Source organism: Pseudophryne corroboree (assembly GCF_028390025.1).
Source record: "Pseudophryne corroboree isolate aPseCor3 chromosome 6 unlocalized genomic scaffold, aPseCor3.hap2 SUPER_6_unloc_1, whole genome shotgun sequence".
Lineage (NCBI taxonomy): Eukaryota > Metazoa > Chordata > Amphibia > Anura > Myobatrachidae > Pseudophryne > Pseudophryne corroboree.
Window position 1 is genome coordinate 885,243 of NW_026967602.1, and position 288,358 is coordinate 1,173,600.

Consider the following 288,358-nt stretch of genomic DNA (forward strand, 5'->3'; position numbering starts at 1 on the left):
GCAGCAATTGCCTCCACAAAGTACACAGGGAGCTGAGATGGTGGATTCCAGTGGGGACGAATTGATGATCTGTGAGGAGGGGGATGTACACGGTGATATATCGGAGGATGATGATGAGGTGGACATCTTGCCTCTGTAGAGCCAGTTTGTGCAAGGAGAGATTAATTGCTTCTTTTTTGGTGGGGGTCCAAACCAACCCGTCATATCAGTCACAGTCGTGTGGCAGACCCTGTCACTGAAATGATGGGTTGGTTAAAGTGTGCATGTCCTGTTTTGTTTATACAACATAAGGGTGGGTGGGAGGGCCCAAGGACAATTCCATCTTGCACCTCTTTTTTCTTTTATTTTTCTTTGCGTCATGTGCTGTTTGGGGAGGGTTTTTTGGAAGGGACATCCTGCGTGACACTGCAGTGCCACTCCTAAATGGGCCCGGTGTTTGTGTCGGCCACTAGGGTCGCTTATCTTACTCACACAGTCAGCTACCTCATTGCGCCTCTTTTTTTCTTTGCGTCATGTGCTGTTTGGGGAGGGTTTTTTGGAAGGGACATCCTGCGTGACACTGCAGTGCCACTCCTAGATGGGCCCAGTGTTTGTGTCGGCCACTAGGGTCGCTAATCTTACTCACACAGCTACCTCATTGCGCCTCTTTTTTTCTTTGCGTCATGTGCTGTTTGGGGAGGGTTTTTTGGAAGGGACATCCTACGTGACACTGCAGTGCCACTCCTAAATGGGCCCGGTGTTTGTGTCGGCCACTAGGGTCGCTAATCTTACTCACACAGCTACCTCATTGCGCCTCTTTTTTTCTTTGCGTCATGTGCTGTTTGGGGAGGGTTTTTTGGAAGGGCCATCCTGCGTGACACTGCAGTGCCACTCCTAGATGGGCCCGGTGTTTGTGTCGGCCACTAGGGTCGCTAATCTTACTCACACAGCTACCTCATTGCGCCTCTTTTTTTCTTTGCGTCATGTGCTGTTTGGGGAGGGTTTTTTGGAAGGGACATCCTGCGTGACACTGCAGTGCCACTCCTAAATGGGCCCGGTGTTTGTGTCGGCCACTAGGGTCGCTTATCTTACTCACACAGTCAGCTACCTCATTGCGCCTCTTTTTTTCTTTGCGTCAAGTGCTGTTTGGGGAGTGTTTTTTGGAAGGGCCATCCTGCGTGACACTGCAGTGCCACTCCTAGATGGGCCCGGTGTTTGTGTCGGCCACTAGGGTCGCTAATCATACTCACACAGCTACCTCATTGCGCCTCTTTTTTTCTTTGCGTCATGTGCTGTTTGGGGAGGGTTTTTTGGAAGGGCCATCCTGCGTGACACTGCAGTGCCACTCCTAGATGGACCCGGTGTTTGTGTCGGCCACTACGGTCGCTAATCTTACTCACACAGCTACCTCATTGCGCCTCTTTTTTTCTTTGCGTCATGTGCTGTTTGGGGAGGGTTTTTTGGAAGGGACATCCTACGTGACACTGCAGTGCCACTCCTAGATGGGCCCGGTGTTTGTGTCGGCCACTAGGGTCGCTAATCTTACTCACACAGCTACCTCATTGCGCCTCTTTTTTTCTTTGCGTCATGTGCTGTTTGGGGAGGGTTTTTTGGAAGGGCCATCCTGCGTGACACTGCAGTGCCACTCCTAGATGGGCCCGGTGTTTGTGTCGGCCACTAGGGTCGCTAATCTTACTCACACAGCTACCTCATTGCGCCTCTTTTTTTCTTTGCGTCATGTGCTGTTTGGGGAGGGTTTTTTGGAAGGGACATCCTGCGTGACACTGCAGTGCCACTCCTAAATGGGCCCGGTGTTTGTGTCGGCCACTAGGGTCGCTAATCTTACTCACACAGCTACCTCATTGCGCCTCTTTTTTTCTTTGCGTCATGTGCTGAGGTATTCAGAATAGACTGAAAATGAGTGGAAATTATGGTTTTTGAGGTTAATAATAATATGGGATCAAAATGACCCCCAAATTCTATGATTTAAGCTGTTTTTTAGGGTTTTTTGAAAAAAACACCCGAATCCAAAACACACCCGAATCCGACAAAAAAAATTCGGTGAGGTTTTGCCAAAACGCGGTCGAACCCAAAACACGGCCGCGGAACCGAACCCAAAACCAAAACACAAAACCCGAAAAATTTCAGGCGCTCATCACTAGTAGACAGAGTGTTTTTTGGAAGGGCCATCCTGCGTGACACTGCAGTGACACTCCTAGATGGGCCCGGTGTTTGTGTCGGCCACTAGGGTCGCTAATCTTACTCACACAGCTACCTCATTGCGCCTCTTTTTTTCTTTGCGTCATGTGCTGTTTGGGGAGGGTTTTTTGGAAGGGCCATCCTGCGTGACACTGCAGTGCCACTCCTAGATGGGCCCGGTGTTTGTGTCGGCCACTAGGGTCGCTAATCTTACTCACACAGCTACCTCATTGCGCCTCTTTTTTTCTTTGCGTCATGTGCTGTTTGGGGAGGGTTTTTTGGAAGGGACATCCTGCGTGACACTGCAGTGCCACTCCTAAATGGGCCCGGTGTTTGTGTCGGCCACTAGGGTCGCTAATCTTACTCACACAGCTACCTCATTGCGCCTCTTTTTTTCTTTGCGTCATGTGCTGTTTGGGGAGGGTTTTTTGGAAGGGACATCCTGCGTGACAGTGCAGTGCCACTCCTAGATGGGCCAGGTGTTTGTGTCGGCCACTAGGGTCGCTTAGCTTAGTCATCCAGCGACCTCGGTGCAAATTTTAGGACTAAAAATAATATTGTGAGGTGTGAGGTATTCAGAATAGACTGAAAATGAGTGGAAATTATGGTTTTTGAGGTTAATAATAATATGGGATCAAAATGACCCCCAAATTCTATGATTTAAGCTGTTTTTTAGGGTTTTTTGAAAAAAACACCCGAATCCAAAACACACCCGAATCCGACAAAAAAAATTCGGTGAGGTTTTGCCAAAACGCGGTCGAACCCAAAACACGGCCGCGGAACCGAACCCAAAACCAAAACACAAAACCCGAAAAATTTCAGGCGCTCATCACTAGTAGACAGAGTGTTTTTTGGAAGGGCCATCCTGCGTGACACTGCAGTTACACTCCTAGATGGGCCCGGTGTTTGTGTCGGCCACTAGGGTCGCTAATCTTACTCACACAGCTACATCATTGCGCCTCTTTTTTTCTTTGCGTCATGTGCTGTTTGGGGAGGGTTTTTTGGAAGGGCCATCCTGCGTGACACTGCAGTGCCACTCCTAGATGGGCCCGGTGTTTGTGTCGGCCACTAGGGTCACTAATCATACTCACACAGCTACCTCATTGCGCCTCTTTTTTTCTTTGCGTCATGTGCTGTTTGGGGAGGGTTTTTTGGAAGGGCCATCCTGCGTGACACTGCAGTGCCACTCCTAGATGGACCCGGTGTTTGTGTCGGCCACTACGGTCGCTAATCTTACTCACACAGCTACCTCATTGCGCCTCTTTTTTTCTTTGCGTCATGTGCTGTTTGGGGAGGGTTTTTTGGAAGGGACATCCTACGTGACACTGCAGTGCCACTCCTAGATGGGCCCGGTGTTTGTGTCGGCCACTAGGGTCGCTAATCTTACTCACACAGCTACCTCATTGCGCCTCTTTTTTTCTTTGCGTCATGTGCTGTTTGGGGAGGGTTTTTTGGAATTGCCATCCTGCGTGACACTGCAGTGCCACTCCTAGATGGGCCCGGTGTTTGTGTCGGCCACTAGGGTCGCTAATCTTACTCACACAGCTACCTCATTGCGCCTCTTTTTTTCTTTGCGTCATGTGCTGTTTGGGGAGGGTTTTTTGGAAGGGACATCCTGCGTGACACTGCAGTGCCACTCCTAAATGGGCCCGGTGTTTGTGTCGGCCACTAGGGTCGCTAATCTTACTCACACAGCTACCTCATTGCGCCTCTTTTTTTCTTTGCGTCATGTGCTGTTTGGGGAGGGTTTTTTGGAAGGGACATCCTGCGTGACACTGCAGTGCCACTCCTAGATGGGCCAGGTGTTTGTGTCGGCCACTAGGGTCGCTTAGCTTAGTCATCCAGCGACCTCGGTGCAAATTTTAGGACTAAAAATAATATTGTGAGGTGTGAGGTATTCAGAATAGACTGAAAATGAGTGGAAATTATGGTTTTTGAGGTTAATAATAATATGGGATCAAAATGACCCCCAAATTCTATGATTTAAGCTGTTTTTTAGGGTTTTTTGAAAAAAACACCAGAATCCAAAACACACCCGAATCCGACAAAAAAAATTCGGTGAGGTTTTGCCAAAACGCGGTCGAACCCAAAACACGGCCGCGGAACCGAACCCAAAACCAAAACACAAAACCCGAAAAATTTCAGGCGCTCATCACTAGTAGACAGGGGTGGAAAGATCACATTTCCTTTACAAGGTCCATGGGGTGCAACTGACAGGCAAAGGTATGGTAATGTTGACGTAGGACCTCGTTCCTGTCCTGTTCCTATTACAAGGTGAGGGGTCGCAGGTGCTGGTGGGCATCTGTTCAGTGCTCTTTGGTGGCCTCTAGTGGCGCAATGGTTGGTCGGCGTTTCCCCTGGGGAAATGGCTAGATTGTCGCTTCCTCAAGGGGGGTCAGTGCTATCACATTTTCTGCAGCCCCTCGCAGTAATTCCGGGCGCATGTGCTGGACAGGCGTTAAGCATGCGCCCACGGGACGATCGTAATAATTCCGGTTGGATGTGGGTCAGCGATCCAACCTGAATTAGACCCTGAGTCGTTATTTGTACTGAGTATGTGGTATAAGCTGAGGTGACTGAAGTCATAAAACCACTGGGCGCCTTACATAAAGACTGCGGCCTGTTTGCTGCATACGCACGTCTCTGAGTCATTGTGGTGTGGGCACGGCAGCGGACGCAGGCAGCGGAGACCTCCAGCAGTGGTCATGACGTCATTGCGCACCGCACAGCAAAGGTCCTCTCCACGAAGGGAAACTAGACACGTAGCGTCAAGTTCCCTTCACAGGGACACAGCCGGGTTACACAGCGGGCAGCGGGAGGCACAGCAGTGGCGGATCTTGTCATGGTGCAGCGCCCTCCGGATGATGCCAGCGCCCTCCGGAAGGCGGCGCCCAGGGCAAAAGTCCTGCTTGCCCGTGGCAAGATCCACTACTGATTGCATTACAGTGAGAAAAATGAAATAAAAAAAATTGAGCAATAGACACATATTTCCTGGCCTGACACACGGGTGTGATGTAATTCTAGGTGTACGGTAGGTGTATGTAGGAAAGATTACACAAATAAATGTAACGTCACACTTATCTGACACCGGCCTCCCAATACAATGACTTCCTGTTATATTCAGAGGCTGTTGCTGGAATCAGAGCGAGAACAGGCAGAGAGACAGAGTACACAAGAGACATACAGGTGACAGCTACAAGAAGAGGGAACGCAGAAAGCAAGAGAGACAAACCAGAGGTATTACAGTGCAGGGAGAAGTCTAATATGCAGTAACTCAGATCACGTCACTTGCCACGTTTTATATGTGGTATCTACATGTCATGGTGTAGCAGTGTCTGCATTGGGCTGTGTGTGTGTGTACAGTATATATGGCATGGTGTAGTAATGTCTGTACTGTACTGGGATGTGTGTGTATTTATGGCATGGTGTAGTAGTGTCTGCACTGGGCAGTGTGTGTGTGTGTGTGTGTGTGTGTGTGTGTGTGTGTGTGTGTGTGTGTGTGTGTACAGTATATATGGCAAGGTGTAGTAATGTCTGTACTGTACTGTACTGTACTGTACTGGGGTGTGTGTCTATATATGGCATGGTGTAGTAGTGTATGTACTGGGCTGTGTGTGTATATATGGCATGGTGTAGTAGTGTTTATACTTGGCTGTGTGTGTATATATGTGGCATGGTGTAGTAGTATCTGTACTGGGCTGTGTGTGTGTATATATGGCATGGTTTAGTAGTGTCTGTACTGGGCTGTGTGTGTGTATGTATATATATATATATGGCATGGTGTAGTAGTGTCTATACTTGGCTGTGTGTGTATATATGTGGCATGGTGTAGTAGTGTATGTACTGGGCTGTGTGTATATATGGCATGGTGTAGTAGTGTCTGTACTGGGCTGTGTGTATATATTGCATGGTGTAGTAGTGTCTGTACTTGGCTGTGTGTGTATATATGGCATAGTGTAGTAGTGTCTGTACTGGGCTGTGTGTGTGTGTATATATATATATATATATGGCATTGTGTAGTAGTGTCTATACTTGGCTGTGTGTGTATATTGCATGGTGTAGTAGTGTCTGTACTGGTCTGTGGGTGTATATATGGCATGGTGTAGTAGTGTCTGTACTGGGCTGTGTGTGTATATATGGCATGATGTAGTAGTGTATGTACTGGGCTGTGTGTGTATATATGGCATGGTGTAATAGTGTCTGTACTGGGCTGTGTATTTGTATATATTGCATGGTGTAGTAGTGTCTGTACTGGGCTGTGTGTGTGTGTGTGTGTGTGTGTGTGTGTGTGTGTGTGTGTGTGGCATAGTGTAGTAGTGTCTGCACTGGTCTGTGGGTGTATATATGGCATGGTGTAGTAGTGACTGTACTGGGCTGTGTGTGTATATATGGCATGGTGTAGTAGTATCTGTACTGGGCTGTGTGTGTGTATATATGGCATGATGTAGTAGTGTCTGTACTGGGCTCTGTGTGTATATATGGCATGGTGTAGTAGTGTCTGCACTGGGGTGTGTGTGTGTGTGTGTGTGTGTGTGTGTGTGTGTGTGTGTGTACAGTATATATGGCATGGTGTGGTAATGTCTGTACTGTACTGTACTGGGGTGTGTGTCTATATATGGCATGGTGTAGTAGTGTCTGTACTGGGCCGTGTGTGTGTGTGTGTGTGTGTGTGTGTGTGTGTACAGTATATATGGCATGGTGTAGTAATGTCTGTACTGTACTGTACTGTACTGGGGTGTGTGCCTATATATGGCATGGTGTAGTAGTGTCTGCACTGGGCTGTGTGTGTGTGTGTGTGTGTGTGTGTGTGTGTGTGTGTGTGTGTGTGTGTACAGTATATATGGCATGGTGTAGTAATGTCTGTACTGTACTGTACTGGGCAGTGTGTATATATGACATGGTGTAGTAGTGTCTGCACTGGGCTGTGTGTGTGTATAGTATATATGGCATGGTGTGGTAGTGTCTGTACTGGGCTGTGTGTATATATATGGCATGGTGTAGTAGTGTATGTACTGGGCTGTGTGTGTATATATGGCATGGTGTAGTAGTGCCTGTACTGGGCTGTGTGTGTGTGTGTGTGTGTGTGTGTGTGTGTGTGTGTATATGGCATGGTGTAGTAGTGTCTGTACTGGGCTGTGTATATATATGGCATGGTGTAGTAGTGTATGTACTGGGCTGTGTGTGTGTGTGTGTGTGTGTGTGTGTGTGTGTGTGTGTGTGTATAGTATATATGGCATGGTGTAGTAGTGTCTGTACTGGGCTGTGTGTGTATATATGGCATGGTGTAGTAGTGTTTATACTTGGCTGTGTGTGTATATATGTGGCATGGTGTAGTAGTGTCTGTACTGGGCTGTGTGTGTATATATGGCATGGTTTAGTAGTGTCTGTACTGGGCTGTGTGTGTGTGTGTATATATGGCATGGTGTAGTAGTGTCTATACTTGGCTGTGTGTGTATATATGTGGCATGGTGTAGTAGTGTATGTACTGGGCTGTGTGTGTGTATATATTGCATGGTGTAGTAGTGTCTGTACTGGGCTGTGTGTGTATATATGGCATAGTGTAGTAGTGTCTGTACTGGGCTGTGTGTGTATATATATATATATATGGCATTGTGTAGTAGTGTATGTACTGGGCTCTGTGTGTATATATGGCATGGTGCAGTAGTGTCTGCACTGGGCTGTGTGTGTGTGTGTGTGTGTGTGTGTGTGTGTGTGTGTGCGTGCGTGTGTGTGTGTGTGTGTGTGTGTGTGTGTGTGTGTGTGTACAGTATATATGGCATGGTGTAGTAATGTCTGTACTGTACGGTACTGGGGTGTGTGTCTATATATGGCATGGTGTAGTAGTGTCTGCACTGGGGTGTGTGTGTGTGTGTGTGTGTGTGTGTGTGTGTGTACAGTATATATGGCATGGTGTAGTAATGTCTGTACTGCACTGTACTGGGGTGTGTGTCTATATATGGCATGGTGTAGTAGTGTCTGCACTGGGCTGTGTGTGTGTGTGTAGTATATATGGCATGGTGTAGTAGTGTATGTACTGGGCTGTGTGTGTGTGTATATATTGCATGGTGTAGTAGTGTCTGTACTGGGCTGTGTGTGTATATATGGCATAGTGTAGTAGTGTCTGTACTGGGCGGTGTGTGTATATATATGGCATGGTGTAGTAGTGTCTGTACTGGGATGTGTGTGTGTGTGTGTGTATATATGGCATGGTGTAGTAGTGTCTGTACTGGGCTGTGTGTGTATATGTGGCATGGTGTAGTAGTGTACGTACTAGGCTGTGTGTGTATATATGGCATGGTGTAGCAGTGTATGTACTGGGATGTGTGTGTATGTATGGCATGGTGCGGTAGTAACTGTACTAGGCTGTGTGTGTATATGTGGCATGGTGTAGTAGTGTACATACTGGGCTGTGTGTGTATATATGGCATGGTGTAGTAGTGTCTGTACTGGGCTGTGTGTGTATATATGGCATTGTACAGTAGTGTATGTACTGGGCAGTGTGTATATATGGCATGGTGTAGCAGTGTATGTACTGGGATGTGTGTGTATAAATGTCATGGTTTAGTAGTGTCTGTACTGGGCTGTGTGTGTATATATGGCATGGTGCGGTAGTAACTGTACTAGGCTGTGAGTGTATATATGGCATGGTGTAGTAGTGTCTGTACTGGGCTGTGTGTGTGTATATGGCATGGTGCAGTAGTGTCTGTACTGGGCTGTGTGTGTATATATGGCATGGTGTAGTAGTGTCTGTACTGGGCTGTGTATGTATATATGGCATGGTGTAGTAGTGTATGTACTGGGCTGAGTGTGTATATGGCATGGTGTAGTAGTGTCTGTACTGGGCAGTGTGTATATATGGCAAAGTGTAGTAGTGTCTGTACTGGGCTGTGTGTGTATATATAGCATGGCGTAGTAGTGTCTGTACTGGGCTGTGTGTGTATATGTGGCATGGTATAGTAGTGTACGTACTGGGGTGTGTGTGTGTGTGTGTGTGTGTGTGTGTGTGTGGCATGGTGTAGTAGTGTCTGTACTGGGCTGTGTGTGTATAAATGTCATGGTGTAGTAGTATCTGTACTGGGATGTGTGTGTATATATGGCATGGTGTAGTAGTTTCTGTACTGGGCTGTGTGTGTATTTATAGCATGGCGTAGTAGTGTCTGTACTGGTCTGTGTGTGTATATGTGGCATGGTGTAGTAGTGTAAGTACTGGGCTGTGTGTGTATATATAGCATGGTGTAGTAGTGTCTGTACTGGGCTGTGTGTGTATATATGGCATGGTACAGTAGTATCTGTACTGGGCTGTGTGTGTGTATATGGCATGGTGTAGTAGTGTCTGTACTGGGCTGTGTGTGTATATATGGCATGGTGTAGTAGTGTATGTACTGGGCTGTGTGTGCGTATATGGAATAGTGTAGTAGTGTCTGTACTGGGCTGTGTGTACATATGGCATGGTGTAGTAGTGTCTGTACTGGTGTGTGTGTGTGTGTGTGTGTGTGTGTGTGTATATGGCATAGTGTAGTAGTGTCTGTACAGGGCTGTGTGTGTACATATGGCATGGTGTACTAGTGTCTGTACTGGGCTGTGTGTGTATATGGCATGGTGTAGTAGTGTCTGTACTGGGCCGTGTGTGTATATTTGGCATGGTATAGTAGTGTACGTACTGGGCTGTGTGTGTGTGTGTGTGTGTGTGTGTGTGTGTGTGGCATGGTGCAGTAGTATCTGTACTGGGCTGTGTGTGTATATATGGCATGGTGTAGTAGTGTATGTACTGGGCTGTGTGTGCGTATATGGAATAGTGTAGTAGTGTCTGTACTGGGCTGTGTGTACATATGGCATGGTGTAGTAGTGTCTGTACTGGGGTGTGTGTGTGTGTGTGTGTGTGTGTGTGTGTGTGTGTGTGTGTATATGGCATAGTGTAGTAGTGTCTGTACAGGGCTGTGTGCGTACATATGGCATGGTGTACTAGTGTCTGTACTGGGCTGTGTGTGTATATGGCATGGTGTAGTAGTGTCTGTACTGGGGTGTGTGTGTGTGTGTGTGTGTGTGTGTGTGTGTGTGTGTGTGTGTGTGTATATATGGCATAGTATAGTTGTGTCTGTACAGGGCTGTGTGTGTGTGTATATATGGCATGGTGTACTAGTGTCTGTACTGGGCTGTGTGTATATATGGCATGGTGTAGTAGTGTCTGTACTGGGCTGTGTGTGTGTGTGTGTGTGTGTGTGTGTGTGTGTGTGTGTGTGTGTGTATATATGGCATAGTATAGTAGTGTCTGTACAGGGCTGTGTGTGTGTATATATAGCATGGCGTAGTAGTGTCTGTACTGGTCTGTGTGTGTATATGTGGCATGGTGTAGTAGTGTAAGTACTGGGCTGTGTGTGTATATATAGCATGGTGTAGTAGTGTCTGTACTGGGCTGTGTGTGTATATATGGCATGGTACAGTAGTATCTGTACTGGGCTGTGTGTGTGTATATGGCATGGTGTAGTAGTGTCTGTACTGGGCTGTGTGTGTATATATGGCATGGTGTAGTAGTGTCTGTACTGGGCTGTGTGTGTATATATGGCATGGTGTAGTAGTGTACGTACTGAGGTGTGTGTGTGTGTGTGTGTGTGTGTGTGTGTGTGTGGCATGGTGCAGTAGTATCTGTACTGGGCTGTGTGTGTATATATGGCATGGTGTAGTAGTGTATGTACTGGGCTGTGTGTGCGTATATGGAATAGTGTAGTAGTGTCTGTACTGGGCTGTGTGTACATATGGCATGGTGTAGTAGTGTCTGTACTGGGGTGTGTGTGTGTGTGTGTGTGTGTGTGTGTGTGTGTGTGTGTGTGTGTGTGTGTATAGTATATATGGCATGGTGTTGTAGTGTCTGTACTGGGCTGTGTGTGTATATATGGCATGGTGTAGTAGTGTCTGTACTGGGCTGTGTGTGTATATATGGCATGGTGTAGTAGTGTCTGTACTGGGCAGTGTGTATATATGGCATGGTGTAGTAGTGTCTGTACTGGGCTGTGTGTATATATGGCATGGTGTAGTAGTGTCTGTACTGGGCAGTGTGTTTATATGGCATGGTGTAGTAGTGTCTGTACTGGGCTGTGTGTGTATATATGGCATGGTGTAGTAATGTCTGTACTGGGCTGTGGGTACATATGGCATGGTGTAGTAGTGTCTGTACTGGGCTGTGTGTATATATGGAATGGTGTACTAGTGTCTGTACTGGGCTGTGTGTATATATCGAATGGTGTAGTAGTATCTGTACTGAGCTGTGTGTACATATGGCATGGTGTACTAGTGTCTGTACTGGGCTGTGTGTATATATGGAATGGTGTACTAGTGTCTGTACTGGGCTGTGTGTATATATCGAATGGTGTAGTAGTATCTGTACTGGGCTGTGTGTGTGTATATATGGCATGGTGTACTAGTGTCTGTACTGGGCTGTGTGTGTATATATGGCATGGTGTAGAAAAGTATAAGGAGCTCTGATAAATAGTTGCTCAGTGAATATCTATGTTTTGCAGGTAACCATGGAAAGATTTCCTATTACACCCCCAGGTTTGGAGTCTCTGGTTCAGGTGAGACTGTCCCTACACATCTTTTTACTTGGTGTGCTACTCTGCAGAGAACACGCAGAATACAAAAATAGAGATTATGTTCTGTAGAAATGGACATGAAAGTGATAGTCTGCAGAAATTAGCCACAGGCGGTACAGATGGAACCTTCCTCATCATTGCAGTTCCTCCGTCTACATGGAGTATTAGTCGCGCTTTAGCTATAGCTCAGGTTTTTGAGTTGTTGCACGGACAGGTGCTTTGAGGCACGACAACATACACAGCATGCAATACAAATCTTCACCACTGGCTGGCTAATGCTCCACTAATCCAGTTCTGTAGAGCGAATAGCGGCAGATGGATATACTGTACAAGCTCGGGCAAATGGGCAGTGACAACTGTAATGTTATACGGTACACACAGACCGACGGCTAGACGGAGATAGTCAATAAAAAACAACAATAAATCAATAAATAAAAATAGTGTATACAGACACAAAGTAACGTGTTAAAGCAATGGTTCATCGGCATTAGGGTTATGTGAGCGTCCAAGTCCCGTAGCCAATACAGCATGAGCAGAACCAATGGGAAGGGATCACTGCTTACATTTACACATGAGCTTGTGTCTCTATCACCAGGCGTCGTGGCCTAGCGGTGAGGTGTGCTGCACCCGATGCTCATTCTCCCTGGTTCTATTCCCAAAGTACAAATGACACTTTATTAATTATTTTTTTATTTTTTTTGCATTCATACATTTAAGAACCTTATAATCAATCAATCCATCGGTGTGGGATTCCGCAAAGCCCTGGTTCACGCTCAGAAGCCATTTTGTTAACCCGCTCGGTGCTCGAGTCTGGCCTGCTACAGTGTACGTTGCCCAGAGCTCGCTTATCCCATAGAACCTATGTGTTTTAACTAGAGATGAGCGGATTCGGTTCTCAGAACCGAACTGTACCGAAGTTCACCAGTCGATTCCGGTTCCGAGCCAGGCTCGGCTTTTCCCGCCTGACTCGAAAACCAAAACGAGGCAAAACGTCAGATTCTCGCGGGGTTTGGTTTCCATATAAGGAGCCGCGCGTCCCCGCCATTTTCACTCCGGCGTTGGAGTGTGTACACAGAGAGGACATGTCTCCATTCTCTCAGTGTCCGTGGCTTGTGCTGAATCTGTCCAGTCACAGTGGTGGTGTCCTCTCCTGCCATATGTCCAGTGCTGTCCAGTGGTGCTGTGTTGTGCTGCATCAGTCACTGTGGTGGTGTCCTCTCCTGCCATATGTCCAGTGCTGTCCAGTGGTGCTGTGTTGTGCTGCATCAGTCACAGTGGTGGTGTCCTCTACTGCCATATGTCCAGTGCTGTCCAGTGGTGCTGTGTTGTGCTGCATCAGTCACAGTGGTGGTGTCCTCTGCTGCCATATGTCCAGTGCTGTCCAGTGGTGCTGTGTTGTGCTGCATCAGTCACTGTGGTGGTGTCCTCTCCTGCCATATGTCCAGTGCTGTCCAGTGGTGCTGTGTTGTGCTGCATCAGTCACAGTGGTGGTGTCCTCTACTGCCATATGTCCAGTGCTGTCCAGTGGTGCTGTGTTGTGCTGCATCAGTCACAGTGGTGGTGTCCTCTGCTGCCATATGTCCAGTGCTGTCCAGTGGTGCTGTGTTGTGCTGCATCAGTCACGGTGGTGGTGTCCTCTGCTGCTATATGTCCAGTGCTGACCAGTGGTGCTGTGTTGTGCTGCATCAGTCACAGTGGTGTCCTCTACTGCCATATGTCCAGTGCTGTCCAGTGGTGCTGTGTTGTGCTGCATCAGTCACAGTGGTGGTGTCCTCTGCTGCCATATGTCCAGTGCTGTCCAGTGGTGCTGTGTTGTGCTGCATCAGTCACAGTGGTGGTGTCCTTTATTGCCATATGTCCAGTGCTGTCCAGTGGTGCTGTGTTGTGCTGCATCAGTCACGGTGGTGGTGTCCTCTACTGCCATATGTCCAGTGCTGTCCAGTGGTGCTGTGTTGTGCTGCATCAGTCACAGTGGTGGTGTCCTCTACTGCCATATGTCCAGTGCTGTCCAGTGGTGGTGTGTTGTGCTGCATCAGTCACAGTGGTGGTGTCCTCTACTGCCATATGTCCAGTGCTGTCCAGTGGTGCTGTGTTGTGCTGCATCACACAGTGGTGGTGTCCTCTACTGCCATATGTCCAGTGCTGTCCAGTGATGCTGTGTTGTGCTGCATCAGTCACAGTGGTGGTGTCCTCTACTGCCATATGTCCAGTGCTGCTGTGTTGTGCTGCATCAGTCACAGTGGTGGTGTCCTCTGCTGCCATATGTCCAGTGCTGTCCAGTGGTGCTGTGTTGTGCTGCATCAGTCACGGTGGTGGTGTCCTCTACAGCCATATGTCCAGTGCTGTCCAGTGGTGCTGTGTTGTGCTGCATCAGTCACAGTAGTGGTGTCCTCTGCTGCCATATGTCCAGTGCTGTCCAGTGGTGCTGTGTTGTGCTGCATCAGTCACAGTGGTGGTGTCCTCTACTGCCATATGTCCAGTGCTGTCCAGTGGTGCTGTGTTGTGCTGCATCAGTCACAGTGGTGGTGTCCTCTGCTGCCATATGTCCAGTGCTGACCAGTGGTGCTGTGTTGTGGTGCAACAGTCACAGTGGTGTCCTCTACTGCCATATGTCCAGTGCTGTCCAGTGGTGCTGTGTTGTGCTGCATCAGTCACAGTGGTGGTGTCCTCTGCTGCCATATGTCCAGTGCTGACCAGTGGTGCTGTGTTGTGCTGCATCAGTCACAGTTTGGTGTCCTCTGCTGCCATATGTCCAGTGCTGTCCAGTGGTGCTGTGTTGTGCTGCATCAGTCACAGTGGTGGTGTCCTCTACTGCCATATGTCCAGTGCTGTCCAGTGGTGGTGTGTTGTGCTGCATCAGTCACAGTGGTGGTGTCCTCTACTGCCATATGTCCAGTGCTGTCCAGTGGTGCTGTGTTGTGCTGCATCACACAGTGGTGGTGTCCTCTACTGCCATATGTCCAGTGGTGCTGTGTTGTGCTGCATCAGTCACAGTGGTGGTGTCCTCTGCTGCCATATGTCCAGTGCTGACCAGTGGTGCTGTGTTGTGCTGCAACAGTCACAGTGGTGTCCTCTACTGCCATATGTCCAGTGCTGACCAGTGGTGCTGTGTTGTGCTGCATCAGTCACAGTGGTGGTTTCCTCTGCTGCCATATGTCCAGTGCTGTCCAGTGGTGCTGTATTGTGCTGCATCAGTCACAGTGGTGGTGTCCTCTACTGCCATATGTCCAGTGCTGTCCAGTGGTGCTGTGTTGTGCTGCATCAGTCACAGTGGTGGTGTCCTCTACTGCCATATGTCCAGTGCTGTCCAGTGGTGCTGTGTTGTGCTGCATAAGTCACAGTGGTGGTGTCCTCTACTGCCATATGTCCAGTGCTGTCTAGTGGTGCTGTGTTGTGCTGCATCAGTCACAGTGGTAGTGTCCTCTACTGCCATATGTCCAGTGCTGTCCAGTGGTGCTGTGATGTGCTGCATCAGTCACAGTGGTGGTGTCCTCTACTGCCATATGTCCAGTGCTGTCCAGTGGTGCTGTGTTGTGCTGCATCAGTCACAGTGGTGGTGTCCTCTACTGCCATATGTCCAGTGCTGTCCAGTGGTGCTGTGTTGTGCTGCATCAGTCACAGTGGTGGTGTCCTCTGCTGCCATATGTCCAGTGCTGTCCAGTGGTGCTGTGTTGTGCTGCATCAGTCACAGTGGTGGTGTCCTCTACTGCCATATGTCCAGTGCTGTCCAGTGGTGCTGTGTTGTGCTGCATCAGTCACAGTGGTGGTGTCCTCTACTGCCATATGTCCAGTGCTGTCCAGTGGTGCTGTGTTGTGCTGCATCAGTCACAGTGGTGGTGTCCTCTACTGCCATATGTCCAGTGCTCTCCAGTGGTGCTGTGTTGTGCTGCATCAGTCACAGTGGTGGTGTCCTCTACTGCCATATGTCCAGTGCTGTCCAGTGGTGCTGTGTTGTGCTGCATCAGTCACAGTGGTGGTGTCCTCTACTGCCATATGTCCAGTGCTGTCCAGTGGTGCTGTGTTGTGCTGCATCAGTCACAGTGGTGGTGTCCTCTGCTGCCATATGTCCAGTGCTGTCCAGTGGTGTTGTGTTGTGCTGCATCAGTCACGGTGGTGGTGTCCTCTGCTGCTATATGTCCAGTGCTGACCAGTGGTGCTGTGTTGTGCTGCATCAGTCACAGTGGTGTCCTCTACTGCCATATGTCCAGTGCTGTCCAGTGGTGCTGTGTTGTGCTGCATCAGTCACAATGGTGGTGTCCTCTGCTGCCATATGTCCAGTGCTGTCCAGTGGTGCTGTGTTGTGCTGCATCAGTCACAGTGGTGTCCTCTACTGCCATATGTCCAGTGCTGTCCAGTTGTGCTGTGTTGTGCTGCATCAGTCACAGTGGTGGTGTCCTCTGCTGCCATATGTCCAGTGCTGTCCAGTGGTGCTGTGTTGTGCTGCATCAGTCACAGTGGTGGTGTCCTTTATTGCCATATGTCCAGTGCTGTCCAGTGGTGCTGTGTTGTGCTGCATCAGTCACGGTGGTGGTGTCCTCTACTGCCATATGTCCAGTGCTGTCCAGTGGTGCTGTGTTGTGCTGCATCAGTCACGGTGGTGGTGTCCTCTACTGCCATATGTCCAGTGCTGTCCAGTGGTGCTGTGTTGTGCTGCATCAGTCACAGTAGTGGTGTCCTCTGCTGCCATATGTCCAGTGCTGTCCAGTGGTGTTGTGTTGTGCTGCATCAGTCACAGTGGTGGTGTCCTCTATTGCCATATGTCCAGTGCTGTCCTGTGGTGCTGTGTTGTGATGCATCAGTCACAGTGGTGGTATCCTCTCCTGCCATATGTCCAGTGCTGTCCAGTGTTGCTGTTTTGTGCTGCATCAGTCACAGTGGTGGTGTCCTCTACTGCCATATGTCCAGTGCTGTCCAGTGGTGCTGTGTTGTGCTGCATCAGTCACAGTGGTGGTGTCCTCTGCTGCCATATGTCCAGTGCTGACCAGTGGTGCTGTGTTGTGGTGCAACAGTCACAGTGGTGTCCTCTACTGCCATATGTCCAGTGCTGTCCAGTGGTGCTGTGTTGTGCTGCATCAGTCACAGTGGTGGTGTCCTCTGCTGCCATATGTCCAGTGCTGTCCAGTGGTGCTGTGTTGTGCTGCATCAGTCACAGTGGTGGTGTCCTCTACTGCCATATGTCCAGTGCTGTCCAGTGGTGGTGTGTTGTGCTGCATCAGTCACAGTGGTGGTGTCCTCTACTGCCATATGTCCAGTGCTGTCCAGTGGTGCTGTGTTGTGCTGCATCACACAGTGGTGGTGTCCTCTACTGCCATATGTCCAGTGGTGCTGTGTTGTGCTGCATCAGTCACAGTGGTGGTGTCCTCTGCTGCCATATGTCCAGTGCTGACCAGTGGTGCTGTGTTGTGCTGCAACAGTCACAGTGGTATCCTCTACTGCCATATGTCCAGTGCTGTCCAGTGGTGCTGTGTTGTGCTGCATCAGTCACAGTGGTAGTGTCCTCTACTGCCATATGTCCAGTGCTGTCCAGTGGTGCTGTGATGTGCTGCATCAGTCACAGTGGTGGTGTCCTCTACTGCCATATGTCCAGTGCTGTCCAGTGGTGCTGTGTTGTGCTGCATCAGTCACAGTGGTGGTGTCCTCTACTGCCATATGTCCAGTGCTGTCCAGTGGTGCTGTATTGTGCTGCATCAGTCACAGTGGTGGTGTCCTCTACTGCCATATGTCCAGTGCTGTCCAGTGGTGCTGTGTTGTGCTGCATCAGTCACAGTGGTGGTGTCCTCTACTGCCATATGTCCAGTGCTGTCCAGTGGTGCTGTGTTGTGCTGCATAAGTCACAGTGGTGGTGTCCTCTACTGCCATATGTCCAGTGCTGTCCAGTGGTGCTGTGTTGTGCTGCATCAGTTACAGTGGTGGTGTCCTCTACTGCCATATGTCCAGTGCTGTCCAGTGGTGCTGTGTTGTGCTGCATCAGTCACAGTGGTGGTGTCCTCTGCTGGCATATGTCCAGTGCTGTCCAGTGGTGTTGTGTTGTGCTGCATCAGTTACGGTGGTGGTGTCCTCTGCTGCTATATGTCCAGTGCTGACCAGTGGTGCTGTGTTGTGCTGCATCAGTCACAGTGGTGTCCTCTACTGCCATATGTCCAGTGCTGTCCAGTGGTGCTGTGTTGTGCTGCATCAGTCACAGTGGTGGTGTCCTCTGCTGCCATATGTCCAGTGCTGTCCAGTGGTGCTGTGTTGTGCTGCATCAGTCACAGTGGTGTCCTCTACTGCCATATGTCCAGTGCTGTCCAGTGGTGCTGTGTTGTGCTGCATCAGTCACAGTGGTGGTGTCCTCTGCTGCCATATGTCCAGTGCTGTCCAGTGGTGCTGTGTTGTGCTGCATCAGTCACATTGGTGGTGTCCTTTATTGCCATATGTCCAGTGCTGTCCAGTGGCGCTGTGTTGTGCTGCATCAGTCACGGTGGTGGTGTCCTCTACTGCCATATGTCCAGTGCTGTCCAGTGGTGCTGTGTTGTGCTGCATCAGTCACAGTGGTAGTGTCCTCTACTGCCATATGTCCAGTGCTGTCCAGTGGTGCTGTGATGTGCTGCATCAGTCACAGTGGTGGTGTCCTCTACTGCCATATGTCCAGTGCTGTCCAGTGGTGCTGTGTTGTGCTGCATCAGTCACAGTGGTGGTGTCCTCTACTGCCATATGTCCAGTGCTGTCCAGTGGTGCTGTGTTGTGCTGCATCAGTCACAGTGGTGGTGTCCTCTGCTGCCATATGTCCAGTGCTGTCCAGTGGTGCTGTGTTGTGCTGCATCAGTCACAGTGGTGGTGTCCTCTACTGCCATATGTCCAGTGCTGTCCAGTGGTGCTGTGTTGTGCTGCATCAGTCACAGTGGTGGTGTCCTCTACTGCCATATGTCCAGTGCTGTCCAGTGGTGCTGTGTTGTGCTGCATCAGTCACAGTGGTGGTGTCCTCTACTGCCATATGTCCAGTGCTCTCCAGTGGTGCTGTGTTGTGCTGCATCAGTCACAGTGGTGGTGTCCTCTACTGCCATATGTCCAGTGCTGTCCAGTGGTGCTGTGTTGTGCTGCATCAGTCACAGTGGTGGTGTCCTCTACTGCCATATGTCCAGTGCTGTCCAGTGGTGCTGTGTTGTGCTGCATCAGTCACAGTGGTGGTGGTGTCCTCTGCTGCCATATGTCCAGTGCTGTCCAGTGGTGTTGTGTTGTGCTGCATCAGTCACGGTGGTGGTGTCCTCTGCTGCTATATGTCCAGTGCTGACCAGTGGTGCTGTGTTGTGCTGCATCAGTCACAGTGGTGTCCTCTACTGCCATATGTCCAGTGCTGTCCAGTGGTGCTGTGTTGTGCTGCATCAGTCACAATGGTGGTGTCCTCTGCTGCCATATGTCCAGTGCTGTCCAGTGGTGCTGTGTTGTGCTGCATCAGTCACAGTGGTGTCCTCTACTGCCATATGTCCAGTGCTGTCCAGTTGTGCTGTGTTGTGCTGCATCAGTCACAGTGGTGGTGTCCTCTGCTGCCATATGTCCAGTGCTGTCCAGTGGTGCTGTGTTGTGCTGCATCAGTCACAGTGGTGGTGTCCTTTATTGCCATATGTCCAGTGCTGTCCAGTGGTGCTGTGTTGTGCTGCATCAGTCACGGTGGTGGTGTCCTCTACTGCCATATGTCCAGTGCTGTCCAGTGGTGCTGTGTTGTGCTGCATCAGTCACAGTGGTGGTGTCCTCTACTGCCATATGTCCAGTGCTGTCCAGTGGTGCTGTGTTGTGCTGCATCAGTCACAGTAGTGGTGTCCTCTGCTGCCATATGTCCAGTGCTGTCCAGTGTTGCTGTTTTGTGCTGCATCAGTCACAGTGGTGGTGTCCTCTACTGCCATATGTCCAGTGCTGTCCAGTGGTGCTGTGTTGTGCTGCATCAGTCACAGTGGTGGTGTCCTCTGCTGCCATATGTCCAGTGCTGACCAGTGGTGCTGTGTTGTGGTGCAACAGTCACAGTGGTGTCCTCTACTGCCATATGTCCAGTGCTGTCCAGTGGTGCTGTGTTGTGCTGCATCAGTCACAGTGGTGGTGTCCTCTGCTGCCATATGTCCAGTGCTGACCAGTGGTGCTGTGTTGTGCTGCATCAGTCACAGTGGTGGTGTCCTCTGCTGCCATATGTCCAGTGCTGTCCAGTGGTGCTGTGTTGTGCTGCATCAGTCACAGTGGTGGTGTCCTCTACTGCCATATGTCCAGTGCTGTCCAGTGGTGGTGTGTTGTGCTGCATCAGTCACAGTGGTGGTGTCCTCTACTGCCATATGTCCAGTGCTGTCCAGTGGTGCTGTGTTGTGCTGCATCACACAGTGGTGGTGTCCTCTACTGCCATATGTCCAGTGGTGCTGTGTTGTGCTGCATCAGTCACAGTGGTGGCGTCCTCTGCTGCCATATGTCCAGTGCTGACCAGTGGTGCTGTGTTGTGCTGCAACAGTCACAGTGGTGTCCTCTACTGCCATATGTCCAGTGCTGACCAGTGGTGCTGTGTTGTGCTGCATCAGTCACAGTGGTGGTGTCCTCTGCTGTCATATGTCCAGTGCTGTCCAGTGGTGCTGTATTGTGCTGCATCAGTCACAGTGGTGGTGTCCTCTACTGCCATATGTCCAGTGCTGTCCAGTGGTGCTGTGTTGTGCTGCATCAGTCACAGTGGTGGTGTCCTCTACTGCCATATGTCCAGTGCTGTCCAGTGGTGCTGTGTTGTGCTGCATAAGTCACAGTGGTGGTGTCCTCTACTGCCATATGTCCAGTGCTGTCCAGTGGTGCTGTGTTGTGCTGCATCAGTTACAGTGGTGGTGTCCTCTACTGCCATATGTCCAGTGCTGTCCAGTGGTGCTGTGTTGTGCTGCATCAGTCACAGTGGTGGTGTCCTCTGCTGGCATATGTCCAGTGCTGTCCAGTGGTGTTGTGTTGTGCTGCATCAGTTACGGTGGTGGTGTCCTCTGCTGCTATATGTCCAGTGCTGACAAGTGGTGCTGTGTTGTGCTGCATCAGTCACAGTGGTGTCCTCTACTGCCATATGTCCAGTGCTGTCCAGTGGTGCTGTGTTGTGCTGCATCAGTCACAGTGGTGGTGTCCTCTGCTGGCATATGTCCAGTGCTGTCCAGTGGTGTTGTGTTGTGCTGCATCAGTTACGGTGGTGGTGTCCTCTGCTGCTATATGTCCAGTGCTGACCAGTGGTGCTGTGTTGTGCTGCATCAGTCACAGTGGTGTCCTCTACTGCCATATGTCCAGTGCTGTCCAGTGGTGCTGTGTTGTGCTGCATCAGTCACAGTGGTGGTGTCCTCTGCTGCCATATGTCCAGTGCTGTCCAGTGGTGCTGTGTTGTGCTGCATCAGTCACAGTGGTGTCCTCTACTGCCATATGTCCAGTGCTGTCCAGTGGTGCTGTGTTGTGCTGCATCAGTCACAGTGGTGGTGTCCTCTACTGCCATATGTCCAGTGCTGTCCAGTGGTGCTGTGTTGTGCTGCATCAGTCACATTGGTGGTGTCCTTTATTGCCATATGTCCAGTGCTGTCCAGTGGCGCTGTGTTGTGCTGCATCAGTCACGGTGGTGGTGTCCTCTACTGCCATATGTCCAGTGCTGTCCAGTGGTGCTGTGTTGTGCTGCATCAGTCACAGTGGTAGTGTCCTCTACTGCCATATGTCCAGTGCTGTCCAGTGGTGCTGTGATGTGCTGCATCAGTCACAGTGGTGGTGTCCTCTACTGCCATATGTCCAGTACTGTCCAGTGGTGCTGTGTTGTGCTGCATCAGTCACAGTGGTGGTGTCCTCTACTGCCATATGTCCAGTGCTGTCCAGTGGTGCTGTGTTGTGCTGCATCAGTCACAGTGGTGGTGTCCTCTGCTGCCATATGTCCAGTGCTGTCCAGTGGTGCTGTGTTGTGCTGCATCAGTCACAGTGGTGGTGTCCTCTACTGCCATATGTCCAGTGCTGTCCAGTGGTGCTGTGTTGTGCTGCATCAGTCACAGTGGTGGTGTCCTCTACTGCCATATGTCCAGTGCTGTCCAGTGGTGCTGTGTTGTGCTGCATCAGTCACAGTGGTGGTGTCCTCTACTGCCATATGTCCAGTGCTCTCCAGTGGTGCTGTGTTGTGCTGCATCAGTCACAGTGGTGGTGTCCTCTACTGCCATATGTCCAGTGCTGTCCAGTGGTGCTGTGTTGTGCTGCATCAGTCACAGTGGTGGTGTCCTCTACTGCCATATGTCCAGTGCTGTCCAGTGGTGCTGTGTTGTGCTGCATCAGTCACAGTGGTGGTGGTGTCCTCTGCTGCCATATGTCCAGTGCTGTCCAGTGGTGTTGTGTTGTGCTGCATCAGTCACGGTGGTGGTGTCCTCTGCTGCTATATGTCCAGTGCTGACCAGTGGTGCTGTGTTGTGCTGCATCAGTCACAGTGGTGTCCTCTACTGCCATATGTCCAGTGCTGTCCAGTGGTGCTGTGTTGTGCTGCATCAGTCACAATGGTGGTGTCCTCTGCTGCCATATGTCCAGTGCTGTCCAGTGGTGCTGTGTTGTGCTGCATCAGTCACAGTGGTGTCCTCTACTGCCATATGTCCAGTGCTGTCCAGTTGTGCTGTGTTGTGCTGCATCAGTCACAGTGGTGGTGTCCTCTGCTGCCATATGTCCAGTGCTGTCCAGTGGTGCTGTGTTGTGCTGCATCAGTCACAGTGGTGGTGTCCTTTATTGCCATATGTCCAGTGCTGTCCAGTGGTGCTGTGTTGTGCTGCATCAGTCACGGTGGTGGTGTCCTCTACTGCCATATGTCCAGTGCTGTCCAGTGGTGCTGTGTTGTGCTGCATCAGTCACAGTGGTGGTGTCCTCTACTGCCATATGTCCAGTGCTGTCCAGTGGTGCTGTGTTGTGCTGCATCAGTCACAGTAGTGGTGTCCTCTGCTGCCATATGTCCAGTGCTGTCCAGTGGTGTTGTGTTGTGCTGCATCAGTCACAGTGGTGGTGTCCTCTATTGCCATGTGTCCAGTGCTGTCCAGTGGTGCTGTGTTGTGATGCATCAGTCACAGTGGTGGTATCCTCTCCTGCCATATGTCCAGTGCTGTCCAGTGTTGCTGTTTTGTGCTGCATCAGTCACAGTGGTGGTGTCCTCTACTGCCATATGTCCAGTGCTGTCCAGTGGTGCTGTGTTGTGCTGCATCAGTCACAGTGGTGGTGTCCTCTGCTGCCATATGTCCAGTGCTGACCAGTGGTGCTGTGTTGTGGTGCAACAGTCACAGTGGTGTCCTCTACTGCCATATGTCCAGTGCTGTCCAGTGGTGCTGTGTTGTGCTGCATCAGTCACAGTGGTGGTGTCCTCTGCTGCCATATGTCCAGTGCTGACCAGTGGTGCTGTGTTGTGCTGCATCAGTCACAGTGGTGGTGTCCTCTGCTGCCATATGTCCAGTGCTGTCCAGTGGTGCTGTGTTGTGCTGCATCAGTCACAGTGGTGGTGTCCTCTACTGCCATATGTCCAGTGCTGTCCAGTGGTGGTGTGTTGTGCTGCATCAGTCACAGTGGTGGTGTCCTCTACTGCCATATGTCCAGTGCTGTCCAGTGGTGCTGTGTTGTGCTGCATCACACAGTGGTGGTGTCCTCTACTGCCATATGTCCAGTGGTGCTGTGTTGTGCTGCATCAGTCACAGTGGTGGTGTCCTCTGCTGCCATATGTCCAGTGCTGACCAGTGGTGCTGTGTTGTGCTGCAACAGTCACAGTGGTGTCCTCTACTGCCATATGTCCAGTGCTGACCAGTGGTGCTGTGTTGTGCTGCATCAGTCACAGTGGTGGTGTCCTCTGCTGCCATATGTCCAGTCCTGTCCAGTGGTGCTGTATTGTGCTGCATCAGTCACAGTGGTGGTGTCCTCTACTGCCATATGTCCAGTGCTGTCCAGTGGTGCTGTGTTGTGCTGCATCAGTCATAGTGGTGGTGTCCTCTACTGCCATATGTCCAGTGCTGTCCAGTGGTGCTGTGTTGTGCTGCATAAGTCACAGTGGTGGTGTCCTCTACTGCCATATGTCCAGTGCTGTCCAGTGGTGCTGTGTTGTGCTGCATCAGTTACAGTGGTGGTGTCCTCTACTGCCATATGTCCAGTGCTGTCCAGTGGTGCTGTGTTGTGCTGCATCAGTCACAGTGGTGGTGTCCTCTGCTGGCATATGTCCAGTGCTGTCCAGTGGTGTTGTGTTGTGCTGCATCAGTTACGGTGGTGGTGTCCTCTGCTGCTATATGTCCAGTGCTGACAAGTGGTGCTGTGTTGTGCTGCATCAGTCACAGTGGTGTCCTCTACTGCCATATGTCCAGTGCTGTCCAGTGGTGCTGTGTTGTGCTGCATCAGTCACAGTGGTGGTGTCCTCTGCTGCCATATGTCCAGTGCTGTCCAGTGGTGCTGTGTTGTGCTGCATCAGTCACAGTGGTGTCCTCTACTGCCATATGTCCAGTGCTGTCCAGTGGTGCTGTGTTGTGCTGCATCAGTCACAGTGGTGGTGTCCTCTGCTGCCATATGTCCAGTGCTGTCCAGTGGTGGTGTGTTGTGCTGCATCAGTCACATTGGTGGTGTCCTTTATTGCCATATGTCCAGTGCTGTCCAGTGGCGCTGTGTTGTGCTGCATCAGTCACGGTGGTGGTGTCCTCTACTGCCATATGTCCAGTGCTGTCCAGTGGTGCTGTGTTGTGCTGCATCAGTCACAGTGGTAGTGTCCTCTACTGCCATATGTCCAGTGCTGTCCAGTGGTGCTGTGATGTGCTGCATCAGTCACAGTGGTGGTGTCCTCTACTGCCATATGTCCAGTGCTGTCCAGTGGTGCTGTGTTGTGCTGCATCAGTCACAGTGGTGGTGTCCTCTACTGTCATATGTCCAGTGCTGTCCAGTGGTGCTGTGTTGTGCTGCATCAGTCACAGTGGTGGTGTCCTCTGCTGCCATATGTCCAGTGCTGTCCAGTGGTGCTGTGTTGTGCTGCATCAGTCACAGTGGTGGTGTCCTCTACTGCCATATGTCCAGTGCTGTCCAGTGGTGCTGTGTTGTGCTGCATCAGTCACAGTGGTGGTGTCCTCTACTGCCATATGTCCAGTGCTGTCCAGTGGTGCTGTGTTGTGCTGCATCAGTCACAGTGGTGGTGTCCTCTACTGCCATATGTCCAGTGCTGTCCAGTGGTGCTGTGTTGTGCTGCATCAGTCACAGTGGTGGTGTCCTCTACTGCCATATGTCCAGTGCTGTCCAGTGGTGCTGTGTTGTGCTGCATCAGTCACATTGGTGGTGTCCTCTGCTGCCATATGTCCAGTGCTGTCCAGTGGTGTTGTGTTGTGCTGCATCAGTCACGGTGGTGGTGTCCTCTACTGCTATATGTCCAGTGCTGACCAGTGGTGCTGTGTTGTGCTGCATCAGTCACAGTGGTGTCCTCTACTGCCATATGTCCAGTGCTGTCCAGTGGTGCTGTGTTGTGCTGCATCAGTCACAATGGTGGTGTCCTCTGCTGCCATATGTCCAGTGCTGTCCAGTGGTGCTGTGTTGTGCTGCATCAGTCACAGTGGTGTCCTCTACTGCCATATGTCCAGTGCTGTCCAGTTGTGCTGTGTTGTGCTGCATCAGTCACAGTGGTGGTGTCCTCTGCTGCCATATGTCCAGTGCTGTCCTGTGGTGCTGTGTTGTGCTGCATCAGTCACGGTGGTGGTGTCCTCTACTGCCATATGTCCAGTGCTGTCCAGTGGTGCTGTGTTGTGCTGCATCAGTCACAGTGGTGGTGTCCTCTACTGCAATATGTCCAGTGCTGTCCAGTGGTGCTGTGTTGTGCTGCATCAGTCACAGTGGTGGTGTCCTCTACTGCCATATGTCCAGTGCTGTCCAGTGGTGCTGTGTTGTGCTGCATCAGTCACAGTGGTGGTGTCCTCTGCTGCCATATGTCCAGTGCTGTACAGTGGTGATGTGTTGTGCTGCATCAGTCACAGTGGTGGTGTCCTCTAATGCCATATGTCCAGTTCTGTCCAGTGGTGCTGTGTTGTGCTGCATAAGTCACAGTGGTGGTGTCCTCTACTGCCATATGTCCAGTGCTGTCCATTGGTGCTGTGTTGTGCTGCATCAGTCACAGTGGTGTCCTCTACTGCCATATGTCCAGTGCTGTCCAGTGGTGCTGTGTTGTGCTGCATCAGTCACAGTGGTGGTGTCCTCTGCTGCCATATGTCCAGTGCTGTCCAGTGGTGCTGTATTGTGCTGCATCAGTCACAGTGGTGGTGTCCTCTACTGCCATATGTCCAGTGCTGTCCAGTGGTGCTGTGTTGTGCTGCATCAGTCACAGTGGTGGTGTCCTCTACTGCCATATGTCCAGTGCTGTCCAGTGGTGCTGTGTTGTGCTGCATAAGTCACAGTGGTGGTGTCCTCTACTGCCATATGTCCAGTGCTGTCCAGTGGTGCTGTGTTGTGCTGCATCAGTTACAGTGGTGGTGTCCTCTACTGCCATATGTCCAGTGCTGTCCAGTGGTGCTGTGTTGTGCTGCATCAGTCACAGTGGTGGTGTCCTCTGCTGGCATATGTCCAGTGCTGTCCAGTGGTGTTGTGTTGTGCTGCATCAGAGACGGTGGTGGTGTCCTCTGCTGCTATATGTCCAGTGCTGACCAGTGGTGCTGTGTTGTGCTGCATCAGTCACAGTGGTGTCCTCTACTGCCATATGTCCAGTGCTGTCCAGTGGTGCTGTGTTGTGCTGCATCAGTCACAGTGGTGGTGTCCTCTGCTGCCATATGTCCAGTGCTGTCCAGTGGTGCTGTGTTGTGCTGCATCAGTCACAGTGGTGTCCTCTACTGCCATATGTCCAGTGCTGTCCAGTGGTGCTGTGTTGTGCTGCATCAGTCACAGTGGTGGTGTCCTCTGCTGCCATATGTCCAGTGCTGTCCAGTGGTGCTGTGTTGTGCTGCATCAGTCACATTGGGTGGTGTCCTTTATTGCCATATGTCCAGTACTGTCCAGTGGCGCTGTGTTGTGCTGCATCAGTCACGGTGGTGGTGTCCTCTACTGCCATATGTCCAGTGCTGTCCAGTGGTGCTGTGTTGTGCTGCATCAGTCACAGTGGTAGTGTCCTCTACTGCCATATGTCCAGTGCTGTCCAGTGGTGCTGTGATGTGCTGCATCAGTCACAGTGGTGGTGTCCTCTACTGCCATATGTCCAGTGGTGCTGTGTTGTGCTGCATCAGTCACAGTGGTGGTGTCCTCTACTGCCATATGTCCAGTGCTGTCCAGTGGTGCTGCATTGTGCTGCATCAGTCACAGTGGTGGTGTCCTCTGCTGCCATATGTCCAGTGCTGTCCAGTGGTGCTGTGTTGTGCTGCATCAGTCACAGTGGTGGTGTCCTCTACTGCCATATGTCCAGTGCTGTCCAGTGGTGCTGTGTTGTGCTGCATCAGTCACAGTGGTGGTGTCCTCTACTGCCATATGTCCAGTGCTGTCCAGTGGTGCTGTGTTGTGCTGCATCAGTCACAGTGGTGGTGTCCTCTACTGCCATATGTCCAGTGCTCTCCAGTGGTGCTGTGTTGTGCTGCATCAGTCACAGTGGTGGTGTCCTCTACTGCCATATGTCCAGTGCTGTCCAGTGGTGCTGTGTTGTGCTGCATCAGTCACAGTGGTGGTGTCCTCTACTGCCATATGTCCAGTGCTGTCCAGTGGTGCTGTGTTGTGCTGCATCAGTCACAGTGGTGGTGTCCTCTGCTGCCATATGTCCAGTGCTGTCCAGTGGTGTTGTGTTGTGCTGCATCAGTCACGGTGGTGGTGTCCTCTGCTGCTATATGTCCAGTGCTGACCAGTGGTGCTGTGTTGTGCTGCATCAGTCACAGTGGTGTCCTCTACTGCCATATGTCCAGTGCTGTCCAGTGGTGCTGTGTTGTGCTGCATCAGTCACAATGGTGGTGTCCTCTACTGCCATATGTCCAGTGCTGTCCAGTGGTGCTGTGTTGTGCTGCATCAGTCACAGTGGTGTCCTCTACTGCCATATGTCCAGTGCTGTCCAGTTGTGCTGTGTTGTGCTGCATCAGTCACAGTGGTAGTGTCCTCTGCTGCCATATGTCCAGTGCTGTCCAGTGGTGCTGTGTTGTGCTGCATCAGTCACAGTGGTGGTGTCCTTTATTGCCATATGTCCAGTGCTGTCCAGTGGTGCTGTGTTGTGCTGCATCAGTCACAGTGGTGTCCTCTACTGCCATATGTCCAGTGCTGTCCAGTGGTGCTGTGTTGTGCTGCATCAGTCACAGTGGTGGTGTCCTCTGCTGCCATATGTCCAGTGCTGTCCAGTGGTGCTGTGTTGTGCTGCATCAGTCACATTGGTGGTGTCCTTTATTGCCATATGTCCAGTGCTGTCCAGTGGCGCTGTGTTGTGCTGCATCAGTCACGGTGGTGGTGTCCTCTACTGCCATATGTCCAGTGCTGTCCAGTGGTGCTGTGTTGTGCTGCATCAGTCACAGTGGTAGTGTCCTCTACTGCCATATGTCCAGTGCTGTCCAGTGGTGCTGTGATGTGCTGCATCAGTCACAGTGGTGGTGTCCTCTACTGCCATATGTCCAGTGCTGTTCAGTGGTGCTGTGTTGTGCTGCATCAGTCACAGTGGTGGTGTCCTCTACTGCCATATGTCCAGTGCTGTCCAGTGGTGCTGTGTTGTGCTGCATCAGTCACAGTGGTGGTGTCCTCTGCTGCCATATGTCCAGTGCTGTCCAGTGGTGCTGTGTTGTGCTGCATCAGTCACAGTGGTGGTGTCCTCTACTGCCATATGTCCAGTGCTGTCCAGTGGTGCTGTGTTGTGCTGCATCAGTCACAGTGGTGGTGTCCTCTACTGCCATATGTCCAGTGCTGTCCAGTGGTGCTGTGTTGTGCTGCATCAGTCACAGTGGTGGTGTCCTCTGCTGCCATATGTCCAGTGCTGTACAGTGGTGATGTGTTGTGCTGCATCAGTCACAGTGGTAGTGTCCTCTAATGCCATATGTCCAGTTCTGTCCAGTGGTGCTGTGTTGTGCTGCATAAGTCACAGTGGTGGTGTCCTCTACTGCCATATGTCCAGTGCTGTCCAGTGGTGCTGTGTTGTGCTGCATCAGTCACAGTGGTGTCCTCTACTGCCATATGTCCAGTGCTGTCCAGTGGTGCTGTGTTGTGCTGCATCAGTCACAGTGGTGGTGTCCTCTGCTGCCATATGTCCAGTGCTGTCCAGTGGTGCTGTATTGTGCTGCATCAGTCACAGTGGTGGTGTCCTCTACTGCCATATGTCCAGTGCTGTCCAGTGGTGCTGTGTTGTGCTGCATCAGTCACAGTGGTGGTGTCCTCTACTGCCATATGTCCAGTGCTGTCCAGTGGTGCTGTGTTGTGCTGCATAAGTCACAGTGGTGGTGTCCTCTACTGCCATATGTCCAGTGCTGTCCAGTGGTGCTGTGTTGTGCTGCATCAGTTACAGTGGTGGTGTCCTCTACTGCCATATGTCCAGTGCTGTCCAGTGGTGTTGTGTTGTGCTGCATCAGTTACGGTGGTGGTGTCCTCTGCTGCTATATGTCCAGTGCTGACCAGTGGTGCTGTGTTGTGCTGCATCAGTCACAGTGGTGTCCTCTACTGCCATATGTCCAGTGCTGTCCAGTGGTGCTGTGTTGTGCTGCATCAGTCACAGTGGTGGTGTCCTCTGCTGCCATATGTCCAGTGCTGTCCAGTGGTGCTGTGTTGTGCTGCGTCAGTCACAGTGGTGTCCTCTACTGCCATATGTCCAGTGCTGTCCAGTGGTGCTGTGTTGTGCTGCATCAGTCACAGTGGTGGTGTCCTCTGCTGCCATATGTCCAGTGCTGTCCAGTGGTGCTGTGTTGTGCTGCATCAGTCACATTGGTGGTGTCCTTTATTGCCATATGTCCAGTGCTGTCCAGTGGCGCTGTGTTGTGCTGCATCAGTCACGGTGGTGGTGTCCTCTACTGCCATATGTCCAGTGCTGTCCAGTGGTGCTGTGTTGTGCTGCATCAGTCACAGTGGTAGTGTCCTCTACTGCCATATGTCCAGTGCTGTCCAGTGGTGCTGTGATGTGCTGCATCAGTCACAGTGGTGGTGTCCTCTACTGCCATATGTCCAGTGCTGTCCAGTGGTGCTGTGTTGTGCTGCATCAGTCACAGTGGTGGTGTCCTCTACTGCCATATGTCCAGTGCTGTCCAGTGGTGCTGTGTTGTGCTGCATCAGTCACAGTGGTGGTGTCCTCTGCTGCCATATGTCCAGTGCTGTCCAGTGGTGCTGTGTTGTGCTGCATCAGTCACAGTGGTGGTGTCCTCTACTGCCATATGTCCAGTGCTGTCCAGTGGTGCTGTGTTGTGCAGCATCAGTCACAGTGGTGGTGTCCTCTACTGCCATATGTCCAGTGCTGTCCAGTGGTGCTGTGTTGTGCTGCATCAGTCACAGTGGTGGTGTCCTCTACTGCCATATGTCCAGTGCTCTCCAGTGGTGCTGTGTTGTGCTGCATCAGTCACAGTGGTGGTGTCCTCTACTGCCATATGTCCAGTGCTGTCCAGTGGTGCTGTGTTGTGCTGCATCAGTCACAGTGGTGGTGTCCTCTACTGCCATATGTCCAGTGCTGTCCAGTGGTGCTGTGTTGTGCTGCATCAGTCACAGTGGTGGTGTCCTCTGCTGCCATATGTCCAGTGCTGTCCAGTGGTGTTGTGTTGTGCTGCATCAGTCACGGTGGTGGTGTCCTCTGCTGCTATATGTCCAGTGCTGACCAGTGGTGCTGTGTTGTGCTGCATCAGTCACAGTGGTGTCCTCTACTGCCATATGTCCAGTGCTGTCCAGTGGTGCTGTGTTGTGCTGCATCAGTCACAATGGTGGTGTCCTCTGCTGCCATATGTCCAGTGCTGTCCAGTGGTGCTGTGTTGTGCTGCATCAGTCACAGTGGTGTCCTCTACTGCCATATGTCCAGTGCTGTCCAGTTGTGCTGTGTTGTGCTGCATCAGTCACAGTGGTGGTGTCCTCTGCTGCCATATGTCCAGTGCTGTCCAGTGGTGCTGTGTTGTGCTGCATCAGTCACAGTGGTGGTGTCCTTTATTGTCATATGTCCAGTGCTGTCCAGTGGTGCTGTGTTGTGCTGCATCAGTCACGGTGGTGGTGTCCTCTACTGCCATATGTCCAGTGCTGTCCAGTGGTGCTGTGTTGTGCTGCATCAGTCACGGTGGTGGTGTCCTCTACTGCCGTATGTCCAGTGCTGTCCAGTGGTGCTGTGTTGTGCTGCATCAGTCACAGTAGTGGTGTCCTCTGCTGCCATATGTCCAGTGCTGTCCAGTGGTGTTGTGTTGTGCTGCATCAGTCACAGTGGTGGTGTCCTCTATTGCCATATGTCCAGTGCTGTCCAGTGGTGCTGTGTTGTGATGCATCAGTCACAGTGGTGGTATCCTCTCCTGCCATATGTCCAGTGCTGTCCAGTGTTGCTGTTTTGTGCTGCATCAGTCACAGTGGTGGTGTCCTCTACTGCCATATGTCCAGTGCTGTCCAGTGGTGCTGTGTTGTGCTGCATCAGTCACAGTGGTTGTGTCCTCTGCTGCCATATGTCCAGTGCTGTCCAGTGGTGCTGTGTTGTGCTGCATCACACAGTGGTGGTGTCCTCTACTGCCATATGTCCAGTGGTGCTGTGTTGTGCTGCATCAGTCACAGTGGTGGTGTCCTCTGCTGCCATATGTCCAGTGCTGACCAGTGGTGCTGTGTTGTGCTGCAACAGTCACAGTGGTGTCCTCTACTGCCATATGTCCAGTGCTGACCAGTGGTGCTGTGTTGTGCTGCATCAGTCACAGTGGTGGTGTCCTCTGCTGCCATATGTCCAGTGCTGTCCAGTGGTGCTGTATTGTGCTGCATCAGTCACAGTGGTGGTGTCCTCTACTGCCATATGTCCAGTGCTATCCAGTGGTGCTGTGTTGTGCTGCATCAGTCACAGTGGTGGTGTCCTCTACTGCCATATGTCCAGTGCTGTCCAGTGGTAGTGTGTTGTGCTGCATAAGTCACAGTGGTGGTGTCCTCTACTGCCATATGTCCAGTGCTGTCCAGTGGTGCTGTGTTGTGCTGCATCAGTTACAGTGGTGGTGTCCTCTACTGCCATATGTCCAGTGCTGTCCAGTAGTGCTGTGTTGTGCTGCATCAGTCACAGTGGTGGTGTCCTCTGCTGGCTTATGTCCAGTGCTGTCCAGTGGTGTTGTGTTGTGCTGCTTCAGTTACGGTGGTGGTGTCCTCTGCTGCTATATGTCCAGTGCTGACCAGTGGTGCTGTGTTGTGCTGCATCAGTCACAGTGGTGTCCTCTACTGCCATATGTCCAGTGCTGTCCAGTGGTGCTGTGTTGTGCTGCATCAGTCACAGTGGTGGTGTCCTCTGCTGCCATATGTCCAGTGCTGTCCAGTGGTGCTGTGTTGTGCTGCATCAGTCACAGTGGTGTCCTCTACTGCCATATGTCCAGTGCTGTCCAGTGGTGCTGTGTTGTGCTGCATCAGTCACAGTGGTGGTGTCCTCTGCTGCCATATGTCCAGTGCTGTCCAGTGGTGCTGTGTTGTGCTGCATCAGTCACATTGGTGGTGTCCTTTATTGCCATATGTCCAGTGCTGTCCAGTGGCGCTGTATTGTGCTGCATCAGTCACGGTGGTGGTGTCCTCTACTGCCATATGTCCAGTGCTGTCCAGTGGTGCTGTGTTGTGCTGCATCAGTCACAGTGGTAGTGTCCTCTACTGCCATATGTCCAGTGCTGTCCAGTGGTGCTGTGATGTGCTGCATCAGTCACAGTGGTGGTGTCCTCTACTGCCATATGTCCAGTGCTGTCCAGTGGTGCTGTGTTGTGCTGCATCAGTCACAGTGGTGGTGTCCTCTACTGCCATATGTCCAGTGCTGTCCAGTGGTGCTGTGTTGTGCTGCATCAGTCACAGTGGTGGTGTCCTCTGCTGCCATATGTCCAGTGCTGTCCAGTGGTGCTGTGTTGTGCTGCATCAGTCACAGTGGTGGTGTCCTCTACTGCCATATGTCCAGTGCTGTCCAGTGGTGCTGTGTTGTGCTGCATCAGTCACAGTGGTGGTGTCCTCTACTGCCATATGTCCAGTGCTGTCCAGTGGTGCTGTGTTGTGCTGCATCAGTCACAGTGGTGGTGTCCTCTACTGCCATATGTCCAGTGCTCTCCAGTGGTACTGTGTTGTGCTGCATCAGTCACAGTGGTGGTGTCCTCTACTGCCATATGTCCAGTGCTGTCCAGTGGTGCTGTGTTGTGCTGCATCAGTCACAGTGGTGGTGTCCTCTACTGCCATATGTCCAGTGCTGTCCAGTGGTGCTGTGTTGTGCTGCATCAGTCACAGTGGTGGTGTCCTCTGCTGCCATATGTCCAGTGCTGTCCAGTGGTGTTGTGTTGTGCTGCATCAGTCACGGTGGTGGTGTCCTCTGCTGCTATATGTCCAGTGCTGACCAGTGGTGCTGTGTTGTGCTGCATCAGTCACAGTGGTGTCCTCTACTGCCATATGTCCAGTGCTGTCCAGTGGTGCTGTGTTGTGCTGCATCAGTCACAATGGTGGTGTCCTCTGCTGCCATATGTCCAGTGCTGTCCAGTGGTGCTGTGTTGTGCTGCATCAGTCACAGTGGTGTCCTCTACTGCCATATGTCCAGTGCTGTCCAGTTGTGCTGTGTTGTGCTGCATCAGTCACAGTGGTGGTGTCCTCTGCTGCCATATGTCCAGTGCTGTCCAGTGGTGCTGTGTTGTGCTGCATCAGTCACAGTGGTGGTGTCCTTTATTGCCATATGTCCAGTGCTGTCCAGTGGTGCTGTGTTGTGCTGCATCAGTCACGGTGGTGGTGTCCTCTACTGCCATATGTCCAGTGCTGTCCAGTGGTGCTGTGTTGTGCTGCATCAGTCACAGTGGTGGTGTCCTCTACTGCCATATGTCCAGTGCTGTCCAGTGGTGCTGTGTTGTGCTGCATCAGTCACAGTGGTGGTGTCCTCTACTGCCATATGTCCAGTGCTGTCCAGTGGTGCTGTGTTGTGCTGCATCAGTCACAGTGGTGGTGTCCTCTGCTGCCATATGTCCAGTGCTGTACAGTGGTGATGTGTTGTGCTGCATCAGTCACAGTGGTGGTGTCCTCTAATGCCATATGTCCAGTTCTGTCCAGTGGTGCTGTGTTGTGCTGCATAAGTCACAGTGGTGGTGTCCTCTACTGCCATATGTCCAGTGCTGTCCAGTGGTGCTGTGTTGTGCTGCATCAGTCACAGTGGTGTCCTCTACTGCCATATGTCCAGTGCTGTCCAGTGGTGCTGTGTTGTGCTGCATCAGTCACAGTGGTGGTGTCCTCTGCTGCCATATGTCCAGTGCTGTCCAGTGGTGCTGTGTTGTGCTGCATCAGTCACAGTGGTGGTGTCCTTTATTGCCATATGTCCAGTGCTGTCCAGTGGTGCTGTGTTGTGCTGCATCAGTCACGGTGGTGGTGTCCTCTACTGCCATATGTCCAGTGCTGTCCAGTGGTGCTGTGTTGTGCTGCATCAGTCACAGTGGTAGTGTCCTCTACTGCCATATGTCCAGTGCTGTCCAGTGGTGCTGTGTTGTGCTGCATCAGTCACAGTGGTGGTGTCCTCTACTGCCATATGTCCAGTGCTGTCCAGTGGTGCTGTGTTGTGCTGCATCAGTCACAGTGGTGTCCTCTACTGCCATATGTCCAGTGCTGTCCAGTGGTGCTGTGTTGTGCTGCATCAGTCACAGTGGTGGTGTCCTCTACTGCCATATGTCCAGTGCTGTCCAGTGGTGCTGTGTTGTGCTGCATCAGTCACAGTGGTGTCCTCTACTGCCATATGTCCAGTGGTGCTGTGTTGTGCTGCATCAGTCACAGTGGTGGTGTCCTTTATTGCCATATGTCCAGTGCTGTCCAGTGGTGCTGTGTTGTGCTGCATCAGTCACGGTGGTGGTGTCCTCTACTGCCATATGTCCAGTGCTGTCCAGTGGTGCTGTGTTGTGCTGCATCAGTCACAGTGGTAGTGTCCTCTACTGCCATATGTCCAGTGCTGTCCAGTGATGCTGTGTTGTGCTGCATCAGTCATGGTGGTGGTGTCCTCTGCTGCTATATGTCCAGTGCTGACCAGTGGTGCTGTGTTGTGCTGCATCAGTCACAGTGACGTCCTCTACTGCCATATGTCCAGTGCTGTCCAGTGGTGCTGTGTTGTGCTGCATCAGTCACAGTGGTGGTGTCCTCTGCTGCCATATGTCCAGTGCTGTCCAGTGGTGCTGTGTTGTGCTGCATCAGTCACAGTGGTGGTGTCCTCTATTGCCATATGTCCAGTGCTGTCCAGTGGTGCTGTGTTGTGCTGCATCAGTCACAGTGGTGGTATCCTCTCCTGCCATATGTCCAGTGCTGTCCAGTGTTGCTGTTTTGTGCTGCATCAGTCACAGTGGTGGTGTCCTCTACTGCCATATGTCCAGTGCTGTCCAGTGGTGCTGTGTTGTGCTTCATCAGTCACAGTGGTGGTGTCCTCTGCTGCCATATGTCCAGTGCTGACCAGTGGTGCTGTGTTGTGCTGCAACAGTCACAGTGGTGTCCTCTACTGCCATATGTCCAGTGCTGACCAGTGGTGCTGTGTTGTGCTGCATCAGTCACAGTGGTGGTGTCCTCTGCTGCCATAAGTCCAGTGCTGTCCAGTGGTGCTGTGTTGTGCTGCATCAGTCACAGTGGTGGTATCCTCTACTGCCATATGTCCAGTGCTGTCCAGTGGTGCTGTGTTGTGCTGCATCAGTCACAGTGGTGGTGTCCTCTACTGCCATATGTCCAGTGCTGTCCAGTGGTGTTGTGTTGTGCTGCATCAGTCACGGTGGTGGTGTCCTCTGCTGCTATATGTCCAGTGCTGACCAGTGGTGCTGTGTTGTGCTGCATCAGTCACAGTGGTGTCCTCTACTGCCATATGTCCAGTGCTGTCCAGTGGTGCTGTGTTGTGCTGCATCAGTCACAATGGTGGTGTCCTCTGCTGCCATATGTCCAGTGCTGTCCAGTGGTGCTGTGTTGTGCTGCATCAGTCACAGTGGTGTCCTCTACTGCCATATGTCCAGTGCTGTCCAGTTGTGCTGTGTTGTGCTGCATCAGTCACAGTGGTGGTGTCCTCTGCTGCCATATGTCCAGTGCTGTCCAGTGGTGCTGTGTTGTGCTGCATCAGTCACAGTGGTGGTGTCCTTTATTGCCATATGTCCAGTGCTGTCCAGTGGTGCTGTGTTGTGCTGCATCAGTCACGGTGGTGGTGTCCTCTACTGCCATATGTCCAGTGCTGTCCAGTGGTGCTGTGTTGTGCTGCATCAGTCACAGTGGTGGTGTCCTCTACTGCCATATGTCCAGTGCTGTCCAGTGGTGCTGTGTTGTGCTGCATCAGTCACAGTGGTGGTGTCCTCTACTGCCATATGTCCAGTGCTGTCCAGTGGTGCTGTGTTGTGCTGCATCAGTCACAGTGGTGGTGTCCTCTGCTGCCATATGTCCAGTGCTGTACAGTGGTGATGTGTTGTGCTGCATCAGTCACAGTGGTGGTGTCCTCTAATGCCATATGTCCAGTTCTGTCCAGTGGTGCTGTGTTGTGCTGCATAAGTCACAGTGGTGGTGTCCTCTACTGCCATATGTCCAGTGCTGTCCAGTGGTGCTGTGTTGTGCTGCATCAGTCACAGTGGTGTCCTCTACTGCCATATGTCCAGTGCTGTCCAGTGGTGCTGTGTTGTGCTGCATCAGTCACAGTGGTGGTGTCCTCTGCTGCCATATGTCCAGTGCTGTCCAGTGGTGCTGTGTTGTGCTGCTTCAGTCACAGTGGTGGTGTCCTTTATTGCCATATGTCCAGTGCTGTCCAGTGGTGCTGTGTTGTGCTGCATCAGTCACGGTGGTGGTGTCCTCTACTGCCATATGTCCAGTGCTGTCCAGTGGTGCTGTGTTGTGCTGCATCAGTCACAGTGGTAGTGTCCTCTACTGCCATATGTCCAGTGCTGTCCAGTGGTGCTGTGTTGTGCTGCATCAGTCACAGTGGTGTCCTCTACTGCCATATGTCCAGTGCTGTCCAGTGGTGCTGTGTTGTGCTGCATCAGTCACAGTGGTGGTGTCCTCTACTGCCATATGTCCAGTGCTGTCCAGTGGTGCTGTGTTGTGCTGCATCAGTCACAGTGGTGGTGTCCTCAACTGCCATATGTCCAGTGCTGTCCAGTGGTGCTGTGTTGTGCTGCATCAGTCACAGTGGTGGTGTCCTCTGCTGCCATATGTCCAGTGCTGTCATGTGGTGTTGTGTTGTGCTGCATCAGTCACGGTGGTGGTGTCCTCTGCTGCTATATGTCCAGTGCTGACCAGTGGTGCTGTGTTGTGCTGCATCAGTCACAGTGGTGTCCTCTACTGCCATATGTCCAGTGCTGTCCAGTGGTGCTGTGTTGTGCTGCATCAGTCACAATGGTGGTGTCCTCTGCTGCCATATGTCCAGTGCTGTCCAGTGGTGCTGTGTTGTGCTGCATCAGTCACAGTGGTGTCCTCTACTGCCATATGTCCAGTGCTGTCCAGTTGTGCTGTGTTGTGCTGCATCAGTCACAGTGGTGGTGTCCTCTGCTGCCATATGTCCAGTGCTGTCCAGTGGTGCTGTGTTGTGCTGCATCAGTCACAGTGGTGGTGTCCTTTATTGTCATATGTCCAGTGCTGTCCAGTGGTGCTGTGTTGTGCTGCATCAGTCACGGTGGTGGTGTCCTCTACTGCCATATGTCCAGTGCTGTCCAGTGGTGCTGTGTTGTGCTGCATCAGTCACGGTGGTGGTGTCCTCTACTGCCGTATGTCCAGTGCTGTCCAGTGGTGCTGTGTTGTGCTGCATCAGTCACAGTAGTGGTGTCCTCTGCTGCCATATGTCCAGTGCTGTCCAGTGGTGTTGTGTTGTGCTGCATCAGTCACAGTGGTGGTGTCCTCTATTGCCATATGTCCAGTGCTGTCCAGTGGTGCTGTGTTGTGATGCATCAGTCACAGTGGTGGTATCCTCTCCTGCCATATGTCCAGTGCTGTCCAGTGTTGCTGTTTTGTGCTGCATCAGTCACAGTGGTGGTGTCCTCTACTGCCATATGTCCAGTGCTGTCCAGTGGTGCTGTGTTGTGCTGCATCAGTCACAGTGGTTGTGTCCTCTGCTGCCATATGTCCAGTGCTGTCCAGTGGTGCTGTGTTGTGCTGCATCACACAGTGGTGGTGTCCTCTACTGCCATATGTCCAGTGGTGCTGTGTTGTGCTGCATCAGTCACAGTGGTGGTGTCCTCTGCTGCCATATGTCCAGTGCTGACCAGTGGTGCTGTGTTGTGCTGCAACAGTCACAGTGGTGTCCTCTACTGCCATATGTCCAGTGCTGACCAGTGGTGCTGTGTTGTGCTGCATCAGTCACAGTGGTGGTGTCCTCTGCTGCCATATGTCCAGTGCTGTCCAGTGGTGCTGTATTGTGCTGCATCAGTCACAGTGGTGGTGTCCTCTACTGCCATATGTCCAGTGCTATCCAGTGGTGCTGTGTTGTGCTGCATCAGTCACAGTGGTGGTGTCCTCTACTGCCATATGTCCAGTGCTGTCCAGTGGTAGTGTGTTGTGCTGCATAAGTCACAGTGGTGGTGTCCTCTACTGCCATATGTCCAGTGCTGTCCAGTGGTGCTGTGTTGTGCTGCATCAGTTACAGTGGTGGTGTCCTCTACTGCCATATGTCCAGTGCTGTCCAGTAGTGCTGTGTTGTGCTGCATCAGTCACAGTGGTGGTGTCCTCTGCTGGCTTATGTCCAGTGCTGTCCAGTGGTGTTGTGTTGTGCTGCTTCAGTTACGGTGGTGGTGTCCTCTGCTGCTATATGTCCAGTGCTGACCAGTGGTGCTGTGTTGTGCTGCATCAGTCACAGTGGTGTCCTCTACTGCCATATGTCCAGTGCTGTCCAGTGGTGCTGTGTTGTGCTGCATCAGTCACAGTGGTGGTGTCCTCTGCTGCCATATGTCCAGTGCTGTCCAGTGGTGCTGTGTTGTGCTGCATCAGTCACAGTGGTGTCCTCTACTGCCATATGTCCAGTGCTGTCCAGTGGTGCTGTGTTGTGCTGCATCAGTCACAGTGGTGGTGTCCTCTGCTGCCATATGTCCAGTGCTGTCCAGTGGTGCTGTGTTGTGCTGCATCAGTCACATTGGTGGTGTCCTTTATTGCCATATGTCCAGTGCTGTCCAGTGGCGCTGTATTGTGCTGCATCAGTCACGGTGGTGGTGTCCTCTACTGCCATATGTCCAGTGCTGTCCAGTGGTGCTGTGTTGTGCTGCATCAGTCACAGTGGTAGTGTCCTCTACTGCCATATGTCCAGTGCTGTCCAGTGGTGCTGTGATGTGCTGCATCAGTCACAGTGGTGGTGTCCTCTACTGCCATATGTCCAGTGCTGTCCAGTGGTGCTGTGTTGTGCTGCATCAGTCACAGTGGTGGTGTCCTCTACTGCCATATGTCCAGTGCTGTCCAGTGGTGCTGTGTTGTGCTGCATCAGTCACAGTGGTGGTGTCCTCTGCTGCCATATGTCCAGTGCTGTCCAGTGGTGCTGTGTTGTGCTGCATCAGTCACATTGGTGGTGTCCTTTATTGCCATATGTCCAGTGCTGTCCAGTGGCGCTGTATTGTGCTGCATCAGTCACGGTGGTGGTGTCCTCTACTGCCATATGTCCAGTGCTGTCCAGTGGTGCTGTGTTGTGCTGCATCAGTCACAGTGGTAGTGTCCTCTACTGCCATATGTCCAGTGCTGTCCAGTGGTGCTGTGATGTGCTGCATCAGTCACAGTGGTGGTGTCCTCTACTGCCATATGTCCAGTGCTGTCCAGTGGTGCTGTGTTGTGCTGCATCAGTCACAGTGGTGGTGTCCTCTACTGCCATATGTCCAGTGCTGTCCAGTGGTGCTGTGTTGTGCTGCATCAGTCACAGTGGTGGTGTCCTCTGCTGCCATATGTCCAGTGCTGTCCAGTGGTGCTGTGTTGTGCTGCATCAGTCACAGTGGTGGTGTCCTCTACTGCCATATGTCCAGTGCTGTCCAGTGGTGCTGTGTTGTGCTGCATCAGTCACAGTGGTGGTGTCCTCTACTGCCATATGTCCAGTGCTCTCCAGTGGTACTGTGTTGTGCTGCATCAGTCACAGTGGTGGTGTCCTCTACTGCCATATGTCCAGTGCTGTCCAGTGGTGCTGTGTTGTGCTGCATCAGTCACAGTGGTGGTGTCCTCTACTGCCATATGTCCAGTGCTGTCCAGTGGTGCTGTGTTGTGCTGCATCAGTCACAGTGGTGGTGTCCTCTGCTGCCATATGTCCAGTGCTGTCCAGTGGTGTTGTGTTGTGCTGCATCAGTCACGGTGGTGGTGTCCTCTGCTGCTATATGTCCAGTGCTGACCAGTGGTGCTGTGTTGTGCTGCATCAGTCACAGTGGTGTCCTCTACTGCCATATGTCCAGTGCTGTCCAGTGGTGCTGTGTTGTGCTGCATCAGTCACAATGGTGGTGTCCTCTGCTGCCATATGTCCAGTGCTGTCCAGTGGTGCTGTGTTGTGCTGCATCAGTCACAGTGGTGTCCTCTACTGCCATATGTCCAGTGCTGTCCAGTTGTGCTGTGTTGTGCTGCATCAGTCACAGTGGTGGTGTCCTCTGCTGCCATATGTCCAGTGCTGTCCAGTGGTGCTGTGTTGTGCTGCATCAGTCACAGTGGTGGTGTCCTTTATTGCCATATGTCCAGTGCTGTCCAGTGGTGCTGTGTTGTGCTGCATCAGTCACGGTGGTGGTGTCCTCTACTGCCATATGTCCAGTGCTGTCCAGTGGTGCTGTGTTGTGCTGCATCAGTCACAGTGGTGGTGTCCTCTACTGCCATATGTCCAGTGCTGTCCAGTGGTGCTGTGTTGTGCTGCATCAGTCACAGTGGTGGTGTCCTCTACTGCCATATGTCCAGTGCTGTCCAGTGGTGCTGTGTTGTGCTGCATCAGTCACAGTGGTGGTGTCCTCTGCTGCCATATGTCCAGTGCTGTACAGTGGTGATGTGTTGTGCTGCATCAGTCACAGTGGTGGTGTCCTCTAATGCCATATGTCCAGTTCTGTCCAGTGGTGCTGTGTTGTGCTGCATAAGTCACAGTGGTGGTGTCCTCTACTGCCATATGTCCAGTGCTGTCCAGTGGTGCTGTGTTGTGCTGCATCAGTCACAGTGGTGTCCTCTACTGCCATATGTCCAGTGCTGTCCAGTGGTGCTGTGTTGTGCTGCATCAGTCACAGTGGTGGTGTCCTCTGCTGCCATATGTCCAGTGCTGTCCAGTGGTGCTGTGTTGTGCTGCATCAGTCACAGTGGTGGTGTCCTTTATTGCCATATGTCCAGTGCTGTCCAGTGGTGCTGTGTTGTGCTGCATCAGTCACGGTGGTGGTGTCCTCTACTGCCATATGTCCAGTGCTGTCCAGTGGTGCTGTGTTGTGCTGCATCAGTCACAGTGGTAGTGTCCTCTACTGCCATATGTCCAGTGCTGTCCAGTGGTGCTGTGTTGTGCTGCATCAGTCACAGTGGTGGTGTCCTCTACTGCCATATGTCCAGTGCTGTCCAGTGGTGCTGTGTTGTGCTGCATCAGTCACAGTGGTGTCCTCTACTGCCATATGTCCAGTGCTGTCCAGTGGTGCTGTGTTGTGCTGCATCAGTCACAGTGGTGGTGTCCTCTACTGCCATATGTCCAGTGCTGTCCAGTGGTGCTGTGTTGTGCTGCATCAGTCACAGTGGTGTCCTCTACTGCCATATGTCCAGTGGTGCTGTGTTGTGCTGCATCAGTCACAGTGGTGGTGTCCTTTATTGCCATATGTCCAGTGCTGTCCAGTGGTGCTGTGTTGTGCTGCATCAGTCACGGTGGTGGTGTCCTCTACTGCCATATGTCCAGTGCTGTCCAGTGGTGCTGTGTTGTGCTGCATTAGTCACAGTGGTAGTGTCCTCTACTGCCATATGTCCAGTGCTGTCCAGTGATGCTGTGTTGTGCTGCATCAGTCATGGTGGTGGTGTCCTCTGCTGCTATATGTCCAGTGCTGACCAGTGGTGCTGTGTTGTGCTGCATCAGTCACAGTGACGTCCTCTACTGCCATATGTCCAGTGCTGTCCAGTGGTGCTGTGTTGTGCTGCATCAGTCACAGTGGTGGTGTCCTCTGCTGCCATATGTCCAGTGCTGTCCAGTGGTGCTGTGTTGTGCTGCATCAGTCACAGTGGTGGTGTCCTCTATTGCCATATGTCCAGTGCTGTCCAGTGGTGCTGTGTTGTGCTGCATCAGTCACAGTGGTGGTATCCTCTCCTGCCATATGTCCAGTGCTGTCCAGTGTTGCTGTTTTGTGCTGCATCAGTCACAGTGGTGGTGTCCTCTACTGCCATATGTCCAGTGCTGTCCAGTGGTGCTGTGTTGTGCTTCATCAGTCACAGTGGTGGTGTCCTCTGCTGCCATATGTCCAGTGCTGACCAGTGGTGCTGTGTTGTGCTGCAACAGTCACAGTGGTGTCCTCTACTGCCATATGTCCAGTGCTGACCAGTGGTGCTGTGTTGTGCTGCATCAGTCACAGTGGTGGTGTCCTCTGCTGCCATAAGTCCAGTGCTGTCCAGTGGTGCTGTGTTGTGCTGCATCAGTCACAGTGGTGGTATCCTCTACTGCCATATGTCCAGTGCTGTCCAGTGGTGCTGTGTTGTGCTGCATCAGTCACAGTGGTGGTGTCCTCTACTGCCATATGTCCAGTGCTGTCCAGTGGTGTTGTGTTGTGCTGCATCAGTCACGGTGGTGGTGTCCTCTGCTGCTATATGTCCAGTGCTGACCAGTGGTGCTGTGTTGTGCTGCATCAGTCACAGTGGTGTCCTCTACTGCCATATGTCCAGTGCTGTCCAGTGGTGCTGTGTTGTGCTGCATCAGTCACAATGGTGGTGTCCTCTGCTGCCATATGTCCAGTGCTGTCCAGTGGTGCTGTGTTGTGCTGCATCAGTCACAGTGGTGTCCTCTACTGCCATATGTCCAGTGCTGTCCAGTTGTGCTGTGTTGTGCTGCATCAGTCACAGTGGTGGTGTCCTCTGCTGCCATATGTCCAGTGCTGTCCAGTGGTGCTGTGTTGTGCTGCATCAGTCACAGTGGTGGTGTCCTTTATTGCCATATGTCCAGTGCTGTCCAGTGGTGCTGTGTTGTGCTGCATCAGTCACGGTGGTGGTGTCCTCTACTGCCATATGTCCAGTGCTGTCCAGTGGTGCTGTGTTGTGCTGCATCAGTCACAGTGGTGGTGTCCTCTACTGCCATATGTCCAGTGCTGTCCAGTGGTGCTGTGTTGTGCTGCATCAGTCACAGTGGTGGTGTCCTCTACTGCCATATGTCCAGTGCTGTCCAGTGGTGCTGTGTTGTGCTGCATCAGTCACAGTGGTGGTGTCCTCTGCTGCCATATGTCCAGTGCTGTACAGTGGTGATGTGTTGTGCTGCATCAGTCACAGTGGTGGTGTCCTCTAATGCCATATGTCCAGTTCTGTCCAGTGGTGCTGTGTTGTGCTGCATAAGTCACAGTGGTGGTGTCCTCTACTGCCATATGTCCAGTGCTGTCCAGTGGTGCTGTGTTGTGCTGCATCAGTCACAGTGGTGTCCTCTACTGCCATATGTCCAGTGCTGTCCAGTGGTGCTGTGTTGTGCTGCATCAGTCACAGTGGTGGTGTCCTCTGCTGCCATATGTCCAGTGCTGTCCAGTGGTGCTGTGTTGTGCTGCTTCAGTCACAGTGGTGGTGTCCTTTATTGCCATATGTCCAGTGCTGTCCAGTGGTGCTGTGTTGTGCTGCATCAGTCACGGTGGTGGTGTCCTCTACTGCCATATGTCCAGTGCTGTCCAGTGGTGCTGTGTTGTGCTGCATCAGTCACAGTGGTAGTGTCCTCTACTGCCATATGTCCAGTGCTGTCCAGTGGTGCTGTGTTGTGCTGCATCAGTCACAGTGGTGTCCTCTACTGCCATATGTCCAGTGCTGTCCAGTGGTGCTGTGTTGTGCTGCATCAGTCACAGTGGTGGTGTCCTCTACTGCCATATGTCCAGTGCTGTCCAGTGGTGCTGTGTTGTGCTGCATCAGTCACAGTGGTGGTGTCCTCAACTGCCATATGTCCAGTGCTGTCCAGTGGTGCTGTGTTGTGCTGCATCAGTCACAGTGGTGGTGTCCTCTGCTGCCATATGTCAAGTGCTGTCCAGTGGTGTTGTGTTGTGCTGCATCAGTTACGGTGGTGGTGTCCTCTGCTGCTATATGTCCAGTGCTGACCAGTGGTGCTGTGTTGTGCTGCATCAGTCACAGTGGTGGTGTCCTCTACTGCCATATGTCCAGTGCTGTCCAGTGGTGTTGTGTTGTGCTGCATCAGTCACGGTGGTGGTGTCCTCTGCTGCCATATGTCAAGTGCTGTCCAGTGGTGTTGTGTTGTGCTGCATCAGTTACGGTGGTGGTGTCCTCTGCTGCTATATGTCCAGTGCTGACCAGTGGTGCTGTGTTGTGCTGCATCAGTCACAGTGGTAGTGTCCTCTACTGCCATATGTCCAGTGCTGTCCAGTGGTGCTGTGTTGTGCTGCATCAGTCACAGTGGTGTCCTCAACTGCCATATGTCCAGTGCTGTCCAGTGGTGCTGTGTTGTGCTGCATCAGTCACAGTGGTGGTGTCCTCTGCTGCCATATGTCCAGTGCTGTACAGTGGTGATGTGTTGTGCTGCATCAGTCACAGTGGTGGTGTCCTCTAATGCCATATGTCCAGTTCTGTCCAGTGGTGCTGTGTTGTGCTGCATAAGTCACAGTGGTGGTGTCCTCTACTGCCATATGTCCAGTGCTGTCCAGTGGTGCTGTGTTGTGCTGCATCAGTCACAGTGGTGTCCTCTACTGCCATATGTCCAGTGCTGTCCAGTGGTGCTGTGTTGTGCTGCATCAGTCACAGTGGTGGTGTCCTCTGCTGCCATATGTCCAGTGCTGTCCAGTGGTGCTGTGTTGTGCTGCTTCAGTCACAGTGGTGGTGTCCTTTATTGCCATATGTCCAGTGCTGTCCAGTGGTGCTGTGTTGTGCTGCATCAGTCACGGTGGTGGTGTCCTCTACTGCCATATGTCCAGTGCTGTCCAGTGGTGCTGTGTTGTGCTGCATCAGTCACAGTGGTAGTGTCCTCTACTGCCATATGTCCAGTGCTGTCCAGTGGTGCTGTGTTGTGCTGCATCAGTCACAGTGGTGGTGTCCTCTACTGCCATATGTCCAGTGCTGTCCAGTGGTGCTGTGTTGTGCTGCATCAGTCACAGTGGTGTCCTCTACTGCCATATGTCCAGTGCTGTCCAGTGGTGCTGTGTTGTGCTGCATCAGTCACAGTGGTGGTGTCCTCTACTGCCATATGTCCAGTGCTGTCCAGTGGTGCTGTGTTGTGCTGCATCAGTCACAGTGGTGGTGTCCTCAACTGCCATATGTCCAGTGCTGTCCAGTGGTGCTGTGTTGTGCTGCATCAGTCACAGTGGTGGTGTCCTCTGCTGCCATATGTCAAGTGCTGTCCAGTGGTGTTGTGTTGTGCTGCATCAGTTACGGTGGTGGTGTCCTCTGCTGCTATATGTCCAGTGCTGACCAGTGGTGCTGTGTTGTGCTGCATCAGTCACAGTGGTGTCCTCTACTGCCATAAGTCCAGTGCTGTCCAGTGGTGCTGTGTTGTGCTGCATCAGTCACAGTGGTGGTGTCCTCTGCTGCCATATGTCCAGTGCTGTCCAGTGGTGCTGTGTTGTGCTGCATCAGTCACAGTGGTGTCCTCTACTGCCATATGTCCAGTGCTGTGTTGTGCTGCATCAGTCACAGTGGTGGTGTCCTCTGCTGCCATATGTCCAGTGCTGTCCAGTGGTGCTGTGTTGTGCTGCATCAGTCACAGTGGTGGTGTCCTTTATTGCCATATGTCCAGTGCTGTCCAGTGGCGCTGTGTTGTGCTGCATCAGTCACGGTGGTGTTGTCCTCTACTGCCATATGTCCAGTGCTGTCCAGTGGTGCTGTGATGTGCTGCATCAGTCACAGTGGTGGTGTCCTCTACTGCCATATGTCCAGTGCTGTCCAGTGGTGCTGTGTTGTGCTGCATCAGTCACAGTGGTGGTGTCCTCTACTGCCATATGTCCAGTGCTGTCCAGTGGTGTTGCGTTGTGCTGCATCAGTCACAGTGGTGGTGTCCTCTGCTGCCATATGTCCAGTGCTGTCCAGTGGTGCTGTGTTGTGCTGCATCAGTCACAGTGGTGGTGTCCTCTACTGACATATGTCCAGTGCTGTCCAGTGGTACTGTGATGTGCTGCATCAGTCACAGTGGTGGTGTCCTCTACTGCCATATGTCCAGTGCTGTCCAGTGGTGCTGTGTTGTGCTGCATCAGTCACCGTGGTGGTGTCCTCTGCTGCCATATGTCCAGTGCTGTCCAGTGGTGCTGTGTTGTGCTGCATCAGTCACAGTGGTGGTGTCCTCTGCTGCCATATGTCCAGTGCCGTCCAGTGGTGCTGTGTTGTGCTGCATCAGTCACAGTGGTGGTGTCCTCTACTGCCATATGCCAGTGCTGTCCAGTGGTGCTGTGTTGTGCTGCATCAGTCACAGTGGTGGTGTCCTCTACTGCCATATGTCCAGTGCTGTCCAGTGGTGCTGTGTTGTGCTGCATCAGTCACAGTGGTGGTGTCCTCTGCTGCTATATGTCCAGTGCTGACCAGTGGTGCTGTGTTGTGCTGCATCAGTCACAGTGGTGTCCTCTACTGCCATATGTCCAGTGCTGTCCAGTGGCGCTGTGTTGTGCTGCATCAGTCACGGTGGTGGTGTCCTCTACTGCCATATGTCCAGTGCTGTCCAGTGGTGCTGTGTTGTGCTGCATCAGTCACAGTGGTAGTGTCCTCTACTGCCATATGTCCAGTGCTGTTCAGTGGTGCTGTGATGTGCTGCATCAGTCACAGTGGTGGTGTCCTCTACTGCCATATGTCCAGTGCTGTCCAGTGGTGCTGTGTTGTGCTGCATCAGTCACAGTGGTGGTGTCCTCTACTGCCATATGTCCAGTGCTGTCCAGTGGTGCTGTGTTGTGCTGCATCAGTCACAGTGGTGGTGTCCTCTACTGCCATATGTCCAGTGCTCTCCAGTGGTGCTGTGTTGTGCTGCATCAGTCACAGTGGTGGTGTCCTCTACTGCCATATGTCCAGTGCTGTCCAGTGGTGCTGTGTTGTGCTGCATCAGTCACAGTGGTGGTGTCCTCTACTGCCATATGTCCAGTGCTGTCCAGTGGTGCTGTGTTGTGCTGCATCAGTCACAGTGGTGGTGTCCTCTGCTGCCATATGTCCAGTGCTGTCCAGTGGTGTTGTGTTGTGCTGCATCAGTCACGGTGGTGGTGTCCTCTGCTGCTATATGTCCAGTGCTGACCAGTGGTGCTGTGTTGTGCTGCATCAGTCACAGTGGTGTCCTCTACTGCCATATGTCCAGTGCTGTCCAGTGGTGCTGTGTTGTGCTGCATCAGTCACAATGGTGGTGTCCTCTGCTGCCATATGTCCAGTGCTGTCCAGTGGTGCTGTGTTGTGCTGCATCAGTCACAGTGGTGGTGTCCTCTGCTGCCATATGTCCAGTGCTGTCCAGTTGTGCTGCATCAGTCACAGTGGTGGTGTCCTCTGCTGCCATATGTCCAGTGCTGTCCAGTGGTGCTGTGTTGTGCTGCATCAGTCACAGTGGTGGTGTCCTTTATTGCCATATGTCCAGTGCTGTCCAGTGGTGCTGTGTTGTGCTGCATCAGTCACGGTGGTGGTGTCCTCTACTGCCATATGTCCAGTGCTGTCCAGTGGTGCTGTGTTGTGCTGCATCAGTCACAGTGGTGGTGTCCTCTACTGCCATATGTCCAGTGCTGTCCAGTGGTGCTGTGTTGTGCTGCATCAGTCACAGTGGTGGTGTCCTCTACTGCCATATGTCCAGTGCTGTCCAGTGGTGCTGTGTTGTGCTGCATCAGTCACAGTGGTGGTGTCCTCTGCTGCCATATGTCCAGTGCTTTACAGTGGTGCTGTGTTGTGCTGCATCAGTCACAGTGGTGGTGTCCTCTAATGCCATATGTCCAGTGCTGTCCAGTGGTGCTGTGTTGTGCTGCATCAGTCACAGTGGTGGTGTCCTCTACTGCCATATGTCCAGTGCTGTCCAGTGGTGCTGTGTTGTGCTGCATCAGTCACAGTGGTGGTGTCCTCTACTGCCATATGTCCAGTGCTGTCCAGTGGTGCTGTGTTGTGCTGCATCAGTCACAGTGGTGGTGTCCTTTATTGCCATATGTCCAGTGCTGTCCAGTGGTGCTGTGTTGTGCTGCATCAGTCACGGTGGTGGTGTCCTCTACTGCCATATGTCCAGTGCTGTCCAGTGGTGCTGTGTTGTGCTGCATCAGTCACAGTGGTGGTGTCCTCTACTGCCATATGTCCAGTGCTGTCCAGTGTTGCTGTTTTGTGCTGCATCAGTCACAGTGGTGTCCTCTACTGCCATATGTCCAGTGATGTCCAGTGGTGCTGTGTTGTGCTGCATCAGTCACAGTGGTGGTGTCCTCTACTGCCATATGTCCAGTGCTGTCCAGTGGTGCTGTGTTGTGCTTCATCAGTCACAGTGGTGGTGTCCTCTGCTGCCATATGTCCAGTGCTGACCAGTGGTGCTGTGTTGTGCTGCAACAGTCACAGTGGTGTCCTCTTCTGCCATATGTCCAGTACTGACCAGTGGTGCTGTGTTGTGCTGCATCAGTCACAGTGGTGGTGTCCTCTGCTGCCATATGTCCAGTGCTGACCAGTGGTGCTGTGTTGTGCTGCATCAGTCACAGTGGTGGTGTCCTCTGCTGCCATATGTCCAGTGCTGTCCAGTGGTGCTGTGTTGTGCTGCATCAGTCACAGTGGTGGTGTCCTCTACTGCCTTATGTCCAGTGCTGTCCAGTGGTGCTGTGTTGTGCTGCATCAGTCACAGTGGTGGTGTCCTCTATTGCCATATGTCCAGTGCTGTCCAGTGGTGCTGTGTTGTGCTGCATCAGTCACAGTGGTGGTATCCTCTCCTGCCATATGTCCAGTGCTGTCCAGTGTTGCTGTTTTGTGCTGCATCAGTCACAGTGGTGGTGTCCTCTACTGCCATATGTCCAGTGCTGTCCAGTGGTGCTGTGTTGTGCTTCATCAGTCACAGTGGTGGTGTCCTCTGCTGCCATATGTCCAGTGCTGACCAGTGGTGCTGTGTTGTGCTGCAACAGTCACAGTGGTGTCCTCTTCTGCCATATGTCCAGTGCTGACCAGTGGTGCTGTGTTGTGCTGCATCAGTCACAGTGGTGGTGTCCTCTGCTGCCATATGTCCAGTGCTGACCAGTGGTGCTGTGTTGTGCTGCATCAGTCACAGTGGTGGTGTCCTCTGCTGCCATATGTCCAGTGCTGTCCAGTGGTGCTGTGTTGTGCTGCATCAGTCACAGTGGTGGTGTCCTCTACTGCCATATGTCCAGTGCTGTCCAGTGGTGCTGTGTTGTGCTGCATCAGTCACAGTGGTGGTGTCCTCTGCTGCCATATGTCCAGTGCTGACCAGTGGTGCTGTGTTGTGCTGCAACAGTCACAGTGGTGTCCTCTACTGCCATATGTCCAGTGCTGACCAGTGGTGCTGTGTTGTGCTGCATCAGTCACAGTGGTGGTGTCCTCTGCTGCCATAAGTCCAGTGCTGTCCAGTGGTGCTGTGTTGTGCTGCATCAGTCACAGTGGTGGTGTCCTCTACTGCCATATGTCCAGTGCTGTCCAGTGGTGCTGTGTTGTGCTGCATCAGTCACAGTGGTGGTGTCCTCTACTGCCATATGTCCAGTGCTGTCCAGTGGTGCTGTGTTGTGCTGCATCAGTCACAGTGGTGGTGGTGGTGTCCTCTACTGCCATATGTCCAGTGCTGTCCAGTGGTGCTGTGTTGTGCTGCATCAGTCACAGTGGTGGTGTCCTCTACTGCCATATGTCCAGTGCTGTCCAGTGGTGCTGTGTTGTGCTGCATCAGTCACAGTGGTGGTGTCCTCTACTGCCATATTTCCAGTGCTGTCCAGTGGTGCTGTGTTGTGCTGCATCAGTCACAGTGGTGGTGTCCTCAACTGCCATATGTCCAGTGCTGTCCAGTGGTGCTGCGTTGTGCTGCATCAGTCACAGTGGTGGTGTCCTCTGCTGCCATATGTCCAGTGCTGTCCAGTGGTGTTGTGTTGTGCTGCATCAGTTACGGTGGTGGTGTCCTCTGCTGCTATATGTCCAGTGCTGACCAGTGGTGCTGTGTTGTGCTGCATCAGTCACAGTGGTGTCCTCTACTGCCATATGTCCAGTGCTGTCCAGTGGTGCTGTGTTGTGCTGCATCAGTCACAGTGGTGGTGTCCTCTGCTGCCATATGTCCAGTGCTGTCCAGTGGTGCTGTGTTGTGCTGCATCAGTCACAGTGGTGTCCTCTACTGCCATATGTCCAGTGCTGTCCAGTGGTGCTGTGTTGTGCTGCATCAGTCACAGTGGTGGTGTCCTCTGCTGCCATATGTCCAGTGCTGTCCAGTGGTGCTGTGTTGTGCTGCATCAGTCACAGTGGTGGTGTCCTTTATTGCCATATGTCCAGTGCTGTCCAGTGGCGCTGTGTTGTGCTGCATCAGTCACGGTGGTGGTGTCCTCTACTGCCATATGTCCAGTGCTGTCCAGTGGTGCTGTGTTGTGCTGCATCAGTCACAGTGGTAGTGTCCTCTACTGCCATATGTCCAGTGCTGTCCAGTGGTGCTGTGATGTGCTGCATCAGTCACAGTGGTGGTGTCCTCTACTGCCATATGTCCAGTGCTGTCCAGTGGTGCTGTGTTGTGCTGCATCAGTCACAGTGGTGGTGTCCTCTACTGCCATATGTCCAGTGGTGTCCAGTGGTGCTGTGTTGTGCTGCATCAGTCACAGTGGTGGTGTCCTCTGCTGCCATATGTCCAGTGCTGTCCAGTGGTGCTGTGTTGTGCTGCATCAGTCACAGTGGTGGTGTCCTCTACTGACATATGTCCAGTGCAGTCCAGTGGTACTGTGATGTGCTGCATCAGTCACAGTGGTGGTGTCCTCTACTGCCATATGTCCAGTGCTGTCCAGTGGTGCTGTGTTGTGCTGCATCAGTCACAGTGGTGGTGTCCTCTACTGCCATATGTCCAGTGCTGTCCAGTGGCGCTGTGTTGTGCTGCATCAGTCACAGTGGTGGTGTCCTCTGCTGCCATATGTCCAGTGCCGTCCAGTGGTGCTGTGTTGTGCTGCATCAGTCACAGTGGTGGTGTCCTCTACTGCCATATGCCAGTGCTGTCCAGTGGTGCTGTGTTGTGCTGCATCAGTCACAGTGGTGGTGTCCTCTACTGCCATATGTCCAGTGCTGTCCAGTGGTGCTGTGTTGTGCTGCATCAGTCACAGTGGTGGTGTCCTCTGCTGCTATATGTCCAGTGCTGACCAGTGGTGCTGTGTTGTGCTGCATCAGTCACAGTGGTGGTGTCCTCTGCTGCCATATGTCCAGTGCTGTCCAGTGGTGCTGTGTTGTGCTGCATCAGTCACAGTGGTGGTGTCCTTTATTGCCATATGTCCAGTGCTGTCCAGTGGTGCTGTGTTGTGCTGCATCAGTCACGGTGGTGGTGTCCTCTACTGCCATATGTCCAGTGCTGTCCAGTGGTGCTGTGTTGTGCTGCATCAGTCACAGTGGTGGTGTCCTCTACTGCCATATGTCCAGTGCTGTCCAGTGGTGCTGTGTTGTGCTGCATCAGTCACAGTGGTGGTGTCCTCTACTGCCATATGTCCAGTGCTGTCCAGTGGTGCTGTGTTGTGCTGCATCAGTCACAGTGGTGGTGTCCTCTGCTGCCATATGTCCAGTGCTGTACAGTGGTGATGTGTTGTGCTGCATCAGTCACAGTGGTGGTGTCCTCTAATGCCATATGTCCAGTTCTGTCCAGTGGTGCTGTGTTGTGCTGCATAAGTCACAGTGGTGGTGTCCTCTACTGCCATATGTCCAGTGCTGTCCAGTGGTGCTGTGTTGTGCTGCATCAGTCACAGTGGTGTCCTCTACTGCCATATGTCCAGTGCTGTCCAGTGGTGCTGTGTTGTGCTGCATCAGTCACAGTGGTGGTGTCCTCTGCTGCCATATGTCCAGTGCTGTCCAGTGGTGCTGTGTTGTGCTGCTTTAGTCACAGTGGTGGTGTCCTTTATTGCCATATGTCCAGTGCTGTCCAGTGGTGCTGTGTTGTGCTGCATCAGTCACGGTGGTGGTGTCCTCTACTGCCATATGTCCAGTGCTGTCCAGTGGTGCTGTGTTGTGCTGCATCAGTCACAGTGGTAGTGTCATCTACTGCCATATGTCCAGTGCTGTCCAGTGGTGCTGTGTTGTGCTGCATCAGTCACAGTGGTGGTGTCCTCTACTGCCATATGTCCAGTGCTGTCCAGTGGTGCTGTGTTGTGCTGCATCAGTCACAGTGGTGTCCTCTACTGCCATATGTCCAGTGCTGTCCAGTGGTGCTGTGTTGTGCTGCATCAGTCACAGTGGTGGTGTCCTCTACTGCCATATGTCCAGTGCTGTCCAGTGGTGCTGTGTTGTGCTGCATCAGTCACAGTGGTGGTGTCCTCAACTGCCATATGTCCAGTGCTGTCCAGTGGTGCTGTGTTGTGCTGCATCAGTCACAGTGGTGGTGTCCTCTGCTGCCATATGTCAAGTGCTGTCCAGTGGTGTTGTGTTGTGCTGCATCAGTTACGGTGGTGGTGTCCTCTGCTGCTATATTTCCAGTGCTGACCAGTGGTGCTGTGTTGTGCTGCATCAGTCACAGTGGTGTCCTCTACTGCCATAAGTCCAGTGCTGTCCAGTGGTGCTGTGTTGTGCTGCATCAGTCACAGTGGTGGTGTCCTCTGCTGCCATATGTCCAGTGCTGTCCAGTGGTGCTGTGTTGTGCTGCATCAGTCACAGTGGTGTCCTCTACTGCCATATGTCCAGTGCTGTGTTGTGCTGCATCAGTCACAGTGGTGGTGTCCTCTGCTGCCATATGTCCAGTGCTGTCCAGTGGTGCTGTGTTGTGCTGCATCAGTCACAGTGGTGGTGTCCTTTATTGCCATATGTCCAGTGCTGTCCAGTGGCGCTGTGTTGTGCTGCATCAGTCACGGTGGTGTTGTCCTCTACTGCCATATGTCCAGTGCTGTCCAGTGGTGCTGTGTTGTGCTGCATCAGTCACAGTGGTAGTGTCCTCTACTGCCATATGTCCAGTGCTGTCCAGTGGTGCTGTGATGTGCTGCATCAGTCACAGTGGTGGTGTCCTCTACTGCCATATGTCCAGTGCTGTCCAGTGGTGCTGTGTTGTGCTGCATCAGTCACAGTGGTGGTGTCCTCTACTGCCATATGTCCAGTGCTGTCCAGTGGTGTTGCGTTGTGCTGCATCAGTCACAGTGGTGGTGTCCTCTGCTACCATATGTCCAGTGCTGTCCAGTGGTGCTGTGTTGTGCTGCATCAGTCACAGTGGTGGTGTCCTCTACTGACATATGTCCAGTGCTGTCCAGTGGTACTGTGATGTGCTGCATCAGTCACAGTGGTGGTGTCCTCTACTGCCATATGTCCAGTGCTGTCCAGTGGTGCTGTGTTGTGCTGCATCAGTCACCGTGGTGGTGTCCTCTGCTGCCATATGTCCAGTGCTGTCCAGTGGTGCTGTGTTGTGCTGCATCAGTCACAGTGGTGGTGTCCTCTGCTGCCATATGTCCAGTGCCGTCCAGTGGTGCTGTGTTGTGCTGCATCAGTCACAGTGGTGGTGTCCTCTACTGCCATATGCCAGTGCTGTCCAGTGGTGCTGTGTTGTGCTGCATCAGTCACAGTGGTGGTGTCCTCTACTGCCATATGTCCAGTGCTGTCCAGTGGTGCTGTGTTGTGCTGCATCAGTCACAGTGGTGGTGTCCTCTGCTGCTATATGTCCAGTGCTGACCAGTGGTGCTGTGTTGTGCTGCATCAGTCACAGTGGTGTCCTCTACTGCCATATGTCCAGTGCTGTCCAGTGGTGCTGTGTTGTGCTGCATCAGTCACAGTGGTGGTGTCCTCTGCTGCCATATGTCCAGTGCTGTCCAGTGGTGCTGTGTTGTGCTGCATCAGTCACAGTGGTGTCCTCTACTGCCATATGTCCAGTGCTGTCCAGTGGTGCTGTGTTGTGCTGCATCAGTCACAGTGGTGTCCTTTATTGCCATATGTTCAGTGCTGTCCAGTGGTGCTGTGTTGTGCTGCATCAGTCACATTGGTGGTGTCCTTTATTGCCATATGTCCAGTGCTGTCCAGTGGCGCTGTGTTGTGCTGCATCAGTCACGGTGGTGGTGTCCTCTACTGCCATATGTCCAGTGCTGTCCAGTGGTGCTGTGTTGTGCTGCATCAGTCACAGTGGTAGTGTCCTCTACTGCCATATGTCCAGTGCTGTTCAGTGGTGCTGTGATGTGCTGCATCAGTCACAGTGGTGGTGTCCTCTACTGCCATATGTCCAGTGCTGTCCAGTGGTGCTGTGTTGTGCTGCATCAGTCACAGTGGTGGTGTCCTCTACTGCCATATGTCCAGTGCTGTCCAGTGGTGCTGTGTTGTGCTGCATCAGTCACAGTGGTGGTGTCCTCTACTGCCATATGTCCAGTGCTCTCCAGTGGTGCTGTGTTGTGCTGCATCAGTCACAGTGGTGGTGTCCTCTACTGCCATATGTCCAGTGCTGTCCAGTGGTGCTGTGTTGTGCTGCATCAGTCACAGTGGTGGTGTCCTCTACTGCCATATGTCCAGTGCTGTCCAGTGGTGCTGTGTTGTGCTGCATCAGTCACAGTGGTGGTGTCCTCTGCTGCCATATGTCCAGTGCTGTCCAGTGGTGTTGTGTTGTGCTGCATCAGTCACGGTGGTGGTGTCCTCTGCTGCTATATGTCCAGTGCTGACCAGTGGTGCTGTGTTGTGCTGCATCAGTCACAGTGGTGTCCTCTACTGCCATATGTCCAGTGCTGTCCAGTGGTGCTGTGTTGTGCTGCATCAGTCACAATGGTGGTGTCCTCTGCTGCCATATGTCCAGTGCTGTCCAGTGGTGCTGTGTTGTGCTGCATCAGTCACAGTGGTGGTGTCCTCTGCTGCCATATGTCCAGTGCTGTCCAGTTGTGCTGTGTTGTGCTGCATCAGTCACAGTGGTGGTGTCCTCTGCTGCCATATGTCCAGTGCTGTCCAGTGGTGCTGTGTTGTGCTGCATCAGTCACAGTGGTGGTGTCCTTTATTGCCATATGTCCAGTGCTGTCCAGTGGTGCTGTGTTGTGCTGCATCAGTCACGGTGGTGGTGTCCTCTACTGCCATATGTCCAGTGCTGTCCAGTGGTGCTGTGTTGTGCTGCATCAGTCACAGTGGTGGTGTCCTCTACTGCCATATGTCCAGTGCTGTCCAGTGGTGCTGTGTTGTGCTGCATCAGTCACAGTGGTGGTGTCCTCTACTGCCATATGTCCAGTGCTGTCCAGTGGTGCTGTGTTGTGCTGCATCAGTCACAGTGGTGGTGTCCTCTGCTGCCATATGTCCAGTGCTTTACAGTGGTGCTGTGTTGTGCTGCATCAGTCACAGTGGTGGTGTCCTCTAATGCCATATGTCCAGTGCTGTCCAGTGGTGCTGTGTTGTGCTGCATCAGTCACAGTGGTGGTGTCCTCTACTGCCATATGTCCAGTGCTGTCCAGTGGTGCTGTGTTGTGCTGCATCAGTCACAGTGGTGGTGTCCTCTACTGCCATATGTCCAGTGCTGTCCAGTGTTGCTGTTTTGTGCTGCATCAGTCACAGTGGTGTCCTCTACTGCCATATGTCCAGTGCTGTCCAGTGGTGCTGTGTTGTGCTGCATCAGTCACGGTGGTGGTGTCCTCTACTGCCATATGTCCAGTGCTGTCCAGTGGTGCTGTGTTGTGCTGCATCAGTCACAGTGGTGGTGTCCTCTACTGCCATATGTCCAGTGCTGTCCAGTGTTGCTGTTTTGTGCTGCATCAGTCACAGTGGTGTCCTCTACTGCCATATGTCCAGTGCTGTCCAGTGGTGCTGTGTTGTGCTGCATCAGTCACAGTGGTGGTGTCCTCTACTGCCATATGTCCAGTGCTGTCCAGTGGTGCTGTGTTGTGCTGCATCAGTCACAGTGGTAGTGTCCTCTACTGCCATATGTCCAGTGCTGTCCAGTGATGCTGTGTTGTGCTGCATCAGTCACGGTGGTGGTGTCCTCTGCTGCTATATGTCCAGTGCTGACCAGTGGTGCTGTGTTGTGCTGCATCAGTCACAGTGACGTCCTCTACTGCCATATGTCCAGTGCTGTCCAGTGGTGCTGTGTTGTGCTGCATCAGTCACAGTGGTGGTGTCCTCTGCTGCCATATGTCCAGTGCTGTCCAGTGGTGCTGTGTTGTGCTGCATCAGTCACAGTGGTGGTGTCCTCTATTGCCATATGTCCAGTGCTGTCCAGTGGTGCTGTGTTGTGCTGCATCAGTCACAGTGGTGGTATCCTCTCCTGCCATATGTCCAGTGCTGTCCAGTGTTGCTGTTTTGTGCTGCATCAGTCACAGTGGTGGTGTCCTCTACTGCCATATGTCCAGTGCTGTCCAGTGGTGCTGTGTTGTGCTTCATCAGTCACAGTGGTGGTGTCCTCAGCTGCCATATGTCCAGTGCTGACCAGTGGTGCTGTGTTGTGCTGCAACAGTCACAGTGGTGTCCTCTTCTGCCATATGTCCAGTACTGACCAGTGGTGCTGTGTTGTGCTGCATCAGTCACAGTGGTGGTGTCCTCTGCTGCCATATGTCCAGTGCTGACCAGTGGTGCTGTGTTGTGCTGCATCAGTCACAGTGGTGGTGTCCTCTGCTGCCATATGTCCAGTGCTGTCCAGTGGTGCTGTGTTGTGCTGCATCAGTCACAGTGGTAGTGTCCTCTACTGCCTTATGTCCAGTGCTGTCCAGTGGTGCTGTGTTGTGCTGCATCAGTCACAGTGGTGGTGTCCTCTATTGCCATATGTCCAGTGCTGTCCAGTGGTGCTGTGTTGTGCTGCATCAGTCACAGTGGTGGTATCCTCTCCTGCCATATGTCCAGTGCTGTCCAGTGTTGCTGTTTTGTGCTGCATCAGTCACAGTGGTGGTGTCCTCTACTGCCATATGTCCAGTGCTGTCCAGTGGTGCTGTGTTGTGCTTCATCAGTCACAGTGGTGGTGTCCTCTGCTGCCATATGTCCAGTGCTGACCAGTGGTGCTGTGTTGTGCTGCAACAGTCACAGTGGTGTCCTCTTCTGCCATATGTCCAGTGCTGACCAGTGGTGCTGTGTTGTGCTGCATCAGTCACAGTGGTGGTGTCCTCTGCTGCCATATGTCCAGTGCTGACCAGTGGTGCTGTGTTGTGCTGCATCAGTCACAGTGGTGGTGTCCTCTGCTGCCATATGTCCAGTGCTGTCCAGTGGTGCTGTGTTGTGCTGCATCAGTCACAGTGGTGGTGTCCTCTACTGCCATATGTCCAGTGCTGTCCAGTGGTGCTGTGTTGTGCTGCATCAGTCACAGTGGTGGTGTCCTCTGCTGCCATATGTCCAGTGCTGACCAGTGGTGCTGTGTTGTGCTGCAACAGTCACAGTGGTGTCCTCTACTGCCATATGTCCAGTGCTGACCAGTGGTGCTGTGTTGTGCTGCATCAGTCACAGTGGTGGTGTCCTCTGCTGCCATAAGTCCAGTGCTGTCCAGTGGTGCTGTGTTGTGCTGCATCAGTCACAGTGGTGGTGTCCTCTACTGCCATATGTCCAGTGCTGTCCAGTGGTGCTGTGTTGTGCTGCATCAGTCACAGTGGTGGTGTCCTCTACTGCCATATGTCCAGTGCTGTCCAGTGGTGCTGTGTTGTGCTGCATCAGTCACAGTGGTGGTGTCCTTTATTGCCATATGTCCAGTGCTGTCCAGTGGTGCTGTGTTGTGCTGCATCAGTCACGGTGGTGGTGTCCTCTACTGCCATATGTCCAGTGCTGTCCAGTGGTGCTGTGTTGTGCTGCATCAGTCACAGTGGTGGTGTCCTCTACTGCCATATGTCCAGTGCTGTCCAGTGGTGCTGTGTTGTGCTGCATCAGTCACAGTGGTGGTGTCCTCTACTGCCATATGTCCAGTGCTGTCCAGTGGTGCTGTGTTGTGCTGCATCAGTCACAGTGGTGGTGTCCTCTGCTGCCATATGTCCAGTGCTTTACAGTGGTGCTGTGTTGTGCTGCATCAGTCACAGTGGTGGTGTCCTCTAATGCCATATGTCCAGTGCTGTCCAGTGGTGCTGTGTTGTGCTGCATCAGTCACAGTGGTGGTGTCCTCTACTGCCATATGTCCAGTGCTGTCCAGTGGTGCTGTGTTGTGCTGCATCAGTCACAGTGGTGGTGTCCTCTACTGCCATATGTCCAGTGCTGTCCAGTGGTGCTGTGTTGTGCTGCATCAGTCACAGTGGTGGTGTCCTTTATTGCCATATGTCCAGTGCTGTCCAGTGGTGCTGTGTTGTGCTGCATCAGTCACGGTGGTGGTGTCCTCTACTGCCATATGTCCAGTGCTGTCCAGTGGTGCTGTGTTGTGCTGCATCAGTCACAGTGGTGGTGTCCTCTACTGCCATATGTCCAGTGCTGTCCAGTGTTGCTGTTTTGTGCTGCATCAGTCACAGTGGTGTCCTCTACTGCCATATGTCCAGTGCTGTCCAGTGGTGCTGTGTTGTGCTGCATCAGTCACAGTGGTGGTGTCCTCTACTGCCATATGTCCAGTGCTGTCCAGTGGTGCTGTGTTGTGCTGCATCAGTCACAGTGGTAGTGTCCTCTACTGCCATATGTCCAGTGCTGTCCAGTGATGCTGTGTTGTGCTGCATCAGTCACGGTGGTGGTGTCCTCTGCTGCTATATGTCCAGTGCTGACCAGTGGTGCTGTGTTGTGCTGCATCAGTCACAGTGACGTCCTCTACTGCCATATGTCCAGTGCTGTCCAGTGGTGCTGTGTTGTGCTGCATCAGTCACAGTGGTGGTGTCCTCTGCTGCCATATGTCCAGTGCTGTCCAGTGGTGCTGTGTTGTGCTGCATCAGTCACAGTGGTGGTGTCCTCTATTGCCATATGTCCAGTGCTGTCCAGTGGTGCTGTGTTGTGCTGCATCAGTCACAGTGGTGGTATCCTCTCCTGCCATATGTCCAGTGCTGTCCAGTGTTGCTGTTTTGTGCTGCATCAGTCACAGTGGTGGTGTCCTCTACTGCCATATGTCCAGTGCTGTCCAGTGGTGCTGTGTTGTGCTTCATCAGTCACAGTGGTGGTGTCCTCAGCTGCCATATGTCCAGTGCTGACCAGTGGTGCTGTGTTGTGCTGCAACAGTCACAGTGGTGTCCTCTTCTGCCATATGTCCAGTACTGACCAGTGGTGCTGTGTTGTGCTGCATCAGTCACAGTGGTGGTGTCCTCTGCTGCCATATGTCCAGTGCTGACCAGTGGTGCTGTGTTGTGCTGCATCAGTCACAGTGGTGGTGTCCTCTGCTGCCATATGTCCAGTGCTGTCCAGTGGTGCTGTGTTGTGCTGCATCAGTCTCAGTGGTGGTGTCCTCTACTGCCTTATGTCCAGTGCTGTCCAGTGGTGCTGTGTTGTGCTGCATCAGTCACAGTGGTGGTGTCCTCTATTGCCATATGTCCAGTGCTGTCCAGTGGTGCTGTGTTGTGCTGCATCAGTCACAGTGGTGGTATCCTCTCCTGCCATATGTCCAGTGCTGTCCAGTGTTGCTGTTTTGTGCTGCATCAGTCACAGTGGTGGTGTCCTCTACTGCCATATGTCCAGTGCTGTCCAGTGGTGCTGTGTTGTGCTTCATCAGTCACAGTGGTGGTGTCCTCTGCTGCCATATGTCCAGTGCTGACCAGTGGTGCTGTGTTGTGCTGCAACAGTCACAGTGGTGTCCTCTTCTGCCATATGTCCAGTGCTGACCAGTGGTGCTGTGTTGTGCTGCATCAGTCACAGTGGTGGTGTCCTCTGCTGCCATATGTCCAGTGCTGACCAGTGGTGCTGTGTTGTGCTGCATCAGTCACAGTGGTGGTGTCCTCTGCTGCCATATGTCCAGTGCTGTCCAGTGGTGCTGTGTTGTGCTGCATCAGTCACAGTGGTGGTGTCCTCTACTGCCATATGTCCAGTGCTGTCCAGTGGTGCTGTGTTGTGCTGCATCAGTCACAGTGGTGGTGTCCTCTGCTGCCATATGTCCAGTGCTGACCAGTGGTGCTGTGTTGTGCTGCAACAGTCACAGTGGTGTCCTCTACTGCCATATGTCCAGTGCTAACCAGTGGTGCTGTGTTGTGCTGCATCAGTCACAGTGGTGGTGTCCTCTGCTGCCATAAGTCCAGTGCTGTCCAGTGGTGCTGTGTTGTGCTGCATCAGTCACAGTGGTGGTGTCCTCTACTGCCATATGTCCAGTGCTGTCCAGTGGTGCTGTGTTGTGCTGCATCAGTCACAGTGGTGGTGTCCTCTACTGCCATATGTCCAGTGCTGTCCAGTGGTGCTGTGTTGTGCTGCATCAGTCACAGTGGTGGTGGTGGTGTCCTCTACTGCCATATGTCCAGTGCTGTCCAGTGGTGCTGTGTTGTGCTGCATCAGTCACAGTGGTGGTGTCCTCTACTGCCATATGTCCAGTGCTGTCCAGTGGTGCTGTGTTGTGCTGCATCAGTCACAGTGGTGGTGTCCTCTACTGCCATATTTCCAGTGCTGTCCAGTGGTGCTGTGTTGTGCTGCATCAGTCACAGTGGTGGTGTCCTCAACTGCCATATGTCCAGTGCTGTCCAGTGGTGCTGCGTTGTGCTGCATCAGTCACAGTGGTGGTGTCCTCTGCTGCCATATGTCCAGTGCTGTCCAGTGGTGTTGTGTTGTGCTGCATCAGTTACGGTGGTGGTGGTGTCCTCTGCTGCTATATGTCCAGTGCTGACCAGTGGTGCTGTGTTGTGCTGCATCAGTCACAGTGGTGTCCTCTACTGCCATATGTCCAGTGCTGTCCAGTGGTGCTGTGTTGTGCTGCATCAGTCACAGTGGTGGTGTCCTCTGCTGCCATATGTCCAGTGCTGTCCAGTGGTGCTGTGTTGTGCTGCATCAGTCACAGTGGTGTCCTCTACTGCCATATGTCCAGTGCTGTCCAGTGGTGCTGTGTTGTGCTGCATCAGTCACAGTGGTGGTGTCCTCTGCTGCCATATGTCCAGTGCTGTCCAGTGGTGCTGTGTTGTGCTGCATCAGTCACAGTGGTGGTGTCCTTTATTGCCATATGTCCAGTGCTGTCCAGTGGCGCTGTGTTGTGCTGCATCAGTCACGGTGGTGGTGTCCTCTACTGACATATGTCCAGTGCTGTCCAGTGGTGCTGTGTTGTGCTGCATCAGTCACAGTGGTAGTGTCCTCTACTGCCATATGTCCAGTGCTGTCCAGTGGTGCTGTGATGTGCTGCATCAGTCACAGTGGTGGTGTCCTCTACTGCCATATGTCCAGTGCTGTCCAGTGGTGCTGTGTTGTGCTGCATCAGTCACAGTGGTGGTGTCCTCTACTGCCATATGTCCAGTGGTGTCCAGTGGTGCTGTGTTGTGCTGCATCAGTCACAGTGGTGGTGTCCTCTGCTGCCATATGTCCAGTGCTGTCCAGTGGTGCTGTGTTGTGCTGCATCAGTCACAGTGGTGGTGTCCTCTACTGACATATGTCCAGTGCAGTCCAGTGGTACTGTGATGTGCTGCATCAGTCACAGTGGTGGTGTCCTCTACTGCCATATGTCCAGTGCTGTCCAGTGGTGCTGTGTTGTGCTGCATCAGTCACAGTGGTGGTGTCCTCTACTGCCATATGTCCAGTGCTGTCCAGTGGCGCTGTGTTGTGCTGCATCAGTCACAGTGGTGGTGTCCTCTGCTGCCATATGTCCAGTGCCGTCCAGTGGTGCTGTGTTGTGCTGCATCAGTCACAGTGGTGGTGTCCTCTACTGCCATATGCCAGTGCTGTCCAGTGGTGCTGTGTTGTGCTGCATCAGTCACAGTGGTGGTGTCCTCTGCTGCCATATGTCCAGTGCTGTCCAGTGGTGCTGTGTTGTGCTGCATCAGTCACAGTGGTGGTGTCCTCTGCTGCTATATGTCCAGTGCTGACCAGTGGTGCTGTGTTGTGCTGCATTAGTCACAGTGGTGTCCTCTACTGCCATATGTCCAGTGCTGTCCAGTGGTGCTGTGTTGTGCTGCATCAGTCACAGTGGTGGTGTCCTCTGCTGCCATATGTCCAGTGCTGTCCAGTGGTGCTGTGTTGTGCTGCATCAGTCACAGTGGTGTCCTCTACTGCCATATGTCCAGTGGTGTCCAGTGGTGCTGTGTTGTGCTGCATCAGTCACAGTGGTGGTGGTGTCCTCTGCTGCCATATGTCCAGTGCTGTCCAGTGGTGCTGTGTTGTGCTGCATCAGTCACAGTGGTGGTGTCCTTTATTGCCATATGTCCAGTGCTGTCCAGTGGTGCTGTGTTGTGCTGCATCAGTCACAGTGGTGGTGTCCTCTACTGCCATATGTCCAGTGCTGTCCAGTGGTGCTGTGTTGTGCTGCATCAGTCACAGTGGTGGTGTCCTCTACTGCCAAATGTCCAGTGCTGTCCAGTGGTGCTGTGTTGTGCTGCATCAGTCACAGTGGTGGTGTCCTCTACTGCCATATGTCCAGTGCTGTCCAGTGGTGCTGTGTTGTGCTGCATCAGTCACAGCGGTGGTGTCCTCTGCTGCCATATGTCCAGTGCTGTCCAGTGGTGCTGTGTTGTGCTGCATCAGTCACAGTGGTGGTGTCCTCTACTGCCATATGTCCAGTGCTGTCCAGTGGTGCTGTGTTGTGCTGCATCAGTCACAGTGGTGGTGTCCTCTACTGCCATATGTCCAGTGCTGTCCAGTGGTGCTGTGTTGTGCTGCATCAGTCACAGTGGTGGTGTCCTCTGCTGCCATATGTCCAGTGCTGTCCAGTGGTGCTGTGTTGTGCTGCATCAGTCACGGTGGTGGTGTCCTCTGCATCTATATGTCCAGTGCTGACCAGTGGTGCTGTGTTGTGCTGCATCAGTCACAGTGGTGTCCTCTACTGCCATATGTCCAGTGCTGTCCAGTGGTGCTGTGTTGTGCTGCATCAGTCACAGTGGTGGTGTCCTCTGCTGCCATATGTCCACTGCTGTCCAGTGGTGCTGTGTTGTGATGCATCAGTCACAGTGGTGGTGTCCTCTATTGCCATATGTCCAGTGCTGTCCGGTGGTGCTGTGTTGTGCTGCATCAGTCACAGTGGTGGTATCCTCTCGTCATATGTCCAGTGCTGTCCAGTGGTGCTGTGTTGTGCTGCATCAGTCACAGTGGTGGTGTCCTTTATTGCCATATGTCCAGTGCTGTCCAGTGGTGCTATGTTGTGCTGCATCAGTCACGGTGGTGGTGTCCTCTACTGCCACATGTCCAGTGCTGTCCAGTGGTGCTGTGTTGTGCTGCATCAGTCACAGTGGTGGTGTCCTCTACTGCCATATGTCCAGTGGTGCTGTGTTGTGCTGCATCAGTCACAGTGGTGGTGTCCTCTACTGCCATATGTCCAGTGCTGTCCAGTGGTGCTGTGTTGTGCTGCATCACACAGTGGTGGTGTCCTCTACTGCCATATGTCCAGTGCTGCCCAGTGGTGCTGTGTTGTGCTGCATCAGTCACAGTGGTGGTGTCCTCTACTGCCATATGTCCAGTGCTGTCCAGTGGTGCTGTGTTGTGCTGCATCAGTCACAGTGGTGGTGTCCTCTACTGCCATATGTCCAGTGCTGTCCAGTGATGCTGTGTTGTGCTGCATCAGTCATAGTGGTGGTGTCCTCTACTGTCATATGTCCAGTGCTGTCCAGTGGTGCTGTGTTGTGTTGTGTTGCATCAGTCACAGTGGTGGTGTCCTCTGCTGCCATATGTCCAGTCCTGTCCAGTGGTGCTGTGTTGTGCTGCATCAGTCACGGTGCTGGTGTCCTCTGCTGCTATATGTCCAGTGCTGACCAGTGGTGCTGTGTTGTGCTGCATCAGTCACAGTGACGTCCTCTACTGCCATATGTCCAGTGCTGTCCAGTGGTGCTGTGTTGTGCTGCATCAGTCACAGTGGTGGTGTCCTCTGCTGCCATATGTCCAGTGCTGTCCAGTGTTGCTGTGTTGTGCTGCATCAGTCACAGTGGTGGTGTCCTCTACTGCCATATGTCCAGTGCTGTCCAGTGGTGCTGTTTTGTGCTGCATCAGTCACAGTGGTGGTGTCCTCTGTTGCCATATGTCCAGTGCTGTCCAGTGGTGCTGTGTTGTGCTGCAACAGTCACAGTGGTGGTGTCCTCTGCTGCCATATGTCCAGTGCTGTCCAGTGGTGCTGTGTTGTGCTGCATCAGTCACGGTGGAGGTGTCCTCTGCTGCTAAATGTCCAGTGCTGACCAGTGGTGCTGTGTTGTGCTGCATCAGTCACAGTGGTGTCCTCTACTGCCATATGTCCAGTGCTGTCCAGTGGTGCTGTGTTGTGCTGCATCAGTCACAGTGGTGGTGTCCTCTGCTGCCATATGTCCAGTGCTGTCCAGTGGTGCTGTGTTGTGCTGCATCAGTCACAGTGGTGTCCTCTACTGCCATCTGTCCAGTGCTGTCCAGTGGTGCTGTGTTGTGCTGCATCAGTCACAGTGGTGGTGTCCTCTGCTGCCATATGTCCAGTGCTGTCCAGTGTTGCTGTGTTGTGCTGCATCAGTCACAGTGGTGGTATCCTCTACTGCCATATGTCCAGTGCTGTCCAGTGGTGCTGTGTTGTGCTGCATCAGTCACAGTGGTGGTGTCCTCTGCTGCCATATGTCCAGTGCTGTCCAGTGGTGCTATGTTGTGCTGCATCAGTCACAGTGGTGGTGTCCTCTACTGCCATATGTCCAGTGCTGTCCAGTGTTGCTGTGTTGTGCTGCATCAGTCACAGTGGTGGTGTCCTCTACTGCCATATGTCCAGTGCTGTCCAGTGGTGCTGTGTTGTGCTGCATCAGTCACAGTGGTGGTGTCCTCTGCTGCCATATGTCCAGTGCTGTCCAGTGGTGCTGTGTTGTGCTGCATCAGTCACGGTGGTGGTGTCCTCTGCATCTATATGTCCAGTGCTGACCAGTGGTGCTGTGTTGTGCTGCATCAGTCACAGTGGTGTCCTCTACTGCCATATGCCCAGTGCTGTCCAGTGGTGCTGTGTTGTGCTGCATCAGTCACAGTGGTGGTGTCCTCTGCTGCCATATGTCCACTGCTGTCCAGTGGTGCTGTGTTGTGCTGCATCAGTCACAGTGGTGGTGTCCTCTATTGCCATATGTCCAGTGCTGTCCAGTGGTGCTGTGTTGTGCTGCATCAGTCACAGTGGTGGTATCCTCTCGTCATATGTCCAGTGCTGTCCAGTGGTGCTGTGTTGTGCTGCATCAGTCACAGTGGTGGTGTCCTTTATTGCCATATGTCCAGTGCTGTCCAGTGGTGCTATGTTGTGCTGCATCAGTCACGGTGGTGGTGTCCTCTACTGCCATATGTCCAGTGCTGTCCAGTGGTGCTGTGTTGTGCTGCATCAGTCACAGTGGTGGTGTCCTCTACTGCCATATGTCCAGTGCTGTCCAGTGGTGCTGTGTTGTGCTGCATCACACTGTGGTGGTGTCCTCTACTGCCATATGTCCAGTGCTGTCCAGTGGTGCTGTGTTGTGCTGCATCAGTCACAGTGGTGGTGTCCTCTACTGCCATATGTCCAGTGCTGTCCAGTGGTGCTGTGTTGTGCTGCATCAGTCACAGTGGTGGTGTCCTCTACTGCCATATGTCCAGTGCTGTCCAGTGATGCTGTGTTGTGCTGCATCAGTCACAGTGGTGGTGTCCTCTACTGTCATATGTCCAGTGCTGTCCAGTGGTGCTGTGTTGTGTTGCATCAGTCACAGTGGTGGTGTCCTCTGCTGCCATATGTCCAGTCCTGTCCAGTGGTGCTGTGTTGTGCTGCATCAGTCTTGGTGGTGGTGTCCTCTGCTACTATATGTCCAGTGCTGACCAGTGGTGCTGTGTTGTGCTGCATCAGTCACAGTGACGTCCTCTACTGCCATATGTCCAGTGCTGTCCAGTGGTGCTGTGTTGTGCTGCATCAGTCACAGTGGTGGTGTCCTCTGCTGCCATATGTCCAGTGCTGTCCAGTGTTGCTGTGTTGTGCTGCATCAGTCACAGTGGTGGTGTCCTCTACTGCCATATGTCCAGTGCTGTCCAGTGGTGCTGTGTTGTGCTGCATCAGTCACAGTGGTGGTGTCCTCTATTGCCATATGTCCAGTGCTGTCCAGTGGTGCTGTGTTGTGCTGCAACAGTCACAGTGGTGTCCTCTACTGCCATATGTCCAGTGCTGACCAGTGGTGCTGTGTTGTGCTGCATCCGTCACAGTGGTGGTGTCCTCTGCTGCCATATGTCCAGTGCTGTCCAGTGGTGCTGTGTTGTGCTGCATCAGTCACAGTGGTGGTGTCCTCTACTGCCATATGTCCAGTGCTGTCCAGTGGTGCTGTGTTGTGCTGCAACAGTCACAGTGGTGGTGTCCTCTACTGCCATATGTCCAATGCTGTCCAGTGGTGCTGTGTTGTGCTGCATCAGTCACAGTGGTGGTGTCCTCTACTGCCATATGTCCAGTGCTGTCCAGTGGTGCTGTGTTGTGCTGCATCAGTCACAGTGGTGGTGTACTCTACTGCCATATGTCCAGTGCTGTCCAGTGGTGCTGTGTTGTGCTGCATCAGTCACAGTGGTGGTGTCCTCTGCTGCCATATGTCCAGTGCTGTCCAGTGGTGCTGTGTTGTGCTGCATCAGTCACGGTGGTGGTGTCCTCTGCTGCTAAATGTCCAGTGCTGACCAGTGGTGCTGTGTTGTGCTGCATCAGTCACAGTGGTGTCCTCTACTGCCATATGTCCAGTGCTGTCCAGTGGTGCTGTGTTGTGCTGCATCAGTCACAGTGGTGGTGTCCTCTGCTGCCATATGTCCAGTGCTGTCCAGTGGTGCTGTGTTGTGCTGCATCAGTCACGGTGGTGGTGTCCTCTGCTGCTAAATGTCCAGTGCTGACCAGTGGTGCTGTGTTGTGCTGCATCAGTCACAGTGGTGTCCTCTACTGCCATATGTCCAGTGCTGTCCAGTGGTGCTGTGTTGTGCTGCATCAGTCACAGTGGTGGTGTCCTCTGCTGCCATATGTCCAGTGCTGTCCAGTGGTGCTGTGTTGTGCTGCATCAGTCACAGTGGTGTCCTCTACTGCCATCTGTCCAGTGCTGTCCAGTGGTGCTGTGTTGTGCTGCATCAGTCACAGTGGTGGTTTCCTCTGCTGCCATATGTCCAGTGCTGTCCAGTGGTGCTGTGTTGTGCTGCATCAGTCACAGTGGTGGTGTCCTCTACTGCCATATGTCCAGTGCTGTCCAGTGGTGCTGTGTTGTGCTGCATCAGTCACAGTGGTGGTGTCCTCTGCTGCCGTTTGTCCAGTGCTGTCCAGTGGTGCTGTGTTGTGCTGCATCAGTCACAGTGGTGGTGTCCTCTACTGCCATATGTCCAGTGCTGTCCAGTGGTGCTGTGTTGTGCTGCATCAGTCACAGTGGTGGTGTCCTCTACTGCCATATGTCCAGTGCTGTCCAGTGGTGCTGTGTTGTGCTGCATCAGTCACAGTGGTGGTGTCCTCTGCTGCCATATGTCCAGTGCTGTCCAGTGGTGCTGTGTTGTGCTGCATCAGTCACGATGGTGGTGTCCTCTGCTGCTATATGTCCAGTGCTGACCAGTGGTGCTGTGTTGTGCTGCATCAGTCACAGTGGTGTCCCCTACTGCCATATGTCCAGTGCTGTCCAGTGGTGCTGTGTTGCGCTGCATCAGTCACAGTGGTGGTGTCCTCTGCTGCCATATGTCCAGTGCTGTCCAGTGTTGCTGTGTTGTGCTGCATCAGTCACAGTGGTGGTGTCCTCTACTGCCATATGTCCAGTGCTGTCCAGTGGTGCTGTGTTGTGCTGCATAAGTCACAGTGGTGGTGTCCTCTGCTGCCATACGTCCAGTGCTGACCAGTGGTGCTGTGTTGTGCTGCAACAGTCACAGTGGTGTCCTCTACTGCCATATGTCCAGTGCTGTCCAGTGGTGCTGTGTTGTGCTGCATCAGTCACAGTGGTGGTGTCCTCTGCTGCCATATGTCCAGTGCTGTCCAGTGGTGCTGTGTTGTGCTGCATCAGGCACAGTGGTGGTGTCCTTTATTGCCATATGTCCAGTGGTGCTGTGTTGTGCTGCATCAGTCACGGTGGTGGTGTCCTCTACTGCCATATGTCCAGTGCTGTCCAGTGGTGCTGTGTTGTGCTGCATTAGTCACAGTGGTATTGTCCTCTACTGCCATATGTCCAGTGCTGTCCAGTGGTGCTGTGTTGTGCTGCATCAGTCACAGTGGTGGTGTCCTCTACTGCCATATGTCCAGTGCTGTCCAGTGGTGCTGTGTTGTGCTGCATCAGTCACAGTGGTGGTGTCCTCTACTGCCATATGTCCAGTGCTGTCCAGTTGTGCTGTGTTGTGCTGCATCAGTCACAGTGGTGGTGTCCTCTGCTGCCATTTGTCCAGTGCTGTCCAGTGGTGCTGTGTTGTGCTGCATCAGTCACAGTGGTGGTGTCCTCTACTGCCATATGTCCAGTGCTGTCCAGTGGTGCTGTGTTGTGCTGCATCAGTCACAGTGGTGGTGTCCTCTACTGCCATATGTCCAGTGCTGTTCAGTGGTGCTGTGTTGTGCTGCATAAGTCACAGTGGTGGTGTCCTCTACTGCCATATGTCCAGTGCTGTCCAGTGGTGCTGTGTTGTGCTGCATCAGTCACAGTGGTGTCCTCTACTGCCATATGTCCAGTGCTGTCCAGTGGTGCTGTGTTGTGCTGCATCAGTCACAGTGGTGGTGTCCTCTGCTGCCATATGTCCAGTGCTGTCCAGTGGTGCTGTGTTGTGCTGCTTCAGTCACAGTGGTGGTGTCCTTTATTGCCATATGTCCAGTGCTGTCCAGTGGTGCTGTGTTGTGCTGCATCAGTCACGGTGGTGGTGTCCTCTACTGCCATATGTCCAGTGCTGTCCAGTGGTGCTGTGTTGTGCTGCATCAGTCACAGTGGTAGTGTCCTCTACTGCCATATGTCCAGTGCTGTCCAGTGGTGCTGTGTTGTGCTGCATCAGTCACAGTGGTGGTGTCCTCTACTGCCATATGTCCAGTGCTGTCCAGTGGTGCTGTGTTGTGCTGCATCAGTCACAGTGGTGTCCTCTACTGCCATATGTCCAGTGCTGTCCAGTGGTGCTGTGTTGTGCTGCATCAGTCACAGTGGTGGTGTCCTCTACTGCCATATGTCCAGTGCTGTCCAGTGGTGCTGTGTTGTGCTGCATCAGTCACAGTGGTAGTGTCCTCTACTGCCATATGTCCAGTGCTGTCCAGTGATGCTGTGTTGTGCTGCATCAGTCATGGTGGTGGTGTCCTCTGCTGCTATATGTCCAGTGCTGACCAGTGGTGCTGTGTTGTGCTGCATCAGTCACAGTGACGTCCTCTACTGCCATATGTCCAGTGCTGTCCAGTGGTGCTGTGTTGTGCTGCATCAGTCACAGTGGTGGTGTCCTCTGCTGCCATATGTCCAGTGCTGTCCAGTGGTGCTGTGTTGTGCTGCATCAGTCACAGTGGTGGTGTCCTCTATTGCCATATGTCCAGTGCTGTCCAGTGGTGCTGTGTTGTGCTGCATCAGTCACAGTGGTGGTATCCTCTCCTGCCATATGTCCAGTGCTGTCCAGTGTTGCTGTTTTGTGCTGCATCAGTCACAGTGGTGGTGTCCTCTACTGCCATATGTCCAGTGCTGTCCAGTGGTGCTGTGTTGTGCTTCATCAGTCACAGTGGTGGTGTCCTCTGCTGCCATATGTCCAGTGCTGACCAGTGGTGCTGTGTTGTGCTGCAACAGTCACAGTGGTGTCCTCTACTGCCATATGTCCAGTGCTGACCAGTGGTGCTGTATTGTGCTGCATCAGTCACAGTGGTGGTGTCCTCTGCTGCCATATGTCCAGTGCTGACCAGTGGTGCTGTGTTGTGCTGCATCAGTCACAGTGGTGGTGTCCTCTGCTGCCATATGTCCAGTGCTGTCCAGTGGTGCTGTGTTGTGCTGCATCAGTCACAGTGGTGGTGTCCTCTACTGCCTTATGTCCAGTGCTGTCCAGTGGTGCTGTGTTGTGCTGCATCAGTCACAGTGGTGGTGTCCTCTGCTGCCATATGTCCAGTGCTGACCAGTGGTGCTGTGTTGTGCTGCAACAGTCACAGTGGTGTCCTCTACTGCCATATGTCCAGTGCTGACCAGTGGTGCTGTGTTGTGCTGCATCAGTCACAGTGGTGGTGTCCTCTGCTGCCATAAGTCCAGTGCTGTCCAGTGGTGCTGTGTTGTGCTGCATCAGTCACAGTGGTGGTGTCATCTACTGCCATATGTCCAGTGCTGTCCAGTGGTGCTGTGTTGTGCTGCATCAGTCACAGTGGTGGTGTCCTCTACTGCCATATGTCCAGTGCTGTCCAGTGGTGCTGTGTTGTGCTGCATCAGTCACAGTGGTGGTGGTGTCCTCTACTGCCATATGTCCAGTGCTGTCCAGTGGTGCTGTGTTGTGCTGCATCAGTCACAGTGGTGGTGTCCTCTACTGCCATATGTCCAGTGCTGTCCAGTGGTGCTGTGTTGTGCTGCATCAGTCACAGTGGTGGTGTCCTCTACTGCCATATGTCCAGTGCTGTCCAGTGGTGCTGTGTTGTGCTGCATCAGTCACAGTGGTGGTGTCCTCAACTGCCATATGTCCAGTGCTGTCCAGTGGTGCTGTGTTGTGCTGCATCAGTCACAGTGGTGGTGTCCTCTGCTGCCATATGTCAAGTGCTGTCCAGTGGTGTTGTGTTGTGCTGCATCAGTTACGGTGGTGGTGTCCTCTGCTGCTATATGTCCAGTGCTGACCAGTGGTGCTGTGTTGTGCTGCATCAGTCACAGTGACGTCCTCTACTGCCATATGTCCAGTGCTGTCCAGTGGTGCTGTGTTGTGCTGCATCAGTCACAGTGGTGGTGTCCTCTGCTGCCATATGTCCAGTGCTGTCCAGTGGTGCTGTGTTGTGCTGCATCAGTCACAGTGGTGGTGTCCTCTATTGCCATATGTCCAGTGCTGTCCAGTGGTGCTGTGTTGTGCTGCATCAGTCACAGTGGTGGTGTCCTCAACTGCCATATGTCCAGTGCTGTCCAGTGGTGCTGTGTTGTGCTGCATCAGTCACAGTGGTGGTGTCCTCTACTGCCATATGTCCAGTGCTGTTCAGTGGTGCTGTGTTGTGCTGCATAAGTCACAGTGGTGGTGTCCTCTACTGCCATATGTCCAGTGCTGTCCAGTGGTGCTGTGTTGTGCTGCATCAGTCACAGTGGTGTCCTCTACTGCCATATGTCCAGTGCTGTCCAGTGGTGCTGTGTTGTGCTGCATCAGTCACAGTGGTGGTGTCCTCTGCTGCCATATGTCCAGTGCTGTCCAGTGGTGCTGTGTTGTGCTGCTTCAGTCACAGTGGTGGTGTCCTTTATTGCCATATGTCCAGTGCTGTCCAGTGGTGCTGTGTTGTGCTGCATCAGTCACAGTGGTGGTGTCCTCTGCTGCCATATGTCCAGTGCTGTCCAGTGGTGCTGTGTTGTGCTGCATCAGTCACAGTGGTGTCCTCTACTGCCATCTGTCCAGTGCTGTCCAGTGGTGCTGTGTTGTGCTGCATCAGTCACAGTGGTGGTTTCCTCTGCTGCCATATGTCCAGTGCTGTCCAGTGGTGCTGTGTTGTGCTGCATCAGTCACAGTGGTGGTGTCCTCTACTGCCATATGTCCAGTGCTGTCCAGTGGTGCTGTGTTGTGCTGCATCAGTCACAGTGGTGGTGTCCTCTGCTGCCGTTTGTCCAGTGCTGTCCAGTGGTGCTGTGTTGTGCTGCATCAGTCACAGTGGTGGTGTCCTCTACTGCCATATGTCCAGTGCTGTCCAGTGGTGCTGTGTTGTGCTGCATCAGTCACAGTGGTGGTGTCCTCTACTGCCATATGTCCAGTGCTGTCCAGTGGTGCTGTGTTGTGCTGCATCAGTCACAGTGGTGGTGTCCTCTGCTGCCATATGTCCAGTGCTGTCCAGTGGTGCTGTGTTGTGCTGCATCAGTCACGATGGTGGTGTCCTCTGCTGCTATATGTCCAGTGCTGACCAGTGGTGCTGTGTTGTGCTGCATCAGTCACAGTGGTGTCCCCTACTGCCATATGTCCAGTGCTGTCCAGTGGTGCTGTGTTGCGCTGCATCAGTCACAGTGGTGGTGTCCTCTGCTGCCATATGTCCAGTGCTGTCCAGTGTTGCTGTGTTGTGCTGCATCAGTCACAGTGGTGGTGTCCTCTACTGCCATATGTCCAGTGCTGTCCAGTGGTGCTGTGTTGTGCTGCATAAGTCACAGTGGTGGTGTCCTCTGCTGCCATACGTCCAGTGCTGACCAGTGGTGCTGTGTTGTGCTGCAACAGTCACAGTGGTGTCCTCTACTGCCATATGTCCAGTGCTGTCCAGTGGTGCTGTGTTGTGCTGCATCAGTCACAGTGGTGGTGTCCTCTGCTGCCATATGTCCAGTGCTGTCCAGTGGTGCTGTGTTGTGCTGCATCAGGCACAGTGGTGGTGTCCTTTATTGCCATATGTCCAGTGGTGCTGTGTTGTGCTGCATCAGTCACGGTGGTGGTGTCCTCTACTGCCATATGTCCAGTGCTGTCCAGTGGTGCTGTGTTGTGCTGCATTAGTCACAGTGGTATTGTCCTCTACTGCCATATGTCCAGTGCTGTCCAGTGGTGCTGTGTTGTGCTGCATCAGTCACAGTGGTGGTGTCCTCTACTGCCATATGTCCAGTGCTGTCCAGTGGTGCTGTGTTGTGCTGCATCAGTCACAGTGGTGGTGTCCTCTACTGCCATATGTCCAGTGCTGTCCAGTTGTGCTGTGTTGTGCTGCATCAGTCACAGTGGTGGTGTCCTCTGCTGCCATTTGTCCAGTGCTGTCCAGTGGTGCTGTGTTGTGCTGCATCAGTCACAGTGGTGGTGTCCTCTACTGCCATATGTCCAGTGCTGTCCAGTGGTGCTGTGTTGTGCTGCATCAGTCACAGTGGTGGTGTCCTCTACTGCCATATGTCCAGTGCTGTTCAGTGGTGCTGTGTTGTGCTGCATAAGTCACAGTGGTGGTGTCCTCTACTGCCATATGTCCAGTGCTGTCCAGTGGTGCTGTGTTGTGCTGCATCAGTCACAGTGGTGTCCTCTACTGCCATATGTCCAGTGCTGTCCAGTGGTGCTGTGTTGTGCTGCATCAGTCACAGTGGTGGTGTCCTCTGCTGCCATATGTCCAGTGCTGTCCAGTGGTGCTGTGTTGTGCTGCTTCAGTCACAGTGGTGGTGTCCTTTATTGCCATATGTCCAGTGCTGTCCAGTGGTGCTGTGTTGTGCTGCATCAGTCACGGTGGTGGTGTCCTCTACTGCCATATGTCCAGTGCTGTCCAGTGGTGCTGTGTTGTGCTGCATCAGTCACAGTGGTAGTGTCCTCTACTGCCATATGTCCAGTGCTGTCCAGTGGTGCTGTGTTGTGCTGCATCAGTCACAGTGGTGGTGTCCTCTACTGCCATATGTCCAGTGCTGTCCAGTGGTGCTGTGTTGTGCTGCATCAGTCACAGTGGTGTCCTCTACTGCCATATGTCCAGTGCTGTCCAGTGGTGCTGTGTTGTGCTGCATCAGTCACAGTGGTGGTGTCCTCTACTGCCATATGTCCAGTGCTGTCCAGTGGTGCTGTGTTGTGCTGCATCAGTCACAGTGGTAGTGTCCTCTACTGCCATATGTCCAGTGCTGTCCAGTGATGCTGTGTTGTGCTGCATCAGTCATGGTGGTGGTGTCCTCTGCTGCTATATGTCCAGTGCTGACCAGTGGTGCTGTGTTGTGCTGCATCAGTCACAGTGACGTCCTCTACTGCCATATGTCCAGTGCTGTCCAGTGGTGCTGTGTTGTGCTGCATCAGTCACAGTGGTGGTGTCCTCTGCTGCCATATGTCCAGTGCTGTCCAGTGGTGCTGTGTTGTGCTGCATCAGTCACAGTGGTGGTGTCCTCTATTGCCATATGTCCAGTGCTGTCCAGTGGTGCTGTGTTGTGCTGCATCAGTCACAGTGGTGGTATCCTCTCCTGCCATATGTCCAGTGCTGTCCAGTGTTGCTGTTTTGTGCTGCATCAGTCACAGTGGTGGTGTCCTCTACTGCCATATGTCCAGTGCTGTCCAGTGGTGCTGTGTTGTGCTTCATCAGTCACAGTGGTGGTGTCCTCTGCTGCCATATGTCCAGTGCTGACCAGTGGTGCTGTGTTGTGCTGCAACAGTCACAGTGGTGTCCTCTACTGCCATATGTCCAGTGCTGACCAGTGGTGCTGTATTGTGCTGCATCAGTCACAGTGGTGGTGTCCTCTGCTGCCATATGTCCAGTGCTGACCAGTGGTGCTGTGTTGTGCTGCATCAGTCACAGTGGTGGTGTCCTCTGCTGCCATATGTCCAGTGCTGTCCAGTGGTGCTGTGTTGTGCTGCATCAGTCACAGTGGTGGTGTCCTCTACTGCCTTATGTCCAGTGCTGTCCAGTGGTGCTGTGTTGTGCTGCATCAGTCACAGTGGTGGTGTCCTCTGCTGCCATATGTCCAGTGCTGACCAGTGGTGCTGTGTTGTGCTGCAACAGTCACAGTGGTGTCCTCTACTGCCATATGTCCAGTGCTGACCAGTGGTGCTGTGTTGTGCTGCATCAGTCACAGTGGTGGTGTCCTCTGCTGCCATAAGTCCAGTGCTGTCCAGTGGTGCTGTGTTGTGCTGCATCAGTCACAGTGGTGGTGTCATCTACTGCCATATGTCCAGTGCTGTCCAGTGGTGCTGTGTTGTGCTGCATCAGTCACAGTGGTGGTGTCCTCTACTGCCATATGTCCAGTGCTGTCCAGTGGTGCTGTGTTGTGCTGCATCAGTCACAGTGGTGGTGGTGTCCTCTACTGCCATATGTCCAGTGCTGTCCAGTGGTGCTGTGTTGTGCTGCATCAGTCACAGTGGTGGTGTCCTCTACTGCCATATGTCCAGTGCTGTCCAGTGGTGCTGTGTTGTGCTGCATCAGTCACAGTGGTGGTGTCCTCTACTGCCATATGTCCAGTGCTGTCCAGTGGTGCTGTGTTGTGCTGCATCAGTCACAGTGGTGGTGTCCTCAACTGCCATATGTCCAGTGCTGTCCAGTGGTGCTGTGTTGTGCTGCATCAGTCACAGTGGTGGTGTCCTCTGCTGCCATATGTCAAGTGCTGTCCAGTGGTGTTGTGTTGTGCTGCATCAGTTACGGTGGTGGTGTCCTCTGCTGCTATATGTCCAGTGCTGACCAGTGGTGCTGTGTTGTGCTGCATCAGTCACAGTGGTGTCCTCTACTGCCATATGTCCAGTGCTGTCCAGTGGTGCTGTGTTGTGCTGCATCAGTCACAGTGGTGGTGTCCTCTGCTGCCATATGTCCAGTGCTGTCCAGTGGTGCTGTGTTGTGCTGCATCAGTCACAGTGGTGTCCTCTACTGCCATATGTCCAGTGCTGTGTTGTGCTGCATCAGTCACAGTGGTGGTGTCCTCTGCTGCCATATGTCCAGTGCTGTCCAGTGGTGCTGTGTTGTGCTGCATCAGTCACAGTGGTGGTGTCCTTTATTGCCATATGTCCAGTGCTGTCCAGTGGCGCTGTGTTGTGCTGCATCAGTCACGGTGGTGTTGTCCTCTACTGCCATATGTCCAGTGCTGTCCAGTGGTGCTGTGTTGTGCTGCATCAGTCACAGTGGTAGTGTCCTCTACTGCCATATGTCCAGTGCTGTCCAGTGGTGCTGTGATGTGCTGCATCAGTCACAGTGGTGGTGTCCTCTACTGCCATATGTCCAGTGCTGTCCAGTGGTGCTGTGTTGTGCTGCATCAGTCACAGTGGTGGTGTCCTCTACTGCCATATGTCCAGTGCTGTCCAGTGGTGTTGCGTTGTGCTGCATCAGTCACAGTGGTGGTGTCCTCTGCTGCCATATGTCCAGTGCTGTCCAGTGGTGCTGTGTTGTGCTGCATCAGTCACAGTGGTGGTGTCCTCTACTGACATATGTCCAGTGCTGTCCAGTGGTACTGTGATGTGCTGCATCAGTCACAGTGGTGGTGTCCTCTACTGCCATATGTCCAGTGCTGTCCAGTGGTGCTGTGTTGTGCTGCATCAGTCACAGTGGTGGTGTCCTCTGCTGCCATATGTCCAGTGCTGTCCAGTGGTGCTGTGTTGTGCTGCATCAGTCACAGTGGTGGTGTCCTCTGCTGCCATATGTCCAGTGCCGTCCAGTGGTGCTGTGTTGTGCTGCATCAGTCACAGTGGTGGTGTCCTCTACTGCCATATGCCAGTGCTGTCCAGTGGTGCTGTGTTGTGCTGCATCAGTCACAGTGGTGGTGTCCTCTACTGCCATATGTCCAGTGCTGTCCAGTGGTGCTGTGTTGTGCTGCATCAGTCACAGTGGTGGTGTCCTCTGCTGCTATATGTCCAGTGCTGACCAGTGGTGCTGTGTTGTGCTGCATCAGTCACAGTGGTGTCCTCTACTGCCATATGTCCAGTGCTGTCCAGTGGTGCTGTGTTGTGCTGCATCAGTCACAGTGGTGGTGTCCTCTGCTGCCATATGTCCAGTGCTGTCCAGTGGTGCTGTGTTGTGCTGCATCAGTCACAGTGGTGTCCTCTACTGCCATATGTCCAGTGCTGTCCAGTGGTGCTGTGTTGTGCTGCATCAGTCACAGTGGTGGTGGTGTCCTCTGCTGCCATATGTCCAGTGCTGTCCAGTAGTGCTGTGTTGTGCTGCATCAGTCACAGTGGTGGTGTCCTTTATTGCCATATGTTCAGTGCTGTCCAGTGGTGCTGTGTTGTGCTGCATCAGTCACAGTGGTGGTGTCCTCTGCTGCCATATGTCCAGTGCTGTCCAGTGGTGCTGTGTTGTGCTGCATCAGTCACATTGGTGGTGTCCTTTATTGCCATATGTCCAGTGCTGTCCAGTGGCGCTGTGTTGTGCTGCATCAGTCACGGTGGTGGTGTCCTCTACTGCCATATGTCCAGTGCTGTCCAGTGGTGCTGTGTTGTGCTGCATCAGTCACAGTGGTAGTGTCCTCTACTGCCATATGTCCAGTGCTGTTCAGTGGTGCTGTGATGTGCTGCATCAGTCACAGTGGTGGTGTCCTCTACTGCCATATGTCCAGTGCTGTCCAGTGGTGCTGTGTTGTGCTGCATCAGTCACAGTGGTGGTGTCCTCTACTGCCATATGTCCAGTGCTGTCCAGTGGTGCTGTGTTGTGCTGCATCAGTCACAGTGGTGGTGTCCTCTACTGCCATATGTCCAGTGCTCTCCAGTGGTGCTGTGTTGTGCTGCATCAGTCACAGTGGTGGTGTCCTCTACTGCCATATGTCCAGTGCTGTCCAGTGGTGCTGTGTTGTGCTGCATCAGTCACAGTGGTGGTGTCCTCTACTGCCATATGTCCAGTGCTGTCCAGTGGTGCTGTGTTGTGCTGCATCAGTCACAGTGGTGGTGTCCTCTGCTGCCATATGTCCAGTGCTGTCCAGTGGTGTTGTGTTGTGCTGCATCAGTCACGGTGGTGGTGTCCTCTGCTGCTATATGTCCAGTGCTGACCAGTGGTGCTGTGTTGTGCTGCATCAGTCACAGTGGTGTCCTCTACTGCCATATGTCCAGTGCTGTCCAGTGGTGCTGTGTTGTGCTGCATCAGTCACAATGGTGGTGTCCTCTGCTGCCATATGTCCAGTGCTGTCCAGTGGTGCTGTGTTGTGCTGCATCAGTCACAGTGGTGGTGTCCTCTGCTGCCATATGTCCAGTGCTGTCCAGTTGTGCTGTGTTGTGCTGCATCAGTCACAGTGGTGGTGTCCTCTGCTGCCATATGTCCAGTGCTGTCCAGTGGTGCTGTGTTGTGCTGCATCAGTCACAGTGGTGGTGTCCTTTATTGCCATATGTCCAGTGCTGTCCAGTGGTGCTGTGTTGTGCTGCATCAGTCACGGTGGTGGTGTCCTCTACTGCCATATGTCCAGTGCTGTCCAGTGGTGCTGTGTTGTGCTGCATCAGTCACAGTGGTGGTGTCCTCTACTGCCATATGTCCAGTGCTGTCCAGTGGTGCTGTGTTGTGCTGCATCAGTCACAGTGGTGGTGTCCTCTACTGCCATATGTCCAGTGCTGTCCAGTGGTGCTGTGTTGTGCTGCATCAGTCACAGTGGTGGTGTCCTCTGCTGCCATATGTCCAGTGCTTTACAGTGGTGCTGTGTTGTGCTGCATCAGTCACAGTGGTGGTGTCCTCTAATGCCATATGTCCAGTGCTGTCCAGTGGTGCTGTGTTGTGCTGCATCAGTCACAGTGGTGGTGGTGTCCTCTACTGCCATATGTCCAGTGCTGTCCAGTGGTGCTGTGTTGTGCTGCATCAGTCACAGTGGTGGTGTCCTCTACTGCCATATGTCCAGTGCTGTCCAGTGGTGCTGTGTTGTGCTGCATCAGTCACAGTGGTGGTGTCCTCAACTGCCATATGTCCAGTGCTGTCCAGTGGTGCTGTGTTGTGCTGCATCAGTCACAGTGGTGGTGTCCTCTGCTGCCATATGTCAAGTGCTGTCCAGTGGTGTTGTGTTGTGCTGCATCAGTTACGGTGGTGGTGTCCTCTGCTGCTATATGTCCAGTGCTGACCAGTGGTGCTGTGTTGTGCTGCATCAGTCACAGTGGTGTCCTCTACTGCCATATGTCCAGTGCTGTCCAGTGGTGCTGTGTTGTGCTGCATCAGTCACAGTGGTGGTGTCCTCTGCTGCCATATGTCCAGTGCTGTCCAGTGGTGCTGTGTTGTGCTGCATCAGTCACAGTGGTGTCCTCTACTGCCATATGTCCAGTGCTGTGTTGTGCTGCATCAGTCACAGTGGTGGTGTCCTCTGCTGCCATATGTCCAGTGCTGTCCAGTGGTGCTGTGTTGTGCTGCATCAGTCACAGTGGTGGTGTCCTTTATTGCCATATGTCCAGTGCTGTCCAGTGGCGCTGTGTTGTGCTGCATCAGTCACGGTGGTGTTGTCCTCTACTGCCATATGTCCAGTGCTGTCCAGTGGTGCTGTGTTGTGCTGCATCAGTCACAGTGGTAGTGTCCTCTACTGCCATATGTCCAGTGCTGTCCAGTGGTGCTGTGATGTGCTGCATCAGTCACAGTGGTGGTGTCCTCTACTGCCATATGTCCAGTGCTGTCCAGTGGTGCTGTGTTGTGCTGCATCAGTCACAGTGGTGGTGTCCTCTACTGCCATATGTCCAGTGCTGTCCAGTGGTGTTGCGTTGTGCTGCATCAGTCACAGTGGTGGTGTCCTCTGCTGCCATATGTCCAGTGCTGTCCAGTGGTGCTGTGTTGTGCTGCATCAGTCACAGTGGTGGTGTCCTCTACTGACATATGTCCAGTGCTGTCCAGTGGTACTGTGATGTGCTGCATCAGTCACAGTGGTGGTGTCCTCTACTGCCATATGTCCAGTGCTGTCCAGTGGTGCTGTGTTGTGCTGCATCAGTCACAGTGGTGGTGTCCTCTGCTGCCATATGTCCAGTGCTGTCCAGTGGTGCTGTGTTGTGCTGCATCAGTCACAGTGGTGGTGTCCTCTGCTGCCATATGTCCAGTGCCGTCCAGTGGTGCTGTGTTGTGCTGCATCAGTCACAGTGGTGGTGTCCTCTACTGCCATATGCCAGTGCTGTCCAGTGGTGCTGTGTTGTGCTGCATCAGTCACAGTGGTGGTGTCCTCTACTGCCATATGTCCAGTGCTGTCCAGTGGTGCTGTGTTGTGCTGCATCAGTCACAGTGGTGGTGTCCTCTGCTGCTATATGTCCAGTGCTGACCAGTGGTGCTGTGTTGTGCTGCATCAGTCACAGTGGTGTCCTCTACTGCCATATGTCCAGTGCTGTCCAGTGGTGCTGTGTTGTGCTGCATCAGTCACAGTGGTGGTGTCCTCTGCTGCCATATGTCCAGTGCTGTCCAGTGGTGCTGTGTTGTGCTGCATCAGTCACAGTGGTGTCCTCTACTGCCATATGTCCAGTGCTGTCCAGTGGTGCTGTGTTGTGCTGCATCAGTCACAGTGGTGGTGGTGTCCTCTGCTGCCATATGTCCAGTGCTGTCCAGTAGTGCTGTGTTGTGCTGCATCAGTCACAGTGGTGGTGTCCTTTATTGCCATATGTTCAGTGCTGTCCAGTGGTGCTGTGTTGTGCTGCATCAGTCACAGTGGTGGTGTCCTCTGCTGCCATATGTCCAGTGCTGTCCAGTGGTGCTGTGTTGTGCTGCATCAGTCACATTGGTGGTGTCCTTTATTGCCATATGTCCAGTGCTGTCCAGTGGCGCTGTGTTGTGCTGCATCAGTCACGGTGGTGGTGTCCTCTACTGCCATATGTCCAGTGCTGTCCAGTGGTGCTGTGTTGTGCTGCATCAGTCACAGTGGTAGTGTCCTCTACTGCCATATGTCCAGTGCTGTTCAGTGGTGCTGTGATGTGCTGCATCAGTCACAGTGGTGGTGTCCTCTACTGCCATATGTCCAGTGCTGTCCAGTGGTGCTGTGTTGTGCTGCATCAGTCACAGTGGTGGTGTCCTCTACTGCCATATGTCCAGTGCTGTCCAGTGGTGCTGTGTTGTGCTGCATCAGTCACAGTGGTGGTGTCCTCTACTGCCATATGTCCAGTGCTCTCCAGTGGTGCTGTGTTGTGCTGCATCAGTCACAGTGGTGGTGTCCTCTACTGCCATATGTCCAGTGCTGTCCAGTGGTGCTGTGTTGTGCTGCATCAGTCACAGTGGTGGTGTCCTCTACTGCCATATGTCCAGTGCTGTCCAGTGGTGCTGTGTTGTGCTGCATCAGTCACAGTGGTGGTGTCCTCTGCTGCCATATGTCCAGTGCTGTCCAGTGGTGTTGTGTTGTGCTGCATCAGTCACGGTGGTGGTGTCCTCTGCTGCTATATGTCCAGTGCTGACCAGTGGTGCTGTGTTGTGCTGCATCAGTCACAGTGGTGTCCTCTACTGCCATATGTCCAGTGCTGTCCAGTGGTGCTGTGTTGTGCTGCATCAGTCACAATGGTGGTGTCCTCTGCTGCCATATGTCCAGTGCTGTCCAGTGGTGCTGTGTTGTGCTGCATCAGTCACAGTGGTGGTGTCCTCTGCTGCCATATGTCCAGTGCTGTCCAGTTGTGCTGTGTTGTGCTGCATCAGTCACAGTGGTGGTGTCCTCTGCTGCCATATGTCCAGTGCTGTCCAGTGGTGCTGTGTTGTGCTGCATCAGTCACAGTGGTGGTGTCCTTTATTGCCATATGTCCAGTGCTGTCCAGTGGTGCTGTGTTGTGCTGCATCAGTCACGGTGGTGGTGTCCTCTACTGCCATATGTCCAGTGCTGTCCAGTGGTGCTGTGTTGTGCTGCATCAGTCACAGTGGTGGTGTCCTCTACTGCCATATGTCCAGTGCTGTCCAGTGGTGCTGTGTTGTGCTGCATCAGTCACAGTGGTGGTGTCCTCTACTGCCATATGTCCAGTGCTGTCCAGTGGTGCTGTGTTGTGCTGCATCAGTCACAGTGGTGGTGTCCTCTGCTGCCATATGTCCAGTGCTTTACAGTGGTGCTGTGTTGTGCTGCATCAGTCACAGTGGTGGTGTCCTCTAATGCCATATGTCCAGTGCTGTCCAGTGGTGCTGTGTTGTGCTGCATCAGTCACAGTGGTGGTGGTGTCCTCTACTGCCATATGTCCAGTGCTGTCCAGTGGTGCTGTGTTGTGCTGCATCAGTCACAGTGGTGGTGTCCTCTACTGCCATATGTCCAGTGCTGTCCAGTGGTGCTGTGTTGTGCTGCATCAGTCACAGTGGTGGTGTCCTCTGCTGCCATATGTCCAGTGCTGTCCAGTGGTGCTGGGTTGTGCTGCATCAGTCACAGTGGTGGTGTCCTTTATTGCCATATGTCCAGTGCTGTCCAGTGGTGCTGTGTTGTGCTGCATCAGTCACGGTGGTGGTGTCCTCTACTGCCATATGTCCAGTGCTGTCCAGTGGTGCTGTGTTGTGCTGCATCAGTCACAGTGGTGGTGTCCTCTACTGCCATATGTCCAGTGCTGTCCAGTGTTGCTGTTTTGTGCTGCATCAGTCACAGTGGTGTCCTCTACTGCCATATGTCCAGTGCTGTCCAGTGGTGCTGTGTTGTGCTGCATCAGTCACAGTGGTAGTGTCCTCTACTGCCATATGTCCAGTGCTGTCCAGTGATGCTGTGTTGTGCTGCATCAGTCACGGTGGTGGTGTCCTCTGCTGCTATATGTCCAGTGCTGACCAGTGGTGCTGTGTTGTGCTGCATCAGTCACAGTGACGTCCTCTACTGCCATATGTCCAGTGCTGTCCAGTGGTGCTGTGTTGTGCTGCATCAGTCACAGTGGTGGTGTCCTCTGCTGCCATATGTCCAGTGCTGTCCAGTGGTGCTGTGTTGTGCTGCATCAGTCACAGTGGTGGTGTCCTCTATTGCCATATGTCCAGTGCTGTCCAGTGGTGCTGTGTTGTGCTGCATCAGTCACAGTGGTGGTATCCTCTCCTGCCATATGTCCAGTGCTGTCCAGTGTTGCTGTTTTGTGCTGCATCAGTCACAGTGGTGGTGTCCTCTACTGCCATATGTCCAGTGCTGTCCAGTGGTGCTGTGTTGTGCTTCATCAGTCACAGTGGTGGTGTCCTCTGCTGCCATATGTCCAGTGCTGACCAGTGGTGCTGTGTTGTGCTGCAACAGTCACAGTGGTGTCCTCTTCATCCATATGTCCAGTGCTGACCAGTGGTGCTGTGTTGTGCTGCATCAGTCACAGTGGTGGTGTCCTCTGCTGCCATATGTCCAGTGCTGACCAGTGGTGCTGTGTTGTGCTGCATCAGTCACAGTGGTGGTGTCCTCTGCTGCCATATGTCCAGTGCTGTCCAGTGGTGCTGTGTTGTGCTGCATCAGTCACAGTGGTGGTGTCCTCTACTGCCATATGTCCAGTGCTGTCCAGTGGTGCTGTGTTGTGCTGCATCAGTCACAGTGGTGGTGTCCTCTACTGCCATATGTCCAGTGCTGTCCAGTGGTGCTGTGTTGTGCTGCATCAGTCACAGTGGTGGTGGTGTCCTCTACTGCCATATGTCCAGTGCTGTCCAGTGGTGCTGTGTTGTGCTGCATCAGTCACAGTGGTGGTGTCCTCTACTGCCATATGTCCAGTGCTGTCCAGTGGTGCTGTGTTGTGCTGCATCAGTCACAGTGGTGGTGTCCTCTACTGCCATATTTCCAGTGCTGTCCAGTGGTGCTGTGTTGTGCTGCATCAGTCACAGTGGTGGTGGTGTCCTCAACTGCCATATGTCCAGTGCTGTCCAGTGGTGCTGCGTTGTGCTGCATCAGTCACAGTGGTGGTGTCCTCTGCTGCCATATGTCCAGTGCTGTCCAGTGGTGTTGTGTTGTGCTGCATCAGTTACGGTGGTGGTGTCCTCTGCTGCTATATGTCCAGTGCTGACCAGTGGTGCTGTGTTGTGCTGCATCAGTCACAGTGGTGTCCTCTACTGCCATATGTCCAGTGCTGTCCAGTGGTGCTGTGTTGTGCTGCATCAGTCACAGTGGTGGTGTCCTCTGCTGCCATATGTCCAGTGCTGTCCAGTGGTGCTGTGTTGTGCTGCATCAGTCACAGTGGTGTCCTCTACTGCCATATGTCCAGTGCTGTCCAGTGGTGCTGTGTTGTGCTGCATCAGTCACAGTGGTGGTGTCCTCTGCTGCCATATGTCCAGTGCTGTCCAGTGGTGCTGTGTTGTGCTGCATCAGTCACAGTGGTGGTGTCCTTTATTGCCATATGTCCAGTGCTGTCCAGTGGCGCTGTGTTGTGCTGCATCAGTCACGGTGGTGGTGTCCTCTACTGCCATATGTCCAGTGCTGTCCAGTGGTGCTGTGTTGTGCTGCATCAGTCACAGTGGTAGTGTCCTCTACTGCCATATGTCCAGTGCTGTCCAGTGGTGCTGTGATGTGCTGCATCAGTCACAGTGGTGGTGTCCTCTACTGCCATATGTCCAGTGCTGTCCAGTGGTGCTGTGTTGTGCTGCATCAGTCACAGTGGTGGTGTCCTCTACTGCCATATGTCCAGTGGTGTCCAGTGGTGCTGTGTTGTGCTGCATCAGTCACAGTGGTGGTGTCCTCTGCTGCCATATGTCCAGTGCTGTCCAGTGGTGCTGTGTTGTGCTGCATCAGTCACAGTGGTGGTGTCCTCTACTGACATATGTCCAGTGCTGTCCAGTGGTACTGTGATGTGCTGCATCAGTCACAGTGGTGGTGTCCTCTACTGCCATATGTCCAGTGCTGTCCAGTGGTGCTGTGTTGTGCTGCATCAGTCACAGTGGTGGTGTCCTCTACTGCCATATGTCCAGTGCTGTCCAGTGGCGCTGTGTTGTGCTGCATCAGTCACAGTGGTGGTGTCCTCTGCTGCCATATGTCCAGTGCCGTCCAGTGGTGCTGTGTTGTGCTGCATCAGTCACAGTGGTGGTGTCCTCTACTGCCATATGCCAGTGCTGTCCAGTGGTGCTGTGTTGTGCTGCATCAGTCACAGTGGTGGTGTCCTCTACTGCCATATGTCCAGTGCTGTCCAGTGGTGCTGTGTTGTGCTGCATCAGTCACAGTGGTGGTGTCCTCTGCTGCTATATGTCCAGTGCTGACCAGTGGTGCTGTGTTGTGCTGCATCAGTCACAGTGGTGTCCTCTACTGCCATATGTCCAGTGCTGTCCAGTGGTGCTGTGTTGTGCTGCATCAGTCACAGTGGTGGTGTCCTCTGCTGCCATATGTCCAGTGCTGTCCAGTGGTGCTGTGTTGTGCTGCATCAGTCACAGTGATGTCCTCTACTGCCATATGTCCAGTGCTGTCCAGTGGTGCTGTGTTGTGCTGCATCAGTCACAGTGGTGGTGGTGTCCTCTGCTGCCATATGTCCAGTGCTGTCCAGTGGTGCTGTGTTGTGCTGCATCAGTCACAGTGGTGGTGTCCTTTATTGCCATATGTCCAGTGCTGTCCAGTGGTGCTGTGTTGTGCTGCATCAGTCACAGTGGTGGTGTCCTCTACTGTCATATGTCCAGTGCTGTCCAGTGGTGCTGTGTTGTGCTGCATCAGTCACAGTGGTGGTGTCCTCTACTGCCAAATGTCCAGTGCTGTCCAGTGGTGCTGTGTTGTGCTGCATCAGTCACAGTGGTGGTATCCTCTACTGCCATATGTCCAGTGCTGTCCAGTGGTGCTGTGTTGTGCTGCATCAGTCACAGCGGTGGTGTCCTCTGCTGCCATATGTCCAGTGCTGTCCAGTGGTGCTGTGTTGTGCTGCATCAGTCACAGTGGTGGTGTCCTCTACTGCCATATGTCCAGTGCTGTCCAGTGGTGCTGTGTTGTGCTGCATCAGTCACAGTGGTGGTGTCCTCTACTGCCATATGTCCAGTGCTGTCCAGTGGTGCTGTGTTGTGCTGCATCAGTCACAGTGGTGGTGTCCTCTGCTGCCATATGTCCAGTGCTGTCCAGTGGTGCTGTGTTGTGCTGCATCAGTCACGGTGGTGGTGTCCTCTGCATCTATATGTCCAGTGCTGACCAGTGGTGCTGTGTTGTGCTGCATCAGTCACAGTGGTGTCCTCTACTGCCATATGTCCAGTGCTGTCCAGTGGTGCTGTGTTGTGCTGCATCAGTCACAGTGGTGGTGTCCTCTGCTGCCATATGTCCACTGCTGTCCAGTGGTGCTGTGTTGTGCTGCATCAGTCACAGTGGTGGTGTCCTCTATTGCCATATGTCCAGTGCTGTCCAGTGGTGCTGTGTTGTGCTGCATCAGTCACAGTGGTGGTATCCTCTCGTCATATGTCCAGTGCTGTCCAGTGGTGCTGTGTTGTGCTGCATCAGTCACAGTGGTGGTGTCCTTTATTGCCATATGTCCAGTGCTGTCCAGTGGTGCTATGTTGTGCTGCATCAGTCACGGTGGTGGTGTCCTCTACTGCCACATGTCCAGTGCTGTCCAGTGGTGCTGTGTTGTGCTGCATCAGTCACAGTGGTGGTGTCCTCTACTGCCATATGTCCAGTGGTGCTGTGTTGTGCTGCATCAGTCACAGTGGTGGTGTCCTCTACTGCCATATGTCCAGTGCTGTCCAGTGGTGCTGTGTTGTGCTGCATCACACAGTGGTGGTGTCCTCTACTGCCATATGTCCAGTGCTGCCCAGTGGTGCTGTGTTGTGCTGCATCAGTCACAGTGGTGGTGTCCTCTACTGCCATATGTCCAGTGCTGTCCAGTGGTGCTGTGTTGTGCTGCATCAGTCACAGTGGTGGTGTCCTCTACTGCCATATGTCCAGTGCTGTCCAGTGATGCTGTGTTGTGCTGCATCAGTCATAGTGGTGGTGTCCTCTACTGTCATATGTCCAGTGCTGTCCAGTGGTGCTGTGTTGTGTTGCATCAGTCACAGTGGTGGTGTCCTCTGCTGCCATATGTCCAGTCCTGTCCAGTGGTGCTGTGTTGTGCTGCATCAGTCACGGTGCTGGTGTCCTCTGCTGCTATATGTCCAGTGCTGACCAGTGGTGCTGTGTTGTGCTGCATCAGTCACAGTGACGTCCTCTACTGCCATATGTCCAGTGCTGTCCAGTGGTGCTGTGTTGTGCTGCATCAGTCACAGTGGTGGTGTCCTCTGCTGCCATATGTCCAGTGCTGTCCAGTGTTGCTGTGTTGTGCTGCATCAGTCACAGTGGTGGTGTCCTCTACTGCCATATGTCCAGTGCTGTCCAGTGGTGCTGTTTTGTGCTGCATCAGTCACAGTGGTGGTGTCCTCTGTTGCCATATGTCCAGTGCTGTCCAGTGGTGCTGTGTTGTGCTGCAACAGTCACAGTGGTGGTGTCCTCTGCTGCCATATGTCCAGTGCTGTCCAGTGGTGCTGTGTTGTGCTGCATCAGTCACGGTGGAGGTGTCCTCTGCTGCTAAATGTCCAGTGCTGACCAGTGGTGCTGTGTTGTGCTGCATCAGTCACAGTGGTGTCCTCTACTGCCATATGTCCAGTGCTGTCCAGTGGTGCTGTGTTGTGCTGCATCAGTCACAGTGGTGGTGTCCTCTGCTGCCATATGTCCAGTGCTGTCCAGTGGTGCTGTGTTGTGCTGCATCAGTCACAGTGGTGTCCTCTACTGCCATCTGTCCAGTGCTGTCCAGTGGTGCTGTGTTGTGCTGCATCAGTCACAGTGGTGGTGTCCTCTGCTGCCATATGTCCAGTGCTGTCCAGTGTTGCTGTGTTGTGCTGCATCAGTCACAGTGGTGGTATCCTCTACTGCCATATGTCCAGTGCTGTCCAGTGGTGCTGTGTTGTGCTGCATCAGTCACAGTGGTGGTGTCCTCTGCTGCCATATGTCCAGTGCTGTCCAGTGGTGCTATGTTGTGCTGCATCAGTCACAGTGGTGGTGTCCTCTACTGCCATATGTCCAGTGCTGTCCAGTGTTGCTGTGTTGTGCTGCATCAGTCACAGTGGTGGTGTCCTCTACTGCCATATGTCCAGTGCTGTCCAGTGGTGCTGTGTTGTGCTGCATCAGTCACAGTGGTGGTGTCCTCTGCTGCCATATGTCCAGTGCTGTCCAGTGGTGCTGTGTTGTGCTGCATCAGTCACGGTGGTGGTGTCCTCTGCATCTATATGTCCAGTGCTGACCAGTGGTGCTGTGTTGTGCTGCATCAGTCACAGTGGTGTCCTCTACTGCCATATGCCCAGTGCTGTCCAGTGGTGCTGTGTTGTGCTGCATCAGTCACAGTGGTGGTGTCCTCTGCTGCCATATGTCCACTGCTGTCCAGTGGTGCTGTGTTGTGCTGCATCAGTCACAGTGGTGGTGTCCTCTATTGCCATATGTCCAGTGCTGTCCAGTGGTGCTGTGTTGTGCTGCATCAGTCACAGTGGTGGTATCCTCTCGTCATATGTCCAGTGCTGTCCAGTGGTGCTGTGTTGTGCTGCATCAGTCACAGTGGTGGTGTCCTTTATTGCCATATGTCCAGTGCTGTCCAGTGGTGCTATGTTGTGCTGCATCAGTCACGGTGGTGGTGTCCTCTACTGCCATATGTCCAGTGCTGTCCAGTGGTGCTGTGTTGTGCTGCATCAGTCACAGTGGTGGTGTCCTCTACTGCCATATGTCCAGTGCTGTCCAGTGGTGCTGTGTTGTGCTGCATCACACAGTGGTGGTGTCCTCTACTGCCATATGTCCAGTGCTGTCCAGTGGTGCTGTGTTGTGCTGCATCAGTCACAGTGGTGGTGTCCTCTACTGCCATATGTCCAGTGCTGTCCAGTGGTGCTGTGTTGTGCTGCATCAGTCACAGTGGTGGTGTCCTCTACTGCCATATGTCCAGTGCTGTCCAGTGATGCTGTGTTGTGCTGCATCAGTCACAGTGGTGGTGTCCTCTACTGTCATATGTCCAGTGCTGTCCAGTGGTGCTGTGTTGTGTTGCATCAGTCACAGTGGTGGTGTCCTCTGCTGCCATATGTCCAGTCCTGTCCAGTGGTGCTGTGTTGTGCTGCATCAGTCTTGGTGGTGGTGTCCTCTGCTACTATATGTCCAGTGCTGACCAGTGGTGCTGTGTTGTGCTGCATCAGTCACAGTGACGTCCTCTACTGCCATATGTCCAGTGCTGTCCAGTGGTGCTGTGTTGTGCTGCATCAGTCACAGTGGTGGTGTCCTCTGCTGCCATATGTCCAGTGCTGTCCAGTGTTGCTGTGTTGTGCTGCATCAGTCACAGTGGTGGTGTCCTCTACTGCCATATGTCCAGTGCTGTCCAGTGGTGCTGTGTTGTGCTGCATCAGTCACAGTGGTGGTGTCCTCTGCTGCCATATGTCCAGTGCTGTCCAGTGGTGCTGTGTTGTGCTGCATCAGTCACAGTGGTGTCCCCTACTGCCATATGTCCAGTGCTGTCCAGTGGTGCTGTGTTGCGCTGCATCAGTCACAGTGGTGGTGTCCTCTGCTGCCATATGTCCAGTGCTGTCCAGTGTTGCTGTGTTGTGCTGCATCAGTCACAGTGGTGGTGTCCTCTACTGCCATATGTCCAGTGCTGTCCAGTGGTGCTGTGTTGTGCTGCATAAGTCACAGTGGTGGTGTCCTCTGCTGCCATACGTCCAGTGCTGACCAGTGGTGCTGTGTTGTGCTGCAACAGTCACAGTGGTGTCCTCTACTGCCATATGTCCAGTGCTGTCCAGTGGTGCTGTGTTGTGCTGCATCAGTCACAGTGGTGGTGTCCTCTGCTGCCATATGTCCAGTGCTGTCCAGTGGTGCTGTGTTGTGCTGCATCAGGCACAGTGGTGGTGTCCTTTATTGCCATATGTCCAGTGCTGTCCAGTGGTACTGTGTTGTGCTGCATCAGTCACGGTGGTGGTGTCCTCTACTGCCATATGTCCAGTGCTGTCCAGTGGTGCTGTGTTGTGCTGCATTAGTCACAGTGGTAGTGTCCTCTACTGCCATATGTCCAGTGCTGTCCAGTGGTGCTGTGTTGTGCTGCATCAGTCACAGTGGTGGTGTCCTCTACTGCCATATGTCCAGTGCTGTCCAGTGGTGCTGTGTTGTGCTGCATCAGTCACAGTGGTGGTGTCCTCTACTGCCATATGTCCAGTGCTGTCCAGTTGTGCTGTGTTGTGCTGCATCAGTCACAGTGGTGGTGTCCTCTGCTGCCATTTGTCCAGTGCTGTCCAGTGGTGCTGTGTTGTGCTGCATCAGTCACAGTGGTGGTGTCCTCTACTGCCATATGTCCAGTGCTGTCCAGTGGTGCTGTGTTGTGCTGCATCAGTCACAGTGGTGGTGTCCTCTACTGCCATATGTCCAGTGCTGTTCAGTGGTGCTGTGTTGTGCTGCATCAGTCACAGTGGTGGTGTCCTCTGCTGCCATATGTCCAGTGCTGTCCAGTGGTGCTGTGTTGTGCTGCATCAGTCACGATGATGGTGTCCTCTGCTGCTATATGTCCAGTGCTGACCAGTTGTGCTGTGTTGTGCTGCATCAGTCACAGTGGTGGTGTCCTCTGCTGCCATTTGTCCAGTGCTGTCCAGTGGTGCTGTGTTGTGCTGCATCAGTCACAGTGGTGGTGTCCTCTACTGCCATATGTCCTGTGCTGTCCAGTGGTGCTGTGTTGTGCTGCATTAGTCACAGTGGTAGTGTCCTCTACTGCCATATGTCCAGTGCTGTCCAGTGGTGCTGTGTTGTGCTGCATCAGTCACAGTGGTGGTGTCCTCTACTGCCATATGTCCAGTGCTGTCCAGTGGTGCTGTGTTGTGCTGCATCAGTCACAGTGGTGGTGTCCTCTACTGCCATATGTCCAGTGCTGTCCAGTTGTGCTGTGTTGTGCTGCATCAGTCACAGTGGTGGTGTCCTCTGCTGCCATTTGTCCAGTGCTATCCAGTGGTGCTGTGTTGTGCTGCATCAGTCACAGTGGTGGTGTCCTCTGCTGCCATATGTCCAGTGCTGTCCAGTGGTGCTCTGTTGTGCTGCATCAGTCACAGTGGTGTCCCCTACTGCCATATGTCCAGTGCTGACCAGTGGTGCTGTGTTGTGCTGCGTCAGTCACAGTGGTGGTGTCCTCTATTGCCATATGTCCAGTGCTGTCCAGTGGTGCTCTGTTGTGCTGCATCAGTCACAGTGGTGGTATCCTCTCCTGCCATATGTCCAGTGCTGTCCAGTGTTGCTGTGTTGTGCTGCATCAGTCACAGTGGTGGTGTCCTCTACTGCCATATGTCCAGTGCTGTCCAGTGGTGCTGTGTTGTGCTGCATCAGTCACAGTGGTGGTGTCCTCTGCTGCCATACGTCCAGTGCTGACCAGTGGTGCTGTGTTGTGCTGCAACAGTCACAGTGGTGTCCTCTACTGCCATATGTCCAGTGCTGTCCAGTGGTGCTGTGTTGTGCTGCATCAGTCACAGTGGTGGTGTCCTCTGCTGCCATATGTCCAGTGCTGTCCAGTGGTGCTGTGTTGTGCTGCATCAGTCACGGTGGTGGTGTCCTCTGCTGCTATATGTCCAGTGCTGTCCAGTTGTGCTGTGTTGTGCTGCATCAGTAACAGTGGTGTCCTCTACTGCCATATGTCCAGTGCTTCTGTATAATAAGTCCCTTACAGTGTTGCTGTGTTGTCCTGCATCAGACCAGTGGTGGTGTCCTGGGCATCAGTCAGTCCAGTGACCATTCACAATGGTGGTGTCATCTGCTGCCATATGTCCAGTGCTGCTGTATAATAAGTCCCTTACAGTGTTGCTGTGTTGTGCTGCATCAGACCAGTGGTAGTGTCCTGGCCATCAGTCATTCCCGTGCCGCATATTGTGTTATATAACTCCAGAAAAATAATGGAGAACAAACATTTGGAGGATAAAATAGGGAAAGATAAAGAACCACTTCCTCCTAGTGCTGCTGCTGCCACTAGCCATTACATAGATGATGAAATGCCATCAACGTCGTCTGCCAAAGCCGATGCCCAATGTGATAGTAGAGGGCATGTAAAATCCAAAAAGCCAAAGTTCAGTAAAAGACCCAAAATAATAAATTTAAATGGTCTGAGGAGAAACGTAAACTTGCCAATATGCCATTTACGACACGGCGTGGCAAGGAACGGCTGAGGCCTTGACACTTATGTTGGTGTTATAGGCCCTACACACTGGCCGATTTTTTTAAAGATATGAACGATCTCATTCATAAATGAACGAGAACTCGTTCATATCTTTCAGTGTGGAGGCTCCAGCGATGAACGATGCATGGCCCCGCGCTCGTTCATCGCTGGTCTCCCGTCGGCTGTGCATGCAGGCCAATATGGACGATCTCGTCCATATTTGCCTGCACTTCAATGCAGCCGGGTGACGGGGGGAGTGAAGAAACTTCACTCCTCCAGTCACTGCCCCCCCGCCGCTGGGTTGCTCGTCGGCCGTATCGGCCGTCGGGCACCTCGGCGGCGCATCGCCGAGTGTGTAGGGCCCTTTAGACGTACGTCCGGTATCCGCCATTACTGCAGTGGGATTTAGACAATTGATAGAGGTATTGTGTCCTCGGTACCAAATCCCATCTAGATTCCACTTCACTAGGCAGGCGATTACGAAATTTTGCCATTTAATTCCAATGATTTGGATGTATAATTATTAATGATTTGGAAGTATAATTACAGTGATTTTGCCAATTAATTCCAGTGATTTGGACAAATAATTCCAGTGATTTTGCAGTATATTTCCAGTGATTTGGATGTATAATTATTAATTACAGTGATTTTGCCAATTAATTCCAGTGATTTGGACATATAATTACAGTGATTTTGCCAATTAATTCCAGCGATTTGGACATATAATTATTAATTACAGTGATTTTACCAATTAATTACAGTGATTTGGATGTAGAATTATTAATTACAGTGATTTTGTTAATTAATTCCAGTGATTTGGACATATAATTATTAATTACAGTTATTTTGCCAATTAATTCCAGTGATTTGGACGTATAATTCCAGTGATTTTGACATTTAATTCCAGTGATTTGTACGTATAATTATTAATTACAGTGATTTTGCCAATTAATTCCAGAGATTTGGATGTATAATTACAGCGATTTGTCAGTATAATTACAGTGATTTGGACGTATAATTACAGTAATTTTGCCACTTAATTCCAGTAATTTTGCCAAATAATTCCAGTGATTTGGACGTATAATTACAGTGATTTTGCAGTATAATTCCAGTGATTTGAACGTATAATTATTAATTACAGTGATTTTGCCAATTTATTACAGTGATTTGGACGTATAATTACAGTGATTTTGCAGTATAATTACAGTTATTTGGACGTATAATTATTAACTCCTGTGATTTTGCCAATTAATTCCAGTGATTTGGACGTATAATTATTAATTACAGTGATTTGGAAGTATAATTACAGTAATTTATTATTTATTTATTTATTAACAGTTTCTTATATAGCGCAGCATATTCCGTTGCGCTTTACAATTAGAACAACAGTAATAGAACAAAACTGGGTAAAAACAGACAGACAGAGGTAGGAAGGCCCTGCTCGCAAGCTTACAATCTATATTGAAGTTATAATTATTAATTACAGTGATTTTGCCAATTAATTCCAGTGATTTGGACGTATAATTATTAATTACAGTGATTTTGCCAATTACAGTGATTTGGATGTATAATTACAGTGATTTTGCCAATTAAATTAAGTGATTTGGACGTATAATTATTAGTTACAGTGATTTTGCAAATTCCAGTGATTTGGACGTATAATTCCAGTGATTTGGACGTATAATTACAGTGATTTTTCCATTTAATTCCAGTGATTTGGACGTATAATTCCAGTGATTTGGACGGCTTAGTCATACAGCTACCTCATTGCACCTCTTCTACATCTTTGCATGATGTGCTGTTTGGGGCCTAGTTTTTGAAAAGTGGCATCCTGTCTGTAACTGCAGTGCCACTCCTAGCCAGGTGTTTGTGCCGCACACCTGTGTCGCTTAGCTTAGTCATACAGCCACCTCATTGCACCTCTTTTTCTTCTTTGCATCATGTGCTGTTTCGGGCCTTTTTTTGGATATCTGCCCTCCTGTCTGACACTGCAGTGCCACTCCTAGATGGGCCAGGTGTTTGTGCCGCACACTTGGGTCGCTTAGCTTAGTCATACATCCACCTTGGTGCAACTTTTAGCCTTAAGAACAATATTGTGAGGTGTGAGGTGTTCAGAATAGACTGGAAATGAGTGGAAATGAATGTTACTGAGGTTAGTAATATCGTAGGATCAAAATTACCTCAAAATGCTGTGATTTTAGACTTTTTTATGTTTTTTACAAAAATCATCAAGATCCAAAACCAAAACACGAAAGTGGAATTAGAACCAAAACCAAAACACGAAAAGTGCCAGCCGCACATCTCTAGTTTTAACTAGCGTAATGAGACGCACGAGTAGCATTGCCCTTAGACATGTAAAACCTGTGCCATCGCTCGCTCCATCGGTGTGGGCATCCACAAAGCCCTGGTTCACCCTCAGAAACCATTTTGTTAATACACTCGGTGCTCGTGTCTGGCCTGCTACGTACGTTGCCCACACTGTACCTCGCTTATCTCCATAGCCCCTGTGTGTGAGACGCAAGTACAGCATTGCCCTGAAACATGAAAAACCTCTGGCATTGCTCGCTCCATATATGCGGGTTTCCACTATAACCCACTCGGTGATCGAGTCTGGCCGGCTACTACATTGTAAACTTTCTAAGTATAACGGAGAGATATAAAAGCTCCTCCCTAAGATCCTGGATGCCAAATCGCCGTCCATAGTATCTCTGAACAGTATGTTCCATGTATGCGTTTGTTCCATCAGCCACCGAGATCCAGTTTCCTGTGAAGTATATGAAGTTTCTTTGTGTGTTTTTTGTGCAACCTTTTAAACCTTTTTTAAATTAAAAAATCTGGTTTGTGGACATGAGCCTGCTGAACCTCTTGCTTGGGGAAACCTTCCAGTTAAAGGTGTACGAGAGAAAAGATACCTTTATGGGAACGCAAGAAAGAAAGCTTATGTAAGTGTCCACTATTTGGAGGGGTCTGTTTGATGAAAATTGGATGTCCGTTCGGTGTTTAAAGATTCCTTTATGGGTATGCGAGACAGAAATGTTCTGTAAGTGTTTTTCTTATGTGAGAGACAAAGCAGGAAACGTTTGATCTTCGGGAGACTGCTCTCTTTCATTGATTTTTAAAAGATTAGCGCTGGTTTCTGGTTATATGTTGTTTTGTGTGTCACAGATTCAAGCCATTATGAAGGGGCTGTTAGAGGGAGTGCAATCTGCTTTTAAACAATAACTTTTTAAGGCAGTATAGGAATGCAAGGTTTAGCAGGCATCTCTTGGCACCCAAACAGACGCTTTAGAATCCAAGACGTATGACTTATGCCGTTCTCAACAGCGCCTGGACAAAGAACTGTCCCGGCTCCACGAGTAAGTCGAATTGTTAAAGGAACTGCAAGAGGACCAAGAAAACTGTTCACGTTGCAATAACCTACGTAATTGCAATGTGGCGAAATCTGTACTAAGCTCCTCCCTCCCTGTTTTCCTTAAAGACCTGTTGCAGTTCCTAGTTCCCGAGCTCACGGATGATGACTATTTGTGTGACAGAGCGCATAGGGCTCTACGCTCCAAACCCTCTCCATCTCAAACACCTAGGGATGTAATAGTTTGCCTTCATTACTACAGATCAAGAGAGCGAATTCTGTTGGCGACTCAAGATATTCAAGTAGTTTCCTTCCAGGAGATGCAATTACACATTTTTCAGGACCTGGCTCCTTCCACTATTCGAAAACTTAGGGACCTCCAACCGATCACAAGAGTTCTTCGTCAGAATTAGATCCGGTATAGTTGGGGATTTCCTTTTATGCTCCAAACATTTGCTAATAATTTGTTTCATACTATCAGACTTTGACGCAAGGACAGGAGCTACTGGCTAAACTTGACCTATTACCGGTATCGGCCTCTGCTCCCCCCACCTCCACAGCATCCCTGAAACCACAACATTCCAAACCACCACCACCGGAGTGGACTAGGGTGACTTGCCAGCGGAATAGGGATGGTGATCCCCCTTGAAACTTGGTGGCTCCCCCTGGACTGTTTCTTTTCTCTGTTTGTACTAGTTTGATTCACTTTGGAGTTCCGGACACCGACGGACTGACTAGTCCTACATCTAGTTCCGATATACTTTCATACTATCCTTTATATTTTTCAATTGCTACGCTGATTCATATATACAGTAGTGGTTATATTTTGAAATTTCCTCGAATGCTGTTTATTTGAATTTTTTGCAGGTTGCCGTCTACTTATCGTTGTTGCCAAAGTTCTCATCCCTTGATCCCTTCCCCCTCTGTCCTCCCTCCCCCATCTCGTTCCCTTTTTCCTAACCCCCTCCCTTCCGTCACTCCTCCACCATCATTGGCTTGACACAAATAATATCCCCTACTATTGGGGGGTTGTTTTGCTTAGATGTCTCGGCCTAGGCCGGACTATACTGGATCAGGCATGCGCAGTTGTGCCGCGTAGCTTTGCCACGTTCCCCAAGCTTCCTTTATTGTATATAAATGGTAGCAGTTTAAGTTTTCTGTTGCCGTCCTATAATGGGGCCTGACTTTATAGGGTTTGAGCTCACGTTTTTTCTTTTTCTCCTTTCTTCATGGGTTTCTTTTCTTTTTGTATTTTTTCTTTTTCTCTCCCTTGGGGTGGTCCTCGGGGATCTAGGAAGGGGCTTTCTGCCTTTTTCAGGGTTTCATTGATACATGGGGTTTATTGGCCACAGCTTACATTGGCGACTCCTCTCACACTAAATCATGCCTCTTAAACTCTGGTCTATCAATGTGAATGGGCTCAACTCACCCAAGAAACGTACTCTAGTATTGAGCGCTTGTAGGAGGGAGAAAGCCGATGTTGTCTTCCTTCAGGAAACTCATTTCACCGGCCTTCACTCGCAGCTTCAAGGTAAGCAATATTCTCAGACGCGACAGACCGCAGCAACGGGGGACGCCGGATAGTAACGCGATGGTGCGATAAATCCAACACAACAGAGAGATGGCCGTCCGGGTTCAGTGAAGTCCCATCACATTGTCTCCCGCTCCTTATCGATTTGGGACTATGCTAATAGGAAATACATACCGGCTCCCGGCTCATCTCCAATTGTTCCGCTGTTTCATAACCCTGATTTTCCTCCCGGTATGATTAGGTCATGCTTTCCTAGCTGTAAATCAGTAAATATACTGTTTCTTCATGATATCATTAGGGACCTCACTTTCCCTCGATTTTCCACATTCAGGAACATACGGACCTTGCGTCTCAAGAATTTTTTCGATATTTGCAACTTCGTCATTTCCATTCTAAGAGAGGCGTCTCACTTGTTACTAGACCCCTTACTGTTTTCCAGAACCTTTGTCGGTGCCTAAGCTCCGATTTGTATCCGCTGCTGGTCGGAGAGATGCCTACTGTTCGCGATCCCCGCGAATCCACCTGGGAAAAAGATTTAGGACATAGCTTAGACTCAGAGGATTGGTCAGAGATTTGGGAAAACGCTTTTTCTAGCTCTATATGCATTAAAGTGAAGGAAAATGTATATAAATTACTGTATAGGTGGTATTATGTTCCTTCCCGTTTGCACGTTATGTTCCCTGATGCCTACTATAGATGTTAGAGGGTTTGCTCTGAGTAGGTTCCTTCATTCATATCTGGTGGTCATATCTCTGGAAGGACATCATATCTCTTCTTACACGTATCCTGGACACCCCACTCCCCATTGACCCTAAATTTTTCCTTCTTCTGTTGAGTCTCCCTGATCTTTCTAGGCACCAAAACAAATTGATACGACACAATGGCCATCATTCCGAGTTGATCGCTCGCTAGCTACTTTTAGCAGCCTTGCAAACGCATAGTCACCGCCCACGGGGGAGTGTATTTTAGCTTTGCAAGTGTGCGAACGGCTTTGCAGACGAGCTCTACAAAAACATTTTGTGCAGTTTCTGAGTAGGTCTGGACTTACTCAGCCCTTGCGATCACTTCAGTCTTTTTGGTGCCGGAATTGACGTCAGACACCCGCCCTACAAACGCTTGGACTCGCCTGCGTTTTTCCAACCACTCCCAGAAAACGGTCAGCTGACACCCACAAACGCCCTCTTCCTGTCAATCTCCTTTTGATCGGCCGTGAGAATGGATTCTTCGGTTAAATCCATCGCTCAGCAACGATCCGCTTTGTACCCGTACGATGCGCATGCACATTGCGGTGCATGCGCAGTAGAGACCTGATCGCTGCGCTGCAAAAAACGTCAGTGAATGATCAACTGGGAATGATTCCCACTGTCTCTGCAACAATCTGCCAAATCGCCATTGACTGGAATAAGCCCTCCCCTCCGTTCGTACAGGTAGTTCTATCCCGTATATGGTATATTTATAGGATGGAATATTTGACGAGTATAATTAATCCTTTGATAAGGTATGGAGTCCCAGGTTGCCCCCCCCACCACCAATTTTAATTTATTCTGTATTTTTTCCTCCTCTCCCCGAGGTACCGCCCCAAGGGTATTACTCTCTCCTTTTCTTCTATTCTTCTTTCTTTCCTCCTATTCTCTCTGTTCTTCCGCTTGGTCTTGCTGTCTTTTTTTATAGCCAAGGTTCATTTCCTTAATCTCTTAAAAAATGGATCGCTCATTGGATTGCTTCATATGACACGTGTAGTCTTTTGTGTACCAAGACTGGGTAATAACAGACAGACATAGAGGTGGGAGGGCCCTGCTCGCATCATAGAGGTGGGAGGGCCCTGCTCGCATCATAACTGCTAATAAATGAATATACTGATACACGTGCATAGTGACACCAGGGGGTGCAGCTAGAATTGCATATATGGGAAATAAATCCCTGCCGTTGCTTTAAGTTAACGCTCAATGTTCCGTCACAGGGGCACAGATAGAATAAGACTCTCCTCCCCTCCTTAGGAAGATTAGTGTCTCCTTTCGCTTGTTCCACAGCACCATGGGTGGTTGTCCTACAGCTGCTGACGCTGGGTGTCCTTATACCATCAGTCTCCCTCCTTCCCCTCTACGTCTGCCGCACAACTGGAATATCCGGTCAGATGCAGTACTCCCACACCTTCTGTTGTGCTGTCTTGGCCAATACGTATTTATGTGGGTTTGGGTGGGTGCTAATAATAATAATATTTTTATTTCTATAGCGCTCTTTCTCAGCACTCAAGTCGCTTTACAGCTGCGCAGACATAATAAGAAACCTAGTGCGCACAGTGAGCATTATGCAGGGTTGGTGTAGGCATTTTGGGTTGTGTACTTCACCCTCACAAGGTACCAGGTGTGGCAGCCATCTTGGGCGTGCTGCGTAGGATTACCCTGGGTGGAATAGTCCACCCCTAGAAGAGATGACACAAAAATGGGGGAGATTGCAGCGTCCTAATGCTCAGTGTAGCGTCCCAACAAAACCGTCAGGTCCATGTATTTTCATCCCATCCACAAGCGTACCAGATGAGGCAGCCATGTTGGATGCACTATGACGGTTACACTGTGGGAGGTGAGCCATACAAGGGCCCAGGGCATATAGGGGAAAACTGACCCCTATGTAGTAGTATGATGTACCCTGTGCAGAAAGACCCGTGTGAAGTACATCCTGCCCGCAGAGGAACCATCCTAGGCAGCCATCTTGGGCGTGCTGCGTAGGATTACCCTGGGTGGAATAGTCTACCCCTACAATTATATATGTCCTGGTTTCATGGGAGCAGAACGGGTGGGTGTGAGAAGGTGGGGAGCACACTAATGTCTGATGGAAACGCCTTTGCTGAGCCTGGTCCTGGTCCATTTAATGTGCCCCAAACGGGGCGACTGTTTACCAATAGGTTTCCAGCCATGGAAAGAGGGGTCTCAAGTAATGGAAAGGTGCAACGTAGTATCCTGGCGCTATATACAAAGAATCACACAGCTCCTGAGAGGTTACTGAGAGAGGGGGTATTATTCCTGACGCCCCTGTGGCATTGTGTGTTGTTGGGGGTCTGCGCGGCTGTACTGATATAGAGGAAATCCATGGCGTACGTTGTGTTATAGTGAAAAAGGAGACAAAGGATTTGAATTGCGCTCAGGTTATTGCTGAAAGAATGGAAGCGTTAGATAGTATTTCACCGGTGTCCTCTGCAGTAGTGCCGAAAGGGGGGGGAGGGGGAGTGCCGAGAGGGGGGGGGGGCAGGCCTGACGGAGGGTAATAATCTGGTTTAACATTTGCACAAAATAAGAATTAACGTAAAATTAGTTTCCGTCGCTTCTTCTTAACAACGCGTCTACCGGCCCAGCTCTCTGCTTCCTCAGGCCTTGGGTGTAAATATAATGGGCACTGGTGGAAAATGGGAGAAAGGTGCTGGACAGTGGCGGGTTTTACCTATGGGCTACAGCTACCCCAGTAATATCTGGCACCCGCAGGGACTGCCGAGCAGTGGCAGTGACTTCCCATAGGAAACGCTCACAGCTAACCACAGCCAGTCCACCTGCAGTAGCAGAGATAGAGCTCCCCACTCCCATGCTATGACGTCAGCCCTATCTGGCTTCTTTGGGCTGCAGCTGATGCAGTCTCTAGAAGCCAGTCTGTTTAGCTGCACCGGTCCTTAGCCATGCCCCCCATGCCTCTTGACCTAAACCTCGCATCCCAGTAACATCAGCCATCAATCACCGGGAGAGAAGGGAGGAGAGGGCTGCAGACCCCCCCCCGGCCAGACAGGTATTGAGCTGCCGCTGGTGCTGGAGCTATTTTCCTGGAGTGCTGAATATGCGCAATAGAGAAAAAAACAGCAGCATGGCACCAGTGCTATATGCATAGTGTTATGTATGGGCATTGGCCTCTGGTACAGTGCATGCACCAGAGAGTAGGAGGGGCTTGCACAGATCCTGCACAGGGGCCCACTCCTCTCCTGAACTGCCCCTATGCCACCTGGTATTTATGGTCTTCTTCTCCTTTATGAATAGAACACAATGTACACTACGATTCTCTTTGTTGGTTCATGCATTGTTACTCCACACAACATACAGGCAAATCACCCTGCAAAACCATTGGATAGGGTCAGAAGTCATACTCTATGGGGAGAATATGGGGGGGATTTACTAAATCAGAGCTTCTCAAACGCCGTCCTCAAGGCACCCCAACGCTCCAGGATTTAGGTATATCCCTTGCTCAGCACAGATGGTTAAATCAGATTGACTGAGGAGCTAATTAGTCACCCGTGGCCAAGCATAGATATACTTAAAACGTGGACTGTTGGGGTGCCTTGAGGACCGCGTTTGAGAATGTCTGTACTAAAGCTTCTAAAACAGACAAGTGGTGGTGTTGCCTATAGCAACCAATCAGATATTGTCTATTATTCTCTAGAATGCAGCAGAGAAACGCTATGTCTAACACCAATCTACCTCCGATGTATTCATGCCTATGGGGGAGGTGTATCAAGCCTTCTAATGAGGAGAGGTGGAGACGTTGCCAAAAGCAACTAAAATGCTTCTGCCTCTCATTTATCTAGTAACTTCTATAAAGTGCTATGTAGACTTAGCTTGGTTGCTATTGGCAACTCATTACACTGTCCTAATCACCCCCTAATATGTAATTTTATATTTCTATCAAAAATAGTGGTGATCCTGATGGTGGTGTTAGTGATAGCAGTGGTGTTAGTGATAGTGATGTTGATGATAATTGTAGTGGTCACAATGATGGTGGTGATAATAGTGGTGATAAGGAAGGCTGTGCTTTGATAACAGTGGTGGTAGTGATGGTGGTGAAAATAGTGGTGATAAGGATGGTTGGTGTTGGTGATAATAGTGGAGTTGGTAATAGCAGTGGTGATGATAATGATGGTGGTGTTGGTGATAATGGTGATAATAATGGTGATGTTAGTGATTGTAATAGTGATGTTTATGGTGTTGGTGATTTAGTGGTGTTGGTAATAGTAGTGGTGGTGATAATGGTGATAATAATGGTGATGGTGGTGTTAGTGATTGTAATAGTGATGTTTATGGTGTTGGTGATTTAGTGGTGTTGGTAATAGTAGTGGTGGTGATAATGGTGATAATAATGGTGATGGTGGTGTTAGTGATTGTAATAGTGATGTTTATGGTGTTGGTGATTTAGTGGTGTTGGTAATAGTAGTGGTGGTGATAATGGTGATAATAATGGTGATGGTGGTGTTAGTGATTGTAATAGTGATGTTTATGGTGTTGGTGATTTAGTGGTGTTGGTAATAGTAGTGATGGTGATAATGGTGATAATAATGGTGATGGTGGTGTTAGTGATTGTAATAGTGATGTTTATGGTGTTGGTGATTTAGTGGTGTTGGTAATAGTAGTGGTGGTGATAATGGTGATAATAATGGTGATGGTGGTGTTAGTGATTGTAATAGTGATGTTTATGGTGTTGGTGATATTGTGGTTGTAATGATGTTGATAATGGTGATAATAACAGTAGTAATGGTGATACCAGGCTTTATAATGACACATAGTAATCCGGCTTTCTCTTATCTTTCAGGGCAGCCAGTTCTTGGTTAATCAGACTCGTAAGTTCTTCATGATACTGTATATAAACTGACGCTTAGCCTATGGGGATCTTAGGACACATTATGGTGACAGTGACACATCTGGGTAATTAGCGGTGCGATGTCTTGACTGCTTTAATGAGGGTCACACACAGCGTTCCCGGCTCAGATGAGACAAATGGAGATTTACTGTCAGAATAAATGAGAAACACAAACAGCCTACAGTATACTCATTCATGGCACTAGCTCACTGCCTGTCCTCTATGTACAGTGTGCAGCTATAGTAGTCTGCATGCAGTGTCTCAAATAAAGCCTCAGCCCTGTCACTCATGGGTGTAGCCAGCCTGGTCTCTGACTTATCGCTCCTCAGCCCCACCCGGGCTCTGTACACCCGCTCTTGTCTTCCGGACTGTCTGCACTCGGCAGTAGCCGCTCTGGTCTGCCACTACCCCAACCGGGCTGTAGACACAGGCAGCATTCTCAGATGACTACCCAGCCCTTGTTGGACTGGTTCCACTGGGCAGCCATTAGGTGTGGTCACAGCGGCCCTTATTTCTCTTTGATGGTGGATCCCTCCAGCCCTACACAGAATCCATGGCTCACTACTGCCATCTACCTTGATACTGCTACAGTGACATTGTGGAGGCCCATCTACCACGGCATGGTGACCTCTGTCAGACAGGATCCTACACTAACACTATATAACCTTACTGTGTGCCTCTGTAATACACGTTATACTGCTACAGTGACATTGTGGAGGCCCATCTACCACGACATGGTGACCTCTGTCAGACAGGAGCCTACACTAACACTATATAACCTTACTGTGTGCCTCTGTAATACACGTTATACTGCTACAGTGACATTGTGGAGGCCCATCTACCACGGCATGGTGACCTCTGTCAGACAGGATCCTACACTAACACTATATAACCTTACTGTGTGCCTCTGTAATACACGTTATACTGCTACAGTGACATTGTGGAGGCCCATCTACCACGACATGGTGACCTCTGTCAGACAGGAGCCTACACTAACACTATATAACCTTACTGTGTGCCTCTGTAATACACGTTATACTGCTACAGTGACAGTGTGGAGACCCATCTACCACGGCATGGTGACCTCTGTCAGACGAGAGCCTACACTAACACTATATAACCTTACTGTGCGCCTCTGTAATACACGTTATACTGCTAGAGTGACATTGTGGAGGCCCATCTACCACGGCATGGTGACCTCTGTCAGACAGGAGCCTACACTAACACTATATAACCTTACTGTGTGCCTCTGTAATACACGCTATACTGCTACAGTGACATTGTGGAGGCCCATCTACCACGGCATGGTGACCTCTGTCAGACAGGAGCATACACTAACACTATATAACCATACTGTGTGCCTCTGTAATACACGTTATACTGCTACAGTGACATTGTGGAGGCCCATCTACCACGGCAAGGTGACCTCTGTCAGACAGGAGCCTACACTAACACTATATAACCTTACTGTGTGCCTGTGTAATACACGTTATACTGCTACAGTGACATTGTGGAGGCCCATCTACCACGGCATGGTGACCTCTGTCAGACAGGAGCCTACACTAACACTATAAAACCTTACTGTGTGCCTCTGTAATACACGTTATACTGCTACAGTGACATTGTGGAGGCCCATCTACCACGGCATGGTGACCTCTGTCAGACAGGAGCCTACACTAACACTATATAACCTTACTGTGTGCCTCTGTAATACACGTTATACTGCTACAGTGACATTGTGGAGGCCCATCTACCACGGCAAGGTGACCTCTGTCAGACAGGAGCCTACACTAACACTATATAACCTTACTGTGTGCCTCTGTAATACACGTTATACTGCTACAGTGACATTGTGGAGGCCCATCTACCACGGCATGGTGACCTCTGTCAGACAGGAGCCTACACTAACACTATATAACCTTACTGTGTGCCTCTGTAATACACGTTATACTGCTACAGTGACATTGTGGAGGCCCATCTACCACGGCATGGTGACCTCTGTCAGACAGGAGCCTACACTAACACTATATAACCTTACTGTGTGCCTCTGTAATACACGTTATACTGCTACAGTGACATTGTGGAGGCCCATCTACCACGGCATGGTGACCTCTGTCAGACAGGAGCCTACACTAACACTATATAACCTTACTGTGTGCCTCTGTAATACACGTTATACTGCTACAGTGACATTGTGGAGGCCCATCTACCACGGCATGGTGACCTCTGTCAGACAGGATCCTACACTAACACTATATAACCATACTGTGTGCCTCTGTAATACACGTTATACTGCTACAGTGACATTGTGGAGGCCCATCTACCAATGCATGGTGACCTCTGTCAGATCGGAGCCTACACTATCACTATATAACCTTACTGCAAGCCTCTGTAACACACGTTATACTGCTACAGTGACATTGTGGAGGCCCATTTACCACGGCATGGTGACCTCTGTCAGACAGGAGCCTACACTAACACTATATAACCTTACTGTGTGCCTCTGTAATACACGTTATACTGCTACAGTGACATTGTGGAGGCCCATCTACCACGGCATGGTGACCTCTGTCAGACAGGAGCCTACACTAACACTATATAACCATACTGTGTGCCTCTGTAATACACGTTATACTGCTACAGTGACATTGTGGAGGCCCATCTACCACGGCATGGTGGCCTCTGTCAGACAGGAGCCTACACTAACACTATATAACCTTACTGTGTGCCTGTGTAATACACGTTATACTGCTACAGTGACATTGTGGAGACCCATTTACCACGGCATGGTGACCTCTGTCAGACGAGAGCCTACACTAACACTATATAACCTTACTGTGTGCCTCTGCAATACACGTTATACTGCTACAGTGACATTGTGGAGGCCCATCTACCACGGCAAGGTGACCTCTGTCAGACAGGAGCCTACACTAACACTATATAACCTTACTGTGTGCCTCTGTAATACACGTTATACTGCTACAGTGACATTGTGGAGGCCCATCTACCACGGCATGGTGACCTCTGTCAGACAGGAGCCTACACTAACACTATATAACCTTACTGTGTGCCTCTGTAATACACGTTATACTGCTACAGTGACATTGTGGAGGCCCATCTACCACGGCATGGTGACCTCTGTCAGACAGGAGCCTACACTAACACTATATAACCTTACTGTGTGCCTCTGTAATACACGTTATACTGCTACAGTGACATTGTGGAGGCCCATCTACCACGGCATGGTGACCTCTGTCAGACAGGAGCCTACACTAACACTATATAACCATACTGTGTGCCTCAGTAATACACGTTATACTGCTACAGTGACATTGTGGAGGCCCATCTACCACGGCAAGGTGACCTCTGTCAGACAGGAGCCTACACTAACACTATATAACCATACTGTGTGCCTCTGTAATACACGTTATACTGCTACAGTGACATTGTGGAGGCCCATCTACCACGGCATGGTGACCTCTGTCAGACAGGAGCCTACACTAACACTATATAACCATACTGTGTGCCTCTGTAATACACGTTATACTGCTACAGTGACATTGTGGAGGCCCATCTACCACGGCATGGTGACCTCTATCAGACAGGAGCCTACACTAACACTATATAACCATACTGTGTGCCTCTGTAATACACGTTATACTGCTACAGTGACATTGTGGAGGCCCATCTACCAATGCATGGTGACCTCTGTCAGATGGGAGCCTACACTATCACTATATAACCTTACTGCAAGCCTCTGTAACACACGTTATACTGATACAGTGACATTGTGGAGGCCCATCTACCACGGCATGGTGACCTCTGTCAGACAGGAGCCTACACTAACACTATATAACCTTACTGTGTGCCTCTGTAATACACGTTATACTGCTACAGTGACATTGTGGAGGCCCATCTACCACGGCATGGTGACCTCTGTCAGACAGGAGCCTACACTAACACTATATAACCATACTGTGTGCCTCTGTAATACACGTTATACTGCTACAGTGACATTGTGGAGGCCCATCTACCACGGCATGGTGGCCTCTGTCAGACAGGAGCCTACACTAACACTATATAACCTTACTGTGTGCCTGTGTAATACACGTTATACTGCTACAGTGACATTGTGGAGACCCATCTACCACGGCATGGTGACCTCTGTCAGACGAGAGCCTACACTAACACTATATAACCTTACTGTGTGCCTCTGTAATACACGTTATACTGCTACAGTGACATTGTGGAGGCCCATCTACCACGGCATGGTGACCTCTGTCAGACAGGAGCCTACACTAACACTATATAACCATACTGTGTGCCTCTGTAATACACGTTATACTGCTACAGTGACATTGTGGAGGCCCATCTACCACGGCAAGGTGACCTCTGTCAGACAGGAGCCTACACTAACACTATATAACCATACTGTGTGCCTCTGTAATACACGTTATACTGCTACAGTGACATTGTGGAGGCCCATCTACCACGGCATGGTGACCTCTGTCAGACAGGAGCCTACACTAACACTATATAACCATACTGTGTGCCTCTGTAATACACGTTATACTGCTACAGTGACATTGTGGAGGCCCATCTACCACGGCATGGTGACCTCTGTCAGACAGGAGCCTACACTAACACTATATAACCATACTGTGTGCCTCTGTAATACACGTTATACTGCTACAGTGACATTGTGGAGGCCCATCTACCACGGCATGGTGACCTCTGTCAGACAGGAGCCTACACTAACACTATATAACCATACTGTGTGCCTCTGTAATACACGTTATACTGCTACAGTGACATTGTGGAGGCCCATCTACCACGGCAAGGTGACCTCTGTCAGACAGGAGCCTACACTAACACTATATAACCTTACTGTGTGCCTCTGTAATACACGTTATACTGCTACAGTGACATTGTGGAGGCCCATCTACCACGGCATGGTGACCTCTGTCAGACAGGAGCCTACACTAACACTATATAACCATACTGTGTGCCTCTGTAATACACGTTATACTGCTACAGTGACATTGTGGAGGCCCATCTACCAATGCATGGTGACCTCTGTCAGATGGGAGCCTACACTATCACTATATAACCTTACTGCAAGCCTCTGTAACACACGTTATACTGCTACAGTGACATTGTGGAGGCCCATTTACCACGGCATGGTGACCTCTGTCAGACAGGAGCCTACACTAACACTATATAACCTTACTGTGTGCCTCTGTAATACACGTTATACTGCTACAGTGACATTGTGGAGGCCCATCTACCACGGCATGGTGACCTCTGTCAGACAGGAGCCTACACTAACACTATATAACCATACTGTGTGCCTCTGTAATACACGTTATACTGCTACAGTGACATTGTGGAGGCCCATCTACCACGGCATGGTGGCCTCTGTCAGACAGGAGCCTACACTAACACTATATAACCTTACTGTGTGCCTGTGTAATACACGTTATACTGCTACAGTGACATTGTGGAGACCCATTTACCACGGCATGGTGACCTCTGTCAGACGAGAGCCTACACTAACACTATATAACCTTACTGTGTGCCTCTGCAATACACGTTATACTGCTACAGTGACATTGTGGAGGCCCATCTACCACGGCAAGGTGACCTCTGTCAGACAGGAGCCTACACTAACACTATATAACCTTACTGTGTGCCTCTGTAATACACGTTATACTGCTACAGTGACATTGTGGAGGCCCATCTACCACGGCATGGTGACCTCTGTCAGACAGGAGCCTACACTAACACTATATAACCTTACTGTGTGCCTCTGTAATACACGTTATACTGCTACAGTGACATTGTGGAGGCCCATCTACCACGGCATGGTGACCTCTGTCAGACAGGAGCCTACACTAACACTATATAACCTTACTGTGTGCCTCTGTAATACACGTTATACTGCTACAGTGACATTGTGGAGGCCCATCTACCACGGCATGGTGACCTCTGTCAGACAGGAGCCTACACTAACACTATATAACCATACTGTGTGCCTCAGTAATACACGTTATACTGCTACAGTGACATTGTGGAGGCCCATCTACCACGGCAAGGTGACCTCTGTCAGACAGGAGCCTACACTAACACTATATAACCATACTGTGTGCCTCTGTAATACACGTTATACTGGTACAGTGACATTGTGGAGGCCCATCTACCACGGCATGGTGACCTCTGTCAGACAGGAGCCTACACTAACACTATATAACCATACTGTGTGCCTCTGTAATACACGTTATACTGCTACAGTGACATTGTGGAGGCCCATCTACCACGGCATGGTGACCTCTGTCAGACAGGAGCCTACACTAACACTATATAACCATACTGTGTGCCTCTGTAATACACGTTATACTGCTACAGTGACATTGTGGAGGCCCATCTACCAATGCATGGTGACCTCTGTCAGATGGGAGCCTACACTATCACTATATAACCTTACTGCAAGCCTCTGTAACACACGTTATACTGATACAGTGACATTGTGGAGGCCCATCTACCACGGCATGGTGACCTCTGTCAGACAGGAGCCTACACTAACACTATATAACCTTACTGTGTGCCTCTGTAATACACGTTATACTGCTACAGTGACATTGTGGAGGCCCATCTACCACGGCATGGTGACCTCTGTCAGACAGGAGCCTACACTAACACTATATAACCATACTGTGTGCCTCTGTAATACACGTTATACTGCTACAGTGACATTGTGGAGGCCCATCTACCACGGCATGGTGGCCTCTGTCAGACAGGAGCCTACACTAACACTATATAACCTTACTGTGTGCCTGTGTAATACACGTTATACTGCTACAGTGACATTGTGGAGACCCATCTACCACGGCATGGTGACCTCTGTCAGACGAGAGCCTACACTAACACTATATAACCTTACTGTGTGCCTCTGTAATACACGTTATACTGCTACAGTGACATTGTGGAGGCCCATCTACCACGGCATGGTGACCTCTGTCAGACAGGAGCCTACACTAACACTATATAACCATACTGTGTGCCTCTGTAATACACGTTATACTGCTACAGTGACATTGTGGAGGCCCATCTACCACGGCAAGGTGACCTCTGTCAGACAGGAGCCTACACTAACACTATATAACCATACTGTGTGCCTCTGTAATACACGTTATACTGCTACAGTGACATTGTGGAGGCCCATCTACCACGGCATGGTGACCTCTGTCAGACAGGAGCCTACACTAACACTATATAACCATACTGTGTGCCTCTGTAATACACGTTATACTGCTACAGTGACATTGTGGAGGCCCATCTACCACGGCATGGTGACCTCTGTCAGACAGGAGCCTACACTAACACTATATAACCATACTGTGTGCCTCTGTAATACACGTTATACTGCTACAGTGACATTGTGGAGGCCCATCTACCAATGCATGGTGACCTCTGTCAGATGGGAGCCTACACTATCACTATATAACCTTACTGCAAGCCTCTGTAACACACGTTATACTGATACAGTGACATTGTGGAGGCCCATCTACCACGGCATGGTGACCTCTGTCAGACAGGAGCCTACACTAACACTATATAACCTTACTGTGTGCCTCTGTAATACACGTTATACTGCTACAGTGACATTGTGGAGGCCCATCTACCACGGCATGGTGACCTCTGTCAGACAGGAGCCTACACTAACACTATATAACCATACTGTGTGCCTCTGTAATACACGTTATACTGCTACAGTGACATTGTGGAGGCCCATCTACCACGGCATGGTGGCCTCTGTCAGACAGGAGCCTACACTAACACTATATAACCTTACTGAGTGCCTGTGTAATACACGTTATACTGCTACAGTGACATTGTGGAGACCCATCTACCACGGCATGGTGACCTCTGTCAGACGAGAGCCTACACTAACACTATATAACCTTACTGTGTGCCTCTGTAATACACGTTATACTGCTACAGTGACATTGTGGAGGCCCATCTACCACGGCATGGTGACCTCTGTCAGACAGCAGCCTACACTAACACTATATAACCTTACTGTTTGCCTCTGTAATACACGTTATACTGCTACAGTGACATTGTGGAGGCCCATCTACCACGGCATGGTGACCTCTGTCAGACGAGAGCCTACACTAACACTATATAACCATACTGTGTGCCTCTGTAATACACGTTATACTGCTACAGTGACATTGTGGAGGCCCATCTACCACGGCATGGTGACCTCTGTCAGACAGGAGCCTACACTAACACTACATAACCTTACTGTGTGCCTCTGTAATACACGTTATACTGCTACAGTGACATTGTGGAGGCCCATCTACCACGGCATGGTGACCTCTGTCAGACGAGAGCCTACACTAACACTATATAACCTTACTGTGTGCCTCTGTAATACACGTTATACTGATACAGTGACATTGTGGAGACCAATCTACCACGGCATGGTGACCTCTGTCAGACGAGAGCCTACACTAACACTATATAACCTTACTGTGTGCCTCTGTAATACACGTTATACTGCTACAGTGACATTGTGGAGGCCCATCTACCATGGCATGGTGACCTCTGTCAGACAGGAGCCTACACTAACACTATATAACCTTACTGTGTGCCTCTGTAATACACGTTATACTGCTACAGTGACATTGTGGAGGCCCATCTACCATGGCATGGTGACCTCTGTCAGACAGGAGCCTGCACTAACACTATATAACCTTACTGTGTGCCTCTGTAATACACGTTATACTGCTACAGTGACATTGTGGAGTCCCATCTACCACGGCATGGTGACCTCTGTCAGACGAGAGCCTACACTAACACTATATAACCTTACTGTGTGCCTCTGTAATACACGTTATACTGCTACAGTGACATTGTGGAGGCCCGTCTACCATGACATGGTGACCTCTGTCAGACAGGAGCCTACACTAACACTATATAACCATACTGTGTGCCTCTGTAATACACGTTATACTGCTACAGTGACATTGTGGAGGCCCATCTACCACGGCATGGTGACCTCTGTCAGACGAGAGCCTACACTAACACTATATAACCTTACTGTGTGCCTCTGTAATACACGTTATACTGCTACAGTGACATTGTGGAGGCCCATCTACCACGGCATGGTGACCTCTGTCAGACGAGATCCTACACTAACACTATTTAACCTTACTGTGTGCCTCTGTAATACACGTTATACTGCTACAGTGACATTGTGGAGGCCCATCTACCACGGCATGGTGACCTCTGTCAGACGAGATCCTACACTAACACTATATAACCTTACTGTGTGCCTCTGTAATACACGTTATACTGCTACAGTGACATTGTGGAGACCCATCTACCACGGCATGGTGACCTCTGTCAGACAAGAGCCTACACTAACACTATATTACCTTACTGTGTGCCTCTGTAATACACGTTATACTGCTACAGTGACATTGTGGAGGCCCATCTACCACGGCATGGTGACCTCTGTCAGACGATAGCCTGCACTAACACTATATAACCTTACTGTGTGCCTCTGTAATACACGTTATACTGCTACAGTGACATTGTGGAGACCCATCTACCACGGCATGGTGACCTCTGTCAGACAGGAGCCTACACTAACACTATATAACCTTACTGTGTGCCTCTGTAATACACGTTATACTGCTACAGTGATATTGTGGAGACCCATCTACCATGGCATGGTGACCTCTGTCGGACGAGAGCCTACACTAACACTATATAACCTTACTGTGTGCCTCTGTAATACACGTTATACTGCTACAGTGACATTGTGGAGACCCATCTACCACGGCATGGTGACCTCTGTCAGACAGGAGCCTACACTAACACTCTATAACCTTAGTGTGTGCCTCTGTAATACACGTTATACTGCTACAGTGACATTGTGGAGGCCTATCTACCATGGCATGGTGACCTCTGTCAGACAGGAGCCTACACTAACACTATATAACCTTACTGTGTGCCTCTGTAATACACGTTATACTGCTACAGTGACATTGTGGAGGCCCGTCTACCACGGCATGGTGACCTCTGTCAGACGAGAGCCTACACTAACACTATATAACCTTACTGTGTGCCTCTGTAATACACGTTATACTGCTACAGTGACATTGGGGAGGCCCATCTACCACGGCATGGTGACCTCTGTCAGACAGGAGGCTACACTAACACTATATAACCTTACTGTGTGCCTCTGTAATACACGTTATACTGCTACAATGACATTGTGGAGGCCCATCTACCACGGCATGGTGACCTCTGTCAGACAGGAGCCTACACTAACACTATATAACCTTACTGTGTGCCTGTGTAATACACGTTATACTGCTACAGTGACATTGTGGAGGCCCATCTACCACGGCATGGTGACCTCTGTCAGACAGGAGCCTACACTAACACTATATAACCTTACTGTGTGCCTCTGTAATACACGTTATACTGCTACAGTGACATTGTGGAGGCCCATCTACCACGTCAAGGTGACCTCTGTCAGACAGGAGCCTACACTAACACTATATAACCTTACTGTGTGCCTCTGTAATACACGTTATACTGCTACAGTGACATTGTGGAGGCCCATCTACCACGGCATGGTGACCTCTGTCAGACGAGAGCCTACACTAACACTATATAACCTTACTGTGTGCCTCTGTAATACACGTTATACTGCTACAGTGACATTGTGGAGGCCCATCTACCACGGCATGGTGACCTCTGTCAGACAGGAGCCTACACTAACACTATATAACCTTACTGTGTGCCTCTGTAATACACGTTATACTGCTACAGTGACATTGTGGAGGCCCATCTACCACGGCATGGTGACCTCTGTCAGACGAGAGCCTACACTAACACTATATAACCTTACTGTGTGCCTCTGTAATACACGTTATACTGCTACAGTGACATTGTGGAGACCCATCTACCACGGCATGGTGACCTCTGTCAGACAGGAGCCTACACTAACACTATATAACCTTACTGTGTGCCTGTGTAATACACGTTATACTGCTACAGTGACATTGTGGAGGCCCATCTACCACGGCATGGTGACCTCTGTCAGACAGGAACCTACACTAACACTATATAACCTTACTGTGTGCCTCTGTAATACACGTTATACTGCTACAGTGACATTGTGGAGGCCCATCTACCACGGCAAGGTGACCTCTGTCAGACAGGAGCCTACACTAACACTATATAACCATACTGTGTGCCTCTGTAATACACGTTATACTGCTACAGTGACATTGTGGAGGCCCATCTACCACGGCATGGTGACCTCTGTCAGACGAGAGCCTACTCTAACACTATATAACCTTACTGTGTGCCTCTGTAATACACGTTATACTGCTACAGTGACATTGTGGAGGCCCATCTACCACGGCATGGTGACCTCTGTCAGACAGGAGCCTACACTAACACTATATAACCTTACTGTGTGCCTCTGTAATACACGTTATACTGCTACAGTGACATTGTGGAGGCCCATCTACCACGGCATGGTGACCTCTGTCAGACAGGAGCCTACACTAACACTATATAACCTTACTGTGTGCCTCTGTAATACACGTTATACTGCTACAGTGACATTGTGGAGGCCCATCTACCACGGCATGGTGACCTCTGTCAGACAGGAGCCTACACTAACACTATATAACCTTACTGTGTGCCTCTGTAATACACGTTATACTGCTACAGTGACATTGTGGAGGCCCATCTACCACGGCATGGTGACCTCTGTCAGACAGGAGCCTACACTAACACTATATAACCATACTGTGTGCCTCTGTAATACACGTTATACTGCTACAGTGACATTGTGGAGGCCCATCTACCACGGCATGGTGGCCTCTGTCAGACAGAAGCCTACACTAACACTATATAACCTTACTGTGTGCCTGTGTAATACACGTTATACTGCTACAGTGACATTGTGGAGACCCATCTACCACGGCATGGTGACCTCTGTCAGACGAGAGCCTACACTAACACTATATAAGCTTACTGTGTGCCTCTGTAATACACGTTATACTGCTACAGTGACATTGTGGAGGCCCATCTACCACGGCATGGTGACCTCTGTCAGACAGGAGCCTACACTAACACTATATAACCTTACTGTTTGCCTCTGTAATACACGTTATACTGCTACAGTGACATTGTGGAGGCCCATCTACCACGGCAAGGTGACCTCTGTCAGACAGGAGCCTACATTAACACTATATAACCATACTGTGTGCCTCTGTAATACACGTTATACTGCTACAGTGACATTGTGGAGGCCCATCTACCATGGCATGGTGTCCTCTGTCAGACAGGAGCCTACACTAACACTATGTAACCATACTGTGTGCCTCTGTAATACACGTTATACTGCTACAGTGACATTTTGGAGGCCCATCTACCACGGCATGGTGACCTCTGTCAGACAGGAGCCTACACTAACACTATATAACCTTACTGTGTGCCTGTGTAATACACTTTATACTGCTACAGTGACATTGTGGAGGCCCATCTACCACGGCAAGGTGACCTCTGTCAGATAGGAGCATACACTAACACTATATAACCATACTGTGTGCCTCTGTAATACACGTTATACTGCTACAGTGACATTGTGGAGGCCCATCTACCATGGCATGGTGACCTCTGTCAGACAGGAGCCTACACTAACACTATATAACCTTACTGTGTGCCTCTGTAATACACGTTATACTGCTACAGTGACATTGTGGAGGCCCATCTACCACGGCATGGTGACCTCTGTCAGACAGGAGCCTACACTAACACTATATAACCTTACTGTGTGCCTCTGTAATACACGTTATACTGCTACATTGACATTGTGGAGGCCCATCTACCACGGCAAGGTGACCTCTGTCAGACAGGAGCCTACATTAACACTATATAACCATACTGTGTGCCTCTGTAATACACGTTATACTGCTACAGTGACATTGTGGAGGCCCATCTACCATGGCATGGTGACCTCTGTCAGACAGGAGCCTACACTAACACTATATAACCATACTGTGTGCCTCTGTAATACACGTTATACTGCTACAGTGACATTGTGGAGGCCCATCTACCACGGCATGGTGACCTCTGTCAGACGAGAGCCTACACTAACACTATATAACCTTACTGTGTGCCTCTGTAATACACGTTATACTGCTAGAGTGACATTGTGGAGACCCATCTACCACGGCATGGTGACCTCTGTCAGACAGGAGCCTACACTAACACTATATAACCTTACTGTGTGCCTGTGTAATACACGTTATACTGCTACAGTGACATTGTGGAGGCCCATCTACCACGGCATGGTGACCTCTGTCAGACAGGAGCCTACACTAACACTATATAACCTTACTGTGTGCCTCTGTAATACATGTTATACTGCTACAGTGACATTGTGGAGGCCCATCTACCACGGCAAGGTGACCTCTGTCAGACAGGAGCCTACATTAACACTATATAACCATACTGAGTGCCTCTGTAATACACGTTATACTGCTACAGTGACATTGTGGAGGCCCATCTACCATGGCATGGTGACCTCAGTCAGACAGGAGCCTACACTAACACTATATAACCTTACTGTGTGCCTGTGTAATACACGTTATACTGCTACAGTGACATTGTGGAGGCCCATCTACCACGGCATGGTGACCTCTGTCAGACAGGAGCCTACACTAACACTATATAACCTTACTGTGTGCCTCTGTAATACACGTTATACTGCTACAGTGACATTGTGGAGGCCCATCTACCACGGCAAGGTGACCTCTGTCAGACAGGAGCCTACACTAACACTATATAACCATACTGTGTGCCTCTGTAATACACGTTATACTGCTACAGTGACATTGTGGAGGCCCATCTACCACGGCATGGTGACCTCTGTCAGACGAGAGCCTACACTAACACTATATAACCTTACTGTGTGCCTCTGTAATACACGTTATACTGCTACAGTGACATTGTGGAGGCCCATCTACCACGGCAAGGTGACCTCTGTCAGACAGGAGCCTACATTAACACTATATAACCATACTGTGTGCCTCTGTAATACACGTTATACTGCTACAGTGACATTGTGGAGGCCCATCTACCATGGCATGGTGACCTCTGTCAGACAGGAGCCTACACTAACACTATATAACCATACTGTGTGCCTCTGTAATACACGTTATACTGCTACAGTGACATTGTGGAGGCCCATCTACCACGGCATGGTGACCTCTGTCAGACGAGAGCCTACACTAACACTATATAACCTTACTGTGTGCCTCTGTAATACACGTTATACTGCTACAGTGACATTGTGGAGACCCATCTACCACGGCATGGTGACCTCTGTCAGACAGGAGCCTACACTAACACTATATAACCTTACTGTGTGCCTGTGTAATACACGTTATACTGCTACAGTGACATTGTGGAGGCCCATCTACCACGGCATGGTGACCTCTGTCAGACAGGAGCCTACACTAACACTATATAACCTTACTGTGTGCCTCTGTAATACACGTTATACTGCTACAGTGACATTGTGGAGGCCCATCTACCACGGCAAGGTGACCTCTGTCAGACAGGAGCCTACACTAACACTATATAACCATACTGTGTGCCTCTGTAATACACGTTATACTGCTACAGTGACATTGTGGAGGCCCATCTACCACGGCATGGTGACCTCTGTCAGACGAGAGCCTACACTAACACTATATAACCTTACTGTGTGCCTCTGTAATACACGTTATACTGCTACAGTGACATTGTGGAGGCCCATCTACCACGGCATGGTGACCTCTGTCAGACAGGAGCCTACACTAACACTATATAACCTTACTGTGTGCCTCTGTAATACACGTTATACTGCTACAGTGACATTGTGGAGGCCCATCTACCACGGCATGGTGACCTCTGTCAGACAGGAGCCTACACTAACACTATATAACCTTACTGTGTGCCTCTGTAATACACGTTATACTGCTACAGTGACATTGTGGAGGCCCATCTACCACGGCATGGTGACCTCTGTCAGACAGAAGCCTACACTAACACTATATAACCATACTGTGTGCCTCTGTAATACACGTTATACTGCTACAGTGACATTGTGGAGGCCCATCTACCACGGCATGGTGGCCTCTGTCAGACAGGAGCCTACACTAACACTATATAACCTTACTGTGTGCCTGTGTAATACACGTTATACTGCTACAGTGACATTGTGGAGACCCATCTACCACGGCATGGTGACCTCTGTCAGACGAGAGCCTACACTAACACTATATAAGCTTACTGTGTGCCTCTGTAATACACGTTATACTGCTACAGTGACATTGTAAAGGCCCATCTACCACGGCATGGTGACCTCTGTCAGACAGGAGCCTACACTATCACTATATAACCTTACTGTTTGCCTCTGTAATACACGTTATACTGCTACAGTGACATTGTGGAGGCCCATCTACCACGGCAAGGTGACCTCTGTCAGACAGGAGCCTACATTAACACTATATAACCATACTGTGTGCCTCTGTAATACACGTTATACTGCTACAGTGACATTGTGGAGGCCCATCTACCATGGCATGGTGACCTCTGTCAGACAGGAGCCTACACTAACACTATGTAACCATACTGTGTGCCTCTGTAATACACGTTATACTGCTACAGTGACATTTTGGAGGCCCATCTACCACGGCATGGTGACCTCTGTCAGACAGGAGCCTACACTAACACTATATAACCTTACTGTGTGCCTGTGTAATACACTTTATACTGCTACAGTGACATTGTGGAGGCCCATCTACCACGGCATGGTGACCTCTGTCAGACAGGAGCCTACACTAACACTATATAACCTTACTGTGTGCCTCTGTAATACACATTATACTGCTACAGTGACATTGTGGAGGCCCATCTACCACGGCAAGGTGACCTCTGTCAGACAGGAGCATACACTAACACTATATAACCATACTGTGTGCCTCTGTAATACACGTTATACTGCTACAGTGACATTGTGGAGGCCCATCTACCACGGCATGGTGACCTCTGTCAGACGAGAGCCTACACTAACACTATATAACCTTACTGTGTGCCTCTGTAATACACGTTATACTGCTACAGTGACATTGTGGAGGCCCATCTACCACGGCATGGTGACCTCTGTCAGACAGGAGCCTACACTAACACTATATAACCTTACTGTGTGCCTCTGTAATACACGTTATACTTCTACAGTGACATTGTGGGGGCCCATCTACCACGGCATGGTGACCTCTGTCAGACGAGAGCCTACACTAACACTATATAACCATACTGTGTGCCTCTGTAATACACGTTATACTGCTACAGTGACATTGTGGAGGCCCATCTACCACGGCAAGGTGATCTCTGTCAGACAGGAGCCTACATTAACACTATATAACCATACGGTGTGCCTCTGTAATACACGTCATACTGCTACAGTGACATTGTGGAGGCCCATCTACCATGGCATGGTGATCTCTGTCAGACAGGAGCCTACACTAACACTATATAACCATACTGTGTGCCTCTGTAATACACGTTATACTGCTACAGTGACATTGTGGAGGCCCATCTACCACGGCATGGTGACCTCTGTCAGACAGGAGCCTACACTAACACTATATAACCTTACTGTGTGCCTGTGTAATACACATTATACTGCTACAGTGACATTGTGGAGGCCCATCTACCACGGCATGGTGACCTCTGTCAGACAGGAGCCTACACTAACACTATATAACCTTACTGTGTGCCTCTGTAATACACGTTATACTGCTACAGTGACATTGTGGAGGCCCATCTACCACGGCAAGGTGACCTCTGTCAGACAGGAGCCTACACTAACACTATATAACCTTACTGTGTGCCTCTGTAATACACGTTATACTGCTACAGTGACATTGTGGAGGCCCATCTACCACGGCATGGTGACCTCTGTCAGACGAGAGCCTACACTAACACTATATAACCTTACTGTGTGCCTCTGTAATACACGTTATACTGCTACAGTGACATTGTGGAGGCCCATCTACCACGGCATGGTGACCTCTGTCAGACAGGAGCCTACACTAACACTATATAACCTTACTATGTGCCTCTGTAATACACGTTATACTGCTACAGTGACATTGTGGAGGCCCATCTACCACGGCATGGTGACCTCTGTCAGACGAGAGCCTACACTAACACTATATAACCATACTGTGTGCCTCTGTAATACACGTTATACTGCTACAGTGACATTGTGGAGGCCCATCTACCACGGCATGGTGACCTCTGTCAGACAGCAGCCTACACTAACACTATATAACCTTACTGTGTGCCTCTGTAATACACGTTATACTGCTACAGTGACATTGTGGAGGCCTATCTACCACGGCATGGTGACCTCTGTCAGACGAGAGCCTACACTAACACTATATAACCATACTGTGTGCCTCTGTAATACACGTTATACTGCTACAGTGACATTGTGGAGGCCCATCTACCACGGCATGGTGACCTCTGTCAGACAGGAGCCTACACTAACACTACATAACCTTACTGTGTGCCTCTGTAATACACGTTATACTGCTACAGTGACATTGTGGAGGCCCATCTACCACGGCATGGTGACCTCTGTCAGACGAGAGCCTACACTAACACTATATAACCTTACTGTGTGCCTCTGTAATACACGTTATACTGATACAGTGACATTGTGGAGACCAATCTACCACGGCATGGTGACCTCTGTCAGACGAGAGCCTACACTAACACTATATAACCTTACTGTGTGCCTCTGTAATACACGTTATACTGCTACAGTGACATTGTGGAGGCCCATCTACCATGGCATGGTGACCTCTGTCAGACAGGAGCCTACACTAACACTATATAACCTTACTGTGTGCCTCTGTAATACACGTTATACTGCTACAGTGACATTGTGGAGGCCCATCTACCATGGCATGGTGACCTCTGTCAGACAGGAGCCTGCACTAACACTATATAACCTTACTGTGTGCCTCTGTAATACACGTTATACTGCTACAGTGACATTGTGGAGTCCCATCTACCACGGCATGGTGACCTCTGTCAGACGAGAGCCTACACTAACACTATATAACCTTACTGTGTGCCTCTGTAATACACGTTATACTGCTACAGTGACATTGTGGAGGCCCGTCTACCATGACATGGTGACCTCTGTCAGACAGGAGCCTACACTAACACTATATAACCATACTGTGTGCCTCTGTAATACACGTTATACTGCTACAGTGACATTGTGGAGGCCCATCTACCACGGCATGGTGACCTCTGTCAGACGAGAGCCTACACTAACACTATATAACCTTACTGTGTGCCTCTGTAATACACGTTATACTGCTACAGTGACATTGTGGAGGCCCATCTACCACGGCATGGTGACCTCTGTCAGACGAGATCCTACACTAACACTATTTAACCTTACTGTGTGCCTCTGTAATACACGTTATACTGCTACAGTGACATTGTGGAGGCCCATCTACCACGGCATGGTGACCTCTGTCAGACGAGATCCTACACTAACACTATATAACCTTACTGTGTGCCTCTGTAATACACGTTATACTGCTACAGTGACATTGTGGAGACCCATCTACCACGGCATGGTGACCTCTGTCAGACAAGAGCCTACACTAACACTATATTACCTTACTGTGTGCCTCTGTAATACACGTTATACTGCTACAGTGACATTGTGGAGGCCCATCTACCACGGCATGGTGACCTCTGTCAGACGATAGCCTGCACTAACACTATATAACCTTACTGTGTGCCTCTGTAATACACGTTATACTGCTACAGTGACATTGTGGAGACCCATCTACCACGGCATGGTGACCTCTGTCAGACAGGAGCCTACACTAACACTATATAACCTTACTGTGTGCCTCTGTAATACACGTTATACTGCTACAGTGATATTGTGGAGACCCATCTACCATGGCATGGTGACCTCTGTCGGACGAGAGCCTACACTAACACTATATAACCTTACTGTGTGCCTCTGTAATACACGTTATACTGCTACAGTGACATTGTGGAGACCCATCTACCACGGCATGGTGACCTCTGTCAGACAGGAGCCTACACTAACACTCTATAACCTTAGTGTGTGCCTCTGTAATACACGTTATACTGCTACAGTGACATTGTGGAGGCCTATCTACCATGGCATGGTGACCTCTGTCAGACAGGAGCCTACACTAACACTATATAACCTTACTGTGTGCCTCTGTAATACACGTTATACTGCTACAGTGACATTGTGGAGGCCCGTCTACCACGGCATGGTGACCTCTGTCAGACGAGAGCCTACACTAACACTATATAACCTTACTGTGTGCCTCTGTAATACACGTTATACTGCTACAGTGACATTGGGGAGGCCCATCTACCACGGCATGGTGACCTCTGTCAGACAGGAGGCTACACTAACACTATATAACCTTACTGTGTGCCTCTGTAATACACGTTATACTGCTACAATGACATTGTGGAGGCCCATCTACCACGGCATGGTGACCTCTGTCAGACTGGAGCCTACACTAACACTATATAACCTTACTGTGTGCCTGTGTAATACACGTTATACTGCTACAGTGACATTGTGGAGGCCCATCTACCACGGCATGGTGACCTCTGTCAGACAGGAGCCTACACTAACACTATATAACCTTACTGTGTGCCTCTGTAATACACGTTATACTGCTACAGTGACATTGTGGAGGCCCATCTACCACGTCAAGGTGACCTCTGTCAGACAGGAGCCTACACTAACACTATATAACCTTACTGTGTGCCTCTGTAATACACGTTATACTGCTACAGTGACATTGTGGAGGCCCATCTACCACGGCATGGTGACCTCTGTCAGACGAGAGCCTACACTAACACTATATAACCTTACTGTGTGCCTCTGTAATACACGTTATACTGCTACAGTGACATTGTGGAGGCCCATCTACCTCGGCATGGTGACCTCTGTCAGACAGGAGCCTACACTAACACTATATAACCTTACTGTGTGCCTCTGTAATACACGTTATACTGCTACAGTGACATTGTGGAGGCCCATCTACCACGGCATGGTGACCTCTGTCAGACGAGAGCCTACACTAACACTATATAACCATACTGTGTGCCTCTGTAATACACGTTATACTGCTACAGTGACATTGTGGAGGCCCATCTACCACGGCATGGTGACCTCTGTCAGACAGCAGCCTACACTAACACTATATAACCTTACTGTGTGCCTCTGTAATACACGTTATACTGCTACAGTGACATTGTGGAGGCCCATCTACCACGGCATGGTGACCTCTGTCAGACGAGAGCCTACACTAACACTATATAACCATACTGTGTGCCTCTGTAATACACGTTATACTGCTACAGTGACATTGTGGAGGCCCATCTACCACGGCATGGTGACCTCTGTCAGACAGGAGCCTACACTAACACTACATAACCTTACTGTGTGCCTCTGTAATACACGTTATACTGCTACAGTGACATTGTGGAGGCCCATCTACCACGGCATGGTGACCTCTGTCAGACGAGAGCCTACACTAACACTATATAACCTTACTGTGTGCCTCTGTAATACACGTTATACTGATACAGTGACATTGTGGAGACCAATCTACCACGGCATGGTGACCTCTGTCAGACGAGAGCCTACACTAACACTATATAACCTTACTGTGTGCCTCTGTAATACACGTTATACTGCTACAGTGACATTGTGGAGGCCCATCTACCATGGCATGGTGACCTCTGTCAGACAGGAGCCTACACTAACACTATATAACCTTACTGTGTGCCTCTGTAATACACGTTAAACTGCTACAGTGACATTGTGGAGGCCCGTCTACCATGACATGGTGACCTCTGTCAGACAGGAGCCTACACTAACACTATATAACCATACTGTGTGCCTCTGTAATACACGTTATACTGCTACAGTGACATTGTGGAGGCCCATCTACCACGGCATGGTGACCTCTGTCAGACGAGAGCCTACACTAACACTATATAACCTTACTGTGTGCCTCTGTAATACACGTTATACTGCTACAGTGACATTGTGGAGGCCCATCTACCACGGCATGGTGACCTCTGTCAGACGAGATCCTACACTAACACTATTTAACCTTACTGTGTGCCTCTGTAATACACGTTATACTGCTACAGTGACATTGTGGAGGCCCATCTACCACGGCATGGTGACCTCTGTCAGACGAGATCCTACACTAACACTATATAACCTTACTGTGTGCCTCTGTAATACACGTCATACTGCTACAGTGACATTGTGGAGACCCATCTACCACGGCATGGTGACCTCTGTCAGACAAGAGCCTACACTAACACTATATTACCTTACTGTGTGCCTCTGTAATACACGTTATACTGCTACAGTGACATTGTGGAGGCCCATCTACCACGGCATGGTGACCTCTGTCAGACGATAGCCTGCACTAACACTATATAACCTTACTGTGTGCCTCTGTAATACACGTTATACAGCTACAGTGACATTGTGGAGACCCATCTACCACGGCATGGTGACCTCTGTCAGACAGGAGCCTACACTAACACTATATAACCTTACTGTGTGCCTCTGTAATACACGTTATACTGCTACAGTGATATTGTGGAGACCCATCTACCATGGCATGGTGACCTCTGTCGGATGAGAGCCTACACTAACACTATATAACCTTGCTGTGTGCCTCTGTAATACACGTTATACTGCTACAGTGACATTGTGGAGACCCATCTACCACGGCATGGTGACCTCTGTCAGACAGGAGCCTACACTAACACTATATAACCTTAGTGTGTGCCTCTGTAATACATGTTATACTGCTACAGTGACATTGTGGAGGCCTATCTACCATGGCATGGTGACCTCTGTCATACAGGAGCCTACACTAACACTATATAACCTTACTGTGTGCCTCTGTAATACACGTTATACTGCTACAGTGACATTGTGGAGGCCCGTCTACCACGGCATGGTGACCTCTGTCAGACGAGAGCCTACACTAACACTATATAACCTTACTGTGTGCCTCTGTAATACACGTTATACTGCTACAGTGACATTGGGGAGGCCCATCTACCACGGCATGGTGACCTCTGTCAGACAGGAGGCTACACTAACACTATATAACCTTACTGTGTGCCTCTGTAATACACGTTATACTGCTACAATGACATTGTGGAGGCCCATCTACCACGGCATGGTGACCTCTGTCAGACAAGAGCCTACACTAACACTATATAACCTTACTGTGTGCCTCTGTAATACACGTTATACTGCTACAGTGACATTGTGAAGGCCCATCTACCATGGCATGGTGACCTCTGTCAGACAGGAGCCTACACTAACACTATATAACCTTACTGTGTGCCTCTGTAATACATGTTATACTGCTACAGTGACATTGTGGAGACCCATCTACCACGGCATGGTGACCTCTGTCAGACGAGAGCCTACACTAACACTATATAACCTTACTGTGTGCCTCTGTAATACATGTTATACTGCTACAGTGACATTGTGGAGGCCCATCTACCACGGCATGGTGACCTCTGTCAGACAGGAGCCTACACTAACACTATATAACCTTACTGTGTGCCTCTGTAATACACGTTATACTGCTACAGTGACATTGTGGAGACCCATCTACCATGGCATGGTGACCTCTGTCAGACGAGAGCCTTCACTAACGCTATATAACCTTACTGTGTGCCTCTGTAATACACGTTATACTGCTACAGTGACATTGTGGAGGCCCATCTACCACGGCATGGTGACCTCTGTCAGACAGGAGCCTACACTAACACTATATAACCTTACTGTGTGCCTCTGTAATACACGTTATACTGCTACAGTGACATTGTGGAGGCCCATCTACCACGGCATGGTGACCTCTGTCAGACGAGAGCCTACACTAACACTATATAACCTTACTGTGTGCCTCTGTAATACACGTTATACTGCTACAGTGACATTGTGGAGGCCCATCTACCACGGCATGGTGACCTCTGTCAGACAGGAGCCTACACTAACAATATATAACCTTACTGTGTGCCTCTGTAATACACGTTATACTGCTACAGTGACATTGTGGAGGCCCATCTACCACGGCATGGTGACCTCTGTCAGACGAGAGCCTACACTAACACTATATAACCTTACTGTGTGCCTCTGTAATACACGTTATACTGCTACAGTGACATTGTGGAGGCCCATCTACCACGGCATGGTGACCTCTGTCAGACGAGAGCCTACACTAACACTATATAACCTTACTGTGTGCCTCTGTAATACACGTCATACTGCTACAGTGACATTGTGGAGGCCCATCTACCATGGCATGGTGACCTCTGTCAGACAGGAGCCTACACTAACACTATATAACCTTACTGTGTGCCTCTGTAATACACGTTTTTACTGCTACAGTGACATTGTGGAGACCCATCTACCACGGCATGGTGACCTCTGTCAGACAGGAGCCTACACTAACACTATATAACCTTACTGTGTGCCTCTGTAATACACGTTATACTGCTACAGTGACATTGTGGAGGCCCATCTACCACGGCAAGGTGACCTCTGTCAGACAGGAGCCTACACTAACACTATATAACCTTACTGTGTGCCTCTGTAATATACGTTATACTGCTACAGTGACATTGTGGAGGCCCATCTACCACGGCATGGTGACCTCTGTCAGACAGGAGCCTACACTAACACTATATAACCTTACTGTGTGCCTCTGTAATACACGTTATACTGCTACAGTGACATTGGGGAGGCCCATCTACCATGGCATGGTGACCTCTGTCAGACGTGAGCCTACACTAACACTATATAACCTTACTGTGTGCCTCTGTAATACACGTTATACTGCTACAGAGACATTGTGGAGGCCCATCTACCACGGCATGGTGACCTCTGTCAGACTAGAGCCTACACTAACACTATATAACCTTACTGTGTGCCTCTGTAATACACGTTATACTGCTACAGTGACATTGTGGAGGCCCATCTACCACGGCATGGTGACCTCTGTCAGACAGGAGCCTACACTAACACTATATAACCTTACTGTGTGCCTCTGTAATACACGTTATACTGCTACAGTGACATTGTGGAGGCCCATCTACCACGGCATGGTGACCTCTGTCAGACGAGAGCCTACACTAACACTGTATAACCTTACTGTGTGCCTCTGTAATACACGTTATACTGCTACAGTGACATTGTGGAGACCCATCTACCACGGCATGGTGACCTCTGTCAGACAGGAGCCTACACTAACACTATATAACCTTACTGTGTGCCTCTGTAATACACGTTATACTGCTAGAGTGACATTGTGGAGACCCATCTACCACGGCATGGTGACCTCTGTCAGACAGGAGCCTACACTAACACTATATAACCTTACTGTGTGCCTCTGTAATACACGTTATACTGCTACAGTGACATTGTGGAGGCCCATCTACCACGGCATGGTGACCTCTGTCAGACAGGAGCCTACACTAACACTATATAACCTTACTGTGTGCCTCTGTAATACACGTTATACTGCTACAGTGACATTGTGGAGGCCCATCTACCACGGCATGGTGACCTCTGTCAGACAGGAGCCTACACTAACACTATATAACCTTACTGTGTGCCTCTGTAATACACGTTATACTGCTACAGTGATATTGTGGAGACCCATCTACCGTGGCATGGTGACCTCTGTCGGACGAGAGCCTACACTAACACTATATAACCTTACTGTGTGCCTCTGTAATACACGTTATACTGCTACAGTGACATTGTGGAGACCCATCTACCACGGCATGGTGACCTCTGTCAGACAGGAGCCTACACTAACACTATATAACCTTAGTGTGTGCCTCTGTAATACACGTTATACTGCTACAGTGACATTGTGGAGGCCTATCTACCATGGCATGGTGACCTCTGTCAGACAGGAGCCTACATTAACACTATATAACCTTACTGTGTGCCTCTGTAATACACGTTATACTGCTACAGTGACATTGTGGAGGCCCGTCTACCACGGCATGGTGACCTCTGTCAGACGAGAGCCTACACTAACACTATATAACCTTACTGTGTGCCTCTGTAATACACGTTATACTGCTACAGTGACATTGGGGAGGCCCATCTACCACGGCATGGTGACCTCTGTCAGACAGGAGGCTACACTAACACTATATAACCTTACTGTGTGCCTCTGTAATACACGTTATACTGCTACAATGACATTGTGGAGGCCCATCTACCACGGCATGGTGACCTCTGTCAGACGAGAGCCTACACTAACACTATATAACCTTACTGTGTGCCTCTGTAATACACGTTATACTGCTACAGTGACATTGTGGAGGCCCATCTACCATGGCATGGTGACCTCTGTCAGACAGGAGCCTACACTAACACTATATAACCTTACTGTGTGCCTCTGTAATACACGTTATACTGCTACAGTGACATTGTGGAGACCCATCTACCACGGCATGGTGACCTCTGTCAGACGAGAGCCTACACTAACACTATATAACCTTACTGTGTGCCTCTGTAATACATGTTATACTGCTACAGTGACATTGTGGAGGCCCATCTACCACGGCATGGTGACCTCTGTCAGACAGGAGCCTACACTAACACTATATAACCTTACTGTGTGCCTCTGTAATACACGTTATACTGCTACAGTGACATTGTGGAGACCCATCTACCATGGCATGGTGACCTCTGTCAGACGAGAGCCTTCACTAACGCTATATAACCTTACTGTGTGCCTCTGTAATACACGTTATACTGCTACAGTGACATTGTGGAGGCCCATCTACCACGGCATGGTGACCTCTGTCAGACGAGAGCCTACACTAACACTATATAACCTTACTGTGTGCCTCTGTAATACACGTTATACTGCTACAGTGACATTGTGGAGGCCCATCTACCACGGCATGGTGACCTCTGTCAGACGAGAGCCTACACTAACACTATATAACCTTACTGTGTGCCTCTGTAATACACGTTATACTGCTACAGTGACATTGTGGAGGCCCATCTACCACGGCATGGTGACCTCTGTCAGACAGGAGCCTACACTAACACTATATAACCTTACTGTGTGCCTCTGTAATACACGTTATACTGCTACAGTGACATTGTGGAGGCCCATCTACCACGGCATGGTGACCTCTGTAAGACAGGAGCCTACACTAACACTATATAACCTTACTGTGTGCCTCTGTAATACACGTTATACTGCTACAGTGACATTGTGGAGGCCCATCTACCACGGCATGGTGACCTCTGTCAGACGAGAGCCTACACTAACACTATATAACCTTACTGTGTGCCTCTGTAATACACGTTATACTGCTATAGTGACATTGTGGAGGCCCATCTACCACGGCATGGTGACCTCTGTCAGACAGGAGCCTACACTAACACTATATAACCTTACTGTGTGCCTCTGTAATACAAGTTATACTGCTACAGTGGCATTGTGGAGGCCCATCTACCACGGCATGGTGACCTCTGTCAGACGAGAGCCTACACTAACACTATATAACCTTACTGTGTGCCTCTGTAATACACGTTATACTGCTACAGTGACATTGTGGAGGCCCATCTACCACGGCATGGTGACCTCTGTCAGACAGGAGCCTACATCAACACTATATAACCTTACTGTGTGCCTCTGTAATACACGTTATACTGCTACAGTGACATTGTGGAGATCCATCTACCACGGCATGGTGACCTCTGTCAGACGAGAGCCTACACTAACACTATATAACCTTACTGTGTGCCTCTGTAATACACGTTATACTGCTACAGTGACATTGTGGAGGCCCATCTACCACGGCATGGTGACCTCTGTCAGACGAGATCCTACACTAACACTATTTAACCTTACTGTGTGCCTCTGTAATACACGTTATACTGCTACAGTGACATTGTGGAGGCCCATCTACCACGGCATGGTGACCTCTGTCAGACGAGATCCTACACTAACACTATATAACCTTACTGTGTGCCTCTGTAATACACGTTATACTGCTACAGTGACATTGTGGAGGCCCATCTACCACGGCATGGTGACCTCTGTCAGACAGGAGCCTACACTAACAATATATAACCTTACTGTGTGCCTCTGTAATACACGTTATACTGCTACAGTGACATTGTGGAGGCCCATCTACCACGGCATGGTGACCTCTGTCAGACGAGAGCCTACACTAACACTATATAACCTTACTGTGTGCCTCTGTAATACACGTTATACTGCTACAGTGACATTGTGGAGGCCCATCTACCACGGCATGGTGACCTCTGTCAGACAGGAGCCTACACTAACACTATATAACCTTACTGTGTGCCTCTGTAATACACGTTATACTGCTACAGTGACATTGTGGAGACCCATCTACCACGGCATGGTGACCTCTGTCAGACGAGAGCCTACACTAACACTATATAACCTTACTGTGTGCCTCTGTAATACACGTCATACTGCTACAGTGACATTGTGGAGGCCCATCTACCATGGCATGGTGACCTCTGTCAGACAGGAGCCTACACTAACACTATATAACCTTACTGTGTGCCTCTGTAATACACGTTATACTGCTACAGTGACATTGTGGAGGCCCATCTACCATGGCATGGTGACCTCTGTCAGACAGGAGCCTACACTAACACTATATAACCTTACTGTGTGCCTCTGTAATACACGTTATACTGCTACAGTGACATTGTGGAGGCCCATCTACCATGGCATGGTGACCTCTGTCAGACAGGAGCCTACACTAACACTATATAACCTTACTGTGTGCCTCTGTAATACACGTTATACTGCTACAGTGACATTGTGGAGGCCCATCTACCATGGCATGGTGACCTCTGTCAGACAGGAGCCTACACTAACACTATATAACCTTACTGTGTGCCTCTGTAATACACGTTATACTGCTACAGTGACATTGTGGAGGCCCATCTACCATGGCATGGTGACCTCTGTCAGACAGGAGCCTACACTAACACTATATAACCTTACTGTGTGCCTCTGTAATACACGTTATACTGCTACAGTGACATTGTGGAGGCCCATCTACCACGGCATGGTGACCTCTGTCAGACAGGAGCCTTAACTAACACTATATAACCTTACTGTGTGCCTCTGTAATACACGTTATACTGCTACAGTGACATTGTGGAGGCCCATCTACCACGGCATGGTGACCTCTGTCGGACAGGAGCCTACACTAACACTACATAACCTTACTGTGTGCCTCTGTAATACACGTTATACTGCTACAGTGACATTGTGGAGGTCCATCTACCACGGCAAGGTGACCTCTGTCAGACGAGAGCCTACACTAACACTATATAACCTTACTGTGTGCCTCTGTAATACACGTTATACTGCTACAGTGACATTGTGGAGGCCCATCTACCATGGCATGGTGACCTCTGTCAGACAGGAGCCTACACTAACACTATATAACCTTACTGTGTGCCTCTGTAATACACGTTATACTGCTACAGTGACATTGGGGAGGCCCATCTACCATGGCATGGTGACCTCTGTCAGACAGGAGCCTACACTAACACTATATAACCTTACTGTGTGCCTCTGTAATACACGTTATACTGCTACAGTGACATTGGGGAGGTCCATCTACCACGGCAAGGTGACCTCTGTCAGACAGGAGCCTACATTAACACTATATAACCATACTGTGTGCCTCTGTAATACACGTTATACTGCTACAGTGACATTGTGGAGGCCCATCTACCATGGCATGGTGACCTCTGTCAGACAGGAGCCTACACTAACACTATATAACCTTACTGTGTGCCTCTGTAATACACGTTATACTGCTACAGTGACATTGGGGAGGCCCATCTACCATGGCATGGTGACCTCTGTCAAACAGGAGCCTACACTAACACTATATAACCTTACTGTGTGCCTCTGTAATACACGTTATACTGCTACAATGACATTGTGGAGGCCCATCTACCACGGCATGGTGACCTCTGTCAGACGTGAGCCTACACTAACACTATATAACCTTACTGTGTGCCTCTGTAATACACGTTATACTGCTACAGAGACATTGTGGAGGCCCATCTACCACGGCATGGTGACCTCTGTCAGACTAGAGCCTACACTAACACTATATAACCTTACTGTGTGCCTCTGTAATACACGTTATACTGCTACAGTGACATTGTGGAGGCCCATCTACCACGGCATGGTGACCTCTGTCAGACAGGAGCCTACACTAACACTATATAACCTTACTGTGTGCCTCTGTAATACACGTTATACTGCTACAGTGACATTGTGGAGGCCCATCTACCACGGCATGGTGACCTCTGTCAGACGAGAGCCTACACTAACACTGTATAACCTTACTGTGTGCCTCTGTAATACACGTTATACTGCTACAGTGACATTGTGGAGACCCATCTACCACGGCATGGTGACCTCTGTCAGACAGGAGCCTACACTAACACTATATAACCTTACTGTGTGCCTCTGTAATACACGTTATACTGCTACAGTGACATTGTGGAGACCCATCTACCACGGCATGGTGACCTCTGTCAGACAGGAGCCTACACTAACACTATATAACCTTACTGTGTGCCTCTGTAATACACGTTATACTGCTATAGTGACATTGTGGAGGCCCATCTACCACGGCATGGTGACCTCTGTCAGACAGGAGCCTACACTAACACTATATAACCTTACTGTGTGCCTCTGTAATACACGTTATACTGCTGCAGTGACATTGTGGAGGCCCATCAACCACGGCATGGTGACCTCTGTCAGACAGGAGCCTACACTAACACTATATAACCTTACTGTGTGCCTCTGTAATACACATTATACTGCTACAGTGATATTGTGGAGACCCATCTACCGTGGCATGGTGACCTCTGTCGGATGAGAGCCTACACTAACACTATATAACCTTACTGTGTGCCTCTGTAATACACGTTATACTGCTACAGTGACATTGTGGAGACCCATCTACCACGGCATGGTGACCTCTGTCAGACAGGAGCCTACACTAACACTATATAACCTTAGTGTGTGCCTCTGTAATACACGTTATACTGCTACAGTGACATTGTGGAGGCCTATCTACCATGGCATGGTGACCTCTGTCAGACAGGAGCCTACATTAACACTATATAACCTTACTGTGTGCCTCTGTAATACACGTTATACTGCTACAGTGACATTGGGGAGGCCCATCTACCACGGCAAGGTGACCTCTGTCAGACAGGAGGCTACACTAACACTATATAACCTTACTGTGTGCCTCTGTAATACACGTTATACTGCTACAGTGACATTGTGGAGGCCCATCTACCATGGCATGGTGACCTCTGTCAGACAGGAGCCTACACTAACACTATATAACCTTAGTGTGTGCCTCTGTAATACACGTTATACTGCTACAGTGACATTGTGGAGACCCATCTACCACGGCATGGTGACCTCTGTCAGACGAGAGCCTACACTAACACTATATAACCTTACTGTGTGCCTCTGTAATACATGTTATACTGCTACAGTGACATTGTGGAGGCCCATCTACCACGGCATGGTGACCTCTGTCAGACAGGAGCCTACACTAACACTATATAACCTTACTGTGTGCCTCTGTAATACACGTTATACTGCTACAGTGACATTGTGGAGACCCATCTACCATGGCATGGTGACCTCTGTCAGACGAGAGCCTTCACTAACGCTATATAACCTTACTGTGTGCCTCTGTAATACACGTTATACTGCTACAGTGACATTGTGGAGGCCCAACTACCACGGCATGGTGACCTCTGTCAGACGAGAGCCTACACTAACACTATATAACCTTACTGTGTGCCTCTGTAATACACGTTATACTGCTACAGTGACATTGTGGAGGCCCATCTACCACGTCATGGTGACCTCTGTCAGACGAGAGCCTACACTAACACTATATAACCTTACTGTGTGCCTCTGTAATACACGTTATACTGCTACAGTGACATTGTGGAGGCCCATCTACCACGGCATGGTGACCTCTGTCAGACAGGAGCCTACACTAACACTATATAACCTTACTGTGTGCCTCTGTAATACACGTTATACTGCTACAGTGACATTGTGGAGGCCCATCTACCACGGCATGGTGACCTCTGTCAGACAGGAGCCTACACTAACACTATATAACCTTACTGTGTGCCTCTGTAATACACGTTATACTGCTACAGTGACATTGTGGAGGCCCATCTACCACGGCATGGTGACCTCTGTCAGACGAGAGCCTACACTAACACTATATAACCTTACTGTGTGCCTCTGTAATACACGTTATACTGCTATAGTGACATTGTGGAGGCCCATCTACCACGGCATGGTGACCTCTGTCAGACAGGAGCCTACACTAACACTATATAACCTTACTGTGTGCCTCTGTAATACACGTTATACTGCTACAGTGGCATTGTGGAGGCCCATCTACCACGGCATGGTGACCTCTGTCAGACGAGAGCCTACACTAACACTATATAACCTTACTGTGTGCCTCTGTAATACACGTTATACTGCTACAGTGACATTGTGGAGGCCCATCTACCACGGCATGGTGACCTCTGTCAGACAGGAGCCTACATCAACACTATATAACCTTACTGTGTGCCTCTGTAATACACGTTATACTGCTACAGTGACATTGTGGAGATCCATCTACCACGGCATGGTGACCTCTGTCAGACGAGAGCCTACACTAACACTATATAACCTTACTGTGTGCCTCTGTAATACACGTCATACTGCTACAGTGACATTGTGGAGGCCCATCTACCATGGCATGGTGACCTCTGTCAGACAGGAGCCTACACTAACACTATATAACCTTACTATGTGCCTCTGTAATACACGTTATACTGCTACAGTGACATTGTGGAGACCCATCTACCACGGCATGGTGACCTCTGTCAGACAGGAGCCTACACTAACACTATATAACCTTATTGTGTGCCTCTGTAATACACGTTATACTGCTACAGTGACATTGTGGAGGCCCATCTACCACGGCAAGGTGACCTCTGTCAGACAGGAGCCTACACTAACACTATATAACCTTACTGTGTGCCTCTGTAATACACGTTATACTGCTACAGTGACATTGTGGAGGCCCATCTACCATGGCATGGTGACCTCTGTCAGACAGGAGCCTACACTAACACTATATAACCTTACTGTGTGCCTCTGTAATACACGTTATACTGCTACAGTGACATTGGGGAGGCCCATCTACCATGGCATGGTGACCTCTGTCAGACGTGAGCCTACACTAACACTATATAACCTTACTGTGTGCCTCTGTAATACACGTTATACTGCTACAGAGACATTGTGGAGGCCCATCTACCACGGCATGGTGACCTCTGTCAGACTAGAGCCAACACTAACACTATATAACCTTACTGTGTGCCTCTGTAATACACGTTATACTGCTACAGTGACATTGTGGAGGCCCATCTACCACGGCATGGTGACCTCTGTCAGACAGGAGCCTACACTAACACTATATAACCTTACTGTGTGCCTCTGTAATACACGTTATACTGCTACAGTGACATTGTGGAGGCCCATCTACCACGGCATGGTGACCTCTGTCAGACGAGAGCCTACACTAACACTATATAACCTTACTGTGTGCCTCTGTAATACACGTTATACTGCTACAGTGACATTGTGGAGACCCATCTACCACGGCATGGTGACCTCTGTCAGACAGGAGCCTACACTAACACTATATACCCTTACTGTGTGCCTCTGTAATACACGTTATACTGCTACAGTGACATTGTGGAGACCCATCTACCACGGCATGGTGACCTCTGTCGGACAGGAGCCTACACTAACACTACATAACCTTACTGTGTGCCTCTGTAATACACGTTATACTGCTACAGTGACATTGTGGAGGCCCATCTACCACGGCATGGTGACCTCTGTCAGACAGGAGCCTACACTAACACTATATAACCTTACTGTGTGCCTCTGTAATACACGTTATACTGCTACAGTGACATTGTGGAGGCCCATCTACCACGGCATGGTGACCTCTGTCAGACAGGAGCCTACACTAACACTATATAACCTTACTGTGTGCCTCTGTAATACACGTTATACTGCTACAGTGATATTGTGGAGACCCATCTACCATGGCATGGTGACCTCTGTCGGACGAGAGCCTGCACTAACACTATATAACCTTACTGTGTGCCTCTGTAATACACGTTATACTGCTACAGTGACATTGTGGAGACCCATCTACCGTGGCATGGTGACCTCTGTCGGACGAGAGCCTACACTAACACTATATAACCTTACTGTGTGCCTCTGTAATACACGTTATACTGCTACAGTGACATTGTGGAGACCCATCTACCACGGCATGGTGACCTCTGTCAGACAGGAGCCTACATTAACACTCTATAACCTTACTGTGTGCCTCTGTAATACACGTTATACTGCTACAGTGACATTGTGGAGGCCCGTCTACCACGGCATGGTGACCTCTGTCAGACGAGAGCCTACACTAACACTATATAACTTTACTGTGTGCCTCTGTAATACACGTTATACTGCTACAGTGACATTGGGGAGGCCCATCTACCACAGCATGGTGACCTCTGTCAGACAGGAGGCTACACTAACACTATATAACCTTACTGTGTGCCTCTGTAATACACGTTATACTGCTACAATGACATTGTGGAGGCCCATCTACCACGGCATGGTGACCTCTGTCAGACGAGAGCCTACACTAACACTATATAACCTTACTGTGTGCCTCTGTAATACACGTTATACTGCTACAGTGACATTGTGGAGGCCCATCTACCACGGCATGGTGACCTCTGTCAGACAGGAGCCTACACTAACACTATATAACCTTACTGTGTGCCTCTGTAATACACGTTATACTGCTACAGTGACATTGTGGAGACCCATCTACCACGGCATGGTGACCTCTGTCAGACGAGAGCCTACACTAACACTATATAACCTTACTGTGTGCCTCTGTAATACATGTTATACTGCTACAGTGACATTGTGGAGGCCCATCTACCACGGCATGGTGACCTCTGTCAGACAGGAGCCTACAATAACACTATATAACCTTACTGTGTGCCTCTGTAATACACGTTATACTGCTACAGTGACATTGTGGAGACCCATCTACCATGGCATGGTGACCTCTGTCAGACGAGAGACTTCACTAACGCTATATAACCTTACTGTGTGCCTCTGTAATACACGTTATACTGCTACAGTGACATTGTGGAGGCCCATCTACCACGGCATGGTGACCTCTGTCAGACAGGAGCCTACACTAACACTATATAACCTTACTGTGTGCCTCTGTAATACACGTTATACTGCTACAGTGACATTGTGGAGGCCCATCTACCACGGCATGGTGACCTCTGTCAGACTAGAGCCTACACTAACACTATATAACCTTACTGTGTGCCTCTGTAATACACGTTATACTGCTACAGTGACATTGTGGAGGCCCATCTACAACGGCATGGTGACCTCTGTCAGACAGGAGCCTACACTAACACTATATAACCTTACTGTGTGCCTCTGTAATACACGTTATACTGCTACAGTGACATTGTGGAGGCCCATCTTCCACGGCATGGTGACCTCTGTCAGTCAGGAGCCTACACTAACACTATATAACCTTACTGTGTGCCTCTGTAATACACGTTATACTGCTACAGTGACATTGTGGAGACCCATCTACCACGGCATGGTGACCTCTGTCAGACGAGAGCCTACACTAACACTATATAACCTTACTGTGTGCCTCTGTAATACACGTTATACTGCTACAGTGACATTGTGGAGACCCATCTACCACGGCATGGTGACCTCTGTCAGACGAGAGCCTACACTAACACTATATAACCTTACTGTGTGCCTCTGTAATACACGTCATACTGCTACAGTGACATTGTGGAGGCCCATCTACCATGGCATGGTGACCTCTGTCAGACAGGAGCCTACACTAACACTATATAACCTTACTGTGTGCCTCTGTAATACACGTTATACTGCTACAGTGACATTGTGGAGACCCATCTACCACGGCATGGTGACCTCTGTCAGACAGGAGCCTACACTAACACTATATAACCTTATTGTGTGCCTCTGTAATACACGTTATACTGCTACAGTGACATTGTGGAGGTCCATCTACCACGGCAAGGTGACCTCTGTCAGACAGGAGCCTACACTAACACTATATAACCTTACTGTGTGCCTCTGTAATACACGTTATACTGCTACAGTGACATTGTGGAGGCCCATCTACCATGGCATGGTGACCTCTGTCAGACAGGAGCCTACACTAACACTATATAACCTTACTGTGTGCCTCTGTAATACACGTTATACTGCTACAGTGACATTGGGGAGGCCCATCTACCATGGCATGGTGACCTCTGTCAGACGTGAGCCTACACTAACACTATATAACCTTACTGTGTGCCTCTGTAATACACGTTATACTGCTACAGAGACATTGTGGAGGCCCATCTACCACGGCATGGTGACCTCTGTCAGACGAGAGCCTACTCTAACACTATATAACCTTACTGTGTGCCTCTGTAATACACGTTATACTGCTACAGTGACATTGTGGAGACCCTTCTACCACGGCATGGTGACCTCTGTCAGACAGGAGCCTACACTAACACTATATAACCTTACTGTGTGCCTCTGTAATACATGTTATACTGCTACAGTGACATTGTGGAGACCCATCTACCACGGCATGGTGACCTCTGTCAGACAGAAGCCTACACTAACACTATATAACCTTACTGTGTGCCTCTGTAATACACGTTATACTGCTACAGTGACATTGTGGAGGCCCATCTACCATGGCATGGTGACCTCTGTCAGACAGGAGCCTACACTAACACTATATAACCTTACTGTGTGCCTCTGTAATACACGTTATACTGCTACAGTGACATTGGGGAGGCCCATCTACCATGGCATGGTGACCTCTGTCAGACTAGAGCCTACACTAACACTATATAACCTTACTGTGTGCCTCTGTAATACACGTTATACTGCTACAGTGACATTGTGGAGGCCCATCTACCACGGCATGGTGACCTCTGTCAGACAGGAGCCTACACTAACACTATATAACCTTACTGTGTGCCTCTGTAATACACGTTATACTGCTACAGTGACATTGTGGAGGCCCGTCTACCACGGCATGGTGACCTCTGTCAGACGAGAGCCTACACTAACACTATATAACCTTACTGTGTGCCTCTGTAATACACGTTATACTGCTACAGTGACATTGGGGAGGCCCATCTACCACAGCATGGTGACCTCTGTCAGACAGGAGGCTACACTAACACTATATAACCTTACTGTGTGCCTCTGTAATACACGTTATACTGCTACAATGACATTGTGGAGGCCCATCTACCACGGCATGGTGACCTCTGTCAGACGAGAGCCTACACTAACACTATATAACCTTACTGTGTGCCTCTGTAATACACGTTATACTGCTACAGTGACATTGTGGAGGCCCATCTACCACGGCATGGTGACCTCTGTCAGACAGGAGCCTACACTAACACTATATAACCTTACTGTGTGCCTCTGTAATACACGTTATACTGCTACAGTGACATTGTGGAGACCCATCTACCACGGCATGGTGACCTCTGTCAGACGAGAGCCTACACTAACACTATATAACCTTACTGTGTGCCTCTGTAATACATGTTATACTGCTACAGTGACATTGTGGAGGCCCATCTACCACGGCATGGTGACCTCTGTCAGACAGGAGCCTACACTAACACTATATAACCTTACTGTGTGCCTCTGTAATACACGTTATACTGCTACAGTGACATTGTGGAGACCCATCTACCATGGCATGGTGACCTCTGTCAGACGAGAGACTTCACTAACGCTATATAACCTTACTGTGTGCCTCTGTAATACACGTTATACTGCTACAGTGACATTGTGGAGGCCCATCTACCACGGCATGGTGACCTCTGTCAGACTAGAGCCTACACTAACACTATATAACCTTACTGTGTGCCTCTGTAATACACGTTATACTGCTACAGTGACATTGTGGAGGCCCATCTACAACGGCATGGTGACCTCTGTCAGACAGGAGCCTACACTAACACTATATAACCTTACTGTGTGCCTCTGTAATACACGTTATACTGCTACAGTGACATTGTGGAGGCCCATCTTCCACGGCATGGTGACCTCTGTCAGTCAGGAGCCTACACTAACACTATATAACCTTACTGTGTGCCTCTGTAATACAAGTTATACTGCTACAGTGACATTGTGGAGACCCATCTACCACGGCATGGTGACCTCTGTCAGACGAGAGCCTACACTAACACTATATAACCTTACTGTGTGCCTCTGTAATACACGTTATACTGCTACAGTGACATTGTGGAGACCCATCTACCACGGCATGGTGACCTCTGTCAGACGAGAGCCTACACTAACACTATATAACCTTACTGTGTGCCTCTGTAATACACGTCATACTGCTACAGTGACATTGTGGAGGCCCATCTACCATGGCATGGTGACCTCTGTCAGACAGGAGCCTACACTAACACTATATAACCTTACTGTGTGCCTCTGTAATACACGTTATACTGCTACAGTGACATTGTGGAGACCCATCTACCACGGCATGGTGACCTCTGTCAGACAGGAGCCTACACTAACACTATATAACCTTATTGTGTGCCTCTGTAATACACGTTATACTGCTACAGTGACATTGTGGAGGTCCATCTACCACGGCAAGGTGACCTCTGTCAGACAGGAGCCTACACTAACACTATATAACCTTACTGTGTGCCTCTGTAATACACGTTATACTGCTACAGTGACATTGTGGAGGCCCATCTACCATGGCATGGTGACCTCTGTCAGACAGGAGCCTACACTAACACTATATAACCTTACTGTGTGCCTCTGTAATACACGTTATACTGCTACAGTGACATTGTGGAGACCCATCTACCACGGCATGGTGACCTCTGTCAGACAGGAGCCTACACTAACACTATATAACCTTACTGTGTGCCTCTGTAACACACGTTATACTGCTACAGTGACATTGTGGAGGCCCATCTACCATGGCATGGTGACCTCTGTCAGACGTGAGCCTACACTAACACTATATAACCTTACTGTGTGCCTCTGTAATACACGTTATACTGCTACAGTGACATTGGGGAGGCCCATCTACCACAGCATGGTGACCTCTGTCAGACAGGAGGCTACACTAACACTATATAACCTTACTGTGTGCCTCTGTAATACACGTTATACTGCTACAATGACATTGTGGAGGCCCATCTACCACGGCATGGTGACCTCTGTCAGACGAGAGCCTACACTAACACTATATAACCTTACTGTGTGCCTCTGTAATACACGTTATACTGCTACAGTGACATTGTGGAGGCCCATCTACCACGGCATGGTGACCTCTGTCAGACAGGAGCCTACACTAACACTATATAACCTTACTGTGTGCCTCTGTAATACACGTTATACTGCTACAGTGACATTGTGGAGACCCATCTACCACGGCATGGTGACCTCTGTCAGACGAGAGCCTACACTAACACTATATAACCTTACTGTGTGCCTCTGTAATACACGTTATACTGCTACAGTGACATTGTGGAGGCCCATCTACCACGGCATGGTGACCTCTGTCAGACAGGAGCCTACACTAACACTATATAACCTTACTGTGTGCCTCTGTAATACACGTTATACTGCTACAGTGACATTGTGGAGACCCATCTACCATGGCATGGTGACCTCTGTCAGACGAGAGACTTCACTAACGCTATATAACCTTACTGTGTGCCTCTGTAATACACGTTATACTGCTACAGTGACATTGTGGAGGCCCATCTACCACGGCATGGTGACCTCTGTCAGACTAGAGCCTACACTAACACTATATAACCTTACTGTGTGCCTCTGTAATACACGTTATACTGCTACAGTGACATTGTGGAGGCCCATCTACAACGGCATGGTGACCTCTGTCAGACAGGAGCCTACACTAACACTATATAACCTTACTGTGTGCCTCTGTAATACACGTTATACTGCTACAGTGACATTGTGGAGGCCCATCTTCCACGGCATGGTGACCTCTGTCAGTCAGGAGCCTACACTAACACTATATAACCTTACTGTGTGCCTCTGTAATACAAGTTATACTGCTACAGTGACATTGTGGAGACCCATCTACCACGGCATGGTGACCTCTGTCAGACGAGAGCCTACACTAACACTATATAACCTTACTGTGTGCCTCTGTAATACACGTTATACTGCTACAGTGACATTGTGGAGACCCATCTACCACGGCATGGTGACCTCTGTCAGACGAGAGCCTACACTAACACTATATAACCTTACTGTGTGCCTCTGTAATACACGTCATACTGCTACAGTGACATTGTGGAGGCCCATCTACCATGGCATGGTGACCTCTGTCAGACAGGAGCCTACACTAACACTATATAACCTTACTGTGTGCCTCTGTAATACACGTTATACTGCTACAGTGACATTGTGGAGACCCATCTACCACGGCATGGTGACCTCTGTCAGACAGGAGCCTACACTAACACTATATAACCTTATTGTGTGCCTCTGTAATACACGTTATACTGCTACAGTGACATTGTGGAGGTCCATCTACCACGGCAAGGTGACCTCTGTCAGACAGGAGCCTACACTAACACTATATAACCTTACTGTGTGCCTCTGTAATACACGTTATACTGCTACAGTGACATTGTGGAGGCCCATCTACCATGGCATGGTGACCTCTGTCAGACAGGAGCCTACACTAACACTATATAACCTTACTGTGTGCCTCTGTAATACACGTTATACTGCTACAGTGACATTGTGGAGACCCATCTACCACGGCATGGTGACCTCTGTCAGACAGGAGCCTACACTAACACTATATAACCTTACTGTGTGCCTCTGTAACACACGTTATACTGCTACAGTGACATTGTGGAGGCCCATCTACCATGGCATGGTGACCTCTGTCAGACAGGAGCCTACACTAACACTATATAACCTTACTGTGTGCCTCTGTAATACACGTTATACTGCTACAGTGACATTGGGGAGGCCCATCTACCACGGCATGGTGACCTCTGTCAGACGAGAGCCTACACTAACACTATATAACCTTACTGTGTGCCTCTGTAATACACGTTATACTGCTACAGTGACATTGTGGAGACCCATCTACCACGGCATGGTGACCTCTGTCAGACAGGAGCCTACACTAACACTATATAACCTTACTGTGTGCCTCTGTAATACACGTTATACTGCTACAGTGACATTGTGGAGACCCATCTACCACGGCATGGTGACCTCTGTCGGACAGGAGCCTACACTAACACTACATAACCTTACTGTGTGCCTCTGTAATACACGTTATACTGCTACAGTGACATTGTGGAGGCCCATCTACCACGGCATGGTGACCTCTGTCAGACAGGAGCCTACACTAACACTATATAACCTTACTGTGTGCCTCTGTAATACACGATATACTGCTACAGTGACATTGTGGAGGCCCATCTACCACGGCATGGTGACCTCTGTCAGACAGGAGCCTACACTAACACTATATAACCTTACTGTGTGCCTCTGTAATACACGTTATACTGCTACAGTGATATTGTGGAGACCCATCTACCATGGCATGGTGACCTCTGTCGGACGAGAGCCTACACTAACACTATATAACCTTACTGTGTGCCTCTGTAATACACGTTATACTGCTACAGTGACATTGTGGAGACCCATCTACCACGGCATGGTGACCTCTGTCAGACAGGAGCCTACACTAACACTATATAACCTTACTGTGTGCCTCTGTAATACACGTTATACTGCTACAGTGACATTGTGGAGGCCTATCTACCATGGCATGGTGACCTCTGTCAGACAGGAGCCTACATTAACACTATATAACCTTACTGTGTGCCTCTGTAATACACGTTATACTGCTACAGTGACATTGTGGAGGCCCGTCTACCACGGCATGGTGACCTCTGTCAGACGAGAGCCTACACTAACACTATATAACCTTACTGTGTGCCTCTGTAATACACGTTATACTGCTACAGTGACATTGGGGAGGCCCATCTACCACAGCATGGTGACCTCTGTCAGACAGGAGGCTACACTAACACTATATAACCTTACTGTGTGCCTCTGTAATACACGTTATACTGCTACAATGACATTGTGGAGGCCCATCTACCACGGCATGGTGACCTCTGTCAGACGAGAGCCTACACTAACACTATATAACCTTACTGTGTGCCTCTGTAATACATGTTATACTGCTACAGTGACATTGTGGAGGCCCATCTACCACGGCATGGTGACCTCTGTCAGACAGGAGCCTACACTAACACTATATAACCTTACTGTGTGCCTCTGTAATACACGTTATACTGCTACAGTGACATTGTGGAGACCCATCTACCATGGCATGGTGACCTCTGTCAGACGAGAGCCTTCACTAACGCTATATAACCTTACTGTGTGCCTCTGTAATACACGTTATACTGCTACAGTGACATTGTGGAGGCCCATCTACCACGGCATGGTGACCTCTGTCAGACAGGAGCCTACACTAACACTATATAACCTTACTGTGTGCCTGTGTAATACACGTTATACTGCTACAGTGACATTGTGGAGGCCCATCTACCACGGCATGGTGACCTCTGTCAGACAGGAGCCTACACTAACACTATATAACCTTACTGTGTGCCTCTGTAATACACGTTATACTGCTACAGTGACATTGTGGAGGCCCATCTACCACGGCATGGTGACCTCTGTCAGACGAGAGCCTACACTAACACTATATAACCTTACTGTGTGCCTCTGTAATACACGTTATACTGCTACAGTGACATTGTGGAGGCCCATCTACCACGGCATGGTGACCTCTGTCAGACAGGAGCCTACACTAACACTATATAACCTTACTGTGTGCCTCTGTAATACACGTTATACTGCTACAGTGACATTGTGGAGGCCCATCTACCACGGCATGGTGACCTCTGTCAGTCAGGAGCCTACACTAACACTATATAACCTTACTGTGTGCCTCTGTAATACACGTTATACTGCTACAGTGACATTGTGGAGACCCATCTACCACGGCATGGTGACCTCTGTCAGACGAGAGCCTACACTAACACTATATAACCTTACTGTGTGCCTCTGTAATACACGTTATACTGCTACAGTGACATTGTGGAGACCCATCTACCACGGCATGGTGACCTCTGTCAGACGAGAGCCTACACTAACACTATATAACCTTACTGTGTGCCTCTGTAATACACGTCATACTGCTACAGTGACATTGTGGAGGCCCATCTACCATGGCATGGTGACCTCTGTCAGACAGGAGCCTACACTAACACTATATAACCTTACTGTGTGCCTCTGTAATACACGTTATACTGCTACAGTGACATTGTGGAGACCCATCTACCACGGCATGGTGACCTCTGTCAGACAGGAGCCTACACTAACACTATATAACCTTATTGTGTGCCTCTGTAATACACGTTATACTGCTACAGTGACATTGTGGAGGTCCATCTACCACGGCAAGGTGACCTCTGTCAGACAGGAGCCTACACTAACACTATATAACCTTACTGTGTGCCTCTGTAATACACGTTATACTGCTACAGTGACATTGTGGAGGCCCATCTACCATGGCATGGTGACCTCTGTCAGACAGGAGCCTACACTAACACTATATAACCTTACTGTGTGCCTCTGTAATACACGTTATACTGCTACAGTGACATTGGGGAGGCCCATCTACCATGGCATGGTGACCTCTGTCAGACGTGAGCCTACACTAACACTATATAACCTTACAGTGTGCCTCTGTAATACACGTTATACTGCTACAGTGACATTGTGGAGGCCCGTCTACCACGGCATGGTGACCTCTGTCAGACTAGAGCCTACACTAATACTATATAACCTTACTGTGTGCCTCTGTAATACACGTTATACTGCTACAGTTACATTGTGGAGGCCCATCTACCACGGCATGGTGACCTCTGTCAGACGAGAGCCTACACTAACACTATATAACCTTACTGTGTGCCTCTGTAATACACGTTATACTGCTACAGTGACATTGTGGAGACCCATCTACCACGGCATGGTGACCTCTGTCAGACAGGAGCCTACACTAACACTATATAACCTTACTGTGTGCCTCTGTAATACACGTTATACTGCTACAGTGACATTGTGGAGACCCATCTACCACGGCATGGTGACCTCTGTCAGACAGGAGCCTACACTAACACTACATAACCTTACTGTGTGCCTCTGTAATACACGTTATACTGCTACAGTGACATTGTGGAGGCCCATCTACCACGGCATGGTGACCTCTGTCAGACAGGAGCCTACACTAACACTATATAACCTTACGGTGTGCCTCTGTAATACACGTTATACTGCTACAGTGACATTGTGGAGGCCCATCTACCACGGCATGGTGACCTCTGTCAGACAGGAGCCTACACTAACACTATATAACCTTACTGTCTGCCTCTGTAATACACGTTATACTGCTACAGTGACATTGTGGAGGCCCATCTTCCACAGCAAGGTGACCTCTGTCAGACAGGAGGCTACACTAACACTATATAACCTTACTGTGTTCCTCTGTAATACACGTTATACTGCTACAGTGACATTGTGGAGGCCCATCTACCACGGCATGGTGACCTCTGTCAGACAGGAGCCTACACTAACACTATATAACCTTACTGTGTGCCTCTGTAATACACGTTATACTGCTACAGTGACATTGTGGAGGCCCATCTACCACGACATGGTGACCTCTATCAGACAGGAGCCTACACTAACACTATATAACCTTACTCTGTGCCTCTGTAATACACGTTATACTGCTACAGTGACATTGTGGAGGCCCATCTACCACGGCATGGTGACCTCTGTCAGACGAGAGCCTACACTAACACTATATAACCTTACTGTGTGCCTCTGTAATACACGTTATACTGCTAGGAAACATGTTACCCCGAATAATAATAACACCTATGGACAGATGTGAGACAGATTCATCTCATGTGACAACTGCTTTTACCTATTTCTGCATACACCTCTCCTGAGATGGCTGTATCACACCTGAACGAGACTCTAGATCTAGCCTTTGATGAAGTGGCTCCAGCAACCCATCACACTCCATGTAGGCCTAGATGTCAACCATGGCACTCCAAATTAACAAGACAACTACAAAAACTCACACGTAAACTTTAACGTCAGTGGCGTAAATCTCGTATTTCAAGTGACTTCCTCACATAAGACTGTCTACCACTCTTATAGAAATGCCCTGGACACTGCCAAACAAACATATTTCCAAACTCTTAAGCCTCTAACCCCAAACGACTCTTTAATACATTTAAATCACTTCTGAATCCTCCCGCACCTACCCCACCAGCCACTATCAAGGCACAGGATCTTGCTTCCTACTTCAAGGAGAAGATTGCTAAGATCCGAGATGAAATGGTACGCTCTTCGGCAGCCAGTGACCTGCTCCGTTCTTTACCTGAACCCTCTGGCACTCTTTCTTCATTTGATCCTACAAATGAAGATAAAGTATCATCACTCTTCTCATCCTGCTTCTCTACTACCTCTCCCCCTGATTCTTTACCCTCACAAATAAGTAAATCTCTGTCTCTGGTGCTCATCCCTACCTTAACTAACATCTGTAATCTCTCTCTCTCTGCTGGTATTTTTCCTTCACTCTTCAAGCATGCAGTGATTACTCCCATTTAAAAAAAAACACTTCTGACCCTAATGCTCTCTCAAACTACCGCCCTATCTCTCAGCTCCCTTGTCTCTCTAAGATACTTGAGAGACTTGCCTACACTCGACTCACACACTTTCTTAACTCATACACTTTGTTGGACCCACTTCAGTCAGGCTTCCGTTCCCAACATTCCACAGAGACGGCACTGACTAAAGTTGTTAATGATTTGGTCACTACGAAGTCTAAAGGCCACTACTCACTACTTATTCTTCTAGATCTATCTGCTGCATTTGACACTGTAGACCACTCTCTTCTCATACAGACACTACAATCCCTAGGTCTTAAAGACACAGCCCTTTCTTGGTTCCTATCGTACCTATCTAATCGCTCCTTCAGTGTTCGCTTCTCTGAATCTACCTCCTCTTCGCTACCTCTTTCAGTTGGAGTACCGCAAGGCTCAGTCTTGGGTCCTCTGCTTTTCTCTATCTATACCTCATCTCTTGGTAAACTAATCAGCTCTTTTGGTTTTCAGTACCATCTGTACGCAGATGATACTCCAATCTACCTATCCTCCCCTGACTTGTCCCTATCTGTACTGGACCGTGTCACTGAATGCCTTTCTGCCATCTCATCCTGGATGACATCTCGCCACCTCAAACTTAATATTTTAAAGACAGAGTTAATTATATTTCCACCGGCCAATAGTAGGTACCAACCTGATATCTCTATCACTGTTGAAAACTCGACTCTCTACCCTACCCCACAAGCTCGCTGCCTTGGTGTCATCCTTGACTCTGATCTGTCCTTTGTTCCCCACATTCATTCTGTCTCAAGATCATGTTACATACATCTAAGAAACATATCCAAAATACGACCATACCTTACACAAGACACTGCAAAAACTCTAATCCACGCTCTCATTATCTCCCGTATTGATTATTGCAATAGTCTCCTAACTGGTCTTCCCAAAACGAGACTCTCACCACTACAATCCATTCTGAATGCAGCTGCGAGGCTTAGCTTCCTCGCTAGACGTTCATCGTCTGCAGATCCACTCTGTCAGTCCCTCCATTGGGTACCGGTATTCTACCGTATTCAATATAAAATACTTTTACTCACACAGAAGGCCATTAACCAAGACCTGCGTCTCTCATCCACACTTATTACTCGCTCCCACTCACGATTGCAGGACTTTCATCGGGCTGCACCCACTCTGTGGAATGCCCTCCCACGCACAATAAGACTCTCCTCTAGTCTCCAAACCTTCAAGCGTTCCCTGAAAACTCACCTCTTTAGGCAGCTTATCACATTCCAGAACCACCCACATAACCTTCATAAACCTTCCTATCAAATTATATCCCCTCTGTACAGTCCACACATATCCTCACATGTCTTCTCATTCTTCACTTCCCCTTTCTCTTGAACCCGGTTCATCATTGCTGTATTACCATATCATACAGCCCTCCAAGAACCTTTCCAATCTGGCGGACAACTATGCAATAGATAGCACCTATCATTGTGTATACATGCCTATTTCCCTATAGATTGTATGCTTGCGAGCAGGGCCCTCCTACCTCTATGACTGTGTTATTACCCAGTTTGTTATATCATTGTTATTTCCAATTGTAAAGCGCAACGGAATTTGCAGTCACTATAATATTATCTCATAATTACCGCACCTCTGGTGTTTCATACATAGGATCCCTATTTTCCGGCATCTGATAATGGGCGGACATCACATTTATACTGCGGCCCCTTCTCTAACAAACACAGGCGCTACTCTCAAACCTCTCCTCTGCAGCCTCTCATCAGGGATCCGATGTAAGCTCCTCCCAGAGCTTGATGCCTCCAGTTGGGTTGGTGTGGGCCCCCCCTTGAGACAACTACAGTTCTATCCAGGAACAGGACCTCCCCTGGTGGTCTCACCCCAGAGCTCCATCACAGGACCTCTACTACTGGCACTCTCCACTGCTGACACTTGGAGGCATATTTATTAATATTATTTGTACTAAAATAATATGCAAAAAGGACTTTTCGCTCCCTTTTCACATTTTTTTAGTTTCACTGAAATATATTAAAGGGTTTTTTGAGCAGCTTTTCGGAAAATTACTCCAAACCCTTTTATTCTTGTTTTTTTAGTAAAGGGAAATGCGATCTGGGCGAATTTACTAAAAAAAAAAAGTAAAAAAATACAGCAGGGAGCTCTGTGATAATAACGCCATCCTGAGACGGCATTATCCACAGTTCCCTCCGGGTACAGGCTCCGTTCTCCACTCTGACAGATAAAGCTGATCACCATTTAAAACACACGCTGAGAAAAAATTAAATATACCTACAGCCAGGGAGGGACTGGGGGCCCTGGCGCACTAGTGATGGGGTCGTGCCGTGAATCAAGGGGGCATGGACGCCCCGGCTCTCTGAATGACAGGACCGGCCCACCAGCTCATCAGCCCTTCTGGCATTTGCTAGAAGTGCCAGATCGGCAGTCCGACCCTGCCTACAGCCCCTGTTGATCGGTGTCTCAGTGTGCCCCTCCGTGCCTCCAGTCATAAGATCACCAGCTTCCTGCACTGTGACCCCGGTCATCTGGTATCAGCCATAAACCAGCATCTCCGGTGGCAGCAGTGGTGTCGGTATCAGTGTCGGTGGTGGCAGCACATGAGCTGCACATACTCATATTGTTTGTAGGCTACGGAGGGCATTCACAGGGACAAAACTTTCTTGCAAGCTCTGCCCCCTGTATGTGATAATTAATATATCCCTGTGATGTACCGTCCCGATGCATAACCCAGTGCTGAAGCCGCGCCTCCAACCCCCTGCCTCATGCCGTGAACATCTCAGCTTTGCTTGCATACTGCCATCAGGCTACCTCCCACTTGCCTTCACCTCTTGTCTGTCGCCCCTCCCCACTAGATTGTTAGCTCTTCAGAGCAGGGCCCTCTTTCCTCTTGTTATCTAAGCCCTCGTCTCAACACATTTCACTCGCAGCTCTCCCCTACTCAACGACCATCTTTATCCTGCTAGTAAAGGCTCATCTCCATCTATGGCCACCAGCCTCTAGTAGTACGATGATCACTCCCTCAATACTTACATCTTAGCTGTATTGTGTATGAGAATTGTGGTGCTCTCTGTTACCTGCACTCCATTTCTGTTATTTATTTACTGTAATGCTAGGTTTTCTCTCCCTGTACTGTCCTTTGTACGGCACTGCGAAACACATGTGGCGCCTTATAAATAAAATGTAATAATAATAATAATAATAATAATAATGTATTCAATTATGACATTGCTCAATGGGGCGATTTTATAGGCAAAGCTCCCTGCAGCACTGCACACTTCAGTTCATCTGGTGCACCGCCTCCCAGATATCAGCTCCACGCTGTCAGCCGCTCTTTTGGCACAAGCTCCGACTCTCTTAATCACATAGCTGACCACCCATTACTGCTGCAGTTATTTCTCCCTGCACAGGCGGTATACATTACATTCTCTGGCACTTTCCCTGCTATTACCGCTATAGTTATGTACATTTACTATGTACGGCAACATAATACATTTAAAATACATCTTAATATAATAAAACATAGTAAATCTATTTTTTACATATACGTAATTTCCCTCTGCCTTCAGTCCATATATATATATATATAGCAAGCAGTCAGCGGCACTCACGGCTCCCGGGCAGGGAATGAACAAGACACAGTCACGGTGCAGTTAATGTTTCAATGTTATTGGCTTAACATTTTCATCAGGAAATGTTAAGCCAACAACATTGAAACGTTGACTGCACCGTGACTGTGTCTCGTTCACAGGGGGGGTCAAAGGGGACACCCGTCCCGGGCCCCGTCGTTGTGAGGGGCCCCAAGGTCCAGGCAGCGGGCAGCGGCAGCTGCATTTCATCATTAGTGTAAAAATTATTGTGTGGTTGCGTTTTTATTTTAATTCAGCACACGCGCGCCCCCACCCCTCCCGAGTCCTGTGTTCACTCCTCAGTGCCCCCAGCCCCCCCTCCCCCCCAGGTCACCTGTTCAGCCAGTGTGCTGTGCAGTGCACTGACGTTGCACCGCGCACCAGTCACACAGCAGGAAGCTCGTCCGGACTGCCCCTCCAGTGTCTCACCGCACGCGGCCTCCCTGTCTCTGCTGTGTGAGTGAGGAGCCGGACGGAGCGCCAAGCAGGAGCGGCCCGGGACACAGTACTGCAGCGGGACTTGGGGAGGCGAGCCTGGTCAATGAGCGCCGCGGAGCCGGCGGCTGTGTCAGTGTCAGTGTCAGTGTGTTGCTGCTGCAGCCTGCTGGTAAGGCTTTTATCACTTCATGCATCATGTATAGGGCTTTAGGATTGGTTTGGGGTGGAATGCAGGCGGGCACATTCTGCACATTATGCATGCATCTGCATTCTGCACATATGGATGCATCTGCATGCATGCATGTGCATGTCAGATGAGAGCAGAATGTCTGTGCTGTGGTAGTGGACGTAGATAGGATCCCGGCTGCCAGAATGCCGGCAGGCGGCCCAGGCATATCGGTGTCGGCATGTTTGGGGGCAAGGGGGTTTGGGCCGGGGGGGGGGGGGGCAACAGAGATGTCAGTGTACCGGGCCCCAAGATTTCTGTTGCCGTCCCTGCTCGTTCATTCCCTTCCCGGGAGCCGTGAGTGCCGCTGACTGCTTGCTATATTTATGGACAACCATTCCATGGTTGTTACTTGCAGGCCACAGGCTTAGTTTGGATTCATACTATTGAATGGAGTGCTGCTGATTACTACAGTGTGTATATATATATATATATATATATATATTAATATATATATATATTACGGATAATGTGTGTAAATATAGAAAAAGAGACAACTAAAAATAAGACTCCTTCAATCACACAATGACAAGTTTAATGGACAATTTTTTTATGTTAGACGTTAGTTTCAGAGAAAAATATGGATAAATTTCCCTCTATTAATTAAACTGCTGCACCACTAAGCTGGGGAAACAGATTCCCAAGAACATGGTGTGACATAATCCCCACTATCATTCCAGGTACCAGCATCTTCCAGTCCCACTGTACCTATGACCTGCTCAACGCTGATGGGTTTCTCCTTTACCATGGCGTGGAGGTACGGGAATGCTGCGGCCCCCGGATGGAAGTAAAAGTCTGCAACACCAAAGGTTACAATGTCCTACACCTTCTTATGCCTTCAGAGTGCTGCAGCTGTGAAAACAGAGTAAGTGATGCATATATAGACACAAAATAGAGGCAACAAAGACAAAACAATCTACTAGGAGTAGTAATAGACAAAGCACAGACAGTAAGGACTAGTGAGAGACAAAGCACAGACAGTAAGGACTAGTGAGAGACAAAGCACAGACAGTAAGGACTAGTGAGAGACACAGCACAGGCAGTGAGGACTAGTGATAGACAAAGCACAGACAGTAAGGACTAGTGAGACACAAAGCACAGACAGTATGGACTAGTGAGAGACAAAGCACAGACAGTAAGGACTAGTGAGAGACAAAGCACAGACAGTAAGGACTAGTGAGAGACACAGCACAGACAGTGAGGACTAGTGATAGACAAAGCACAGACAGTAAGGACTAGTGAGACACAAAGCACAGACAGTAAGGACTAGTGATAGACAAAGCACAGACAGTGAGGACTAGTGATATACAAAGCACAGACAGTAAGGACTAGTGAGACACAAAGCACAGACAGTAAGGACTAGTGAGACACAGCACAGACAGTGAGGACTAGTTAGAGACAAAGCACAGACAGTAAGGACTAGTGAGACACAGCACAGACAGTGAGGACTAGTGAGAGACAAAGCACAGACAGTAAGGACTAGTGAGACACAACACAGACAGTGAGGACTAGTGAGAGACAAAGCACAGACAGTAAGGACTAGTGAGAGACAAAGCACAGACAGTAAGGACTAGTGAGAGACACAGCACAGACAGTAAGGACTAGTGAGAGACAAAGTACAGACAGTAAGGACTAGTGATAGACAAAGCACAGACAGTAAGTACTAGTGAGAGACAAAGTACAGACAGTAAGGACTAGTGAGAGACAAAGCACAGACAGTAAGGACTAGTGATAGACAAAGCACAGACAGTAAGGACTAGTGATAGACAAAGCACAGACAGTAAGGACTAGTGAGAGACAAAGCACAGACAGTGCGGACTAGTGAGAGACAAAGTACAGACAGTGCGGACTAGTGAGAGACAGAGCACAGACAGTAAGGACTAATGAGAGACAGAGCACAGACAGTAAGGACTAGTGAGAGACAGAGCACAGACAGTGAGGACTAATGAGAGACAGAGCACAGACAGTAAGGACTAGTGAGAGACAGAGCACAGACAGTAAGGACTAGTGATAGACAAAGCACAGACAGTGAGGACTAGTGAGATATAAAGCACAGACAGTAAGGAATAGTGAGAGACAGAGCACAGACAGTAAGGACTAGTGAGAGACAAAGCACAGACAGTAAGGACTAGTGATAGACAAAGCACAGACAGTAAGGACTAGTGATAGACAAAGCACAGACAGTAAGGACTAGTGAGAGACAAAGCACAGACAGTAAGGACTAGTGAGAGACAAAGTACAGACAGTGCGGACTAGTGAGAGACAGAGCACAGACAGTAAGGACTAATGAGAGACAGAGCACAGACAGTAAGGACTAGTGAGAGACAGAGCACAGACAGTAAGGACTAGTGAGAGACAGAGCACAGACAGTGAGGACTAATGAGAGACAAAGCACAGACAGTAAGGACTAGTGAGAGACAAAGCACAGACAATGAGGACTAATGAGAGACAAAGCACAGACAGTAAGGACTACTGAGAGACAGAGCACAGACAGTGAGGACTAATGAGAGACAAAGCACAGACAGTAAGGACTAGTGAGAGACAAAGCACAGACAGTAAGGACTAGTGATAGACAAAGCACAGACAGTAAGGACTAGTGATAGACAAAGCACAGACAGTAAGGACTAGTGAGAGACAAAGCACAGACAGTAAGGACTAGTGAGAGACAAAGCACAGACAGTAAGGACTAGTGAGAGACAAAGCACAGACAGTAAGGACTAGTGAGAGACAAAGTACAGACAGTGCGGACTAGTGAGAGACAGAGCACAGACAGTAAGGACTAATGAGAGACAGAGCACAGACAGTAAGGACTAGTGAAAGACAGAGCACAGACAGTGAGGACTAATGAGAGACAGAGCACAGACAGTAAGGACTAGTGAGAGACAGAGCACAGACAGTAAGGACTAGTGATAGACAAAGCACAGACAGTGAGGACTAGTGAGATACAGAGCACAGACAGTAAGGACTAGTGATAGACAAAGCACAGACAGTAAGGACTAGTGATAGACAAAGCACAGACAGTAAGGACTAGTGAGAGACAAAGCACAGACAGTAAGGACTAGTGAGAGACAAAGTACAGACAGTGCGGCCTAGTGAGAGACAGAGCACAGACAGTAAGGACTAATGAGAGATAGAGCACAGACAGTAAGGACTAGTGAGAGACAGAGCACAGACAGTGAGGACTAATGAGAGACAGAGCACAGACAGTAAGGACTAGTGAGAGACAGAGCACAGACAGTAAGGACTAATGAGAGACAGAGCACAGACAGTAAGGACTAGTGAGAGACAGAGCACAGACAGTGAGGACTAATGAGAGACAAAGCACAGACAGTAAGGACTAGTGAGAGACAAAGCACAGACAATGAGGACTAATGAGAGACAAAGCACAGACAGTAAGGACTAGTGAGAGACAGAGCACAGACAGTGAGGACTAATGAGAGACAAAGCACAGACAGTAAGGACTAGTGAGAGACAAAGCACAGACAGTAAGGACTAGTGATAGACAAAGCACAGACAGTAAGGACTAGTGATAGACAAAGCACAGACAGTAAGGACTAGTGAGAGACAAAGCACAGACAGTAAGGACTAGTGAGAGACAAAGCACAGACAGTAAGGACTAGTGATAGACAAAGCACAGACAGTAAGGACTAGTGAGAGACAAAGTACAGACAGTGCGGACTAGTGAGAGACAGAGCACAGACAGTAAGGACTAATGAGAGACAGAGCACAGACAGTAAGGACTAGTGAGAGACAGAGCACAGACAGTGAGGACTAATGAGAGACAGAGCACAGACAGTAAGGACTAGTGAGAGACAGAGCACAGACAGTAAGGACTAATGAGAGACAGAGCACAGGCAGTAAGGACTAGTGAGAGACAGAGCACAGACAGTGAGGACTAATGAGAGACAAAGTACAGACAGTGAGGACTAGTGAGAGACAGAGCACAGACAGTGAGGACTAGTGAGACAAAGCACAGACAGTAAGGACTAGTGAGAGACAAAGCACAGACAGTGAGGACTACAAAGAGACAAATCAGACAGTAAGGACTTGTTTGAGACAAAGCACAGACAGTAAGGACTTGTTTGAGACAAAGCACAGACAGTAAGGACTAGTGAGAGATACAGCACAGACAGTAAGGACTAGTGAGACACAAAGCACAGATAGTAAGGACTAGTGAGACACAAAGCACAGACAGTAAGGACTAGTGAGAGACAGAGCACAGACAGTGAGGACTAATGAGAGACAGAGCACAGACAGTAAGGACTAGTGAGAGACAGAGCACAGACAGTAAGGACTAGTGATAGACAAAGCACAGACAGTGAGGACTAGTGAGATACAGAGCACAGACAGTAAGGACTAGTGATAGACAAAGCACAGACAGTAAGGACTAGTGATAGACAAAGCACAGACAGTAAGGACTAGTGAGAGACAAAGCACAGACAGTAAGGACTAGTGAGAGACAAAGTACAGACAGTGCAGACTAGTGAGAGACAGAGCACAGACAGTAAGGACTAATGAGAGACAGAGCACAGACAGTAAGGACTAGTGAGAGACAGAGCACAGACAGTAAGGACTAGTGAGAGACAAAGCACAGACAGTAAGGACTAGTGAGAGACAAAGCACAGACAGTAAGGACTAGTGAGAGACAAAGCACAGACAGTGAGGACTAATGAGAGACAGAGCACAGACAGTAATGACTAGTGAGAGACAGAGCACAGACAGTAAGGACTAATGAGAGACAGAGCACAGACAGTAAGGACTAGTGAGACAAAGCACAGACAGTAAGGACTAGTGAGAGACAGAGCACAGACAGTGAGGACTAATGAGAGACAAAGCACAGACAGTAAGGACTAGTGAGAGTCAAAGCACAGACAATAAGGACTAATGAGAGTCAAAGCACAGACAGTAAGGACTAGTGAGAGACAGAGCACAGACAGTGAGGACTAATGAGAGACAAAGCACAGACAGTAAGGACTAGTGAGAGACAAAGCACAGACAGTAAGGACTAGTGATAGACAAAGCACAGACAGTAAGGACTAGTGATAGACAAAGCACAGACAGTAAGGACTAGTGAGAGACAAAGCACAGACAGTAAGGACTAGTGAGAGACAAAGCACAGACAGTAAGGACTAGTGAGAGACAAAGCACAGACAGTAAGGACTAGTGAGAGACAAAGTACAGACAGTGCGGTCTAGTGAGAGACAGAGCACAGACAGTAAGGACTAATGAGAGACAGAGCACAGACAGTAAGGACTAGTGAGAGACAGAGCACAGACAGTGAGGACTAATGAGAGACAGAGCACAGACAGTAAGGACTAGTGAGAGACAGAGCACAGACAGTAAGGACTAATGAGAGACAGAGCACAGACAGTAAGGACTAGTGAGAGACAGAGCACAGACAGTGAGGACTAATGAGAGACAAAGTACAGACAGTGAGGACTAGTGAGAGACAGAGCACAGACAGTGAGGACTAGTGAGACAAAGCACAGACAGTAAGGACTAGTGAGAGACAAAGCACAGACAGTGAGGACTACAAAGAGACAAATCAGACAGTAAGGACTTGTTTGAGACAAAGCACAGACAGTAAGGACTTGTTTGAGACAAAGCACAGACAGTAAGGACTAGTGAGACACAAAGCACAGATAGTAAGGACTAGTGAGACACAAAGCACAGATAGTAAGGACTCGTGAGACACAAAGCACAGACAGTAAGGACTAGTGAGACACAAAGCACAGACAGTAAGGACTAGTGAGACACAAAGCACAGATAGTAAGGACTAGTGAGAGACAGAGCACAGATAGTAAGGACTAGTGAGAGACAAAGCACAGACCGTGAGGACTACAAAGAGACAAATCAGACAGTAAGGACTTGTTTGAGACAAAGCACAGACCGTGAGGACTACAAAGAGACAAATCAGACAGTAAGGACTAGTGAGAGACAAAGCACAGATAGTAAGTGTGACATGACGGTACCGTACGGAAGCACTCGCCGCTTGCCGCGTCCCGTCGACTGTGCACAGAATGGAAGGTCAAGCCGCACGAGGCCTGACCACATAGGGGATTCCCGCTTACCGTCAGTAACCGCCTGTTACTGACTCCACCCACTGCGCTGTGGGCGGGTTCTCGCTGCCACCACCAAACTCCTAACCTGCCGTGGCGTTTGGAACCACGGTTCTGCTCTGTATGTGCCGACGCACTGCCTTACCACAGCTGTGTGGTGCTGACGAATCCCCACTAGCCACTTGCTAGGCCTCTACCGGTAGCTGGCGGAAGGCGGAGCTTGGAGACGTTAGGTGCTTCCCTGGACAGCCGGAGGACGGGGCTAGGTTTGGCCTAACCCTGTTGGTCACAAGATGAAGCAGTCTTCTTGAGGCAATGATGTTTATTTGCTCAAATATAGTTCTAAAGAGAACTCTTCCCTATTGCTAGGGGCAACAGCATACAGCAAGATGTTCCAGCAGAATAAGATGGTATAACTACAACTCTGGAGGCACGCAGGTCTCCTTTTTATGTCAGTTTTCCACACAGTACCACAGGGGGGTAAGCCCTCCCTGTCTTCTCCAACCAATCAGGTTATTTTACAAAATACCAATAAATTACATTTTACAAGGATATAAGTGCAATAAAACAATATCCTCCTTCCTGTCACCCAGACAACGTTTGGTATCAGATTAACATTCACTATTGATAAATTTATCACATATCTTCAAAATACAAATGTGTCTGGTCATTCCCATCTGCAGGCAATCCCAGTGTTTAAGATTATAACAGGAATGGCTACAATACAAATAAACGGTCTTCCTTCCTTTATCTGCCATTCGGATCGTATATCACTTACATCCCCTACATGAAACAGATTCCAAGCCCATAGACCCAGTGATTAGTATCTCTCTCTAAGGAACTCACACATCAAAAGGTATTGTCCTTCACACCTCGCTGCTAGCACAGAGCCCTTAGCATGCCCCTTCCTATTTCCAGAGGATAAGAGTTGCTTATTCAGACAGCTATAGTAACTGCATTTTTTCCTTTAAATACATTTCATTTAAACACGTGTTTCCCTTTAAATATACACCAAGCCTGTCTTGAATATAAAATAAATACATTTAAACATGCCTTCCTGCAATGGTGCACAGAGCACTACATATGACATGTTAAAAGTAAAACACATCATTAAACAAACTTTTAAACAGTCCGTAACATGGCGCTGGGCACGAGGATTAACCCCTTCAGTGTCGCAGACGCCATTACACGTGTGGCTGGCTAGTCTCTCCGGCCACATTCCCCCCCCCCCATTCAAACGGGTCAACCAGGGACCCATGTCCCAACGATTTGGGTCCTGGTCCCGCAGTCCCTTGTGTTGAAGGGGACGCTACCTAGGGTGTGTAGGCTCTGGCCTAGACGGTTCATCCATAGTGCAGTGGGCCTCTCTTCGTGGGTGCACAATGTTCAAATAGTCCACCTGAAGTCCAAGTTCAAGGCTCCACCACAAAAGTCTGTCCAATTCCCCCAAGGTAGGTTGCAGCCACCTAACAGGTAGGTGGTAAGTCACCACGGTGGGGGGCCGGTTACAAACAAGTGCCACCCAAGGTGTCCCAATTGTGGCATACCCCAGCTCCCACAATAGCAGTATACTGCTCAACCAGGCCACAGGGTGCTCCTGCCCATATGGCTCTTTCTGGCTCTGTACTGCTCCCAGTCCGTGCAGTGGCGCAATAGTTCGTAACACACAGTCCTGGTCGAGAATGTGCGCCATCAGCACTGGAGCGGGTACCCGAGTCTCCTTCAATGACTGGAATGCCAACTCGCAAGCGGGTGCAAAATCCACTGACTTGGGAATGCCCTTCCTAGCCATCTCTGTCAAGGGGTTCACTACAGGACTAAAGTCAATGACAACATGTCCGTAGGGCCTTACAGGTTCTAAGGTCAGTACCGGTCTGGGTGATGTGGGCCGGGGACAGCCTCTGGTTGCCTCCACCCCCTCTGGGTTGGGCCTACCCCTGTCTCCTCCCACATGGTGCCCAGGGCACTGCACCTTCGTCATACCTATCTGGCAACTGTCTGCCCTAACTGTCAGACCTGCCCTCCAATCCTCCTCCGTCGACCTATGACTCGGGAAACCTACCCTGTCACCTAGGCCTACTCCTTCCTCCTCGTCCGCTACCTGTGCCACAGTGATGGCGGCCAGACCACCAGCCTCTGGATCCTGTGTGGCATCCACTACAGGGAGGCTGCGTGTCTTCCCCGATCTACTGAGCACAGGCAGGGGACCTGCTATGTCCACAGCAACTTGCTGCAAGGGTTCTCCTATGGGCAGAGGCCCAGAGACAACACAACCGCTGGAGTGCCCCGGCTGCCAACGCATGGCACCAGCCTTACAGTTGGTCTGGGCGTCATCCGACATTCCAGACCAGGGTAAGCTCTGTGTCAGGCACTTCAGGGTACGGTCTGTCTCCGGGTTGCTGTCCAAAGGGGTTTCGCTGGCAACCGACACCGGTTGCGCAGGAACGTTCCCTGAGGGGACCAGTTGGACACATTCCCTATCTGGTCTATCCCCTCCCACTTTCCTGGCTACCCTGTACCTTAACCCTTCCCGCCAGGTCAAACTTCCTGCCCCAACCCTGTCAAGGCCGCTGCCAGAGTGGCGCCTCATGCCTTTTGGGGATGGGTCAGAGAGTTGAGCCTCCCTAAACTCCTGCCTGTGGCCCTCAATCTCTCCTAAATTGGGACACTCTACAGGGGGATCCAGGTGGGGACTACTAGGGTCAGTCTGGTAGGGGTCAGTCATGGAAAAGTCAGTGTGGTTTCTCATACTCACCGCCGGAGTTGGCAAACCACTTGGGTCAGGAGCATCATTGGGCACCCCCACAGGATCACACGAGCTGGAACCGACATCCTCTGCGTAGCTAGGGGACGTAGGCATACCAGAGGCAAAAGGCATGCGGGGTCGATGTGCTGATCTAGCCGCTGTAATCTTTTCCTCTGGGCTGGTTGAAGCTGTGGTTGCCTGTGCTGGCAGTTGTCTAGCAGCTGTAGTCTTTTCCTCTGGGCTGGGCTGTGCTGGAGTAGCTGATGTCAACGGTGGTTTTGGAACTTGACTCCGGGGAATGGCGCCAACAAACGTAGTGACGATCCCACCACCCAGGTCATTTCCTAGGACCACATCAGTTGGGAGACCATCCATGACGGCAACTTCTCGCAACTCTGGTCCAGCTCCCCAGTCCAGGTAGACTCATGCCATGGGAACCGCTTTTTCTGTTCCTTCTGCCAGGGTGACCGTGGCAGTGCGACCCTGCAATACTGCAGCAGGATCTATAAGGTGGGGGCTCACCACAGTGATTGAGGCCCCAGAGTCTCTTAGGCCTTCTCCCTGCAGGGGTCCCACGTGGACTGGCTGCAGGTGCCTCCACAGGTTGTGTAGGGGCTGTTTGGCCATGCAGGTGACTCTCTCCGCAGAGTGCACCTGTCTCTCGCCACACTCCATCGGACTGACTGGAGGGGGAACAGTCTCTGTAGGCTCATCTCCTCTCGTCAAACAAGCGATCCGGGCTCCAGCACTCGGATTTGGGGCACGAGTCTGGGGTGCTTGGGATGCAGGACAGTTCATCCTCAGATGTCCGATTTTCCCACAGCCGTAGCACTTCTTCTCCAGTCGTGGCACCGATGATCTCTGATCAGTTGCAGGGACACTGCGGTGCGGTTGCTGGCCAAGAGCACCCGGGTTGGAAGATGCTTGTCTTTGGGGTTGATGAGCTGAAGAGGGTGGTCCCCTTGGTGGTACAGTCTGTTGGAGCTGGCTGCTGGCCGGGCGCTTCTGCCCCCGTGGCCGAATTGCCACATATTTGTCGGCTAATTGGGCAGCCATTTTTAAGCTGGGTGGCTCCCGATCTAGCACCCACTCCTTCACTTCTTGGGCGCACCTGCGGTAGAACTGCTCCCTGCAGATCAGGTCGATCAGTGCGTCCCATGTAGTGGCTTCCGAATCCTTCACCCACTTCACCACGTACTGCCGCAGCTGGTTGGCGAACTGCTCATGGGTGCTGCTAGGATTCTTGGGCAAGTCTCTGAACTTCTTCCTGTAAGACTCTGGAGTGATAAAGAATCGCTGGAGGAGGGCCTTCGCGACTTCGTCGTAGTTCCCACAGTCCTCCGTCGCCACTCCTCGATAGGCCTCCAAGGCCTCTCCATGCAGAGTGGGCACAAGGTGTCTCACCCACTCTGACTTGGGTAGATCATGTAATTTGCAAGTCCTTTCAAAAACTTGTAAATGTCCATCAATGTCCCCATCACTGTCTGCAAACTTGGCAAACTGAATACGTCCTGATCTGTGTACAACAGCTGACAACGGCTCCCGGGGTACCACGGCCTGTGATGCCCACTCCGCATGCCACATCCGAATGACAAGCATGCGTTCTTGCTCCGTTGCCCTTTCCCCCAATTCCGCTAGCCGATCTGCTAGGGTATCCGGGCCGCCCCCCCTGGGACGTTGGGATCCTGGCCATGCTAGGGATTGCTGGGAAACATTGCTGCGGTGAGAGAGGGCGGGGCTTGTGGTTCTCACCGGTTCCTTACGAAGGTCCACTGTTGGGCCGTCCTCTGCGATGCTGACGCCGTCAGTGCTTTCCACCTCCGCCCGATGAGACTCCTCCACGCTCCTGAGCGCCGCCTTCATGACGCTTCTGGACGCGTTGGAAGGGATATCCACACCCTTCTCCTGGCACACGATCTCCAGATCGCCCTTGGACATTCCGCTGAATTCCGCCATCTTGTGCGTTCTCCTGCGCTGCAGTTACTCCTCTTCTGAGTAACTCGGCTTCTCCAATCGGGTGATGAAAAGCCGCCTGGGATTATCCCACCACTATGCCACCAATTTCTGTGACAGGACGGTACCGTACGGAAGCACTCGCCGCTTGCCGCGTCCCGTCGACTGCGCACAGAATGGAAGGTCAAGCCGCACGAGGCCTGACCACATAGGGGATTCCCGCTTACCGTCAGTAACCGCCTGTTACTGACTCCACCCACTGTGCTGTGGGCGGGTTCTCGCTGCCACCACCAAACTCCTAACCTGCCGTGGCGTTTGGAACCACGGTTCTGCTCTGTATGTGCCGACGCACTGCTTTACCACAGCTGTGTGGTGCTGACGAATCCCCACTAGCCACTTGCTAGGCCTCTACCGGTAGCTGGCGGAGGGCGGAGCTTGGAGACGCTAGGTGCTTCCCTGGACAGCCGGAGGACGGGGCTAGGTTTGGCCTAACCCTGTTGGTCACAAGATGAAGCAGTCTTCTTGAGGCAAAGATGTTTATTTGCTCAATAGTTCTAAAGAGAACCCTTACCTATTGCTAGGGGCAACAGCATACAGCAAGATGTTCCAGCAGAATAAAGATGGTACAACTACAACTCTGGAGGCACGCAGGTCTCCTTTTTATGTCAGTTTTCCACACAGTACCACAGGGGGGTAAGCCCTCCCTGTCTTCTCCAACCAATCAGGTTATTTTACAAAATACCAATAAATTACATTTTACAAGGATATAAGTGCAATAAAACAATATCCTCCTTCCTGTCACCCAGACAACGTTTGGTATCAGATTAACATTCACTATTGATAAATTTATCACATATCTTCAAAATACAAATGTGTCTGGTCATTCACATCTCCAGGCAATCCCAGTGTTTAAGATTACAACAGGAATGGCTACAATACAAACAAACGGTCTTCCTTCCTTTATCTGCCATTCGGATCGTATATCACTTACATCCCCTACATGAAACAGATTCCAAGCCCATAGACCCAGTGATTAGTATCTCTCTCTAAGGAACTCACACATCAAAAGGTATTGTCCTTCACACCTCGCTGCTAGCACAGAGCCCTTAGCATGCCCCTTCCTATTTCCAGAGGATAAGAGTTGCTTATTCAGACAGCTATAGTAACTGCATTTTTTCCTTTAAATACATTTCATTTAAACACGTGTTTCCCTTTAAATATACACCAAGCCTGTCTTGAATATAAAATAAATACATTTAAACATGCCTTCCTGCAAAGGTGCACAGAGCACTACATATGACATGTTAAAAGTAAAACACATCATTAAACAAACTTTTAAACAGTCCGTAACATGGCGCCGGGCACGAGGATTAACCCCTTCAGTGTCGCAGACGCCATTACACGTGTGGCTGGCTAGTCTCTCCGGCCACAGTAAGGACTAGTGAGAGACAGAGCACAGATACTAAGGACTAGTGAGAGACAGAGCACAGATAGTAAGGACTAGTGAGAGACAGAGCACAGATAGTAAGGACTAGTGAGAGACAGAGCACAGATAGTAAGGACTAGTGAGAGACAGAGCACAGATAGTAAGGACTAGTGAGAGACAGAGCACAGACAGTAAGGACTAGTGAGAGACAGAGCACAGACAGTATGGACTAGTGAGAGACAGAGCACAGACAGTATGGACTAGTGAGAGACAGAGCACAGACAGAAAGGACTAGTGAGAGACAGAGCACAGACAGTAAGGACTAGTGAGAGACAGAGCACAGACAGTAAGGACTAGTGAGAGACAGAGCACAGATAGTAAGGACTAGTGAGAGACAAAGCACAGACAGTATGGACTAGTGAGAGACAGAGCACAAATAGTAAGGACTAGTGAGAGACAGAGCACAGACAGTATGGACTAGTAAGAGACAAAGCACAGACAGTAAGGACTAGTGAGAGACAAAGCACAGACAGTAAGGACTAGTGAGACACAAAGCACAGACAGTATGGACTAGTGAGAGACAGAGCACAGACAGTGAGGACTAGTGAGAGACAAAACACAGACAGTAAGAACTAGTGATAGACAAAGCACAGACAGTAAGGACTAGTGAGAGACAAAGCACAGACAGTAAGGACTAGTGATAGACAAAGCACAGACAGTAAGGACTAGTGAGAGACAGAGCACAGATAGTAAGGACTAGTGAGACACAGAGCGCAGACAGTGAGGACTAGTGAGAGACAAAGCACAGACAGTAAGGACTAGTGAGACACAAAGCACAGACAGTAAGGACTAGTGAGAGACAAAGCACAGACAGTATGGACTAGTGAGAGACAGAGCACAGACAGTGAGGACTAGTGAGAGACAGAGCACAGACAGTGAGGACTAGTGAGAGACAGAGCACAGACAGTGAGGACTAGTGAGAGACAAAGCACAGACAGTAAGGACTAGTGAGAGACAAAGCACAGACAGTAAGGACTAGTGATAGACAAAGCACAGACAGTGAGGACTAGTGAGAGACAAAGCACAGACAGTAAGGACTAGTGAGACACAAAGCACAGACAGTATGGACTAGTGAGAGACAGAGCACAGACAGTGAGGACTAGTGATAGACAAAGCACAGACAGTAAGGACTAGTGAGAGACAAAGCACAGACAGTAAGGACTAGTGATAGACAAAGCACAGACAGTAAGGACTAGTGAGAGACAGAGCACAGATAGTAAGGACTAGTGAGACACAGAGCGCAGACAGTGAGGACTAGTGAGAGACAAAGCACAGACAGTAAGGACTAGTGAGACACAAAGCACAGACAGTAAGGACTAGTGAGAGACAAAGCACAGACAGTATGGACTAGTGAGAGACAGAGCACAGACAGTGAGGACTAGTGAGAGACAGAGCACAGACAGTGAGGACTAGTGAGAGACAGAGCACAGACAGTGAGGACTAGTGAGAGACAAAGCACAGACAGTAAGGACTAGTGAGAGACAAAGCACAGACAGTAAGGACTAGTGATAGACAAAGCACAGACCGTGAGGACTAGTGAGAGACAAAGCACAGACAGTAAGGACTAGTGAGACACAAAGCACAGACAGTATGGACTAGTGAGAGACAGAGCACAGACAGTGAGGACTAGTGAGAGACAAAGCACCGACAGTAAGGACTAGTGAGACACAAAGCACAGACAGTATGGACTAGTGAGAGACAGAGCACAGACAGTGAGGACTAGTGAGAGACAAAGCACAGACAGTAAGGACTAGTGAGAGACAAAGCACAGACAGTAAGGACTAGTGAGAGACAAAGCACAGACAGTAAGGACTAGTGAGAAACAAAGCACAGACAGTAAGGACTAGTGAGAGACAAAGCACAGACAGTGAGGACTAGTGAGAGACAGAGCACAGACAGTGAGGACTAGTGAGAGACAAAGCACAGACAGTGAGGACTAGTGAGAGACAAAGCACAGACAGTGAGGACTAGTGAAAGACAGAGCACAGACAGTGAGGACTAGTGAGAGACAAAGCACAGACAGTGAGGACTAGTGAGAGACAAAGCACAGACAGTGAGGACTAGTGAGAGACAAAGCACAAACAGTGAGGACTAGTGAGACACAAAGCACAGATAGTAAGGACTAGTGAGACACAAAGCACAGATAGTAAGGACTAGTGAGACACAAAGCACAGATAGTAAGGACTAGTGAGAGACAGAGCACAGATAGTAAGGACTAGTGAGAGACAGAGCACAGATAGTAAGGACTAGTGAGAGACAAAGCACAGACCCTGAGGACTACAAAGAGACAAATCAGACAGTAAGGACTTGTTTGAGACAAAGCACAGACAGTGAGGACTAGTGAGACACAAAGCACAGATAGTAAGGACTAGTGAGACACAAAGCACAGATAGTAAGGACTAGTGAGAGACAGAGCACAGATAGTAAGGACTAGTGAGAGACAGAGCACAGATAGTAAGGACTAGCGAGAGACAAAGCACAGACCGTGAGGACTACAAAGAGACAAATCAGACAGTAAGGACTTGTTTGAGACAAAGCACAGACATTAAGGACTAGTGAGAGACAAAGCACAGATAGTAAGGACTAGTGAGAGACAGAGCACAGATAGTAAGGACTAGTGAGAGAAAGAGCACAGATAGTAAAGACTAGTGAGAGACAGAGCACAGACAGTAAGGACTAGTGAGAGACAGAGCACAGACAGTATGGACTAGTGAGAGACAGAGCACAGACAGTATGGACTAGTGAGAGACAGAGCACAGACAGTAAGGACTAGTGAGAGACAGAGCACAGACAGTAAGGACTAGTGAGAGACAGAGCACAGACAGTAAGGACTAGTGAGAGACAGAGCACAGATAGTAAGGACTAGTGAGAGACAAAGCACAGACAGTATGGACTAGTGAGAGACAGAGCACAAATAGTAAGGACTAGTGAGAGACAGAGCACAGACAGTATGGACTAGTAAGAGACAAAGCACAGACAGTAAGGACTAGTGAGAGACAAAGCACAGACAGTAAGGACTAGTGAGACACAAAGCACAGACAGTATGGACTAGTGAGAGACAGAGCACAGACAGTGAGGACTAGTGAGAGACAAAACACAGACAGTAAGAACTAGTGATAGACAAAGCACAGACAGTAAGGACTAGTGAGAGACAAAGCACAGACAGTAAGGACTAGTGATAGACAAAGCACAGACAGTAAGGACTAGTGAGAGACAGAGCACAGATAGTAAGGACTAGTGAGACACAGAGCGCAGACAGTGAGGACTAGTGAGAGACAAAGCACAGACAGTAAGGACTAGTGAGACACAAAGCACAGACAGTAAGGACTAGTGAGAGACAAAGCACAGACAGTATGGACTAGTGAGAGACAGAGCACAGACAGTGAGGACTAGTGAGAGACAGAGCACAGACAGTGAGGACTAGTGAGAGACAGAGCACAGACAGTGAGGACTAGTGAGAGACAAAGCACAGACAGTAAGGACTAGTGAGAGACAAAGCACAGACAGTAAGGACTAGTGATAGACAAAGCACAGACAGTGAGGACTAGTGAGAGACAAAGCACAGACAGTAAGGACTAGTGAGACACAAAGCACAGACAGTATGGACTAGTGAGAGACAGAGCACAGACAGTGAGGACTAGTGATAGACAAAGCACAGACAGTAAGGACTAGTGAGAGACAAAGCACAGACAGTAAGGACTAGTGATAGACAAAGCACAGACAGTAAGGACTAGTGAGAGACAGAGCACAGATAGTAAGGACTAGTGAGACACAGAGCGCAGACAGTGAGGACTAGTGAGAGACAAAGCACAGACAGTAAGGACTAGTGAGACACAAAGCACAGACAGTAAGGACTAGTGAGAGACAAAGCACAGACAGTATGGACTAGTGAGAGACAGAGCACAGACAGTGAGGACTAGTGAGAGACAGAGCACAGACAGTGAGGACTAGTGAGAGACAGAGCACAGACAGTGAGGACTAGTGAGAGACAAAGCACAGACAGTAAGGACTAGTGAGAGACAAAGCACAGACAGTAAGGACTAGTGATAGACAAAGCACAGACCGTGAGGACTAGTGAGAGACAAAGCACAGACAGTAAGGACTAGTGAGACACAAAGCACAGACAGTATGGACTAGTGAGAGACAGAGCACAGACAGTGAGGACTAGTGAGAGACAAAGCACCGACAGTAAGGACTAGTGAGACACAAAGCACAGACAGTATGGACTAGTGAGAGACAGAGCACAGACAGTGAGGACTAGTGAGAGACAAAGCACAGACAGTAAGGACTAGTGAGAGACAAAGCACAGACAGTAAGGACTAGTGAGAGACAAAGCACAGACAGTAAGGACTAGTGAGAAACAAAGCACAGACAGTAAGGACTAGTGAGAGACAAAGCACAGACAGTGAGGACTAGTGAGAGACAGAGCACAGACAGTGAGGACTAGTGAGAGACAAAGCACAGACAGTGAGGACTAGTGAGAGACAAAGCACAGACAGTGAGGACTAGTGAAAGACAGAGCACAGACAGTGAGGACTAGTGAGAGACAAAGCACAGACAGTGAGGACTAGTGAGAGACAAAGCACAGACAGTGAGGACTAGTGAGAGACAAAGCACAAACAGTGAGGACTAGTGAGACACAAAGCACAGATAGTAAGGACTAGTGAGACACAAAGCACAGATAGTAAGGACTAGTGAGACACAAAGCACAGATAGTAAGGACTAGTGAGAGACAGAGCACAGATAGTAAGGACTAGTGAGAGACAGAGCACAGATAGTAAGGACTAGTGAGAGACAAAGCACAGACCCTGAGGACTACAAAGAGACAAATCAGACAGTAAGGACTTGTTTGAGACAAAGCACAGACAGTGAGGACTAGTGAGACACAAAGCACAGATAGTAAGGACTAGTGAGACACAAAGCACAGATAGTAAGGACTAGTGAGAGACAGAGCACAGATAGTAAGGACTAGTGAGAGACAGAGCACAGATAGTAAGGACTAGCGAGAGACAAAGCACAGACCGTGAGGACTACAAAGAGACAAATCAGACAGTAAGGACTTGTTTGAGACAAAGCACAGACAGTAAGGACTAGTGAGAGACAAAGCACAGATAGTAAGGACTAGTGAGAGACAGAGCACAGATAGTAAGGACTAGTGAGAGAAAGAGCACAGATAGTAAAGACTAGTGAGAGACAGAGCACAGACAGTAAGGACTAGTGAGAGACAGAGCACAGACAGTATGGACTAGTGAGAGACAGAGCACAGACAGTATGGACTAGTGAGAGACAGAGCACAGACAGTAAGGACTAGTGAGAGACAGAGCACAGACAGTAAGGACTAGTGAGAGACAGAGCACAGACAGTAAGGACTAGTGAGAGACAGAGCACAGATAGTAAGGACTAGTGAGAGACAGAGCACAGACAGTATGGACTAGTGAGAGACAAAGCACAGACAGTAAGGACTAGTGAGAGACAAAGCACAGACAGTAAGGACTAGTGAGAGACAAAGCACAGACAGTAAGGACTAGTGAGAGACAGAGCACAGACAGTAAGGACTAGTGAGAGACAAAGCACAGACAGTAAGGACTAGTGAGAGACAAAGCACAGACAGTATGGACTAGTGAGAGACAGAGCACAGACAGTAAGGACTAGTGAGAGACAAAGCACAGACAGTAAGGACTAGTGAGAGACAAAGCACAGACAGTAAGAACTAGTGATAGACAAAGCACAGACAGTAAGAACTAGTGATAGACAGAGCACAGACAGTATGGACTAGTGAGAGACAGAGCACAGATAGTAAGGACTAGTGAGAGATAGAGCACAGACAGTAAGGACTAGTGAGAGACAAAGCACAGACAGTAAGGACTAGTGAGAGACAAAGCACAGACAGTAAGGACTAGTGAGAGACAAAGCACAGACAGAAAGGACTAGTGAGACACAAAGCACAGACAGTAAGGACTAGTGAGAGACAAAGCACAGACAGTGAGGACTAGTGAGAGACAAAGCACAGACAGTAAGGACTAGTGAGAGACAAAGCACAGACAGTAAGGACTAGTGAGAGACAATGCACAGACAGTAAGGACTAGTGAGACACAAAGCACAGACAGTATGGACTAGTGAGAGACAGAGCACAGACAGTGAGGACTAGTGAGAGACAAAGCACAGACAGTAAGGACTAGTGAGAGACAAAGCACAGACAGTAAGGACTAGTGAGAGACAAAGCACAGACAGTAAGGACTAGTGAGACACAAAGCACAGACAGTATGGACTAGTGAGAGACAGAGCACAGACAGTGAGGACTAGTGAGAGACAGAGCACAGACAGTGAGGACTAGTGAGAGACAAAGCACAGACAGTAAGGACTAGTGAGAGACAAAGCACAGACAGTAAGGACTAGTGATAGACAAAGCACAGACAGTGAGTACTAGTGAGAGACAAAGCACAGACAGTAAGGACTAGTGAGACACAAAGCACAGACAGTATGGACTAGTGAGACACAAAGCACAGACAGTATGGACTAGTGAGAGACAGAGCACAGACAGTATGGACTAGTGAGAGACAGAGCACAGATAGTAAGGACTAGTGAGAGACAGAGCACAGATAGTAAGGACTAGTGAGAGACAAAGCACAGACCGTGAGGACTACAAAGAGACAAATCAGACAGTAAGGACTTGTTTGAGACAAAGCACAGACAGTAAGGACTAGTGAGAGACAAAGCACAGATAGTAAGGACTAGTGAGAGACAGAGCACAGACAGAAAGGACTAGTGAGAGACAGAGCACAGATAGTAAGGACTAGTGAGAGATAGAGCACAGATAGTAAGGACTAGTGAGAGACAGAGCACAGATAGTAAGGACTAGTGAGAGACAGAGCACAGATAGTAAGGACTAGTGAGAGACAAAGCACAGACCGTGAGGACTACAAAGAGACAAATCAGACAGTAAGGACTTGTTTGAGACAAAGCACAGACAGTAAGGACTAGTGAGAGACAAAGCACAGATAGTAAGGACTAGTGAGAGACAGAGCACAGATAGTAAGGACTAGTGAGAGAAAGAGCACAGATAGTAAAGACTAGTGAGAGACAGAGCACAGACAGTAAGGACTAGTGAGAGACAGAGCACAGACAGTATGGACTAGTGAGAGACAGAGCACAGACAGTATGGACTAGTGAGAGACAGAGCACAGACAGTAAGGACTAGTGAGAGACAGAGCACAGACAGTAAGGACTAGTGAGAGACAGAGCACAGACAGTAAGGACTAGTGAGAGACAGAGCACAGATAGTAAGGACTAGTGAGAGACAGAGCACAGACAGTATGGACTAGTGAGAGACAAAGCACAGACAGTAAGGACTAGTGAGAGACAAAGCACAGACAGTAAGGACTAGTGAGAGACAAAGCACAGACAGTAAGGACTAGTGAGAGACAGAGCACAGACAGTAAGGACTAGTGAGAGACAAAGCACAGACAGTAAGGACTAGTGAGAGACAAAGCACAGACAGTATGGACTAGTGAGAGACAGAGCACAGACAGTAAGGACTAGTGAGAGACAAAGCACAGACAGTAAGGACTAGTGAGAGACAAAGCACAGACAGTAAGAACTAGTGATAGACAAAGCACAGACAGTAAGAACTAGTGATAGACAGAGCACAGACAGTATGGACTAGTGAGAGACAGAGCACAGATAGTAAGGACTAGTGAGAGATAGAGCACAGACAGTAAGGACTAGTGAGAGACAAAGCACAGACAGTAAGGACTAGTGAGAGACAAAGCACAGACAGTAAGGACTAGTGAGAGACAAAGCACAGACAGAAAGGACTAGTGAGACACAAAGCACAGACAGTAAGGACTAGTGAGAGACAAAGCACAGACAGTGAGGACTAGTGAGAGACAAAGCACAGACAGTAAGGACTAGTGAGAGACAAAGCACAGACAGTAAGGACTAGTGAGAGACAATGCACAGACAGTAAGGACTAGTGAGACACAAAGCACAGACAGTATGGACTAGTGAGAGACAGAGCACAGACAGTGAGGACTAGTGAGAGACAAAGCACAGACAGTAAGGACTAGTGAGAGACAAAGCACAGACAGTAAGGACTAGTGAGAGACAAAGCACAGACAGTAAGGACTAGTGAGACACAAAGCACAGACAGTATGGACTAGTGAGAGACAGAGCACAGACAGTGAGGACTAGTGAGAGACAGAGCACAGACAGTGAGGACTAGTGAGAGACAAAGCACAGACAGTAAGGACTAGTGAGAGACAAAGCACAGACAGTAAGGACTAGTGATAGACAAAGCACAGACAGTGAGTACTAGTGAGAGACAAAGCACAGACAGTAAGGACTAGTGAGACACAAAGCACAGACAGTATGGACTAGTGAGACACAAAGCACAGACAGTATGGACTAGTGAGAGACAGAGCACAGACAGTATGGACTAGTGAGAGACAGAGCACAGATAGTAAGGACTAGTGAGAGACAGAGCACAGATAGTAAGGACTAGTGAGAGACAAAGCACAGACCGTGAGGACTACAAAGAGACAAATCAGACAGTAAGGACTTGTTTGAGACAAAGCACAGACAGTAAGGACTAGTGAGAGACAAAGCACAGATAGTAAGGACTAGTGAGAGACAGAGCACAGACAGAAAGGACTAGTGAGAGACAGAGCACAGATAGTAAGGACTAGTGAGAGACAGAGCACAGATAGTAAGGACTAGTGAGAGACAGAGCACAGATAGTAAGGACTAGTGAGAGACAGAGCACAGACAGTAAGGACTAGTGAGAGACAGAGCACAGACAGTATGGACTAGTGAGAGAGAGCACAGACAGTATGGACTAGTGAGAGACAGAGCACAGACAGTAAGGACTAGTGAGAGACAGAGCACAGACAGTAAGGACTAGTGAGAGACAGAGCACAGACAGTAAGGACTAGTGAGAGACAGAGCACAGATAGTAAGGACTAGTGAGAGACAGAGCACAGACAGTATGGACTAGTGAGAGACAGAGCACAGATAGTAAGGACTAGTGAGAGACAGAGCACAGACAGTATGGACTAGTGAGAGACAAAGCACAGACAGTAAGGACTAGTGAGAGACAAAGCACAGACAGTAAGGACTAGTGATAGACAGAGCACAGATAGTAAGGACTAGTGAGACACAAAGCACAGACAGTATGGACTAGTGAGAGACAGAGCACAGACAGTAAGGACTAGTGAGAGACAAAGCACAGACAGTAAGAACTAGTGATAGACAAAGCACAGACAGTAAGGATTAGTGAGAGACAAAGCACAGACAGTAAGGACTAGTGATAGACAAAGCACAGACAGTAAGGACTAGTGAGAGACAGAGCACAGATAGTAAGGACTAGTGAGACACAGAGCGCAGACAGTGAGGACTAGTGAGAGACAAAGCACAGACAGTAAGGACTAGTGAGAGACAAAGCACAGACAGTAAGGACTAGTGAGACACAAAGCACAGACAGTATGGACTAGTGAGAGACAGAGCACAGACAGTGAGGACTAGTGAGAGACAAAGCACTGACAGTAAGGACTAGTGAGACACAAAGCACAGACAGTAAGGACTAGTGAGAGACAGAGCACAGACAGTGAGGACTAGTGAGAGACAATGCACAGACAGTAAGGACTAGTGAGACACAAAGCACAGACAGTATGGACTAGTGAGAGACAGAGCACAGACAGTGAGGACTAGTGAGAGACAAAGCACTGACAGTAAGGACTAGTGATACACAAAGCACAGACAGTAAGGACTAGTGAGAGACAGAGCACAGACAGTGAGGACTAGTGAGCGACAGAGCACAGACAGTGAGGACTAGTGAGCGACAGAGCACAGACAGTGAGGACTAGTGATACACAAAGCACAGACAGTATGGACTAGTGAGAGACAGAGCACAGACAGTGAGGTCTAGTGAGCGACAGAGGACAGACAGTGAGGACTAGTGAGAGACAAAGCACAGACAGTAAGGACTAGCGAGAGACAAAGCACAGACAGTAAGGACTAGTGATAGACAAAGCACAGACAGTGAGGACTAGTGAGAGACAAAGCACAGACAGTAAGGACTAGTGAGACACAAAGCACAGACAGTATGGACTAGTGAGAGACAGAGCACAGACAGTGAGGACTAGTGAGAGACAAACCACAGACAGTAAGGACTAGTGAGAGACAAAGCACAGACAGTAAGGACTAGTGAGAGACAAAGCACAGACAGTAAGGACTAGTGAGACACAAAGCACAGACAGTAAGGACTAGTGAGAGACAAAGCACAGACAGTGAGGACTAGTGAGAGACAGAGCACAGACAGTGAGGACTAGTGAGAGACAAAGCACAGACAGTGAGGACTAGTGAGAGACAGAGCACAGACAGTAAGGACTAGTGAGAGACAGAGCACAGACAGTAAGGACTAGTGAGAGACAAAGCACAGACAGTGAGGACTAGTGAGAGACAAAGCACAGACAGTAAGGACTAGTGATAGACAAAGCACAGACAGTGAGGACTAGTGAGAGACAAAGCACAGACAGTAAGGACTAGTGAGACACAAAGCACAGACAGTATGGACTAGTGAGAGACAGAGCACAGACAGTGAGGACTAGTGAGAGACAGAGCACAGACAGTGAGGACTAGTGAGAGACAAAGCACAGACAGTAAGGACTAGTGAGAGACAAAGCACAGACAGTAAGGACTAGTGAGAGACAAAGCACAGACAGTGAGTACTAGTGAGAGACAAAGCACAGACAGTAAGGACTAGTGAGACACAAAGCACAGACAGTATGGACTAGTGAGACACAAAGCACAGACAGTATGGACTAGTGAGAGACAGAGCACAGACAGTATGGACTAGTGAGAGACAGAGCACAGATAGTAAGGACTAGTGAGAGACAGAGCACAGATAGTAAGGACTAGTGAGAGACAAAGCACAGACCGTGAGGACTACAAAGAGACAAATCAGACAGTAAGGACTTGTTTGAGACAAAGCACAGACAGTAAGGACTAGTGAGAGACAAAGCACAGATAGTAAGGACTAGTGAGAGACAGAGCACAGACAGAAAGGACTAGTGAGAGACAGAGCACAGATAGTAAGGACTAGTGAGAGACAGAGCACAGATAGTAAGGACTAGTGAGAGACAGAGCACAGACAGTAAGGACTAGTGAGAGACAGAGCACAGACAGTATGGACTAGTGAGAGAGAGCACAGACAGTATGGACTAGTGAGAGACAGAGCACAGACAGTAAGGACTAGTGAGAGACAGAGCACAGACAGTAAGGACTAGTGAGAGACAGAGCACAGACAGTAAGGACTAGTGAGAGACAGAGCACAGATAGTAAGGACTAGTGAGAGACAGAGCACAGACAGTATGGACTAGTGAGAGACAGAGCACAGATAGTAAGGACTAGTGAGAGACAAAGCACAGACAGTATGGACTAGTGAGAGACAAAGCACAGACAGTAAGGACTAGTGAGAGACAAAGCACAGACAGTAAGGACTAGTGAGAGACAGAGCACAGATAGTAAGGACTAGCGAGACACAAAGCACTGACAGTATGGACTAGTGAGAGACAGAGCACAGACAGTAAGGACTAGTGAGAGACAAAGCACAGACAGTAAGAACTAGTGATAGACAAAGAACATACAGTTAGGACTAGTGAGAGACAAAGCACAGACAGTAAGGACTAGTGATAGACAAAGCACAGACAGTAAGGACTAGTGAGAGACAGAGCACAGATAGTAAGGACTAGTGAGACACAGAGCGCAGACAGTGAGGACTAGTGAGAGACAAAGCACAGACAGTAAGGACTAGTGAGAGACAATGCACAGACAGTAAGGACTAGTGAGACACAAAGCACAGACAGTATGGACTAGTGAGAGACAGAGCACAGACAGTGAGGACTAGTGAGAGACAAAGCACTGACAGTAAGGACTAGTGATACACAAAGCACAGACAGTAAGGACTAGTGAGAGACAGAGCACAGACAGTGAGGACTAGTGAGCGACAGAGCACAGACAGTGAGGACTAGTGAGCGACAGAGCACAGACAGTAAGGACTAGTGATACACAAAGCACAGACAGTATGGACTAGTGAGAGACAGAGCACAGACAGTGAGGACTAGTGAGCGACAGAGCACAGACAGTGAGGACTAGTGAGAGACAAAGCACAGACAGTAAGGACTAGTGAGAGACAAAGCACAGACAGTAAGGACTACTGATAGACAAAGCACAGACAGTGAGGACTAGTGAGAGACAAAGCACAGACAGTAAGGACTAGTGAGACACAAAGCACAGACAGTATGGACTAGTGAGAGACAGAGCACAGACAGTGAGGACTAGTGAGAGACAAAGCACAGACAGTAAGGACTAGTGAGAGACAAAGCACAGACAGTAAGGACTAGTGAGAGACAAAGCACAGACAGTAAGGACTAGTGAGACACAAAGCACAGAAAGTAAGGACTAGTGAGAGACAAAGCACAGACAGTGAGGACTAGTGAGAGACAGAGCACAGACAGTGAGGACTAGTGAGAGACAAAGCACAGACAGTGAGGACTAGTGAGAGACAGAGCACAGACAGTAAGGACTAGTGAGAGACAGAGCACAGACAGTAAGGACTAGTGAGAGACAAAGCACAGACAGTGAGGACTAGTGAGAGACAAAGCACAGACAGTGAGGACTAGTGAGAGACACAGCACAGACAGTGAGGACTAGTGAGAGACAGAGCACAGACAGTAAGGACTAGTGAGAGACAAAGCACAGACAGTAAGAACTAGTGAGAGACAAAGCAGAGACAGTAAGGACTAGTGAGACACAAAGCACAGACAGTAAGGACTAGTGAGAGACAAAGCACAGACAGTAAGGACTAGTGAGACACAAAGCACAGACAGTAAGGACTAGTGAGAGACAAAGCACAGACAGTGAGGACTAGTGAGAGACAGAGCACAGACAGTGAGGACTAGTGAGAGACAAAGCACAGAGAGTAAGGACTAGTGAGAGACAAAGCACAGACAGTAAGGACTAGTGAGACACAAAGCACAGACAGTAAGGACTAGTGAGAGACAAAGCACAGACAGTAAGGACTAGTGAGAGACAAAGCACAGACAGTAAGGACTAGTGAGATACAAAGCACAGACAGTAAGGACTAGTGAGAGACAAAGCACAGACAGTGAGGACTAGTGATAGAAAAAGCACAGACAGTGAGGACTAGTGAGATACAAAGCACAGACAGTAAGGACTAGTGAGAGACAAAGCACAGACAGTAAGGACTAGTGAGAGACAAAGCACAGATAGTAAGGACTAGTGAGAGACAGAGCACAGACAGTAAGGACTAGTGAGTCACAAAGCACAGACAGTAAGGACTAGTGAGAGACAAAGCACAGACAGTAAGGACTAGTGAGAGACAAAGCACAGACAGTAAGGACTAGTGAGACACAAAGCACAGACAGTAAGGACTAGTGAGAGACAAAGCACACAGTAAGGACTAATGAGAGACAGAGCACAGACAGTAAGGACTAGTGAGACACAAAGCACAGACAGTAAGGACTAGTGAGAGACAAAGCACAGACAGTAAGGACTAGTGAGAGACAAAGCACAGATAGTAAGGACTAGTGAGAGACAGAGCACAGACAGTAAGGACTAGTGAGACACAAAGCACAGACAGTAAGAACTAGTGATAGACAAAGCACAGACAGTAAGGACTAATGAGAGACAGAGCACAGACAGTAAGGACTAGTGAGACACAAAGCACAGATAGTAAGGACTAGTGAGAGACAGAGCACAGACAGTAAGGACTAGTGAGACACAAAGCACAGACAGTAAGGACTAGTGAGAGACAAAGCACAGACAGTAAGGACTAATGAGAGACAGAGCACAGACAGTAAGGACTAGTGAGACACAAAGCACAGACAGTGAGGACTAGTGAGAGACAAAGCACAGACAGTAAGGACTAGTGATAAACAAAGCACAGACAGTGAGGACTAGTGAGAGACAGAGCACAGACAGTGAGGACTAGTGAGATACAAAGCACAGAAAGTGAGGACTAGTGAGAGACAAAGCACAGACAGTAAGGACTAGTGAGAGACAAAGCACAGATAGTAAGGACTAGTGAGAGACAAAGCACAGACAGTAAGGACTAGTGAGAGACAAAGCACAGACAGTGAGGACTAGTGAGAGACAGAGCACAGAAAGTGAGGACTAGTGAGAGACAAAGCACAGACAGTAAGGACTAGTGAGAGACAAAGCACAGACAGTAAGGACTAGTGAGAGACAAAGCACAGACAGTAAGGACTAGTGAGAGACAAAGCACAGACAGTAAGGACTAGTGAGAGACACAGCACAGACAGTGAGGACTAGTGAGATACAAAGCACAGAAAGTGAGGACTAGTGAGAGACAGAGCACAGACAGTAAGGACTAGTGAGAGACAGAGCACAGACAGTAAGGACTAGTGAGAGACAAAGCACAGACAGTAAGAACTAGTGATAGACAAAGCACAGACAGTAAGAACTAGTGATAGACAGAGCACAGACAGTATGGACTAGTGAGAGACAGAGCACAGATAGTAAGGACTAGTGAGAGACAGAGCACAGACAGTAAGGACTAGTGAGAGACAAAGCGCAGACAGTAAGGACTAGTGAGAGACAAAGCACAGACAGTAAGGACTAGTGAGAGACAAAGCACAGACAGAAAGGACTAGTGAGACACAAAGCACAGACAGTAAGGACTAGTGAGAGACAAAGCACAGACAGTGAGGACTAGTGAGAGACAAAGCACAGACAGTAAGGACTAGTGAGAGACAAAGCACAGAGAGTAAGGACTAGTGAGAGACAATGCACAGACAGTAAGGACTAGTGAGACACAAAGCACAGACAGTATGGACTAGTGAGAGACAGAGCACAGACAGTGAGGACTAGTGAGAGACAAAGCACAGACAGTAAGGACTAGTGAGAGACAAAGCACAGACAGTAAGGACTAGTGAGAGACAAAGCACAGACAGTAAGGACTAGTGAGACACAAAGCACAGACAGTATGGACTAGTGAGAGACAGAGCACAGACAGTGAGGACTAGTGAGAGACAGAGCACAGACAGTGAGGACTAGTGAGAGACAAAGCACAGACAGTAAGGACTAGTGAAAGACAAAGCACAGACAGTAAGGACTAGTGATAGACAAAGCACAGACAGTGAGTACTAGTGAGAGACAAAGCACAGACAGTAAGGACTAGTGAGACACAAAGCACAGACAGTATGGACTAGTGAGACACAAAGCACAGACAGTATGGACTAGTGAGAGACAGAGCACAGACAGTATGGACTAGTGAGAGACAGAGCACAGATAGTAAGGACTAGTGAGAGACAGAGCACAGATAGTAAGGACTAGTGAGAGACAAAGCACAGACCGTGAGGACTACAAAGAGACAAATCAGACAGTAAGGACTTGTTTGAGACAAAGCACAGACAGTAAGGACTAGTGAGAGACAAAGCACAGATAGTAAGGACTAGTGAGAGACAGAGCACAGACAGAAAGGACTAGTGAGAGACAGAGCACAGATAGTAAGGACTAGTGAGAGACAGAGCACAGATAGTAAGGACTAGTGAGAGACAGAGCACAGATAGTAAGGACTAGTGAGAGACAGAGCACAGACAGTAAGGACTAGTGAGAGACAGAGCACAGACAGTATGGACTAGTGAGAGAGAGCACAGACAGTATGGACTAGTGAGAGACAGAGCACAGACAGTAAGGACTAGTGAGAGACAGAGCACAGACAGTAAGGACTAGTGAGAGACAGAGCACAGACAGTAAGGACTAGTGAGAGACAGAGCACAGATAGTAAGGACTAGTGAGAGACAGAGCACAGATAGTAAGGACTAGTGAGAGACAGAGCACAGACAGTATGGACTAGTGAGAGACAAAGCACAGACAGTAAGGACTAGTGAGAGACAAAGCACAGACAGTAAGGACTAGTGAGAGACAGAGCACAGATAGTAAGGACTAGTGAGACACAAAGCACAGACAGTATGGACTAGTGAGAGACAGAGCACAGACAGTAAGGACTAGTGAGAGACAAAGCACAGACAGTAAGAACTAGTGATAGACAAAGCACAGACAGTAAGGACTAGTGAGAGACAAAGCACAGACAGTAAGGACTAGTGATAGACAAAGCACAGACAGTAAGGACTAGTGAGAGACAGAGCACAGATAGTAAGGACTAGTGAGACACAGAGCGCAGACCGTGAGGACTAGTGAGAGACAAAGCACAGGCAGTAAGGACTAGTGAGAGACAAAGCACAGACAGTAAGGACTAGTGAGACACAAAGCACAGACAGTATGGACTAGTGAGAGACAGAGCACAGACAGTGAGGACTAGTGAGAGACAAAGCACTGACAGTAAGGACTAGTGATACACAAAGCACAGACAGTAAGGACTAGTGAGAGACAGAGCACAGACAGTGAGGACTAGTGAGAGACAATGCACAGACAGTAAGGACTAGTGAGACACAAAGCACAGACAGTATGGACTAGTGAGAGACAGAGCACAGACAGTGAGGACTAGTGAGAGACAAAGCACTGACAGTAAGGACTAGTGATACACAAAGCACAGACAGTAAGGACTAGTGAGAGACAGAGCACAGACAGTGAGGACTAGTGAGCGACAGAGCACAGACAGTGAGGACTAGTGAGCGACAGAGCACAGACAGTGAGGACTAGTGATACACAAAGCACAGACAGTATGGACTAGTGAGAGACAGAGCACAGACAGTGAGGACTAGTGAGCGACAGAGGACAGACAGTGAGGACTAGTGAGAGACAAAGCACAGACAGTAAGGACTAGCGAGAGACAAAGCACAGACAGTAAGGACTAGTGATAGACAAAGCACAGACAGTGAGGACTAGTGAGAGACAAAGCACAGACAGTAAGGACTAGTGAGACACAAAGCACAGACAGTATGGACTAGTGAGAGACAGAGCACAGACAGTGAGGACTAGTGAGAGACAAACCACAGACAGTAAGGACTAGTGAGAGACAAAGCACAGACAGTAAGGACTAGTGAGAGACAAAGCACAGACAGTAAGGACTAGTGAGACACAAAGCACAGACAGTAAGGACTAGTGAGAGACAAAGCACAGACAGTGAGGACTAGTGAGAGACAGAGCACAGACAGTGAGGACTAGTGAGAGACAAAGCACAGACAGTGAGGACTAGTGAGAGACAGAGCACAGACAGTAAGGACTAGTGAGAGACAGAGCACAGACAGTAAGGACTAGTGAGAGACAAAGCACAGACAGTGAGGACTAGTGAGAGACAAAGCACAGACAGTAAGGACTAGTGATAGACAAAGCACAGACAGTGAGGACTAGTGAGAGACAAAGCACAGACAGTAAGGACTAGTGAGACACAAAGCACAGACAGTATGGACTAGTGAGAGACAGAGCACAGACAGTGAGGACTAGTGAGAGACAGAGCACAGACAGTGAGGACTAGTGAGAGACAAAGCACAGACAGTAAGGACTAGTGAGAGACAAAGCACAGACAGTAAGGACTAGTGAGAGACAAAGCACAGACAGTGAGTACTAGTGAGAGACAAAGCACAGACAGTAAGGACTAGTGAGACACAAAGCACAGACAGTATGGACTTGTGAGACACAAAGCACAGACAGTATGGACTAGTGAGAGACAGAGCACAGACAGTATGGACTAGTGAGAGACAGAGCACAGATAGTAAGGACTAGTGAGAGACAGAGCACAGATAGTAAGGACTAGTGAGAGACAAAGCACAGACCGTGAGGACTACAAAGAGACAAATCAGACAGTAAGGACTTGTTTGAGACAAAGCACAGACAGTAAGGACTAGTGAGAGACAAAGCACAGATAGTAAGGACTAGTGAGAGACAGAGCACAGACAGAAAGGACTAGTGAGAGACAGAGCACAGATAGTAAGGACTAGTGAGAGACAGAGCACAGATAGTAAGGACTAGTGAGAGACAGAGCACAGATAGTAAGGACTAGTGAGAGACAGAGCACAGACAGTAAGGACTAGTGAGAGACAGAGCACAGACAGTATGGACTAGTGAGAGAGAGCACAGACAGTATGGACTAGTGAGAGACAGAGCACAGACAGTAAGGACTAGTGAGAGACAGAGCACAGACAGTAAGGACTAGTGAGAGACAGAGCACAGACAGTAAGGACTAGTGAGAGACAGAGCACAGATAGTAAGGACTAGTGAGAGACAGAGCACAGACAGTATGGACTAGTGAGAGACAGAGCACAGATAGTAAGGACTAGTGAGAGACAAAGCACAGACAGTATGGACTAGTGAGAGACAAAGCACAGACAGTAAGGACTAGTGAGAGACAAAGCACAGACAGTAAGGACTAGTGAGAGACAAAGCACAGATAGTAAGGACTAGTGAGACACAAAGCACTGACAGTATGGACTAGTGAGAGACAGAGCACAGACAGTAAGGACTAGTGAGAGACAAAGCACAGACAGTAAGAACTAGTGATAGACAAAGAACATACAGTAAGGACTAGTGAGAGACAAAGCACAGACAGTAAGGACTAGTGAGAGACAAAGCACAGACAGTAAGGACTAGTGAGAGACAAAGCACAGACAGTAAGGACTACTGATAGACAAAGCACAGACAGTGAGGACTAGTGAGAGACAAAGCACAGACAGTAAGGACTAGTGAGACACAAAGCACAGACAGTATGGACTAGTGAGAGACAGAGCACAGACAGTGAGGACTAGTGAGAGACAAAGCACAGACAGTAAGGACTAGTGAGAGACAAAGCACAGACAGTAAGGACTAGTGAGAGACAAAGCACAGACAGTAAGGACTAGTGAGACACAAAGCACAGAAAGTAAGGACTAGTGAGAGACAAAGCACAGACAGTGAGGACTAGTGAGAGACAGAGCACAGACAGTGAGGACTAGTGCGAGACAAAGCACAGACAGTGAGGACTAGTGAGAGACAGAGCACAGACAGTAAGGACTAGTGAGAGACAGAGCACAGACAGTAAGGACTAGTGAGAGACAAAGCACAGACAGTGAGGACTAGTGAGAGACAAAGCACAGACAGTGAGGACTAGTGAGAGACACAGCACAGACAGTGAGGACTAGTGAGAGACAGAGCACAGACAGTAAGGACTAGTGAGAGACAAAGCACAGACAGTAAGAACTAGTGAGAGACAAAGCAGAGATAGTAAGGACTAGTGAGACACAAAGCACAGACAGTAAGGACTAGTGAGAGACAAAGCACAGACAGTAAGGACTAGTGAGACACAAAGCACAGACAGTAAGGACTAGTGAGAGACAAAGCACAGACAGTGAGGACTAGTGAGAGACAGAGCACAGACAGTGAGGACTAGTGAGAGACAAAGCACAGAGAGTAAGGACTAGTGAGAGACAAAGCACAGACAGTAAGGACTAGTGAGACACAAAGCACAGACAGTAAGGACTAGTGAGAGACAAAGCACAGACAGTAAGGACTAGTGAGAGACAAAGCACAGACAGTAAGGACTAGTGAGATACAAAGCACAGACAGTAAGGACTAGTGAGAGACAAAGCACAGACAGTGAGGACTAGTGATAGAAAAAGCACAGACAGTGAGGACTAGTGAGATACAAAGCATAGACAGTAAGGACTAGTGAGAGACAAAGCACAGACAGTAAGGACTAGTGAGAGACAAAGCACAGATAGTAAGGACTAGTGAGAGACAGAGCACAGACAGTAAGGACTAGTGAGACACAAAGCACAGACAGTAAGGACTAGTGAGAGACAAAGCACAGACAGTAAGGACTAGTGAGAGACAAAGCACAGACAGTAAGGACTAGTGAGAGACAAAGCACAGACAGTAAGGACTAGTGAGAGACAAAGCACAGACAGTAAGGACTAGTGAGAGACAAAGCACAGACAGTAAGGACTAATGAGAGACAGAGCACAGACAGTAAGGACTAGTGAGACACAAAGCACAGACAGTAAGGACTAGTGAGAGACAAAGCACAGACAGTAAGGACTAGTGAGAGACAAAGCACAGATAGTAAGGACTAGTGAGAGACAGAGCACAGACAGTAAGGACTAGTGAGACACAAAGCACAGACAGTAAGAACTAGTGATAGACAAAGCACAGACAGTAAGGACTAATGAGAGACAGAGCACAGACAGTAAGGACTAGTGAGACACAAAGCACAGATAGTAAGGACTAGTGAGAGACAGAGCACAGACAGTAAGGACTAGTGAGACACAAAGCACAGACAGTAAGGACTAGTGAGAGACAAAGCACAGACAGTAAGGACTAATGAGAGACAGAGCACAGACAGTAAGGACTAGTGAGACACAAAGCACAGACAGTGAGGACTAGTGAGAGACAAAGCACAGACAGTAAGGACTAGTGATAAACAAAGCACAGACAGTGAGGACTAGTGAGAGACAGAGCACAGACAGTGAGGACTAGTGAGATACAAAGCACAGAAAGTGAGGACTAGTGAGAGACAAAGCACAGACAGTAAGGACTAGTGAGAGACAAAGCACAGATAGTAAGGACTAGTGAGAGACAAAGCACAGACAGTAAGGACTAGTGAGAGACAAAGCACAGACAGTGAGGACTAGTGAGAGACAGAGCACAGAAAGTGAGGACTAGTGAGAGACAAAGCACAGACAGTAAGGACTAGTGAGAGACAAAGCACAGACAGTAAGGACTAGTGAGAGACAAAGCACAGACAGTAAGGACTAGTGAGAGACAAAGCACAGACAGTAAGGACTAGTGAGAGACACAGCACAGACAGTGAGGACTAGTGAGATACAAAGCACAGAAAGTGAGGACTAGTGAGAGACAGAGCACAGACAGTAAGGACTAGTGAGAGACAGAGCACAGACAGTAAGGACTAATGAGAGACAGAGCACAGACAGTAAGGACTAGTGAGACACAAAGCATAGACAGTGAGGACTAGTGAGAGACAAAGCACAGACAGTAAGGACTAGTGATAAACAAAGCACAGACAGTGAGGACTAGTGAGAGACAGAGCACAGACAGTGAGGACTAGTGAGATACAAAGCACAGAAAGTGAGGACTAGTGAGAGACAAAGCACAGACAGTACGGACTAGTGAGAGACAAAGCACAGATAGTAAGGACTAGTGAGAGACAAAGCACAGACAGTAAGGACTAGTGAGAGACAAAGCACAGACAGTGAGGACTAGTGAGAGACAGAGCACAGAAAGTGAGGACTAGTGAGAGACAAAGCACAGACAGTAAGGACTAGTGAGAGACAAAGCACAGACAGTAAGGACTAGTGAGAGACAAAGCACAGACAGTAAGGACTAGTGAGAGACAAAGCACAGACAGTAAGGACTAGTGAGAGACAAAGCACAGACAGTGAGGACTAGTGAGAGACAGAGCACAGAAAGTGAGGACTAGTGAGAGACAAAGCACAGACAGTAAGGACTAGTGAGAGACAAAGCACAGACAGTAAGGACTAGTGAGAGACAAAGCACAGACAGTAAGGACTAGTGAGAGACAAAGCACAGACAGTAAGGACTAGTGAGAGACACAGCACAGACAGTGAGGACTAGTGAGATACAAAGCACAGAAAGTGAGGACTAGTGAGAGACAGAGCACAGACAGTAAGGACTAGTGAGAGACAGAGCACAGATAGTAAGGACTAGTGAGAGACAGAGCACAGATAGTAAGGACTAGTGAGAGACAGAGCACAGATAGTAAGGACTAGTGAGACACAGAGCACAGACAGTGAGGACTAGCCAATTCTCCACAGGCAGTCTTCTCCACTCTTTTCACTGCTTCATGAATAAGACACCTTAGACCAGGGGTGGGCAATTATTTCAGCTGAGGGGCCACTTGACATTTCCTGTCAGTATCCGAGGGCCACATACAAAATAGCAGCTCGCCCTACTTGCCAAAAATATAGGGACGTGGCTTCATGTGGAAGGGGTGTGGGCAAAAAATAATACAGATTCATATTAGGCTGCACAATAGTCTCCATTATTCAAATTGCGCCACACAGCGCCACTTACACACATTACACCAGGTAGAGACCCTTTTACACACATTACACCAGGTAGAGACCCTTTTACACACATTACGGCAGGTAGAGACCCTTTTACACACATTACACCAGGTAGAGACCCTTTTACACACATTACACCAGGTAGAGACCCTTTTACACACATTACACCAGGTAGAGACCCTTTTACACACATTACGGCAGGTAGAGAGCCTTTTACACACATTACAGCAGGTAGAGAGCCTTTTACACACATTACACCAGGTAGAGAGCCTTTTTACACATTAACATTTTATTTAGGATAATTATTGTGCAGCAAGCAAATTATCCAGTGTCTTATGGCCCCTGGGGAAAGGTGTGACACGGTGACAGAACACGGTGGGGGTGACACAGTGACAGAACACGGTGGGGGTGACACAGTGACAGACCACGGGGGGGGGAGGGTGACACAGTGACAGAACACGGTGGGGGTGACACGGTGACAGAACATGGGGGGTGACACGGTAACAGAACACGGGGAGGGGGGTTGACAGTGACAGAACACGGGTGTGTGACACAGCGACAGAAAATGGTGGGGGTGACACAGTGACAGAACACAGGGAGGGGGGGTGACAGTGACAGAACACGGATATGTGACACGGTGACAGAACATGGGGGGTGACACGGTAACAGAACACGGGGAGGGGGGTTGACAGTGACAGAACACGGGTGTGTGACACAGCGACAGAAAACGGTGGGGGTGACACAGTGACAGAACACAGGGAGGGGGGGTGACAGTGACAGAACACGGATATGTGACACGGTGACAGAACACGGGGGGTGTGACACAGTGAAAGAATACGGGGAGGGGGGGTGACAGTGACAGAACATGGTGGGGGTGACACGGTGACAGAACACTGGGAGGGGATGACAGTGACAGAACACGGGGGGTGACACAGTGACAGAACATGGTGGGGGTGACAGTGACAGACACGGGGGGGTGACACAGTGACAGAACATGGTGGGGGTGACAGTGACAGACACGGTAACAGAACACGGGGAGGGGGGGTGACAGTGACAGAACACGGGTGTGTGACACAGCGACAGAACACGGTGGGGGTGACACAGTGACAGAACACAGGGAGGGGGGGTGACAGTGACAGAACACGAATGTGTGACACGGTGACAGAACACGGGGGGTGTGACACAGTGAAAGAACACGGGGAGGGGGGTGACAGTGACAGAACATGGTGGGGGTGACACGGTGACAGAACACTGGGAGGGGGTGACAGTGACAGAACACGGGGGGGGTGACACAGTGACAGAACACGGTGGGGGTGACAGTGACAGAACACGGATGTGTGACACGGTGACAGAACACGGGGGTGTGACACAGTGAAAGAACACGGGGAGGGGGGTGACAGAACACGGTGGGGGTGACAGTGACAGAACACGGGGGGGTGACATGGTGACAGAACACGGCGGGGTTGACAGCGACAGAACACGGGGTGTGACATAGTGACAGAACACGGGGAGGTGACACAGTGACAGAACACGGGGGGTGTGACACAGTGACAGAACACGGGGGGGTGACACAGTGACAGAACACGGGGGGTGTGACACGGTGACAGAACACGGGGGGTGTGACACAGTGACAGAACACGGGGGGTGTGACACAGTGAAAGAACACGGGGAGGGGGTGACAGAACACGGTGGGGGTGACAGTGACAGAACACGGGGAGGGGGGTGACAGAACACGGTGGGGGTGACAGTGACAGAACACGGGGGGTGTGACATGGTGACAGAACACGGCGGGGTTGACAGCGACAGAACACGGGGGTGTGACACAGTGACAGAACACGGGGAGGTGACACAGTGACAGAACACGGGGGGGGGGGGTGACACAGTGACAGAACACGGGGGGGTGACACAGTGACAGAACACGGGGGGGGTGACACAGTGACAGAACACGGGGGGGTGACACAGTGACAGAACACGGGGGGTGTGATACAGTGACAGAACACGGGGGGGGTGATACAGTGACAGAACACGGGGGGGGGGGGTGACACAGTGACAGAACACGGGGGGGTGATACAGTGACAGAACACGGGGGGGGGGGGTGACACAGTGACAGAACACGGGGGTATCTTCCGCTCAGCATGTAGGACCTGGAGAAATAATTTCTGCTAATCACTCTTTTTCTGCACATATGGGGCGGGAGGGAGAACACTAAACTGTAGAAGGTGGCATTGGGCTGAATGTAGGGGCCCCGGTACATGACTTCCAGGGTGGTAGGGGGTGTTTAATATGTAAGGGAGGGGTCGATAGTGGAGTGGGCTTCATTTTCATCATTTTCTGGTGGGAGAGCAGCTTGCTTGACTGCAGATATGTCAAGTTTCTGGAAAAATATTTCTTAGCTTTGCATGGGATAAAAAAATTAGAGTGTCTCACCTGTCAGGAGGTTCTGGGGACTTGGGAATCAGAGTTCAGAAGCCAGAACAATCCACCAACAAATATACAAAACTGCATATTAGGCATGTGGAGCTGGAGCAGGGACCAGCTGCTTGAAGGCTGATATCTCTGGTTCTGAGCATAGTAGAGACAAGCTGCCAGTGTCCACCGAAAGGGAAGAGTCACAGCTTTTGAAATATACCATCAGAAAAACTCTAAGTTATACAGAGCCTGAGATATCTTGATGGTAATAGCAATTAACAGGCTTGGATGGGGACCACTGCTTTGAACTAGAGATGAGCGGGTTCGGTTTCTCTGAATCCGAACCCGCCAGAACTTCATGTTTTTTTTCACGAGTCCGAGCGACTCGGATCTTCCCGCCTTGCTCGGTTAACCCGAGCGCGCCCGAACGTCATCATGACGCTGTCGGATTCTCGCGAGGCTCGGATTCTATCGCGAGACTCGGATTCTATATAAGGAGCCGCGCGTCGCCGCCATTTTCACACGTGCATTGAGATTGATAGGGAGAGGACGTGGCTGGCGTCCTCTCCGTTTAGAATTAGAATAGATTAGAGAGACACTTGATTTACTAATTTTGGGGAGCATTAGGAGTACTCAGTAGTGTACAGTGCAGAGTTTTGCTGATAGTGACCAGTGACCACCACTTTTATTTATAATCCGTTCTCTGCCTGAAAAAAGCGATACACAGCACACAGTGACTCAGTCACATACCATATCTGTGTGCACTGCTCAGGCTCAGGCCAGTGTGCTGCATCATCTATTATCTATATATAATATTATATATATCTGTCTGACTGCTCAGCTCACACAGCTTATAATTGTGGGGGAGACTGGGGAGCACTACTGCAGTGCCAGTTATAGGTTATAGCAGGAGCCAGGAGTACATAATATATTATATAGTGAGTGACCACCAGACACACAGTGCAGTTTATTTAATATATCCGTTCTCTGCCTGAAAAAAGCGATACACACAGTGACTCAGTCAGTCACATACCATATCTGTGTGCACTGCTCAGGCTCAGGCCAGTGTGCTGCATCATCTATATATATTATATATCTGTCTGACTGCTCAGCTCACACAGCTTATAATTGTGGGGGAGACTGGGGAGCACTACTGCAGTGCCAGTTATAGGTTATAGCAGGAGCCAGGAGTACATAATATTATATTAAAATTAAACAGTGCACACTTTTGCTGCAGGAGTGCCACTGCCAGTGTGACTAGTGACCAGTGACCTGACCACCAGTATATATAATATTAGTAGTATACTATCTCTTTATCAACCAGTCTATATTAGCAGCAGACACAGTACAGTGCGGTAGTTCACGGCTGTGGCTACCTCTGTGTCGGCACTCGGCAGCCCGTCCATAATTGTATATACCACCTAACCGTGTTTTTTTTTTCTTTCTTTATACATACATACTAGTTACGAGTATACTATCTCTTTATCAACCAGTCTATATTAGCAGCAGACACAGTACAGTGCGGTAGTTCACGGCTGTGGCTACCTCTGTGTCGGCACTCGGCAGCCCGTCCATAATTGTATATACCACCTAACCGTGGTTTTTTTTTCTTTCTTTATACATACATACTAGTTACGAGTATACTATCTCTTTATCAACCAGTCTATATATTAGCAGCAGACACAGTACAGTGCGGTAGTTCACGGCTGTGGCTACCTCTGTGTCGGCACTCGGCAGCCCGTCCATAATTGTATATACCAGTGACCTAACCGTGGTTTTTTTTTCTTTCTTTATACATACATACTAGTTACGAGTATACTATCTCTTTATCAACCAGTCTATATATTAGCAGCAGACACAGTACAGTGCGGTAGTTCACGGCTGTGGCTACCTCTGTGTCGGCACTCGGCAGCCCGTCCATAATTGTATATACCAGTGACATAACCGTGGTTTTTTTTTCTTTCTTTATACATACATACTAGTTACGAGTATACTATCTCTTTATCAACCAGTCTATATATTAGCAGCAGACACAGTACAGTGCGGTAGTTCACGGCTGTGGCTACCTCTGTGTCGGCACTCGGCAGCCCGTCCATAATTGTATATACCACCTAACCGTGGTTTTTTTTTCTTTCTTTATACATACATACTAGTTACGAGTATACTATCTCTTTATCAACCAGTCTATATATTAGCAGCAGACACAGTACAGTGCGGTAGTTCACGGCTGTGGCTACCTCTGTGTCGGCACTCCGCAGCCCGTCCATAATTGTATATACCAGTGACCTAACCGTGGTTTTTTTTTCTTTCTTTATACATACATACTAGTTACGAGTATACTATCTCTTTATCAACCAGTCTATATATTAGCAGCAGACACAGTACAGTGCGGTAGTTCACGGCTGTGGCTACCTCTGTGTCGGCACTCGGCAGCCCGTCCATAATTGTATATACCAGTGACCTAACCGTGTTTTTTTTTCTTTCTTTATACATACATACTAGTTACGAGTATACTATCTCTTTATCAACCAGTCTATATATTAGCAGCAGACACAGTACAGTGCAGTAGTTCACGGCTGTGGCTACCTCTGTGTCGGCACTCGGCAGCCCGTCCATAATTGTATATACCAGTGACCTAACCGTGGTTTTTTTTTCTTTCTTTATACATACATACTAGTTACGAGTATACTATCTCTTTATCAACCAGTCTATATATTAGCAGCAGACACAGTACAGTGCGGTAGTTCACGGCTGTGGCTACCTCTGTGTCGGCACTCGGCAGCCCGTCCATAATTGTATATACCAGTGACCTAACCGTGGTTTTTTTTTCTTTCTTTATACATACATACTAGTTACGAGTATACTATCTCTTTATCAACCAGTCTATATATTAGCAGCAGACACAGTACAGTGCGGTAGTTCACGGCTGTGGCTACCTCTGTGTCGGCACTCGGCAGCCCGTCCATAATTGTATATACCAGTGACATAACCGTGGTTTTTTTTTCTTTCTTTATACATACATACTAGTTACGAGTATACTATCTCTTTATCAACCAGTCTATATATTAGCAGCAGACACAGTACAGTGCGGTAGTTCACGGCTGTGGCTACCTCTGTGTCGGCACTCGGCAGCCCGTCCATAATTGTATATACCACCTAACCGTGGTTTTTTTTTCTTTCTTTATACATACATACTAGTTACGAGTATACTATCTCTTTATCAACCAGTCTATATATTAGCAGCAGACACAGTACAGTGCGGTAGTTCACGGCTGTGGCTACCTCTGTGTCGGCACTCGGCAGCCCGTCCATAATTGTATATACCACCTAACCGTGGTTTTTTTTTCTTTCTTTATACATACATACTAGTTACGAGTATACTATCTCTTTATCAACCAGTCTATATATTAGCAGCAGACACAGTACAGTGCGGTAGTTCACGGCTGTGGCTACCTCTGTGTCGGCACTCGGCAGCCCGTCCATAATTGTATATACCACCTAACCGTGGTTTTTTTTTCTTTCTTTATACATACATACTAGTTACGAGTATACTATCTCTTTATCAACCAGTCTATATATTAGCAGCAGACACAGTACAGTGCGGTAGTTCACGGCTGTGGCTACCTCTGTGTCGGCACTCGGCAGCCCGTCCATAATTGTATATACCAGTGACCTAACCGTGTTTTTTTTTTCTTTCTTTATACATACATACTAGTTACGAGTATACTATCTCTTTATCAACCAGTCTATATATTAGCAGCAGACACAGTACAGTGCGGTAGTTCACGGCTGTGGCTACCTCTGTGTCGGCACTCGGCAGCCCGTCCATAATTGTATATACCAGTGACCTAACCGTGGTTTTTTTTTCTTTCTTTATACATACATACTAGTTACGAGTATACTATCTCTTTATCAACCAGTCTATATATTAGCAGCAGACACAGTACAGTGCGGTAGTTCACGGCTGTGGCTACCTCTGTGTCGGCACTCGGCAGCCCGTCCATAATTGTATATACCACCTAACCGTGGTTTTTTTTTCTTTCTTTATACATACATACTAGTTACGAGTATACTATCTCTTTATCAACCAGTCTATATATTAGCAGCAGACACAGTACAGTGCGGTAGTTCACGGCTGTGGCTACCTCTGTGTCGGCACTCGGCAGCCCGTCCATAATTGTATACTAGTATCCAATCCATCCATCTCCATTGTTTACCTGAGGTGCCTTTTAGTTGTGCCTATTAAAATATGGAGAACAAAAATGTTGAGGTTCCAAAATTAGGGAAAGATCAAGATCCACTTCCACCTCGTGCTGAAGCTGCTGCCACTAGTCATGGCCGAGACGATGAAATGCCAGCAACGTCGTCTGCCAAGGCCGATGCCCAATGGCATAGTACAGAGCATGTCAAAAACAAAACACCAAATATCAGTAAAAAAAGGACTCCAAAACCTAAAATAAAATTGTCGGAGGAGAAGCGTAAACTTGCCAATATGCCATTTACCACACGGAGTGGCAAGGAACGGCTGAGGCCCTGGCCTATGTTCATGGCTAGTGGTTCAGCTTCACATGAGGATGGAAGCACTCAGCCTCTCGCTAGAAAACTGAAAAGACTCAAGCTGGCAAAAGCACCGCAAAGAACTGTGCGTTCTTTGAAATCCCAAATCCACAAGGAGAGTCCAATTGTGTCGGTTGCGATGCCTGACCTTCCCAACACTGGACGTGAAGAGCATGCGCCTTCCACCATTTGCACGCCCCCTGCAAGTGCTGGAAGGAGCACCCGCAGTCCAGTTCCTGATAGTCAGATTGAAGATGTCAGTGTTGAAGTACACCAGGATGAGGAGGATATGGGTGTTGCTGGCGCTGGGGAGGAAATTGACCAGGAGGATTCTGATGGTGAGGTGGTTTGTTTAAGTCAGGCACCCGGGGAGACACCTGTTGTCCGTGGGAGGAATATGGCCGTTGACATGCCAGGTGAAAATACCAAAAAAATCAGCTCTTCGGTGTGGAGGTATTTCACCAGAAATGCGGACAACAGGTGTCAAGCCGTGTGTTCCCTTTGTCAAGCTGTAATAAGTAGGGGTAAGGACGTTAACCACCTCGGAACATCCTCCCTTATACGTCACCTGCAGCGCATTCATAATAAGTCAGTGACAAGTTCAAAAACTTTGGGTGACAGCGGAAGCAGTCCACTGACCAGTAAATCCCTTCCTCTTGTAACCAAGCTCACGCAAACCACCCCACCAACTCCCTCAGTGTCAATTTCCTCCTTCCCCAGGAATGCCAATAGTCCTGCAGGCCATGTCACTGGCAAGTCTGACGAGTCCTCTCCTGCCTGGGATTCCTCCGATGCATCCTTGCGTGTAACGCCTACTGCTGCTGGCGCTGCTGTTGTTGCCGCTGGGAGTCGATGGTCATCCCAGAGGGGAAGTCGTAAGCCCACTTGTACTACTTCCAGTAAGCAATTGACTGTTCAACAGTCCTTTGCGAGGAAGATGAAATATCACAGCAGTCATCCTACTGCAAAGCGGATAACTGAGTCCTTGACAACTATGTTGGTGTTAGACGTGCGTCCGGTATCCGCCGTTAGTTCACAGGGAACTAGACAATTTATTGAGGCAGTGTGCCCCCGTTACCAAATACCATCTAGGTTCCACTTCTCTAGGCAGGCGATACCGAGAATGTACACGGACGTCAGAAAAAGACTCACCAGTCTCCTAAAAAATGCAGTTGTACCCAATGTCCACTTAACCACGGACATGTGGACAAGTGGAGCAGGGCAGGGTCAGGACTATATGACTGTGACAGCCCACTGGGTAGATGTATGGACTCCCGCCGCAAGAACAGCAGCGGCGGCACCAGTAGCAGCATCTCGCAAACGCCAACTCTTTCCTAGGCAGGCTACGCTTTGTATCACCGCTTTCCAGAATACGCACACAGCTGAAAACCTCTTACGGCAACTGAGGAAGATCATCGCGGAATGGCTTACCCCAATTGGACTCTCCTGTGGATTTGTGGCATCGGACAACGCCAGCAATATTGTGTGTGCATTAAATATGGGCAAATTCCAGCACGTCCCATGTTTTGCACATACCTTGAATTTGGTGGTGCAGAATTTTTTAAAAAACGACAGGGGCGTGCAAGAGATGCTGTCGGTGGCCAGAAAAATTGCGGGACACTTTCGGCGTACAGGCACCACGTACAGAAGACTGGAGCACCACCAAAAACTACTGAACCTGCCCTGCCATCATCTGAAGCAAGAAGTGGTAACGAGGTGGAATTCAACCCTCTATATGCTTCAGAGGTTGGAGGAGCAGCAAAAGGCCATTCAAGCCTATACAATTGAGCACGATATAGGAGATGGAATGCACCTGTCTCAAGTGCAGTGGAGAATGATTTCAACGTTGTGCAAGGTTCTGATGCCCTTTGAACTTGCCACACGTGAAGTCAGTTCAGACACTGCCAGCCTGAGTCAGGTCATTCCCCTCATCAGGCTTTTGCAGAAGAAGCTGGAGGCATTGAAGAAGGAGCTAAAAGGGAGCGATTCCGCTAGGCATGTGGGACTTGTGGATGCAGCCCTTAATTCGCTTAACAAGGATTCACGGGTGGTCAATCTGTTGAAATCAGAGCACTACATTTTGGCCACCGTGCTCGATCCTAGATTTAAAGCCTACCTTGGATCTCTCTTTCCGGCAGACACAGGTCTGCTGGGGTTGAAAGACCTGCTGGTGACAAAATTGTCAAGTCAAGCGGAACGCGACCTGTCAACATCTCCTCCTTCACATTCTCCCGCAACTGGGGGTGCGAGGAAAAGGCTCAGAATTCCGAGCCCACCCGCTGGCGGTGATGCAGGGCAGTCTGGAGCGACTGCTGATGCTGACATCTGGTCCGGACTGAAGGACCTGACAACGATTACGGACATGTCGTCTACTGTCACTGCATATGATTCTCTCAACATTGATAGAATGGTGGAGGATTATATGAGTGACCGCATCCAAGTAGGCACGTCACACAGTCCGTACTTATACTGGCAGGAAAAAGAGGCAATTTGGAGGCCCTTGCACAAACTGGCTTTATTCTACCTAAGTTGCCCTCCCACAAGTGTGTACTCCGAAAGAGTGTTTAGTGCCGCCGCTCACCTTGTCAGCAATCGGCGTACGAGGTTACATCCAGAAAATGTGGAGAAGATGATGTTCATTAAAATGAATTATAATCAATTCCTCCGCGGAGACATTGACCAGCAGCAATTGCCTCCACAAAGTACACAGGGAGCTGAGATGGTGGATTCCAGTGGGGACGAATTGATAATCTGTGAGGAGGGGGATGTACACGGTGATATATCGGAGGGTGAAGATGAGGTGGACATCTTGCCTCTGTAGAGCCAGTTTGTGCAAGGAGAGATTAATTGCTTCTTTTTTGGGGGGGGTCCAAACCAACCCGTCATATCAGTCACAGTCGTGTGGCAGACCCTGTCACTGAAATGATGGGTTGGTTAAAGTGTGCATGTCCTGTTTTGTTTATACAACATAAGGGTGGGTGGGAGGGCCCAAGGATAATTCCATCTTGCACCTCTTTTTTCTTTTCTTTTTCTTTGCATCATGTGCTGATTGGGGAGGGTTTTTTGGAAGGGACATCCTGCGTGACACTGCAGTGCCACTCCTAGATGGGCCCGGAGTTTGTGTCGGCCACTAGGGTCGCTAATCTTACTCACACAGCTACCTCATTGCGCCTCTTTTTTTCTTTGCGTCATGTGCTGTTTGGGGAGGGTTTTTTGGAAGGGACATCCTGCGTGACACTGCAGTGCCACTCCTAGATGTGCCCGGTGTTTGTGTCGGCCACTAGGGTCGCTAATCTTACTCACACAGCTACCTCATTGCGCCTCTTTTTTTCTTTGCGTCATGTGCTGTTTGGGGAGGGTTTTTTGGAAGGGACATCCTGCGTGACACTGCAGTGCCACTCCTAGATGGGCCCGGTGTTTGTGTCGGCCACTAGGGTCGCTAATCTTACTCACACAGTCAGCTACCTCATTGCGCCTCTTTTTTTCTTTGCGTCATGTGCTGTTTGGGGAGGGTTTTTTGGAAGGGCCATCCTGCGTGACACTGCAGTGCCACTCCTAGATGGGCCCGGTGTTTGTGTCGGCCACTAGGGTCGCTAATCTTACTCACACAGCTACCTCATTGCGCCTCTTTTTTTCTTTGCGTCATGTGCTGTTTGGGGAGGGTTTTTTGGAAGGGCCATCCTGCGTGACACTGCAGTGCCACTCCTAGATGGGCCCGGTGTTTGTGTCGGCCACTAGGGTCGCTAATCTTACTCACACAGCTACCTCATTGCGCCTCTTTTTTTCTTTGCGTCATGTGCTGTTTGGGGAGGGTTTTTTGGAAGGGACATCCTGCGTGACACTGCAGTGCCACTCCTAGATGGGCCCGGTGTTTGTGTCGGCCACTAGGGTCGCTTATCTTACTCACACAGCGACCTCGGTGCAAATTTTAGGACTAAAAATAATATTGTGAGGTGTGAGGTATTCAGAATAGACTGAAAATGAGTGTAAATTATGGTTTTTGAGGTTAATAATACTTTGGGATCAAAATGACCCCCAAATTCTATGATTTAAGCTGTTTTTTAGTGTTTTTGGAAAAAAACACCCGAATCCAAAACACACCCGAATCCGACAAAAATAATTCGGTGAGGTTTTGCCAAAACGCGTTCGAACCCAAAACACGGCCGCGGAACCGAACCCAAAACCAAAACACAAAACCCGAAAAATTTCAGGCGCTCATCTCTACTTTGAACTCGGATATCTCTGGTTCCCTAGGGACGATTTTCAAAAATCTGGAACCCCTGGAAAGAGGGGACCCTCAGCTATCAGCTTAGGGCCCTTATACTCCTGGGGCCCTTGGGCAAGAGCCCATTGAGCCCATACGAAAAGACGGCCCTGATGGTGACAGAACATGGTGGGGTTGACAGTGACAGAACACGGGGAGGTGACACAGTGACAGAACACGGGGAGGTGACACAGTGACAGAACACGGGGAGGTGACACAGTGACAGAACACGGGGAGGTGACACAGTGACAGAACACGGGGGTGTGTGACAGCGACAGAACACGGGGAGGTGTGACAGTGATAGAACACGGAGAGGTGGCACAGTGACAGAACACGGGGAGGTGACACAGTGACAGAACACGGGAAGGTGACACAGTGACAGAACACGGGGAGGTGACACAGTGACAGAACACGGTGGTGTGTGACAGTGATAGAACACGGGGAGGTGACACAGTGACAGAACACGGGGAGGTGACATAGTGACAGAACACGGGGGTGTGTGACAGTGATAGAACACGGGGAGGTGACACAGTGACAGAACACGGGGAGGTGACATAGTGACAGAACACGGGGGTGTGTGACAGTGATAGAACACGGGGAGGTGACACAGTGACAGAACACGGGTGTGTGTGACAGTGATAGAACACGGGGAGGTGACACAGTGACAGAACACGGGGAGGTGACACAGTGACAGAACACGGGGGTGTGACACAGTGACAGAACGCGGGGAGGTGACACAGTGACAGAACACGGGGAGGTGACACAGTGACAGAACACGGGGAGGTGACACAGTGACAGAACACGGGGAGGTGACACAGTGACAGAACACGGGGAGGTGGCACAGTGACAGAACACGGGGAGGTGACACAGTGACAGAACACGGGAAGGTGACACAGTGACAGAACACGGGGAGGTGACACAGTGACAGAACACGGTGGTGTGTGACAGTGATAGAACACGGGGAGGTGACACAGTGACAGAACACGGGGAGGTGACATAGTGACAGAACACGGGGGTGTGTGACAGTGATAGAACACGGGGAGGTGACACAGTGACAGAACACGGGGAGGTGACATAGTGACAGAACACGGGGGTGTGTGACAGTGATAGAACACGGGGAGGTGACACAGTGACAGAACACGGGTGTGTGTGACAGTGATAGAACACGGGGAGGTGACACAGTGACAGAACACGGGGAGGTGACACAGTGACAGAACACGGGGGTGTGACACAGTGACAGAACGCGGGGAGGTGACACAGTGACAGAACACGGGGAGGTGACACAGTGACAGAACACGGGGAGGTGACACAGTGACAGAACACGGGGAGGTGACACAGTGACAGAACACGGGGGTGTGACACAGTGACAGAACACGGGGAGGTGACACAGTGACAGAACACGGGGGTGTGACACAGTGACAGAACACGGGGAGGTGACACAGTGACAGAACACGGGGAGGTGACACAGTGACAGAACACGGGTGTGTGTGACAGTGATAGAACACGGGGAGGTGGCACAGTGACAGAACACGGGGAGGTGACACAGTGACAGAACACGGGGGGAGGTGACACAGTGACAGAACACGGGGAGGTGACACAGTGACAGAACACGGGGGGTGTGACATAGTGACAGAACACGGGGAGGTGACACAGTGACAGAACACGGGGAGGTGACACAGTGACAGAACACGGGTGTGTGTGACAGTGATAGAACACGGGGAGGTGGCACAGTGACAGAACACGGGGAGGTGACACAGTGACAGAACACGGGGAGGTGACACAGTGACAGAACACGGGTGTGTGTGACAGTGATAGAACACGGGGAGGTGGCACAGTGACAGAACACAGGGAGGTGACACAGTGACAGAACATGGGGAGGTGACACAGTGACAGAACACGGGTGTGTGTGACAGTGATAGAACACGGGGAGGTGACACAGTGACAGAACACGGGGAGGTGACACAGTGACAGAACACGGGGGTGTGACACAGTGACAGAACACGGGGAGGTGACACAGTGACAGAACACGGGGAGGTGACACAGTGACAGAACACGGGGGTGTGACACAGTGACAGAACACAGGGAGGTGACACAGTGACAGAACACGGGGGTGTGTGACAGTGATAGAACACGGGGAGGTGGCACAGTGACAGAACACGGGGAGGTGACACAGTGACAGAACACGGGGAGGTGACACAGTGACAGAACACGGGGAGGTGACACAGTGACAGAACACGGGTGTGTGTGACAGTGATAGAACACGGGGAGGTGGCACAGTGACAGAACACGGGGAGGTGACACAGTGACAGAACACGGGGGTGTGACACAGTGACAGAACACAGGGAGGTGACACAGTGACAGAACACGGGGGTGTGTGACAGTGATAGAACACGGGGAGGTGACACAGTGACAGAACACGGGGAGGTGACAGTGACAGAACACGGGGAGGTGACACAGTGACAGAACACGGGGAGGTGACACAGTGACAGAACACGGGGAGGTGACACAGTGACAGAACACGGGGGGGTGACATAGTGACAGAACAAGGGGGGGTGACACAGTGACAGAACACGGGTGTGTGTGACAGTGATAGAACACGGGGAGGTGGCACAGTGACAGAACACGGGGAGGTGACACAGTGACAGAACATGGGGAGGTGACACAGTGACAGAACACGGGTGTGTGTGACAGTGATAGAACACGGGGAGGTGACACAGTGACAGAACACGGGGAGGTGACACAGTGACAGAACACGGGAAGGTGACATAGTGACAGAACACGGGGGGGTGACACAGTGACAGAACACGGGTGTGTGTGACAGTGATAGAACACGGGGAGGTGGCACAGTGACAGAACACGGGGAGGTGACACAGTGACAGAACACAGAGAGGTGACACAGTGACAGAACACGGAGAGGTGACACAGTGATAGAACACGCGGAGGTGACACAGTGACAGAACACGGGGAGGTGACATAGTGACAGAACACGGGGGTAGGTGACAGTGATAGAACACGGGGGTGTGACACAGTGACAGAACACGGGGAGGTGACACAGTGACAGAACATGGAGAGGTGACACAGTGATAGAACACGCGGAGGTGACACAGTGACAGAACACGGGGAGGTGACATAGTGACAGAACACGGGGGTAGGTGACAGTGATAGAACACGGGGGTGTGACACAGTGACAGAACACGGGGAGGTGACACAGTGACAGAACACGGGGAGGTGACACAGTGACAGAACACGGAGAGGTGACACAGTGACAGAACACGGGTGTGTGTGACAGTGATAGAACACGCGGAGGTGACACAGTGACAGAACACGGGGAGGTGACACAGTGACAGAACACGGGGGGTGTGACACAGTGACAGAACACGGGGGGTGTGACACAGTGAAAGAACACAGGGGGGTGTGACAGTGACAGAACACGGGGAGGTGACACAGTGACAGAACACGGGGAGGTGACATAGTGACAGAACACGGGGAGGTGACACAGTGACAGAACACGGGGGGTGACACAGTGACAGAACACAGGGAGGTGACACAGTGACAGAACACAAAGAGGTGACACAGTGACAGAACACAGGTGTGTGTGTGACAGTGATAGAACACGGGGAGGTGGCACAGTGACAGAACACGGGGAGGTGACACAGTGACAGAACACGGGGGGTGTGACACAGTGACAGAACACGGGGGGTGTGACACAGTGACAGAACACGGGGGTGTGTGACAGTGACAGAACACGGGGAGGTGACACAGTGACAGAACATGGGGGGGGGTGACAGTGACAGAACACGGGGGGGGGTGACAGTGACAGAACACAGGGAGGTGACACAGTGACAGAACACGGGGAGGTGACACAGTGACAGAACATGGGGGGGGGTGACAGTGACAGAACACGGGGGTGTGTGACAGCGACAGAACACAGGGAGGTGACACAGTGACAGAACACGGGGAGGTGACACAGTGACAGAACACGGTGGTGTGTGACAGTGATAGAACACGGGGAGGTGACACAGTGACAGAACACGGGGAGGTGACATAGTGACAGAACACGGGGGTGTGTGACAGTGATAGAACACGGGGAGGTGACACAGTGACAGAACACGGGTGTGTGTGACAGTGATAGAACACGGGGAGGTGACACAGTGACAGAACACGGGGAGGTGACACAGTGACAGAACACGGGGGTGTGACACAGTGACAGAACACGGGGAGGTGACACAGTGACAGAACACGGGGAGGTGACACAGTCACAGAACACGGGTGTGTGTGACAGTGATAGAACACGGGGAGGTGGCACAGTGACAGAACACGGGGAGGTGACACAGTGACAGAACACGGGTGTGTGTGACAGTGATAGAACACGGGGAGGTGGCACAGTGACAGAACACGGGGAGGTGACACAGTGACAGAACACGGGTGTGTGTGACAGTGATAGAACACGGGGAGGTGGCACAGTGACAGAACACGGGGAGGTGACACAGTGACAGAACACGGGGAGGTGACACAGTGACAGAACACGGGTGTGTGTGACAGTGATAGAACACGGGGAGGTGACACAGTGACAGAACACGGGGAGGTGACACAGTGACAGAACACGGGGGTGTGACACAGTGACAGAACACGGGGAGGTGACATAGTGACAGAACACGGGGAGGTGACACAGTGACAGAACACGGGTGTGTGTGACAGTGATAGAACACGGGGAGGTGGCACAGTGACAGAACACGGGGAGGTGACACAGTGACAGAACACGGGGAGGTGACACAGTGACAGAACACGGGTGTGTGTGACAGTGATAGAACACGGGGAGGTGGCACAGTGACAGAACACGGGGAGGTGACACAGTGACAGAACACGGGGAGGTGACACAGTGACAGAACACGGGGAGGTGACACAGTGACAGAACACGGGTGTGTGTGACAGTGACAGAACACGGGGAGGTGGCACAGTGACAGAACACGGGGAGGTGACATAGTGACAGAACACGGGGAGGTGACACAGTGACAGAACACGGGGAGGTGACACAGTGACAGAACACAGGGAGTTGACACAGTGACAGAACACGGGTGTGTGTGACAGTGATAGAACACGGGGAGGTGACACAGTGACAGAACACGGGGAGGTGACACAGTGACAGAACACGGGGAGGTGACACAGTGACAGAACACGGGTGTGTGTGACAGTGATAGAACACGGGGAGGTGGCACAGTGACAGAACACGGGGAGGTGACACAGTGACAGAACACGGGTGTGTGTGACAGTGATAGAACACGGGGAGGTGGCACAGTGACAGAACACGGGGAGGTGACACAGTGACAGAACACGGGGAGGTGACACAGTGACAGAACACGGGTGTGTGTGACAGTGATAGAACACGGGGAGGTGACACAGTGACAGAACACGGGGAGGTGACACAGTGACAGAACACGGGTGTGTGTGACAGTGATAGAACACGGGGAGGTGACACAGTGACAGAACACGGGGAGGTGACACAGTGACAGAACACGGGGAGGTGACACAGTGACAGAACACGGGTGTGTGTGACAGTGATAGAACACGGGGAGGTGGCACAGTGACAGAACACGGGGAGGTGACACAGTGACAGAACACGGGTGTGTGTGACAGTGATAGAACACGGGGAGGTGGCACAGTGACAGAACACGGGGAGGTGACACAGTGACAGAACACGGGGAGGTGACACAGTGACAGAACACGGGTGTGTGTGACAGTGATAGAACACGGGGAGGTGACACAGTGACAGAACACGGGGAGGTGACACAGTGACAGAACACGGGGGTGTGACACAGAGACAGAACACGGGGAGGTGACACAGTGACAGAACACGGGGAGGTGACATAGTGACAGAACACGGGGAGGTGACACAGTGACAGAACACGGGTGTGTGTGACAGTGATAGAACACGGGGAGGTGGCACAGTGACAGAACACGGGGAGGTGACACAGTGACAGAACACGGGGGGGAGGTGACACAGTGACAGAACACGGGTGTGTGTGACAGTGATAGAACACGGGGAGGTGGCACAGTGACAGAACACGGGGAGGTGACACAGTGACAGAACACGGGGAGGTGACACAGTGACAGAACACGGGGAGGTGACACAGTGACAGAACACGGGTGTGTGTGACATAGTGACAGAACACGGGGAGGTGACACAGTGACAGAACACGGGTGTGTGTGACAGTGATAGAACACGGGGAGGTGGCACAGTGACAGAACACGGGGAGGTGACACAGTGACAGAACACGGGGAGGTGACACAGTGACAGAACACGGGTGTGTGTGACAGTGATAGAACACGGGGAGGTGGCACAGTGACAGAACACGGGGAGGTGACACAGTGACAGAACACGGGGAGGTGACACAGTGACAGAACACGGGGAGGTGACACAGTGACAGAACACGGGTGTGTGTGACAGTGACAGAACACGGGGAGGTGGCACAGTGACAGAACACGGGGAGGTGACATAGTGACAGAACACGGGGAGGTGACACAGTGACAGAACACGGGGAGGTGACACAGTGACAGAACACAGGGAGTTGACACAGTGACAGAACACGGGTGTGTGTGACAGTGATAGAACACGGGGAGGTGACACAGTGACAGAACACGGGGAGGTGACACAGTGACAGAACACGGGGAGGTGACACAGTGACAGAACACGGGTGTGTGTGACAGTGATAGAACACGGGGAGGTGGCACAGTGACAGAACACGGGGAGGTGACACAGTGACAGAACACGGGTGTGTGTGACAGTGATAGAACACGGGGAGGTGGCACAGTGACAGAACACGGGGAGGTGACACAGTGACAGAACACGGGGAGGTGACACAGTGACAGAACACGGGTGTGTGTGACAGTGATAGAACACGGGGAGGTGACACAGTGACAGAACACGGGGAGGTGACACAGTGACAGAACACGGGTGTGTGTGACAGTGATAGAACACGGGGAGGTGACACAGTGACAGAACACGGGGAGGTGACACAGTGACAGAACACGGGGAGGTGACACAGTGACAGAACACGGGTGTGTGTGACAGTGATAGAACACGGGGAGGTGGCACAGTGACAGAACACGGGGAGGTGACACAGTGACAGAACACGGGTGTGTGTGACAGTGATAGAACACGGGGAGGTGGCACAGTGACAGAACACGGGGAGGTGACACAGTGACAGAACACGGGGAGGTGACACAGTGACAGAACACGGGTGTGTGTGACAGTGATAGAACACGGGGAGGTGACACAGTGACAGAACACGGGGAGGTGACACAGTGACAGAACACGGGGGTGTGACACAGAGACAGAACACGGGGAGGTGACACAGTGACAGAACACGGGGAGGTGACATAGTGACAGAACACGGGGAGGTGACACAGTGACAGAACACGGGTGTGTGTGACAGTGATAGAACACGGGGAGGTGGCACAGTGACAGAACACGGGGAGGTGACACAGTGACAGAACACGGGGAGGTGACACAGTGACAGAACACGGGTGTGTGTGACAGTGATAGAACACGGGGAGGTGGCACAGTGACAGAACACGGGGAGGTGACACAGTGACAGAACACGGGGAGGTGACACAGTGACAGAACACGGGGAGGTGACACAGTGACAGAACACGGGTGTGTGTGACAGTGACAGAACACGGGGAGGTGGCACAGTGACAGAACACGGGGAGGTGACATAGTGACAGAACACGGGGAGGTGACACAGTGACAGAACACGGGGAGGTGACACAGTGACAGAACACAGGGAGTTGACACAGTGACAGAACACGGGGGTGTGTGACAGTGATAGAACACGGGGAGGTGACACAGTGACAGAACACGGGTGTGTGTGACAGTGATAGAACACGGGGAGGTGGCACAGTGACAGAACACGGGGAGGTGACACAGTGACAGAACACGGGGAGGTGACACAGTGACAGAACACGGGTGTGTGTGACAGTGATAGAACACGGGGAGGTGACACAGTGACAGAACACGGGGAGGTGACACAGTGACAGAACACGGGGAGGTGACACAGTGACAGAACACGGGGAGGTGACATAGTGACAGAACACGGGGGTAGGTGACAGTGATAGAACACGGGGGTGTGACACAGTGACAGAACACGGGGAGGTGACACAGTGACAGAACACGGGGAGGTGACACAGTGACAGAACACGGAGAGGTGACACAGTGACAGAACACGGGTGTGTGTGACAGTGATAGAACACGCGGAGGTGACACAGTGACAGAACACGGGGAGGTGACACAGTGACAGAACACGGGGGGTGTGACACAGTGACAGAACACGGGGGGTGTGACACAGTGACAGAACACGGGGGGGTGTGACAGTGACAGAACACGGGGAGGTGACACAGTGACAGAACACGGGGAGGTGACATAGTGACAGAACACGGAGAGGTGACACAGTGACAGAACATGGGGGGGTGACACAGTGACAGAACACAGGGAGGTGACACAGTGACAGAACACGGCGGTGTGACACAGTGACAGAACACAGGGAGGTGACACAGTGACAGAACACGGGTGTGTGTGACAGTGATAGAACACGGGGAGGTGGCACAGTGACAGAACACGGGGAGGTGACACAGTGACAGAACACGGGGGGTGTGACACAGTGACAGAACACGGGGGGTGTGACACAGTGACAGAACACGGGGGTGTGTGACAGTGACAGAACACGGGGAGGTGACACAGTGACAGAACATGGGGGGGGGGGGTGACAGTGACAGAACACGGGGGGGTGTGACAGTGACAGAACACAGGGAGGTGACACAGTGACAGAACACAGGGAGGTGACACAGTGACAGAACACGGGGGTGTGACACTGTGACAGAACACAGGGAGGTGACACAGTGACAGAACACGGGGGTGTGACACAGTGACAGAACACAGGGAGGTCACACAGTGACAGAACACGGGGAGGTGACAGTGACAGAACACGGGGGTGTGTGACAGTGACAGAACACAGGGAGGTGACACAGTGACAGAACACGGGGGTGTGTGACAGTGATAGAACACGAGGAGGTGACACAGTGACAGAACACGGGTGTGTGTGACAGTGATAGAACACGGGGAGGTGGCACAGTGACAGAACACGGGGAGGTGACACAGTGACAGAACACGGGGAGGTGACACAGTGACAGAACACGGGTGTGTGTGACAGTGATAGAACACGGGGAGGTGACACAGTGACAGAACACGGGGAGGTGACACAGTGACAGAACACGGGGAGGTGACACAGTGACAGAACACGGGGAGGTGACATAGTGACAGAACACGGGGGTAGGTGACAGTGATAGAACACGGGGGTGTGACACAGTGACAGAACACGGGGAGGTGACACAGTGACAGAACACGGGGAGGTGACACAGTGACAGAACACGGAGAGGTGACACAGTGACAGAACACGGGTGTGTGTGACAGTGATAGAACACGCGGAGGTGACACAGTGACAGAACACGGGGAGGTGACACAGTGACAGAACACGGGGGGTGTGACACAGTGACAGAACACGGGGGGTGTGACACAGTGACAGAACACGGGGGTGTGTGACAGTGACAGAACACGGGGAGGTGACACAGTGACAGAACACGGGGAGGTGACATAGTGACAGAACACGGAGAGGTGACACAGTGACAGAACATGGGGGGGTGACACAGTGACAGAACACAGGGAGGTGACACAGTGACAGAACACGGCGGTGTGACACAGTGACAGAACACAGGGAGGTGACACAGTGACAGAACACGGGTGTGTGTGACAGTGATAGAACACGGGGAGGTGGCACAGTGACAGAACACGGGGAGGTGACACAGTGACAGAACACGGGGGGTGTGACACAGTGACAGAACACGGGGGGTGTGACACAGTGACAGAACACGGGGGTGTGTGACAGTGACAGAACACGGGGAGGTGACACAGTGACAGAACATGGGGGGGGGGTGACAGTGACAGAACACGGGGGGGTGTGACAGTGACAGAACACAGGGAGGTGACACAGTGACAGAACACAGGGAGGTGACACAGTGACAGAACACGGGGGTGTGACACTGTGACAGAACACAGGGAGGTGACACAGTGACAGAACACGGGGGTGTGACACTGTGACAGAACACAGGGAGGTCACACAGTGACAGAACACGGGGAGGTGACAGTGACAGAACACGGGGGTGTGTGACAGTGACAGAACACAGGGAGGTGACACAGTGACAGAACACGGGGGTGTGTGACAGTGATAGAACACGGGGAGGTGACACAGTGACAGAACACGGGTGTGTGTGACAGTGATAGAACACGGGGAGGTGGCACAGTGACAGAACACGGGGAGGTGACACAGTGACAGAACACGGGGAGGTGACACAGTGACAGAACACGGGGAGGTGACACAGTGACAGAACACGGGTGTGTGTGACAGTGATAGAACACGGGGAGGTGACACAGTGACAGAACACGGGGAGGTGACACAGTGACAGAACACGGGGAGGTGACACAGTGACAGAACACGGGGAGGTGACATAGTGACAGAACACGGGGGTAGGTGACAGTGATAGAACACGGGGGTGTGACACAGTGACAGAACACGGGGAGGTGACACAGTGACAGAACACGGGGAGGTGACACAGTGACAGAACACGGAGAGGTGACACAGTGACAGAACACGGGTGTGTGTGACAGTGATAGAACACGCGGAGGTGACACAGTGACAGAACACGGGGAGGTGACACAGTGACAGAACACGGGGGGTGTGACACAGTGACAGAACACGGGGGGTGTGACACAGTGACAGAACACGGGGGTGTGTGACAGTGACAGAACACGGGGAGGTGACACAGTGACAGAACACGGGGAGGTGACATAGTGACAGAACACGGAGAGGTGACACAGTGACAGAACATGGGGGGGGTGACACAGTGACAGAACACAGGGAGGTGACACAGTGACAGAACACGGCGGTGTGACACAGTGACAGAACACAGGGAGGTGACACAGTGACAGAACACGGGTGTGTGTGACAGTGATAGAACACGGGGAGGTGGCACAGTGACAGAACATGGGGGGGGGGGTGACAGTGACAGAACACGGGTGTGTGTGACAGTGACAGAACACAGGGAGGTGACACAGTGACAGAACACGGGGAGGTGACACAGTGACAGAACACGGGGGGTGTGACACAGTGACAGAACACGGGGGGTGTGACACAGTGACAGAACACGGGGGTGTGTGACAGTGACAGAACACGGGGAGGTGACACAGTGACAGAACATGGGGGGGGGTGACAGTGACAGAACACGGGGGGGTGTGACAGTGACAGAACACAGGGAGGTGACACAGTGACAGAACACAGGGAGGTGACACAGTGACAGAACACGGGGGTGTGACACTGTGACAGAACACAGGGAGGTGACACAGTGACAGAACACGGGGGTGTGACACAGTGACAGAACACAGGGAGGTCACACAGTGACAGAACACGGGGAGGTGACAGTGACAGAACACGGGGGTGTGTGACAGTGACAGAACACAGGGAGGTGACACAGTGACAGAACACGGGGAGGTGACAGTGACAGAACACGGGTGTGTGTGACAGTGACAGAACACGGGGAGGTGAAACAGTGACAGAACACGGGGGGGGTGACACAGTGACAGAACACGGGGGTGTGACACAGTGACAGAACACGGGGGTGTGTGACAGTGACAGAATACGGGGAGGTGACACAGTGACAGAACACGGTGGGGGTGACAGTGACAGAACACGGGGGGGGGTGACATGGTGACAGAACATGGTGGGGTTGACAGCGACAGAACACGGGGAGGTGACACAGTGACAGAACACGGGGGGGGTGACACAGTGACAGAACACGGGGGGGGTGACACAGTGACAGAACACGGGGAGGTGACACAGTGACAGAACACGGGGGGGGTGACACAGTGACAGAACACGGGGGGGTGACACAGTGACAGAACACGGGGAGGTGACACAGTGACAGAACACGGGGAGGTGACACAGTGACAGAACACGGGGGGGTGACACAGTGACAGAACACGGGGAGGTGACACAGTGACAGAACACGGGGGGGGTGACACAGTGACAGAACACGGGGGGGTGACACAGTGACAGAACACGGGGGGGGTGACACAGTGACAGAACACGGGGGGGTGACACAGTGACAGAACACGGGGGGTGTGATACAGTGACAGAACACGGGGGGGGGTGATACAGTGACAGAACAGAGGGGGGGAGGTGACACAGTGACAGAACACGGGGGGGGTGATACAGTGACAGAACACGGGGGGGGGGGGGGGTGACACAGTGACAGAACACGGGGGGTGACATGGTGATAGAACACGGGGGGGGGTGACACAGTGACAGAACACGTGGTTGACATGGTGACAGAACACGGGAGGGGTTGGTACAGTGAGAGCTAAAGATCTCTCCCCCAAACCTAAAAACAGTCTGCCGCCACTGCCCGCACACACAAATATGTGCACACTATCACACACACACAAATATACACACACACACACACACACACACACACACACACACACACACACACACACACACACACTTTCTCTCACTTTTCCCAATAACTTACTGATCTGGCTGGCAGTGGCAGGAAGGATGGATCTGTAGCAGTCTGGCTCTTGTCCCGTGTAGCCCCGCCCCCCTGAGGTCCCGTGTAGCCCCGCCCCCTCATCGACACTAAGTCCCGCCCCCTTCTCGGCTGAACACAGCCGTTGTCACTGGGGACTCTGGAGGAGGCTGCTACAACGCAGCAGCAGGGGAGAGAGGCACCGCTGGCAGCTTGGAGGTACTGCAGTGCAGAGCAATGACAAGCAGCTCAGCCGGTCGGGCCGCTTGTCATTGCTCGCTGGTGGGAGGCAGTGGGCCGGGCAGGATCGGTTTGCGGGCCGCATCCGGCCCGTGGGCCGTATTTTGCCCACCCCTACCTGAAGACCTGAACTGAGCTTAATGCGTGGAGCCCTCCCTCAATCTTCATCCTTTACCCCTGCATCCCTTATTCGGAGGCTTACCATCCAATCTCTTTGAAATGTGCTACTCATGAAATACACGGGTTCTGAGGCTGATTAACCTTTGTAATTCATGAGTATCTCAGTTTAAAGGGTAAGTATGGTAAGCTTTTGATGAAGCCCAGATGCTCTTTAGTAAGCCGTTCTACTACACACCTACAGTGTATCTCGAAAGTATTCACAGCGCTTCACTTTTCCCACATGTTGCTACAGCCTTATTCCAAAATGGAATAAATTAATGTTTTCCCTCAAAATTCTACAAACAACACCCCATAATGACAACGTGAAATTTTTTTTTGTGATTTCTGCAAATTTATGAAAAATAAAAAAACTAAGAAATCACATGTACGTAAGTATTCACAGCCTTTGCCATGAAGCTCAGAATTGAGCTCAGGTGCATCCTGTTTCCACTGATCATCCTTGAGATGTTCCTACAGTTTAATTGTAGTCCACCTGTGGTAAATTCAGTTGATTGGACATGATTTGGAAAGGCACACACCTGTCTATATAAGGTCCCACACTTGACAGTGCATGTCTGAGCACAAACCAAGCATGAAGTCATAGGAATTGTCTGTAGACCTCAGAGACAGGATTGTCTCGAAGCACAAATCTGGGGAAGGGTACAGAAAAATATCTGCTGCTTTGAAGGTCCCAATGAGCACAGTGGCCTCCATCATCTGTAAATTGAAGAAGTTCGGAACCACCAGGACTCTTCCTAGAGCTAGCCGGCCATCTAAACTGAGCGATTGGGGAGAAAGGCCCTAGTCAGGGAGGTGACCAAGAACTCAGAGCTACAGCATTCCTCTGTGGAGAGAGGAGAACCTTCCAGAAGGACAACCATCTCTGCAGCAATCCACCAATCAGGCCTGTATGGTAAAGTGTCCAGACGGAAGCTATTCCTTAGTAAAAAGCACATAGCAGCCCACCTGGAGTTTGCCAAAATGCACCTGAAGGACTCAGACCATGAAAAACAAAATTCTCTGGTCTGATGAGACAAAGATTGAACTCTTTGGCGTGAATCTCAGGCGTCATGTTTGGAGGAAAACAGGCACCGCTCATCACCAGGCCAATACCATCCCTACAGTGAAGCATGGTGGTGGCAGCATCATGCTGTGGGGACGTTTTTCAGCGGCAGGAACTGGGAGACTAGTCATAGAGGGAAAGATGAATGCAGCAATGTAGAGAGACATCCTGGGTGAAATTCTGCTCCAGAGCGCTCTTGACCTCAGGCTGGGGAGACGGTTCATCTTTCAGCAGGACAACAACCCCAAGCACACAGCCAAGATATCAAAGGAGTGGCTTCAGGACAACTCTGAATGTCCTTGAGTGGCCCAGCCAGAGCCCAGACTTAAATCCGATTGAACATCTCTGGAGAGATCTGAAAATGGCTGTGCGCCGACGCTTCCCATCCAACCTGATGGAGCTTGAGAGGTACTGCAAAGAGGAATGGGCGAAACTGCCCAAAGATAGGTGTGCCAAGCTTGTGGCATCATATTCAAAAAGACTTGAGGCTGTAATTGCTGCCAAAGGTGCATCAGCAAAGTATTGAGCAAAGGCTGTGAATACTTATGTACATGTGATTTCTTAGTTTTTTATTTTTAATACATTTGTAAAAATCTCAAACACTTTATTCACGTTGTCATTATGGGGTATTGTGAGTAAAATTTTGAGGGGGAAAATAATTTATTCCATTTTGGAATAAGGCTGTAACAACAAAATATGGAAAATGTGTAGCGCTATGAATACTTTCCAGATGCACTGTATAGGGTGGTTTTATATACACACAGAAACCTGGGACAAATACCTGCTCTCAGTCACCATTCCGGTTCTGTTTGGACCAGTGTGGGATAAGAAACTGGTATGAATTGGTGCCTTCAGTGTACACAATGTTCATATGCAATAAACAGTTATGTACAGAACCTTCCTGTTTTGTCCTTGGTTTCCTTCAACCCGAGGGGAATTCAGTGATATGACATTGGGTAGCCTTTAGCTTTTACCTACATACACAATTATTAATATGTCAATGAAACAGGTAACATGAGCCGCACAGGTGTACAAGTTCAACGAGAACACAGAGAAATACGCTAGATTAAAGATATTAAATCCGAAAAATGTTTCCAAAGCTTTTAGTTAAAATATTACAAATTACAGAGACACAGATTATATTGCAATCATTTCAGAAAATAAAAATAAAAGGAATAGTTTGCAGTTACTCCAGAACTTACTATAAATAATTTAGGAATTTCTGTTGTGGAGGTTTGAGAAATATAAGAGGTATGGAAGTGTGCACACATGATCCAGCCAAACACACATATTTATCTCCCCAGTTCTGCTTCGTGACCCCCACCTCTTGAATTTACTCATTCAATGCCAAAGTTAAACGATTGAGGTATTGGTGTAAAAGCCCCTTTCTCTGCCGAGCCGGCATGGCTATTTCATTATCTAGTTGTGGTGTGTTTGACCTGTAACTGGGCAAATTTATTCGATGGGATGTAATGGAGTCAAGAATCAAGACACATGTTTACAATCAGCGGCCATTCACCTGATGTTGGGAGAACAGGCCGATGATTGTATAGGTGTGAATTGATTTAAATTGCCATCACATTTAAACGCTAGTAACAGCACCCCATCTCGCACCCTTTGCCCGGCCAGCCGAATGCACGATTTGCCTATGGGATAGCGAACACTCACCGGTCAGGTGAAATGCAAAGACAGGTAAAGGCAGTAAATATAGGACGTCTCATACATTGTCACTGGCCGCTGTGTGTGGCAACCTCTAGTGACCAGTCATTGTGTATCAGCTGCAGGTCTCCGACTCCTCAGGGATTCTCCTCGGCTACATAGAGCAAAAGTGGACGAATTTTACCATCATGGACTCATTGCACCAAGTCTGTCTCACAGTAAAAAGTCCAGGATGGGGGCAAGGTTTTATGTCTGACGTCAAATATCAGGTAGGTGCTCCTGCCGCCATCACTGTATGGCCACTTGATATAAATCTTTGTGAGTCCATATTCTCATAGAAACACCAAACACAATTTCCAAATGTGTCAGGTTTTATGTTATTTCCAGAGTAACTCAGTCATTATGCGATTGTACACTGACCTATTTATAAAGTGCCTGTTATCATCAAAGAGATTGTAACTCACTTGTATCACAGAAACCTCCAGTAAATGTGTGACCTGGCGGGAGGTGATATCTGCCAATGTTGAGCCTATGGGCGGCTTGACCCCTAAATTCATAGACACCACCCACCTGAGCGGCAGAAACGCCCAGTCATTAATAAATACTGTAACTTCTGCATTAAAATGAGCCACTGTGCAAAATGCCGCAGATCCAGATAAGCAATGATTGCCACATGCAACACGAGGGAATGGCAGTATCGGAACCGGCCAACGAAATATACTGCGAGACTGCAGATCTGGTCACTGAAGAGAGAGAATATTTACTTCAGACACAACAGAAACAGACTGAAAATACAAACTGACCTGGTGGCATTTGGAGGTCAAATCATCAAAACCATGACACGGCCATATTGGATTATAGTGTGCGCCATTACTGTGATGTCAGACCACTACATTACACTGGGCTTGGTACACCTGAGAGCGAAAGTCCATATGGTATAGCAAGAAACTCCACATGACGAGGCTTGGTGTAATGACACAGCGGGTCTCAGTCATGCAGACCATGCACCACAACAAAGCAATTGTGGCCTCGAGACTCATTGAGAATGGTCCAACAAGATATTGCTGACATCCCTAGGGCAAAAATCTTCAGCACCCTGGATGCTAAATGCAGATTTTGGCAGATCCCTCTGGACAAAGAGTTATTACTGTTCACTGCATTTATGACCCACTGGATACTATGCTTTCTTACGTATGCCTTATGGCCTGACCACCTGGTGCAGGAAAGGTTACGTGCCATTCATTTTAGGCTCAACCCAGATGAATGCAGGTTCCAGCTGTTGGAAGTTACAGACATCGGTCACCACTTAACTGATCAAGGGGTCAAGCCAGACCCCGAAAAAAAATGGTGGTAATTCAGCAAATGCTGTTCCCTTGAAGACAAACTTGGCCTTCAACACATCCTGGGAATGACATACTACCTTTCTTCTCGACTACAGTGAGACAACCGCGCCACTAAGACACCTTCTATATCAAGATACGGAATAGTTCTGGTAGGAACAGTAGCAAACTTAAAGCACCTGCTCACAAGCCCTCCAGTACTTCAGTACTTTAATGTGTACTTACCGGTGGTGATCTCTGCAGATGCCTCTCACCATTGTCTGGGTACAGTATGCCTCCAAAAGAACAGGCCCATTGCCTCTACTCCAGGAGACTGACCAAGGCTGAATCACGTTATGCACAGAATGAAAAAGAACTGTTAGTTTTTGCCCGTGACAAGTTCCATAACTATCTATGGGTGTCCCGTCACTGTTGAGACCACTCATCACCATTTTGAGGACGCCTCTGCAAAAGGTTTCTGCCCACATACAAAGAATTATTCTCAAGTTACAAAGATATCAGCAGCGATAGCACTTAAATGGTAATGCATCAGAAGGTGTCAAGCCTCCTGCATGCATTACTGATCAGAGCTGCGTTTTTGAATGCACTACTGGATCATCTCCAACACCATCGACTGATTGCATGACCCACTAGCTTGCACAAGCCAGCTGCCGCAGATACAACAAAGAGGCCAGGAAATCTCCATCCAGGAAATTCAATGGGCTAGCAGGAAGAACTGTCCTCTAAGCCAAACACTTGTTGGAAAAATGCACACGTGATACACTGATATCTTTGCAGCATTGCTAAATTTAAGATAAAATAGCTAACCATGGGATACTGGAGTTTACCACCACTTGCCCAGTGGTTATTGTCGTGCCGCATGGGGACTTTCACTCCGATCACAAAGCGACAGCTGCAAGAGCATGCACATACAGGAGTCTAGACAGTACTTACCTCAAGGCTGCTTGCTAACTAAAAAAGTTATGACCAATCAGCACATCATCTTCACCGTCTTGTTCCAGGTCAAGCTGTCCAAATGCAAATTCCTTGTGGATATGACAGACCTGCTATTGTCCTCAGAGAAGCTGCTTGTTACAATGGTTATGTGATACCAGGTGAGGGAGCCACCAATGACGTAACTGCCACCACCTGCTGAGTGTCTGACACATGGTTGACCCAAAACTCATTCACACCTCATTGGAGTCAAGATCTGAAGGGCCCAAGACCATACCTTCAGATTCAAGACCATCACTTGACTTGCATGAATGCTCAGGTGTGCTTGTTGGAACTCATTAACCCAGGACACTTCCCATCGTCACAAGGCCTTGTCGGGTATCCAAGCCTAACCCTAAATTCCAGGACTATGTAACTTAGTGGTAATTATTCCATGACTCTCTCTGTCTCTTTTCTCTCTCTCCCACCAATCTGGTGCCCCTTCTTACTCCTCTACCTCTTTAAGAATTATCTGTAATATATATCTTAAAGGAAAGGATATAAATGTACTGTATGACCTACCAGGACGTGGTATTGAAGTGATGTCTTCTGCCGTCTATACTGGGAGGAACCTGTTTCCTGAAGTCAGTCCAGTTATGTTTGTGATGTTGAGTAAACACGCTGTGTCTCACTACTGAAGTTGTTTCTCCAGTCCTCCTGCACCCACAGCTTCAACTACTTTCAAAAACAAATCGTAAACCGTATGTGTAACTTTTATGAACCTGAAGCCCATTCTATACGACTTTATCTCTGCTGTTCAATCTTCTGCTGATCAGAGATATTTTGCTGTTTTCCATCTCATTCCTGGCAGAGAATGTGGAGCCCGATTGGGGCAAAACTCTCTGGGATGATTATTGTATCTCTTCTCTGTACTCACAGGTGATGTCAGCTGATAAATCGGTCTCAGTGGGATTAATTACACGCGTGTGGCGGGGATTCAGGAAGGAAGTATTGAGCTCCACCAATAACTACGTTGTCCAATTCCCGGAGGACCTGGACATCACTATGAAAGCCATGCTACTGGCCTGCACCATATTCATTGTGAGTAACAATAACCTGTGACAGCACTCATGACACAAACATCGGCTGGGTTCATCATTTGTTGTAAAGGAGTCAATGGGGTAAATGTACTAAGGTGCTGATAGCAACCAATCAGATGGTACTTAACATTTATCTAGCTGCTTCTAGAGTAAAATAGATACAATCTGATTGGTTGCTACGGGCAACATCACCAGTTCTAAAAAAACCTCCCACCTTAGTAAATTTACCCATAAGGGTCCACTTGTCTAAGAGCCCACTTGTCTGAGGATCCACTTGCCTAAAAGTCTACCTGCTACAATATCCACTAAAATGTGACTCATTCTCTCTCCTCCCAATAACTCGGATATAATTCCTCTGGGATAGAAGGAGACAGAGGACTCTGGGATTTTTCAGACCAGTGACATCTCCATGTTGATAGTTTGTCTCCTGCATACACAATCATGCAGCCAATGAGATCACACTGGAAATGAGTGACATCACAAGCATTATTGGTTCCCAGTGAACTGATTGGCTCCCTATTCTCAAATCCTTTTTGGATATGCTAATGTAGAAAATGTTAATTTCTGATTATGTTTTTGTTCCTATTCCAGGATCTCCTTTATCACGAGGAGAAAAGACGAGAATCAGCTGCGGCATCCAATGCAGCAGCAACCACTGCGGCAACCACTATGGCCCTCTGACTCATGATGAGGAAGATCGTAAACATTCTCTCCAACTACTGACCTTATGCTTCCAAACACCTTGAGCGTATTGTCTACAATGGCCGTACTGCCTTTCTTTCCTCACACTCACTGCTTGACCCATTTCAGTCTGGTTTCCGTCCTCTCCACTCCACTGAAACTGCCCGTACGGAAGTCTGCAATGACCTCCTATCTGCTAAATCCAGAAATCCAGGGGCTACTGCTCTCTGCTTATTCTCCTTGACCTCTCAGCTGCTTTTGACATTTGTGGACCACCCTCTCCTTCTGCAAATCCTTCGTTCCATTGGTCTGAGTGATACTGCCCTCTCCTGGCTGTCCTCCTAAACCTCTCTGAATGCCCATTCTCTGGCTCCTCTCATGACTCCACCTCTCCCGTACTTCTTCTATCAGTAGCTGTCCCCCAAAGGTTCTGTTCTTGGTCCTCTTCTTTTCTCTCTCTATATGTCCTCACTAGGTAAGCTCACTAGCTCTTTTGACTTCCAATGCCATCTCTATGCTGATGACACTCAAATCTACCATTCCTCTCCAGACCTCTCCCCGGCTTTCCTCACATGTATCTCCAGCTATCTCTCTGCTATCTCTTCATGGATGATGAACTTAACATGTCTAAGACTTGAGCTGATCATCTCCCCCCCCCCCTCCCCCAGCATAACCTTACTTCCCACCGTGTTACTATATATTGATGGTGTTACTACTGTATCTCCTCTAGCCCCCAAGTGCGCTGTCTTGGAGTAATCCTTGACTCCTCCCTCTCCTTCACACCACACATTCAGCACCTCTCACAAACCTGCCGTTTCCATCTCAAATATATTACCAGGATCAGACCCTTTCTGACCCAGGATGCTACTAAGACCATTATCCACTCACTGGTCATCTCCAGACTGGATAACTGTAATCTCCTCTTAACTGGCCTCCCTGACAAATACCTCTCCCCACTCCAATCTATCCTCAATGCTGCTGTCCGGCTCATCTTCCTCTCCAAACGCACTACGTTCACCTCTCCTCTCCTACAAGCCCTGCACTGGTTCCCCTTCCCTTTCAGAATCCAATTCAAGCTTCTCACACTCACTTACAAAGCCCTCACCCACTCCTCTCCCATCTACATCTCTGACCTTATCTCCCTTTATACTCCCACCCGTCCTCTTCGCTCTGCTAATGCACGCCGACTCTCCTGCCTACGGATTACTTCCTCCCACTCCTACCTACAATATTGCCCATGCTGCTCCCCACCTCTTAATTCTCTACCTCTCCCCCTCAGCCGTCGTTCATCCTAACCCTCTGTTACATGCTCACTGTCTACCCCATCCGTGACACCCCTGTTTTTCTCCTCCCCACCCGCTTCAGAATGTAAGCTCTCAGAGCAGGGCCCTCTCCTCTCCTGTGCTTTTCCCTCTCTTAGACAATTTTCTACTCCATGCTCACTACAACGGCACATGGCCCTCGGTTTCTGCCACCCTGATGATTATGTCAGTGTCCTGTCCCCTGATGCAGCAGTGTGTGTATACCATATACTTGTCCTACATTGTCTTGTACTGTAAGTCGCTGTTGTATTGTTTGGCTCATGTGTTTATGTACTTTGTTGGGCGCTGCAGATCCCTTGTGGCGCCATATAAATAAACAATGGTAATAATAATGTGCAGTGCAGAATGTATGTTACGTGTATATGGAATTCTGTCCCTCTTTGGACCTCAGTGTAACACATTATAGTACATACACCCATCCCAACCCAGACCACAGACAATAGCATGAGACAGAAGTGCTGGGGAACATTGTATGAGGTGCCCCCTGTCTCAGTGCTTACCTGAGGGTGGAGTTATTAACATGAGAGGAGGAGCTTCCAGCAGTATGGGGCGGTCCAAGGTAGCCTCAGGTGCTGAGCACTACAATTCCCAGCATGCCCAAATCTCAAAGCCCAACCATAATCAGGGCCATTGTCAGTACAAGGGTAAGAGAAGGAATACAGTGGGAGGGCAGCCGATAAAGGAGATGAGACAATTGTCGGGCCAGCTCCCTTACCCTGAGGAGCCACGGAGAAACAGAAACGCGGCAGCAAAGCTTATGAGCCTGCTGGAGCACAGACAGGGGGAGATGAATCAAGTCATGGATAAAGATGAAGAAACCGGTCAGTGTCTGACTGCCTTGTGAGACTGTGCTGACTAATGGACAGTTATAAGCTGATTGCTTGCTGTGGGCAACTCTCCACTTTATCTCTCTTCTCTCAAGGCTTGATACATCTCCCCCACAGTATGCTTAATTCCCTAGAGCCTGGCAGAAGAGCAGAGGGTTTTCTCTGAGCCAGAGCTTCCCTTCCCACACAGACAGCTGCACGCTGACAGACCAAGCTGTCCGCTTACTTACCAAAGCTGCCAGTCTATCAGGCGGAGCTTCCGGATTGTTAGAGCCAGCCGCCAGTGTACCAGAGGGAAGTCTGCCGCAGCCGACCCCTGCAGAAGCTGAGAGGAGCAGAGATTGTGAGAAATCTGTTCGCAACTCACTCGCCATCAAATGATTTTGCAGTGTGTGCAGTGTGTGCGCAGCCCAGGCCTTACTCCTACAGTGCGATACACACAGGCTGATCGGGGCCGGAGCTGACGTCACACACCCGCCCTGACAACGCTTGGGAACGCCTCCATTTTCCCTGACACTCCCAGAAAACGGGCAGTTACCACACACAAACAGCCTCTTCTTGTCAATCACCTTGCGATCACCGGCGCATTCGGATTCGTCACACGGCACCGATCCCCGTAGCAGCGGCCCGTCATGCCTGTGCATTGCGGTATATACGCATGCGCAGTTTTGATCTCATCACACACCAGGGCTAGATTAAGCCTTGGGGGTGCCCGGGCACTTTAGACGGGGTGCCCCGGTAGAAGGGGGGGGGGGCTATATCTATGATTGTGCATACCTCCCAACATGACCCATTCCAGGAGGGACAAGATGCTTTCTACCTGGACTTCCCTATCGTAGTAGATTGTAGTCACCTGTGTTAAACTATTTCATTGATAAGAAAGGTGTTTCAACACAGGTGATTGCAATCAGAACTTAAGAGGGAAGCCCAGGTAGAGAGAATGTTGCCCTTCCTGGAATGGGTCATGTTGGGAGGTATGGATTGTGTATATTACATTTAGCCCAATGGTGTATATTACATTTAGACTAATAGTTTAATGCCTGGGTACTGTTTATAGCTCCACGTAAATGAGAGACAGCTATTGTATAGAGTTTTCTTGGTGTGGAAGAAAGACAACTTAACCTTAAAATACACTTAGAAACATAATATCTATAATCTATCTTGTCACATGCAAGATTAGCAGTAGCCTCTGTACTACTTACACACTGGGACAGGACTCAGGAGGACTCTATGTGTATTTTAAGGTTAAGTTGTGTGTGTGTGTGTGTGTGTGTGTGTGTGTGTGTGTGTGTGTGTGTGTGTGTGTGTGTCTAACTCTCTAGACCCTCATTAGATAACAGGTTACACAGGGATGCCACCCTGTGTTACTTACAGCTCTCTCCACCCTCCTATCTCTCCTCTGGTCAGAAAGCTCTGTCGGTAGCTCATGAAACATGATATTCCTGTGTGTCTGCCTGAATTGCATACTGTCGTGCTGACATTCTGGCTGCTGGTTCTGCTGCTACATAAGAGGAAGAGTTAGTGATGTCAGTGAGTTCTGGCTGGAGGGCCCCCTGACAGAGGGGGGCTCCAGGGTACAGTATGCAGTGCAGGCAGAGACACAGGTATACCATGTTTCAAGAGCTACCAACAGAGCTTTCTGACCAGAGGAGAGAGTTGTAAATGACCCAGGTATCCCAGCTTCTCCTCCTCCCCGCTTGGGTGTCTGAGTCCTGTGTTAACTGTTATGCAACTTAACCATTTGGGTCTAGAGATAGAGACACACACAGAGTCCTCCTGAGTCCTGTCCCAGTGTGTAAGTAGTACAGAGGCTGCTGTTATTTTTGCATGTGACAAGATAAATGATTTTATTTTTCTATATGTATTTTAAGGTTAAGTTGTCTTTGTTCCACTACAAGAAAAGTTGATAAAATAGTTGTCTTTCAATTAGGTGGAGCTATAAACAGTACCCAGACATTATTACACTATTAGTTTAAAACTAATATACAGCATTGGTTTATATTTACTATACACAATCCATACCTCCCAACATGACCCATTCCAGGAGGGACAGAATGCTCTCTACCTGGACTTCCTTCTTAATGTATGATTGTAATCACCTGTGGTGAAACCCCATTCTTATCCATTACATAGTTCTACACAGGTGACGCCAATCATATAGTAAGAGGGAAGTCCAGGTAGAGAGGATTTGGTCCCTCCTGGAATGGGTCATATTGGGAGGTATGCACAATCTAATATACACCCCCACCTTTCACATGGGCCCCCTGTCTTAAGTGCCCCAGGCACCCCTAAGGCTTAATCCGGCTCTATATGGTGGGGTCCCACCATGTGCAAGGAAGCAAATTCTGGATCCTTCTGTTGGGGGAAGAAAGGACCAGTGTGTGTTCCGGACTCGGACGGGCCCGGTCTGTGGTGACGGCATAATGGAGGCTGCATCCAAATCTTGTCTCTTTCTGTTTTCTTCCAAAGGAAAGCAGCTCTCACAGGTGTGCACTCTAGGTGTGTCACATTAGGAAGGCGGCTCCCACAGGTGTGCACTCTAGGTGTGTCACATTAGGAAGGCGGCTCTCACAGGTGTGCACTCTAGGTGTGTCACATTAGGAAGGCGGCTCTCACAGGTGTGCACTCTAGGTGTGTCACATTAGGAAGGCGGCTCTCACAGGTGTGCACTCTAGGTGTGTCACATTAGGAAGGCGGCTCTCACAGGTGTGCACTCTAGGTGTGTCACATTAGGAAGGCGGCTCTCACAGGTGTGCACTCTAGGTGTGTCACATTAGGAAGGCAGCTCTCACAGGTGTGCACTCTAGGTGTGTCACATTAGATCTCACATGTGTGCACTCTAGGTGTGTCAGACTAGGAAGGCGGCTCTCACAGGTGTGCACTTTAGGTGTGTCACATTAGGAAGGTGGCTCTCACAGGTGTGCACTCTAGGTGTGTCACATTAGGAAGGCGGCTCTCACAGATGTGCACTCTAGGTGTGTCACATTAGGAAGGCGGCTCTCACAGGTGTGCACTCTAGGTGTGTCACATTAGGAAGGTGGCTCTCACAGGTGTGCACTCTAGGTGTGTCACATTAGGAAGGCGGCTCTCACAGGTGTGCACTTTAGGTGTGTCACATTAGGAAGGCGGCTCTCACAGGTGTGCACTCTAGGTGTGTCACATTAGGAAGGCGGCTCTCACAGGTGTGCACTCTAGGTGTGTCACATTAGGAAGGCGGCTCTCACAGGTGTGCACTCTAGGTGTGTCACATTAGGAAGGCGGCTCTCACAGGTGTGCACTCTAGGTGTGTCACATTAGGAAGGCGGCTCTCACAGGTGTGCACTCTAGGTGTGTCACATTAGGAAGGCGGCTCTCACAGGTGTGCACTCTAGGTGTGTCACATTAGGAAGGCGGCTCTCACAGGTGTGCACTCTAGGTGTGTCAGATTAGGAAGGCTGCTCTCACAGGTGTGCACTTTAGGTGTGTCACATTAGGAAGGCGGCTCTCACAGGTGTGCACTCTAGGTGTGTCACATTAGGAAAGCGGCTCTCACAGGTGTGCACTCTAGGTGTGTCACATTAGGAAGGCGGATCTCACAGGTGTGCACTCTAGGTGTGTCACATTAGGAAGGCGGCTCTCACAGGTGTGCACTCTAGGTGTGTCACATTAGGAAGGTGGCTCTCACAGGTGTGCACTCTAGGTGTGTCACATTAGGAAGGCGGCTCTCACAGGTGTGCACTTTAGGTGTGTCACATTAGGAAGGCGGCTCTCACAGGTGTGCACTCTAGGTGTGTCACATTAGGAAGGCGGCTCTCACAGGTGTGCACTCTAGGTGTGTCACATTAGGAAGGCGGCTCTCACAGGTGTGCACTCTAGGTGTGTCACATTAGGAAGGCGGCTCTCACAGGTGTGCACTCTAGGTGTGTCACATTAGGAAGGCGGCTCTCACAGGTGTGCACTCTAGGTGTGTCACATTAGGAAGGCGGCTCTCACAGGTGTGCACTCTAGGTGTGTCACATTAGGAAGGCGGCTCTCACAGGTGTGCACTCTAGGTGTGTCACATTAGGAAGGCGGCTCTCACAGGTGTGCACTCTAGGTGTGTCACATTAGGAAGGCGGCTCTCACAGGTGTGCACTCTAGGTGTGTCACATTAGAAAGGCGGCTCTCACAGGTGTGCACTCTAGGTGTGTCACATTAGGAAGGCGGCTCTCACAGGTGTGCACTCTAGGTGTGTCACATTAGGAAGGCGGATCTCACATGTGTGCACTCTAGGTGTGTCACATTAGGAAGGCGGATCTCAAAGGTGTGCACTCTAGGTGTGTCACATTAGGAAGGTGGATCTCACAGGTGTGCACTCTAGGTGTGTCACATTAGGAAGGCGGATCTCACATATGTGCACTCTAGGTGTGTCAGACTAGGAAGGTTGCTGCTTCATACAGCTTCTACCCATACAGACCACGTTGGGTTGTCCCTGTTAGGCCCGGCGGTTCTTGTCCGCGCTCCGACCGAGCAGTGGTCACGGCCGCCGCGCCTCTCTCTACCTTCTCCCGCACGGCGCCTAGCAACGCTGGGACGGCGTGCACGCTATAGCCGCCGGGTCCCTGGCAACGCTAGGACGCCGTGCGCCCAGAGCCGCCGGGTCCATGGCAAACGGGGACACCACAGGCGGACCGTGTTCCCCGTTGCCATGAGAGTACTCACACCTGTTCTCCTCTGGTCGTGCAGCAGGGCAGCTGTACGACATTCATCAATTAGGCTCTGCACTGCCATTGGAGGGTTCCCTGTTATATGCCTCCTCAGTGCCTCACACAGACGCCTGTGATAGCTTCCTGTATGCTGTTCCTGCCTGCTGAATCCATTGTCCAGCATTCTGTTATCCGGTTGATCCTGCTCCCTGTGATCCTGAGTCTTGGAGTACAGAAGCCGGTCCTGTGAATCTTTCCCATTCTCTACTCGAGTGCACCTGTGACTGTCTTCTCTGGATTCTTGCTCGTTGGGGTGTCTCTCCCGGTTTCATGAGTGGTGGCTTCTGCCACGTCTTGCGGCCTAGGTCGCTTACTCCTTGTATTTATTTGGTACTGGTGTTTTTGCGGAGGTTTCCGCCCTCACTGTCTTCCCCGGTACACGACGGTGCCGTGTAGGGTGTGGACAGTGGTACCTTTGTTGTTCTTTTTTCTTTGGCGGCGTGCCGCACATATATATTTAGCTTTAGGTTTCTTAGTAGCCCCTAGCTCTCTGTTGTGTTTAGTCAGAGGTCCCCTTGTTATTATCCTGTCTCGGTTCACGCCTTGTCTCACTCTAAGACCTGGGGGCATCAGAGTTGGGCAGACCTAATTGCCCTTCAAACGCGGCTGCCGTGGGCCCAAGAAACCACAGTCTCGCAGGCGTGAACTGACCACGCGGGGGAAACAACGGAGGTAGGTTGCTAGGGGTTACCATCTCACCTAGTCATTATTTCAGCGTCACGTTCTGGTGCTTTAGAGTTTCTACACCTCACCTTAGTTCAGAAGCACCAAGAACGTAACAGTCCCTAATGTATTTCCAGTGTCTCACAGTAGAACTAATAACACAGTATCACCTACTTATGCTAAGCTCTGTTCTATGAGACACTGGGCACCCGGTTACGCTTCTTGGGCCTTATTCGGAGTTGTTAGCAAACCAAAAAATCACACAAATGAGCAAAACCATGCTGCACTGCAGGGGGGCAGATGTAACATGTGCAGAGAAACCAGGGTAACCATGCTGCACTGCAGAGGGGCAGATGTAACATGTGCAGAGAAACCTGGGTAACACCATGCTGCACTGCAGGGGGGCAGATGTAACATGTGCAGAGAGACATGGGTAACACCATGCTGCATTGCAGAGGGGTAGATGTAACGTGCAGAGAGACCTGGGTAACACCATGCTGCACTGCAGGGGAGCAGATGTAACAAGTGCAGAGAGAGACCTGGGTAACACCATGCTGCACTGCAGGGGGCAGATGTAACATGTGCAGAGAGACCTGGGTAACCATGCTGCACTGCAGGGGGGCAAATGTAACATGTGCAGAGAGACATGGGTAACACCATGCTGCATTGCAGAGGGATAGATGTAACGTGCAGAGAAACCTGGGTAACACCATGCTGCACTGCAGGGGGGCAGATGTGACATGTGCAGAGAGACCTGGGTAACACCATGCTGCACTGCAGGGGGCAGATGTAACATGTGCAGAGAGACCTGGGTAACCATGCTGCACTGCAGGGGGGCAAATGTAACATGTGCAGAGAGACCTGGGTAACACCATGCTGCACTGCAGGAGGGCAGATGTGACATGTGCAGAGAGACCTGGGTAACACCATGCTGCACTGCAGGGGAGGCAGATGTAACATGTACAGAGAGACCTGGGTAACACCATGCTGCACTGCAGGGGAGGCAGATGTAACATGTGCAGAGAGAGTGAGAGTTGGGTGGGGTGTGTTCAAACTGAAATCTAAATTGCAGTGTAAAAATAAAGCAGTCAGTATTTACCCTGCACAGAAATAAAATAACCCACCCAAATCTAACTCTCTCTGCACATGTTACATCTGCCCCACCTGCAGGGCACATATGGGGGTCATTCCGACCTGATCGCTCGCTGCCGTTTTTCGCTGTGCAGCGATCGGGTCACTACTGCACAATGCGTATGCACCACAATGCGCAGGCGCGTCGTACGGGTACAAAGCGGATCATTGCTGAGCGATGGTTTTAACGAAGAATCCATCCGCACAGCCGATCGCAAGGAGAGTGACAGGAAGAGGGCGTTTGTGGGTGTCAACTGACCGTTTTCTGGGAGCGGTTGCAAAAACGCAGGTTTGTCCAAGCGTCTGCAGGGCGGGTTTCTGACGTCAATTCCGGGACCAAGAAGACTGAAGTGATCGCAGCAGCTGAGTAAGTCCAGAGCTACTTAGAAACTGCACAAAATGTTTTTGTCCCGCTCGGCTGCGCAGGCGTTCGCACACTTGCAAAGTGAAAACACACTCCCCTGTGGGCGGCAACTATGCGTTTGCACGGCTGCAAAAAGTAGCGATCAACTCAGAATGACCCCCATAATGCAGCTGATACAGAGGGAGACAGAGAACAAGGGGATATCTCACAGCAGTGACCGCGCAGCCAGTAATCAGTGACCTCACAGGTGTTATTGGCAAACGCATCGGCCTCCTACATTGTACTGTGGAGGAGAGAATCCGTTCCCCTGGTAATAGTAACTTTTTTCCTGGGTCCTGATTGGCTGCAAGGTCAGTGCGATGTTTGCGCAGCTGAGCAATATGTTGCTACTGTGCATGTGTGAAACGTCTGATAAGCCCTTGCTGTGCGCACACAAATGAGGTGAGCACTGGCGCACAAATGTGCGTACATCATCGCTATGATTCCAGACGGCATGCAGTTAAAAGGCCGGCATTTTACAGACGGACAGAAGACCGACACCCGCCTGTAATTCCCACTCGGTTGGTGGGTCCACGCCACCAACCGAGTGGGAATAAAAACTGTGGCGAGCTAAGCTCGATGCCAGTCACGTAGCATGGCGATCAAGGCAAGCGTGCGAAGAGACTCGCTGCCGGCGGACGAGATGCCGCAGCCGGTATCCAGTCAGCTGGTATATCATACCGGATACTTTGAGGCAGGGAGTATGAACTGTGGGCGTTTCAGGGCGTGGACTGCGTAGTCACCAGAAGTGGTTGAAGGAAGAGACTGCGAGTTATGGGAGTGTCGGGGGAGAGGTTTCAGCATGCGCCTGTGTTCTCTTTCCTGGCGCTGGCACAATTTTAGGAACGTTACGAGGGACAGATGGTGCATTGATGGCTGTGTGATCGGATGCACCAGTGCAGTTGTGCGTTGGTCAGATATGCGCAGTGAGCGCGGGGATTGCTTAGTCTGTCGCACGGATGTGCACAGGGGAAATTCTCAGGCTGATATTTTCATGTTTTGCACATGTGAATGCGTCAGATACCGCAGCTGCGCAGGATTTGTGCGCGGCCCTGGATCAGGCCCCTGTCTCTTCCGGGATCTCCTGTCCATGAGGAGAAAAGACAACTCTGTCATGCTACAAACCACAGAGGATGTCTGCACACGTCTCGCCACAGTCTGCACTACAGGGGACGTCCCGGGAGAACCAGCAGACGCTGCACTATGCGGATGGCGTGGCACGTGTGGTTTCTGTAGTTTAATCATTATTATTACAGACCATGTAACAGTCTATGGGTCTGACTCAGAGAGGGAGGTAAATGCGATGTTCTTTGGTCTGAGCTTGTGTCGATCTGTCTCGCTTGCAGTGCCCCAATGCCGCAGCCCGCTGCAGACCCACTGCACCCCCATGCCACAATGACACAAGCCATCACAAATTGCTGCACAATGACCCAGAAATGATACCGCCCAACTTGTACACTTTCCAAATGGGGACTCTGCCAACGTCAAAGGCGTACGCCTGTGAAAAGGGGGTGGAGCCTCATTGAAAGGGCATGGCCTCGTGCTCAACAGGCCACGCCCCTTGTTGTGACCTGTTTTATCACCATGATGGGGGAGCCCAGCACTACAGCAGCGGCCGGGTTACCCCAATCCTACTCCAGGCACTGAATGGGAGACGCGTGTCCAATCACCACTGCTCTGCGCAGGCCCCAGCTAGAGCGACACTGCGACAAAGTGTCTCCCAACCCTCAAACCCCCCCCCCCCCCAATGGGGCACTGCTATCTCAGGGTGGGACAGCGGGAGACAATGCCTGAATAATGGGTCTTTCTTGCTGAAATCGGGAAGTTTGGGAGGTGTGCAGTAATGACCACTTACCTGGGGAACGGGTAGATTAGTCTACTCTCCCAGGCATCAGGGGGAACTCCTCGTATTTGGAATTTCAGGTGAGTTGGGAATCATGTCCCATCTAAGCCACACTTCCCAACTGTCTCGCATTTCGCAGGACAGTCACGTGTTTTGAGAATGTCCTGCTGTCCCACCCACAGGCTGCAGTGTCCCGCGGTGAGTGTGAGTGTGTGGGGGGGAGGGGGCGTTATGACGGGAAACAGAGATGTGGCTCGTGATCGCAGCAATCCTGTGAAGCCACGCCCCCTTTTGCAGAGGCCACATCCCTTTTTGGTAGGGCGCAACTTTAGAATTTGATGGCAGATTAGAACCACCTGGCCCATCCAGTCTAGATGCATTTGGCGTGCGAGAAGTTCAGAGTCTGTGATATAAGATGTTGGGTGGTGTGTCTAAACCTAACCGCCAAAGAGTCGTTAGGATGAGACAGAGACAATACTGCCAAATATATTATGTATATGAACACAGACGCATTATACAATACCACCACTAGATGGCAGCAGACAGACCCACATCTGCTGCTACTGATCATTATAGAGGGGCAACATTACTAAACTGCCACTGGATACTCACCCATTACATTGCAGCCACAGTATGTCACAGGTTTCAGCAGGGGGTTTGTGACCAGTCCTTCCCAGTCATGTCCCGCAGCAGCAGGAATTGACTGTCAGCTCTTCAGTGCTACAGTACTTACAATATAGACTGTAAGTTACACATAATGTATGTGACACATGCAGAGAGGATGGAAGATGGATGTAAACGCTGTCACTGCTGATGGTCCTATCCTGCACACAGAGCCGGCCATAGGCATAGGCAAACTAGGCAATTGCCTAGGGCATTTGATATGCCTAGGGGCATCAGCAGCTTCTACTGATTAAAATGATATGCGGCATGCCTATATTCTGTGTGTAGCATTTCATATGCAGATACAGCCACAGTCACACACAGTATATAGGCATGCTGCATATCATTTTAATCAGCAGAAACTGCTTGTACATCCTAGCTGTCACAGATCAAAATGGTGTGAATATGGTTTCAGGTATAGGTGTCGGTGGTCGTACCTGGAGTTTTCACCCGGGATCGCGTCTTAAACCGGATCAGCTGCTGGAACCCTAGGCAGAGAAACAAGGAACCCCAACCCTAAACACAAGTCACCACATGTTTGGACGGTGACTAAGAATTTTATTATGCTGGATCAGAAGGAGTGGTCACCGCTATTAATTTCAACTTAGATATAAAGAGATAACAACATTCACAATTTAAGTATAAGAAATAAATTCAGTACATAGGTAACATTAGTCAGAGAAATTAATATTTTCATTACATTTACCCAGGGCCGGCGCTACCATTAGGCAGCTTTAGGCAGCTGCCTATGGGCGGCAGCCACTAGAGGGCGGCATGCTCCTCCTGAATCAGTTTTAGTGCAGTTAAATGGCAGCAGTGTGACCCTGTGCTGCCAGCTACACAAAAAACGCAGCCCGCAGCCTTATCCTCCTTCCCACCTCCTTCTGAAATCCTTACTGCAACAAGCGGTGTAAAAGGGGCCACCCCTCCTACCTGATTGTACAGCCAATGGGGGGAGAGTCAGCGCGGAAACATCCGGGGACTCCTGAGGCGAGGGGTTAAAATGCAGTGTGCCCGGAGGAAGGGGACTCTCTGGGGAGAGCGTGCTGTCACAGGAGGATCTGTGAGGAGCGCTGATCGGCTCCGTTCAACTGAGGCAGACAGCAGAGGCTGAAGTCCTGGGTGTCAGCCCCGGAGTGCTCTGGAAGCCTGCGTATCAGTGTGTGGCTCCCGTCAGTGACAGCGGGGATTTCCCCTGAGAGAGAGAGAGAGCATCGTGAGCAGAGATGAACTGTGACCCTCCTGCCCATATAAGGAGTGTGTGGGCAGCTTCAGTGAGGGAGTCCCTGGCAGGGGAGGGAGAGAAAGCTCCGCAGAGAACAGGGCTTTGCAGTGACCTCAGCCCGCCCATATAAGGGAAAGAGCAAGCAGCTGCAAACGGGGTGAGCCTGGAAGAGAAAACACTGCAGAGTCAGCATCCAGAGGGAGCCCTAATGGGATTCTGGTGTCCATTCCAGAGGAGGCTCAACACAAGTAAGCAGGGACAGTGCTGGTACATGTTACTCACACACCACTTTGTGACCTGTATTAGAGGGTACAATTCTTGTTGATGTGACACAGTGTGACCCATTGTCAGCACCCCACCTGGATTCCTTATGTCACCACCCTGACTGTTAGCAGCAGGAGAATCTTGGGGGTTATTCCGAGTTGATCGCTAGCTGTTGATTTTTGTAGCGCAGCGATCAGGTAAAAAAACGTCAAAACTGCGCTTGCGTATGCTCCGCAAATGCGCATCGTACGGGTACACAGTGTATCGTTGCTGAGCGATGGATTTAACGAAGAATCCGTTCGCACAGCCGATCGCAAGGAGATTGACAGGAAGAAGGCGTTTGTGGGTGGCAACTGACCGTTTTCTGGGAGTGTTTGGAAAAATGCAGGCGTGTCCAAGCGTTTGCAGGGCGGGTGTATGACGTCAATTCCGGGAACAAAAAGACTGAAGTGATCGAAAGGGCTGAGTAAGTCCAGACCTACTGAAACTGCACAAAATGTTTTTGCAGAGCTCCGCTGCACAGGCGTTCGCACACTTGCAAAGCGAAAATACCCTCCCTATAGGCAGTGACTATGCATTTGCACGGCTGTTAAAAGTAGCTAGCGAGCGATCAACCCCGTTGTGTCAGCGTGTCCACCAAGTAGTTTCCGACTCCCACAAGCCAGTGACAATTTACCTCAGCCCAACAGTGCCAGGCAGGCAGAAGTGCAGAGGAGGCTGGAGAGGAGAGTATAGAGAAAGACACTGAAATTAACACTGAGCTATCAGTTTCACTATCCACGTGGACATGTAATAGAAATAGTAACCTGTGGTGAGAAAGGGTACGCTTTACTGTTCTGAAACAGTTTACTTATGCTAACCCGGAGGTCCCATGTTCTGAACTTCAGCAATATATATATATATATATATATATAATTTTTTATTTAATTTATAAACAGGAAAGGCGATATGGGGCACAGAATCAATAAATATATATATATATACACGAAGGGGAGTGACTAGCATTTGCAACTATAATTAAAGAAGGAAACATAATAGGCACTCACTAGGTTTCATGAAAAGGATATATTGTATTATAAAAAGGTTGGATTCATATATATATGTATATATAATACATATATAATGTAGTTTTATTGTTATGTATAACGTGTACCCTGGGAGCCATCAAAGCACATTGCAGGGAGTACTACTGTGTGGCATAACATGGATGTGCTCTGCTGTGTGGTTTAATGTAAATGGGCTCTACTGTAGTGTAACGTGAATACGGGGGCTGGGGGGGGGGGGGGGGCTAGGCTTAAGGTTTGCCTAGGGTGCCGGAAAACCTTGCACCGGCCCTGCATTTACCAACATTTATCCCCATTAGCACTATAAAGTCTACGCTACACAGTTTTGCTCTGAGTAAGGCTATTATGATATAAATATAGTTCCCTCAGTACAGGTTATACCATATAACAGTTAAGCTTAGAATGGCAATCAGTTAGTTAATTAATCAGCTTTATCATAGGCTGTCTCTAAACTTTGAGTGTCTCCCAAGTAAAGTCAGTGGTGCATTAAATATAACAAAACGGGTTATAGTTCAAAGCAAGCAGATTAGTGGGAGTAGTAGGAAACAGGAATGCAGAAATGGTTGACAGGAATCCCTTGGCATGCAAGTATCAGATGTTAGTTACAGGGCACACAATGACTGATTAGATGCCAATATTGTTGCAAAGCAAGCAAATGAAAATGGACAGATGACGAAAGAGATACATTTCCTTCTAGATTCTTGCCATTAACTGGACTCTTTATTCTATTTGTCAGTCTGAGCTATCTAAGGAAAAGCTTGCCCTTGGCTCACTGTCTTTCCCTGTTAAGGCTGGAGTATACGTAATCAATTACACTTTCCCTCTGTCTCTCCTTTACTGGGGCTGTAATATTTGTAGTGAGAAGTAAAACGATCTGGACGCTGTCTATCTCTGACAGGAAAAAGGTGCGTATGATTGAAGTGAAGAAGTTCCTGAATGCTGTTCTTTCTGACTCTCAGGGTGACCCCACTTTACTTGACCCCTTTTTCTCCCTCAGATCGGCGGGCAGCAATACTGAAGTTGCTTTTAACTAGCGATGTGTGGCCGGCAGCTTAGGGCTCCCCAATCACTGGCCGATTTACAGTCCCCTCAATGCAGCTCTCCTTTAGTGGTAACACTCGCCTCAGCAGCCTCAATTACCCCAGCAGTGGCTCCCACCTCTATAGTGGCTCTGTCCCCACAGCGCCCGACAGCTCCCTTCTCTACCTTGTAGCGCTGGCTGGCAGGTCTCCTCCGTGGCAACTCCGTCTCCCTCTGACAGCGGACACTGTGCCTCCTCCACGGCGGCTGGCGGATCTCTTGGCAGCGTCTGGTGGGTTCCCGTTGGCAGCGGCTGGTGTGTCTTCTCTAGCGGCGGCTGGCTGGTCTCGTCGTCAGTCACGGCTCCCGTCTCTCTTCAGCGTCGTTGCTTCTCCTCCTCACAGCAGCTTTCCGGCAGCAGTCCTCAACCCAGCTCCTCTCCACTCAGCGGCGGCGCGATCCTTCTCCTCAGCAGCAGCTCCGTCTCTTCTCCTCAGCGCAGCTCCGTCCAGTTCAGAGGTCTCCTCAGCACAGCACTCGACTCCTCGCGGCCCGCCTTAAAAAACCCGTTTTTCAAAGTCCCGGATGCTTCCCGCTCTGTGCAGCGGCGATCGAGAATCCCCAGGTCCTTGTGCCCCCCGTGTTTTTGGGCTGCAGCTCACATCATACGGGGACCAAAAGAGAGGGTATTAACCCCTTCTGTGTTGCTGGGCTCATTAAGGGCCAATGGGGAGATATATTTAGATTTATATATATCAGAGTATCACATAGCCACAGAGCAATGCAAATAAGATGCATTTTCATTTAAAAAATGTGCCCGACGTTAGCATTGAGGCAAGATTTATGAGGACACATCTGTATCCAAGCAGAGGCAGAGGTCACAGTGTTAGTGGCAGTGTGAGTGTTGTGTGCATGTTAGTGGGTTGGTTGTGCAGTAGTGTTAGGAATATGTGTAAGGAGCATAATGTGTGTCATGTAAAAATGCATCAATAATGTGCAACATATGTGTAAGGGGCACTATGTGTGTCATTATGTGTATAAGGGCATTAATAATGTGCGGCATATGTGTAACAGGGTACTACTGTATGTGTGTCATTATGTGTATAGGGGCACTAATAATGTGCAGCAAATGTGTAGGGGGCACTATGTGTGTCATTATGTGTATAAGGGCATTAATAATGTGCGGCATATGTGTAAGGGACATTATGTGTAAAAGGGCATTAATAAAGGTTGTCATAATGTGTAAGGCGCATTATGTTTATAGGACATTAATAATGTGTCTCATATGTGTAAGGGGCATTACTGTGTGGAATTATGTGTATAAATGCATTATTGTGCGGCATTATGTGTATAAGGTGCTCTATTATGTGGCGTTGTGTATAGAGAGGGCACTACTGTGTTGTCTAATGTGAATAAAGAGCAATAGGGTGTGGTGTAATGTGAATAAGGAGCAATTCAGTGTGATGTAATGTGAATAAGGGGCTGTACTGTGGGGAGTAACGTTTATAAGGTAAAGTAATACTACTGTGGGATGTAATATGAATTATGAACACTATCGCATGATCAAATGTGAATAAAGTTGCAGTACTGTGTGGCGTAATTGGAATTGGGGTTACTATTGTGTGGCCATGCCCCTTCCCAGCAAGAAGATGCCCCTTTTTGGGCTGTGCGCCAAATGTGCGAACTGTTCCTATTTAAAATATAGGGGGTACAAACCCCAAAATAAGGACTGCTATGGGTGAGGGGTGATGGTGCTGGGAAAGAGGTGCAAGGTCAGAGGCAGAACCAGCGGTGGTGCTAGGGGGCACCAGCCAAAATCTTGCCTAGGGCATCATATTGGCTAGGGCCGGCTCTGCCTGCGCATGCGCACCCGGCGCATTGGCTGCGAATGCCTCTGCCTGATTGACAGGCGGAGGTATTTGTGGGGCGGACAGGGCGGGCTGCGATGGACCGCTGCGGGGGCGGCATGGGCAAAATGGTGGCGGGGCGGCTGCACAACTTCACACGCAGTCGTGACGATGGAAAAAATGGCAGTGGACCGCCTGCATACGCAGCCTAGCCGCAGCGGCAGAGAGTCGTCCACAGTTGCTGCAACTGCAATTAAATTGCGGTGCAGCCGCGGGGCAGACCATTCTGCATGCGATAGGAAGGATTGCAGATTGTGCTTCCGTACTGAATAATCCCCTGATTCCGATTCCCCTGCCGCAAGCGCTGTCACCGGGCTATTGTACAGCTAATCTCTGGCTCTATAATTACACCTTATTTACATTCCATGTTCTCTCAGCCTCTTTGTCACAGAGCATTTACCTTTCTCAGTATGTTACAGGCCATACAATAAACACGCCTTTATACCTGCTGTGTGCGCGTCACGGCTGCGGCCTGCGGGTCACCATGAGAGAACACACGGCGGGTGCGGCACTGCCAGCCCTCGTATACTGAGGTGCCGGCCCTGCAGGACTTCCAGAGGAATGAAATGTTTCTATGCACAGCTGCTCAGTACAACTTCCCTAGTTCTCTGCTGTGCAACTCTCCGTGTCGGTGTGTGCGCTATAACCGGTATGTCAGACAGTGATTCTTACTGACGGCGGGGTGTTCCTCATTGTCAGACAGTATATACAGATGTGTCTTTATTCATACAGCGTGCTAGCGGTTTGCGCAGTAAGATACTTGGCGTGACTGCGGACATTTGCATTTTAGCATTTGCTGTAGACAGACAGCGATAATTGTGACGAAATATCTTATAGCTGGTGTGCGTGACAAGGGCGCAAATCTGAGAACCAGGCAAGAGACCGGGGGCCGATAGGACTGGACGGCGCCATGCGTCATCGTACGAATCTACACTGCCACAATTGCAATCAAAGAGCAAATGCTAATGTCAATCGCCATTTAGGCTGCCCCCGGACTGCTGTGAAGCCAGCCAATGGGAGTCTGGGGGCGGGCTAAATTATGATTGATAGGCTGAGCAGTGAGTTCGGTGCTGCGGTGGCGGATCCCCGGGGAAGGAAGCCAGCACATATGTTACATACAACTTCACATGTATGTTCCTATGTCCTGGTCTGCTCTCCCTGCACACTATGGACAGCGCTGCAGCCACTGGCATTTCTACCACGGGTGCAATGTGCGCAGTTCACACGGGCCCCTAGGTCCAGGGGGGGCCCACACCGCATACACTGCACCCATGCTGTTTTGAAACTTACCTTCCAGAGTCCTGCGACGGGCGCTGAAGCCACAGCAGTCGCTGCAAAAATCCATCCCAAAATGGCCACTGTGCATGCGCAGTAGCAAATTAGTGTCCGGAACATGGTGGGCGCATGCGCAGTAGACTCCGGCACATTGCCCGAGCCTACAGCGCCGTGGAGAGAGGGAGGCCAACCCGGAGTCTGCACATGGGCCCCCTCCTCTCATAAAACGCCCCTGGCGGCAGCCCAGCGATGGCAGCCACCGCTAATCACCGGTATATCATGTAATTAGTGCTAGGAGTCGGATAACAACACAAGTTAAAACAGGGTTGGAAAAAAAACCCTGTTTTTAAAAAAAACTCAACTTTTTTCTTTTTAAAGGATTTTATTTTGCATACATGCTTTAATACAATAAATGGAATCCCACTTATTACTGTATAATGATACTGTGGAATATTACTGTGTATTACACACCTTGTTTTCATCCTCTCTAACATTAACGATTCAGAGATAATGGCTGTGATAGGATTTATTTTACATCTTTTAATAAAACCTTTTTTTTCTGCTTATTTTTCCTATTACATCTGGACGGTATCCGTTTGGCAGGTCAACCCTACTTAGGTCGACATTCATTAGGTCGACCACTATTGGTCGACATTGACTTGGTTGACATAGACAAATGGTCGACAAATAAAACTGGTTGATGCGGCACAGGTCGACACATGAAAGGGTCTCCGTGGCTTTTTAAAAATAAAAAATAATTTTTTTTAACTTTTTCATACTTTACTATCCAAGTGGACTACGATTTGGAATAGTAACCTGTGCCGAGAGCAGCAATAGCGGAGTGAGGCACCTTGCCCGCAGCATGGCGAGCGAACCGAGCCATGCAAGGGGACACGGTACACTAGTTCCTGGTCATGTTACACCAAAAACAGTTAAAAATTCCATGTCAACCTTTTCATGTGTCAACCTGTCCCGTTGTCAACCATTTTCACGTGTCAACTATTTGTCCAAGTCAACCGTGTCAATGTCGACCAATAGTGGTTGACCTAATGACTGTCAACCTTAACATGGTCCACCATTCATACCAGAACCTTCTGGATATACATATATATTGCCAAGAGAAAGATGAGAGACATGAGACGGAACAATGCAGAAGAGCTGAAGGCCACTATTGATGCATCCGGGTCTTCCATAACATCTCAGCAGTGCCACCGGCTGATAGAATCCATATCACGCTGCATTGAGGCAGAAATTCATGCAAAAGGGGCCCAAACCAAGTACTGAGTACATACAATTATACTTTTCAGAGGGCCGACATTTCTGTATGTAAAATCCTTTTTTTATTGATTTTATGTAATATTCTAATTTTTTGAAATTTTGGATTTGGGGTTTTCTTAAGCTGCAAGCCACAATCATCAAAATGATAACAAATAAAGGCTTGAAATATCTCACTTTCCATGTAATGAGTCTATATAATATATAACTTTCACCTTTTAAGTAGAATTACTGAAATGAATGAACTTTTGCATGATATTCTAATTTTCTGAGTTTCACCTGTATGTAGATAGACCACAGGTCCTCAAACTCGGTCCTCAGGACCCCACACAGTGCAGGTTTTGCAGGTGACCCAGCAGGTGTACAGGTGTACTCATTACTTACTGACACATTTTAAAATGTCCCCAGGTGGAGCTAATTATGGGGGTGATTCAGATCTGATTGCTGGGCTGCTAACTTTGCTGTCCTACATTCAGATAGTCACCACCTCCAGGGAGAGTGTATTTGCGCAGTGCAAGTGTGTGATCCTATGTGTACGCCGAGCTTCTAAAATCCACTTTGTGCAGCCCTGCTAAGCTAAAAAAAATTCAAGCAAAAGAAGACGAGCCCTGGACATACCCTGTGTGATGATCTCAGCGATGATGGGCTCGGCTTTGACATCAGACACCCGCCCTCCGTTCTCCTGGACACACCTGCGTTTTACTTACCACTCCCCGAAAATGGCTCCAAACGGTCCAGATCCGCCCTGGAACGCTTTCTTCCTATATATATATATATATATATATATATATAAAACACAGAAAAGTGACACCGCATTGTAATATTAAATAATACCTAGATTTAACGTTTTGATGTCTGTACCACAGTGTTTGTAATCTGGTTAGTTCGTATCACCTGTGACAGTGAGTGACTGGTTTCTCTATTCCCCCATTATGCCTGTGTACAGGTCACATGGGTCGTGATGACATTGTCGGGCGGGGGCGGAATTCTACTGCACACATTGGAAACTCCGGTCCTGTGGCGTCACCGCTCTGCTAGCTGGAGTCACACCGCCCGATCACTGTGATATATAGTTCTGCATTACTGGAAGATATCTCACTTTTCTGCTTTGTTATTATGTTTATATACATTTATATAGATTTGTTATTATGTTTATATACATTTATATAGATTTGTTATTATGTTTATATACATTTATATAGATTTGTTATTATGTTTATATACATTTATATAGATTTGTTATTATGTTTATATAGATTTATATAGATTTGTTATTATGTTTATATACATTTATATAGATTTGTTATTATGTTTATATACATTTATATAGATTTGTTATTATGTTTATATACATTTATATAGATTTGTTATTATGTTTATATACATTTATATAGATTTGTTATTATGTTTATATACATTTATATAGATTTGTGTGTTTGGCATTTTATCAGAGTGTACACATGATCTGCTATTACAGTCGCTTGTGAGCGCAGAATAATTTATTTATTATTTATTACCAGTTATGTATATAGCACACACATATACCGCAGCGCTTATACAGAGAATATTTTGACCATTCACATCAGTCCCTGCCCCAGTGGGGCTTACACTCTATGAGGGTCATTCCGAGTTGATCGCACACTGCGCTTCGTTGCAGCTGTGCGATCGGGCCGACACTGTGCATGCGCTGCGGCCGCATTGCGCAGTCGAGTCGTTGCCCGGTGACGGGCAGCAACGCCGCTAGCGAAGAAAGCGGTCGCCGCAGCGACCGTAAGAAGATTGACAGGAGGAAGGCGTTCCGGGTCGTCAACTGACCATTTTCTGGAAGTGATGCGGCAAACGCAGGCGTGTCCAGGCATTTGGAGGGCAGATGTCAGACGTCAATTCCGGGACCTTCGTCGCTGGATCCGTCGCGCAGGGTAAGTGACTCTTACCCTGGTCTTGTTCTGCACAAAACTTTTTTTGCATAGCAGGGCTGCACAAGCGATCGCAGCGTGCTATGCAAAAATACACTCCCCCATAGGCGGCGTCTAGTTGATCGCACGGGCTGCAAAAAGTTGCAGCGTGCGATCAACTCGGAATGATCCCCTATTTTCCCTACCACATGTACACACACATTCACGCTAGGGTTAATTTTGTTTGGAGCCAATTAACCTACCAGTATATTTTTTTGGATTGTGGGAGGAAACCAGAGGAAACCACGCAAGTACGGGGAGAATATACAAACTCCACACAGTTTGGGCCATGGTGGGAATGGAACCCATGACCTCAGTGCTGTGAGGCAGTAATGCTAACCACTACACCATCCGTACTGCCCAGTCTGCCTTGTATGAGACTGGTGGTGTACGGGGGTATGTACTAAGCAGTGTAAAGTCACTCTATGCTGCGCAGAAGGACGCACAACGCGGTTCAGTCATATCGGTCCCTTTATCTCAGACTGGCATCTGTGTGGCACTGCTATAGCGTGAGATCTGCCGGTGGTGCACAGGGTACAACTTGTAGCAGTGAGAAACTGGTGACATCGATAGAACATACTGAGTGACGGGAAGAGGCTTACTCACATGTTTCCCAAACAGGGCGTCTTGTCATGATGTAAGGGTAGGTGTATGCATACAGTATGTCGAAAATATTTTTGCAGCACGGTTGGCACAGTGGTTAGCATTACTGTCCCACAGCAATAAGATTTTGTGTTTGATCTCCACTACGGCCCTGTGTGGAGTTTGTACGTTCTCCATGTGATTGTTTGGATTTCCTCCTGGTACACTATTCCTCCCACACCCCAAACACAGACTGGTAGGTTAATTGTCTCCTGGCTAATGTATATGTGTGAGAAGCTGCTGTACGGAACGTAGAGTGTAAGCTCCACTGGGGCAGTGACTGATGTGAATGACCAAATATTCTCTGTACAGCGCTGCGGAATATGTGTGCGCTATATAAATAACTGGTAATAATAAATAAAAAGTAGCGTAATGTAACGTGACATACACAGTAACAATGTAACACCTGATACCTGACACCGGCCTCCCTGTACAATCACTCCTTGTTATAGGCAGAGGCTGCTGGAACACAGAGAGAGCTGGTCAGTGAGGAACAGGCAGGAGAGCAGCAGAGTACACACAGGACAGGTGACCGCTACAAGATGGGGGAGCAAGAAGACACTGATCTGCAGACAGACACCATGGAGGTAACACAGCGCAGGATGACATGTCTAATATGGAGCAACTCACATCATATCACTAGTGATGCTTTATATATGGTTCTCTGCATGGTGTAGTAGTGTCTAGTGTCTGTACTGGGCCGTGTGTATATATGGCATGGTGTAGTAGTGTCTGTACTGGGCTGTGTGTGTATATATATGGCATGGTGTAGTAGTGTCTGTACTGGGCCATGTGTATATATGGCATGGTGTAGTAGTGTCTGTACTGGGCTGTGTGTGTATATATGGCATGGTGTAGCAGTGTATGTACTGGGATGTGTGTGTATATATGGCATGGTGTAGTAGTGTATGTACTGGGCTGTGTGTGTATATATGGCATGGTGTAGTAGTGTCTGTACTGGGCTGTGTGTGTATATATATGGCATGGTGTAGTAGTGTCTGTACTGGGCTGTGTGTGTATATATGGCATGGTGTAGTAGTGTATGTACTGGGCTGTGTGTGTATATATATGGCATGATGTAGTAGTGTGTGTACTGGGCTGTGTGTGTATATATGGCATGGTGTAGTAGTGTATGTACTGGGCTGTGTGTGTATATATATATATATGGCATGGTGTAGTAGTGTATGTACTGGGCTGTGTGTGTATATATGGCATGGTGTAGTAGTGTCTGTACCGGGCTGTGTGTGTATATATATGGCATGGTGTAGTAGTGTATGTACTGGGCTGTGTGTGTATATATATGGCATGGTGTAGTAGTGTCTGTACTGGTGTGTGTGTGTGTGTGTGTGTGTGTGTGTGTGTGTGTGTGTGTGTGTGTGTGTGGCATGGTGTAGCAGTGTCTGTACTGGGCTGTGTGTATATATGTAGTAGTGTATGTACTGGGCTGTGTGTATATATGGCATGCTGTAGTAATGTCTGTACTGGGCTGTGTGTGTATATATGGCATGGTGTAGCATTGTCTGTACTGGTCTGTGTGTATATATGGCATGGTGTAGTAGTGTTTGTACTGGGCTGTGTGTGTATATATGGCATGGTCTAGTAGTGTCTGTACTGGGCTGTGTGTGTATATATGGCATGGTGTAGCATTGTCTGTACTGGTCTGTGTGTATATATGGCATGGTGTAGTAGTGTATGTATTGGATGTGTGTGTATATATGACATGCTGTAGTAGTGTCTGTACTAGGCTGTGTGTGTGTGTATATGGCGTGGTGTAGAAGTGTATGTATTGGACTGTGTGTGTATATGGCATTGTGCAGTAGTGTCTGTACTGGGCTGTGTGTATATATGCATGGTGTAGTAGTGTATGTACTGGGCTGTGTGTATATATGGCATGGTGTAGTAGTGTCTGTACTGGTCTGTGTGTAAATATGGCATGGTGTAGTAGTGTATGTACTGGGCTGTGTGTATATATGGCATGGTGTAGTAGTGTATGTACTGGGCTGTGTGTATATATGGCATGGTGTAGTAGTGTCTGTACTGGGCTGTGTGTGTATATATGGCATGGTGTAGTAGTGTCTGTACAGGGCTGTGTGTGTATATATGGCATGGTGTAGTAGTGTATGTACTGGTCTGTGTGTATATATGGCATGGTGTAGTAGTGTATGTATTGGATGTGTGTGTATATATGACATGCTGTAGTGGTGTCTGTACTAGGCTATGTGTGTATATGGCATGGTCTAGTAGTGTCTGTACTGGGCTGTGTGTGTATATATGGCATGGTGTAGCATTGTCTGTACTGGTCTGTGTGTATATATGGCATGGTGTAGTAGTGTATGTATTGGATGTGTGTGTATATATGACATGCTGTAGTAGTGTCTGTACTAGGCTGTGTGTGTGTGTGTGTATATGGCGTGGTGTAGAAGTGTATGTATTGGACTGTGTGTGTATATGGCATTGTGCAGTAGTGTCTGTACTGGGCTGTGTGTATATATGCATGGTGTAGTAGTGTATGTACTGGGCTGTGTGTATATATGGCATGGTGTAGTAGTGTCTGTACTGGTCTGTGTGTAAATATGGCATGGTGTAGTAGTGTATGTACTGGGCTGTGTGTATATATGGCATGGTGTAGTAGTGTATGTACTGGGCTGTGTGTATATATGGCATGGTGTAGTAGTGTCTGTACTGGGCTGTGTGTGTATATATGGCATGGTGTAGTAGTGTCTGTACTGGGCTGTGTGTGTATATATGGCATGGTGTAGTAGTGTATGTACTGGTCTGTGTGTATATATGGCATGGTGTAGTAGTGTATGTATTGGATGTGTGTGTATATATGACATGCTGTAGTGGTGTCTGTACTAGGCTATGTGTGTATATGGCATGGTGTAGTAGTGTCTGTACTGGGCTGTGTGTGTGTGTATATATGGCATGGTGTAGTAGTGTCTGTACTGGGCTGTGTGTGTATATATGGCATGGTGTAGTAGTGTCTGTACTGGGCTGTGTGTATATATGGCATGGTGTAGTAGTGTCTGTACTGGGCTGTGTGTGTATATATGGCATGGTGTAGTAGTGTATGTACTGGGCTGTGTGTGTATATATGGCATGGTGTAGTAGTGTCTGTACTGTGCTGTGTGTGTATATATGGCATGGTGTAGTAGTGTATGTACTGGGCTGTGTGTGTATATATGGCGTGGTGTTGTGGTATCTGTATTAGAAGTGTAATTTCTATTAATGTTTTGCAGGTAACTATGGAAAGTGTTGCGATTACACCCCCAGGTTTGGAGTATCTGGTTCAGGTGAGTCTGTCCTCTGTAGTGTCTTTCTACTTGGAGCGATGCTCTGCAGAGTGCTTGGAGAACAGAGCTACTGTATGAGGGTCATGCTCTGCAGAGGTCAGAGTCGGGCGGACTATGAGAGTTGCAGAACTGGTTCATGGGAATATTATCTGCATTGCACACAGCAGAGTGATAAGCCATAGGGTGTGGGATCTCTGTATGTACGCGGTATCATGCACAGGGAACGGTTGGTGGGTGGAAGGTACATGTGGAACGGTCATCAGTCCAGCTTTGAGTCGCTGTCATCTGCCACCACCCGGGCTCTCTGAATAACGTTGCAGCCTGGTTATCACATGTCCTGCGCTGAGGTCTTATCTCGCCCCCAGGACGACTCCTCCACCCTCACAAACCAATACTTCTATAACCCCTTCACTTTACCCACCATATGTAATAATAAGTAATGGCCAGAGCTCAGTATAGAAATCACTAGTAACATGGCGCCAGTGCCATCTGGCTGGAGATGGACATGTTCGCAGTGGCCTCTGGAATAGTGCATGTGTCAGCGAGGGGGGGGGGGGGTCCTCCGTGGAGCAGGTGCACATCACTACCTCCTCGTTGGTTCATTCTGTGGAAGAGACTACATATTTATCAATATGATGAGATGTATCAAGTATTCTAAAGTGGAGAAGTTGCCAATAGCAGCTAATTTGGTTCTTCCTAGCATTTACTTAGGAAATTCTATAAAGTGAAACGTAGAATCCATTTGGTTGCTATGGGAAACTTCTTCAACTGTCTTCTGTAGAAGGTGTGATTAAATGTCGCCCTATGATTTAGTATTGTGGTAATGGTGATCACAGTGGTGGCAATGATGAAGGTGTTGGTGATAATAGTGATGTAATGATGGAGGTGTTGGTGATAAAAGTGATAGTAATGATGGAGGTGTTGGTGATAATAGAGACAGTAATGATGAAGGTGTAGGTGATAATAGAGACAGTAATGATAGAGGTGTTGGTGATAATAGAGACAGCAATGATGAAGGTGTTGGTGATAATAGTGATGGTAATGATGGAGGTGTAGGTGATAATTGTGATAGTAATGATGGGGTTGTAGGTGATAATTGTGATAGTAATGATGGGGTTGTAGGTGATAATAGTGACAGTAATGATGAAGGTGTAGGTGATAATAGTGACAGTAATGATGAAGGTGTTGGTGATCATAGTGATGGTAATGATGGAGGTGTAGGTGATAATTGTGATAGTAATGATGGGGTTGTAGGTGATAATAGTGACAGTAATGATGGAGGTGTAGGTGATAATAGTGTTAGTAATGATAGAGGTGTTGGTGATAATAGTGATAGTAATGATGGAGGTGTAGGTGATAATAGAGACAGTAATGATGGAGGTGTAGATGATAATAGAGACAGTAATGATAGAGGTGTTGGTGATAATAGAGACAGCAATGATGAAGGTGTAGGTGATAATAGTGACAGTAATGGTGAAGGTGTTGGTGATAATAGTGATGGTAATGATGGAGGTGTAGGTGATAATTGTGATAGTAATGATGGGGTTGTAGGTGATAATAGTGACAGTAATGATGGAGGTGTAGGTGATAATAGTGACAGTAATGATGGAGGTGTAGTTGATAATAGTGACAGTAATGATGGAGGTGTAGGTGATAATAGTGATGGTAATGATGGAGATGTTGGTGATAAAAGTGACAGTAATGATGGAGGTGTTGGTGATAAAAGTGACAGTAATGATGGAGGTGTTGGTGATAATAGTGACAGTAATCATGGAGGTGTAGGTGATAATAGTGACAGTAATGATGGAGGTGTAGGTGATAATAGTGATAGTAATGATGGAGGTGTTGGTGATAATAGTGGCAGTAATGATGGAGGTGTAGGTGATAATAGTGATAGTAATGATGGGGGTGTAGGTGTTAATAGTGACAGTAATGATGGAGGTGTAGGTGATAATAGAGACAGTAATGATGGAGGTGTACGTGAAAATAGTGACAGTAATAATGAAGGTGTAGGTGATAATAGTGACAGTAATGAAGGGGGTATAGGTGATAATAGTGACAGTAATGATGGAGGTGTTGGTGATAATAGTGACAGTAATCATGGAGGTGTAGGTGATAATAGTGACAGTAATGATGTAGGTGTAGGTGATAATAGTGATAGTAATGATGGAGGTGTTGGTGATAATAGTGGCAGTAATGATGGAGGTGTAGGTGATAATAGTGATAGTAATGATGGGGGTGTAGGTGATAATAGTGACAGTAATGATGCAGGTGTAGGTGATAATAGAGACAGTAATGATGGAGGTGTACGTGATAATAGTGACAGTAATAATGAAGGTGTAGGTGATAATAGTGACAGTAATGAAGGGGGTATAGGTGATAATAGTGACAGTAATGATGGAGGTGTTGGTGATAATAGTGACAGTAATGATGGAGGTGTAGGTGATAATAGTGGTGGTAATGACGGAGGTGTAGGTGATAATAGTGACAGTAATGATGGAGATGTAGGTGATAGTGGTGGTAATGATGGAGGTGTGGGTGATAATAGTGACAGTAATGATAGAGGTGTTGGTGATAATAGTGACAATAATGATGGAGGTGTTGGTGATAATAATGACAGTAATGATGGAGGTGTAGGTGATAATAGTGACAGTAATGATGGAGGTGTAGGTGGTAATAGTGACAGTAATGATGGAGGTGTAAGTGATAATAGTGACAGTAATGATGAAGGTGTTGGTGATAATAGTGATGGTAATGATGAAGGTGTAGGTGATAATAGTGACAGTAATGCTGAAGGTGTTTGTAATAATAGTGGTGGTAATGATGGAGGTGTTGGTGATAAAAGTGACAGTAATGATGGAGGTGTTGGTGATAATAGTGGCAGTAATGATGGAGGTGTAGGTGATAATAGTGATAGTAATGATGGGGGTGTAGGTGATAATAGTGACAGTAATGATGGAGGTGTAGGTGATAATAGAGACAGTAATTATGGAGGTGTAGGTGATAATAGTGACAGTAATGATGAAGGTGTAGGTGATAATAGTGACAGTAATGAAGGGGGTATAGGTGATAATAGTGAAAGTAATGATGGAGGTGTAGGAGATAATAGTGGTGGTAATGACGGAGGTGTAGGTGATAATAGTGACAGTAATGATGGAGATGTTGGTGATAATAGTGACAGTAATGATAGAGGTGTTGGTGATAATAGTGACAATAATGATGGAGGTGTTGGTGATAATAATGACAGTAATGATGGAGGTGTAGGTGATAATAGTGACTGTAATGATGGAGGTGTAGTTGATAATAGTGACAGTAATGATGGAGGTGTTGGTGATAATAGTGGTGGTAATGATGGAGGTGTAGGTGATAATAGTGACGGTAATGATGGAGGTGTAGGTGATAATAGTGACAGTAATGATGAGGTGTTGGTGATAATAGTAGTGGTAATGATGGAGGTGTTGGTGATAATAGTGACAGTAAAGATGGAGGTGTAGGTGATAATAGTGACAGTAATGATGGTTGTGTTGGTGATAATAGTGGCAGTAATGATGGAGGTTTAGGTGATAATAATGATGGAGGTGTAGGTGATAATAGTGACAGTAATGATGGAGGTATAGGTGATAATAGTGACAGTAATGATGGAGGTGTAGGTGATAATAGTGACAGTAATGATGGAGATGTAGGTGACAATAGTGACAGTAATGATGGAGGTGTAGGTGATAATAGTGATAGTAATGATGGAGGTGTATGTGTTAGTGACAGTAATGATGGAGGTGTAGTGACAGTAATGATGGAGGTGTAGGTGACAACAGTGAAAGTAATGATGGTTGTGTTGGTGATAATAGTGACAGTAATGATGGACGTGTAGGTGAAAATAGTGACAGTAATGATGGAGATGTAGTTGATAATAGTGGTGGTAATGATGGAGGTGTTGGTGATAATAGTGACAGTAATGATGGAGGTGTATGTGTTAGTGACAGTAATGATGGAGGTGTAGTGACAGTAATGATGGAGGTGTAGGTGAGTATAGTGACAGTAATGATGAAGGTGTTGGTGATAATAGTGATGGTAATGATGAAGGTGTAGGTGATAATAGTGACAGTAATGATGAAGGTGTTGGTGATAATAGTGGTGGTAATGATGGAGGTGTTGGTGATAAAAGTGACAGTAATGATGGAGGTGTTGGTGATAATAGTTGCAGTAATGATGGAGGTGTAGGTGATAATAGTGATATTAATGATGGGGGTGTATGTGATAATAGTGACAGTAATGATGGAGGTGTAGGTGATAATAGAGACAGTAATGATGGAGGTGTAGGTGATAATAGTGACAGTAATGATGAAGGTGTAGGCAATAATAGTGACAGTAATGATGGAGGTGTTGGTGATAATAGTGACAGTAATGAAGGGGGTATAGGTGATAATAGTGACAGTAATGATGGAGGTGTTGGTGATAATAGTGACAGTAATGATAGAGGTGTTGGTGATAATAGTGACAATAATGATGGAGGTGTTGGTGATAATAATGACAGTAATGATGGAGGTGTAGGTGATAATAATGACTGTAATGATGGAGGTGTAGTTGATAATAGTGACAGTAATGATGGAGGTGTAGGTGACAATAGTGGTGGTAATGATGGAGGTGTAGGTGAGAATAGTGACGGTAATGATGGAGGTGCAGGTGATAATAGTGACAGTAATGATGAGGTGTTGGTGATAATAGTAGTGGTAAGGATGGAGGTGTTGGTGATAATAGTGACAGTAAAGATGGAGGTGTAGGTGATAATAGTGACAGTAATGATGGTTGTGTTGGTGATAATAGTGACAGTAATGATGAAGGTGTAGGTGATAATAGTGACAGTGATGATGGAGGTGTAGGTGACAATAGTGACAGTAATGATGGAGGTGTAGTTGATAATAGTGGTGGTAATGATGGAGGTGTTGGTGATAATAGTGACAGTAATGATAGAGGCGTAGGTGACAGTAATGATGGAGGTGTAGGTGATAATAGTGACAGTAATGATGGAGGTGTAGGTGACAATAGTGACAGTAATGATGGTTGTGTTGGTGATAATAGTGATAGTAATGATGGAGGTGTAGGTGATAATAGTGACAGTAATGATGGAGGTGTAGGTGACAATAGTGACAGTAATGATGGTTGTGTTGGTGATAATAGTGGTGGTAATGATGGTGGTGTTGGTGATAATAGTGATGGTAATGATGGAGGTGTTGGTGATAATAGTGACAGTAATGATAGAGGTGTTGGTGTTAATAGTGACAGTAATGATGGAGGTGTTGGTGATAATAGTGACAGTAATGATGGAGGTGTATGTGTTAGTGATAGTAATGATGGTGGTGTTGGTGATAATAGTGACAGTAATGATATAGGTGTTGGTGATAATAGTGATAGTAATGATGGAGGTGTTGGTGATAATAGTGACAGTAATGATGGAGGTGTTGGTGATAATAGTGACAGTAAAGATGGAGGAGTTGGTGATAATAGTGACAGTAATGATGGAGGTGTTGGTGATAATAGTGACAGTAATGATATAGGTGTTGGTGATAATAGTGATAGTAATGATGGAGGTGTTGGTGATAATAGTGACAGTAATGATGGAGGAGTTGGTGATAATAATGACAGTAATGATGGAGGTGTTGGTGATAAGTGACAGTAATGATGGAGGTGTTGGTGATAATAGTGACAGTAATGATGGAGGTGTAGTTGAAAATAGTGACAGTTATGATGGAGGTGTAGTTGATAATAGTGACAGTTATGATGGAGGTGTAGTTGATAATAGTGACAGTATTGATGGAGGTGTAGGTGATAATAGTGACAGTAATGATGGAGGAGTAGTTGATAATAGTGACAGTAATGATGGAGGTGTTGCTGATAATAATGACAGTAATGATGAAGGGTGTTGGTGATAATAGTGACAGTAATGATGGAAGTGTATGTGTTAGTGACAGTAATGATGGAGGTATAGTGACAGTAATGATGGAGGTGTAGGTGATAATAGTGACAGTAATGATGGAGGTGTAGGTGACAATAGTGAAAGTAATGATGGTTGTGTTGGTGATAATAGTGATAGTAATGATGGAGGTGTAGAAGATAATAGTGACAGTAATGATGGAGGTGTTGGTGATAATAGTGACTGTAATGATGGAGGTGTTGGTGATAATAGTGACAGTAATGATGGAGGTGTTGGTGATAATAGTGGTGGTAATGATGGAGGTGTTGGTGATAATAGTGACAGTAATGATGAAGGTGTAGGTGACAGTAATGATGGAGGTGTAGGTGATAATAGTGACAGTAATGATGGAGGTGTAGGTGACAGTAATGATGGAGGTGTAGGTGACAGTAATGATGGTTGTGTTGGTGATAATAGTGGTGGTAATGATGGTGGCGTTGGTGATAATAGTGATGGTAATGATGGAGGTGTTGGTGATAATAGTGACAGTAATGATAGAGGTGTTGGTGTTAATAGTTACAGTAATGATGGAGGTGTTGGTGATAATAGTGACAGTAATGATGGAGGTGTATGTGTTAGTGACAGTAATGATGGTGGTGTTGGTGATAATAGTGACAGTAATGATATAGGTGTTGGTGATAATAGTGATAGTAATGATGGAGGTGTTGGTAATAATAGTGACAGTAATGATGGAGGTGTTGGTGATAATAGTGACAGTAAAGATGGAGGAGTTGGTGATAATAGTGACAGTAATGATGGAGGTGTTGGTGATAATAGTGACAGTAATGATATAGGTGTTGGTGATAATAGTGATAGTAATGATGGAGGTGTTGGTGATAATAGTGACAGTAATGATATAGTTGTTGGTGTATAATAGTGATAGTAATGATGGAGGTGTTGGTGATAATAGTGACAGTAATGATGGAGGAGTTGGTGATAATAGTGACAGTAATGATGGAGGTGTTGGTGATAATAGTGACAGTAATGATGGAGGTGTTGGTGATAAGTGACAGTAATGATGGAGGTGTTGGTGATAATAGTGACAGTAATAATGGAGGTGTAGTTGAAAATAGTGACAGTTATGATGGAGGTGTAGTTGATAATAGTGACAGTATTGATGGAGGTGTAGGTGATAATAGTGACAGTAATGATGGAGGAGTAGTTGATAATAGTGACAGTAATGATGGAGGTGTAGGTGATAATAGTGTTAGTAATGATGGAGGTGTTGCTGATAATAATGACAGTAATGATGGAGGGTGTTGGTGATAATAGTGACAGTAATGATGGAAGTGTATGTGTTAGTGACAGTAATGATGGAGGTGTAGGTGATAATAGTGACAGTAATGATGGAGGTGTAGGTAATAATAGTGACAGTAATGATGGAGGTGTAGGTGACAATAGTGAAAGTAATGATGGTTGTGTTGGTGATAATAGTGATAGTAATGATGGAGGTGTAGGTGATAATAGTGACAGTAATGATGGAGGTGTTGGTGATAATAGTGACTGTAATGATGGTTGTGTTGGTGATAATAGTGACAGTAATTATGGAGGTGTTGGTGATAATAGTGGTGGTAATGATGGAGGTGTTGGTGATAATAGTGACAGTAATGATGGAGGTGTAGGTGACAGTAATGATGGAGGTGTAGGTGATAATAGTGACAGTAATGATGGAGGTGTAGGTGACAGTAATGATGGAGGTGTAGGTGACAATAGTGACAGTAATGATGGTTGTGTTGGTGATAATAGTGATAGTAATGATGGAGGTGTAGGTGATGATAGTGACAGTAATGATGGAGGTGTAGGTGACAATAGTGACAGTAATGATGGTTGTGTTGGTGATAATAGTGGTGGTAATGATGGTGGTGTTGGTGATAATAGTGATGGTAATGGTGGAGGTGTTGGTGATAATAGTGACAGTAATGATAGAGGTGTTGGTGTTAAAAGTGACAGTAATGATGGAGGTGTTGGTGATAATAGTGACAGCAATGATGGAGGTATATGTGTTAGTGACAGTAATGATGGTGGTGTTGGTGATAATAGTGACAGTAATGATATAGGTGTTGGTGATAATAGTGATAGTAATGATGGAGGTGTTGGTGATAATAGTGACAGTAATTATGGAGGTGTTGGTGATAATAGTGACAGTAAAGATGGAGGAGTTGGTGATAATAGTGACAGTAATGATGGAGGTGTTGGTGATAATAGTGACAGTAATGATATAGGTGTTGGTGATAATAGTGATAGTAATGATGGAAGTGTTGGTGATAATAGTGACAGTAATGATGGAGGAGTTGGTGATAATAGTGACAGTAATGATGGAGGTGTTGGTGATAATAGTGACAGTAATGATGGAGGTGTTGGTGATAGGGGACAGTAATGATGGAGGTGTTGGTGATAATAGTGACAGTAATGATGGAGGTGTAGTTGAAAATAGTGACAGTTATGATGGAGTTGTAGTTGATAATAGTGACAGTTATGATGGAGGTGTAGTTGATAATAGTGACAGTATTGATGGAGGTGTAGGTGATAATAGTGACAGTAATGATGGAGGAGTAGTTGATAATAGTGACAGTAATGATGGAGGTGTAGGTGATAATAGTGTTAGTAATGATGGAGGTGTTGCTGATAATAATGACAGTAATGATGGAGGGTGTTGGTGATAATAGTGACAGTAATGATGGAAGTGTATGTGTTAGTGGCAGTAATGATGGAGGTATAGTGACAGTAATGATGGAGGTGTAGGTGATAATAGTGACAGTAATGATGGAGGTGTAGGTAATAATAGTGACAGTAATGATGGAGGTGTAGGTGACAATATTGAAAGTAATGATGGCTGTGTTGGTGATAATAGTGATAGTAATGATGGAGGTGTATGTGATAATAGTGACAGTAATGATGGAGGTGTCGGTGATAATAGTGACTGTAATGATGGAGGTGTTGGTGATAATAGTGACAGTAATGATGGAGGTGTTGGTGATAATAGTGACAGTAATGATGGAGGTGTAGGTGATAATAGTGACAGTAATGATGGAGGTGTAGGTAATAATAGTGACAGTAATGATGGAGGTGTAGGTGACAATAGTGAAAGTAATGACGGTTGTGTTGGTGATAATAGTGATAGTAATGATGGAGGTGTATGTGATAATAGTGACAGTAATGATGGAGGTGTCGGTGATAATAGTGACTGTAATGATGGAGGTGTAGGTGATAATAGTGACAGTAATGATGGAGGTGGTGGTGATAATAGTGACTGTAATGATGGAGGTGTAGGTGATAATAGTGACAGTAATGATGGAGGTGTTGGTGATAATAGTGGTGGTAATGATGGAGGTGTTGGTGATAATAGTGACAGTAATGATGGAGGTGTAGGTGACAGTAATGATGGAGGTGTAGGTGATAATAGTGACAGTAATGATGGAGGTGTAGGTGACAGTAATGATGGAGGTGTAGGTGACAATAGTGACAGTAACGATGGTTGTGTTGGTGATAATAGTGATGGTAATGATGGAGCTGTAGGTGATAATAGTGACAGTAATGATGGAGGTGTAGGTGACAATAGTGACATTAATGATGGTTGTGTTGGTGATAATAGTGCTGGTAATGATGGAGGTGTTGGTGATAATAGTGACAGTAATGATAGAGGTGTTGGTGTTAATAGTGACAGTAATGATGGAGGTGTTGGTGATAATAGTGACAGTAATGATGGAGGTGTATGTGTTAGTGATAGTAATGATGGTGGTGTTGGTGATAATAGTGACAGTAATGATATAGGTGTTGGTGATAATAGTGATAGTGATGATGGAGGTGTTGGTGATAATAGTGACAGTAATGATGGAGGTGTTGGTGATAATAGTGACCTTAAAGATGGAGGAGTTGGTGATAATAGTGACAGTAATGATGGAGGTGTAGTTGATAATAGTGACAGTATTGATGGAGGTGTAGGTGATAATAGTGACAGTAATGATGGAGGAGGAGTTGATAATAGTGACAGTAATGAAGGAGGTGTTGCTGATAATAATGACAGTAATGATGAAGGGTGTTGGTGATAATAGTGACAGTAATGATGGAAGTGTATGTGTTAGTGACAGTAATGATGGAGGTATAGTGACAGTAATGATGGAGGTGTAGGTGATAATAGTGACAGTAATGATGGAGGTGTAGGTGACAATAGTGAAAGTAATGATGGTTGTGTTGGTGATAATAGTGATAGTAATGATGGAGGTGTAGGTGATAATAGTGACAGTAATGATGGAGGTGTTGGTGAAAATAGTGACTGTAATGATGGAGGTGTTGGTGATAATAGTGGTGGTAATGATGGAGGTGTTGGTGATAATAGTGACAGTAATGATGGAGGTGTAAGTGACAGTAATGATGGAGGTGTAGGTGATAATAGTGACAGTAATGATGGAGGTGTAGGTGACAGTAATGATGGAGGTGTAGGTGACAATAGTGACAGTAATGATGGTTGTGTTGGTGATAATAGTGGTGGTAATGATGGTGGCGTTGGTGATAATAGTGATGGTAATGATGGAGGTGTTGGTGATAATAGTGACAGTAATGATAGAGGTGTTGGTGTTAATAGTGACAGTAATGATGGAGGTGTTGGTGATAATAGTGACAGTAATGATGGAGGTGTATGTGTTAGTGACAGTAATGATGGTGGTGTTGGTGATAATAGTGACAGTAATGATATAGGTGTTGGTGATAATGGTGATAGTAATGATGGAGGTGTTGGTAATAATAGTGACAGTAATGATGGAGGTGTTGGTGATAATAGTGACAGTAAAGATGGAGGAGTTGGTGATAATAGTGACAGTAATGATGGAGGTGTTGGTGATAATAGTGACAGTAATGATATAGGTGTTGGTGATAATAGTGATAGTAATGATGGAGGTGTTGGTGATAATAGTGACAGTAATGATATAGGTGTTGGTGTATAATAGTGATAGTAATGATGGAGGTGTTGGTGATAATAGTGACAGTAATAATGGAGGAGTTGGTGATAATAGTGACAGTAATGATGGAGGTGTTGGTGATAATAGTGACAGTAATGATGGAGGTGTAGTTGAAAATAGTGACAGTTATGATGGAGTTGTAGTTGATAATAGTGACAGTTATGATGGAGGGGTAGTTGATAATAGTGACAGTATTGATGGAGGTGTAGGTGATAATAGTGACAGTAATGATGGAGGAGTAGTTGATAATAGTGACAGTAATGATGGAGGTGTAGGTGATAATAGTGTTAGTAATGATGGAGGTGTTGCTGATAATAATGACAGTAATGATGGAGGGTGTTGGTGATAATAGTGACAGTAATGATGGAAGTGTATGTGTTAGTGGCAGTAATGATGGAGGTATAGTGACAGTAATGATGGAGGTGTAGGTGATAATAGTGACAGTAATGATGGAGGTGTAGGTAATAATAGTGACAGTAATGATGGAGGTGTTGGTGATAATAGTGACAGTAATGATGGAGGTGTTGGTGATAATAGTGACAGTAATGATGGAGGTGTAGGTGATAATAGTGACAGTAATGATGGAGGTGTAGGTAATAATAGTGACAGTAATGATGGAGGTGTAGGTGACATTAGTGAAAGTAATGACGGTTGTGTTGGTGATAATAGTGATAGTAATGATGGAGGTGTAGGTGATAATAGTGACAGTAATGATGGAGGTGTCGGTGATAATAGTGACTGTAATGATGGAGGTGTTGGTGATAATAGTGACAGTAATGATGGAGGTGTTGGTGATAATAGTGACAGTAATGATGGAGGTGTAGGTGATAATAGTGACAGCAATGATGGAGGTGTAGGTAATAATAGTGACAGTAATGATGGAGGTGTAGGTGACAATAGTGAAAGTAATGACGGTTGTGTTGGTGATAATAGTGATAGTAATGATGGAGGTGTAGGTGATAATAGTGACAGTAATGATGGAGGTGGTGGTGATAATAGTGACTGTAATGATGGAGGTGTAGGTGATAATAGTGACAGTAATGATGGAGGTGTTGGTGATAATAGTGGTGGTAATGATGGAGGTGTTGGTGATAATAGTGACAGTAATGATGGAGGTGTAGGTGACAGTAATGATGGAGGTGTAGGTGATAATAGTGACAGTAATGATGGAGGTGTAGGTGACAGTAATGATGGAGGTGTAGGTGACAATAGTGACAGTAATGATGGTTGTGTTGGTGATAATAGTGATGGTAATGATGGAGCTGTAGGTGATAATAGTGACAGTAATGATGGAGGTGTAGGTGACAATAGTGACATTAATGATGGTTGTGTTGGTGATAATAGTGCTGGTAATGATGGAGGTGTTGGTGATAATAGTGACAGTAATGATAGAGGTGTTGGTGTTAATAGTGACAGTAATGATGGAGGTGTTGGTGATAATAGTGACAGTAATGATGGAGGTGTATGTGTTAGTGATAGTAATGATGGTGGTGTTGGTGATAATAGTGACAGTAATGATATAGGTGTTGGTGATAATAGTGATAGTAATGATGGAGGTGTTGGTGATAATAGTGACAGTAATGATGGAGGTGTTGGTGATAATAGTGACAGTAATGATGGAGGAGTTGGTGATAATAGTGCCAGTAATGATGGAGGTGTTGGTGATAATAGTGACAGTAATGATGGAGGTGTTGGTGATAATAGTGACAGTAATGATGGAGGTGTTGGTGATAATAGTGACAGTAATGATGGAGGTGTCGGTGATAATAGTGACTGTAATGATGGAGGTGTTGGTGATAATAGTGACAGTAATGATGGAGGTGTTGGTGATAATAGTGACAGTAATGATGGAGGTGTAGGTGATAATAGTGACAGTAATGATGGAGGTGTAGGTAATAATAGTGACAGTAATGATGGAGGTGTAGGTGACAATAGTGAAAGTAATGACGATTGTGTTGGTGATAATAGTGATAGTAATGATGGAGGTGTAGGTGATAATAGTGACAGTAATGATGGAGGTGGTGGTGATAATAGTGACTGTAATGATGGAGGTGTAGGTGATAATAGTGACAGTAATGATGGAGGTGTTGGTGATAATAGTGGTGGTAATGATGGAGGTGTTGGTGATAATAGTGACAGTAATGATGGAGGTGTAGGTGACAGTAATGATGGAGGTGTAGGTGATAATAGTGACAGTAATGATGGAGGTGTAGGTGACAGTAATGATGGAGGTGTAGGTGACAATAGTGACAGTAATGATGGTTGTGTTGGTGATAATAGTGATGGTAATGATGGAGCTGTAGGTGATAATAGTGACAGTAATGATGGAGGTGTAGGTGACAATAGTGACATTAATGATGGTTGTGTTGGTGATAATAGTGCTGGTAATGATGGAGGTGTTGGTGATAATAGTGACAGTAATGATAGAGGTGTTGGTGTTAATAGTGACAGTAATGATGGAGGTGTTGGTGATAATAGTGACAGTAATGATGGAGGTGTTGGTGATAATAGTGACAGTAAAGATGGAGGAGTTGGTGATAATAGTGACAGTAATGATGGAGGTGTTGGTGATAATAGTGACAGTAATGATATAGGTGTTGGTGATAATAGTGATAGTAATGATGGAGGTGTTGGTGATAATAGTGACAGTAATGATGGAGGAGTTGGTGATAATAGTGACAGTAATGATGGAGGTGTTGGTGATAATAGTGACAGTAATGATGGAGGTGTTGGTGATAAGTGACAGTAATGATGGAGGTGTTGGTGATAATAGTGACAGTAATGATGGAGGTGTAGTTGAAAATAGTGACAGTTATGATGGAGGTGTAGTTCATAATAGTGACAGTATTGATGGAGGTGTAGGTGATAATAGTGACAGTAATGATGGAGGAGTAGTTGATAATAGTGACAGTAATGAAGGAGGTGTTGCTGATAATAATGACAGTAATGATGAAGGGTGTTGGTGATAATAGTGACAGTAATGATGGAAGTGTATGTGTTAGTGACAGTAATGATGGAGGTATAGTGACAGTAATGATGGAGGTGTAGGTGATAATAGAGACAGTAATGATGGAGGTGTAGGTGACAATAGTGAAAGTAATGATGGTTGTGTTGGTGATAATAGTGACAGTAATGATGGAGGTGTTGGTGATAATAGTGACTGTAATGATGGAGGTGTTGGTGATAATAGTGACAGTAATGATGGAGGTGTTGGTGATAATAGTGGTGGTAATGATGGAGGTGTTGGTGATAATAGTGACAGTAATGATGGAGGTGTAGGTGACAGTAATGATGGAAGTGTAGGTGATAATAGTGACAGTAATGATGGAGGTGTAGGTGACAGTAATGATGGAGGTGTAGGTGACAATAGTGACAGTAATGATGGTTGTGTTGGTGATAATAGTGGTGGTAATGATGGTGGCGTTGTTGATAATAGTGATGGTAATGATTGAGGTGTTGGTGATAATAGTGACAGTAATGATAGAGGTGTTGGTGTTAATAGTGACAGTAATGATGGAGGTGTTGGTGATAATAGTGACAGTAATGATGGAGGTGTATATGTTAGTGACAGTAATGATGGTGGTGTTGGTGATAATAGTGACAGTAATGATATAGGTGTTGTTGATAATGGTGATAGTAATGATGGAGGTGTTGGTAATAATAGTGACAGTAATGATGGAGGTGTTGGTGATAATAGTGACAGTAAAGATGGAGGAGTTGGTGATAATAGTGACAGTAATGATGGAGGTGTTGGTGATAATAGTGACAGTAATGATATAGGTGTTGGTGATAATAGTGATAGTAATGATGGAGGTGTTGGTGATAATAGTGACAGTAATGATATAGATGTTGGTGTATAATAGTGATAGTAATGATGGAGGTGTTGGTGATAATAGTGACAGTAATGATGGAGGAGTTGGTGATAATAGTGACAGTAATGATGGAGGTGTTGGTGATAATAGTGACAGTAATGATGGAGGTGTTGGTGATAAGTGACAGTAATGATGGAGGTGTTGGTGATAATAGTGACAGTAATAATGGAGGTGTAGTTGAAAATAGTGACAGTTATGATGGAGGTGTAGTTGATAATAGTGACAGTATTGATGGAGGTGTAGGTGATAATAGTGACAGTAATGATGGAGGTGTATGTGTTAGTGACAGTAATGATGGTGGTGTTGGTGATAATAGTGACAGTAATGATATAGGTGTTGGTGATAATGGTGATAGTAATGATGGAGGTGTTGGTAATAATAGTGACAGTAATGATGGAGGTGTTGGTGATAATAGTGACAGTAAAGATGGAGGAGTTGGTGATAATAGTGACAGTAATGATGGAGGTGTTGGTGATAATAGTGACAGTAATGATATAGGTGTTGGTGATAATAGTGATAGTAATGATGGAGGTGTTGGTGATAATAGTGACAGTAATGATATAGGTGTTGGTGTATAATAGTGATAGTAATGATGGAGGTGTTGGTGATAATAGTGACAGTAATGATGGAGGAGTTGGTGATAATAGTGACAGTAATGATGGAGGTGTTGGTGATAATAGTGACAGTAATGATGGAGGTGTTGGTGATAAGTGACAGTAATGATGGAGGTGTTGGTGATAATAGTGACAGTAATAATGGAGGTGTAGTTGAAAATAGTGACAGTTATGATGGAGGTGTAGTTGATAATAGTGACAGTAATGATGGAGGTGTTGGTGTATAATAGTGATAGTAATGATGGAGGTGTAGGTGATAATAGTGACAGTAATGATGGAGGTGGTGGTGATAATAGTGACTGTAATGATGGAGGTGTAGGTGATAATAGTGACTGTAATGATGGAGGTGTTGGTGATAATAGTGGTGGTAATGATGGAGGTGTTGGTGATAATAGTGACAGTAATGATGGAGGTGTATGTGTTAGTGACAGTAATGATGGTGGTGTTGGTGATAATAGTGACAGTAATGATATAGGTGTTGGTGATAATGGTGATAGTAATGATGGAGGTGTTGGTAATAATAGTGACAGTAATGATGGAGGTGTTGGTGATAATAGTGACAGTAAAGATGGAGGAGTTGGTGATAATAGTGACAGTAATGATGGAGGTGTTGGTGATAATAGTGACAGTAATGATATAGGTGTTGGTGATAATAGTGATAGTAATGATGGAGGTGTTGGTGATAATAGTGACAGTAATGATGGAGGTGTTGGTGTATAATAGTGATAGTAATGATGGAGGTGTTGGTGATAATAGTGACAGTAATGATGGAGGAGTTGGTGATAATAGTGACAGTAATGATGGAGGTGTTGGTGATAATAGTGACAGTAATGATGGAGGTGTAGTTGAAAATAGTGACAGTTATGATGGAGTTGTAGTTGATAATAGTGACAGTTATGATGGAGGTGTAGTTGATAATAGTGACAGTATTGATGGAGGTGTAGGTGATAATAGTGACAGTAATGATGGAGGAGTAGTTGATAATAGTGACAGTAATGATGGAGGTGTAGGTGATAATAGTGTTAGTAATGATGGAGGTGTTGCTGATAATAATGACAGTAATGATGGAGGGTGTTGGTGATAATAGTGACAGTAATGATGGAAGTGTATGTGTTAGTGGCAGTAATGATGGAGGTATAGTGACAGTAATGATGGAGGTGTAGGTGATAATAGTGACAGTAATGATGGAGGTGTAGGTAATAATAGTGACAGTAATGATGGAGGTGTAGGTGACAATAGTGAAAGTAATGATGGTTGTGTTGGTGATAATAGTGATAGTAATGATGGAGGTGTATGTGATAATAGTGACAGTAATGATGGAGGTGTCGGTGATAATAGTGACTGTAATGATGGAGGTGTTGGTGATAATAGTGACAGTAATGATGGAGGTGTTGGTGATAATAGTGACAGTAATGATGGAGGTGTAGGTGATAATAGTGACAGTAATGATGGAGGTGTAGGTAATAATAGTGACAGTAATGATGGAGGTGTAGGTGACAATAGTGAAAGTAATGACGGTTGTGTTGGTGATAATAGTGATAGTAATGATGGAGGTGTAGGTGATAATAGTGACAGTAATGATGGAGGTGGTGGTGATAATAGTGACTGTAATGATGGAGGTGTAGGTGATAATAGTGACAGTAATGATGGAGGTGTTGGTGATAATAGTGGTGGTAATGATGGAGGTGTTGGTGATAATAGTGACAGTAATGATGGAGGTGTAGGTGACAGTAATGATGGAGGTGTAGGTGATAATAGTGACAGTAATGATGGAGGTGTAGGTGACAGTAATGATGGAGGTGTAGGTGACAATAGTGACAGTAATGATGGTTGTGTTGGTGATAATAGTGATGGTAATGATGGAGCTGTAGGTGATAATAGTGACAGTAATGATGGAGGTGTAGGTGACAATAGTGACATTAATGATGGTTGTGTTGGTGATAATAGTGCTGGTAATGATGGAGGTGTTGGTGATAATAGTGACAGTAATGATAGAGGTGTTGGTGTTAATAGTGACAGTAATGATGGAGGTGTTGGTGATAATAGTGACAGTAATGATGGAGGTGTATGTGTTAGTGATAGTAATGATGGTGGTGTTGGTGATAATAGTGACAGTAATGATATAGGTGTTGGTGATAATAGTGATAGTAATGATGGAGGTGTTGGTGATAATAGTGACAGTAATGATGGGGGTGTTGGTGATAATAGTGACAGTAAAGATGGAGGAGTTGGTGATAATAGTGACAGTAATGATGGAGGTGTTGGTGATAATAGTGACAGTAATGATATAGGTGTTGGTGATAATAGTGATAGTAATGATGGAGGTGTTGGTGATAATAGTGACAGTAATGATGGAGGAGTTGGTGATAATAGTGACAGTAATGATGGAGGTGTTGGTGATAATAGTGACAGTAATGATGGAGGTGTTGGTGATAAGTGACAGTAATGATGGAGGTGTTGGTGATAATAGTGACAGTTATGATGGAGGTGTAGTTGATAATAGTGACAGTATTGATGGAGGTGTAGGTGATAATAGTGACAGTAATGATGGAGGAGTAGTTGATAATACTGACAGTAATGAAGGAAGTGTATGTGTTAGTGACAGTAATGATGGAGGTATAGTGACAGTAATGATGGAGGTGTAGGTGATAATAGTGACAGTAATGATGGAGGTGTAGGTGACAATAGTGAAAGTAATGATGGTTGTGTTGGTGATAATAGTGATAGTAATGATGGAGGTGTAGGTGATAATAGTGACAGTAATGATGGAGGTGTTGGTGATAATAGTGACTGTAATGATGGAGGTGTTGGTGATAATAGTGACAGTAATGATGGAGGTGTTGGTGATAATAGTGGTGGTAATGATGGAGGTGTTGGTGACAGTAATGATGGAGGTGTAGGTGATAATAGTGACAGTAATGAAGGAGGTGTAGGTGACAGTAATGATGGAGGTGTAGGTGACAATAGTGACAGTAATGATGGTTGTGTTGGTGATAATAGTGGTGGTAATGATGGTGGCGTTGGTGATAATAGTGATGGTAATGATGGAGGTGTTGGTGATAATAGTGACAGTAATGATAGAGGTGTTGGTGTTAATAGTGACAGTAATGATGGAGGTGTTGGTGATAATAGTGACAGTAATGATGGAAGTGTATGTGTTAGTGACAGTAATGATGGTGGTGTTGGTGATAATAGTGACAGTAGTGATATAGGTTTTAGTGATAATGGTGATAGTAATGATGGAGGTGTTGGTAATAATAGTGACAGTAATGATGGAGGTGTTGGTGATAATAGTGACAGTAAAGATGGAGGAGTTGGTGATAATAGTGACAGTAATGATGGAGGTGTTGGTGATAATAGTGACAGTAATGATATAGGTGTTGGTGATAATAGTGATAGTAATGATGGAGGTGTATGTGATAATAGTGACAGTAATGATGGAGGTGTCGGTGATAATAGTGACTGTAATGATGGAGGTGTTGGTGATAATAGTGACAGTAATGATGGAGGTGTTGGTGATAATAGTGACAGTAATGATGGAGGTGTAGGTGATAATAGTGACAGTAATGATGGAGGTGTAGGTAATAATAGTGACAGTAATGATGGAGGTGTAGGTGACAATAGTGAAAGTAATGACGGTTGTGTTGGTGATAATAGTGATAGTAATGATGGAGGTGTAGGTGATAATAGTGACAGTAATGATGGAGGTGGTGGTGATAATAGTGACTGTAATGATGGAGGTGTAGGTGATAATAGTGACAGTAATGATGGAGGTGTTGGTGATAATAGTGGTGGTAATGATGGAGGTGTTGGTGATAATAGTGACAGTAATGATGGAGGTGTAGGTGACAGTAATGATGGAGGTGTAGGTGATAATAGTGACAGTAATGATGGAGGTGTAGGTGACAGTAATGATGGAGGTGTAGGTGACAATAGTGACAGTAATGATGGTTGTGTTGGTGATAATAGTGATGGTAATGATGGAGCTGTAGGTGATAATAGTGACAGTAATGATGGAGGTGTAGGTGACAATAGTGACATTAATGATGGTTGTGTTGGTGATAATAGTGCTGGTAATGATGGAGGTGTTGGTGATAATAGTGACAGTAATGATAGAGGTGTTGGTGTTAATAGTGACAGTAATGATGGAGGTGTTGGTGATAATAGTGACAGTAATGATGGAGGTGTATGTGTTAGTGATAGTAATGATGGTGGTGTTGGTGATAATAGTGACAGTAATGATATAGGTGTTGGTGATAATAGTGATAGTAATGATGGAGGTGTTGGTGATAATAGTGACAGTAATGATGGGGGTGTTGGTGATAATAGTGACAGTAAAGATGGAGGAGTTGGTGATAATAGTGACAGTAATGATGGAGGTGTTGGTGATAATAGTGACAGTAATGATATAGGTGTTGGTGATAATAGTGATAGTAATGATGGAGGTGTTGGTGATAATAGTGACAGTAATGATGGAGGAGTTGGTGATAATAGTGACAGTAATGATGGAGGTGTTGGTGATAATAGTGACAGTAATGATGGAGGTGTTGGTGATAAGTGACAGTAATGATGGAGGTGTTGGTGATAATAGTGACAGTTATGATGGAGGTGTAGTTGATAATAGTGACAGTATTGATGGAGGTGTAGGTGATAATAGTGACAGTAATGATGGAGGAGTAGTTGATAATACTGACAGTAATGAAGGAAGTGTATGTGTTAGTGACAGTAATGATGGAGGTATAGTGACAGTAATGATGGAGGTGTAGGTGATAATAGTGACAGTAATGATGGAGGTGTAGGTGACAATAGTGAAAGTAATGATGGTTGTGTTGGTGATAATAGTGATAGTAATGATGGAGGTGTAGGTGATAATAGTGACAGTAATGATGGAGGTGTTGGTGATAATAGTGACTGTAATGATGGAGGTGTTGGTGATAATAGTGACAGTAATGATGGAGGTGTTGGTGATAATAGTGGTGGTAATGATGGAGGTGTTGGTGACAGTAATGATGGAGGTGTAGGTGATAATAGTGACAGTAATGATGGAGGTGTAGGTGACAGTAATGATGGAGGTGTAGGTGACAATAGTGACAGTAATGATGGTTGTGTTGGTGATAATAGTGGTGGTAATGATGGTGGCGTTGGTGATAATAGTGATGGTAATGATGGAGGTGTTGGTGATAATAGTGACAGTAATGATAGAGGTGTTGGTGTTAATAGTGACAGTAATGATGGAGGTGTTGGTGATAATAGTGACAGTAATGATGGAAGTGTATGTGTTAGTGACAGTAATGATGGTGGTGTTGGTGATAATAGTGACAGTAGTGATATAGGTTTTAGTGATAATGGTGATAGTAATGATGGAGGTGTTGGTAATAATAGTGACAGTAATGATGGAGGTGTTGGTGATAATAGTGACAGTAAAGATGGAGGAGTTGGTGATAATAGTGACAGTAATGATGGAGGTGTTGGTGATAATAGTGACAGTAATGATATAGGTGTTGGTGATAATAGTGATAGTAATGATGGAGGTGTTGGTGATAATAGTGACAGTAATGATATAGGTGTTGGTGTATAATAGTGATAGTAATGATGGAGGTGTTGGTGATAATAGTGACAGTAATGATGGAGGAGTTGGTGATAATAGTGACAGTAATGATGGAGGTGTTGGTGATAATAGTGACAGTAATGATGGAGGTGTTGGTGATAAGTGACAGTAATGATGGAGGTGTTGGTGATAATAGTGACAGTAATAATGGAGGTGTAGTTGAAAATAGTGACAGTTATGATGGAGGTGTAGTTGATAATAGTGACAGTATTGATGGAGGTGTAGGTGATAATAGTGACAGTAATGATGGAGGAGTAGTTGATAATAGTGACAGTAATGATGGAGGTGTAGGTGATAATAGTGTTAGTAATGATGGAGGTGTTGCTGATAATAATGACAGTAATGATGGAGGGTGTTGGTGATAATAGTGACAGTAATGATGGAAGTGTATGTGTTAGTGACAGTAATGATGGAGGTATAGTGACAGTAATGATGGAGGTGTAGGTGATAATAGTGACAGTAATGATGGAGGTGTAGGTAATAATAGTGACAGTAATGATGGAGGTGTAGGTGACAATAGTGAAAGTAATGATGGTTGTGTTGGTGATAATAGTGATAGTAATGATGGAGGTGTAGGTGATAATAGTGACAGTAATGATGGAGGTGTTGGTGATAATAGTGACTGTAATGATGGAGGTGTTGGTGATAATAGTGACAGTAATGATGGAGGTGTTGGTGATAATAGTGGAGGTAATGATGGAGGTGTTGGTGATAATAGTGACCGTAATGATAAAGGTGTAGGTGACAGTAATGATGGAGGTGTAGGTGATAATAGTGACAGTAATGATGGAGGTGTATGTGACAGTAATGATGGAGGTGTAGGTGACAATAGTGACAGTAATGATGGTTGTGTTGGTGATAATAGTGATAGTAATGATGGAGGTGTAGGTGATAATAGTGACAGTAATGATGGAGGTGTAGGTGACAATAGTGACAGTAATGATGGTTGTGTTGGTGATAATAGTGATAGTAATGATGGAGGTGTAGGTGATAATAGTGACAGTAATGATGGAGGTGTCGGTGATAATAGTGACTGTAATGATGGAGGTGTTGGTGATAATAGTGACAGTAATGATGGAGGTGTTGGTGATAATAGTGACAGTAATGATGGAGGTGTAGGTGATAATAGTGACAGTAATGATGGAGGTGTAGGTAATAATAGTGACAGTAATGATGGAGGTGTAGGTGACAATAGTGAAAGTAATGACGGTTGTGTTGGTGATAATAGTGATAGTAATGATGGAGGTGTTGGTGATAATAGTGGTGGTAATGATGGAGGTGTTGGTGATAATAGTGACAGTAATGATGGAGGTGTTGGTGATAATAGTGACAGTAAAGATGGAGGAGTTGGTGATAATAGTGACAGTAATGATGGAGGTGTTAGTGATAATAGTGACAGTAATGATATAGGTGTTGGTGATAATAGTGATAGTAATGATGGAGGTGTTGGTGATAATAGTGACAGTAATGATGGAGGAGTTGGTAATAATAGTGACAGTAATGATGGAGGTGTTGGTGATAATAGTGACAGTAATGATGGAGGTGTTGGTGATAAGTGACAGTAATGATGGAGGTGTTGGTGATAATAGTGACAGTAATGATGGAGGTGTAGTTGAAAATAGTGACAGTTATGATGGAGGTGTAGTTGATAATAGTGACAGTATTGATGGAGGTGTAGGTGATAATAGTGACAGTAATGATGGAGGAGTAGTTGATAATAGTGACAGTAATGAAGGAGGTGTTGCTGATAATAATGACAGTAATGATGAAGGGTGTTGGTGATAATAGTGACAGTAATGATGGAAGTGTATGTGTTAGTGACAGTAATGATGGAGGTATAGTGACAGTAATGATGGAGGTGTAGGTGATAATAGTGACAGTAATGATGGAGGTGTAGGTGACAATAGTGAAAGTAATGATGGTTGTGTTGGTGATAATAGTGATAGTAATGATGGAGGTGTAGGTGATAATAGTGACAGTAATGATGGAGGTGTTGGTGATAATAGTGACTGTAATGATGGAGGTGTTGGTGATAATAGTGACAGTAATGATGGAGGTGTTGGTGATAATAGTGGTGGTAATGATGGAGGTGTTGGTGATAATAGTGACAGTAATGATGGAGGTGTAGGTGACAGTAATGATGGAGGTGTAGGTGATAATAGTGACAGTAATGATGGAGGTTTAGGTGACAGTAATGATGGAGGTGTAGGTGACAATAGTGACAGTAATGATGGTGGCGTTGGTGATAATAGTGATGGTAATGATGGAGGTGTTGGTGATAATAGTGACAGTAATGATAGAGGTGTTGGTGTTAATAGTGACAGTAATGATGGAGGTGTTGGTGATAATAGTGACAGTAATGATGGAGGTGTATGTGTTAGTGACAGTAATGATGGTGGTGTTGGTGATAATAGTGACAGTAATGATATAGGTGTTGGTGATAATGGTGATAGTAATGATGGAGGTGTTGGTGATAATAGTGACAGTAAAGATGGAGGAGTTGGTGATAATAGTGACAGTAATGATGGAGGTGTTGGTGATAATAGTGACAGTAATGATATAGGTGTTGGTGATAATAGTGATAGTAATGATGGAGGTGTTGGTGATAATAGTGACAGTAATGATATAGGTGTTGGTGTATAATAGTGATAGTAATGATGGAGGTGTTGGTGATAATAGTGACAGTAATGATGGAGGAGTTGGTGATAATAGTGACAGTAATGATGGAGGTGTTGGTGATAATAGTGACAGTAATGATGGATGTGTTGGTGATAAGTGACAGTAATGATGGAGGTGTTGGTGATAATAGTGACAGTAATAATGGAGGTGTAGTTGAAAATAGTGACAGTTATGATGGAGGTGTAGTTGATAATAGTGACAGTATTGATGGAGGTGTAGGTGATAATAGTGACAGTAATGATGGAGGAGTAGTTGATAATAGTGACAGTAATGATGGAGGTGTAGGTGATAATAGTGTTAGTAATGATGGAGGTGTTGCTGATAATAATGACAGTAATGATGGAGGGTGTTGGTGATAATAGTGACAGTAATGATGGAAGTGCATGTGTTAGTGACAGTAATGATGGAGGTATAGTGACAGTAATGATGGAGGTGTAGGTGATAATAGTGACAGTAATGATGGAGGTGTAGGTAATAATAGTGACAGTAATGATGGAGGTGTAGGTGACAATAGTGAAAGTAATGATGGTTGTGTTGGTGATAATAGTGATAGTAATGATGGAGGTGTAGGTGATAATAGTGACAGTAATGATGGAGGTGTTGGTGATAATAGTGACTGTAATGATGGAGGTGTTGGTGATAATAGTGACAGTAATGATGGAGGTGTTGGTGATAATAGTGGAGGTAATGATGGAGGTGTTGGTGATAATAGTGACAGTAATGATGGAGGTGTAGGTGACAGTAATGATGGAGGTGTAGGTGATAATAGTGACAGTAATGATGGAGGTGTAGGTGACAGTAATGATGGAGGTGTAGGTGACAATAGTGACAGTAATGATGGTTGTGTTGGTGATAATAGTGATAGTAATGATGGAGGTGTAGGTGATAATAGTGACAGTAATGATGGAGGTGTAGGTGACAAAAGTGACAGTAATGATGGTTGTGTTGGTGATAATAGTGGTGGTAATGATGGTGGTGTTGGTGATAATAGTGATGGTAATGGTGGAGGTGTTGGTGATAATAGTGACAGTAATGATAGAGGTGTTGGTGTTAATAGTGACAGTAATGATGGAGGTGTTGGTGATAATAGTGACAGTAATGATGGAGGTGTATGTGTTAGTGACAGTAATGATGGTGGTGTTGGTGATAATAGTGACAGTAATTATGGAGGTGTTGGTGATAATAGTGACAGTAAAGATGGAGGAGTTGGTGATAATAGTGACAGTAATGATGGAGGTGTTGGTGATAATAGTGACAGTAATGATATAGGTGTTGGTGATAATAGTGATAGTAATGATGGAGGTGTTGGTGATAATAGTGACAGTAATGATGGAGGAGTTGGTGATAATAGTGACAGTAATGATGGAGGCGTTGGTGATAATAGTGACAGTAATGATGGAGGTGTTGGTGATAGGGGACAGTAATGATGGAGGTGTTGGTGATAATAGTGACAGTAATGATGGAGGTGTAGTTGAAAATAGTGACAGTTATGATGGAGTTGTAGTTGATAATAGTGACAGTTATGATGGAGGTGTAGTTGATAATAGTGACAGTATTGATGGAGGTGTAGGTGATAATAGTGACAGTAATGATGGAGGGGTAGTTGATAATAGTGACAGTAATGATGGAGGTGTAGGTGATAATAGTGTTAGTAATGATGGAGGTGTTGCTGATAATAATGACAGTAATGATGGAGGGTGTTGGTGATAATAGTGACAGTAATGATGGAAGTGTATGTGTTAGTGGCAGTAATGATGGAGGTATAGTGACAGTAATGATGGAGGTGTAGGTGATAATAGTGACAGTAATGATGGAGGTGTAGGTAATAATAGTGACAGTAATGATGGAGGTGTAGGTGACAATAGTGAAAGTAATGATGGTTGTGTTGGTGATAATAGTGATAGTAATGATGGAGGTGTAGGTGATAATAGTGACAGTAATGATGGAGGTGTCGGTGATAATAGTGACTGTAATGATGGAGGTGTTGGTGATAATAGTGACAGTAATGATTGAGGTGTTGGTGATAATAGTGACAGTAATGATGGAGGTGTAGGTGATAATAGTGACAGTAATGATGGAGGTGTAGGTAATAATAGTGACAGTAATGATGGAGGTGTAGGTGACAATAGTGAAAGTAATGACGGTTGTGTTGGTTATAATAGTGATAGTGATGATGGAGGTGTAGGTGATAATAGTGACAGTAATGATGGAGGTGGTGGTGATAATAGTGACTGTAATGATGGAGGTGTAGGTGATAATAGTGACAGTAATGATGGAGGTGTTGGTGATAATAGTGGTGGTAATGATGGAGGTGTTGGTGATAATAGTGACAGTAATGATGGAGGTGTAGGTGACAGTAATGATGGAGGTGTAGGTGACAATAGTGACAGTAATGATGGTTGTGTTTGTGATAATAGTGATGGTAATGATGGAGCTGTAGGTGATAATAGTGACAGTAATGATGGAGGTGTAGGTGACAATAGTGACATTAATGATGGTTGTGTGGGTGATAATAGTGCTGGTAATGATGGTGGCGTTGGTGATAATAGTGATGGTAATGATGGAGGTGTTGGTGATAATAGTGACAGTAATGATAGAGGTGTTGGTGTTAATAGTGACAGTAATGATGGAGGTGTTGGTGATAATAGTGACAGTAATAATGGAGGTGTATGTGTTAGTGACAGTAATGATGGTGGTGTTGGTGATAATAGTGACAGTAATGATATAGGTGTTGGTGATAATAGGGATAATAATGATGGAGGTGTTGGTGATAATAGTGACAGTAATGATGGAGGTGTAGGTGATAATAGTGACAGTAATGATGGAGGTGTAGGTAATAATAGTGACAGTAATGATGGAGGTGTAGGTGACAATAGTGAAAGTAATGATGGTTGTGTTGGTGATAATAGTGATAGTAATGATGGAGGTGTAGGTGATAATAGTGACAGTAATGATGGAGGTGTTGGTGATAATAGTGGTGGAAATGATGGAGGTGTTGGTGATAATAGTGACAGTAATGATGGAGGTGTAGGTGACAGTAATGATGGAGGTGTAGGTGATAATAGTGACAGTAATGATGGAGGTGTAGGTGACAGTAATGATGGAGGTGTAGGTGACAATAGTGACAGTAATGATAGTTGTGTTGGTGATAATAGTGATAGTAATGATGGAGGTGTAGGTGATAATAGTGACAGTAATGATGGAGGTGTAGGTGACAATAGTGACAGTAATGATGGTTGTGTTGGTGATAATAGTGGTGGTAATGATGGTGGCGTTGGTGATAATAGTGATATAATGATGGAGGTGTTGGTGATAATAGTGACAGTAATGATAGAGGTGTTGGTGTTAATAGTGACAGTAATGATGGAGGTGTTGGTGATAATAGTGACAGTAATAATGGAGGTGTATGTGTTAGTGACAGTAATGATGGTGGTGTTGGTGATAATAGTGACAGTAATGATATAGGTGTTGTTGATAATAGTGATAGTAATGATGGAGGTGTTGGTGATAATAGTGACAGTAATTATGGAGGTGTTGGTGATAATAGTGACAGTAAAGATGGAGGAGTTGGTGATAATAGTGACAGTAATGATGGAGGTGTTGGTGATAATAGTGACAGTAATGATATAGGTGTTGGTGATAATAGTGATAGTAATGATGGAGGTGTTGGTGATAATAGTGACAGTAATGATGGATGAGTTGGTGATAATAGTGACAGTAATGATGGAGGTGTTGGTGATAATAGTGACAGTAATGATGGAGGTGTTGGTGATAATAGAGACAGTAATGATGGAGGTGTTGGTGATAATAGTGACAGTAATGATGAAGGTGTAGGCAATAATAGTGACAGTAATGATGGAGGTGTTGGTGATAGGTGACAGTAATGATGGAGGTGTTGGTGATAATAGTGACAGTAATGATGGAGGTGTAGTTGAAAATAGTGACAGTTATGATGGAGGTGTAGTTGATAATAGTGACAGTATTGATGGAGGTGTAGGTGATAATAGTGACAGTAATGATGGAGGAGTAGTTGATAATAGTGACAGTAATGATGGAGGTGTAGGTGATAATAGTGTTAGTAATGATGGAGGTGTTGCTGATAATAATGACAGTAATGATGGAGGGTGTTGGTGATAATAGTGACAGTAATGATGGAAGTGTATGTGTTAGTGGCAGTAATGATGGAGGTATAGTGACAGCAATGATGGAGGTGTAGGTGATAATAGTGACAGTAATGATGGAGGTGTAGGTGACAAAAGTGACAGTAATGATGGTTGTGTTGGTGATAATAGTGGTGGTAATGATGGTGGTGTTGGTGATAATAGTGATGGTAATGGTGGAGGTGTTGGTGATAATAGTGACAGTAATGATAGAGGTGTTGGTGTTAATAGTGACAGTAATGATGGAGGTGTTGGTGATACTAGTGACAGTAATGATGGAGGTGTATGTGTTAGTGACAGTAATGATGGTGGTGTTGGTGATAATAGTGACAGTAATGATATAGGTGTTGGTGATAATAGTGATAGTAATGATGGAGGTGTTGGTGATAATAGTGACAGTAATTATGGAGGTGTTGGTGATAATAGTGACAGTAAAGATGGAGGAGTTGGTGATAATAGTGACAGTAATGATGGAGGTGTTGGTGATAATAGTGACAGTAATGATATAGGTGTTGGTGATAATAGTGATAGTAATGATGGAGGTGTTGGTGATAATAGTGACAGTAATGATGGAGGAGTTGGTGATAATAGTGACAGTAATGATGGAGGCGTTGGTAATAATAGTGACAGTAATGATGGAGGTGTTGGTGATAGGGGACAGTAATGATGGAGGTGTTGGTGATAATAGTGACAGTAATGATGGAGGTGTAGTTGAAAATAGTGACAGTTATGATGGAGTTGTAGTTGATAATAGTGACAGTTATGATGGAGGTGTAGTTGATAATAGTGACAGTATTGATGGAGGTGTAGGTGATAATAGTGACAGTAATGATGGAGGGGTAGTTGATAATAGTGACAGTAATGATGGAGGTGTAGGTGATAATAGTGTTAGTAATGATGGAGGTGTTGCTGATAATAATGACAGTAATGATGGAGGGTGTTGGTGATAATAGTGACAGTAATGATGGAAGTGTATGTGTTAGTGGCAGTAATGATGGAGGTATAGTGACAGTAATGATGGAGGTGTAGGTGATAATAGTGACAGTAATGATGGAGGTGTAGGTAATAATAGTGACAGTAATGATGGAGGTGTAGGTGACAATAGTGAAAGTAATGATGGTTGTGTTGGTGATAATAGTGATAGTAATGATGGAGGTGTAGGTGATAATAGTGACAGTAATGATGGAGGTGTCGGTGATAATAGTGACTGTAATGATGGAGGTGTTGGTGATAATAGTGACAGTAATGATGGAGGTGTTGGTGATAATAGTGACAGTAATGATGGAGGTGTAGGTGATAATAGTGACAGTAATGATGGAGGTGTAGGTAATAATAGTGACAGTAATGATGGAGGTGTAGGTGACAATAGTGAAAGTAATGACGGTTGTGTTGGTTATAATAGTGATAGTAATGATGGAGGTGTAGGTGATAATAGTGACAGTAATGATGGAGGTGGTGGTGATAATAGTGACTGTAATGATGGAGGTGTAGGTGATAATAGTGACAGTAATGATGGAGGTGTTGGTGATAATAGTGGTGGTAATGATGGAGGTGTTGGTGATAATAGTGACAGTAATGATGGAGGTGTAGGTGACAGTAATGATGGAGGTGTAGGTGACAATAGTGACAGTAATGATGGTTGTGTTGGTGATAATAGTGATGGTAATGATGGAGCTGTAGGTGATAATAGTGACAGTAATGATGGAGGTGTAGGTGACAATAGTGACATTAATGATGGTTGTGTTGGTGATAATAGTGCTGGTAATGATGGTGGCGTTGGTGATAATAGTGATGGTAATGATGGAGGTGTTGGTGATAATAGTGACAGTAATGATAGAGGTGTTGGTGTTAATAGTGACAGTAATGATGGAGGTGTTGGTGATAATAGTGACAGTAATGATGGAGGTGTATGTGTTAGTGACAGTAATGATGGTGGTGTTGGTGATAATAGTGACAGTAATGATATAGGTGTTGGTGATAATAGTGATAATAATGATGGAGGTGTTGGTGATAATAGTGACAGTAATGATGGAGGTGTAGGTGATAATAGTGACAGTAATGATGGAGGTGTAGGTAATAATAGTGACAGTAATGATGGAGGTGTTGGTGATAATAGTGACAGTAATGATGGAGGAGTTGGTGATAATAGTGACAGTAATGATGGAGGCGTTGGTGATAATAGTGACAGTAATGATGGAGGTGTTGGTGATAATAGTGACTGTAATGATGGAGGTGTTGGTGATAATAGTGACAGTAATGATGGAGGTGTTGGTGATAATAGTGGTGGTAATGATGGAGGTGTTGGTGATAATAGTGACAGTAATGATGGAGGTGTAGGTGACAGTAATGATGGAGGTGTAGGTGATAATAGTGACAGTAATGATGGAGGTGTAGGTGACAGTAATGATGGAGGTGTAGGTGACAATAGTGACAGTAATGATAGTTGTGTTGGTGATAATAGTGATAGTAATGATGGAGGTGTAGGTGATAATAGTGACAGTAATGATGGAGGTGTAGGTGACAATAGTGACAGTAATGATGGTTGTGTTGGTGATAATAGTGGTGGTAATGATGGTGGCGTTGGTGATAATAGTGATATAATGATGGAGGTGTTGGTGATAATAGTGACAGTAATGATAGAGGTGTTGGTGTTAATAGTGACAGTAATGATGGAGGTGTTGGTGATAATAGTGACAGTAATAATGGAGGTGTATGTGTTAGTGACAGTAATGATGGTGGTGTTGGTGATAATAGTGACAGTAATGATATAGGTGTTGTTGATAATAGTGATAGTAATGATGGAGGTGTTGGTGATAATAGTGACAGTAATTATGGAGGTGTTGGTGATAATAGTGACAGTAAAGATGGAGGAGTTGGTGATAATAGTGACAGTAATGATGGAGGTGTTGGTGATAATAGTGATTGTAATGATATAGGTGTTGGTGATAATAGTGATAGTAATGATGGAGGTGTTGGTGATAATAGTGACAGTAATGATGGAGGAGTTGGTGATAATAGTGACAGTAATGATGGAGGTGTTGGTGATAATAGTGACAGTAATGATGGAGGTGTTGGTGATAATAGAGACAGTAATGATGGAGGTGTAGGTGATAATAGTGACAGTAATGATGAAGGTGTAGGCAATAATAGTGACAGTAATGATGGAGGTGTTGGTGATAGGTGACAGTAATGATGGAGGTGTTGGTGATAATAGTGACAGTAATGATGGAGGTGTAGTTGAAAATAGTGACAGTTATGATGGAGGTGTAGTTGATAATAGTGACAGTATTGATGGAGGTGTAGGTGATAATAGTGACAGTAATGATGGAGGAGTAGTTGATAATAGTGACAGTAATGATGGAGGTGTAGGTGATAATAGTGTTAGTAATGATGGAGGTGTTGCTGATAATAATGACAGTAATGATGGAGGGTGTTGGTGATAATAGTGACAGTAATGATGGAAGTGTATGTGTTAGTGGCAGTAATGATGGAGGTATAGTGACAGTAATGATGGAGGTGTAGGTGATAATAGTGACAGTAATGATGGAGGTGTAGGTAATAATAGTGACAGTAATGATGGAGGTGTAGGTGACAATAGTGAAAGTAATGATGGTTGTGTTGGTGATAATAGTGATAGTAATGATGGAGGTGTTGGTGATAATAGTGACTGTAATGATGGAGGTGTTGGTGATAATAGTGACAGTAATGATGGAGGTGTAGGTGATAATAGTGACAGTAATGATGGAGGTGTAGTTAATAATAGTGACAGTAATGATGGAGGTGTAGGTGACAATAGTGACAGTAATGATGGAGGTGTTGGTGATAATAGTGACAGTAATGAAGGGGGTATAGGTGATAATAGTGACAGTAATGATGGAGGTGTTGGTGATAATAGTGACAGTAATGATGGAGGTGTAGGTGATAATAGTGGTGGTAATGATGGAGGTGTTGGTGATAATAGTGACAGTAATGATAGAGGTGTTGGTGATAATAGTGACAATAATGATGGAGGTGTTGTTGATAATAATGACAGTAATGATGGAGGTGTAGTTGATAATAGTGACTGTAATGATGGAGGTGTAGTTGATAATAGTGACAGTAATGATGGAGGTGTATGTGTTAGTGACAGTAATGATGGTGGTGTTGGTGATAATAGTGACAGTAATGATATAGGTGTTGGTGATAATAGTGATAGTAATGATGGAGGTGTTGGTGATAATATTGACAGTAATTATGGAGGTGTTGGTGATAATAGTGACAGTAAAGATGGAGGAGTTGGTGATAATAGTGACAGTAATGATGGAGGTGTTGGTGATAATAGTGACAGTAATGATATAGGTGTTGGTGATAATAGTGATAGTAATGATGGAGGTGTTGGTGATAATAGTGACAGTAATGATGGAGGAGTTGGTGATAATAGTGACAGTAATGATGGAGGTGTTGGTGATAATAGTGACAGTAATGATGGAGGTGTTGGTGATAGGTGACAGTAATGATGGAGGTGTTGGTGATAATAGTGACAGTAATGATGGAGGTGTAGTTGAAAATAGTGACAGTTAAGATGGAGGTGTAGTTGATAATAGTGACAGTATTGATGGAGGTGTAGGTGATAATAGTGACAGTAATGATGGAGGAGTAGTTGATAATAGTGACAGTAATGATGGAGGTGTAGGTGATAATAGTGTTAGTAATGATGGAGGTGTTGCTGATAATAATGACAGTAATGATGGAGGGTGTTGGTGATAATAGTGACAGTAATGATGGAAGTGTATGTGTTAGTGGCAGTAATGATGGAGGTACAGTGACAGTAATGATGGAGGTGTAGGTGATAATAGTGACAGTAATGATGGAGGTGTAGTTAATAATAGTGACAGTAATGATGGAGGTGTAGGTGACAATAGTGACAGTAATGATGGAGGTGTTGGTGATAATAGTGACAGTAATGAAGGGGGTATAGGTGATAATAGTGACAGTAATGATGGAGGTGTTGGTGATAATAGTGACAGTAATGATGGAGGTGTAGGTGATAATAGTGGTGGTAATGATGGAGGTGTTGGTGATAATAGTGACAGTAATGATAGAGGTGTTGGTGATAATAGTGACAATAATGATGGAGGTGTTGTTGATAATAATGACAGTAATGATGGAGGTGTAGTTGATAATAGTGACTGTAATGATGGAGGTGTAGTTGATAATAGTGACAGTAATGATGGAGGTGTTGGTGATAATACTGGTGGTAATGATGGAGGTGTAGGTGATAATAGTGACGGTAATGATGGAGGTGCAGGTGATAATAGTGACAGTAATGATGAGGTGTTGGTGATAATAGTAGTGGTAAGGATGGAGGTGTTGGTGATAATAGTGACAGTAAAGATGGAGGTGTAGGTGATAATAGTGACAGTAATGATGGTTGTGTTGGTGATAATAGTGACAGTAATGATGGAGGTGTAGGTGATAATAGTGACAGTGATGATGGAGGTGTAGGTGACAATAGTGGTGGTAATGATGGAGGTGTAGTTGATAATAGTGGTGGTAATGATGGAGGTGTTGGTGATAATAGTGACAGTAATGATAGAGGTGTAGGTGACAGTAATGATGGAAGTGTAGGTGATAATAGTGACAGTAATGATGGAGGTGTAGGTGACAGTAATGATGGAGGTGTAGGTGACAATAGTGACAGTAATGATGGTTGTGTTGGTGATAATAGTGATAGTAATGATGGAGGTGTTGGTGATAATAGTGACAGTAATGATATAGGTGTTGGTGATAATAGTGATAGTAATGATAGAGGTGTTGGTGATAATAGTGACAGTAATGATTGAGGAGTTGCTGATAATAGTGACAGTAATGATGGAGGTGTTGGTGATAATAGTGACAGTAATGATGGAGGTGTTGATGATAAGTGACAGTAATGATGGAGGTGTTGGTGATAATAGTGACAGTAATGATGGAGGTGTAGTTGAAAATAGTGACAGTTATGATGGAGGTGTAGTTGATAATAGTGACAGTATTGATGGAGGTGTAGGTGATAATAGTGACAGTAATGATGGAGGAGTAGTTGATAATAGTGACAGTAATGATGGAGGTGTAGGTGATGATAGTGTTAGTAATGATGGAGGTGTTGCTGATAATAATGACAGTAATGATGGAGGGTGTTGGTGATAATAGTGACAGTAATGATGGAAGTGTATGTGTTAGTGACAGTATTGATGGAGGTATAGTGACAGTAATGATGAAGGTGTAGGTGATAATAGTAACAGTAATGATGGAGGTGTAGGTAATAATAGTGACAGTAATGATGGAGGTGTAGGTGACAATAGTGAAAGTAATGATGGTTGTGTTGGTGATAATAGTGATAGTAATGATGGAGGTGTTGGTGATAATAGTGACAGTAATGATGGAGGTGTAGGTGACAATAGTGAAAGTAATGATGGAGGTGTAGGTGATAATAGTGACAGTAATGATGGAGGTGTTGGTGATAATAGTGACTGTAATGATGGAGGTGTTGGTGATAATAGTGACAGTAATGATGGAGGTGTTGGTGATAATAGTGGTGGTAATGATGGAGGTGTTGGTGATAATAGTGACAGTAATGATGGAGGTGTAGGTGACAGTAATGATGGAGGTGCAGGTGATAATAGTGACAGTAATGATGGAGGTGTAGGTGACAGTAATGATGGAGGTGTTGGTGATAAGTGACAGTAATGATGGAGGTGTTGGTGATAATAGTGACAGTAATGATGGAGGTGTAGTTGAAAATAGTGACAGTTATGATGGAGGTGTAGTTGATAATAGTGACAGTATTGATGGAGGTGTAGGTGATAATAGTGACAGTAATGATGGAGGAGTAGTTGATAATAGTGACAGTAATGATGGAGGTGTAGGTGATGATAGTGTTAGTAATGATGGAGGTGTTGCTGATAATAATGACAGTAATGATGGAGGGTGTTGGTGATAATAGTGACAGTAATGATGGAAGTGTATGTGTTAGTGACAGTATTGATGGAGGTATAGTGACAGTAATGATGGAGGTGTAGGTGATAATAGTAACAGTAATGATGGAGGTGTAGGTAATAATAGTGACAGTAATGATGGAGGTGTAGGTGACAATAGTGAAAGTAATGATGGTTGTGTTGGTGATAATAGTGATAGTAATGATGGAGGTGTAGGTGATAATAGTGACAGTAATGATGGAGGTGTTGGTGATAATAGAGACAGTAATGATGGAGGTGTAGGTGATAATAGTGACAGTAATGATGAAGGTGTAGGCAATAATAGTGACAGTAATGATGGAGGTGTTGGTGATAGGTGACAGTAATGATGGAGGTGTTGGTGATAATAGTGACAGTAATGATGGAGGTGTAGGTAATAATAATGACAGTAATGATGGAGGTGTAGGTGATAATAGTAACAGTAATGATGGAGGTGTAGGTAATAATAGTGACAGTAATGATGGAGGTGTAGGTGACAATAGTGAAAGTAATGATGGTTGTGTTGGTGATAATAGTGATAGCAATGATGGAGGTGTAGGTGATAATAGTGACAGTAATGATGGAGGTGTTGGTGATAATAGTGACTGTAATGATGGAGGTGTTGGTGATAATAGTGACAGTAATGATGGAGGTGTTGGTGATAATAGTGGTGGTAATGATGGAGGTGTTGGTGATAATAGTGACAGTAATGATGGAGGTGTAGGTGACAGTAATGATGGAGGTGTAGGTGATAATAGTGACAGTAATGATGGAGGTGTAGGTGACAGTAATGATGGAGGTGTAGGTGACAATAGTGACAGTAATGATGGTTGTGTTGGTGATAATAGTGGTGGTAATGATGGTGGCGTTGGTGATAATAGTGATGGTAATGATGGAGGTGTTGGTGATAATAGTGACAGTAATGATAGAGGTGTTGGTGTTAATAGTGACAGTAATGATGGAGGTGTTGGTGATAATAGTGACAGTAATGATGGAGGTGTATGTGTTAGTGACAGTAATGATGGTGGTGTTGGTGATAATAGTGACAGTAATGATATAGGTGTTGGTGATAATAGTGATAGTAATGATGGAGGTGTTGGTGATAATATTGACAGTAATTATGGAGGTGTTGGTGATAATAGTGACAGTAAAGATGGAGGAGTTGGTGATAATAGTGACAGTAATGATGGAGGTGTTGGTGATAATAGTGACAGTAATGATATAGGTGTTGGTGATAATAGTGATAGTAATGATGGAGGTGTTGGTGATAATAGTGACAGTAATGATGGAGGAGTTGGTGATAATAGTGACAGTAATGATGGAGGTGTTGGTGATAATAGTGACAGTAATGATGGAGGTGTTGGTGATAGGTGACAGTAATGATGGAGGTGTTGGTGATAATAGTGACAGTAATGATGGAGGTGTAGTTGAAAATAGTGACAGTTATGATGGAGGTGTAGTTGATAATAGTGACAGTATTGATGGAGGTGTAGGTGATAATAGTGACAGTAATGATGGAGGAGTAGTTGATAATAGTGACAGTAATGATGGAGGTGTAGGTGATAATAGTGTTAGTAATGATGGAGGTGTTGCTGATAATAATGACAGTAATGATGGAGGGTGTTGGTGATAATAGTGACAGTAATGATGGAAGTGTATGTGTTAGTGGCAGTAATGATGGAGGTACAGTGACAGTAATGATGGAGGTGTAGGTGATAATAGTGACAGTAATGATGGAGGTGTAGTTAATAATAGTGACAGTAATGATGGAGGTGTAGGTGACAATAGTGACAGTAATGATGGAGGTGTTGGTGATAATAGTGACAGTAATGAAGGGGGTATAGGTGATAATAGTGACAGTAATGATGGAGGTGTTGGTGATAATAGTGACAGTAATGATGGAGGTGTAGGTGATAATAGTGGTGGTAATGATGGAGGTGTTGGTGATAATAGTGACAGTAATGATAGAGGTGTTGGTGATAATAGTGACAATAATGATGGAGGTGTTGTTGATAATAATGACAGTAATGATGGAGGTGTAGTTGATAATAGTGACTGTAATGATGGAGGTGTAGTTGATAATAGTGACAGTAATGATGGAGGTGTTGGTGATAATACTGGTGGTAATGATGGAGGTGTAGGTGATAATAGTGACGGTAATGATGGAGGTGCAGGTGATAATAGTGACAGTAATGATGAGGTGTTGGTGATAATAGTAGTGGTAAGGATGGAGGTGTTGGTGATAATAGTGACAGTAAAGATGGAGGTGTAGGTGATAATAGTGACAGTAATGATGGTTGTGTTGGTGATAATAGTGACAGTAATGATGGAGGTGTAGGTGATAATAGTGACAGTGATGATGGAGGTGTAGGTGACAATAGTGGTGGTAATGATGGAGGTGTAGTTGATAATAGTGGTGGTAATGATGGAGGTGTTGGTGATAATAGTGACAGTAATGATAGAGGTGTAGGTGACAGTAATGATGGAAGTGTAGGTGATAATAGTGACAGTAATGATGGAGGTGTAGGTGACAGTAATGATGGAGGTGTAGGTGACAATAGTGACAGTAATGATGGTTGTGTTGGTGATAATAGTGATAGTAATGATGGAGGTGTTGGTGATAATAGTGACAGTAATGATATAGGTGTTGGTGATAATAGTGACAGTAATGATAGAGGTGTTGGTGATAATAGTGACAATAATGATGGAGGTGTTGTTGATAATAATGACAGTAATGATGGAGGTGTAGTTGATAATAGTGACTGTAATGATGGAGGTGTAGTTGATAATAGTGACAGTAATGATGGAGGTGTTGGTGATAATACTGGTGGTAATGATGGAGGTGTAGGTGATAATAGTGACGGTAATGATGGAGGTGCAGGTGATAATAGTGACAGTAATGATGAGGTGTTGGTGATAATAGTAGTGGTAAGGATGGAGGTGTTGGTGATAATAGTGACAGTAAAGATGGAGGTGTAGGTGATAATAGTGACAGTAATGATGGTTGTGTTGGTGATAATAGTGACAGTAATGATGGAGGTGTAGGTGATAATAGTGACAGTGATGATGGAGGTGTAGGTGACAATAGTGGTGGTAATGATGGAGGTGTAGTTGATAATAGTGGTGGTAATGATGGAGGTGTTGGTGATAATAGTGACAGTAATGATAGAGGTGTAGGTGACAGTAATGATGGAAGTGTAGGTGATAATAGTGACAGTAATGATGGAGGTGTAGGTGACAGTAATGATGGAGGTGTAGGTGACAATAGTGACAGTAATGATGGTTGTGTTGGTGATAATAGTGATAGTAATGATGGAGGTGTTGGTGATAATAGTGACAGTAATGATATAGGTGTTGGTGATAATAGTGATAGTAATGATAGAGGTGTTGGTGATAATAGTGACAGTAATGATTGAGGAGTTGCTGATAATAGTGACAGTAATGATGGAGGTGTTGGTGATAATAGTGACAGTAATGATGGAGGTGTTGATGATAAGTGACAGTAATGATGGAGGTGTTGGTGATAATAGTGACAGTAATGATGGAGGTGTAGTTGAAAATAGTGACAGTTATGATGGAGGTGTAGTTGATAATAGTGACAGTATTGATGGAGGTGTAGGTGATAATAGTGACAGTAATGATGGAGGAGTAGTTGATAATAGTGACAGTAATGATGGAGGTGTAGGTGATGATAGTGTTAGTAATGATGGAGGTGTTGCTGATAATAATGACAGTAATGATGGAGGGTGTTGGTGATAATAGTGACAGTAATGATGGAAGTGTATGTGTTAGTGACAGTATTGATGGAGGTATAGTGACAGTAATGATGGAGGTGTAGGTGATAATAGTAACAGTAATGATGGAGGTGTAGGTAATAATAGTGACAGTAATGATGGAGGTGTAGGTGACAATAGTGAAAGTAATGATGGTTGTGTTGGTGATAATAGTGATAGTAATGATGGAGGTGTTGGTGATAATAGTGACAGTAATGATGGAGGTGTAGGTGACAATAGTGAAAGTAATGATGGAGGTGTAGGTGATAATAGTGACAGTAATGATGGAGGTGTTGGTGATAATAGTGACTGTAATGATGGAGGTGTTGGTGATAATAGTGACAGTAATGATGGAGGTGTTGGTGATAATAGTGGTGGTAATGATGGAGGTGTTGGTGATAATAGTGACAGTAATGATGGAGGTGTAGGTGACAGTAATGATGGAGGTGCAGGTGATAATAGTGACAGTAATGATGGAGGTGTAGGTGACAGTAATGATGGAGGTGTTGGTGATAAGTGACAGTAATGATGGAGGTGTTGGTGATAATAGTGACAGTAATGATGGAGGTGTAGTTGAAAATAGTGACAGTTATGATGGAGGTGTAGTTGATAATAGTGACAGTATTGATGGAGGTGTAGGTGATAATAGTGACAGTAATGATGGAGGAGTAGTTGATAATAGTGACAGTAATGATGGAGGTGTAGGTGATGATAGTGTTAGTAATGATGGAGGTGTTGCTGATAATAATGACAGTAATGATGGAGGGTGTTGGTGATAATAGTGACAGTAATGATGGAAGTGTATGTGTTAGTGACAGTATTGATGGAGGTATAGTGACAGTAATGATGGAGGTGTAGGTGATAATAGTAACAGTAATGATGGAGGTGTAGGTAATAATAGTGACAGTAATGATGGAGGTGTAGGTGACAATAGTGAAAGTAATGATGGTTGTGTTGGTGATAATAGTGATAGTAATGATGGAGGTGTAGGTGATAATAGTGACAATAATGATGGAAATGTTGGTGATAATAGTGACTGTAATGATGGAGGTGTTGGTGATAATAGTGACAGTAATGATGGAGGTGTTGGTGATAATAGTGGTGGTAATGATGGAGGTGTTGGTGATAATAGTGACAGTAATGATGGAGGTGTAGGTGACAGTAATGATGGAGGTGTAGGTGATAATAGTGACAGTAATGATGGAGGTGTAGGTGACAGTAATGATGGAGGTGTAGGTGACAATAGTGACAGTAATGATGGTAGTGTTGGTGATAATAGTGATAGTAATGATGGAGGTGTAGGTGATAATAGTAACAGTAATGATGGAGGTGTAGGTGACAATAGTGACAGTAATGATGGTTGTGTTGGTGATAATAGTGGTGGTAATGATGGTGGCATTGGTGATAATAGTGATATAATGATGGAGGTGTTGGTGATAATAGTGACAGTAATGATAGAGGTGTTGGTGTTAATAGTGACAGTAATGATGGAGGTGTTGGTGATAATAGTGACAGTAATGATGGAGGTGTATGTGTTAGTGACAGTAATGATGGTGGTGTTGGTGATAATAGTGACAGTAATGATATAGGTGTTGTTGATAATAGTGATAGTAATGATGGAGGTCTTGGTGATAATAGTGACAGTAATGATGGAGGTGTTGGTGATAATAGTGACAGTAATGATGGAGGTGATGGTGATAATAGAGACAGTAATGATGGAGGTGTAGGTGATAATAGTGACAGTAATGATGAAGGTGTAGGCAATAATAGTGACAGTAATGATGGAGGTGTTGGTGATAGGTGACAGTAATGATGGAGGTGTTGGTGATAATAGTGACAGTAATGATGGAGGTGTAGTTGAAAATAGTGACAGTTATGATGGAGGTGTAGTTGATAATAGTGACAGTATTGATGGAGGTGTAGGTGATAATAGTGACAGTAATGATGGAGGAGTAGTTGATAATAGTGACAGTAATGATGGAGGTGTAGGTGATAATAGTGTTAGTAATGATGGAGGTGTTGCTGATAATAATGACAGTAATGATGGAGGGTGTTGGTGATAATAGTGACAGTAATGATGGAAGTGTATGTGTTAGTGGCAGTAATGATGGAGGTATAGTGACAGTAATGATGGAGGTGTAGGTGATAACAGTGACAGTAATGATGGAGGTGTAGGTAATAATAGTGACAGTAATGATGGAGGTGTAGGTGACAATAGTGAAAGTAATGATGGTTGTGTTGGTGATAATAGTGACAGTAATGATGGAGGTGTTGGTGATAATAGAGACAGTAATGATGGAGGTGTAGGTGATAATAGTGACAGTAATGATGAAGGTGTAGGCAAAAATAGTGACAGTAATGATGGAGGTGTTGGTGATAATAGTGACAGTAATGAAGGGGGTATAGGTGATAATAGTGACAGTAATGATGGAGGTGTTGGTGATAATAGTGACAGTAATGATAGAGGTGTTGGTGATAATAGTGACAATAATGATGGAGGTGTTGGTGATAATAATGACAGTAATGATGGAGGTGTAGTTGATAATAGTGACTGTAATGATGGAGGTGTAGTTGATAATAGTGACAGTAATGATGGAGGTGTTGGTGATAATAGTGGTGGTAATGATGGAGGTGTAGGTGACAATAGTGACGGTAATGATGGAGGTGCAGGTGATAATAGTGACAGTAATGATGAGGTGTTGGTGATAATAGTAGTGGTAAGGATGGAGGTGTTGGTGATAATAGTGACAGTAAAGATGGAGGTGTAGGTGATAATAGTGACAGTAATGATGGTTGTGTTGGTGATAATAGTGACAGTAATGATGGAGGTGTAGGTGATAATAGTGACAGTGATGATGGAGGTGTAGGTGACAATAGTGACAGTAATGATGGAGGTGTAGTTGATAATAGTGGTGGTAATGATGGAGGTGTTGGTGATAATAGTGACAGTAATGATAGAGGTGTAGGTGACAGTAATGATGGAGGTGTAGGTGATAATAGTGACAGTAATGATGGAGGTGTAGGTGACAGTAATGATGGAGGTGTAGGTGACAATAGTGACAGTAATGATGGTTGTGTTGGTGATAATAGTGATAGTAATGATGGAGGTGTAGGTGATAATAGTGACAGTAATGATGGAGGTGTAGGTGACAATAGTGACAGTAATGATGGTTGTGTTGGTGATAATAGTGGTGGTAATGATGGTGTCGTTGGTGATAATAGTGATGGTAATGATGGAGGTGTTGGTGATAATAGTGACAGTAATGATAGAGGTGTTGGTGTTAATAGTGACAGTAATGATGGAAGTGTTGGTGATAATAGTGACAGTAATGATGGAGGTGTATGTGTTAGTGACAGTAATGATGGTGGTGTTGGTGATAATAGTGACAGTAATGATATAGGTGTTGGTGATAATAGTGATAGTAATGATGGAGGTGTTGGTGATAATAGTGACAGTAATGATGGAGGTGTTGGTGATAATAGTGACAGTAAAGATGGAGGAGTTGGTGATAATAGTGACAGTAATGATGGAGGTGTTGGTGATAATAGTGACAGTAATGATATAGGTGTTGGTGATAATAGTGATAGTAATGATGGAGGTGTTGGTGATAATAGTGACAGTAATGATGGAGGAGTTGGTGATAATAGTGACAGTAATGATGGAGGTGTTGGTGATAATAGTGACAGTAATGATGGAGGTGTTGGTTATAAGTGACAGTAATGATGGAGGTGTTGGTGATAATAGTGACAGTAATGATGGAGGTGTAGTTGAAAATAGTGACAGTTATGATGGAGGTGTAGTTGATAACAGTGACAGTATTGATGGAGGTGTAGGTGATAATAGTGACAGTAATGATGGAGGAGTAGTTGATAATAGTGACAGTAATGATGGAGGTGTAGGTGATAATAGTGTTAGTAATGATGGAGGTGTTGCTGATAATAATGACAGTAATGATGAAGGGTGTTGGTGATAATAGTGACAGTAATGATGGAAGTGTATGTGTTAGTGACAGTAATGATGGAGGTATAGTGACAGTAATGATGGAGGTGTAGGTGATAATAGTGACAGTAATGATGGAGGTGTAGGTGACAATAGTGAAAGTAATGATGGTTGTGTTGGTGATAATAGTGATAGTAATGATGGAGGTGTTGGTGATAATAGTGACTGTAATGATGGAGGTGTTGGTGATAATAGTGACAGTAATGATGGAGGTGTTGGTTATAATAGTGGTGGTAATGATGGAGGTGTTGGTGATAATATTGACAGTAATGATGGAGGTGTAAGTGATAATAGTGACAGTAATGATGGAGGTGTAGGTGACAGTAATGATGGAGGTGTAGGTGACAATAGTGACAGTAATGATGGTTGTGTTGGTGATAATAGTGGTGGTAATGATGGTGGCGTTGGTGATAATAGTGATGGTAATGATGGAGGTGTTGGTGATAATAGTGACAGTAATGATAGAGGTGTTGGTGTTAATAGTGACAGTAATGATGGAGGTGTTGGTGATAATAGTGACAGTAATGATGGAGGTGTATGTGTTAGTGACAGTAATGATGGTGGTGTTGGTAATAATTGTGACAGTAATGATATAGTTGTTGGTGATAATAGTGATAGTAATGATGGAGGTGTTGGTGATAATAGTGACAGTAATGATGGAGGTGTTGGTGATAATAGTGACAGTGAAGATGGAGGAGTTGGTGATAATAGTGACAGTAATGATGGAGGTGTTGGTGATAATAGTGACAGTAATGATATAGGTGTTGGTGATAATAGTGATAGTAATGATGGAGGTGTTGGTGATAATAGTGACAGTAATGATGGAGGAGTTGGTGATAATAGTGACAGTAATGATGGAGGTGTTGGTGATAATAGTGACAGTAATGATGGAGGTGTTGGTGATAAGTGACAGTAATGATGGAGGTGTTGGTGATAATAGTGACAGAAATGATGGAGGTGTAGTTGAAAATAGTGACAGTTATGATGGAGGTGTAGTTGATAATAGTGACAGTATTGATGGAGGTGTAGGTGATAATAGTGACAGTAATGATGGAGGAGTAGTTGATAATAGTGACAGTAATGATGGAGGTGTAGGTGATAATAGTGTTAGTAATGATGGAGGTGTTGCTGATAATAATGACAGTAATGATGGAGGGTGTTGGTGATAATAGTGACAGTAATGATGGAAGTGTATGTGTTAGTGGCAGTAATGATGGAGGTATAGTGACAGTAATGATGGAGGTGTAGGTGATAATAGTGACAGTAATGATGGAGGTGTAGGTAATAATAGTGACAGTAATGATGGAGGTGTAGGTGACAATAGTGAAAGTAATGATGGTTGTGTTGGTGATAATAGTGATAGTAATGATGGAGGTGTTGGTGATAATAGTGACTGTAATGATGGAGGTGTTGGTGATAATAGTGACAGTAATGATGGAGGTGTTGGTGATAATAGTGACAGTAATGATGGAGGTGTTGGTGATAATAGTGGTGGTAATGATGGAGGTGTTGGTTATAATATTGACAGTAATGATGGAGGTGTAGGTGACAGTAATGATGGAGGTGTAGGTGATAATAGTGACAGTAATGATGGAGGTGTAGGTGACAGTAATGATGGAGGTGTAGGTGACAATAGTGACAGTAATGATGGTTGTGTTGGTGATAATAGTGATAGTAATGATGGAGGTGTAGGTGATAATAGTGACAGTAATGATGGAGGTGTAGGTGACAATAGTGACAGTAATGATGGTTGTGTTGGTGATAATAGTGGTGGTAATGATGCTGGCGTTGGTGATAATAGTGATGGTGATAAAAGTGACAGTAATGATAGAGGTGTTGGTGTTAATAGTGACAGTAATGATGGAGGTGTTGGTGATAATAGTGACAGTAATGATGGAGGTGTATGTGTTAGTGACAGTAATGATGGTGGTGTTGGTGATAATAGTGACAGTAATGATATAGGTGTTGGTGATAATAGTGATAGTAATGATGGAGGTGTTGGTGATAATAGTGACAGTAATTATGGAGGTGTTGGTGATAATAGTGACAGTAAAGATGGAGGAGTTGGTGATAATAGTGACAGTAATGATGGAGGTGTTGGTGATAATAGTGACAGTAATGATATAGGTGTTGGTGATAATAGTGATAGTAATGATGGAGGTGTTGGTGATAATAGTGACAGTAATGATGGAGGAGTTGGTGATAATAGTGACAGTTATGATGGAGGTGTTGGTGATAATAGTGACAGTAATGATGGAGGTGTTGGTGATAGGTGACAGTAATGATGGAGGTGTTGGTGATAATAGTGACAGTAATGATGGAGGTGTAGTTGAAAATAGTGACAGTTATGATGGAGGTGTAGTTGATAATAGTGACAGTATTGATGGAGGTGTAGGCGATAATAGTGACAGTAATGATGGAGGAGTAGTTGATAATAGTGACAGTAATGATGGAGGTGTAGGTGATAATAGTGTTAGTAATGATGGAGGTGTTGCTGATAATAATGACAGTAATGATGGAGGGTGTTGGTGATAATAGTGACAGTAAAGATGGAGGAGTTGGTGATAATAGTGACAGTAATGATGGAGGTGTTGGTGATAATAGTGACAGTAATGATATAGGTGTTGGTGATAATAGTGATAGTAATGATGGAGGTGTTGGTGATAATAGTGACAGTAATGATGGAGGAGTTGGTGATAATAGTGACAGTTATGATGGAGGTGTTGGTGATAATAGTGACAGTAATGATGGAGGTGTTGGTGATAGGTGACAGTAATGATGGAGGTGTTGGTGATAATAGTGACAGTAATGATGGAGGTGTAGTTGAAAATAGTGACAGTTATGATGGAGGTGTAGTTGATAATAGTGACAGTATTGATGGAGGTGTAGGTGATAATAGTGACAGTAATGATGGAGGAGTAGTTGATAATAGTGACAGTAATGATGGAGGTGTAGGTGATAATAGTGTTAGTAATGATGGAGGTGTTGCTGATAATAATGACAGTAATGATGGAGGGTGTTAGTGGTATAGTGACAGTAATGATGGAGGTGTAGGTAATAATAGTGACAGTAATGATGGAGGTGTAGGTGACAATAGTGAAAGTTGTGATGGTTGTGTTGGTGATAATAGTGATAATAATGATGGAGGTGTAGGTGATAATAGTGACAGTAATGATGGAGGTGTTGGTGATAATAGTGACTGTAATGATGGAGGTGTTGGTGATAATAGTGACAGTAATGATGGAGGTGTAGGTGATAATAGTGACAGTAATGATGGAGGTGTAGGTAATAATAGTGACAGTAATGATGGAGGTGTAGGTGACAATAGTGAAAGTAATGATGGTTGTGTTGGTGATAATAGTGATAGTAATGATGGAGGTGTAGGTGATAATAGTGACAGTAATGATGGAGGTGTTGGTGATAATAGTGACTGTAATGATGGAGGTGTTGGTGATAATAGTGACAGTAATGATGGAGGTGTTGGTGATAATAGTGGTGGTAATGATGGAGGTGTTGGTGATAATAGTGACAGTAATGATGGAGGTGTAGGTGACAGTAATGATGGAGGTGTAGGTGATAATAGTGACAGTAATGATGGAGGTGTAGGTGACAGTAATGATGGAGGTGTAGGTGACAATAGTGACAGTAATGATGGTTGTG

At 48.0% G+C, this 288,358-nt stretch overlaps 1 protein-coding gene across 1 annotated transcript; it reads left to right on the plus strand.

The window, feature by feature from the left end:
* The first annotated feature begins 5,326 nt into the window (after positions 1-5,326).
* Positions 5,327-218,204, plus strand: LOC134985603 (phospholipid scramblase 2-like). Its single transcript, XM_063950419.1, has 7 exons — positions 5,327-5,415; positions 11,694-11,747; positions 101,699-101,726; positions 152,003-152,187; positions 212,689-212,838; positions 215,761-215,922; positions 216,513-218,204. Exons 2-7 carry the CDS (start codon positions 11,700-11,702, stop codon positions 216,600-216,602), a joined length of 663 nt encoding a protein of 220 aa, XP_063806489.1. The 5' UTR covers positions 5,327-5,415; positions 11,694-11,699; the 3' UTR covers positions 216,603-218,204.
* The last annotated feature ends 70,154 nt before the right edge of the window (positions 218,205-288,358 follow it).

Bases quoted from the DNA above. Each gene is read 5' to 3' on its own strand.
- LOC134985603 (XM_063950419.1), top strand. From the start codon at position 11,700: ATGGAAAGATTTCCTATTACACCCCCAGGTTTGGAGTCTCTGGTTCAG. The intron at 11,748-101,698 runs GTGAGACTGTCC...CTTATCTTTCAG, and splicing joins GTTTGGAGTCTCTGGTTCAG to GGCAGCCAGTTCTTGGTTAA. The intron at 212,839-215,760 runs GTAGGTGCTCCT...CTGTACTCACAG, and splicing joins TGTCTGACGTCAAATATCAG to GTGATGTCAGCTGATAAATC.